At 54.1% G+C, this 278072-nt stretch overlaps 8 protein-coding genes across 33 annotated transcripts; 3 read left to right on the top strand and 5 right to left on the bottom strand.

Annotated features, from left to right (window-relative positions):
- Window positions 1–31683: 31683 nt before the first annotated feature.
- ACY1 (aminoacylase 1) lies at window positions 31684–56858 on the bottom strand. Of its 5 annotated transcripts, none has more exons than XM_037904870.2 (15): window positions 55751–56858; window positions 52013–52170; window positions 46358–46422; window positions 41363–41467; window positions 39951–40045; window positions 39147–39223; window positions 38200–38289; window positions 37653–37709; window positions 37420–37493; window positions 36901–36950; window positions 36180–36324; window positions 35795–35863; window positions 35474–35553; window positions 35108–35168; window positions 31684–33933 (listed from the first exon to the last, which is right to left on the bottom strand). In XM_037904870.2, the coding sequence occupies exons 2-15, from the start codon at window positions 52149–52151 to the stop codon at window positions 33769–33771; spliced, it is 1272 nt and encodes a 423-aa protein (XP_037760798.1). In that variant the 5' UTR covers window positions 52152–52170; window positions 55751–56858; the 3' UTR covers window positions 31684–33768. The 5 variants fall into 5 exon arrangements, with proteins under 5 accessions (XP_037760798.1, XP_043406459.1, XP_037760799.1 ...); XM_043550524.1 differs by lacking the exon at window positions 55751–56858 and adding an exon at window positions 54717–54841; XM_037904871.2 differs by lacking the exon at window positions 55751–56858 and adding an exon at window positions 54338–54474.
- Window positions 56859–64502: 7644 nt separating this feature from the next.
- On the bottom strand, window positions 64503–76306 carry ABHD14A (abhydrolase domain containing 14A). Of its 7 annotated transcripts, none has more exons than XM_037904255.2 (5): window positions 76193–76306; window positions 67576–67846; window positions 66793–66908; window positions 66023–66258; window positions 64503–65455 (listed from the first exon to the last, which is right to left on the bottom strand). In XM_037904255.2, the coding sequence occupies exons 1-5, from the start codon at window positions 76218–76220 to the stop codon at window positions 65273–65275; spliced, it is 834 nt and encodes a 277-aa protein (XP_037760183.1). In that variant the 5' UTR covers window positions 76221–76306; the 3' UTR covers window positions 64503–65272. The 7 variants fall into 7 exon arrangements, with proteins under 7 accessions (XP_037760183.1, XP_043406458.1, XP_043406457.1 ...); XM_043550523.1 differs by lacking the exon at window positions 76193–76306 and adding an exon at window positions 73050–73169; XM_043550522.1 differs by lacking the exon at window positions 76193–76306 and adding an exon at window positions 72879–73001.
- A 574-nt stretch (window positions 76307–76880) lies between these two features.
- Window positions 76881–82027, top strand: ABHD14B (abhydrolase domain containing 14B). The gene is made up of 4 exons (XM_027824347.3): window positions 76881–77045; window positions 78526–78762; window positions 79450–79691; window positions 81529–82027. Exons 2-4 carry the CDS (start codon window positions 78555–78557, stop codon window positions 81709–81711), a joined length of 633 nt encoding a protein of 210 aa, XP_027680148.2. The 5' UTR covers window positions 76881–77045; window positions 78526–78554; the 3' UTR covers window positions 81712–82027.
- Window positions 82028–88946: 6919 nt separating this feature from the next.
- Window positions 88947–122634, top strand: PCBP4 (poly(rC) binding protein 4). 2 transcript variants are annotated; one of them, XM_027824330.3, is made up of 13 exons: window positions 88947–89161; window positions 108173–108341; window positions 110060–110083; window positions 110179–110211; window positions 112537–112653; window positions 113142–113273; window positions 114363–114491; window positions 115156–115230; window positions 115706–115750; window positions 116558–116633; window positions 117330–117382; window positions 118689–118858; window positions 120241–122634. In XM_027824330.3, exons 2-13 carry the CDS (start codon window positions 108231–108233, stop codon window positions 120554–120556), a joined length of 1281 nt encoding a protein of 426 aa, XP_027680131.1. In that variant the 5' UTR covers window positions 88947–89161; window positions 108173–108230; the 3' UTR covers window positions 120557–122634. The 2 variants fall into 2 exon arrangements, with proteins under 2 accessions (XP_027680131.1, XP_027680132.1); XM_027824331.3 differs by lacking the exon at window positions 115706–115750 and having other exon boundaries at window positions 89021–89161.
- An 11810-nt stretch (window positions 122635–134444) lies between these two features.
- On the bottom strand, window positions 134445–146636 carry GPR62 (G protein-coupled receptor 62). 3 transcript variants are annotated; one of them, XM_043551951.1, is made up of 2 exons: window positions 146139–146636; window positions 134445–140172 (listed from the first exon to the last, which is right to left on the bottom strand). In XM_043551951.1, exon 2 carries the CDS (start codon window positions 140055–140057, stop codon window positions 138831–138833), a length of 1227 nt encoding a protein of 408 aa, XP_043407886.1. In that variant the 5' UTR covers window positions 140058–140172; window positions 146139–146636; the 3' UTR covers window positions 134445–138830. The 3 variants fall into 3 exon arrangements, with proteins under 3 accessions (XP_043407886.1, XP_043407885.1, XP_037761087.1); XM_043551950.1 differs by having other exon boundaries at window positions 134451–140090; window positions 146139–146621; XM_037905159.2 differs by lacking the exon at window positions 146139–146636 and adding an exon at window positions 140287–140480 and having other exon boundaries at window positions 134451–140172.
- A 4541-nt stretch (window positions 146637–151177) lies between these two features.
- PARP3 (poly(ADP-ribose) polymerase family member 3) lies at window positions 151178–169643 on the bottom strand. 6 transcript variants are annotated; one of them, XM_027824342.3, is made up of 12 exons: window positions 169432–169643; window positions 168037–168091; window positions 163517–163726; window positions 160914–161039; window positions 157531–157722; window positions 156823–156958; window positions 155752–155978; window positions 154794–154952; window positions 154003–154089; window positions 153172–153349; window positions 152004–152150; window positions 151178–151749 (listed from the first exon to the last, which is right to left on the bottom strand). In XM_027824342.3, exons 1-12 carry the CDS (start codon window positions 169467–169469, stop codon window positions 151580–151582), a joined length of 1725 nt encoding a protein of 574 aa, XP_027680143.1. In that variant the 5' UTR covers window positions 169470–169643; the 3' UTR covers window positions 151178–151579. The 6 variants fall into 6 exon arrangements, with proteins under 6 accessions (XP_027680143.1, XP_027680144.1, XP_043406310.1 ...); XM_027824343.3 differs by having other exon boundaries at window positions 163517–163723; XM_043550375.1 differs by having other exon boundaries at window positions 168041–168091; window positions 169432–169449.
- On the top strand, window positions 169593–189791 carry RRP9 (ribosomal RNA processing 9, U3 small nucleolar RNA binding protein). 8 transcript variants are annotated; one of them, XM_037904889.2, is made up of 16 exons: window positions 169710–169863; window positions 170569–170651; window positions 171561–171679; window positions 175381–175448; window positions 176511–176552; window positions 177244–177370; window positions 178197–178321; window positions 179072–179164; window positions 179480–179580; window positions 180201–180335; window positions 181101–181163; window positions 181252–181409; window positions 182364–182443; window positions 182808–182881; window positions 183505–183651; window positions 189776–189791. In XM_037904889.2, exons 1-15 carry the CDS (start codon window positions 169783–169785, stop codon window positions 183605–183607), a joined length of 1452 nt encoding a protein of 483 aa, XP_037760817.1. In that variant the 5' UTR covers window positions 169710–169782; the 3' UTR covers window positions 183608–183651; window positions 189776–189791. The 8 variants fall into 8 exon arrangements, with proteins under 8 accessions (XP_037760819.1, XP_037760817.1, XP_043406312.1 ...); XM_043550377.1 differs by lacking the exon at window positions 189776–189791 and adding an exon at window positions 187255–189409 and having other exon boundaries at window positions 181252–181397; XM_037904890.2 differs by lacking the exon at window positions 189776–189791 and adding an exon at window positions 187255–189409.
- On the bottom strand, window positions 189538–264410 carry GRM2 (glutamate metabotropic receptor 2). Its single transcript, XM_037905633.2, has 6 exons — window positions 264105–264410; window positions 227980–228615; window positions 208697–209534; window positions 199651–200714; window positions 192494–192668; window positions 189538–191842 (listed from the first exon to the last, which is right to left on the bottom strand). The coding sequence occupies exons 2-6, from the start codon at window positions 228514–228516 to the stop codon at window positions 191769–191771; spliced, it is 2688 nt and encodes an 895-aa protein (XP_037761561.1). The 5' UTR covers window positions 228517–228615; window positions 264105–264410; the 3' UTR covers window positions 189538–191768.
- Window positions 264411–278072: the final 13662 nt, after the last annotated feature.

Here is a 278072-nt window from a genome sequence, read left to right as displayed (position 1 = left end):
GGCCCCGGGTGGATTGTCCTAGGAAGGGCTGCTCCTCCTCTTGCATTTCCTAATATTGCTTTTGTAATCTATCCCAGAACCACAGCTGCATGGAGGGAGCGAAAATTCCCTCTGATCCTGCTGCCAGGACAGTTATTTCAGTGGAGACAGAGGCTGGTAATTTGAACAGAACTTAAAAGGAGCTGGGGGAGGGGAGAGAGGGAGAATGTCCGCTCATTAGCCTTTGGTTTTTCTTCCACATCTCCGGGCCACTGGATGTCTAAGACACTGCATCTTGGTGAAGGAAACCAGAGATCCCAATAGACCAAGGAGGGCTCTTCCCAGAGCCACCGGCTCTCTCAGGGACAGGAAGGTAATGGCAGGCATAGATTTAACTCAAACTCTACCTAGCCATGAAGAGCTTGTGGAGATGCAAGGGCCAGCAGTCCAGGTGGTATTTCATGGAAGTTCATACTTGGAGCATCTCCCTCCATGAAGCGAGGTGTTCAGCATTACAGGATCAGGTGCCGTGCATGGGCTGTTAATTCAGGTGACGGCTGGAGGATTGTCGGAACCAGGTGATGGGAGGTGGGAGAGACACGCGAGGCCAGCTGCTGCAGGAGAAGTCGGGAAAGGAGCTAGCTAGCCTGAGCTGCGGTGGCCACACGGCTATTGCTAGGTACTAGCTCAAGCAGAGGTTATGTCTACCCGCCCTGGGAATTACTCTAAGGGTATGTCTACACAGCAATGGAACACCCACATCTGGCCTGGGCTAGGGCTGCGGGACAATACAATTGCAGTGCAGATGACCAGGCACAGGCTGGACCGCAGATTCTGGGATCCCATGAGGGAGAATGGTCCCAGATCTCAGGCACCAGACTGAGCCTGGATGTCCACACTGCAGATTGATAGCCTCACGAGTCCAAGTCAGCTCCCCTGGGACAGCCACAGGTGCTTAAATGCAGTGTAGACATACCCTAAGTGCCTTGCCCAGGATCACATGCCATCCATGGCAGAACAGGGAATTGAACCCAGGTCTCCTACTTGGCCAGCTTTCCTCTCTGCTATGGGGTTACATGATTGCTGCGGTCCCTGCAGGAAGCCAAACTGTTCCATTGTTTGCACCTCATGTGGGGAAGGTCTCCAAGCAGAAACCTAATGAATAAAGTCCTTCAGGGTGGAGGGGGGCAGCACCTCCCAAGGGGAGGCCTCCTGAGCAAAACCTCCCGGACTGAGTGGGATGGTGCTGTGGAGCCTGCTCCGACCACGCCCGGAGCGCTGCCACTGGTGAGATGACAACAGTCCAGGGCTCTTTCCTCACTGGATTAAGGCACAAATCCCTTGCTGGCTCCTGCACTGCCCAAAGAGATGCAGAAGCTCTTGATAAAAAAGGAGCCCACTGCTCCTGCCCTTCTCCGGGCCCGGCCCACACAGACGTAGGCACAGACTCTTGCCCTCAACACAACAAACCTCACCGTGGGCCCAGGGGTGCAACAGGGAGGAGGCCGGGGCCTGCTTCCATTCATCACCTATGACAGGGGAGCTGGCTTTCTGGAGAATGTTTCCCCTGCGCCAGCCCAAGGTGGAGCGATTCGTGGGAGGAGAAGAGCATGGCCATGCAAACCCCCACCCACTGAATGCAGCCAGGGCCCGTTGGGCACCTCCCAAAGCACTCAAGAGAAAAGCCAGCCGTGCATTCCCTGACACTACCAGGATGGATTGCTCAGCCGCCTGCCTCGACCTCCCCTCCCCTCTCCCCAATACCTGCCACTACCCTCGCAGCTGGGGAGCCCAGCATCTGGAGGGGTGTTGGGGGAGCAGATGGTTCGGGGGACTGGGTGTGGGGCTGTGGAACATTTCCCCTCCAAGTCACTGCTTCAAATCCTGCTCAGATTGCTAGCAGCCAACCGGCAGTGAGGGCTGGTCAGGAACGTCTGGGGAATGGGTTAACAAACTCAGCCTGGCTCTTGGTAGGTAGATGGTGGGTAGCTCCACCTTCACCACCTGGACCTAGCCTGTCTTTTGCTTGTAGCCTCACCCAAGAAATGGTGGCCTGAATGGGCCACAGAGACTGAACTAAATGTGCATCATCCTGGCCAGGGCTGGTGTGTCAATGGGGTGAGCGAGGGGGAGCAGAGACTGAACTGATCCTGGCAGAGGACTTCTGCTTCATGGGAAGTCCAATTACCTTTTACCAGCCTTATATTCACTTGAACAAACAGGCGGCCTGCAGTTAGACCCCATCACCAGGTTACAGGTTGCAGAGTCCCAGAGAGGGTCCTGAAGACTCCATCCGTAGCAAGACAAAGTCCTGGTGATCTGGGCCCTTTAGCCCACTCTCCACCGCAACACCGGCTCTTCTATGAACACCAACACAGCATGCAGGAGCAAGGGCAAGATCCATCCCCAGTGGGGTTAACACCCTCTGCTTACATCATTAATTATTAGTCACTTGCTGTTAAAGTAAAAACGATACTGTGTAAAGTGATCCCAGTGGGATATAGCGATAATAGAATTAGGAACAAGCAAGGACACTGCAACCAGGTTCTGTTTTCCCTGATCTCATTTGCACCTATAAATATTGCAAGGCAGCATCCTATACTAACTTCAATTGTTTCCCCTTCAGTCCTCTACAAAAGTTCAGATATTAAAGAGAGGCAAATGGTAGAAACACTCAAAACAAATCAGAGTTTAAGCAGCTAGTAGAAATGAAAGCTCCATCTTCTGAAAGAGGCAGTTTTCCAATACACTGCGCTAATAACTCCTGAGAGTTTCCTCAGCTTGATGACTGCATAGCCACTAAGAGAGGGCATCACTGAAGATGGCAGGGGTGAGGGTGGCACTGCTGCAGTCATTGGGACTGACTGTGCCAGCAACAGACCTATGGTTTATTGAACATTAAGGGACAGATTTGCAAGCACTCAGCGACCACAGTTGGGACCAGATTTTCAAGAGTGCCCAGCACCCAGCAGCACCACCTTGTGAAATTTCTGGCCACATTAACAGGAGCTCAGCATCAACAGCCAATACGTTCTGTTGGAAAACTCTGCTCTAGCATGTGGGCTGAGCAAGCAAAGACTAGGGATCTTCCCGGGAGCTGGGGGTGGGAATCCTTCCTCACCAGTTTGCAGGACTGTTCTGCTGCTCCAGCCCGAGGGCTGCGGTTGTCCCTGCAGCTCCTGGCAGGCGAATAAGCACAGTGGCAGCCCAACCAGAACTGCCCCTGCTTCTCTCCCTTTCACCCGCAAACACCTGTTGCAGACTGGAGCACAAGGATCTTTCATTAAACGCTGGTGCAGCCCGGCAATGTAGAGTGCAGCCTCTCACCGGCCCTTTGCAGGGGACAGGAGCAGCTTGCTGCTCTCTGGGCTGCAAGGCGGAGGTAGGATTTACCCCCATAACAATTGGTAAGTCCATGGCATTGAAGGTATCCCATGTGAATTAGCAATCATCCAGCTGGAATGAAAGACAACAAGGCAGCTGACCACCCTGCCCAGCCAGGGGGCAGTCACAACCTCACACGCTGCTGGTGCCGCACCACACCCATTGCCGCCATTCTGTTAATTCTGCCATTCTCAGTCTCCTGGGAGCAATGGAACTTAGGACATCTCTGGAATGTTCAGCAGATGAACATTCCAGGGTTGCCCATGGCAGCCCAATGGGCACGGTCTTCCTAGATGTCCACAGAATGTTCATCCACAGTAAAGAGTAGTTCAAAAAGACAAGGGAGAACAGTGCAACTGGAAGGGGAGTTATCGAATTCCCATCTCATTAGAGCCCGACACCACATCACATGCTAGAATAGAGAGAAAATGTCTCCTAGGAGGCTTCTCTAGTTTCTGCCAATGACCCACCGTTTGTTCCCTTATGACTCCCTATTGAGAGGGTGGGATGTTCTTTAGAAGACTTATATCCAGTGAGAGCCTCAGAATTGCTAGAGGGCAGGAAGAGGCTGGGTCATGGGAGGGATCTCCTTTTAGGAGGAACCAGCAGGAACACAAAGCACCTGGCCAATGCAGGATTATCCATCGCACCAGCTGAAGGATCCAAGGTGACAGACTCCAGGTGGGCTCATATAAATCTCTCAGAGGAGATCCACCACTGCTCTCCAGCCAAAAAACCCTTGAGAACAAGGCAGGAGGCTCTGCATCCTCTAGCGTTCCTACTCAAGTGTGTAATACAACATAACCATTGCTCAAAAGGTGACAGCCAGAAGCACTGATTCAAGGAGAGCCAGCCGTGGAGTGTTGTCAGGATGCTGTACGCAATTATTTGGTTTAAAATGACTGACAGGCATGGATCAGCCAAGCGTTTTAGTTAATTTTTGTTACTCTCTGACTGCAAAATCCACTTAATTCCTTCTCCCCTACAGGGTTTAATTCAAAACAACTTCATGCTGCTTTAAATGAACACTGACAGCTCCACCACTCAGCAACAACCCAGTATGCACAGCCCTGCATTCATCGTAAGCAACCCCATGACAACCCATCCACAGGGGCATGTCTTCACTGGAACATTTACCCGGGAAAACCAAACCTGCCGGCGGCTCTGCAGCGTGGATGCTCCCACAGGGTTAAGATTAGGCGTCTACAGGTTATAAACAATCAAATGTTTATGTAAACAGAATTCCCTCTGCAGACAACTTTGCTTTAGGTGCTGGGCAAGTCTCTCACCCCTGCTTTACCTCTGTCCCCCCATCCTGCCCTGCCCCATCCATCCTTCCCTCGTCCTGGGTCAGGAAGTCCTTGTATGATAAGGGCATTCGCCCAGGCTCTTTGAAACCAGATCACTTGAGCCCAGCGCTGCAGATTAGGCAGCATCAAAGGTTGGGCCCATAGTATGGTCCGGCTAGTGGAGTGCGAGGATATTGGCCGAAGCGGCACTTAGTGTGGAATCCTGCGGAGTGGAGGAAGGCAGAGCCTCTGGATAAAGCCCTCCATAGACGCCATGGAGAGGTCTGTGCTATGCTGCAGCTGCCACCAGATCTGCTCTGCAAGAGCCTAGTGGAGAGAATTCCGTAGGCTCTGGGGTTGGCCAGCCTCCATCTACATTCAACCCAAGCTTCCTGCAGCATACCGAGCAAGACCCTCATCTCTTCGACTGGCATGTCCCAGCTCAGCAGGGCACGCCGAAAACCACTGCACAAGCTAGAGAGGGAGGCAGAATTCCTCAGAGAGGGAAGTGTAGAAAGAGCCACCTGGTCCAGGGGTACTCAGGCACAGAAGGGGGCTGTGAATTGCCGCAAGCAGGGACAAGTGGCCCACGCAGGCCTAGTGTACGTGACCCCTCAGACATTAGGGGGGCCGGGTCAAACAGTTTTAAAGGAATTGTGACTCGAGAGTACCAGCGGGGCCAGAAAAACCTTGAGGAACAATTCTGAAGCGTGGCAGCTGATCACCGTCAGGAATCATATTGGCTGACTAACAGAGGGGCGTGGGAAGCAGTGCCAGACAGCCCCTTGCTGCCCTTCCACTGGGCCACATGTCCTGTGAGCAATGGAGGGAGGGCTCCAGAAAGCCCACTGAGGGCAAAGTCCCCTGCAACCCTGCACATAGAACAATGGAGAGGTGGCACCCAGCACGTAAGAGCTCTGGATCTTTCCACCGCAGCCCAGGGCTTTGGTAATTGACTTCCTCTCACCATCGCCAAACCCCAGTTCATCCACCATACCTGCTACCACCTTGGACATCCCAGCAAGCAGGCATGGTGGATGAACTGGAGTTCGGTGACGGTGAAAGGGACCCAGCATCAGCCCTATGTACCCTCAGCTCAGAAATTCTGCCTTCTCTCCCAACACTGACCAGTGGCTTGAGACCTGTGGGTTCTTCACTCCCTGGGAAGCAGGAGGGAGCAAGAATTTCACACGTGCCTGAAATTCAGCTCATCAGTGACATGGCGGAGGGCTGGGCAGAGGGGAAGCTACACTAGGGGGCAATGCCATTCCTGCTGGGGCTCCCAGCTGTTGCTGGTTTCGAGACACTACCTCTCAGAGGGAGAACGTCTCTGCTGATTAAACGAGAGGGAACCTCCAGCTTCAGAATACTAATATAGTGACAGAGATTAACAGGTCTGGAAGCAATTCCACTCACTGGAGAGCTAAGAGAAAACATGTGTTAGGAGGAAGAAGCAAATGACACAGATGTGGAGGAAGGTGAAGCTGGGGACTAGCGGAGGAGAAGGGGTCCTAAACCGGCTTCCATTGCTGTTTGCTTTGAAAGGAAGAGAGTCCTTTGCTTGGCAATGCACCACCCAACTCCCAGATGCTCGCTAATAAAAACACTTGGAGTTTGTCCTGGTGGTCAGTAGCACCACAGACAAAGCGAGCGAGTGCAACGAGCAGCCAGTTTTTGTACATGGCACACAGGTCCGGCTCTACCGTTTTTGCCACCCCAAGCAGTGAAAAAAACTGCCACTGCAGACAGCAAAGGGGAGAAGCTGCCGCCGATTTGCCGCCTCCACGGAGGCTCTGCCGCCCCTTTCGAACTGCTGCCCCAAGCACCAGCTTGAAACGCTGGTGCCTGGAGCCGGCCCTGATGGCACAGCTGCAAGGGGTGCTTTGGGTGGGCAAGGGGGCACACATGATGGCATCAGGCGGGCACTGCAGAGACCTGAATCGCCAGTGAACCTGCCCGTCCAACATGCGTCTCCACGTGGCTGTTTCTTATGAGAATGCCACCTACGCAGACACCGTCAAAGAACTGCAGGCTGATGGAACCACAGAGATGCAGCCTCATGTCCTCCTCTTCCTTGCTTGGGTGGCCGCAAGCACAGAGCCCTCCCAATGTCAGCACCCACTGGGAACGAGCTTTCCCTTTGCTCCTTGCAAGTGGGGGAGCATGTGCGGAGCAGTCATAGGTGCCTGTGTCTACATAGGGCTGCTGAACCAAAACGGGCTGGGTGCTCAGAGGTGCCATGAACCCACAGTTCCCATCAGCACCAGCGAGGATGCCCAGCTAAGTCAGGACACTTGGATTGAGTTGTCGGGCTTTTGATGGCCAAGTTTGAAACATGTGGGCTAAGTGTGCATTGTAAGTCATGATCCCAGCAGCCACCGTGTGACCTGGTGCCCAAGGCACCAAAGCCCCCCTTCTCCCCCAGATGGCGTCCTCTCATGAAGCTCTCTGAACGAGGAGGGAGTTCTAGCTGGCGGAACATGGCCCTGGCATCGGGGGGTTCCATACAAGTGACAGGAACAGAGATTGGTGCAAGTCGTTGCTGTTAATCTGCTCTGCAATAGCTGCCCAACTGGAAGGTAAGTGGCCCCAAAGAAGATCAGATCCAAGGTGCCATGCCCCAGCCAGGCCTGTGCTCTGAGATGGCTGCATTCCAGCCATGCCCACTGCAGGAGGAGGAGGAGGATGTAGCAATGCAAAATTTCCTCACATTGTGCTGTAAACTCTGCCCTGTCAGACTCAGATTGAGTTCAGTGGGGTCAGGGGACAGAAGATGCGTGGGGGGATGCCACAGGAGCAAGCTGGCCCATACTAAAGATTGCTGTCACTATAGGGCTGCGACCATTTTTGGCTGCTCAGCTTTTCTCCCCCAGATGAATGTAAAGAGGCAGTGTTGTCTAGTGGGTAAGGCACGGCACTGGATTACATACCCAGCCCTGACAGCGACTTGTGTGACCGTGGGCAGGTCAGTTCATCTGTGCTTCAGTTTTCCCATCAGTGGGACAGGGGATAATTAGCCTGAGGTGATCGGATACCATGAGAATGGGTGCTGAATGCAAACCTGAACAGAATGGAAAGTGACTGAGGACAAACTATGTTTCACACTCCGGAGAGTGGAATCCCTATCTGTGGTTTGGCCCGGATCCTCACCCAAGATGTGTAGAACCTTGCCTGGCCATGCAGGAGACATGTGGATACAGCACTTTATAACCTGGCTTTTTGATTTTGACTATCGCTCTCTGAGAGAGAAGAGACCCTCGGAGATTTCCAAGGGCCCATTGGCTTCCAGTTCTCAGCATAAACCTGAGACTGGGGGCCAGAGACACAAAAACCTCACAGGAACAGGCCCTCAACCTTCCAGCCCTTCCGCTTCTGGTCCTGGCCAGGAACTAAAGTGGGTGAAAGAGCGGGGGGTGGGGGGTGGGGGGGACTTTATCTGGAGTTTTGGAATGTCCCTAATGGTTTGGTTCCAATTCAGGGCCAAAAGGAAGTCTTTACAGCCAGGCTAATTCACTTCTCCCTGACTCTGCACTTCTGGGCGCTGGCGAGGAAACACCGTGGTAATATACAGCAGGGGAGATGTGTTCCTGTGACATTTCCAATCCCACCCCAATGCTAGGCACCCAACAAGCCTGGCATGCCGCATATAGACCACCCCACTTTTTGGTGTCTTTGCCAAACCAGACCCCTCCAGCTTTTGACCTTCTCCAGTTGCTGGCCATTCAGCTGGCCTGAGCTTTGGAAGCAGTACCGTTCTAAGGGGGAAGTGCACATGTCCCATCTTCTGTGACTGAGAGGCAGGCAACATGGCCTAGCGGTCCAAACACAGGACCGGGAGCCAGGAACTGCAGAGTTCTGCTGCAAACTCCTCCTATAGCCTGGGGCGAGTGACTTCAGCAAGAAGTGCCTCTCTCAGATGTGGATTGTGTCTGATGGACATTATCTCCAAGTCAGGACAAGCAGAGGGGCAGCAGCAGCAGTCAGGGCTGGCCAGTTAGGAAGGGAACACAGGTTTCTCCCAGGCTCCCGGTTCAGACCATGACTGCGGCAGGTGATGGAGAGATATAAGCTCTCGGCAGCTATGTTTGCTCGCTCAGGTGCGGAGCACGGACAGATTGTCCTGTGCAGGCCAGCAGCTGTCTGGCCGTGTGGGGTTTAATGGGAAACACGACTTCGTGGGTGTTGGTGGAGGGAGCTCTCTGCCAAATAGGTCATGTCAGCTCAGAATAACTTGAACAATAATGGTGCTATTTCCCCCGGAGGCTGGCACCGGGCCAGGCAGTGTCCTGCCACCTGCATGCTCTGCTGCTGGGCCTGGAGAGATGGGCTGAATGGGAGGAATGGTTCCCTTACACTTCAGAGGTGGGGAGGCAGCGTGGCCTACTGGTTAGGGCTCTGAACTAGGACTCAGGAGACATGGGTCTTAGTCCCAGCACTGCCAGCTGGCCCTGGGCAAGTCATGTCCCCTCCCTATGCCTGTTTCACCTCCCTCCTTTCGTGGATTTAAACAGTAAGTCCTTCAGGGCAGGAACTGTCCCCTACTGTGCATCTGTACAGCGCCTAGCACAATGCGACCCCAGGCTGAGTGTGGGGGGCTCTGTCAACTGACCTGTTGGTTGCATGATGGTGACAAAGAATTAAGGTGTGGAGATAGTATAGGACGTTCTGCAACACTGCAGACCAGCGCCATATAGGACCTGATTTTCTTCCCCTGCCCACTCTCCTGCCAGTAGCCCGGCTCATCTCGGCTCTGGCAGCGGTCGATGACAGGTGTTTCTAAAAGATGGGCATCAGCCCAGGCTATTAGCCGGGCAGTGCCACACCCCAGGGGAGGCACTGTGCCAGCTGATGGTCCGTTCCTGCTTGTGCGTGAATGATCAATGCCCCAGGCAGTCTTCATCCCAGAGTGATGGAGACAGGGAGCGGTTCTGCTCCTGCTCTTGGTTGGAGCAGCTGGATGACTGTTTGGTTTGCACCAGGGGTTGGTCCCCGCTCAGCTCTCCCCTAGGACTAGCTCCTTCACATCTGCATAGAAGTTATACACTGAATAGGTTTGAGTGGGTGACTTGCTGTTCGCTGCCTGGAGGGGATGTGTCCCCTGACACAGCTTCAGATTACTTTGGCTCCTCCTCCTCCTGACCGCGGCTCCTGCTTCTTTACTTTGGCTTCCCCTGCAGGCCTATGCTAAGCTGCACTCTGCTCCCAAGTCCTCCAAGCGAGCTCCACTCCCATCTCATGCCAGCCACTCCTGCAGAGCCCGCCTGCTGGGTACACTGAACTGGGAAGGGGCAGTCATGCCCAGTGATTGGAGCAGGAGCTGGGAGTCAGGAACCAAAGGCAGAAGTCAGATCCAGCAGGTCTGTACAGAAGCAGGCCTGGGGACAAGGCAGGCACAGGAGCAATCACAGCTGGGGCATAGGCATTGAGCAGCCAGAGATCAGCTAGTGCTCTTGGGTTTAAGAACAGGCTTCCTCGGCCAACCAGGCGGCGTGATCAAGCAGGCAGCCCTGCTGTGGCTGAGCTGCGCTCGTACGCTGCCCAGAGCCTGGGCAGGAGCAGCTCTGAGGCCTCATTCCCGACACTGGGGAGTGAAGGCACTGCCTCAAAATCACTCGTCTCCAGTGCTCATTCTGGCCCATGCAGCAGACTCGGGCTTCACACTAGAGCTCCTCAGGAATTTGTTCGGACAAAACTGTGTTGACAAATGTAGATTTGTTGAAACAGGAAAAGGGTCCATGTTTTGGTTTATTTCCCCTTTTCAAAAAGGAAATGGAATGGGACTTGCCTGGGTTTTACTATAAACTTACAGTTCCAACACAAAGTTGGTTTGACCCCAAAATAGAACTCTTGACCAAAAAAGTCAAAACATTCCAAAGGTCAGAATCCAACATTCTGAGGACCTGGCTGAAGTTTCTGGGTTTGTGAAAATCTGAGATTTTGATTTTTTTGGTCCCAGTTCAGGATAGGAAAATTTTGGAAAGCTTGAAAATTCTCATGGGCCAGGAAATCCATTTCCCACCCAGCTCTTTCTTCAGATCATGATACCAGCCTGCCAGAGCAGCACCTAGCCTCTCACTGCCCCAGTGACTCAGCCCAACTCCAGGCAAAACAGGGCAGAGCCCAGGATTCCAAGCTATAAGGGGCCACATCCTTGCAGAATCCTCTGGCTGCTCCTTGGTTTTTCATTTCCATACACACTTTACAGCAGTGTTTTAAATCAGAAGTTAGTGCTTTGGGCCTGACTGATGGGCTCTACAAAAGGAGACTAGCATGGAAAGAGCAGTGCCGACTTGCCGTACGCTGTCACATGGCCAAGCTCCATCCTGGGTGTTCCCTGTGCCATTCAGCCCCTGGGCGCCTCTATCTATACAGGTGCCAATGTATCCCAACAATGATGGTGGTGTTTGCTATAAGGATTCCTGCTTGTTAGACTCGGCTGAGATGGCCAAGTCGTCTCTTCTGGAAGTGGCTAGTCACTAAAGCTCAAGACTGGGACCTCTGAGTTCTAGTCTCAGCTTTGCAATGAAAACTTGGACAAGTCATGGCTGCCTCAGTTTTCCCATCTGTCAACTAGAACTCACATGGGGCTCAAGAGGCTCAGATTAAGGTTCCTAAGGTACTTGTCTCTTCTGTAGCCTCATCTGCTGACCTCAAAGTACATGTTACTTCATGCAGGCCAAATAGCCATTGTAGCAGTGAATTTTAGTCACTCCTGACTTAAGCCATCCTAGCTTAAGGCATTGTTACCAATCCCCTGAGCTACCCAATATTAATTTCAGCGTGTGGCTCTCTCCTCTTCTATCTGCTCTACCTCTGGCAGCAGTAAGCAAAGCAAACCAGGCCCCAGGACACGTTAACAGAGACCAGAACGGGATCGTCAGTGCCGCACAATGGCTGGTGAGACGTCCCAGCTGGAAGACTGGGCAGAGATTTTGATATACTGCGTCACAGGAAGGAGCATCAAAGAACTGGCGGCACAGGTGGACAGGAGGGCAGCTAGGAAGTTGAGGCCATGGGGGTTAATGCTGAGTGCAGCAGGAAGGCCGTTTAAGAGAGCAATCAGAGGCATAAAGTGAAGCTATGGCAGAAGGACCCTGGCTTTGGAGGACATGCCTTTTCCAAAAGGGTGAAGTTGGGAAGAGACTAAGAAAGGGAAAGTGGGAAAGATGCGACTCAGTAATGTTCAGGAGAGAGTTAGACACTTGTGGTCCTATTTTCAAATAACCGTGGTCACAACTGTGTCTCTGGTTTATGTGCAATTACATACCGAGTGCTCCGATAGCACACAGAGGCCCCACTCTGCTAGGTGCTATACAAACCACATAGTAAGAACCCCTGCCCCAGAGATCTAACAGCCTAAAGTGTCAGGACAGAGGACGTGGGGGAGCTGGTTGAGAAGAGAGGCTCCCCACAGGGAAAGTTTTGAAACAGTTTCAATTGAGTCTGTTTTCCAACCAAACAATCCAAAGGCTTTGGAGAAAACGTCTCTCCTAGAAAATGTTCGTTTTGTCAAAACGCTATTTTGTGGCAAAAAAAAGATTGATGGGAAGGTTTTGACCAGCCCCCGTTATTATCCCCTTTCTAGAGGCTGGGAACTGAGGCCCAGAGAGATGAAGCCAGTTGGCCAAGGTCACCCCACGAGTCTCCCCTAGAGCCCTGAACCCAGCTCTCTATAATCCTTAGTGACACACTTCCTCCCCATTGTACACGGATGCCAGATTTGTGTCCTGCACAAACACTACAACAGTTAGACCTGCAATTGCACGCCTGGCTGAAAAGCACACAGCCTTCACAGGGAAATGGCAGCATTAGAATGGACACAGGTGCCAGGACACCAGTGATGGGGGCACGAGAGAGGGATTAGGCGGGAGGGTGAGTAAGCCTCAATGGGCTGCATAGCACTAGGTCAGGGTGGGCAAATTGTTTGCCCTGAGGGCCACATTGGGGTGCAAATCTGTATGGAAGGCTGTGCCTCCCCAAGCAGCCTGGCCCCACCCCCCTCCGCCCCCACCCCCTGTGTCCCTCTCAGAACCCCACCCATCCAACCCCCTCCTGCTCCTTGTCCCCTGACTGCCTCCTCCTGGGACCCCCGCCCCCCGGGACCCCACCTCCATCTAACCCCCCCATTCCCTGTCCTCTGCCCCACCCCCAGAATCTCTGCCCTATCCAACCACCCCCTGCTCCCTGTCTGCCCCCCAGGACTCCCTACCCCATATCCAACCCCCAGCCCCCTTACCATGCTGCTCAAGAGCAGGCAGCCACATCACCTGGCTGGAACCAGACACACTGCCATTCTGCCCTGCATGAGCAGGAGGCAGCGTGGCTGCAGGGGAGGGGGAACAGTGGGGGAGGGGCCAGGGGCTAGCCTCCCCGGCCAGGAGCTCAGGGGCTGGGCAGGATGGTCCTGTGGGCCGGATGTGGCCTGCGGGCCATAGTTTGCCCACCTCTGCACTACTGATAGATCTCCCATGGCCAATCTCCACGCAGAATTTTCCTCTGTCCATGGAAGAGAGGGAGTGAGGGAAGAGATCAGGGAGAAAAAGGCCCACAAGGCACAACCGAGAAGGACAGAGTGGAGAAGCCAGCACGACTGAGACTGACAGGGCTGGGGACAGCATGACTGCATGCATGCTGGGTAGGAGATAGGGACTAGGCCAAGGACGCAGTGGCAGGTCGTGTGAATGCCTCTTACCAGATTTCACACGTCGGCGCAACCCCGCTGCAGCACCAATTTTCCAGCAACGCCGGGGCTGATAAGACAGGAAGGGGAGTGCTGGCAGCGTTGCTGACCCAACATGCAAGCCCGCCCATGGCTCCCACGTTCCCAATCAGAAGGAGCAACACGGGAGCCCCAGGGCTCAGGGTTGCTGCTTCCTGCCCCAGACTCACAAGGGTCTGAGTGAGAACACGTGCCTGGAAGAGGGGTAATACGCGCAGGAGTCCCAGCTCTAGCCCACTAGCAATGCAGATGCGTTGGGAGAGGGAGCATGCCCAGGTGTGAGGGACGGCGCTCCTTAAGGCCACACAGGGCATGTAGAGAGATGGGACATGCACAGGACGGAGACAGCACTTCTAGCAGCACAATGCTGCTAGCTTCATCCTGGGGCATGGGGAGATGGAGCGTTGGGAGGTGGTAGACATGGGTTCTAGTCTCTGCTCTCCCCCAGCCCATTGTGACACCTCAGACACTTCCCTTCCCACCCTTTGTCACCTCATCTATTTCAATGAAACTCCCCAGGGCACGACTGGGTGTTCCATGGTTCTGCAGAGCCACTCGATCACCGTTCCCTTAGACCCACCTCACAGACCCACCCAGTGTCAACATTTTGTCCCAACTGCAATATACGGAAACCATTAGTTTGGTGCATCATTTGCACGCTAAGAAACATGGAGAAGTGGGAGCTGGAAGCAGAGACAGTGCAAAAGCTCCCCAGAGACCTCGGTGGGGTTCGGATACAGGCATTCGTTACTCCAGGTGACTACTGCTCAGCTACAGAGCTGCTCTCTCCACACTAGAGTGTGGATCATGGACAGAGCACAAGTGATGGGTGACGGTCACACGGGTGGATGGTATTGATGGCTGATGATTATTGCTGCCGAAAGTTCACAGGGGGCTTTTATTCCTTCCACTGAAGGCAGCTAGAGGCTGTGGCAGGGGATGGACGTCCCTGCGCAAAATAAATGGGTATCCACATATCAGCTTGCGATACCTGGCGGCGTCTCAGAGAAGACGTAAAGGGACCTAGAGACTGAGCTGCCCTCTCACACCTGGGCAGAGGAGGGATGGGGCATGCTGGCTGGGAAGCAAGGGATGCAATGCGGTGACAGATGTGCTGCCACTCTCCATGTGGTGCCTGTCCAGTGGAGAGCCAAATCCAGTTTAAGGCAGACGGTAAGAGGAGAGGCTCCAAGGAGACAGGCACACAGCAGGTCATCCTGCCAGTGAGGGAGTCCTGGCTGTTGAGGTTTTGCAGTGGGAGTCTCTACCCCCATAGACCTGGGCTCCTTCCAGCCGGATCACAGGAGCAGCTGGCAGATAAGGCCAAAGAGGGAAGCCAGCAGAAGTACCAGATGCTGCCTGCACAGATACAGTTCCCCTTGAAGTTTTTATGGAGCATTTGATAAGACTCTGGGAGAGTAGGGAAAACGGGGTGAGATCAGAGCGGAGAGCGAAGGTGTCTGGACAGGACCTGAGGCCCAGCCCTCTGGCTGCTCTGGTAGATAAGCAAGATCTGGCCGTCTGACCCTGGGCGATGGGGCCAACCATTCTTTATAGCTCAGATAACGGCACACCTATTCCAGCAGGATCCCATAGCAAGGGCATGGGGGGGGTTAGCCCCAATGCTCAGAGCAAGTGTTAGGTCTCTCCCATCACACCCCTCAGCACCAAAGCAAATGTGGTTGTGAGCACCAACCCTACATGCCTGCGCGTACCCCAGTCCATCACAGGTTAGTCAGGAGCATAGTTACCCCGTGGAATAATGCTTCTTGTGCACATCCTACCAGTTCCATGACAACACCCCCAGAGCCTGTCCTTTCCTCCATCAGTTTCCTCACACTGGCCATCTCACAGTGTGAGACTGCTTCTCCCCCACCCCCCCAGCAGGCTGAATAAAGAGGATCTCTTTCAAACACCGGGAGCCCAGAGTGATTACTGAACATCTCACCTGCTGAAGATGAGAGTAGGCCTGCAGTGTGGCTAGTTGAGGAGGCCAGTTCTTAGGGGCAGGGGCTGTGTTTCTCTCAGAGCTGCGTACAGCACCATGCACATGCTATCAGCGGTCAGTAAATACAACATCTACTGACCCAGTAAGTACTGTTCACTTTCTCCTCTCCAAATGCTGGTGCCCCACATGCTTCCCAGTGAATAGTCAGGTTCAAAGTCAGAGCCCCCATTCTTCCTGTTGCTCTTCCTATGAATCTTTCCCTCTCCCAGTTCCTCTTTCCACATGCTCCCATCACTTCTCCTTCACTGGCTTTTTTCACTCCAGCAGCAGGAGAAGCAGCTGCCAAGCACTAGCACTTGACACACAAAGGCTGCAGCAAGAAACTGACAAGAATCCTAGTCAATGTCACACAGCCCTGCCTTAAGTAAAGGCCCTTCTGAGCTTAATGCAAAGACAAACAAGCTTTCCCTGGCCCCTCGGGTGCCACTTTCTTTACCGCTGAGGGGTTTCCAAGTGGAGCTGGCTGCAGAGACATTGTGCATTCCTGGCTCGTTTCCTCTTGGTTAAAGGCAGGGCTGTTTTAGCTACTGCCTGACACCCGGGGGGCAGCTGCATGGGCACCAAGCAGCCACAGAGTGGGGCCAAGGTGCCCACAATCACCCAGCCACTGCAGACAATGTGGTTGGAGGTTTTTCCCCCCCAAGGCAGTTGGAACCCCAGCCAGCCCTTGCCTGCGCAACAAAACGTTAGAAGTCAGCACTGCCCATTTCCTCCAGAGCCGGCCGTTCCCTCCCCATATACCCAGCTCCTCCTGGTCACGCTGAAGGCAAGGCACCCGTCTTTACACATAGCATGCAAGTCTCCACTACTTCGCACCCCAGCCAGCCATTCGCACCTGTGCAAAGCGAGTGTGGAGTAGCACCAGATCCAAACCATCTGACGTTCACTTTGCACGGTTCCAGGTGACTATGCAAGATACAAGAGACTAGGGGCCGTGGACCTGATTCCCCCCAGCTTCTCCCCGCCCAGGAGAACCGAGCTGCAACCCAGCAGCCTCCCATGCCCCAACCTCCCCAACCCTTAAGGCCCAGTATTCACAGCGAGTGGAAACGGCCCCAAGACAGAGAAGTTGAAGTCTGTAGTCGGGGGTAGGGGGTGGAGGTGATGGCTTCATTGAACCCCCAAGAGCCTGGGCAGCCAAGCAATTGCAGGCTAATTAAACCCACATTAGGCAGATGAAAGGCTTCCTCTCACTTCCTCAATGAAGCAGAAATGCAAATCCAAGCGAGCAGTAATTGGAGTCAGATGCTGTCATTAGGCAGCACACATTGCTGCTATTGTCTGAGCGCAGGGCGCCGCGGGGGCGCTGCCTGGGCCCTACTGTTTGGGAAATGGGTCAGGCAGCATAGGCTGCGTGGGTGAGGCAAGAAGCCTCCAGAAGGGAAGGTTACAGCACAGACACGGGTCAGCCCAGAGCAGGGCTGCGGCAGGCCCACCAAGCAGTGTGATACACGTGGGCATGAGCCTGCCATGCTTCCAGTCCCATCATATGGCCCAAAGCCCAGGCACATCAGCCCTGCCTAATCCACAGTGGGCCAGGCACATAGGGGTTTGTTCTGGGACCCAGGCTGGTTCCAGTGCAGCTGTCCCCTAGCAGGGTCAGTGTACTTTAACTACATCCCACTGTATACTCCCAGAGATCCCATCCCTCAGCACAGGAGCTGCTAGGCTGGCCACCACTCTAGGCTGCCACCCATGCCCCAGGAGAGAGTTTCTGGGCTCCTTCCAGCTTGCACCATGAGGTCAACCATGGTCCACACGTCAGCAATGTTCAAGGCCGCTGACTTCCCCATGCGTTGAGGGCTCTGCCTGCTCAGGGCTCAGGCAAGGCCTCCCTTGTGACGCAGGCAGGGCCGTCTCTTGGGTAGGGCGAATCGGGGCGACTGCTCTGGGCCCCGTGCTTTGAGCGGGCCCCACGGGCTGGTGCGATTGGCCAGTGCGGTCGGTCCCAGAAGATCTAGGCGCAGGGGGTGCTGCAGCACTACTGGGGTCCGAGCTGCTGGCCCCACGCGCCCAGGGCTCTGCTCCCAGCCTCAGCTCCGGGGGCCAGGAGGCTGGCTTTCAGCACCCCTATTAAAAATGTTCCAGCACCACTGCTGGAAGACGAATCCGTCACTCCCGCAGGGCCCACCGTCTTACTAGCAGTTAGCAGAGACGGCGCCCAGCTTGGCCGCCCATGTTTCGGTGCAGCGAGTCCCCCGCCCTGCCCCGCGCCCTCTGCCACCATGGAGCTACGGCCAACAATAGCCCCGCGTTAGGTGCCAGCAACTGCCAGCAGCAGCAGGCGACCCAGCACCAGGCTGTATGCAGAGCGGGGCCCCCAAGCTGGTGGGGGCTGATTTGTCCCAGGCCCAGCACCCCCTTAAGGACGGCCTGGATGCAGGGACAGGTGCAGCGCATGCCATGGTATTGCTGATATCTGCCAAACCAAACCCAGGATCTCTCCGTTCTGCCCCTGCTAACCCTCCGCCCCCGTTTAACCCATTAGGACCAACCATTTGCATTGTGGCAATGCCAAGGACTCCTGACCGGGGCTGAGCCCCATTCTGCCAGGCGCTGTACAAACAAATACAAAGACAACAGTCCCTGCCCAGAAGCACTAACAAGTTAAGGACAAGACACAGGGAGGGGGCCAAGGAGGGAGAGGACTCCGATCATGCAGTAGCTAGGCTTGGTGGCATAATGGGTAAATTTGCTAGCCAGCTTTCTTTAGCCTCCTGTCCCAGGTACGGTGGGATGAATGCTCGCCTGTCTCAGAACACCTCAGTCGGATCATCAGTCTGGCCAAAAGATCCGAGACAGAGAACGGAGGGGGGGAGCAGCTGCAGGACAGGAGGGGGTTTGCAGACCAAGGCTGTGCAGGGAGCTGCACCCCTTGATTGGGTTGCATTGTCAGAGATGTGTGGTGACCTAGCACGGAGGTGGAGGCAGCTGGGGCTCTGGATTGGGTTGCGTGGGGCGTACAGAGCATGGGCAGAAGTCCCCCCCCCTCTGCCCTGAGGGGGTAGGAGAGCTGAGCCAGGAAAGCAGGGCTCTGTTCTCTGGAGGAAGAGGAGTCACTCATTCCTGCTGTCCCAGATCGGACAGAGGAATGGGCTGGCTCAGGTTGCAGAGGGAGCCGGTCCAGTGGGTCTCAACTCCTGCAGGGAGCGGAGGCCTCCACTGACACGGGGCCCCAGGCCTTCCATTAACATTCCTCACCTATCAGCAGAGCCCAAAGTCACAGGTCAGTGATCCGGAGAAAGGAGCTGGCTCCACTCCCCCTGAACTTGCCTGGGACCCCTTGGCAGACATGCACCCCGTGGGTCAGCTCTTCCTCGCCTGCATCCACTTTCACCACTCTCCAGGGCTCCCCCAGAGAAGAGATGAAAGGAAGAAGCAGCTGCCAGAAGTGAATTTTCCACTCCACAGGTATCGCTGACCCAGGTCAGGGCTTGGGCATTCCAACCGGCCGCAGTGCTTGGGCGAGACACCGGGCCAGGGGGAACCACATAGGAGAGCGGGGGCGGGGGGACTTACACTACCACCACCCGCATCTGTGTGGGGATAGCTGGGACCTCACGCTCCAGGGAGGACAAGGTGAAGGCTGAGCATAAGGGGGTACAATACCCCACTCCCACCTATTAATCTCCAGCTCCTATCCCACTAACCCCAGCACACACCCTGGCTATTCCACAACCACCCTGCTCAGAGAGGGCAGCTCCCCTTTGGGAGGCTCCCCAGTCTTTTCCAGACACCCCTAGGAACGGGACCCCTCCACCTCGGAGCAGCCAGCGTCCCCTGGACACCTTCCCTGGGAAGCCTGCTTTTCCATGGCGTCCCGGGCCAGCAGCAGTAGTTCACCAAGAGACTGCTGCCAACACAAAGAATCTGCTCAGCATCAAACATCTGATTTCATCCACCCTGCATCCTTTGGCTCAGAGCTTCACCGTGAGAGAGCTGGCTGGCTGTTTGGCTTGGATTTGGGCCTGGCCAGCGTGACGGCCCGACCATCCCCAGCCTTTTTGACAGCGGTGGGGGTGCGGGCCCAGCAAACAGCTGAAAAAGCATAAATTTCTGAGGATAAAAGTTTTGGGTGAAAGATTTTTGAGGCTCCTGAAATGGAGTCTCTACGATGCCCTGTTCTGACTAGTGCTAGGGTGCTGTGCAGCGTCCCAATGCCCACCGCTCTGCCAAACCAGCTCATTACCTGGTGTGCAGGACCCCCTGCTATCCCGGCTCTGGGCTCCCTGCATAGCTCTGCCAATGCCCCTGAATCCTGACCCGCAGCAGCTGCAAACATGGCCACAGGGTTCTGATGGCCGGCGTGTTACATTGGGCAGAGTGCAGGCGGTTGCATGTTAATCAGATGCGCGGTTAGCCTGTCACATTGTGGCAAATTCCAGTTGTGTGGCAAGTGTACAGTTAGCCTGCAGACAGGGTGACGCTCCAGCTTTGTCCAGCAGCTGTGAACGGACAGCCACTCAGAGGGTCTCACCCTTGCTCAGACCCAGGCATCTCTAAGTCACTACCCCAGCCACTTATTGCAACCTGCCTTCATGGGTTTGCTCCTCCTACTGTCCTTAAGCCGTCTGACCATTCTGCTGCTTGGCATAAGAAACTAGGTCTGGTCAAAATCCACCCAGAATAGTTTCTGGCTGAGATGAGCTTAGCCTGGTTCCTAAGGTTCCCTTTGGCTCCAGAGCGGGGGCAGTTGCCTACAGACTAGGAGGCTGCTGGTTCAGGGCTCTGTCCCTCGCAGTTGCAGGGCAAGTCAAGCCAGAAAGCAGGAAAACTCCATTTCAGCAATGATCCATCCACTAGCTGGCAGGCAGAAGAGCCCGTGCGATTCCAGCTGTGCCCAAGTCTCCTCTCTTCTCAGCAAGCCCCGAGTCCGCTGGGTTTGTATTTTCTTGGTTCCTGCTGATTTCGTTGGGGCGGGGTCATGCCCAGTTTCAGAGTGTTCAGAAATCTGGTGGTTCAGTGCAATGTCATCACGCGGTGGCCACACCAGACTGTGACAACACAGCATCGGGAGGCTGCCATGCAGCGATGTCACAATGGCCATTTGTGAGGCAACAAGCGTGCTTGTAAGAGCAAGTGTTTCCACCCAGGGCTGCCAGCCAGCCCCGTGCAGCTGTGTAAGCTGACACTGCATTGCACTGTATTTCAGATGTAGGCCGAGTATCTCAGTGAATCTGGATGAAACAGCTTCATCTACTTTTTCCAAGAAAAAGGGCACCTTGGCCAAAATGAAGATTTTTTTGCACTGAAGCAGTTTCAGGGTTTTTTCAATGGAACGGGGAAGATGCAGGGTTTCATGCACCAAGGATTTTGCTCGTGACCTATGGGATGGGAGGAGAAAGGTGGGTAAGGCTAGGGAAGTAGGGGGAGAAGATAATAGAGGTCTGTTTGGAAATCTCAACAGAAGCCACATTCACAGCCGTGAAAAACACGTAGAGACTGAAATCTGGTCTTGTGTACTTTTACCCTGTACTATACAGATGTCATGGGGGAGACCAGAGTTTCTCATGCTGGGGGTCCTGACCCAAAATGGGGTTGCATGGCGGGGGTACTAGAGTATTGTAGGGTGGTTGAGGTATTGCCACCCTTACTTCTGCGCTGCCTTCAGAGCTGGGTGGCTGGAGAGTGGCAGCTGCTAGCCGGGCACCCAGCTCCGAAGGCAATGCCCTGCCACCAGCAGCACAGAAAGAAGGTTGGCAATACCATACCATGCCACCCTTACTTCTGTGCTGCTGTGGGCCGCAGCCGGCACCCTCCGGCCGCCCAGCTCTGAAGGCAGTGCTGCGGTCAGCAGCAGCGCTAAAGTAAGGGTGGCAATGTCATGACCCCCCCCCGCCCAAATAAACTTGCGACCCCCCTGCAACCCTCTTTTGGGTCAGGACCCCTACAGTTACAACACCATGAAATTTCAGATTTTAAAATCCTACGACTGTGAAATGGACCAGAATGGACTGTGATGGCCTTAGCCACCAGTTTAGTAAACTGCTCTGCTTGCTCACTCGCTCTCCTTTGCTCAGCCAGCATTCTTCATTTCCTACTCTGCCAAGATCAGGCCTCCAAGAAATTGGAGTGGGGGGGGGCAGCGGGGAGGGTAGGGCATGCTAATTGCCAGCATCTGCTCAGCAGACCACAGTCTCAACTCCAAGGAGATCTAGGGCACGGGCTGGTGCCAGTGGCAATGTGCTAACACTCTGCAGCCCGGAGTGTCGGGCCACCATGGGGCAGGCCCAGAACTTGCAGAGATGTGAGGAAGGCAGCAGGTCTTGTTCTACCACTGCCCCCCCCCCCCCATGTACTCTGGCACGTGGATGCAGAGTTAAGGATCATCTAGAGCAGGGGTGGCCAACCTGTGGCTCCGGAGCCACATGTGGCTCTTCAGAAGTTATGCGGCTCTTTGAATAGGCACCGACTCCGGGGCTGGAGCTACAGGCGCCAACTTTCCAATGTGCCAGGGGGTGCTCACTGCTCAACCCCTGGCTCTGCCACAGGCCCTGCCCCCACTCCACCCCTTCCCGCCCCCTCCCTTGAGCCTGCCAGGCCCTCGCTCCTCCCCCTCCCAGAGCCTCCTGCATGCCACGAAACAGCTGATCAGGAGGTGTGGGGAGGGAGGGGAAGGTGCTGATTGGCAAGGTTACTGGTGGGTGGAAGGTTCTGGGAGCCGGGGGTGGGGGCGGGGAGACACTGATTGGGGGCTGCGGATGTATTATGGTGGCTCTTTGGCAATGTACATTGGTAAATTCCGGCTCCTTCTCAGGCTCAGGCTGGCCACCCCAATCTAGAGCCTGGAATACAACATGCCTGGGAGCCAGGCAAACTTCCTCCACACAGCATAGCCAATGCATTTCAGTCCTCAAGGACAGCATCCCCTGCAAGTCGCCTCCTGGCTTCTGTTCAGCTCTGCCAATGCACCTTCGGCCTGACTCACAGCCCACCCTGGGACTTCTCTTCAGCATGGATTGCCTGTCCTGTCAGTCTGCACAGTGATTTTTGCTGTGTATAAACAGGGATCACTGAGCCACCTCAGACTCACTTGCTTGTTACCTACGGTGGTATTTGAACCCAGTTCTCCCATGGTGAAAAGTTTTTCAGTATTTATACCAGTTCTCTCCATTTGGTGTCTTTCCTAGTGTTCCCTGGGAATTTTACCAGCCTTGATCCCCCATCTCACAGCTCTTACCTGCAGTGTTAGTGGTGAACGGACCCAAAACCACCAACCGCCATACAGAATGGTTTTACTTTGTAGCTTGGTGTTGAACTAACGCCCCTTCCCTTTTTCAATGGGCACATGCTTTTCCTCTCCGTGTCCTGGTTCCAGCAGGACCGGATCTGCAGTACCAAGACACCGCAAGGAGCTTCCAACCTGGTTCTGCAGACCCAGTGTGGTTTGGATTACTCAGGAAGACAGCCCCACGTCCAGCTGCTAAGCCCAGCCAACCCACCCAACAGGCTCAGGTTCCAGTCTACCCCAGGGCAGTTCCCTGTCAAAGTGCAACATGAAGCACACCAGAGCGGTCATGCTCCTGGCTAGAGCAGCCTGGACACCAGAAGTCGGGACAGATAACAGGGTGTTTAAATAATGTATTGGGTAAATATTTGACCAGCTGTACTCAACAGCTGGGTGAAGGAGACACTGCTGCCTGCTCCTGTACACCTGCTGGATAGAACGGAGGCTGCGTCTAGAGGGGTGGGGTCCATCACCCCACCCCACCGTGCTGCCAGAGGCAAGTCTGATGTTGAATAAACTTGTTCTAAGATCTAGCTGATCCCCGTCAGACCAGACACTACTTCATTCACTCATCAGCTAGACAGATCTTCAGTTACAAGCATTACATAACATCACTGAGATCAGTTCTCCAGGCCAGGTCACTCAGCAAGTGAGAGCTGATTAATCCATTCCTACAGCACTGTTGAACGCGGTCCTGTTTTCTCCACTGGTCAGTTAGGCCCCTGCCCCTCTTTCAAAAGGCCAGTAGTGCCCCACCTTTGAAAGCAAACCGCGATTGGCTTCGGCTGGAATCCCCCAGAATGGGTGTGATGCTATTAGTTAGGCATGTTGCCATCTCAGCATGGGAAGGTTTGCATTAGTTTTAGCTTGGAGGGCTGTTAACTTTCCAGCTGCTAAACTGTTATTCTTGGTAAGTGTCCTTTGAACTGAAGAACAGTTTTCCTCCGGGCTGCACCCAGCTAATTAGCCCCATCTCTAAGACACGCGTTTATTTAACTAGTAACTCCAGAAACAGGGACCTGTGGTTTTGGTAACTCATCTGGCAGCCGGATGGAAACCCTACCCTCTCTCTGCTCCAGTGGATCCTACTCCTTCGCTCGCCTGACCTAGAAAGGTAGCCATTTCCACGGACCCCTCAGATAGAGCCGAGTGCCGTGCGGATTGTCTACATCACACAAGTTCACAGGCGACAATTCAGGAGCCGCTTCCTCCACTCAGCGGCTATACCCACATGCCATAGGAACTGGCCATAGAAATAGGAGTCAGAGCTCATGCCAGGCGCTGAAACCACTATGGGTTCTTCCCCTAGGGGAGGAAAGGGTCTCCATTGGAGATGGACGGAGAAGCCACCTTTTCCTCCCACAAAATGGGATTCTGTGCACACCACTCACCCACAAAGCCCCAACAGAGAGAATTAGGGAGAAAATGGCTGCAGCTCCAGAATCCACCGCAACACGGAGCGCATACAAGGATGAGAGAGGGGTACAAGAATGTACCATTACAACACGAGGGAGGTTAACCAATAGCAGTTGGTGGACATCCAAGATCAAAGTCAGCAGACATAATTCAAGAGACCAGCTTGCTGGTTTAGTTGCATCTATATTAGCAGATAGAAGAATTAGAGCAGACGGAAGGAGGACACTTTTGTTTCACCCAAATGTAATTTCTCCTCAAAACTAGAGGGGAGTCCAAGGGGCCAATGGGTGCAGACTTTAGCGTAGTCAAACTCCAGGACTAAAGCCTCCCCACGTTTAGACCTGATTCTCTCCCCTCACCCCAATCTCTAATCAATGTTTTCCTGTCTTCCCTTCCCCACTGGGACAGACTCTTACCTCTCAGCATCATTGCCTCAGTTTCCCCTTAAGCCAGCTGGTGGCCGGCAGTCTCCTGAGTGGTTTGGTGAGTTGAGGTTCAACCCTCCAGAATAAACCTCAAACACTTCTTTTCCCTCTCAGGGGTAAGAAAAGGTCCAACAAGAAGCAGCCTTCCACCCAGCCTCTTATGGGTCACCCCTTCCCTGGCCTCCTTAGGGCACTCCACCCCAATGACACTGGGAGCACCCATCTGAGCCTCCTGAATAAGGTGCAGGTGTTATCTGAGGCCTCAGCCACAGCCTGCAGCTTACAGGGCTCTTCCTTTTCACTTTGCCTCTCCTTGCGGGTCTGTCTACACCCTGTCCCAAGCCCCTTTCCAGCAGCCCCACCTCACTGTTTTCCAGCCTAGCCACTCTAGAGCCTTTCCCCCACATCTTGCCCCACTCTGAATGCTCTCCAACTGAGCACAGGGCTTGCCTTTTATACAGCCCCGCACGCACCTGACCTCAGTCACCTAACTCCGGGCTACAATTCCCAGCATCCCTTTGGACTACATTTCCCAGCATTCCATCACCTTAAAGGGCCACACCCCAATACTATTGGGGCTAGCGTGTGTCCACCACCCTTTGCTTTTCAAATGGCTCAGCACACTCTGGTGTGCCTAGCATTGCTGATGGGTCAAGGATTTGTGCGCCATCAGCTGCTCTAACTGGCCGGTTCCTCCTGGCCCCAGATTAATGCCACGGTATCACCACCCAAAACTGGTGACATCACTGTCACAGCCCTGGTGAAGTCAACTGGTGGGCTGTGACATCCTGGAATGAATGAGGCAGGAAGAGGGGCTCAGCTGATTGACCAGCTCCTGTGCACAAACATCCTCGGGACCAGCTGGCAGGACGCAAGGAACGCCAGGGAGCGGACAGCGCTGCTCGCTGGGGTTTAGCAAACTAGGAAAGCCAGTGAAGTCCCCCATAGGGCGGCTTCAGTTCTCCAAGTCTGAGGTCACCCACCTCTCAAGCCACCCCCACAGGAAGGGGAGGTGGCAAAGCCTGTCCGACCCACTCCACATGGGCTAGAGAGACATCACAGCAGCATCCTCCTCAGGCGACTGACACTCCAGGGCATGCAGCCACTCCACCCTGCCTGCACAGCAAGAGGGGAGGACAGGACCCTTGGCTGGGGGTTAGCTGGCCTGTCCATCCATCACACTGCTGAGACCCTCTAGGAAGGGTCTGCTAGTGACGGAGAGGGCAAAGACCCCTCCCACTGAAGGCCAATCCTCTTCCCCTTCACTGGGGTCTGAGCATGGGTCTCAGAAACAATGGGATGGGGGTGGGGGGGAATATCCCTCTACCTCTTGGTTGCCATCACATGGAGAGGCTGCTGTCCCTGCCCCAGGGAAAGGGGACACCTTCCTCATTCTCCTCACTAATGAGAGGGAGCTGTCATCTCCTGCCAGGACTGACAGGACCCTCCCCAGACCTCCTACATTGGTGCCTTGAGAGTCAGGTGCTCGCACCCTGGTTCCTGCTTTCCCTACCCTGTACTTCCCTGATACCCACTGCCTGCTCCTTCTCCATCTCCCACTACTCCCCTCTCCCATTAGCCTTCCTCAGGGCTCTAACCTCAGCCCCCTTTCTCCCCAACTCAGGTGACTTCATCCGCGCCCACAGCTACTACCTCTATGGTGCTGGCTCCCAGACTGCTCCGCCCCCCTTCCATTGCCGTATCTCCAGCATCTCCAGCTGGCTGTTTCTCTGCCACCTGAAATGCACAGTAGCAAATCCTGACCTCCCCTTCACTGCTCAAGCCCTCTCCACTCAACCCTCATTGGCAGCCTCACTTAGTGATCCAAGATGGCAACCTCTGTGTCTAACCTGACTCCTAACTGACACTAGGAAATGGCTCCTTGTGGGCCTGCCAGTCCAACTTCCTCAGCTGTTGGCTTCTATCCAGGGGCACGGTCTGGGGGCCCAGCAAAGACCCCCAGTCCTGGGAGAAGGGAAGGGGAGTTCAGATACTGCACATTACCCTTCACATCTCATCTGATTTCAATTTCAACCTGCGAGTGACTCCACTGGCTGCTGTGTGGATCGCAGACAGCAGGGTGACAGGGCCGGGGGCTGCTCTGGGACATTTGCGTATGAATTGGGCCCACACACTGCCATGCTTTGCTCAAATATGTGCCCTACTGTGCTCCAAGCTTTTTGCCCACTGGATTTGCTCTTGCTGATGCCTGGGCCACAGCTCATCTTTGTACAGGTGCCTACGGACACATACAAACAGACTGCTAAGAAACTGCCCAGAAATCTGGAAGGGTTAGAAACTCTCTTGCTTCAGAGACCACCCCCATCGTGGAGAGGGTCAGGAAGGAGCTCTCCCATCTCCTCCAGCTAGTCCATAACTGCCCACTTCAGGGTATCTTCCTTCTTCTTCTGAAATGGATGGGGTTGGTCCCCTGGCCTCTCCCGGCCAGGCAACTCCTCCACCATACTGCTTGGACCGTCTTTCCCTGCTAACTCGCTGCCTCTTTAAAAAAAGTCTCATCCAGCCAATCAGGCAGCAGAAACAATCCTGTGGCACTTGGCTGACCAATCACAGAGCAAGGAGTTTGCAAACAACCCAGAGTTGGATCATTGTTCCCCAAACCCTTTTAAATAACCTGTCTGCTTTGGGGTGGAGAGGGCAAATCCTGGCTCCATGAATGGCAACGGCAAAACTCACATTAACTTCCCTTCCTCCTGTGAGGTGCTTCAGGGAGAACAACGGGCAAGTTTATTTGCAGCCAATATCTGGAGCAGCGAAAGCCAGCTAGGAAGAGTCTTCTCATTCGGCAGGGCACAGAGACAGTCCCAGTGCTGGATGCACCCAATGCCTCACAAGCAGGGGCGTAGCTAGCACTGTCCATGCAATAGCTGAGCAATTTCCGCCCCCACTCCAGCCCTTCCCGGATGGCCCTGCCGTTGTGTGTGTCCGGGTCAGTCACTCAGCAGGTGCCATTGGATCTAGCTGAGCTTTAGAACCAATCGTCCTGTAAAGTGCAAAAATCCCCTGGCTTATCGTAAGACACTTCCCTTGGACCATAAGAACCTTGTCCCCCACGAGCCAAAGGGGCACACACAGCTGAGTCTGGGGGATTGCTAGCATACAAGAAGCAAAGCCTGCAGACAGGAGTGGGGCCAGAGCTGTGTGCGCCTCTCACATCGGGAGCAGTGGCACTTGCTGAAGAGTAACTGTGCAACAAGAAACACCAGGACCCGAGGCCTTGGAATGAGCCAGTGAGGCTCCTTGCATGTCAGCACAGCTGCAGCAAATCTCCCTCTGTCACCCAGGCCCCTAGAGCTGCCAGCTGGGGGGGGTGGGGGGGCGGGCGGCGACTGAATTGCTAGATACACAGCGCCACCTAGTGTACGGTCATGCCTCACACCACAAGCACCCCAGAAGCCAGTCCAGCTGTTGCTGGAATTTAGTGTGGGGTTTGACCCATAAATCCCTGACTGGTTTGACCCCGGGTAGGGACTATTACCAGGAAGGGCCTTGACCCTGAACCGCCTGCCCCTTGGTCTAGCAGAGGGAGATTTTGCTGATCTTTAGGACACGCTCCAGCTTAGCCATGATCCTGGGCTTTGGATGAGGGCCGGGGAGCGCTTGGATGAGGGCGGGTGGGTTGGGGAAGGTATCGTACACAAACCCCTTAGTTTCATATCCTGGCATGATCAGCTATGGCATGTTGGGATGGGCACCTGGTGAGACAGCACCCTTGCCCCTCATATGAACTTAGCTTGGTGTGCAAGCGTATGAGGTGGCAGGAAGGCACCACCCAAGGAAATGCCTGCCAAAGGCCATGGTTATGTTACAGCCGCACTGCTGTAGCCCTGTAACATAGCTGCTGCCTATGTCCACAGAAGGGGGTTCTGCCATCCACACAATTAATAGCAGTAGTAGCTCGAGCAATGGAAGAATTCGTCCAGAGACTAGCATCAGCTACGCTGGGTGTTGGGTTGGGCTGTGATGCACAGGGCAGGAAATTTTTCACTGCCCTGAACCACATAGCCAGGTCGAGCTAATTTTTAGGTGTAGACCAGGCCAAAGTGTAGCCCACCTAAATATAATCATTAGGCTGTCACCACAAAAGCAAAGGTTACCAGGAGGATAAGGACTGAGTGCTACCTAGTGGTGCTTCTGGGCCGTCAAATGGAGCCTGAGGCATTTGATTCCAACCCAGTGCGTTTGGAGGAGTTGTGTGCCCCATGCTAGAGTGCAGGGATGCTCTACGGTTGCCTAGAATAGCAGCATGCTACTAGACAAATACTGGCGTGACCAATTGCGAAGGGAATTGGGCAGACAGCAGCTGGAGCACTGTCATTCAGGCGGCGTGGGGCAGCTTTCGATTTGGAGAGTAGTGGCCACTGGCAGATGAGAGCAGTGCTGACACAATCGCCTGTCCTCTGGAAGAGATCGGCCAGGCCGGAGACTCCTCGGATGAAGCTTCTCTTTCCCTTGTGGAAAACTAAGGCCCCTCTGACTGACTAACTATATATTAGTGGTGACCATGTGCTCAGAGGGTGAGCTGGGAGCAGGAGCAGAAGCAAGTCTTGCAACGTGCTTGCTCCCACTTCCCACACCACACATGGCTGAGGTGAGCTAGCTGAGCCCCATGGGGATTCATACCACAGGCAAGGTGCTGGCTCACACCCACACTGTGGGGGCTCCATGAGAGGCAGCGTGCCCTAGTTGATAGGACAGTAGATTGGGACTCAGGTGACCTGGGCTCTGACGCTGACCTGCCATGTGAATTTACCTCCCCCTCTCTGCCACCCTTGTCTCTTTAGAGAGCAGGCACTTTAGGGGAGTGCCTGTCTCTCATCATGAGTATGTACAGCACCTAGCACAATGGAGCCTGAGCTTGGCTGGAACCTCTAAGCACAGCTGCTGTGGTGTTCTGCTCCCCTCTCATCTAGCCTGCTGGCTGTCTCCTACCCATACCCCTGAAGGCCAAGTGCTGCTCTGACTTTTCAGCCCAGCGTGCCAGGATGACTCGCCCATGTCTCACTGGCCAGCTGCAGTTCACAGCCTCGCCAGCCTGGCCGCAGGGGCTGGAATCCGCTGACAAACTTCCCCAGCTGGTCTGTGGCTGGGCCACTCCCCTGGCTCACCGGCTTCCCCTGGAGCCAGTGAGGCCTTTCACTAACTGCTCATCAGCTGCCGTGGGATTGGTTGTTGCCTACCAGGCTAATCATTCACCTACCACCGCCTGTCCCTTCATCTCATTTCCAGGTGCTGACCCGCTCTCCATGGCCTGGCACTATTTAGGGCAAGGTCTCCATGAAATGAGTGCTGGGTGCTCCGGCCCACGGCGAGCTGAGGCTGGGTCCCAGTTGGCTAGAGCCAGGCAAACGTCATTATTTGCTTGCCCTGAGCATTTTGCCCCCTATCCTCCATCCCTCTGCCCCACTGATGCAGGCTACAGAAAGGGGTCTGGCAGGGGCACGGCCTGGCAACACTTCCACCCTGTGATGTTGGGGCAGGGGCTACAGCTCGGATCCTCTGACCGTGCCTGCTTCCCTGCACTAACTATGCCAGCATCACCGCCCCTGTCTTTTCCTGCCCCTATTCCTGGCTTTGTGTCTCTTCTTTGCTGTCCCATGCCTGACATGGCATCCCAGCCCACCAGGCGCCTACTCTCTGCATCAACCCACCTCCAAAGCTGTAGGGAGGAATGGAAAAGGAGCCTTGGGTACAGGCAGATCGAGCATCATGTTTCTTCTGCTGGCCAGATGGAGATGCCCTTGTTTGGCACGCTGAGTGTGGCACTTTCCAAAAGGCAGGCAGACCCTGCAAGAGGCTGCTGTCAGCATGAGGCTCCCTAGATGCCCAAGGTACTCAGCTCCCAAGGGGAGTTCAGACCCGGTGGGCAGAAAATGTCCTGTTCTCCTTGCCTCTTACCCAGCATTGCCAGTTGCCCAGAATCTGCAGCCATGACTTAGTGGTGGCTGGCACTGCAGGAATGAATCCAGCTCTCCCCACAGCCCTGCTCTGGCTCCGCAGCCCTAGTGCTTCAGGCCACGCGGCCCAGCTCTGCTGCTCCCAGAAGGCACAGGGTGCAGAGCGGTTAGACACAACGGGGCACTTCACCTGCTCAGAGACTCTCCTGCAGGAAGGGTCTGGTGCTCCATTTCCAATCTCAGTCCCCTACGCTGTCCCTATGTCGGGGACTTCAGGCCCCAGGTCGAAGGGCTGGTGGCTCAGAACCAGCTGGTGGCACAATCCCACCGGTACAGTCAGCCCATGGGCTGAGCTGGCTAATGGGGCCGTGTAGGCTGGAGTTCCAGGAACAATAATAAAGCCCCTACATACGAAGACATAGGAGAAGTATCATTCTGCGAATGGATGCTCTTGCAGGACCCATTCCGGAGCTTTAATCCAGGGGGAGCCTGCCAAGTTTGGGGGCGGGGGGGTTTAAGCCTGGAACACAGACTGATCCAGCAGCTTGGGGCTAGTGCTGTGTTAATGCCCTGGGCTGCACTGCTGCCCTCTACTGGACACAGACACCCAGGCAAGGTTTAGACGCTTTGCATGACAATTGTAAAAGCTCTGGAGCTGGTAATGCCACATCATTTCTCCTCTAGCTCAGGGAGCAGCAGGCTGGGCTTGGGGGTCCAAAGCTGAGAGGTCTAGTCTTGCTGCCCACGGGCTGCTCAGCTGATGACTTGGTGTGCACAGGCCCCCATTTCTACACAGCCAAATCCACAAATTTGGGTGTCTTGCATTCTCTCCCTCTAGCTGTATTTAGGCACCTACATAACCTGCTTGCTGCACTGCCTCAGGGATTTAGGTGCTTAACTTGAGGCTCATGCATCTCAGGAAGAGTCAGCGAAGGGTCTGGTACTTGTCAGAACAGCACATCCAGTTACACTGGGAGCATTTCATGCTGAAGCTCCAGGACACAAAGGGATCAGGAAGAAATCCTTAGCCTTGGATAGAGCACTGCAGACCTGGAGACTCCAAAGTGCCCAGCACTGAGCAGTGAGAGAGACATGATCTCAGAATGGGACAGCTCAGTGCAGTGGGGGAAGACACTGACCCAATGACGTCCCTGGTTGTAGCAATTCTTATGGTGCAACAAGGCATGAAGTTGACCCCAGAGCAACCAGCTGGACGGCTGATGTAATGGGGAGAGAGCGCATTGGAGGGTGGATTTCAAGATCAGACAGACAGACAGGGAGAGGCCAGCCCAGGAGTTACCACACCCTTGGCTGTTCTTTCCAATCAAACAGCTTTATTTAGTAAAATCACAAGCACCGTGGAGACACACACCGACAGCTGGCAGCTTTGGCACAAGTTCGGCAAAGAACCGGACCTGATCTCCCAGCCCAAACAACTGGTGTTAACGCTGGGGTGAGGGAGCGTAGGTGGGATGACCCCCCCCACACACGCACACCTGAGGAGAGACCTCTGTAGGTCCCCTACTTTCCCCAGACCCCGCCAGGGAGCTGCTCAGCAACAGCCCATCCTAACCACTGGGCCGTAGGCTGGCAGTCTGCCCCTTGGAATTTGTCCCATCCCCCAGCAGGATGCCAAACTCCCTACGCCCATCCGCCAGGCAGAGGCCTAGCCAGGAGCATCAAGGTTTCTCTCGCTCCATGACTGGCTCACAGAGGGGCAATGGGATGCTGCAGGTAGGTGAGCGAGGGCAAGGGTGGCACATTGTCCCTGAGCATCAAGCCCCTGCTCGTAGCCACCGGCCCCTGACTGCAGGAAGCTCCCACCTGGGTGATGGGGCCGCAGCCAGAGAGCTGGAGCTGGGGATTGGGGATCTGGAATGTGAGTCCCCATTGAGGCTTTCTGATGTGCTAGAAGACACGTCTCCACCCCGAGACAGGGTCAGTCCTCTGGCCTGGGACTCCAGGCTACCACGCGCAGCAGCCCATCCACGCATTGCACTCTGATTTGCATTCACCAATGCAGTGATTCATTAAGACAATAATTAACTCCACCACCACCCCCATGTGGGCAGAGCGCTGCGCCCAGCGGCCCTGCCCCAAGGAATGAAAATTCATAGCATGGTCACACAGGCAAGGGACTTGGGCACCCCCTCCCCCCACGGCCCTGCTGCTAGCCCCAGTATGGCTGGGAAACACCGCTCCCTGCTGAGCCAGATCCACTACTGCCAGCTCAGAGCTGCTTCCTGTCTTTGCCAGAAATTGGCACAAACCCTCTTTGCTAGTCAGTGACAGTCTGGGGCACTCGGGAGGAGGTGCCAGACCAGCGGCTTTCCTGCCACCTCCCTCCAGCTGGTGGTTTAATGACAGTAGGCAGCAGGTACATAGCATCACCCAGCCAAGGGTCTGAGAGCAGCGCACCAGGGGTTTGGGGGGTATGATGATCCGGGGAACGGAGGCACATAGAGCTCAGGTGACTCACCCAAGATCACACAGGGAGTCTGGACTAGAGCCAGAAGTGGAACCCAGGTCTCCTGAGCCCCAGTCCAGTCCCTTATCCACTAGGCCACCCGGCTCTCAATGCCTGCGTCCACCCACAGCTACACCCGCTTCCAGCTCCCCGCCCTGCCTGGGGCAAGTGATGCTGCTTAGCCCCGGGAGCAGGGAGAGCCACTCGGCAGCCAGGGAGAGCCAAGGGGGGCCCAAGGGAGGGGCAGACTCCCCAAGGGGTGCCCCATGCCCCCAGTCAATCCCTGGAGGCTGGGGGTGGCTCTGCAGAGCTCTGGGGCTGGAAGCAGCAGGGAGAGGGGCTCTGGGGCCGGGGAGGGGTTGGGATGGAGAGATGCAGCATGGGGAATGGAACCCTGCCCCCACCCCGCATAGACCCCGGTGGGTAGGACCCAGGCCTACCCTCCTTGGGAGGGGAAGGCTTGCGTTACTGCTGCAATGTGGTGAGGGGCCCTTCCAGGAGCCAGAGGAGGTAAATGCCGGGTTGGGGGCATGGGCACTCAAGGCGTATTCCCCACCTCCAGTGCAAGCAATGGGAGAAAGCCTGGCATGTCATGCCCCCGGGGTGCAGCCTTTCCCCCACCCCCAATCTTGAAGAGCCATGGGCTGGAAAGCTGGGCACCGGGTGTAATTTCATAGGGCTCCATGGACAGGCCCAGAGCACCTGGAGCACAGGCAGGGACACAAGCTGCCCCTCCCCCTGGACACAACAGGCATCTGCCCCTCTGGGCTGGCACAGCTGGGTGGTTCTGCAAATGGTGCTGCCACCAAGGAACCCTTGAGTCCTGCCCACCCCCAGGCAGCTGCTTCTTACCCCAGCCCCTGTATGTCCATTGCCCCCATGAATTTTCACTCCCCGTCTCTCACTTTGGTATCCCCCACCCCCTGCTGTGCCCCTCAGCCCTCCGCCGGCAGAGGGGGGACGCTGGCCAAGGAGGGGAGGAGGCAGGCGTAGATCTCGATGCCCCGCAGGAAGACCTGCTCGTTGAGGTACTCGTTGTGGTCGTGCAGCAGCACCGGGGTCCGGTTCATGGGGGAGAAGCCAAGGGCCGGGTGACCGGCCTGCAAAGCAGCAAAAGGAGAAGTCACTGCCACCGTACAGAGCCTAGCGGCCATATCAAACTATATGGGATCCAAGGGGTGGGGAACCAATAGGGGGGTGGGGCTGGACTGAGCCACCTGCAAAGAGGCGATCGTGCTGTGTATTCCCCACCCCCCACTGACATTCAACCCTGTGCGGAGCCCCCTCCTGGCCAGCCCCGGCATTACTGCATTCCCACCCTTCACTGGCCCTGGCCCTTGTCCCATGTTGGCCTGAACTGTGGGAGGCCATGCCAGTCTGCAGTGGGAGGTCTGGCTCATTCCAGCAGGGGGGCTCCCATGCAGCATCCGGCCCACGTGCCCGCCTCTCCGAGAGAGCTTTGCTGTGCGATGGACCTTCCCAGCATAGACGCCCTAGGGCGGCGATGGCTGTCACAAGAGGGACAGATACCATGGGGCAGGACAGACAGAGGGACACCCTGCACTGGGGATTGCAGGAACACATGGCCTTTCCCCCTTCTTTAGTGTCTTGGGGGAGGGGACAGGACCCGCAGAAAGAAGCCCCCCTGACTAGTAGACATCTATCAAAACTAGGGCAGAGGTGGGCAGCGATCTTCTCTTTTACCAGGTTGGCACCACCCAGACCCCACATTCTCACCTCTGGGAAAGCAGCTTCCCCTCAACCCACTGCCTCAATACCCTCACCCTCATATATCTGAGACCATTCTAGCCGCAGCCCCAAGGACGCTGTTTCCTTAAGAAGAAACAATGTTTGTAGCGGGCCTGGCACAAGGCACTACCGTAATACAGCTAACCAATGGGAAGGATAGTAATATAGCACATTTACAGAGCACCGCTAGCCAGACACTCTCAAAGCACTTCCTGACAGCAGGTCAGTTCCCATTTTACAGGTGGGGAAACTGAGCCACAGGGGGCCATAACCTGCTCTAGGGAATTGGTGGCAGAGGCAGGAATAGAACCCAGGAGTCCTGACTCTCAGGCCAAGGCCATCCCCACTAGACAACAGAGCAGAGTAAGAGACCAATTAAATTAAGATAGAGAGCGAGAGAAAGAAAAAGGGGATGGGGAAGAGGCCGGAGGAGGGGATGGGAGAACCAGAGAGACCCAGACAGAGCCTGAAGGACTTGCAGCGGGCAGGGGAGGAGGCAGACCAGGAGGAGGCGCCAGCACTCACTGCTCGGATAAAGCGGCTGTCCGTGGCGGCCGGGAAGATCTCATGCTTCAGTGTCATGTGCCTGCCAACAGAGACAGAGCCTGGGTGAGCCAACCCCCAGTGCGGCTATTCCCTCCCCCTGCCACGGGGAGCCAGGGCCTGGGGGATGCGGTGGAGCCCATGGGTGAGGAGGCAGGGACAGAGGGCACCCCCATGCGGCAGAACTGTGGAGGACCATGTTTAGCTTGCCCCTGCACCCCAGGCCTGCCTGAGAGGCATCTGCTTTTGCAGAGCTTCCGAGACCCTAGGGTGGGGGCGCAGGTGAGCCCAGCCTGCCAGCACTGTGCCAGCGGCATGGCTGGGGGGACAGCCACAAGTCCTACTCACATGTCTCTGCAGGCCCCACTGAATGCCTTCCACCACGGGTCGGACTCCTCGGTGCAGGTCACTGTCTGATCCATGTATTTCTACACCAAAGGAAAGAAAGGAGAGGGTTAAATCTTCCTCAGCGGGTGGAGGGAGGAGGCTGGGGTGGTGGCAGAGCAAGGAGGGTGGGAGGGCGAGAGGCTCAGGGGCAGCGTGGGGCAGGGGGGTGAGGGTCCAGCTGGGATGGGCTGTACAGGGAGAGTGAGGACAAGGAGGTGCCCAGCCAAGTTACACACACCCAAGCAGATTTCAAGGGGCGGCTCCTCAGTTCCCTGCTGTTACCTGGTAGAACTTGTAGGTGACACCCTCTCCAGCTGCCCGGCACCAGGCTGTGAGCTGCTCCTCAAATGCCTGCAGAGGAGGGGGCAAACCAACAGGGGGCATGAGCAAGGGGAGGTTCTCTCTCAGGTCCATGCTGTCAGCCCTTGTTCTGCCTCTCTGATGCCTCCCAGAATCCTTTTGTGCCGCTGCTCGGCTCCAGAGGCACTGCAGAAATCGACGCAGTGCATCATGGGATGTTAGCAGCGAGTCAGCACCAGCTCTAGACTTCTGGCAGGCACCGCCGGGGCGATGGCTGGCAGATCGAGGTCCCCCCCAAACCTGGGGGAACGTGCACCCCGACCCCAGCCCTGAGGGAACGGGACTCCTGCCGGAGCAGGTACCGTACCTGCAAGTTGACAGTGGGCGGGATGCGGATGTCGAAGGTGGCGGATAGCTCTGAGGGCAAGACATTGAAGGAGACGCCCCCACTCAGCATGGTCAGGTTGAGGCAGGTGACGTCGCCCAGGGTGAGGTGCTCATCACACTTCAGTCTGCAGGGGGGAGGTCACACCCAGTGTCTGTGATCTGTGTCTGTTGGAGCCTTTCACCCCCAACTACTCCCCTGGGAAAAGACTCAGCCCCTAGGCCGAGGGGAGGGCAGAGCTAGGTCCAGAGATATGCCTCGCCTGGGCTGGGGCCATCAATGTGACACCACGTGCACCGACACATGGTGCCAGGACACGCGTGGGTCACTGGGACGGCCACACTCTCTGCCACGTGGAGCCAGGCCCTGGATCCTGCCCTCACAACGACACTCCCTGTGTCCTCTGCCTGGATTTCAAAGTGCCTTACTGACATCAGTGAATTAACCCTCATGCCCCGTCCACTCCAGGAGGCAAGTCGGGGTCATCACGGCCATTTCCCAGATGGGAAAACTGAGGAACAGAGCAGTGATATGATTCGCCCCAGGACACAGAGGGAGCCCGTGGCAGAGCTGAGGACAGAACCCAGGAGTCCTGAGTCCCAGGCCCGTGTGTGCGTCCCTAACCCATCCTCTGGAGCTAGGACATCCACCTTCTCCCTGGGGACCAAACGAGCCACAGGTTTCATGCGGCGCTGCCTCTTACCTCTGCTTCTCGCTCTCTCTGAACTGCAGGAGGGAGGTGATCACTCTGTTCTGTGGTGGGAACAGGGGGTGTCAGTGTCCTGACCAGCGTATTATAGCTACATCCCAGCTCCCTGAGACACCTGCACCCTCAGGGCAAGCAGCTCTGCCCTTCACCCAGGGCTGCCCAGAAACAAACCAACTAGCTCCCACACAGGAGCCACAAAGGGGTGCTGACTGAGAGAGGCTGGGCCTGACGTAGCCGGGAGCTCCCCCAACAGCCAGCGTTCCTGCCCCACTCCCCATAGTGCCCCCTGCTGGCAGAGACGGGGGTTGGAATGCCAGGGATCTCCCCTGCACCCAGGAACTCTGTACCATTCCTTGTTGTAGAGAAGCTGATGGTCTCTCCCTTGGTGCAAGAGGACTGCAATTCACTCTCTGTCACACTCACTTGCCCTTCCTGCTGAGAGGGTAGGTGGTGAAGCCAGGGTGGGTAGCAATGCAAGTCCCTCACCCCCCAGAAGAGGACGCCCTCTCTTACCAACTTCTCAGCAGCTGTGTTCTCAATGAACCGGGATCCATGGCCTGGGTTCCCCTCGCACTTGACTTTAATCCCTGCAAGTGCCGACGAGAGGGGGAGACATGTTAAGAGAGAGGGGGGAGGGAGAGAGAGAGTGGGCGAGCCTGGTGCCCAGACACCACAATGATGAGTAGGTTAGAAACGCACAGAAAGACAGACACAAAGCGAGGGGACATGTCCTGGACCCTACTCACACCAGACGCACTTCTCCCCGTAGAATACAGTGAAGGCGTCTGTCGGGTTGGCCAGGCCTGGGGGAGGGAAGGAGAAGACAGGTCACTGTGGTGGAGTGGGAGCCAAGCAGCCATTGCCAGCTGCCGCCATGGCAATGCAACAGGGGAGCTGCTGGCTGCCGTTTAGGGCCTGGAGGAAAATCTCCAGATCCCCAGCCCTGCCCCAGTCAGGCGCCGTGAGTGCAGAGGGCCCAGCCACACAATGTCCCTCACCCATGAGACAAGGTACCTGCCAAGACAGGGTGTGAGGCTGGACCCTGGGCTGAGGGAATGTGCCTTTGCAGGACCCTCTTTTATCCCCACCATCGACCCTTCATGCATCTCAGCCCATCTCCCACCTAATGGCCGGGGGGCCAAGCTCATCTCCACAGAGGGACCGGCAGCCAGGGCACAGCTTAGTCCCTCCCTGTCCACTCTCCCCTCGCACAGTGCACTGTGCTCCTCCCCTATCTCCCCCTCCCCCCCCCTCCCCACTGGCTCCTCCCACATCATGCCTGGAGAGCCACACCTTCATCCAGAACGAAGCCGACGTTGAGAGCCTGGAACTCGGGCCGCTTCACAAACAGCTCCATGCCCTTGCTGCCCCCGATCTCTTCGTCTGTGCTCAGGGGAAGGGCACAGGGTTAGTGGCCACCAAGCTCTGCCAGGCCCGTGGCTGAACCCAGCCCTCCCTTTCACCCCAGCTGATGGCACAGCCAGAGCACCCCATGGCAGACTGGGACCCACAGCAGCTTCTGGCCAGTCCAACTGCCACAGCAGCCAGCTTGTGACTGATGAAGGGCAGGGGAAAGCAGCTGTTTTCCCCAATGCTAGCATTTCCAGCTCCTGCTAAAGCCACGCGTCACCCTCCTCAGCGCTTCTCCATGGTGATGCCAGGCCCCGGCTGTCTGCCATCTCATGGGAACTACTCAGCTCATGGCGAGAGTCCAGAAAGTGGGGTGGAGGTAATGCTGGAGCCGTGGGAGGAAGGGCCAACATCAGTGCTTTGGCCAAACGCAGCAGGCATCAGTGGGACTGAACTGGGGTCTGCAATCTCTCCAACCTACCCCATGTAACAGCTCCATGCTCTTCTCCACCTCCTTCCCCAGCGTTCTCACGCTGCCTTGCCAGAGCTCCCCATGAGAGCCTAGCGCAGTCATCCACGCCAGCCTGCCTTAAATGCAAGCAAGTTCGCGGAGCAGGGCTGAACAGTGAGCGAGGAGGACATGTCAGGGCCTGGATCCGGCCAGTGCTTTCCAGGCCAGGAGCTCAATGTGCTTTACTCCCACCCATAAACACACTCAAGGCTTGATGTGCTTGGTTTCTCTGAGTGTTTCACTCCCAGGAACATGCTGGTCAGGGGAGTCCCAAAGCTAAGGAAGAGGCAGGGCAGCTCACATCTCTAGCCCCATCTTCCCAGCCCTTCCAGCCAAACTCTAGCAACCAGCTGGCCACGAAGAGCAGCCAGTCACTTACCAGGCACGAATGTCATGTGAACCGTTCGGGGGAAGCGCTTCCCCTCGGCCTTCAGTCTCCGGATGGCCTCGATGTACCTGAACAGGGAGAGACTGGTCAGGAAGCTGGATGCCCCAGATACCTGCAAGAACCTTGAGCTCAGGCAGTGCTCCAGGCCAGGTGTGAGATGCATGGACAGAGCTGCACTCCCAGATTCCAGCCAGCACCAGCACCCCCAGGTTTTCCCCCACCCTGATGTCAGCCAAAGATTCAAGGGGCCTAGTGGGGAGCAGGTAACATACTGGGTGTCCAGGAATGGGGGGCAAGTGTCACGGGGCTTTGGCCACCCCAGCCAGCCAACGCAGGGAGCAGAGCCCCCCAGCCCTGTGCTAGTTATATGACCAGGCAGATACAAGCTGGGACAATATATAACTAACTAGACCTCCACGATAAGAGGCATCTGCTGAGCTTTCAGGATCTCCACTGTCTATTGCATCACTCAGCTACTGGCGAGGATTGCCAGACTGGCGCAGCCTACCTAGCCCAGTGGCCCGTTTCCAGCTGTGACCAGCAGCTGCACAGCCAGGGGCAAGGCGCCTGGCAAGGGATGATTCCAGAACACCTGCACACTGAGCTCAGGGGAGATCCTCCAGATTTACGCCGGTGTAACCAAGATCAGGATCTGGCCTGCTGGTTCATAGCAAGCATGAGTCAAGAGGGACGGAGCTGTGTGCAGAGGGGGACGTTCAGCTCCATTCAACTGCCCCAGAGAGGCAATGGCAAACTAAGACAAGACAGAGAATGGAGGAGGCCAGCTGCACTCACTGGATGGAGACACACTTCATATCCTGGGCCCCGCGGGCGTAGATGTTACCCTGAGAGTCCTTAAAGGCTTCGAAAGGATCGTGGGTCCAGTGCTCCTGCAGGGAAGAAACCAGCGCTGAGTGTCACAGAAGGGCTCCCCATGGGGAGCAGACGCGGCCGGAGGGCACAAGCAAAGTCCAGCTGGCTCCCAGCATGGCACCCTGACTTTTCCATGGAGGAGAGGGGCAGGACAGGAAGCTGATCTCCCTCCCCCCCACCTGATCCCCATCCCCATAAAAGAAAGGGACAGAACCCTGTTCGGGAGATGGAGAGAGGCCTGGATGAAGGGATGAAGCAGCAGACAGGGCTTATGTGGTAAGTGGCACCTCAGCCATTAGGAGGTAGATTGGGGGGGATGGGGGAAGGGGCAAAAGGGATGGGAGTGCGATTTAATGCCAGCCTGACAGTGCTGGAGACTGAAGGGCAAGACAGGCTTCTCCAATGCACTGCTGTCAACACACCTCTACCCAGATCTGAAGGGACAGGAAAGCAATAATGGACGATACCAACCCCCATGCGTGCAACACTGTTAACGGGAAACGTCCTGGGCAATTTCAGCTCAGTAGCAGGGCCTCCTGCAGTGGGGCTTCTCAGGGCAAATTGGACTCCAGCACACTCATGACAAAGAGCAGGTGCACGTCTAATCGAGTGCAGTGAGAGCCTAATGCAGCCCATCAGAAAATGGGACTTCATAGTCACTAAACCGCAAAATACCAGACGGTAGCAACTGAAGTTTGTGGTGGTGGATGGTGAGTGCCAGAGACCCCTCCGGGAGGGTGCAGCCAGACACGCCAGGGATCTGATCAAGGGGCAAGCATCAGAACTTCATAGCCGCAGTTCAAGAAGCAAACAAGGGAGTCCCGTGCACAATGGAGAGAATTTTAAAAGAATAAGGTGACAGGCTCTGAAGGCAGCACTATCCCAATGGGCATCTTTTGCCATCGCAGCAGACAGGCCAAGGGCTAAATGGGGCCTTGGATCAAACCAGCCTCTCAGCTTGAAAATCAGCACACAGCAGGGGTGAGGTAAGGGGAAGCCCCAAATGGAAGCGGAAGGTATTTTCCCTGGACAGACCCCACCACCTGCAGCAACAATCCGGACAAAAGCTCGCAGTTCCCCACATTCTACTGTAGGTGGCGCTGTGTTTGCATTAACAAAGGGTGCAGGTGGCACTGACCCGCCGCAGGTCCTCAGCACAGATGGCCTAGGTTTCCCTCCAGCCCAGCGGTGCCCCTGGGCATCCTCCTGAGCTGCTGAGAAACACTCTGAAGAGGGACACTCCCACTTCCCTTCTGGGCAAATAACTGCCCCCTGCCTGCCCATGGGCAGCAGCCAAATCCCAGCTGTAAGCTCCCCTCCCCACAACCACTCACCTCAAATACCGGCACGACATCCGTGTGTGAGTTCAGCAGGATGGAGCGGAGCTGCGGGTCCGTGCCCTGCCAGGTTATGATGGTGACAACCCGCCCCGGGCACACCTGCGAAGCAAGAGGGAGTCTGTTATAGCAGAAGGGCATGCTCCGCTCTGCTGTGGGTCCGGGAAACTGGGCAGATAGAAAGAGATGACGGAGCAGCCCATGGGTGGGGAGGATGAGGAGGAGCAGCGGGGTTCGCACATAACATGTGGTTGCAAAGGGAGGGGTTGTTTCAGCTGGGAGGGAGCAGATTTCAAAGGACAAGAGACTCCTCTCCCTTCTAGGAGGGCAGGAAGGAGGGTCTCACAGACAGGGCACTGGACTGGGAACCAGGAGACCAGGGCTCAATTCCCAGCTCTGCCACAGACTCCCTGAGAGACCTTGGTCAAGTCACTGCATCTCCCCAGTGCCTCAGCTCCCCATCTGTACTATTGGGATTACAACTCCCTGCCTCACAGGGGTGATGCAAGGAATAAATCCATCAGTAACTGCGAAGCACTTGGATAGCGATGGGGCCCTCCGAGCAACTGGATCGAGAGATCCCAGGCAGAACACGGCCTCCTCCCATAAGGACGCCTCAACTATGGAGGTTTCAGAGTAACAGCCATGTTAGTCTGTATTCGCAAAAAGAAAAGGAGTACTTGTGGCACCTTAGAGACTAACCAATTTATTTGAGCATGAGCTTTCGTGAGCTACAGCTCACTAAAGCTCATGCTCAAATAAATTGGTTAGTCTCTAAGGTGCCACAAGTACTCCTTTTCTTCTTTCAACTATGGAGGGCTCCCAAGCCATATCCAAATGATGCGGCTGGGAGTGTGAAGATCTGGAAGGGGATTTCTTCCGCTTTTCCGTGCTGCCCCAGGCCGAGAGAACACAGAGGAGTCACTCAATTAACGACCGATAAACAGGCAGCCAATCAAAAAGAAACACTTCTTCCCACAGGGCAGGGTCAGCGTGTGGGACTCATGGTCAGGGAGGCAAACCCGGGGCTGGGATGGTGTGAGGGGGGGAGCAGAGAGGATGTTACAGGTATATCTGGCTAGTGCTCAGCCAGCACTAACCAGACACACCTGTACGGATTGCTCTGCCTGGAGGGGGACTAAGGGAAAGGCTATGGGGATAGGTCAGCACAGAGGAAGACAGTTGCAGACCCAGCCACTCCTGAGACTGCATGGTCCAGGCATAAAGCCGAGGCTGGAGGCAAACCCTCACCCTGAGCAAGGACGCCAGAAGCTACAGATAAACTGAACCCCAAAAGGGTGACCCAAAAGCAAGGAGCCCCTGGGTTCTTGGTCCACTAGGAACTGTACCAAAACCCCCCATTTCATTTCACTGAAGAGTGAACACCCTGGATTGCTGTGCCTGGAATAAGAAGCTCTAGAGAAGGGCGGAGTGTTACCACAGGAGCTGGTGAACGAGCAGGGAACGCTCCGTACCCCCGGAACCATCCAATCCCCCAAGCAAGGGACTTAAACACTGATCTTCCCCACCCCAAGGGCCACCCCAGGGGACACTAGACACAGCTGATGAGGGCAACAGCAAATGCCAGTGGCAGGAGGCCTTGAAAGAATATGGGCTCAGCAATCACTGAAACTACTGAAATGCGGGCACGCCCTGCATTTCCAAATAGCTCAGGGGATCCAGCCAACATGCACACAACTGAGATCCCGTCTTTAGGGAACTTCCCCACATTTTCCCTAACCCAAGTTTCTGCCACGAGCCAGGACAAGTCGCAGGGAAAGCCGTGTCACCCCAGGCCTCCTCGGAGGAATGTGACCTTGCTAAGTCCCAGTCTAATTACAGCACATACAGCCGGGATGGATCGACTCAAAAATAGACCGAGAACCTGTAATAGCAGATTAATGGTCTGGCCAAATCTGCAGGGGATTACCGACCGCCAGGGATTCGTACACCAATGGCAAACAACCGCTCGCACTGTCACGTTTTGCAGGGTCTCTCCTGCTATGAACTGGGGGGGTAGCAAACAAACAGCACCCTGGCCCGTCCTGGACTCCCAGTGCAAGGATCACGGATCAAGGGTCTGAGAGGGTAGCCTCTCCTTGCCCAGAACTCCTCCTAGAGCCAGCGAGAGTGTCATGCATGGGAGGGCTCCTGTTCCCAGTCCTACGGGTATGTGCCAATGCAATGCAGCACAGTGAGTCTCTGAAGTAGGGGCCAGAGGGCGTGCTGGCAGGAGGACTCACCGGCCTAATTATTAATATTGATCCTGTTCTATATCTAGACTGGCCAGTGCAGGTTGGGACGAAGGACATCGAGTGCACCACGGAGCAGATAAAGGGCCAACTGCTGTCTCACCGGTGGAAATATAGAGCAACTCCACCATCTCCAGACTTGCACTGGGGTAACTGAGGTCAGACTCTGCCCCGGTGTATCTAGGATGGATCTACGCTTCGCTCTACCCAACAAGGCTGAGGTTTAGCTCCTGGTGGCGACCCACGTATTCGCTCCATGCAGGAGAATGCTAAAGACCAGGGTGACTCTTCCATGGGTGCAGGTGGGATGGATTATTGTGCAACATGCTCAGGTCGCTCTAGCCGTTTTTACGGGGATTGATTGCTACTGAAAGACCGGCATCTGCAGACAGGAGTCCTCTGGTTACCCAAAGAATGAGTCTGGCACAAGCAGTGCAGGCCAGCTCCATGCTGCTGCCAATGGCCTTCAGCCCGGATCTGGAAGGACCGCCAAGGGAAAAGGACGTCCACTCTGGCAGCGCCCACAGGGGTACCAAAGAGTGCTCATTGCAAGGCTGAATTTGGTGATGAGGACACGTCCTCTGAGAACTGGGCTGAGACCCACCAATTCTTTTTAGATGGGAACGGCTGAACTATCCACTCAGTCATTCCCTGGTTTGCTGAACACCAGGCTCCCGGAGTATCCCAGTCAGTGCCACTTGAGCATTGGAAAGAGGTAAGAATCATAGAACATCAGGGTTGGAAGGGACCTCAGGAGGTCATCTAGTCCAACCCCCTGCTCAAAGGACCAACACCAAGTAAATCATCCCAGCCAGGGCTTTGTCAAGCCTGACCTTAAAAACCTCTAAGGAAGGAGATTCCACCACCTCCCTAGATAACCCATTCCAGTGCTTCACCACCCTCCTAGTGAAATAGTGTTTCCTAATATCCAACCTAGACCTCCCCCACTGCAACTTGAGAGCATTGCTCCTTGTTCTGTCATCTGCTACCACTGAGAATAGTCAAGATCCATCCTCTTTGGAACCCCCCTTCAGGTAGTTGAAAGCAGCTATCAAATCCCCCCTCATTCTTCTCTTCTGCAGACTAAACAATCCCAGTTCCCTCAGCCTCTCCTCATAAGTCATGTGTTCCAGTCCTCTAATCATTTTTGTTGCCCTCCGCTGGATGCTTTCCAATTTTTCCACATCCTTCTTGTAGTGTGGGGCCCAAAACTGGACACAGTACTCCAGATGAGGCCTCACTAATGCCGAACAGAGGGGAATGATCACGTCCCTTGATCTGCTGGCAATGCCCCTACTTATACAGCCCAAAATGCCGTTAGCCTTCTTGGCAACAAGGGCACACTGTTGACTCATATCCAGCTTCTCGTCCACTGTAACCCCTAGGTCCTTTTCTGCAGAACTACTGCCTAGCCATTCGGTCTCTAGTTTGTAGTAGTGCATGGGATTCTTCCGTCCTAAGTGCAGGACTCTGCACTTGTCTTTGTTGAACCTCATCAGATTTCTTTTGGCCCAATCCTCTAATTTGTCTAGGTCCCTCTGTATCCTATCCCTACCCTCCAACGTATCTATCACTCCTCCCAGTTTAGTGTCAACTGAAAACTTGCTGAGGGTGCAATCCACGACATCCTCCAGATCATTAATGAAGATATTGAACAAAACCAGCCCAAGGACCAACCCTTGGGGCACTCCGCTTGATACCGGCTGCCAACTAGACATGGAGCCATTGATCACTACCCATTCTATCCACCTTATAGTCCATTCATCCAGCCCATACTTCTTTAACTTGCTGGCAAGAATACTCTGGGAGACTGTATCAAAAGCTTTGCTAAAGTCAAGGAATAACACGTCCACTGCTTTCCCCTCATCCACAGGGGCAGTTATTTCATCATAGAAGGCAGTTAGATTAGTCAGGCATGACTTGCCCTTGGTGAATCCATGCTGACTGTTCCTGATCACTTTCCTCTCCTCTAAGTGCTTCAGAATTGATTCCTTGTGGACCTGCTCCATGATTTTTCCAGGGATTGAGGTGAGGCTGACTGGCCTGTAGTTCCCTGGATCCTCCTCCTTCCCTTTTTTAAAGATGGGCACTACATTAGCCTTTTTCCATTCATCCGGGACCTCCCCCGATCGCCATGAGTTTTCAAAGATAATGGGCAATGGCTCTGCAATCACATCCGCCAACTCCTTTAGCACCCTCAGATGCAGTGCATCCGGCCCCATGGACTTGTGCTCGTCCAGTTTTTCTAAATAGTCCTGAACCACTTCTTTCTCTACAGAGGGCTGGTCACCTCCTCCCCATGCTGTGCTGCCCAGTGCAGCAGTCTGGGAGCTGACCTTGTTCGTGAAGACAGAGGCAAAAAAATCATTGAGTACATTCGCTTTTTCCACCTCCTCTGTTGAGCAACCCAGACCTCTCTGGCAGGAAGACGGCTCCCCAGCAAATGGGAAGTGTTACGTTTCTAAGTCATGAGTTACAGCAGCAAAAGCAGATACAAAAGAGCTGGTTGAGGTGAACGAGCCCAGACACATGGTAAAGGGGAGCGTCTCCGAGGTGGGACTTGATGCGGAAACATCTGCCACCTGGCAGTGCTGGCGACAGCACCGTGACTGGAGCTGTGCTGTACAGAGGAGGCCAAGCGGGGGACACCCCAGACATCCCCTGGTGGTTTCAGGCTCGGACAGATCAGGAACTAATTTCAACGCGGGGGTAGAGGAGTGGGTGGGTTCACTTTTCCTACCTCCACTTTCTGACACCCCAGGTCAAGCTCGGCTGCAATCCGCTCCAGGAACCGCACGGCCACATCTGAGAGAGAGAGAAAGCAGGAAAGTTACAGACATTCAGCTGGAATCCCCTTGCTGTTTCCTTGCACCTGTTGTATCTCTCCCATCCGGGAATCCTCATCCTGCACTAGGAAGGGGCTGTCTGCACACCCTAGCCCCTCCCGTCCCATCTCCAGAGGCCCCTTGCCACAAGGGGGAACCCTTTGGAGCAGCAATGCTGCAAGAACATCAGAAGCGCAGACTGCAAAAAGGTTGTCATGCCTCGGCTCCATCCTGGTGAATAATGTGGCACGCAGCCTATGCGGTCGATAGGCAGGTGCACGGTCTATACAGCCAAGCACACAACTCCCAGCAAAGCGCTGTCAGTAACGGAACATGATTGCAGCACTAAGCCCCAAGAATGGATGTATTAGCAGGCCTACCATCAACAATCTACTCATGCAGCCTCTGTCACGGCTAAGAGATCTGCTACGTAGCGGGGCAAGCCTCAGCTTTCTGCTCTGTACAACACCTAGCACAACACCTAGCACAACAAGTTCCTGATCCCTGGCCGGGGCCTTAGGTGCTACCGCAACACAAATAATGAACAACCATAATCTGTCACTAGGAAAGCAGTTGGGAGGAGGAGCTACAAATAATAGAGCAAAGGCATGAAAGAGACATTGAACACATTTAATAGACTTTATCTCCCCAGGTTCTCAGGATTTTGTCAGGCCCGTAATCCCTGCTGCTTCTCCCCTTTGCCCCATATGCCCCCTCTGCTCCTTTAGCTGCCACTACCTGCGCCAACGGGAGTGGTTTTCCCATCAGCATAGGTAATCCACTTCCCCAGGAGGCGATAGGGAAGTCAACAGAAGCATTCTTCCGTGGACCTAGCAATGGCTACAATGGGGTAAACAACACCATTCCGGGTCGGGTAAACTACACCATAAACTACACACCCTGCATGGCGTAGTTAAGCCAACCTGATTTTCTAGCACAGATCAGGCATGAGTCTTCACTAGACACTCAGCACAACAAGGGGAGGGGCTTGCCCATCGCTGTAGTTACTCCGCCTCCCCGAGACACGGCCGCAAAGTCAACAGAATTTTCCCATCAACCCAGTGCTGTCTACACTGGGGTTTAGGTTGGCTTAACCGTCGCTCAGCGGTGTGGATTTTTCACACCCATGAGCAACAGAGCTGGGTTGACCCAACTTTTTAGCGTTGACCTGGCCTATGGTTCAGTACATTTGTGGATCTGGGTGTTAAACCCTTCTGTCCTTACTCAGGGAAAACGCCCACTGAGTCAATAGGCCTTTTGCATCAGTAACGACTGCAGGATTCGTCCCCTAATTAGAAGCTATTTAATATTCCCAACTGAGCATGCATGTATCGGGAGTGCGGGGCAGTTAATTACAAGTGAATTGAAAATAGCCAGAAAGAGGCTGATTTGGATTGGTGGAAGGAGCTGCCAGTTTTCTCTTTCCATCCAGCTGTACTGGGACGAGCCATTTTATATCTTCTCAGTAAAGAAACTGAACTGGGAACCTTACATCAGCTCCCAGTTTGGCTTTTTGACTAAGAGTCTGATCCAATAACCACTGAAGTCAACGGGAGTCTTTCCATCTACTTAAGAACAAAAGAACGGCTATACTGGGTCAAACCAAAGGTCCATCTTGACTTTAGCAAAGCTTTTAGTACGGTCTCCCACAGTAAAGAAGTATGGATTAGATGAATGAACTATAAGGTGGATAGAAAGCTGGCTAGATTGTCGGGCTCAACGGGTAGTGATCAATGGCTCAATGTCTAGTTAGCAGCCAGTATCAAGCAGAGTGCCCCAGGGGTCGGTTTTGTTCAACATCGTTATTAATGATCTGGATGATGGGATTAATTGCACCCTCAGCAAGTTCGCGGATGACACTAAACTGGGGGGAGAAGTAGATAAGCTGGAGGGTAGGGATAGGGTCCAGAGTGACCTAGACAAATTGGAGGATTGGGCCAAAAGAAATCTGATGAGGTTCAACAAGGACAAGTGCAGAGTCCTGCACTTAGGAAGGAAGAATCCCATGCACCGCTACAGGCTGGGGACTGACTGGCTAGGCAGCAGTTCTGCAGAAAAGGACCTGGGGATTCGAGTGGATGAGAAGCTGGATATGAGTCAGCAGTGTGCCCGTTACCAAGAAGACCAATGGCATATTGGGCTTGTAGTGAGGCGGTGTGGTTCCCCACCATCCCGGAGAGAGACTGGACACCAGAGTGGGCGGAGCCAGGGAGCTCTGAGTCCGCCCCCCAGAAGGTCAGACATTGCTCCGGCAGTATAAAGGCCTGACCTCAGAGGTCACTAAGAGAGCAGCGGCCGGGGAGGCCCAATGCCTCCGGCCTACCTCGTGACTGGGAAACTCCAGCGGCCTGTGGTATGCCCAAGGACTGGCCCAACCTGCCCCGCAGCAGCTACCCAGACTGGGAGTTGCCAAGCCTGCCCCGCGCCAGCTAGCAGGAGTTGCTGAGTCTACCCCTTGCCAGCTATCCCGAGGAACCCATGATGCTGGACCCCCCTGAGGACACCACCCTGACCCAGGTACCTCAAGAGGGGGAGTCGGGAAGTAGCCCGAAGGCAGCCAACCCTAGTCTGGCTGCAGCACTGCCAGAACCCATGTCAGTGTGTTGTGCCCAGGATCCCCACTGACGCAGCAGCGGGTCCTCTGCCGCTGCTAGGGCCCCAGGCTGGGACGCAGTGGAGTAGGAGGACCTGTGTACCCCCTGCCACCCAACTCGCAGGTGGCAGTCTCCCCCTCTCCCAGGCCCTTTGGACCGAGGGCCTGGGCTCACTGTTTATGTGCTGTTGTTGCTCAGCCCCTGCCTGAGGGCAGCATCTGGCTCAACGTTGCCCCGCCATGACCTAGGGCCTGGGCTCACTATGTTTATTTCTGCCCTCACAAAGGCCGCAGAGGAAGACTCCCACGGCCGAACTAATTCCCCACAAGACATCCTCCCGAGTTTAGTGAGGTGGTGTGGTTCCCCGCCGCCCCAGAGAGAGACGAGCCCCAGCTAACCTCTCTACACGCTGTATTAGTAGGAGCATTGCCAGCAGATCGAGGGAAGTAATTATTCCCCTCTATTCGGCACTGGTGAGGCCACATCTGGAGTACTGCGTCCAATTTTGTTCCCCCCACTACAGAAAGGATGTGAACAAATTGGAGAGAGTCCAGCGGAGGGCAACGAAAATTATTAGGGGGCTGGGGCACATGACTTATGAGGAGGGACTGAGGGAACTGAGGTTATTTAGTCTGCAGAAGAGAAGAGTGAGGGAGAATTTGATAGCAGCCTTCAATTACCTGAGGGGGGTTCCAAAGAGGATGGAGCTCGGCTGTTCTCAGTGGTGGCAGATGATAGAACAAGGAGCAATGGTCTCAAGTTGCAGTGGGGGAGGTCTAGGTTGGATATTAGGAAACACTATTTCACTAGGAGGGTGATGAGGCACTGGAATGGGTTACCTAGGGAGGTGGTGGAATCTTCATCCTTAGAGGTTTTTAAGGCCCGGCTTGACAAAGCTCTGGCTGGGATGATTTAGTTGGGGTTGGTCCTGCTTTGAGCAGGGGGTTGGACTAGATGACCTCCTGAGGTTCCTTCCAACCCTGATATTCTATGATTCCATCTAGCCCAGTATCCTGTCTTCTGACAGCGGCCAATGCCAGATGCTTCAGAGGGAGTGAACAGAACAGGCAATCATCAAGTGATCCATCCCCTGTCACCCATGCCGAGCTTCTGGCAAACAGAGGCTCTAGACACCATCCGTGCCCATCCTGGCTAATAGCCATTAATGCACCTATCTGCTATGAATTTATCTAGTTCTTTTTTTAACCCTGTTATAGTCCTGGCCTTCCCAACATCCTCTGGCAAAGAGTTCCACAGGTTTACTGTGGATTTTGTGAAGAAATACTTCCTTTTGTTTGTTTCAAACCTGCTGCCTGTTAAATTTCATTTGGTGACCCCTAATTTTTGTATTATGAGAAGAGGTAAATAATACTTCAATGGGCTTTGGATCAGATCCTTGGAAGACATCTCTTCTGACACGCATGCACGCGCGCGCGCGCACACACACAGAGTTACTAACCCACAGCCATGTTACATGCTGGTTTAATGAGAACTGTATTTCACTCAATATGAAACTGAAGCTCCAAGTCCATCCAAGACGAGGATTAATACAGCACCAGCTAAAATAGCTTCAACCGGGTTTGGCTGGCCAACTTCAACAGGGGGAAAACACATTATAAACAGATCATCTGTCTTAACTCTGTTGGCTCACGGACTGGGCAGACACTGTTGCCGTGACCCAAGGGTCAAAATCCATCTGCTCTGTGATTGATTAATGTTCAGAACAACAAGGAGACGTGGCCCCATGTGGAAGAGAGCTCCGAAATGTGGGCTTTGTGCAGCAGCTCAGTCCAAAGAGCAGCCACATGCCTCTTAGGCAGACAGACCGGTATGAGTGAGTGAGTGGAGGGGTCTGATCTGGTGGCATTTTCCACCCACTTTGCCCAGGCGTGAATGACAAGGTGTGATGCAGTGGAGAATCAGTCTAAGCATCATCCCAGCCGTGGGTGAAACAGGTGGTGGAGGCAGCTCCTGCAAGGAGGTTCCCAAATCCCAGGGGGAGCAGAAGGTGCTGTTCAAGGAAGGCGGCTGCCAGGAAGGCTGTTCCACAGCCTGGAATTTCAGTCCCCATCTCACATTACCAGGGATTTTCCCATTCTAGAGGCCAGCATGAGCTGTGAGGCCAGATCAGCCTCTTGGCTGGGTTGCACAATCACTAGCAAGTCTTGCTAGGGCTCCTTCTGCCCCCGGGGAGCGGCTCATTTGCCAAGGTTCAGGGAACTTTCCGACCAGTGTCGGAGAGATTAGCATACCATTTCATTGGGAATTGCCCCGCCCACTCCATTTTGACTGCTGTCTTCTTTTTAAGGTTGCACATCTGGCTGGTATTTTTGGTTCTTTGATGAAGTGGGTTTTCGCCCCCTCCAACAACACTCAATATTTTCAGCATTCATTTGCCGTCAGCGATGGAGGTCTCAGGCTCTGCATCAGGCAGACCCAGCGCAGGCAGCAGCAATGCTATCTAGCTTCCCCCACATTGCACTGAGCCCGGCCCTCAGCCCTGAGCTGGTGGGGCAGAACACTTCAGCCCCCGTGGCCCACTCCACATTTGGCCAGTTGCGAGGAGGCCAAGCACAGCAATGATGGGGGTGGTTTGGGTGACATGGACTCCTCTGGATTCACACCCACCGACTCACTTCCACCCACGAGCGGGTGTCTTTACAGGGAGGGGACAGTTTTAAGAACTAAGTGGTTCTACCAGACGATCACGGATTCCTCTGCAGATGATACAGGGCAGCACCCCTGTCCCATCTCCTGCAGGAGAGTGCTGGGAGCAAAAGCCCAGCAATGCTCCAGAACGGTGTTGAGAGCTTTCTGCCCAGCATGTGAGGTAAGAATGTTGCCACCGGCCGTTGCAGCAGCGAGCCAGTTGCCTGGCCATCTCCCTTGCCGGCTGGTGGCATAACCCTCCCCCAGTGCTCATGCTGCCTCAGCGGCTTGCCCTGGTTAGAAAAAAAAGGGAACCAGCCTCCTTACCATAGTTGGGCTCGGGCTGGACTGTCTTGATTCTCAGGTACTCTCGGAAGAGCGTGACTGAAGGATGCTCTCCGGGCTCCTGGCTTCTGACCTTCTCCCCTGTCCTTTTAGGGTCTCCCTCAGGCAGCATGACGTCCATCTGCCACGGTATCAGGGCCCTGTGAGGAAGGAGAGAGGATGCACCGGGGAAAGGAATAAAATCGCCGTCCGGAACAGCTGTGACTTTGTCATCAAATGTACCGGCCAAATTTCCCCCTGGCATGACTCCACCATCTCCAGTGAAGCAGCTGTATGCAGCAGGGCTGAATCTAGACCTGTAAGTGTAAGGGGAGCGTTGGCTCGAGCTTTCAAAGCTTCCCCTGTCAGGATTCGTTCCAAAGCCACAGCACCAAGGCCGCACCCAGGCATGTCCCTCCTGAAGCTCTGCCTGCCGTCAGCAGCTTAACTTGCGGGAAACATCGCTACGGATTCTCCAGCGTTAGACACAGAGCCATCAACAGGGGGAAGCAGCCAGAATCCCCATCCGGGATCGTTCCTCACGACAGCAAGGACCCTGGGAACTTTGGAATGCAGCGTTGTGCCACCGTGCCCAGAAGGAGCTGCCATGTTATCTGTGGCGGGAGGCAGTTAGCGCTAGGGACCAGAGGATGCTAGAGCTGCTTGTGGGACTGGTGAGGTGTCCACCCAGCACTGAGGGGTCAGTCATTCCACAGCCAGCTTGGCCCAACAACTCAAAGACTTTTAAGGCCAGAAGGGACCGTCATGATCCTCTAGTGACCTCCTGCCAGAGGTGAAAGTAAGCCAGTCCGGTCCAGCACACCGGCAAGAGCCAATACACCGTGCCGGACCGGACCGGCTTCCCCAGGCTGGCGCTTTAAAGGGCCCGGGGCTCCCTGCAGTGGCTGGAGCCCTGGGCCCTTTAAAGTGCCACCCGAGCCCCGCTGCCGAAGCCCCACCGCTCCCTCCCCCAGGACTCCGGAGTACCGGTAAGTCCTTTCACCCCTGCCCTAGAACACAGAACCTCACCCACCCACTCCTGTAACAGACCCCTAACCTCTGGCTGAGATACTGACGTCCTCAAATCATGATTTAAAGACTTTAAGTGACAGAGAATCCACCATTCACACTAGGTTAAACCTGCGAGTGACCCATGCCCCACGTTGCAGAGGAACGCAGCTAAGTTAAAAGCCTTGGACGCCATGTGATCCCCTCCAGACCCCCACATGGCAACAAGGGGGAGAGCGGCTGCCCATCCCCATTCTCACGGGCATGTCCCATGTCCTGCAAGCCTCCTGGGGCCAGTGGATCTTTATTCGGACCATGCATTATGTTATTCCCCTGTGTGCCAACACAAAAGGAAGAGAGGGCAGCTCCCAATGCCACAGCATAAAGACTTTGCCCCATGGTCAGGTGGCAACCCTAGGAGACGGGGATGAGCAAAATGGGATGGCAGATTGCAAGGGAACATGTTCTGGACCTACTGTCAGGACTCCTGGGTTCTATTTGCAGCTGTCCCACTGTGACACTATAGCAAGCCACTTAGGCTCTCTCTGCCTCAGGATCCCTTTCTGCAGACGAAGATAAGGGTAGGAGTAGGCCGCTGGGGTTAGCGGCGGTGAAAGGAAGGTAAACCAGGGGGTCTGGGTTACGTTGGTGCTGTGGGGACTATAGTGGGGTGTTGGGGTGAGTGGGAATGAGGGAGGGGGGTGGAAGCAGGTATGCGTATGAGGCAGGGGTTGGGGGAAGTGGGGGGTATGGAAGTTAGGGGTCCATGGGGTAAGGGTTAGGGTGGGGGCAGTATAGACTGGCTAGGAGTAAGAGGGGTGGGTGGGGTACGTGGGGGTAGGAGGGTGTCTAGAGTGGGGGGTTGGGGGTCAGTGGGGTGCAGGGGTAGCCCAGCATGGGGAGTATGAGGATGTGGGGGGCGGTGAAGGTCGGGGTAAGAAGGGGTGCAGGGAGGGTGGGGAGTTAGGGGTAATTGCAGGTCTCGGGGGTGCATGGGGGTAAGAGGTAGACGCATGCATGGCCTGGGGGGAAGTGCAGGTCTCTAGGGGTGGGGAGGGGGTCCCGTGAGAGGTCGGGGTACGTGGGGGAGGCAGGAGCACGCTCGGAGCAGGGGTAAGTGCAGGTCTCAGGGGTCGGGCAGGAGTTTGGGGGCAGCCCGGCTCGAGGAGCACGGGGCGCTCGGAGCGGGGCCGTGCCCGGCTGGGGGAGCAGTGCCAGGCCCCCCACGCGGCCCCGGCTCCAGCCCGGCTACCCAGCCCCAAGTAAACATGCGGGGAGCGGGGGAGGCTGCCCCGGCCGCTGCCCGGGCCCGGGCCCTACCTCCGCGCTGCCCCCAGCTCCGGCCGCCGCCGCCTGCTCCTCCCCGGCTCTGCGCTCCGCGGCACTGGGGCTGGGCGCAGCCTGAGTCCGCCCGCCCGCCCGGCCAATCCCGCAGCAGCCCCTGCCCCGCGCTAGGACAGCCCGCAGGCAGCCGCCTCTCGCCGGGGGCAGCAGGGAGAGGGGCAGGCACTGCCCCTTCCCCCCCCCCCCCCATGGGACCGGCAAAACTTGGGGCCGGACCCCTGCGCGCCCAAGCGTGGGGCCCCTCCAGGATCGGGCACCCCACAGGCTGCCATGACGCCCCTGCAAGATCGGGCCCTTGCACCCCAAACTCTGCCCCCCAGGATGCTCAGGACTTAGGGTGCAGCCTTTTCCTTACACTCCAAAGTCCAAGGGGATGGCACAGCTCCAGGACCCAGTTCCATCAGTGCTGCAAGACAGAGCCGGGCTTGCTTTGCTCTAACCCAGGATAAAGCCCGGGTACTGCCACTGGACCCAGTCTAAGGAGACTCACGCCCTGGCTTTAACCCATTGATAAGGACTGCTGCTGAGGTGTTAGCATTCATTATTTCTAGTGCCACAGGTGGCGCTTACAATCCCCAGGCACAGGCCAGCAGCCCCTTGTGCCAGCGCTGTACAAACAGAACAAAAAGAGGGTCCTTGCCCCACCATTTACAGTCTAACCCCATCTCTTCTCCACGCGCTCTGTTCTACACTATGGACAGCACCAAAAAAGCACGTGTGCTTGCATTAAAAGCTAGAGATGGGCCCATAAACTGGCGCATTTTCCCTGAACCCCCACCGAGCTTCTGTGGGTCCAATAAAAAAAGCCCTGGTTCCAGACTGCTGCTGGTTTTGCAAGCCCAAACCCAGCCACCTCTTCCCCCCCACCTTTACCATTTCCCTCCCCCCCAAGAGCTTTTTTTGCTGTCACCCCGGAAACTTTTCTGCTCACACATCTGGGCAAAAATAAATCCAAACTGACAAGTCCCACTCCAGCCTTGCTCAGCTTTAAGGCAGGCTTTAGTTTTTGGAAACAAAGCACAGTTTATTAAAACTTTTTTTCTATAATGAAAAGCAAGATGGAAAAATAAATGACATCTGAATTGCTCTTCCACCTGACTGACGTGCACTGGGCCCTGCACATACACGCATGATAACAACAATCAGCACATGAAGCGTTAAACAGATGATGCAAACCAAACCAGGCCCCAATCCTGCAATCAGATCTCTCCCCATAGACCCCTGCACTTCTTGTGGGCCTCCATTAATTTCAACAGGGCTCAATGCAGCTGCAAGATTCCCTCCATGCACATCCAACTGTAGGACTGGGGCCTAAAATCTTAAAAAGTTACAGTCTCAATTTTAGCATGGCCGGGCTAGCCTAAAAATACTCTTGCAAAATGTCCTTACCTCTGTGAATAACGTCGTCAATTACTGCCAAATGAAAGGATTTTTCAAATCCAATTTTTCTTTCATCTTGTAAGAACCTTTAGTCTTTCCCCACAGAACTCTGCCAACTTAACTATTTGCTAGTTTCACTGTAGTTTCACTTTCAGATTCCCCTGGCCTCCTACATTGTTGCAATCTCTGGGGGAAAGATTAGCAATAGTGCTAACCCAAAACATTGAAAAATCAGGAGTCCAGCAAAAACAGCCATGTGATTGATTGAAAAAAATAAGATTTATTTTTAAAACAACACATTTGTGTGGTTTTTTTTTATTTGCTGGTGTTTTGAGCTTTCATGGGGCACTCAGGTCACATTTGCAAGCTTTTGCCCATAACCACGAAGGCTAGAACCCCCCTTTCTTTTTAAAATGAAAGCGGAGTTGCTCAGATAATCACCTGACGCCAGGACCTGGGACTTTAAATAAAATTACAAGAGGTATCATGCTTTTTTTCACCTAAATCTAATTTTGATTGAAAAATAAAAATTCATGAATGCATGTCCATTAACATGAGGCTTTCTCAGACCTTTTAAAAATAATTATTATGCAACATCGGGCCTAATCCAGATGGAATATCGGGCCAGGTCCTGCAAACACTCGAATGGGTCTACTCATGGGAGTAAAGTTATTCGCACACTTAAGTGTTTGCAGGATTGGGGCCTAGGTCCCTTTAAAGAACCGAAACCAAACCTCACACTCAACACAATCCTCATTGCAACAAGGAGCTGCATCATCTACTTAATGCATAAGCTTCTTACCCGAGAAACATTCCGAGACTTGATACCATGAGACATTTAAAATCTCATTCATCAGTTTTTTACAGATCTCGCTACTTTCCCCTGCTCATGAACTCCATTGACACAGCAAAGGAGGTTGGGCATATTAAGAACAGCTGAACACTGGGACACCAGACTTAGAAAACGAAATTGCACATTTGCAAATCAAGGCAAAACTGTCCCACATGGCCCCGCTTTCCATGCCTACCTCCCTGTCTACACTAGGAAATGACCCATGGCTGAGAACATGGTACCAGTTGCAGCGCTGTACCCTCAGGAATGGGTGATGAAACAGTTTAGCTCTATCTACCTTAGCAGCTGAATAGTTTTCATCCCCTGTTGAGGATGCAGCAGGGTGGGGAATCCATGGTTAACACTTTCCTAGCATAGCTAGAGCCAAAGACCACAGTACTTGGTGTGACAGTTTATGCAAATTATGTAATGAGCGAATGTGCATCTAACCCTATATGTCTGCTAATGGTCAAGACAACCTGCACCAAAGCAATGTCAGGAGTAGGAGGATGTGGAGTTGCACAAAACTTGACAGCTGTGCTGAGGTAGGTGGGAACAGTGTTGCCACTGTTTGTGATTTTAATGCAAGTCTTGTGATATCTGGTGTCTTTCTTAAGGCCCCAGCTCCTGGAGTCATGTGATAAGGATTTTCATAGATTCCAAGGCCAGTCATCTGATCTGACCGCCTGTCTGACACAGGCTATAGAACTTCCCCAAAATCATTCTGGATTGAACGAGACCCTATTTTTTGGAAAAGCCTCCAGTCTTGATCTGAAAATGGTCAGACCTGTGGGTTGGGGTGAGGTTGTTTGCTGCACAGATGGGGACAGTAGCATTGCTGAAACCCAGAAGGGATGACACATGGGAGTGTATTGTCATCATCTGGACTTAGGTCTTCATCCTTTATGGCTTCGAGCTGAAGGGGGCTGGTTTGGTTGAAACACCACAATTTAGGGGGAGGCAATTGACCCCTTTCTATTCTGCAGCCACTATTGCTGCCGGCCCTGTGTGGCTGGAATAGCTGTTGGTTGAATTGCAGAAGTCATAGAATCATAGAATCATAGAATATCAGGGTTGGAAGGGACCCCAGAAGGTCATCTAGTCCAACCCCCTGCTCAAAGCAGGACCAAGTCTCCCCCCTCATTCTTCTCTTCCGCAGACTAAACAATCCCAGCTCCCTCAGCCTCTCCTCATAAGTCATGTGCTCTAGACCCCTAATCATTTTTGTTGCCCTTTGCTGGACTCTTTCCAATTTATCCACATCCTTCTTGTAGTGTGGGGCCCAAAACTGGACACAGTACTCCAGATGAGGCCTCACCAGTGTCGAATAGAGGGGAACGATCACGTCCCTCGATCTGCTCGCTATGCCCCTACTTATACATCCCAAAATGCCATTGGCCTTCTTGGCAACAAGGGCACACTGCTGACTCATATCCAGCTTCTCGTCCACTGTCACCCCTAGGTCCTTTTCCGCAGAACTGCTGCCTAGCCATTCGGTCCCTAGTCTGTAGCGGTGCATTGGATTCTTCCATCCTAAGTGCAGGACCCTGCACTTATCCTTATTGAACCTCATCAGATTTCTTTTGGCCCAATCCTCCAATTTGTCTAGGTCCTTCTGTATCCTATCCCTCCCCTCCAGCGTATCTACCACTCCTCCCAGTTTAGTATCATCCGCAAATTTGCTCAGAGTGCAATCCACACCATCCTCCAGATCATTTATGAAGATATTGAACAAAACGGGCCCCAGGACCGACCCCTGGGGCACTCCACTTGACACCGGCTGCCAACTAGACATGGAGCCATTGATCACTACCCGTTGTGCCCGACAATCTAGCCAGCTTTCTACCCACCTTATAGTGCATTCATCCAGCCCATACGTCCTTAACTTGCTGACAAGAATGCTGTGGGAGACCGTGTCAAAAGCTTTGCTAAAGTCAAGAAACAATACATCCACTGCTTTCCCTTCATCCACAGAACCAGTAATCTCATCATAAAAGGCGATTAGATTAGTCAGGTATGACCTTCCCTTGGTGAATCCATGCTGACTGTTCCTGATCACTTTCCTCTCCTCTAAGTGCTTCAGGATTGATTCTTTGAGGACCTGCTCCATGATTTTTCCAGGGACTGAGGTGAGGCTGACTGGCCTGTAGTTCCCAGGATCCTCCTTCTTCCCTTTTTTAAAGATGGGCACTACATTAGCCTTTTTCCAGTCATCCGGGACTTCCCCCGTTCGCCACGAGTTTTCAAAGATAATGGCCAAGAGCTCTGCAATCACAGCCGCCAATTCCTTCAGCACTCTCGGATGCAATTCGTCCGGCCCCATGGACTTGTGCACGTCCAGCTTTTCTAAATAGTCCCTAACCACCTCTATCTCTACAGAGGGCTGGCCATCTCTTCCCCATTTTGTGATGCCCAGAAGTCAAGTCTCTCTTGGGTTTTATCCCAATTCTTATAACTAGCTAGTAATGCTGGACCCCAGACTTTGCTCCTGTATAGTAGAGTGGGTTGAATAAGACTAACAGCTAGTTTGAGCAGATTTAATGATGCCCTGGGGTTTATCCATTTTGTAGCACTCCTGTATGCCGGATGTATGGACTAGTGGCGATTTTACTCCAAGAACAGGCTCATCTCATCCTTCTTCCCCCTCAATCCTTTTATCCACTGATTGCATCTTGTCATTAACCAAACGTGGGAGCTTGTCGGAACAGGGATTGGTTTGTTATTACAGGACTGGACGGTACCTACCCCAATCCATAAGTGCTGCTGTACAAATCATCAGTAATCATCCCAGAAGATGCTGCTAACACAGATACCCACCGGGCATTTGCTGAGCTCAGGAGAGCATCTTTCCTGTTGTGCCCTGGGGTAAAACCCATCTGGCTTGGAAGGCTGTTAAAATAACTTGAGAAGGGCTTCCTGGCTGCCGTCAGCGCTGTGCTGCGCTGCAACATATAGTACTGGTGCCCCAGGGCTCCAGCGTGCGAGCCAAGTTGGGGAAGGTTTCCCTCGAGTCCCTCTATTGTTGGGGGTGGGAGCGCACTAGGTCCGTCATGTTGAATGGTCCAGTTATTAGTGGTGGGACACAGGGAACACGCAGGAGGCAGGTCCCCACTAGATGGTGCTGAGTGGGAGTCCTGGGACTGCTCCGGGACGGAGTGAAGAGACTCAATCTCACTAATTTCCCATGGGCTGGGGGAAACGAGGGACCCCAATAGGTTCTAATTTCCTTCTCCCTGTGGCCGGGCATTACCTGGTCTTAGTATCAGCAAGAGCCACATTCCCTTCCAGAGGGAAGATTGGTCATATGCTTGACCCATGCTGCGTCCCACAAAATCCAGCCACTGCCCAGCACTCAGCCCAGGCCCTGTAAGGCATGAGGCCCCCTGGTGAATGACCCAGCTGGGTCACTCCCACCAGGGCATGATGATCAACAGAAAGTTTAACCAGCTGCAGGGGAGAGGGACAAGTGAACCCTGAACTTTCCACAGCCCAGGTCCTGCATGGCTGCCCTAGTCACCTAAGGGCTTATTGCTCAACTAGCTCTTTGAAGATTACCTTGAGCAGAGATGGGACCAGAAACTCCCTCTCCCCACCACCTCAAACACAGGAGTAGGAGAGAGCTGGGTCCTGCCATTCCAGCTCTGGTCCCTCTCTTCTGATTATTTTCCTCTTCCAGGGTCACTTCCTGCCCTTCTGCAAACCCAGGGCAGAGAACTGGAATGGGGTAGGGAAGGGGGATCTTTGCTGGTTCTGAATTGCCCAGGATGAACCTGTAGCACCTTAGACAGAGGATACCATTCCCCTGACCCTCCCATGGCCCCTTCCAGCTGAGGGATTCAAAGGGACAAGCCTCCCAGCTGCTCTCTGGGGCATGTCAGTATCATCAGCCAGATTGTACAGACAGGGAAACTGAGGCGCAGAGATGCAGAAGCACCAATACTTTCCAAATACAGGTGCATAAATGGCAATGGCCCGCTTTCCAGCAGGGACCCTAGCCCTCAGCACTAGTGACTGCATTGGAGCGGGAGCAGCCCCTCGGAAAAAACAGGCCATTCCTACGTCCTTGCCTTTATCTACCTTTAAGTGCCTCATTTGAGGCACAAGAGTCTAAATGTGGGAGCCACCGTGGCTTGGCCGGAGTAACGTAGCCCATCAGTGAGAGGTTTCAGAGTAGCAGCCGTGTTAGTCTGTATCCGCAAACAGTGAAATCTTCGGTGAGCTTAAACTCAAAAAGGAAACTTACAAGAAGTGGAAATTTGGACAGATGACTAGGGAGGAGTATAAAAATATTACTAGAGCATGCAGGGGTGTAATCAGGAAGGCCAAGGCACAACTGGAGTTGCAGCTAGCAAGGGATGTGGAGGGTAACAAGGAGGGTTTCTACAGGTACGTTAGCAACAAGAAGGTGGTCACGGTAAGTGTGGGACCTTTACTGAATGGGGGAGGCAACCTAGTGACAGATGATGTGGAAAAAGCTGAAGTACTCAATGCTTTTTTTGCCTCGGTCTTCACAGACAAGGGCAGCTCCAAGACTGCTGCACTGCACAACACAGCATGGGGAGTAGGTGAGCAGCCCTCAGTGGTGAAAGAACAGGTTAAGGACTATTTAGAAAAGCTGGACGTGCACAAGTCCATGGATCCAGATCTATTGCATCCAGGGAGTTGGCTGATGTGATTGCAGAGCCATTGGCCATTATCTTTGAATATTCGTGGCGATCGGGGGCAGTCCCAGATGATTGGAAAAAGACAAATATAGATTCATAGATACTAAGGTCAGAAGGGACCATATTTAAAAAAAGAGAACCCGGGGAACTACAGCCTCACTTCAGTCCCTGGCAAAATCATGGAGCAGGTCCTCAAGGAATCCATTTTGAAGCACTTGGAGGAGAGGAAGGTGATCAGGAACAGTCAACGTGGATTCACTAAGGGCAAGTCACGCCTGACCAACCTGATTGCTTTCTATGATGAGATAACTGGCTCTGTGGACATGGGGAAAGCAGTGGGGTTATTTAGTCTGCAGAAGAGAAGAGTGAGCGGGGGGATTTGATAGCAGCCTTCAACTGCCTGAAGGGGGTTTCAAAGAGGATGGAGCTCGGCTGTTCTCAGTGGTGCCAGATGACAGAACAAGAAGCAATGGTCTCAAGTTGCAATGGGGGAGCTCTAGGTTGGCTATTAGGAAACACTATTTCACTAGGAGGGTGGTGAAGCACTGGAATGGGTTACCTAGGGAGGTGGTGGAATCTCCATCCTTAGAAGTTTTTAAGGCCCAGCTTGACAAAGCCCTAGCTGGGATGATTTAGTTGGGGTTGGTCCTGCTTTGAGCAGGGGATTGGACTAGACGACCTCCTGAGGTCTCTTCCAACCCTAATATTCTATGATTCACCCCCCACTTGTGGGTTTAGGAGCTCACTCCTGCTTCTGGCTGCCCTCTGGCCAGGATTCCAACCCATAGGGCCTTTCCCTCTAGCCCTTCGGCCTTCAAACTCCTCTCGGAAGAGTACACCAGGCCTCCGTACCCTGGGTGTCTCCCTAACCCCGAATAGGACTCCTACCTGGCCCGCCTTGCTCCTTCTCTGCCCCAGAGGGCCTGCAGAGGTTTTCCCTTCTCTCCTGAGCTAGCTAGCTCACTCATCCCCTTCATGGGAATCCACCCAGTTTATAAAATTCCTTTCCTTCCCACCCTGCCATGCCCTTTCCTGGTGCATCTCTTGAGCTCACTTCAGCTCTCCAGCTGTTCATTCAACGCCCAATACCCCCTTCCCCTGATCAGCTCCAGGCCAGTTAGCCCAGGCAGAGTGTCCCCATCCCCCTGCAATACTTGTCTTTAGCGCCGCTTTTCTGTGTTCCCCGTGGCAGCAGTCCAGGGAGGCTAGGCCAAACTGAAAGCCACACCCAGGGGGCACCTTAGGTTCAGTGGAGCCCCATCTGAGCAGTCCATGCACAGGACTGGCAGCCAGGAGATCCTGAGTTCTGATCCTTAATCCGACGTTCACTCCCCTCTCCCACCTTGAACAAGTCATGTCACAGCCTGCCTCAGTTTCCACATCAATCAGGGTTAATGCTCTTCCCTGCCCCCAGCAGCATGGTGAGGCCAGTGGTTACTGGGTGTACACAGCTTTGGGGGTGGGAAGCATTACGGGTGGCTCACTATGAGTTGTAACTGTTTAAACAACTCCTCGCCCCCTCAGTGGGGTCCTAGTGACCCCAGCCCCTGCCCTGAAGGCAGCATGGATCATCAGTGCAGTCTCACTGTAGCTGCCAGCCCAACAGGAACACTTGGGGAATGCAGAACACCCATAGCTGCAATGTGCCGCTGCCAAGATCCACCCCAGACTGATTTACACCTTGCTGCCTGAAAATCCACCATCATGGCCCACGTCCTGCAGAGTTTAACTGTGCTCTGACTGCTGGGCCGTCCCGCTGCTGCACAGCCTGGCTGAGCAGTTGCCAGATGCTAAGCTGTGCGTGCAATGTGGGGGAGTATCTATACAGTGCATTTTGGGGATATCTGGCATGAAGGCCACCACTTTCATTGCTGCGCAGTGACCCCGCCTTGCCTGACAGTGGCAAAGAGAGTCCCATTCAGTATCAACCTAAGAAAAGTGGCTTTGCGCCGATACATTTGGGAGAGGATCAAGGCTCCTAGTAGACGAGCATGGACTTCCCTTCAGAACTACTGCTCCCACTTTGCTGGGGACTGTGGGGCAGGGAGCTTACCCCACAGCGCTTCCTCCCACGGCTAGTTAGAGCTACCCTGAAGGATCCCAGGCAGGATTCATCTCGGAAGACATGGTATAAGACTTAGCCAGATTCACCTCCTAAAATGCAGCCAGGTCTGGGGTGGAACATAGCACACACGGGATGAATCGGTCTGATCAGCTCCTCACTGGAGGCTGGGTTCACCGGATAACAACTTGTCCTTTCCATTCAACAGGGAGGGGGAGCAGTAAAGTCAGCTCCCGGAGGATGGGAAATGATTTCTTAGCCAGCTCTTTGGAATATCTGCAGAAAGGCTAATTACTGGAGTGGCAGAGTTGCAATGTTAGCAGAACCAGACAGAATGTAGTGGGCAGGACAGGGCACCAGGAGGAGGCTTGGCAAGGAGACTGGAATCATTCTAGTTCAGAAACACCAAGTGGCAATTAGCCCCTCGCCACCAAAGTCTGAGCTGTGGTGATGGACGGACACCACCTGGGGGGCTGGCCGGCCCAGGGCTTGCTGTGGTAGAAGTCCCAGCGCTGGACAGGCTGTGTTTGTTCAGGGAAGTTCTGCAACAAGTTCTGGAGTGGTAACACTCAACTGAGGCCACGAGCCCCCGAGAACAGAGAAAAGGGGGACCAGCAGTCATGGACTAGGGAGCTATTCCATGGTTAGAGCCAGCAGAGAGATACTTCGGGCCATGGAGTTTGCGAGTGCAGACAGCAAGTGCACTGCTGCCATTGGTCCCCCCACTGCTAGTAGGGACTCCCCTGAAGGATCAGGGCCTATTCGCCTAGGCACTGCCCGGACAAGACAGTCCCTGTCCCAGAGAGCCAAGCTCCCACCGCCCCACCCAGCAGCGACAGCTCCATCGCCCGTGGAGCTGCAAGCAGGGCGGCTCTCTGCTCATCTACTGCAGGATGGGCTCAAGCGGCCAACGCCCCCTTGGCTGCTCTGGGACCTGTCCTAGAGGAGAGGCAGGGGACAGGTGGAGCTGAGAGCGCCCAAGGCCACTCTGCATGCAGCCGGCTGGCTGCCACTGCACGCAGGAAAGCAGCTACGGACACAAAACTCTGGTGTGGCACCCAGGGCGCACAGTAGTTAGGAGCCAGCCTCCTCCCTCAAAGCCCCAGCTCCGGGGTGCAGGAGTTACCCACTGCCAGGGCGGGTGGCGGGGGGGCCCAAACACAGACAGCCCGGCATGGCCTCACCAGAGAGACGCCCAGCAAGCACTGTACAAATGGTTTATTGGCCTCATACCAGACTCCTCCACAGAGCTCCCTCCTCTGGGCCTGGTCAGAGCAGCTTACCCACCCAGGAGTTAAATCATTCACCCCCCGGAAACATGCCAACAGCCCTTGCTTCGCGGGCAAAGGGCCCATTTAACGCCCCCTACAAACAACAATCAGACACAACCGCTAACCCATCGGAGCCATTGGTGGGGACCAAGCCCCGCCGCACCTCAGCCCCTGCCAAGTGAGATGCTCAGCTACTCTACAGTGACGCTTTTTGGAACAAGCCCCAGAAAGTCACCTGGCCTGTCCCCCACCCCTCGGGCGAACACGCCAGCCCATCATTCAGCAGCAACGGTCCAGGGCCCTAGCGAGGGCTCCTTGCAGAGAGGCAAGGCAGGGGGATGAGAAAACAACAAACACAAGGACCGTGCAACAGGAGAGCACAGCCAGAAGCTGGCAGGGGGCTGGTTACCTCCTGACACACACAGCAGAATCATGCCCCTAAGCAGGCAGAATCCCAGCACCTGGCACATCCCCCTGCAGAGGCTGACGATATCCAACAAGTCCCTTGCCAAGCCCCTGGCTCCCACACCTCCTCCAGCCCGACTTGCCGCAGGATCAGAGACCCAGGAGGGCGGCAGCGGTGAGAACTCCCCACCCCCGGACAAGTCCCACAGCCCTTAATGACGGGGTCAGAGAGTCAGCGTCCCAGCCACGCAGCCAAGGCTCAGTGCAGCCAGGCTCCGGCCCCAGGTGGGTCCACGTTCACTGCAGCTCGCCCAGGAAGGCTAGCAGCACCTCGTGGAACTCGCGAGGCTTCTCCAGGTAGCAGGCATGGCCGGCGTCAGGCAGCACCACCACTTTGTGCTTCGGGAGCTGCTGCAGGCTCTGCAGGGACTGAGCGCCCAGGCCGGAGTCGCGCTCACCATAGATGATCAGAGTCGGCGTCTGCAGAGAGACAGGGAGAACTTCAGCCGTCAGACCTTCGCCACCCCTCAGCAGCGGGAGGCCGGCAACAGACCCCCGCCCACGTGCGCTGCCCCGAGAGCACGGCACGAGGGACTCAAGTGACCTGGAGAGCAGCGTAGCTCTGAGACAGGGCAGAGGTGTCCAGGCAGAGTGTATCCCAGGGCCCCCTGGGAGCCTGGGGCTCAAACCCCCACCCCAGAGCCTTGGGGAGCCTGCAACCATGCCCCCCAGCCCCAGAGAGCATGGGGTCTAGGGCTGCCCTTCCCACACACAGCGCCCCGGGGAGCGGGGTCCACAGCCTCTTCAACTTCCCCTCCACACACACACAGCCTCCTAGCCTCAGAGAAGGCTGTAGCTGAGATGGGGAGCTGTACTGCAGCAAGCTGGCCTGACAAGCCGTTGCTGCAGTGACTGGAGAAGCTCCGGGCTGCAGTCACAAAACTGGACAAGTTCCTCTGTGAGTCAGGCCCTGATTACCCCCACCCCCCACCGACCAGCTGAGAAGCCTCTGCCCCAGAGCCAGATGCTTCCCCTTCCCTGCCATACCTGGACCTGCTGGTACTGCTGGGCCGTGTACTCCTGGGTCCCCACAGGCGCAATGGGCACAAAGCCCTTCAGCTGCGCCCCATGTACCAGGACAAAGGGGACGGAATAGTGGCCACTCATGGACGGGCTGATCAGAACTGGCCTCTGGATCCCCAGCTCCTTCAGCACACGCAGCAGGAAGGCGACACGGCCCTGCTCCGTGGAGACAGAATCGGAAAGCGGGGAGTTGCCGTAGCCTGCGGAGGAGGAGGAAGGGTTAGCGTGCCCCAAAGGCCCAGGCAAAGCGTCTGCATGGGGAGCCAGAGCCCGTAGCAGGAGGAAGGTTTCACCATCCTAAACCTTTCCTCCCTCGCCCCCAACAGCCCTCACCCCAGCGAGGAGCCAGTGCAATAGAGATTTCTTGTGGGACATGCAAGTTAATTAGCAGACGTGCTGGGTTTGGATGCCAGCAGGACTCACATATGCTAGTCTTGCCACATCTCCAGGGCAATGTGGAACAGTGTCGCAAAATCAAAATCCCTGCGGAAGCCCCAGCCTTCTGCCCAGTGCGTACGGGCAGCACCCTGGGAGAGGAACAGATCCGGGGGCACAAGCACGGTGTACGTAGTGAACATCACTAGAACATGAGACTCCCTAGAACTGACCACTTAAAGAGGCATGGGGCTGTACAGTCTCTTTGGCACATGCCAGCTGGCTGGCGGGCAGAGGGAGACGGGAGCTATGGCTGCAGGCAGAAATTAACTTGGGATACGTGGGTGGCATATTCCTACCAGGCAGGTCGATAGCAACGGAGCGATATCCTTCCTCTGAGAGCAGAGTCAGCGTCCCCAGGTCCTCCCAAGTCTTGGAAGTAAAAGCCTGGCCGTGCAGAAAAACCACCTCCAGCCTGCAGAGGACACAACAGCAGGTAGAGGGGCACCCGCCAGGAGGGAAGTGGGACCCACCCTGCTGTGCCTGGGGCAGGGGAGGCTGTTTCTGTGCTAGTTTACCAGCAGGAGAGCCTGGGGCTGTTAGGATGACAGACACTATGTTTTGTTTGTCACCATTATCTACGCAGATCCAAGGTGGCCTCTGGATCAGCAGATTTGGCTGATCCCTGCTGAACACATAGGAGAGTCACTTCCCGCTACGGAGAAGTGCAGCCACCTCTGGGGTGGAATGCAGCAGCTGTTTCAGAGCTCACTAAACTTAAATCTTGATTTAAAGGGCACGGGTATTTAAAGGTCCAGCCTCTTCTGGTTGAGGCCACGCCTCTTCCAGTTGAGGCCACGCCCTCTGTTCAGGACTCCAGAGTACCTGTAAATCCTTTAAATTACTCTCACCCCTGCCCCCACCCCAACACCATACAGGGCTGATTTACAGAGAGTAGCACCAGCTACTGAATCACCTGCCCCATGTTTTCCTTGGAAGTTTCCCACTCCCGTACCAGGTGAGCCAGACCCTGCTCATCCTAGGAGCTCAGATAAGAGCACAGATCTAGGGCAGCTGATCTAGGATACAGACTGCTTACGATGACCCACAGTGCTGATGCCAGAACCAGGAGACTAACCCACCTTTTGGGGCTGGGAGTCCCAGCTCTCTGGAGCAGGAAGCCTTCTCTGAATAAGATGGACGGGCTCCCTGCAATGGTCCCTGTTAGGACGGTGACGTTGACATCTTGCTGGCCCTTCTCCTCAGCCCTGGCCTGGGCCTTGTGGCTGCCTGCCCTGGACGTGAACCTCTCGTGCTGGATTGCAGGGAGCAACAGGTAGAGGACAAAGGTGACGAGGACCCCGAGGACCAGCAGCCCCAGTCTGTTGCGGATCAAAGCCATTGTCAGCCGTTCTGAAAGGGGCAGAGAGAGAAGGTGAACAGCTGAGTGCCAGCTCCATGCTGCAGCTCAGAAAGCGCAACGCACGGCAAGGCCCAGCCACGGGAGAGGAGACAAGGGACCTCATGGCTCAGCAATGACCAGGAGAAGAGGGATGCATACTTGACCGGGGCAACACACGCACACTAAGGTGGCACAGTTATCTCCCAGGGCAACCTCCCAATCAGGAATGCGCCCTTCCCCACCCAAATACCAGGGCATCACGGGGGGGTGGGGACCAAGGTGGATTCTGGCCCCCAGCTTTTTATTGGGGTGGAGGGATGATGGGGCTTCCTTTACCCCCGAAGTCTCATGTATGATCCTAGGCCAGAAGAGACGTTTGGGGGACGTTTGCAGCAGAGCGCAGAAATTCTGGTGTTACGGTCACTAGGATGAGACACTTCAGGCCCAGGGTCAGAGGCCAATTCAGGCCGGGTCCTACCCTGTCTAGGGCTCAGGGAAGCAGCTGGTGTTGGTCTCTCTGCCTCATTCTCACTCCTAGCCACCATCCTGGTCATGTCCGAAGGGAGGCAGGCTGGTCTGGAGCCCCCTGGGCTGGGGCTGTGACCCCAGCATCTGCACTGTGTTAGGTAGCAACAGCCACCCTCACTGTATCCCTCCCCTGCCCCAAATCACTTACCCCTGGGAACCAACTAGTGCTGGGGGGTCACTGCACAGAGGAAGAGTTTAACAAACAGGTGCCCCCTTGCAGAGAGGGGTCCGGCCTGGCCCACCTGGCACTGCCAGGACTCCTCCACACAGTGGCTTTCACAGCCTACCCACTCCCCAGGATCTGTGGTTTCTATGCCACCCCCACCCCCCACACAGGCCCTGACACTGATCTCCTCCCATGCACTCCCCCTGCCTTCCCTTTACTGTCCCTGCTGCCTTTTCCCCTGCTTTGTCCCTGAAGCCTCCTGCTGCCCCCACAACCGCCCCACCCATCACTCCCAACCGCCCAGAACCTTCCCAGCTCCATGTTCCGTCCCACCCCCCAACACACCCGCAGGACATGCAACAGCCCTGAGAAAACACGGGTCAGATCCCAAGACATGGGTGGCAGACTCCCTCCAGATCCCCAAACATAGTAGCACCTAAAGGCCCCCCAACTGGCCCTCCCCCTCAGTTATGGTTATTGCAGGCGCCTGGCTGGTACTGTAGGGAGCTGCTCCCAGCATGTTCCAGTATTCAGGAAACTTCGCACTCATGTCACCTGGCACATCTTCAGGGGCACTCTCCTCCTTACAGGGGGCTTAGTGCCAGGGCATCAGACCGATGGCCCTAGACAGCAGCGTCCCTTAACCCACAGCACAGGTGCTGCAGCAGTGAAAGCTTCCCCCTTTCCAGCCCCCAGTGTGAGGGACCCAGCTATAAGGGAGAAATCAGAGGCCAGTCTCCATGGGGGCCAGTTATCCACAAACCTGCCTGCTAGGAAGCACCAGCGGAGGCGGGGTTTGAGCAGGTACCCTGGCGAGACTCCGTGGCCCATTATTCAATCTCTTGCACTATCCAGCCCTTTCTACAGCAGAGTTTTAAATCTGAACCCGTGGGTTGCAGCACAACACAAGGCAGAGCACGGCCAGAGAGAACAGCCAGCCTTGTGCTAGCAGATTAACAGAACGCTGGGCTGGACTGCCCTCCCTGCACAGTCATTACACCACCTTTGATGGACAGGGCAATGCACTTCACTGCCCCCCAGCGTAGAAGGGCCCCATATAACACCCTAAGGAGTTCAGTGCTGTCTGGCGTCCTTGGCAGGCCCTGCACTGGGGGAATTCTCCCCTGCACAGCGTAGAGGGGATGGAAGGGCCCGAACAGAGCTGGCTCTGCAGGAGGCTCACAAGCAAAGACATGCTTGCAAGGAGGAACAACTCCCTACTTGCTGCTTGGGAGACGCTTTCTGTAATTAATTTGGCGTGCATAAGAAGAATGCCACAGGTGAGTGCTCAGAGGGGCCCACTTGCTGTACTCTATTGTTCCCAGACAGCACTGAGGGGCCCCAGCATCCTCCAGGTGCCCCAATTATTCCCTGTGTCCTGTGGGCAGCAGCTAAGTCTCAGGGATGAGATTTTCAAAGGCCTCCCCGGACGGCAAGCCACGCAAGCTGCATGGAAGCCCTGAGGCTGGGCACGTACTCTGCGCTATTTGCTTTCAAGGGCTTTGAATGTTTGGCCAACAGCATTTCAAAGAAGCATAAACACACAGAGGGAATGAGATCTTTGAATGGGGTCAGGTTCTCCACACAGGCACTAGCCTGTAGGGCAAATCACCTGACTCAAGCTGAAAGCTGTCCTGTCATCAAGGTGCAAGTAATTAACGTGATGGTAACTGACACGCATCTGATCCAGAAGGGCCCCAATGCACTTTACAAGTGACATTGGAAGCTCACTTCCTCCACCACTGACATGCAGCCACTTCTGGGGTGAAACATAATAGCTGCTGGATGATGCACATCAACACTCATTTTTTATTTGCATTGTGGTGGGGCCAAGGGCCTCCACCTATGGACGAGGCCCCCACCATGCTAGGAGTTGTATGAATGCAGAACAAAGAGACAGTCCTTGCTTCCAAGAGGTGACGATCTAAGTACACAAATACGGAGGAGAAGGAATACTGTAGCCAGAAGAACCAAAAGCAGGGGAGGCTTTAGGCAAGGAGAAAGCCGCTGTCTTGGACATGCCATACCTCAGCCATCCATGGCTCCCAATTACCTGAGCGGCTCATCCACATGACAGACAGAGCAAACATGACTCCCCTTTATTGAGCATGCCCCTAAGGAACTCAGCACTCAACGCTGCACTGCAATGCGAGAAGTGCCCCAGCATCTTTACTGCCCACCAGCAGGCAGGCCCTGGGCCTTTCACTTTAGGCTCAGCCTTGCTCTCTGCACCCACTACCAACTACCTTGTCTGATCTCATCCAGCTGGCGGGCCTCAGATGTGCAGTCCCTGAAGACATAGGTTTGACCCTGGCACAGGACCTTTAGTTTGGCAGGGTAAAGGACGTAGGCCTGAGCCCCCTCCTTCAAACGCTTGCTTGAGCACCACGAGGCGCTGCCGCTGGGCATGCGTGACAGGGCTGAGGTCGGGGAAGAAGGAGACCTTGGGGCCTTGGAATTTGGTCGTGCAGCAGGCCCGTGCTGCCCGCAGAATTCTCTCTCGGGCCCAGAAATCGGAGAGGGTCATTAGCACAGTGCAAGCACCATCCACCCGGGCACCGCCGCCTGCTTCCCTCATGGGAAGCCGGTACGCGCTTTCTATACGCATAGGAGCTTCCTTCGCATTTAAGCCCAGGTAAGCTGGCACCAGATTTTCCAAGAAGGGGATGAGGTCTGTGTCTCCCACAGCAGCCGGGACCCCAATGACCCTGACGTTCCGGGCCTGCACCCTGTTCTCCAGCTCTGTCTCCAGGCTGCCCTGGGCCAGCTCTCTCATCGGAGCCGCGTGCTTCACCACGCAGCTCTGCGTGGTCACCACCTTGGCATCCAGGGCTTCCACCCGGCCGGCCGCCTCCTCCAGGCATTTCGCCAGCTTACACAGCTCCTCTGAGAGGGAGGCCAGGGCTTCAGCAGGGCGGCCTGCTCCGAGATGACCTGGTCCAGCCGCTCTGGCGTGGCATCCGCTGTGGAGGGGCGCGTGCCATGCTCGCCTTCGCGGGCAGAGAGACGCTCTGTCACCTGCTCCCTTCTGGGCATCTTTGAACCAGAGCAGAAGAGTCTGTCCCACAAAACCTCACCCCACCTGGGCGCATCAGAGCAGGAGTTCCGGGGGGCCCCCGGCCGGAGCTTGGGGCTGCCAGGCCCACCTCTGCCCAAGTGTCCTGGGACACGCCCTTGTTTACCAAGCGCTTCCCCGCCTCCAGCCGCGCCACGGGCGCTCCAAAGTAGCCGGCCCCCACGGCTAGAGCCCCGCCCCGCAGCACCGCAGTGCGCCGGAGCGACTCCGGGCCTGTGCGCCCCTGCACCGGGGCCATCGCCAGCCCCCGGCCCAGCCTGCCTGCGCCCCCAGCTCTCAAGGGGGGGCAGCAGCCCTGGTTACCGGCACGCCTCCGCCAGCGCGCCCGAGCGCTGCCCGCCAGGCCAGGCCGGGCCTCCCCCAGCCGCGCCGGAGCCAGGCGCCTCCAGCGCCCCAGTCCCCGGGGACCGCACGCACTTACCGCCTTGCTGCGCGGCGCCCGACAGCCGCCGCCGCCGCCGCCGCCGCCTTCGCCCGGGCTGGTGTGGCACTGAAGCGCCCCCGCCAGCCTGGCTCGAGCCCCACCTAGCGGGGGAAGGCGAGAACGCAGAGCTGCGGGCAGACGGCTCCGCGCCCGTCCCCAAAGAGCCGGACCGGACCGTCCCTAGCCCAGCGGCAGCAACCACCACTCTGCGCGCTTGGGGAGCCTCTGAGCGGCTGGACTGGGACAGGACTGAGCCTGGGGAATCACCCTCCTCAGCCTTGGCTCCGTGTGGGCACCCTCCAAAGGCAGGCGATGGGGGCGGTTTGGAGGGTGAGGCTGTACAGGTCCTCAGGGGATTTTTGAGCCTGGTCTCTAAGGATTTCATCTCCCTCTGGAGCTTCAGAGTGAGTGGGGAGGTTTGGGGGTATCCCTAGTCCTGCCCCACCTCTCTGGCCATCCTTTCAACAGGTCCCTGTTTTTATCCCTAGAGCTTGTTCCTCCCTCCCTCCTTTGTTTGTGATTCTTTACAACCCTTTAACCCGCAGATCTTCCCCACAACCAATCACACACACACCGTTGGAAAATCTGCCTTGCACTCCCCCACTCTGTCTTAAAAGCACTCTACAGAAAACCTCCAGGCCATGGCCCAATGGGGCCCTGCCCTGAGCCTTGCTCAGGGTTCCCCAATGCTACTGTACAGCAAACCACAAATCTCACAACCCCTCCAGGAAGCAGCAGTGGTCATCTCTGGGGGGAAATTTAGGCACGGATTAACTAGCACGCAGGATAACAAAGTCAGGTTTAGAACTCAAGACTCCCTCGTGTCCATCATATGGCACCTTAACCCACCTTGTCAGGTACTGCCACACATTCCACTCACCCTACACCCCGGCTATTCCTTCCTCCCTTTTCCCAGCTCCCTCCTTTCTACCAAACAGGGGCTCATAGAGCTCAGCTGTAGTAAACACCCCTCTGCCACCCCAGAATTCAACCAGCTGTTCACATCAATGAAACAATTACCAGCAAGTCTGCTACATTTCTCTAGTAGGCTCCCAGACCAAGCCCCCAGCACCCTTCAGCAGCTCTCCCTTAGTAAACAGGCCTCAGAGCAAAAACCTGGGAGTGGAGGGAGGAGAATCCAGCAGTAGAGGGACCCATCTTGTGCCAACTTCCTGACTCAGCTCATTTGAAATAAGGGCTATGTAACAAAATACCCAGCTCTGCCTGTGCTGAGCAGAAATACCTGATATGGTGCTGACAACCACTGCAGACTGGGAAAAGACCCCACAACTTTTGCTTATATTCATTTACCTAGCAAGTCAGCTTCACTGCAAACTGTAATTACTCTAAAGCCACCATCCCCAGCCTCCTTCTGTTCTTCACACTCCCAGGTGCTCTTAGGCCCTGCCAATGCTGCGATGCAAACCATCCTAGGTGCAGCTGTGCCAGCACTGCCAGGGTTCAGATGATAGGGCAGAGGGGGTACAACCTTCATTTTGCACATTTCACTCTTTCGCTCCTCAATTCCCCATGACCCCACGCAAACTCTGCCACCCCAGTCTCTGTGGGGAAGAAGGTGGCAGGACACATTAAAATGAAACAGGCAGCATGGAGCAAGCTGATCTCTTCTCCCAACTGCAATATCCAAACCAAACCTCACTGCAAACAGAGTCCAGCTCTCACAGCTGAGCACACCACCTGAATTTGAGGGGGAAAGGAGTCCAGGAGAGCTGGCTGTATTTTAAAGAAGCCTTATTGAGGTTACAGGGACAAACCATCCCGATGTGTAGAAAGAATAGTAAATATGGCAGGCGACCAGCTTGGCTTAACAGTGAAATCCTTGCTGCTCTTAAATACAAAAAAGAAGCTTACAAGAAGTGGAAGAGTGGACAAATGACCAGGGATGAGTATAAAAATATTGCTCGGGCTTGCAGGAGTGAAATCAGGAAGGCCAAATCACACCTGGAGTTGCAGCTAGCAAGAGATGTTAAGAGTAACAAGAAGGGTTTCTTCAGGTATGTTAGCAACAAGAAGAAAGTCAAGGAAAGTGTGGGCCCCTTACTGAATGAGGGAGGCAACCTAGTGACAGAGGATGTGGAAAAAGCTAATGTACTCAATGCTTTTTTTGCCTCTGTCGTCACGAACAAGGTCAGCTCCCAGACTACTGCACTGGGCAGCACAGCATGGGGAGGAGGTGACCAGCCCTCTGTGGAGAAAGAAGGGTTCGGGACTATTTAGAAAACCTGGACGAGCACAAGTCCATGGGGCTGGATGCGTTGCATCCGAGAGTGCTAAAGGAGTTGGCGGATGTGATTGCAGAGCCATTGGCCATTATCTTTGAAAACTCATGGCAATCAGGGGAGGTCCCAGATGACTGGAAAAAGGTTAATGTAGTGCCCATCTTTAAAAAAGGGAAGAAGGAGGATCCTGGGAACTACAGGCCAGTCAGCCTCACCTCAGTCCCTGGAAAAATCGTGGAGCAGGTCCTCAAGGAATCAATTCTGAAGCACTTAGAGGAGAGGAAAGTGATCAGGAACAGTCAGCATGGATTCACCAAGGGCAAGTCATGCCTGACTAATCTAATTGCCTTCTATGATGAGATAACTGGCTCTGGATGAAGGGAAAGCAGTGGACATGTTGTTCATTGACTTTAGCAAAGCTTTTGACACGGTCTCCCACAGTATTCTTGCCAGCAAGTTAAAGAAGTATGGGCTGGATGAATGGACTATAAGGTGGATAGAAAGCTGGCTAGATTGTCGGGCTCAACGGGTAGTGATCAATGGCTCCATGTCTAGCTGGCAGCCGGTATCAAGTGGAGTGCCCCAGGGGTCGGTCCTGGGGCCGGTTTTGTTCAATATCTTCATAAATGATCTGGAGGATGGTGTGGATTGCACCCTCAGCAAGTTTTCAGATGACACTAAACTGGGAGGAGTGGTAGATACGTTGGAGGGTAGGGATAGGATACAGAGGGACCTAGACAAATTGGAGGATTGGGCCAAAGAAATCTGATGAGGTTCAACAGGATTCTGCACTTGTCCTTGCACTTAGGATGGAAGAATCCAATGCACCGCTACAGACTAGGGACCGAATGGCTCGGCGGCAGTTCTGCAGAAAAGACCTAGGGGTTACAGTGGACGAGAAGTTGGATATGAGTCAACAGTGTGCCCTTGTTGCCAAGAAGGCCAATGGCATTTTGGGATGTATAAGTAGGGGCATTGCCAGCAGATCGAGGGACGTGATCGTTCCCCCTCTATTCGACATTGGTGAGGCCTCATCTGGAGTACTGTGTTTCAGTTTTGGACCCCACACTACAAGAAGGATGTGGAAAAATTGGAAAGAGTCCAGCAGAGGGCAACAAAAATGATTAGGGGATTGGAACACATGACTTATGAGGAGAGGCTGAGGGAACTGGGGATGTTTAGACTTCAGAAGAGAAGAATGAGGGGGGATTTGATAGCTGCTTTCAACTACCTGAAAGGGGGTTCCAAAGAGGATGGATCTAGACTGTTCTCAGTGGTAGCAGATGACAGAACAAGGAGTAATGGTCTCAAGTTGCAGTGGGGGAGATTTAGGTTGGATATTAGGAAAAAAATTTTCGCTATGAGGGTGGTGAAACACTGGAATGCGTTACCTAGGGAGGTGGTGGAATCTCCTTCCCTAGAAGTTTTTAAGGTCAGGCTTGACAAAGCCCTGGCTGGGATGATTTAGTCGGGGATCGGTCCTGCTTTGAGCAGGTGGTTGGACTAGATGACCTCCTGAGGTTCCTTCCAACCCTGATATTCTATGATTCTATGAATTTCACACAGCAGTGTCCTGTTCCCGTTCCTGAGAGCATCAGAGATGCAGTGAGCTGCTACCACTGAGATGAGCTACATAGAGATACTGCTGGAGGTGCAGGAGTAGCAAGGAATGCCCAGCAGCCTGGAGCACCCATGGCTACCCACTCCAGAAGTAACATGGGAGGCCCTGATACATGGACGCATGGAACAGCCATGGCTAGCCATGCAGAAGTGGTGTGGGAGGTTCTGGTATGTGGTGGACACCAGTGGCTAACCACATAGAAGCAGCACAGGAGACCCACATATGTGGAAGTGCAGGTTGGGGGACACAGACTTGGAGTCTTTCCTGCTCCCTGTACAAAAAAAAAAAAAAAATTCACTAACCCTTCTGGGCAATATTTGTGCACTGCATACAGCATTTCCTGGACAATATTGGAACCGTTGCAGAGATCCTAGAGCTAAGTCTCCCCTCTTTCTCTTCACAGTTGGATTATTCGCCTCTGCAAAGCCAGTGATAAAACAACTAACTGGCTATCTATCATTCCTGCGTACGTCAGCCCAACACATAGCTGGCCAGCAGCCTCTGAGGAGCGCACCCCCTGCGACCAGCTCTTTCCATTGCAATCGCTCATTATAACTTTTCAGAACCCTGCTATGGGAATAATATTTTCCTACCAAGGCTGCAACTTTGAGGGAGGATGTGGAGGGAAAATGAAAGCTGGTACTCTCCTGAAACAACAGAAGAGTAGGAGCTGGGGCTTGAAGAATAACACAGCAGCGTATTCTGAGATTCACAATAAAATCACAAGAGTTGGCGACACTAAGATTCACCCTCCCCATGCAACCCTGGCAACAGTTACACCTCCCTCTGCAAGCAGCCAGTCTACTACTGACCACGCATGGAATTACATAAAGGAAACTTCCTCTATAATAAACATGCAACGCGGTCTTCCGTTTCTCTTCTCTTCTCAGGGCCTGTCTGCCGTGGGGATGTAGCTGCAGTGGTGCAAGCCCCAGTGCAGATGGGAGGTCATTGCCCTGGTGCATTTCCTTCCTGCCCCCCGCTCGTCTCCTGCGAGCCACTAGGGGTCACTGCGCCCATGGGCCAGCGCTCGCAGCCTGTTGCCAGGCCCGTCTCGGCCCCTGGTTGGCGTCACGGCTCGCGCCCTGGCTTCCTGTCCGACCTTCGACCCCGGGAAGCGCGGGTCTTCGCGAGCCGCCCCTCCCCGCTCGGCAGGTATCGCCCCCCGCGCGCTGCTGGGGAAGGGCCCGGGGCAGCCGCTTAGCCAGGGCCCCTGCTGTCGGGCACCTCCAGTCCCCCCAGAGCTGGGGCAGAGACCTGGACGCTGCGGCTGCCGGGAGCTGGGGGCCCGCCTGGCTCCGAGCGAGGGGGCCATCAGACCAGCACCCTGGCTCAGACAGAGGCCAGGGCCAGCTGCTTCAAACGCCGCCCTCTGGGGCCAACCCGGCCCCCCCGCAGCCTTAGCCGCGGGGCCCCCCCGCCCTCTGGGGCCAACCCGGCCCCCCCGCAGCCTTAGCCGCGGGGCCCCCCGCCCTCTGGGGCCACCCCCCCCCCCGCAGCCTTAGCCACGGGGCCCCCCCACCCCCTGGAGCCAACCCGGCCCCCCCGCAGCCTTAGCCACGGGGCCCCCCGCCCTCTGGGTCCGCCCCCCCCCGCAGCCTTAGCCGCAGGGCCCCCCGCCCTCTGGGGCCAACCCCGCCCCCCCCCGCAGCCTTAGCCACAGGGCCCCCCCGCCCTCTGGCGCCAACCCCGCCCCCCCCCGCAGCCTTAGCCACAGGGCCCCCCCGCCCTCTGGGGCCGCCCCCCCCCCCCCGCAGCCTTAGCCACGGGACCCCTGCCCTCTGGGGGCGACCCCGCCCCTGCAGGGTTGGCCCTGGGGCCCTCCTCCCTCTGGGGCTGTTTCTTCCTGAACCTGCTCACGGAGCAGGTCATGCCCTGGCTCAGGAGGGTTTGTTAAAACCTTCTCTCTAATGGAACAGGTTTCAGAGTAGCAGCTGTGTTAGTCTGTATTTGCAAAAAAAAAAAAAAAAAAAAAAAGGAGTACCTTAGAGACTAACCAATTTATTTGAGCATAAGCTCTCTAAGGTGCCACAAGTACTCCTTTTCTAATGGAACAATGCGTGATCTCACTGTCATTGTACATGTCTGATCCCCTGTGAAAACCTGCTGGGCTCCTGGAGCAGTGAGTTCCACCAGTGAACAGTATACTACCTTCTAAGTATTGCCACCAATCAGCTGTGAATATCCTAACTTGTCAATTTGATTGAAGCCCCACTGGTTGCAGTTTTGTGGAAGGGTGAAGAGTGCATTCACTTACTTTCATTAGCCAACTGGTATTGGATCAGATAATAGGTCTTCTCTCTAACTATCTGCCCAGACACGCCCAGTGTGTTCCTGGGTCACTACTGGCCTGCCCCACTGCTACTTGCTCTCTCATTCCCCTGTGATCCCCTATTCATCCTCCCCTCCAAAAACTAAGTTTCCAAGTGTACCACCCCTCCCCCGCCGGCATACCTGATGAGGCCATCCCAGTGAATGGACAGCAACCCCCAGTGTTATACTGTCCACCCACTAGCATTGAGATGAGGCAGTGAAGAGCTAAGTAAATAGGGTCCTTTGTGCCTAGATCAGGGACTGTGCCCAGAGTCCATTCTGGGGGGGCACAGGGCTCAGCCCAGGTTCCCGTCTCTTTCAGGACTGCTTGAAAGCACGAACAGGGAGGCCATGGCCACCCCGCAGGTGACGGTGGGCACCATCACGGTGGATGGGCAAACTCTGTTCTACCGGCAGGCCAATCCGGCCCAGCAGGCCCCCAAGCTGTCTGTCCTGCTGCTCCACGGCATTCGCTTTTCATCCGAGACCTGGCTCAACCTGCAGACGCTGTCTAAGCTGGCGGATGCTGGCTACCGCGCTGTGGCCATCGATCTGCCAGGTACAGCTGCTCGGCCACTGGGGGAATCCCTTCAATGCACAGCCCTCAGGTGCCAGGGGTGGCATAAGTTCCTCAGGCGAGGCACGTCCCATCATAGGAGCACTAATGCTGTGCATGGCTCTAGCATCTCCCCCTGAGAGCTTTCACGAGCATTCCCTATACCCCGTAACCCCTGTGATATGAGATCAGATGGGGAAACTGAGGCTTGGAGAGGTTTCATGCCTGACCCACACACATACCAGGAGTCAGCAGCATAACTGAGAATAGAACCCAGGTGTTCTGACTCAAGTCCTTCCCTTTAACTAACAGATGCCATTGTCTCATGGCCTGTGGAGCAGAACCCAGGTGTCCTGGCTCCCAGCCCCCTCCGTAGCTCCCTGCACTTTTTCTGAGTCATACTGTCAGTGAAAGCTGAGGAATGACCCTGTTGTGACACTAGGGGCCAGACTATGGCCATCTCCCTGCCCACCTCTATACTGTTTTTGTCTGTCTGGGGACCAGGGCTGATGGGGGGGGGGAAGAGAATCTGCCCCCCCTCCCCAAGTCTGTAACTGGGGTGATGTGGGGGGCGTGAATTAGGAAGGGGAAGGGCCCCAGTGAACGTGATGCACCAGGACTGCAGATTTCTCGCAAGGGGCCTGCCAGCAATATCCGTAACACAGAGGGGTTTTGTCTCACGTGGTCCAGGGCTTGGCCATTCCAAGGAGGCGACAGCTCCGGCTCCTGTTGGGCAGCCTGCCCCTGGGGGTTTCCTGAAGGCTGTCTGTGAGGCCCTGCAGCTGGGCCAGGTGGTTGTGATCAGCCCATCCCTCAGCGGGATGTATTCGCTCCCATTCCTCTTCCAGCACAGCCAGCTGGTCCAGGCCTACGTGCCGGTGGCGCCCATCTGCACCGAGAAGTTCCCCGCCACGCAGTACGCCAGCGTAAAGGTACAGCCCCTGGACTGGCAAGGAAGGGGCAAGTCTCTGTTGTTCGGGACCCCGGTGTCCAGGCAGGGGCAGAGAACATTAGGCTGGGGGATGGGGTGGAAGAGCTAAGGCACTGGGCAGACACCGGGAAGTGGGTGAAGGGAATCGAGGTTGCAGACGTGTTTCAGAGCCGGCCTGCAGCAGCGGGGGAACCGGAGAATCCGAATCCAAGCCCCCACTGAAGGGAATGTCCAGCAGTAATACTCAAGCTCCATCAGGAGAAAGCACTCCGTGTACCACAATCAGCGTGACAGAGACCAGCACCTGTAGCCTGGCCTTATGACTCAAGGCCTAGGTGCTGCCCTGCACAGTTTTATGCTGGGCCACATCCATTCCTGGTGTAGCCCCACGTCACACAGTGGTGTTACACCCTTGTGACCTGGGCCCCTCCGCTAGCTGGCAGACCCTTGGGAGAATCTGCATTTCCCAGGCCCCTTTCACCACCTCCCTCACCCTGTGCTCACTGATCCCTCTCGTTTGCCCTTGTTCTAATGCTCCAGCCCCCACCAATTTCAACCATTCCCACCCGCCCCCCCCCCCCCTTTATTTTTTTAAAATCAACCTGCTGGAGAAAATGTTCGTTCTTTTTCCCCCAGTGTGGAACTTGTATCCCCTCCTCCTAAAATAACCCTGCTGTAAGAGCCATCCTCAGCCCTGCACCCGTGATCCGGGGGTAGGGTCTGAATTCTGCAGGGCTAAAAAAGGGAGCCTGAGCCCACTGGCAATGGGTCGCTCCCAGCTCCCCCCTGGGAAACCCTGTCCTTGCGTGCAGCCCTGGGAAGTGCAGGGCTGGGAGGGACATTTTTATGCACAGAGAGGGCGTTTTAGCTGCCAGTTTTCAGTATATTAGTTTGAATGTTTCTGTTCTCTCGGGCTCTGTGCAGTGGGACCAGATCCTAAGCAGCATCCAAGCAGGCGGAGGGGAGTCAAAGTGACAATGCTATCTTTACGCCTCCCCTGCATCTTTATCCTAGGCTAGCCAGCAACTGGGCCAGTGCACAGGGTAACAGAGCAAGGCTGCTCTGCCAACAGCCTCTCAGGGCAGTTCTGGCACTCAGGGTTGAGCGCCGGGACCCTCCTTTTCATCCCCTTCTCCGAAAGCCAGGATGGTGGGAGAGCTGTCATGGCAACCATGCAGGGCTGGAGGATTCCCAGACCCTGTGGGAATTCCCTGGGTCACATACCCTATGGTTATGGCCCGTTTGCACCAGCTGACAGTCTGGGGCCTGGGCATGTGGGTGAAGGAATACAACAAATAGTCCCAAGAAAATGTGTCCTATTCCTCCAGATTTAAAATATCCATGGCACATCCAGATCACGTGACCCTCGCCCAAGCTCCGAGCCTTTGAACCTTTGCCCGTCCCTGCTTTTAGCCTCCAGTTCTATCCCCCTCCAACACACACCTTGGTTTTTAGCTTCATGATTTGCCATTTTTGACATCTCACCTGACTCTGGACAGCAGCCCCTTAAGGCTCCAGCTCCCCATCTCCAGCGTTGGTTTGAATGCTGGGGGTCAGCAGATGCCCTGATTTCTGTGAGAGTTAAGCACCCAATTGTCTTTGAGGAGCTGGTTCCTAGAAAGGGATCATTCCAACAACTCAATTCGAGGGGAAATTCCCAGACCCACGGGGAGCACGAAGCAATGCCCAGAACCAGTGATGCTCCCAGGCAGGGATACACTCTCCCAGAGCTGCCAGGCTCTAGCCTCCCTCTTGTGCCACTGGCCCTGGTGATCAAAGCGAGCAGCACGCCCGTACCCACTGTCTGAGCTCTTGTGCCTTGTGTCCCCTCCTGCTAGACCCCCACGCTGATTGTGTATGGGGACCAGGACACCCAGCTCGGGGAAATAAGCCTGAACAACCTCAAGAACCTCCCCAATCACAAGGTGCTCCTGCTGAAAGGAGCAGGACATGCCTGTTACCTGGACAAGCCGGAGGAGTGGCACCTGGGCCTGCTGGACTTCCTGAAGAGCCTGGAGTGACGAGTGGCCTCTTTTCTCCCCCAGACCTCCAGTGCGCGATCCGTCAGGCATACGGCTGGCTCTTTGGTGCACACCTCCTGTGGAGGATCTGGGGCCCACAGCTTCTCTCTCCCACTAGAGCGGGTACTTAATTGATGGCTCCTTCCCGATCTCAGACAATCGCAGCACACTGGGGGGTTAGCAAATGGCGGCCACGAAGCCAGAGGTGCCCTTCTGGCAGTCAGATGCTTGCTCCTTTTCCTTCTTTCTAAAATGATTAGAATTGAAAGGTTTATCGAAGCTGACTGGCCACTAGCATGGGGTGAGACTGGGGGTATTGAGGGCAGGTTCCCCAGCTGCACATTCTAGTGCAAACCCGTCCTGCAAATCCTAGCTCCATAGCTGTGGCAATGCCCCTGCTCCTGCCCTGCCCCACCCAGCTCTGCCAGTGCCCCCAATCCTGTCCTGCAGCCCCCCTGCAACTCCAGCCCTGCCCCCACCCAGCTCTGCCAGTGCCCCCAATCCTGCCCTACAGCCTCCCTGCTGCTCCAGCCCTATCCCCCACCCAGCTCTGCCAGTGTCCCCACACCTGCTCTGCAGCCCCCCTGCAATTCCACCCAACCACCCCAGTTCTGCTGCACACCTCAATCCTGACCTGTAGCACCCCCGGCTACTTTAGCCCTATCCCAGGCCCACTGATGTGCCTTAATCCTGCTGTGAGCCTCACCGGAGCACATGCTGACACCCACCTCCAGCACTGCTTGGCTTGTGAGGAGCGACCTAGCCCCTGGGAGCCACACGGAGGCCAAACTTGCTACCAGCCTGGGATCGATCATTCAGGGAGCTTCCTCCCAAACCCCAACTCTGCGGTGACCGCACCTAATCCTTCACGAACAAATAAAACTCAGATCTGGGCCTCTGTCTCCATGCAGCTTTCCTCCCTTGTGCCAGTCCCCACCTCCTCCTTCCCGCATGGCACTGACACCTGGCCCCCTCTCCCAGGAAGCCCACAGCCACGGCAGTTAGGAACAGGGTTGTACATGGAGAGGACTCAAATTCCAGCAAGAGCAGAAATGAGGGAGTGGGGTCTGCAGCATGCTAGGGCAGAACAGTCCTTGGGGTCGGCTGCTGGAAGGGTGTAGGGCAGTTTGATTATTCCAGAGGCAGTGTGTCACATGGTTAGAGTAAGGGACTGGATGTCAGGACTCCTGGGTTCTATTCCCAGCCCTGGGAAAGAGCATTGTCTAGGGAGTAGACCAGGAGCATGGGTTCGATGTCCAAGCTCCAGGAAGGAAGCGTGTCTAGTGGCTGTAGCCAAAGGCTGGGACTCAGAACTCCCATTTCCTGACCCGCAAGCAAAGCCCAGTTTCTACAATGGCCAGAGCCTTCGATATGATGGCAATTCCCTCTCCAGCACTGGTTCTCTACAGGGAGGAGGGGGTCCCCGAAAGGCAGTCTCTCCTGTGAAGAGGTCCACAGAATAATGGAGCAGGAGGAGCACTGCTCCGTGGGATAGACAGGCACAGTCCTCGGGAAGTGTGATCCAGGGCCAGGCTCAGCAAGATTAGCACCATGCCCCAGTCTTTCCCTGGGAATCCCCTGCCCCTTTTTGGAGCCAACTGGCTGCGGCATGTGGCCACCAGCAGCAACAGCGGCCCCTGAGGTACACATCCCTTTGCATCAGCCCTGCTCCTACGGGACCTGCTCTCCCATCAGCCCCTGGAGAATGGAGCTGGTTGATCTAGTTCACCCTGGCTCAAGAGGAAAATGGCAAGTGACCTCCCCCCCCATCCCGGAGTAACAATGCAAATAGCTTCTTTTAAAGGCCCTGGGGGATTACTGAGTGAGGGGCCGAGCTGAACAGATGGGGCACAGGCTAAAGCCGCCAGCCACATGGCTGCTCCAGAGCCACCTGGCCTGGTTCCTTAGCACTCAGCCCAGCCAGACGGAGGAGGGCTCTGATGCTCGGCTCGCACCCTGAATGGCTGAGGAGGAGGCTAGATAATGCTGAGCTTGATCCTCTTAGGCCATGCGGGGGATTTGCTCCCAGCTCAGCCAGGCCGGCCGTTGGCCAGGCCATGGGCATCCGTCACGACCACGTGGCCACCAAGCCCTGGGATGGAGCGGGTGAGGGAAGGGCCACAAGCTTTGAAGTGCCATGGCACTAAAGCACATCCAGCCCTGGGAGAGCAGTGGCTGTGCCTTGGCCCCAAGAGACAGGAGCTGGAAGGCCTCCATCTGCTTCTAGGGGGAGGTTGTCCACAGTGTTCTTGCTGGCCAAGGACTGAATGGGTCACGGAGATTAAATGCATCTTCCCACCACTAGAGGGTGCTCTCAAGAACAAGGGCAAAGGAGGGCTGCTCCTGCACTGGAGTTGCTAGCAGACTGCCCATCCAGCACCTTTTGCCCATGCGAATGTCCCCATCACTATTGGAGAGGAGAAGACGCTCCCCAAGACAGCGTGGTTCCCAGAGCTACAGCATAGGTGGTCAGGGCAAGCCCGACTGGAAGGGCCAGGCACCTCCAACACTCAGCAAGTAATATTTCTAGTATCCCAGCAGTGCCCAGTGACCCCCACCAGGGATCAGGCCTGGGGGGTGCTGCACAGACGAGCTCCCATATAGAACTGAGCAAGGATGGATTTGGGGGTTTGTTGGGGGGTGAACCTCCATTAAGGGTCCAACCCCGACATCACATTTCCATTTTGAGCCTTTTAAAATGATTTTGGATTTTTTAAAAATAAAGGCAAGGCAGGGAAAGGTGCTACCCCTTTAAGGCCGCACAGAGGGGAGCGGGTGAGACAGGCACAGGGCTGGCAGACTTGGTTATAGCGTTGGCATGAGCTGGCCCGAGCCGTGGCCTCTTCTGCCCAGGATGAACTTGGTGCGTGTCTCATCTCTCTCTGCGCAACACCTGTGGCTGCGGCGTCATGAGGCACCTGCATCCAGCTTTGCAAGCAGCAATCCTAGCGCCATGGTCTTGGCCTTGCTGTCAAGGAGCCTGCAGATCCCAGGGGTTACGGGGTTAAAATGCCTCTGGAGCCAGTTCCTGGGAGTTGCCCAGATCTGCTGGCTGATACAGAGGGGGATGGGCCTGTGCCCCCACAACCCTCTTTCAGAACACCCCAGCCCCAGAGCAGAAGGGGGAAGCTGGCCCCAAGCTGGCCCCAGCTCTGTGTAGCCCAGGGCGGTGCCATGAGCTGGTGCATTTGGATTCAGACAGGGGCCTGGCACACAGAGCTCTGGCCCTCCCCATGTGGGAGCAGGCAGGGGCACGGCTACCCCTTTGCAGCAGTTGTGGCTCCTGTGTATTGCACTTACATTCTGCTCTCTGTGTTGCTGTGAGCCCCGTACCTTCCTTCCTGCATCCAACAGCTGCTCCAATTACCAGGGAGCATTTCTAGGCTCTCCTCTTGGGAGTGTCACGTTCCCGGCGCAGCACATCCTGCTAGCTGGCAGCAAGGATGGCGAGCTTCATCCAACGCTGCCCGTTCTCCACTCCCTGCCCACCTCCTCCACGTACTCGACTCCAGCCTTCCCCTCCCTGCAGGTTCTTGACTCCCCACCCATCCCTCCCTCCTCATCCTCCACTCCCTGCCCACTCCTTCCTCCACATCCGTGGCTCCCAGCAGGTGGCACGCATTCCCCACAGTGCATTGATGCTAGAGAGCAGCACAGTGCCCCACTTGCATCACAAGGCCCAGTCCTTGGAGTTTGAGCTCTTTGGGGCAGGGACTCCTATGGATACAGAACCTAGCACAATGGGGCCCTGGTCCCTGGCTTGGTGGGCTTCTAGCATACAAAGAACAATATGAAGGTTGTCCCAAAGCACAGACACACTGACCTGTCACAGCATTTTTTAGTCCGCCAGCCTCCCAACCCTCCTGCTGCCCCACAGCCACGGCCCTGCTGTGCGCAGTGCTAGGGTCCGCATGGCCGACCGGTGCCAGAATGGAAGCTGCATGGTGGGATGTGACAGCGTGGCTGAAGGGCGCGTGCCACAAGCACCGCATGGTAGGGTACCCTGATCCCTTGACATATCCTGCTCTGAGATTTGCACCTGCAACCAGGAGGCCAGTTGGTCACCAGCAGGATCAGGGAGCGTCCCTCGCACAGGTCTGCCTGCTCCGTGCCAGGCTAGTTCTCGCAGAGCAGTCTGGAAAACAGCCCAGCGGGCAGCTCATGACAGCCAGCACCATGGCAAACCACTGCTGGCAGCTGTGCAAGGGGTCATCTAAGACACAGCTGGACCACCGGGGAATGTTGGGAGCGGCACAGAGGCCTGGAGGAGTGACTGCAAGACACTTAATTGCCGCCCCTCGGGAGCCACCGATTGCACGGGTGACTTCCAAACTCCACGGAGGCTCTGGGCATCCTTGACCCCACAGAAGAAAAGCCTGTGCTGGGAGATGATGGTGCCGAGGGCACACTGCACACCCCCATGGGCGCTCGAAAGGCACAGGTGGGGGGAAAAGTAGCTGGACACCGCAGAGCGAGCAACAGCAAACTGAGGAGTGTGGCTAAGCTGGCAGAGACATGCCCACATTGTGACAACTCCAACACAGCGGGTCTCCTCAGGCCTCCAGGAAGGCAGGCCAAGGCCCACTGTTCACCAAGGGAGCCCCCCCACCAGGTCTGTCCTCCCACACATGATGTGAAGAGACAGAGACAAGCAGCCATCAGGAAAGGTCTCCCAAATGGAGGGATGGAACGGACAGACCAGGAGGGGCCCCAGGCAGCCTCTGTCCTAGTCACATCCTGGGGAGGGGGTGGCAGTAGGCAGAGTGAGCCAGCCCCACAGGAGCTCTCTCTCCAATCCGCTCCGAAAACACAGTGGCACCATAACAGGCCCGCCTGCCTCCTGGAGCATCGCTGAGAGCCCAGCCAAGGGCAGCTGCTCAGGAGCATCAAACTGAGCAGTGAGATTAAAAAGTGGGGGCAGCAAAAGACGAGGCATTGGAGGAGGCTGCATGGGGTGGCCTGAGGGCAAATGCAAAGGCAGGCCTTCAAGCCAACGGTGGCCAGAGTCAGTATGGCGGGGCCCAAGCGCAGTTCAGACAGGGACCCTGTTGCAGAGCTGAGGCTAGTGCAGTGGGGCTCCATGCCCCCCGGCTAGCAGCAAGGCCATGGGCACAGTGAGGAGGCGGTCGCTAACATGGTGAAATACTTGCCCTATTAAAGTCAACAGCAGTTTTGCCATTGACGTAAGTGGGGCCAGCTCAACCCATCTTCTCTCCCTCCCCGCCCACCCCCCATTTCTCTAGCTCAGGCGGAAAAGCCAAATCCGAAGGCCTCACATTTGATCCCTGCAGGTGCCCTGATCAGGACGCTTGCCAAACTGCATTTGAAACATACAAACCTTGCAAAAACCAGCCACAAGCAATCAAATTATGGAGGCAACTCTACACAACAGCAGGGATCACATCCGGTCAGTACCCAGCGCATCCAGCTGGGTATTACCAGTACCTGTGCCAGCCACAGGGAGATCACTTTCCAAATCACCCCACCCAAGCACAGGACAGCCCATCACCTCCCATCATTCCTTTTCCCAATGACAAAAAACCCAATGGGCCAGATCCTCGACTGGTGTGACTCCATGGGGCCTTCAGCAGTAACGGTGTCCATGTCAGAGCCCTGTGTCCTCCTGGTCCTGGCCCTTCTTCCGCACCATCCTCTTCACTGGAGGTTGACAACACATCGCCGCCCACCAACAGCTGAGCATTGGAGGCAGAGACGCTGTGCCGGGGGGGGGAAAGGGAGGGGATGGTGGTGGTCCCCTGCTATAATGCAGGGAGTGAGAGCCCATCTTCACAGCCCCTGTGCTGTCTCCATCCCAGCCAATTGCAGCACCTACATGTCTGGGAATACTGGGCCACTGGGACGTTACCACTAGCCTGGCCCTTCACAAGGAAAACAACCAAAGCCACAACTGCCACCTCTCTGCAAGAAGTGCCCATTTTATGAGGACTGCATCCAAGGACACGCTGCCTGCCATGACGCCAGCAGGTGGGGGGAACACGTGCAGGGCCATCCCGCCATGGCATCTATACACATTGGAAAGGCAATACCTGGACAGGCTGAAAACCCCCAACTGAACCATGGAGGAACTCCTGCAAGACCTGCCTGATCCCTAGCCCTGCTGCACCAGCGAGTGGATTAGTGGAAGAAATAGGGCCCATTTTGCTAAGATGAGTATTGCCAGCAAACTAATGCGACAGCCAGGAAACCAGAAACGTTCAGCAGAGCCGTGCAGCAGCCTGGGAGCAGCTGCTGTCTGGAAGACGCGACGGGATCAGCTCTCGGGGAGATGTGTCTGCACCAGCCACGAAGTGGTCAGGCAACATGACAGCACCGACAGCCAGGCTCTGAAGGGGTGGTATTTAGGCTCCGAACTCCCTTCATGGCAGTGAACGTTAGGAGCCTACATACCTTTGTGGATCTGGGCCTGGGGGGCTGCAGAGCCACACGGTTACAGTGGTGGGTCACATCTCATGACAGGTTCATGACCTCTTGGGGCCCTTTCCAGTCTCCACTGCAAGCCTTCAGGAGCTACACCAATGCCATTTCCTATTATCATTGGGTGTTTAGTGTAAAGGGGGAGGCTCTAGCGCCTGGGCATCAAAGCCCCCTTCGTTTGCGAGCTGTGGGTGGCCACAGAACTGCCAGGCACCCCCATAGGACCGCTCCCTCCAAGCCCCGCTGACATTGCTTTGACTCTATGGACCACGGGATCCACTCTATCCCTTGGCAACGCATCCATCACAGCCTGGTGAACGGCCACTGGGCCCCGGGGGTCCCGTCACTCATGCCCGCCTGGGCCAGTAGCAGCCTGCGGGGAACCTCCAGCACAGAGACACAGCGCCCCCTAGGCCTGTGCAGTGCAGGATGCAATCCAGCCTCTCACCTGCCCAAGGCCCTCATCCCTAGAATTCCCCTCCACCAGGGTTAGCAACAGCAGGTGCCCAAGGGTTGATGGCTGGGTGGCACACTAGCTACCTGCTCTGTGACAGGCAGTGAGGAGGGGAGAGAGCAATGGAAAGGGAAGAGCCCTCCCTGTGCCAGGGACCCCGTGCCTGGCCCGCTGGCGGTGTCCTTGACGCTGGGCTGGCCGCGCCGGCCGCTCGGTTACCAGGAAAGAATGCAATTACAAAGGGCGAGCATATGCCAGCGGAGGGGGGGCCGGTGGGGGTGGGGGATGGAATGTCCCTGTCCTTGGCAGATGGCCTTACCCAGTATGCATTGTTCCTTTTAGTGTCTCCTTTATCCGCTGTAATTGGATCCTAGAGGGAGGGATGGAGGATGGGCGGGATGGGGGGTGGGGGGGGGGAATATTCCCGAGCCTCTGGCCTGTGCCTCGCCTGTCAAGCATTTCATTGTTCTTGGCTGATGTCACTCCCAGTTGTTACCAGCGCCTCTCCGGGTGACAATGTGGGACTAAGAGGCGCAGCCAGCCCGGGGACAGACAGAAAAGGTAAGCGAACGGGGGAGATCTGTAACTCTGGGGGTGCCGGCACGGCAGAGAGGGTGCCCCGGCAGTGGCACCACAGCAGAGCAGGGTGCAAGGTGTTACTGATTGAGATAGCAAGTCTGCCCGGAGTGGGGGTGAAATAGTGACTGGGCAATGGAACTGGGGGCGAGGGGGGAACATGCCAGCCCCAACACCTGCTCCATGGGGTGAACACAAGGCGACTTTGCTTTGCATGCTCCATGGCTCGCTGAGTGGGATACAATGTACCAGCCCCGTCCCAGGCTGCTCAGTGACGCGGGGATTCGAGGAGAGAAAGAGCTAAAGTTTTCCTCCTCTCAGAGACATGTGTTTCCCTGGCAAGGAGCTCCAAAGCTGCCTCTGGGGGGCTGGGAGAAGGGAGCTGCTCCCAGAAACCAGTCGGAAGGGTCTGAGGATGCCTCTAAGTTACCTCCCCGCCCTGTTTTAGTTGGAGCGGAGAGGTCCCAGAGGCCAGGGAGCATATATGGTGCCAGAGGGCCAGTCCCCAGTCCAAGTGGCAGGTACCCAGCACCCGGGGGCACTTGCAGACTCACATGCCAGGAAGCGACAGGGTCTCCAGAGGACCTTTGTCTCTCCGCGCAGATTTGTTCCCATCGCCAGGGGCTGCACAGGGCTCAGCAAGGGGATTATTTTAGTGTCCAGGCAAGGAAGGGACTGGCAGTGCTGGCAGCAGCCTGACACAGCACTCTAGGCTTTCGGAAAGCTTCCCACTCACATAGCTCTGCCAGTGCTCCTCGGTCCTGACCCACTACCCATGCTACTCCTTTCCCAGCACCTTACTCCAGCTCAGCAGGGCCCATGCTCTGCTCCGCTGCTCGGACCTGCACCCAGCTCCTGCTAGTGGGCCACAGGCCCAGCCCTGCAGTCTCATTCCCACTCTGGGTCCCCCCTACCCAGCTCAGCTGGTGCCTCTCAGCCCTGTCTTGGCATCACGATACAGTGGCCCCAAATCTGACCTCACTGCATCTCCTATTCCTCTGGGCCTGAGCCCCCCCACAGCTCTTCCAGTGCCCCTCATTCCTATTCCCTGCCACCTGTACCTCTGAGCTGGGATCACCACTGTGCTGAATCAATGAGGACACAGATCCAGGGGAGTCAGTGATGAGGCCATCCAATTCATTCCACTGGTGACCCAGCCCTGGCCTCCTGCAGGGAAGCCCGCACGCACCACCTGCCGCCCCACAGCTGCAGATTGCTTTCATTCTTCCAACCCTGCTCTGTCCTTTGTTCCCATTAGCCACCCAAACGCCATTCGCTGCTGGGCATTGCTGGGCACCTTGCTCACACAGACCCGAGCACTACTCACATGACATAAAAATAATAATAAATAATAATAATAATGTGCATAGCACTGGGCACTGTGCCAGGCAGCCTGAGCCCACAAGGGAGGTGCCATATCTAGCAGGGCACTCCTACTCACAGTTGGGACAACAACAAAAAATCCCACCTATATAAAACTCCCTCTGGATGATCCACAGAGCAATTTTATGGTGCATCTCCAGGGAAGTCAATGGGGTGAACGTGGCCCATGTGTCCATTTGGCTGGCACAAAGGGAGGGGTGTAGAGGCAGAGAGTAGCCCTTGAGCCCCTCCATTTCCCAGGTGAGGTTTCCTGTTGAGCAAGATGAGCCACCACCCACCAGCCTGCTTAGATTGGTTTGCCCAGCTGTGCGCAAGAAGGGTTAATAAGGACCACCAAAGGTTGATGCCACATTCTTTGGGCGGGAGCTGTATCTTGGGAACCCCATGCTCAAAGGCCCTCAAATTTGGACCACTGACCCTACCCCACATCTCCATGAGGCACATCAATTTTCGAGACAATCTGAGTCAGCACGAGGATTTTAGGGCACTTGGAAAAAATGAGCTGGTAAACAGTAAGCAAGTCTTAACCTTAAGTAGAGCAAAAACAACGAGGAGTCCTTGTGGCACCTTAGAGACTAACAAATTTATTTGGGCCTAAGCTTTCGTGAGCTAGAACCCAAAGGGGTGTGTAAGGGGCTGGGTCCCAGAGAACGTCACTGCCATCAGCTGAGCTTTGCATGAGACAGCCACATTCCAAGCCGTGACTTTATCCTTTCCCTGCAATGGACATGACAAACTGGGGAAATCTCTGGCAGGTTTCACTGCCATCCCACCCCCACCCCTATTTCTGCTCTTAACCCCTATTTCAGCATGCCAACAGCTTTTGGCGTCCCTGGGTGGGCAACGAGGCTGCAATTTAGCCTTGCCCGGATCCCTTCCGGCGGTCTATATGAGCCTTCCAGGACCAGACTTCCTCCCCCCCAGCTAAAATCCAGATCCTGCAGAGAACCCCCTGCCCCTTAACCTCAAGACAGAATTTTCCAAGGGGCACCCCCCACCACGTGACATCTTCCCAGGAGTCTCCCCATCAGCTCCAGTAGGATGCTCCATGGCCATTCCCCTCTCCCAGCACCAGTGAAACATTCCTTCCCATCCCCTTTTCAGGTGTGGGGGACACTCCCAAGACCCCCTCCCCACCTCACCAAAGTACTCTCCTTCCCCAGCAGACTCTCTCAGCCCTGAGCTGCCCAAGGGTTTCTAATTCCCCTCTGGCCACAAACATTTGCCCCTTTGTCCTTTGAAAGCCTCACATCCTCCAGCCTGCCTCGTCTGTGTCATAAGGGAAGCAGGGACCAGCCTTCAGAGCATCTGTAAAGTGATCCTGTGAATGAACCCCCTCCTCCTCACAGGGCTAGGAACACATGGGGAATTGTTCTCGGCCCCAGGACGAGAGCACCCTCCTTCCTGTGAAAGCTGGGGGCGGGATGGGGAGGGCTAAAGAGGAAGCTACCCACACACACAAACTTTCACTGCAGCTGGGGAGCTCTGCATTACCCTTTGTGTGCTGGAGAATGTGGGGGCTCAGAGAGGATTAGGGGCACAGAGACTTGGTGTTCTGTATACACTGCATAGCCATCAAGGGCTTCCCCGATCGGCACTTCCTGGTGGCAACAGTGAAATTAGAACTCAGATCCTCAGAACAAAATGCACGGCTGCCGGTCCTAAGAAAGCCCCTGCACCCAGATGGCCAGTGACTGGCCTGATTTCTCTATGCTGGCTATTAGGGCACCAATTATCCCAGTTCAGTTTAGGGGTGCACAAAACATAAGGATTAAAACCCACTGATCCAGTGATCTGAGCACAGGATAGGGGGCCAGTGGCTTCCGAGTTCTAATCTTGGCTCTGCCATTGTTGCCTGGGGCCTGCAACATTATCTGTCAGTGCCTCAGTTTCCCCATCTAATGTGGGGACAATGTGGGGACATCTAATGTGGGGACCTATCCCTGGGGAAGCCATGAGGATTGTAAAGCACTTTGCAAGGAAAGCCATCTCATTATCATCCCTGCTACCCCAGACTGATGCGCTTGGAGCGGCGGGTCATTACACCTGGTCCTGCCCAGGCTGCCAGGGCCCTAAGTGGAAGGGGAGGGGTTGACTCAAGAGAGGCAGAGTGGACATCCAATCAAACGACAGAATGCCACAAGGTCCGGTGCATGCCTAGCACAGCTAAGCGCACACAAGAGAGCTGCTTCCCCAGCTCGCCTCCGGGCTCCTCCTCCTAGCGGGAAGAATGTGCTGGGCTCAGCTGACTCCCACTGGATCTAAGGTCCCCTGACAGGCAACCTGCAGGCGATCCTTAGCAAACCACCTTTGTAGCGGCTCTGGGAAGGGCAGGACAGAGTTGTGGGGAGTCAAAGGATATTTTAGAGAAACCAGGACCATCAAGCCAGGTCACCCCTGTTTTTGCTACAGTGCCCCACAGGTCCTAACCCTTTAATGAAGGGGTGGGGCAGAGGCGGGAGGGGGCTGGATCTCTCACAAAGGCTTCCTTTCTCCGCAGTGTAGATTAGTCATTGCCGTTCCCTCCGCAGGAGCACAGACAAACAGCAGACAAAGGCACATGTGAGCAGATAGTCTAGCATAGAAACCAAGCTGAACAAGATGGGGGTGGGGGTACGTAAAACCTCTCGGCCCTTCCTGTGCCATAAAGAAGCCAGGAGGGGCATGCTCCCCTCCTGCCCCCTAACCGAGCTGCCCTTATGGAAAAGACAAGGGCCGTATTTCAGACACAGGGCCCCAAGCACCGTGGCTTCCATGCAGTAACGTCCCGACAGCTGACCCGCATGGCAGGAATAGTCACGCTGCATTCACCCTCAAGCTCAGGGCACTTTGCAAATGCTCACAAAGTGAACTCCCCTAAGGTCTACACTACAGACCTACATCGGTTTAACTGCGTCGCTGAGGGGTGTGAAAAATCCAGCCCCCGAGTGACGCAGTTATACCAACGTTACCCCGGGATCAGCCTCTCCTGCCAGCATAGCTATTGCCAACGGGAGAAGCTCTCCCAAGGCATCTTGCAGCTGTAGCACTGTACATGAAGACAAGCCCTGAGTGAGGGGAGCAGCACTGGCCAAGGTGCTCCTCTGGTTCCTGTTACCATAACACAGGAGCACCTAACAGCCTTTAACATAGTCATCCTCAGCAGGGCAGGGAAGTACTGTCACCCCCATTTCACAGACGGGCAAACTGAGACACTGAGCGGCTATGTGACTTGCCCAAGGTCACTCAGAGCAGAGAATTGAACTCTTAGTCGCAGGCTAGCACCTAACCACTGGGCCATCCATTCTTTCCATAACACTTGGGGAAACTGAGGCACAGAGCCTTGTCCTTAGCTGCACAGCACATCAGTAGCAAATCCAGTCACCTGACCCCTCCGTCCACCCCTTCTTCCTTGCCATGGGAGGCGGGGGATATGGCCAGAGAAGCTCTTCTCCTGGGCAGCCAATCGTCCTGTCACTCAACCTGATTGTCTTGGTCAATATGCCACATCTGTGGGGTACACAAACCTACGGTCTTGGCAGGCCTGGAGCTGACTCAGCCCTCTGCAGAGAGCCACAGCCCTTGCCCTGGAAATGCCCCAGAGCTCAGGATCAGGAGGTCGCGGGAAGAATGTTAAAAATAAAACCCTTCCCAATGCCCCTGGGTGCAGTAGGCTCGGAACCCCGTGTCCAGCCCGCCCCTCATGCTTCAGGTCTAGCCATCTCCCTCTGCCAGCAGACCCCCAACTCCCACTCACTGGGACAGCTGAGGGGCTCCCCGGCCTGAGAGCTGTAGGGAGTCGGAACTGCCTTCGAGGCTCATCGCACCAGATCCGCTCTGTTCCCGTCCCTCAGCAGCAGGGCCAGCTCCCCGGGGCTTTGGGGTCTGTGAGCGGAGGTCTGTCTCTCTCTCTCCCGCCGGATCATACAAGCCCCAAGGGAAGTGTCTCCCTGCTGGCCCCTGGCTGTCCTCTGACAGTAAGCTGGGCGCTTTGATCACGGCTCCGAGCTCCATGGGCCAGGCATAGAGCGCTGCCCTGCCAATGGATCAGGCAGCAACAAGAGGCGTGGGCTGCTGATCCTTTTCATCCCATGACCTACTCTCTCATGCCATCTGCTCCCTTCCCAGGGTGCCAGTCGCACCCACTATCTGCCACGGCAAACACCGCTTCCCCGTCCCTGGGGAGCTGGGCACCAACCAGAGCAGGGGGACTACCTCTCCCCTCCCAGCTAGGAGGTAGGAATGCCTCTGCAAAACACAGTGCTGCCTGCAGACAAAGCCAAGGGCTGGCCATCGGCTTACTTTACCCAACCTCAAGCAGATCAAGTGAGGAGGGAGGGAGGGATCATCTCGGTAGGCGGGCCTCTGATCCGCACTAGGAGGGGGTTTTAGCAGACCCCTTCTGTGGTCGTGCACCAGATGCACTCTGGCATCACTTGACTGACTTCCAGGGGAACCCACGTGCCCCCCAAACGCTCTGCTAAGACAACGCCCCAGCCACAGAAGGGCTGCGCCTCCCATCCCCAGCCCGAGCGGGCAGAACCCACCTGGCTAAGATTCAGAGTAATGGGTCCCCAGCGCTAACACCGCTGATTTTGCTGGCCTGACTCTGGATCGACCCCTGCGTAAGAGGAGCTCAGAGTGGGGCCCAGCTACCAACTGGGGTCTCGAGGAGTAATTGGGGTTAGAGGCTGGAGGAGTGTGACTGTCACTCATGTGTGGGCGGGGGGGGGCAAGAACTCCCACAGGGCTTATGGACAGGAGCCATAAGAGGGGTGGGGGTCCCCCAGCAGGGACTGCCCCTTGGGATCAGATGGTGTATCTCACCACTGGTTTCCTGATGGGCTTCTGTGAAGAGCACATGCAAAGTTGCTCCCTATGGGGGGGGGCACCTGCCCAGCTGCAGAGCTAGGAATTAGCTCCCATATCTGGGAGAAATGGGGGCATCTGGCCAGGGCTGTCCTGGGCTATTGCAAGGTGAGGGGCAGGAAGGGGTGTGGCCAGGGCAGCCCCATGTGCTGCTGGCTTCTGCAGGGGCTGCCATTGCTGATCCCCCTTTGGTCTCACTGCACCAGTGTTTATCTTGTGGCTGCATTTCCCCACCCCTTACACGCCCCAGCAGACTCGTATCACGTTATTTCAGCCCCATAGATGGCTCCTGAATCACGGAAAACCCGCGTTCCTTTACAAACACTAGTCGGTGAGCGCACGCTCAGTGCCTGTCCACAGGGGAACTCAGCAGCCAGCCCATGCCCGCAGCGCTGCCACACCCGCTCAGCAATGCCTGCTGGGGTGTGCGCTCACATCCTGCTGGCATCCGTCACCTTCCGGGGCACTGCTGGCACTGAACTGTGGCACACGCAGCTGCTCCTACCCCCTAACCCTCTCCCCACACACACTTCCTGCAGGTCCTGCGGTCTCCTACCCACCCACTGACCTGTCCGAACCCTGGTTGGCTCTAGGGGCGTGGAATGGCTGTAGACACAATTCAGGAAGGCAAGATGACCTCACCTTCTCCAGCAGCCACGCCAACCAACCCTGGACTGCCCGGGGCTCTGTAAGCAGGGAGCTGTTCAGAACCGCTAGGCCCTGGCAGAAATGCATTGCGGGGCTAGGCTCTCAGTTGCTTTTCATCGGCCTAACCCCATCAAAGCTGGCGCAGCTCCACTGAGAATCCGGCCCCTGGAGGGCTGCCCAGGAAGGGAGCTGAAGGAGAGACCCCCTTAGCACCCCACATGATCGCTGCAACATGCGAGAGACCTGTCCCCTTTCCCAGCCTGCGTTATCATCCTCTTCAACAAAGCTTGGCATGCCGTCTCCTGAGCTGGAGTCCAAATAAACCCCCCCATTACCCGAGACCCTTTGATGGGATAGCTGCCGCCTGGGACAGCTGGTCGAGATCAGAGAAGCGGCTTGACCGTGTCTGCATTTACACAGCTGTTGCCTTCTCGCTGGGTAAACTAGCATTTTGTGCCCGGTTTTCTTTAGGATTCGCAGAAGGGAATCCAGGGGCTTAAATATTTTGACCCTGGATATTAAACCACCCAAAGTCCCCTCCCCCTTCGCCACCCCCCTCCCCAAGTACAGCCGTGTCAGGGCGGTTCAGAGCAGCGGGACCCAGGTGCGGGCTGGATTGAGCACCCCAGCTCGCATGTGAGTTTGCATTCCTTGAATGCTTCCCCTGAACTGGGCGAGGACATCACAGATTATTGGCAGTGGTGGTGCCGAGTGCGGGGAAGGGGTGGGGGGCTCGGTAAAAGTTGCTCAGAGGGTAATGAGGGCTTACACGTGGGTGCGGGGGGACAAACAAATGCACACGGAAGACCAGGAATGGGCCCTTGAAAAAAAGCCGACCTCTTGGAGAATCAGTCTCCCCAGAAGGGAGACCAGAGAAGGAGGGCTACAAGGACAGATCTGTCATATGCAAAGGCAAAGCAAAATACAGCAGGCCAGAGACTAGGGGCCTTCTGAGCCACAATCAGTGGACAGCATGGGAGATAAAGTGGGCGGTGCTGTAACTATGCCCCACCTACAAGTCCAAGCCCCATCCATAAACCCAAGATATAGTTATGAACCCCAATCTTGCCCACAAGCTAAAACCCAAGACGCGCCCACACTCTCAGCCCCATCCACACACCCAAACCTCATTACAAGCCACGCCTACAATTCAAAACCCCACCCACAAGCCAGAACCCTGCGCGCAGTCCCACACCCTGCCAGTCCCAAAACATGCCCATACTTCCAAATCCCACCTACAATCTAGCACCAGATGCTTCTGGCCCAGTGATCAACAGGAACAGTTCACCGTACCCAGAGTTGTCGGAATCGTTCTGGGCTACCGTCTCACTGGGATGGGCAGCACAGAACTTGGGTGCAAGGCTGGCTGGCTGCAAGCACAGGCTCGGGTCACATTTGGGAAGCCCCAGCCAGTACAGTCCATCTGACCCTGGCTATGCAAACATCTCACCAAGGAAAAGGCAAGATTAGCTGGTGTTCTTTAACAAGGCCAGGGCTGTGTGTTGCTCAGCTGTATTTATTATAGGCATTTCAATAGCACCCATCACCTTAGTGTCTGGGCACTTTTAACATTTAACTCTTTAAATGACAAACAACATTTCCCAAATATAGGGAGCAAAGCCCCACGCTGATCTTGCAACATATACGAGGCAGCAATTTTGCCGTCAGCCTGAATGCAAGGGGTATGGGCAGGAGCTGGTGCTTACAGAAACCTAGGCACGGTTGCAGCACTCCCTGGACACAGGGAGCTGGATTAGAGCCAGGTCCTAGATATCTGGGCCTGGCACTCTGGGAGAGCCCAGAGCAGCGAGAAACCCAGGGCCTGTTCAGGGAGAGGTGGAAGGGGAAGATCAAAGAGCCTGAGAAGGAACAGAAGGAAGAATCCATTTGAACAGGGACAGGGAGCAAGAGCTCAGAGCCTTGGGAGCATGTGGCCGAGGAGAAGGGGAACGTGGGAGGGGGAACTGATGTGTTCGGGGAAGCCCACAATTTTGGTGGACCCAATCCTGTTTAGTTTTTAACCACCCCTGCCTCTGCCACTGCTCTGCCCTCATCCAGTAACAGGCCACCGACATCAGCACAGGAGACATCCAGCAGCCTGTGTATGCCAGCAACGTAGGTGGGTGCCACCCCGACGCTCCTCACCCAGGGGGAGTAACACCTGCAGACTGCTGGGGAGCGCTCCAGCATTGCATTCCCCCAGCTTGTACCCAGAGCGCTGGGCTGCACTGCCTACCACTGCCTTTGGGATGCATCTCGCATAGCTGGACTAGTTAACAACCAAGTAGATAAGGACAAATAAATCAGTGGCTCTTCCACTGGCCTGCTGGGTGACCCTGGCCAGTTCCCTGCCCCATGCCTCAGCTTCTCCATCTGTAAAACAGGGGATAATGATACTGACCCCCTCAGTGAAGCGCTTGGAGACCTACTGATGGAAAGAGCTGTATAAGAGTGAGGCATCATCATCAAGGGAGGGCCAGAACTAGGCACCTTCACACAGATAGCAACGTCCCAGAGATAAGAAATATGATGATGTGCTGTGGGAGTGCCAGGCAATGCCAGGGCCTGAGTGTGTTAGCTGGTCATTGAGCCCTTGTCATGTTCCTTACCTTGCTGCTCCGAAGAGTAGAGATGGCCGAGCACAGGGAGGGCGAGGGTTAGGGGTGGGCTGATAGGACATGGGGTGGTCACCCAGGTTCTAGTGAAGGTACCAGTGCAGAGTCTAAAGGGCAGATTGTCCCTGCCCCTATTCAGGGACTTAATGGAGATCCTGGTACGAGCTAGGACAGCCCTCAGGGTTGTGCCTCTGATCAATGGGGCTTTGCAGGGCATAGGATGGCTGTGGTGCGGGTCTAACCTTTACTACCCTTCCTTCTTCTGGCCTGCCCCTTGCCTCTGCTCTGTGCATGTCTTGTGCCAAGGCTCTTGCAGAAGAGACGGAGAACTGGCACAGCCAGCTGTGCACTGGGCGTAGGAGCGTCCCACTCTGGCAGTACTCTTTAGGGAGCTGTGTGGCAGCTCACAGCATCTAAAGTAAATCTCCACTCAGGCCCTCCAGCCGCAACAGACCCTGCTTCCGGAAACTCTGCCAGCCCCGGACTCAGCCCGGATCCACCAGTACCTTTGGCCGAGACTCCAGTCCCATCTGGATTGCTCTCGATCACACTCCCATACGCCAGCCTCGTCCCTGCGCATGCACATCTGGCAACCCAGAGCCCACGACCAGCTGTCCCTGCATGCCCAGCTGGATTCATGTTCATCTCGCTAGGACGTGGGGCTGGCCGGGAGTGAGAGGTAGTGGCGCGTGCATTGGGTTTGCAGAATGGGGCTACTGAGGCAATATTATCCATACCTGTTACAGTCCCCTTCTTCCCGCACCTCAGCTTACCTCTCTGTGGGCGCACAGACCCGAGTGCTGCCATTTCACACAACGCGACCCAGTTAAACCTCAGGGCTATTGTAAACCCTGCCCGGTAGGGGTGAATAGTTCCCAGTCAGCTTCAGAAAGATGGCCGTGCAGTTTCTTAGGGCAGGTCTACACTACAAACTTACAGCAGTGCCTGGCACAGAGGCCCTAAGCCGACGGGAGAGAGCTCTCCCGTCAGCTTACTAACTCCACCTCTGCAAGACGCAGTCGCTAAGCCGGTGGGAGAAGCTCTCCTGCCAACATAGCGCTGTCGACACGGGAGTTCAGGTCGGTATACATGCATCACCCAGGGGTGTGGATTTTTCACTCTCCTGAGTGCCGAGTTATACAGCAGTCAGTACGCAGCGTAGACCAGACCTTAGAGAGACAAGGGGGGTGAGGGAATCTCTTTTATTGGACCCATTTCTGTTAAGGACGTTTCGAGCTACTCAGAGCTCTTCTTCAGGCCGGAGTTCTGTGCTGTATCTGCACAGAGCTCTGTGTAAGCTCAGGAGCGTGTCTCTCTCACCAACAACAGCTGGTCCAATAAAAGACATTACCTCACCCACCTCGCCTCTCTGATATCCTGGGACAACAGGCTACAACAACGCTGCAAACATTCAGTTTCCACAGCTCCCATTCGCCAGGAACCGTGACCAATGGGAACTGGGGGGGCCACACATATGGATGGGGCAGCACGCAGAGCTGCCTGACCGCACCTCCATGTAGGAGCCGGGGGGGGGACATGCCACTGCTTCCGGGAGCTGCTTGAGGTAAGCGCTGCCTGGAGCCTCCATCCCTGATCCCCTCCTGCGCCCCAACCCCCTGCCCCAGCCCTGATCTCCCTCCTGCCCTCCAAACCCCTCAGTCCCAGCCTGGAGTACCCTTCTGCACCCCCAATCCCTCATCCCCAGCCCCACTCCAGATCCCATACCCCCAGCCAGAGCTCTCACCCACCCCCGCACTCCAACCCCCTGCCCCAGCTTGGAGCCCCCTCCCGCAGCCCAAACTCCTCATTTTTGGCCCTACCCCAGATCCCTCACCCCCAGCTGGAGCCCTCACCCCCTCCCGCACTCCAACCCCCAATTTTGTGAGCGTTCATGGCCTGCCATACAATTTCCATACCCAGATGTGGCCCTTGGGCCAAAAGGTTTGCCCACCCCTGCCTTAACTCCTTATTTATACCTTTCCTCCATCCCCCACTGTGCTCTGATTGGCTGAGCTCTCAGAAGTGACTGGGTGTGGCCAGTCAGGTGGCTTGCCCACAATGAAAACTTCCTCTACAGCTTCAGAGTAGCAGCCGTGTTAGTCTGTATCCGCAAAAAGAAAAGGAGTACTTGTGGCACCTTAGAGACTAATTCAAATAAATTTGTTAGTCTCTAAGGTGCCACAAGTCCTCCTTTTCTTTCTACAGCTTCAGAAACAGTTACTGAGCATGTCCGGTAATGACCACGCTCTACTTCAGGGTCTTTCTAGGCCCCCTGGTGCTGAGTTGCTCTGCTCAGATGGGCAGATACAGAGTACGCCAGTTGCAATCCGCATCCTCTCCCCATGGCTCCTCTCCTGTGCCTTAAGCCAAACAAAGTCAAATGCTGCAGTGTGCAGCAGGCAGGTTACACTTGCTGATATGATGCCGGTCTGAGTGTGGAAGTGGGAAAGCATGTGCATGATTGGGTTGCTTGGGCCCAATAGTTAAAAGTACGGACCTGCTCCAGCTTCCCTCAGGTGGAGGGTTTAGTGTTCAGCACTTCTGAAAATCAAGGCCCGTGCTATTCTGGTGCTAGAGGGCATGTGACTGGTGGATGTCTTAGCTGGCGATTCCCTGGATTTGTGGTTGTGGTGGAGAGACTTGCTTTAACTGGGAGTAAACGGAGTATTCTGTTGCGGGGAACGCCCACCCGTATGCTCTCCCAGGTCCTGGGTGTGCAGCAGCTGTCTGATTGGCTATCCCTGACCCTGGAGCTGGGTTGGCAGCACGGGATAGGAAAATGGCCAGGCAGGATACAGCCCTGCACAAACTGAAGTTCTTAAACAACAGCCGCTGTGCTCAGACACACAGGGTGCAAGGTGCAGTCTGCGGGAAATCAACGTGTGTCCAGTGTCAAAGGGACACGCTGGCAATTGAGCATTGGTGGCACAAAAACAACCGTCAGCAGCTGTGTCCCAGCACTCCAGGAGCCTGTCATTAATACACTCGGGTGGACGGGGAAGGTATAGAGCTAGCAGTTTTCCTGAACACATCCAACTTTGCCTGAGGTCTGCTTGGGAGTAACTAGACACCCCTCTCATGTCCTGTAAGAGCTGGCTTGGATTGCTCAAGGGCTGTCTTTATTTTGGGTGTTTCACTGTTTGGTCACGGATACAAAAGGGATCAACCCAGAGTTTTATCTCGTATGCTCATTTCGTAAGGCATCTTTTAGACACGCTGTAGTCCAGCCTACGCTGCATGGTCTGTCATGCTGTGTAGTCATTCACTGCCCTGCACGGGGCTCCGCATTCTGTGCTGCATCTGTGTTGGCCCAGATTAAGAGTGGGGAGGGAAAAGTGGCTGTGTAGCTCCTAGATTCTGGGGCTAGCCAATGTAAGGTAGAGCAGCCTCAGGCTGCTCTAACTTATGTGCAGCTGTCAACAGCCCTAAAGGGCCGACAAAAATAGCTGGAGTGCAGAGGCGAGCCAGCCACACCACCTCTGACAGTAAGGGGGAACTCTCAGGTAGTCAGATAAGCCAAGGTAAGGGGGATCCAGAAGCTGCCTGGCACGGTGAGTGCAAAATGGGTGCAAAATACCATATGAGCCCAAGGATAAATTTACCCAGGTGTAAATGTCTGCTCAAGGCAGTGGAGACTCAGGCACAAAGAACTAAAGGGATATTGTCAAAACCAGGGAGCGGTCCCAAAGGTAGGTTTACTTATAAGGTCCTGGGTGGAAGGGAGTTCAATCAAAACCTGATGGCACTTTAAATGTTTTCAACAGTTCCTGGCAAGGCTGGTAATCCTTGACCAGACCCTCAGCAGCTGTAAATTGACACACTAGCTCTATTGACCACAAAGGAACGATGCTGATTTATACCAGCTGAGGCGCTGGCCCCCGAAGGACAGCACTGTGAGATCTTAGGGCAGAGAGCAGGTCTTTGGCTGCACTGGGGCTCCAGTCCTGCTCCTTCAATCACAATCACAATCCTGCTAGTGCTGAGAAACAGGAAGTGACACTGATCGGATGAAACTAACCAACAGTGGGTCAGCCTCCCCATTGAAATGGAAAACGAGATATATGGAGAAAAGCACATTGGCGGATCTAAAGCCGTCCCACCTCAGTCACCTGAGCAGTTGTTAGTCGCAGGTCAAGCCATCTTTTAGCAATATCAGGGTGTTCCCCTTTAACTGAGACAGCTCAGTCACCAGCCCCTGTACCACTCCTAGCACCGCCAACCGACAAAGACCTCGTGTATGGAGGTGTCTAGATCGCTGGTGAGAATGAGCAGCTTTGGGATGTGCCCTGCAGTGTCTATTTCTTTACTAAGGCAGTGAGGGGGAGGAAAACGATTCTTCTGGGTTACCTCAGAGGTTCGCCACACAATCAGAACCAGAAAATTACCCCAAGGGAGGGTTTACTGAAAGCAAAGCTGAACACTGCTCTAAGCACCAATGGCTTGGTCTGCGAGGAAATCTCACACCATGCTCAGGAGAAGCTCTGATGTAGCCCACAGATAGATCCCGTTTATAAGGGTTTATAATTCCCCACAGGTAACCCATCATTGGAATGCAGGACCCAGTGAGAGACAGTCCCTGCCCTGAAGACTAAAAAGGCAAGACAGACAAAAGGTTGGAGGATTATTACTCCCATTTTACAGATGGGGAACTGAGGCACAGGAGGCCTCAATTCAGCAAAGCATTAAAGCACAGATGTACGTCCCTGAAGTTGGGACTTGAGAACATGCTTAAAGTTTAGCACATGCTTGCGTGTTTTTGCTGAATCGGGGCCAAAGAGAGTAAGGGATTTGCCTGAGATGACACAGAAAAACTGTGACAGATTTTAAGAATTAAACCCAGATCTCCTGAGTCCCAGTCTCAAGCCGTAACACAAGACCATCCTTCCGTACTATGGCACAGCTGGCCTTTTATTTTAGATTAAGGAAAAACAAAACAAAAAACCCCAAGAAAGAACAAAAGTAAAGTCTCCAGGCGTGGGAGGGGGCGGGGGAAGAGGTGAGAGGTCTTCTCTGTAACATTCAGCATTAACTCTGCCTTGCAAAGTGACACTGGCAAGCAGGCAGGCTCCTCAGACATTAAAGCTACAAAGTATAGAACGCAAAACCATAACAGATACACAGCATGTGCCACAATCACCCAAACATTGCAGCTCTGATGGTGTTAAATCCTGCTGCCCTCCAACAGACCCTGCATAAAACAGGCTTTGCACACGGGGAGCGAGGGGCTGGAATTCTGCTTCTTAAGCCAACAGCAAGGCAAGGAGCACATGTGCGTGTACACGTGTCTCTCACACACAGGATTTGGAGCCAGCAGATCCTCCTTTATGGCCAGCGTCACACCCCCTCCCTTACACACCAGCTCCCGTAATGCACCTCTGAGCAGCATCTCTCCTTAGCGTGGAGGCCTCCCCATGCAGCAGAGCTGCGATTGTTCCCTGGCATTTCAGACTTTCCATGACTGCACAGTGGGGGCAGGAACTGGCCTGATAGGTTTGGTGAAACCTTTAGCAGCAGCCAGTAAATTCCCCTGCAGGTGACTCACGATCCCAATGCTGGCTTTAATAGTGTTCCTTGTTTCCATGCTCTCTCTTTAGCCCCTTTATTAGCAAACCTCTGAGACAATCAGCCTGTTAGTTTGGTGTCCCCACCGCACTCTGGCCATGCAAAGCCTCAGTCACTGCTCCTGCAAAGCTGCCAGTGTTCTCTTGCCATCCACTATCTTGGATGCTTTCTTGGGGACCCCCACAGGCCAGCCCCACTATTTGCTGGGTCAAGGCAAAATCAGCGGTAGGACCATGCATGTCGCCTTGCTGACAGCGCTGACGAGCCGGATGGCTCCCAGGGAGTGATGCCGGATTCCCAGGTAGGACAGCGGAGGCGACAGGGATCTGAGCCCCGGGAAGCTAAGGGAGGGGTTACAGAGGGACTGGAGCCAGCACAGAGGGTGCAAACAGCCTGCAGTGAAGCAAGGATAACTCTGATGAGTCGAGGTGGTGAACTGCAGCCCTGCTGGGAGAAGGCCTCTGACACCACAAGGGAAGCTGAACCCAGCCATAATGTAGCTGGGGGCCTTTGGCTTAGTCAACCCATAATTTAAGGGATTGCCCTTTCCCATCCACCCATCCATTTCCCCCCCCATTCCCCTCCCGCTGCCTTCCTCACCTAAGTGATGTCACTCAGATCCCCTACAGCTCAGACACACCCACACACAAACCCTCTCCGCTGGAGCATCCTCCCGCCACCAGCACAGTGCAGGGCACGGCCCAACCTCTCCTTACCGGAACGGTGACTTTGCGAAGGCTGGACGGTGCTCACCCAGCCCGATAGATGTAGTCACTCCCACGGACCTGCATGCGCTCCTGCCAGCCACAGCCGCAAAGGCCAGGGCAGTAACGCCCAGAGAAAGGTATCAGTAGATTGACCGATCCAACGTTCCATCCCGTCTGGTGTCCTGACTGCACCAGAGGCCGATAGCTGATGCTTCAGAGGAAGGTGAGCAGAACGCCATACTCCGTCTCTCCTCAGCGATAGCATCTCTCCTGGCAGGGAGATGTGCTAATCCACCTGCTGATTGTCCATGGGGGTGGAGGGGGAATCCTGCCAGGCCCCTGCAACAGGCCACCAGCTTATGCCCTTGAAGAGGAGGCTGGATTCCCCTTCCATCTTTCCCTTCGCCATCATAGCTACCCACCACTGCTGGCACTGTGCAGAACGTGAGCCAGCCCCTGCTTATCTGTGAAAGGGGCAACACTCCCACCCAGGACCATGCGTGTTTTAGGGCCCGGGGTTCTGGTACATTGGCTTCCCAGTGCAGACAGAACCCAGCAGACCTAGGGAGAGACCCAGACCCAAACCCCCTGACGGATGCAGGCCCCATCGTCCATTTTGGCCATGCTCCACTTAGCACAGGAGGGAAGGGGAGAGGCAGAGAAGGCTTTAAGCCACCATCCCAGATCCTTGGCCCAGCCCCTCGTGCAAGTCAGAGCAGCAGGAAGATTTCCTGGTTTTAAATCGATTGTCTCAGGGCTGCTCTAACTTACACTTGGCTGCAACAGCCCCTGCCACTCCTCTGCCCCTGGCTACATCCCCTATCCCCAGATCAGCTGCCTTTGCTACCCCTTTATGCCCCCAGGACTGCACCAGGGCACAACACTGGGAAAACAGATCGGGGGTGGGGGCGCGGAGAGCGAGGGGGCAGCATACAAACCAGATTCCAAAACAAACTTTGCAGCTGTCTGAGCCTCCCACCTCTGCGTAGGCTGGACTAAAACCCAGGTTCCAAAAACCCCAGCACTCCCACTCATTTCCCCAGTGTGATATTGGCACAACTTCCGTCAGCAGCGTCTCCTCACGGCAGCCCCCTCGAACTCACCCCCTTCCCCAGCTCACCGACCCGCCTCCCCCTAGACTCATGCCAGCCCCTTTGTTCGGCTAATCCCTGGGGATCTGCTCTCCCCACATCACTGGATGAGCGTAGTGCTGGGGAAGGGTCTGGACTGCCAGGCCTGGAGACCAAAGTCCTCTAGTCACAGCTCAGGTTCAGGACAGGCCTTGGCCACATGCTTGCCCCACCCCAGTGGGTGGAAAGCACTGTCCGGATCAATTGCTCAGCTTAACTAATTGAAAGCTCTAATAAGAACATTTCAGCGCAACATCGCACCGGCTTACTCAAGCATAACGCCTAAGTGAAGGAGACGGAGCAGGAGCCTAATGCCCAGTCTTGGGACACAGGGAGCCTGCTTCTGTCAGCGTTAGCTCTATGCCAGCCCTTGGTTTGGCTCCTGCGTTGCTCCATCCCCCTCCCCACTTTGTTGAACCCACCTTGTCTCATGACATCACCCGGGGCAGGTTATTAAACAACGTCCGCTCTAAACAGTCTAGTCGAGCGTTTCATACACGCTAACCCACAAGCTTTTTAACTGATACATTTTTACTTCTGCTAACACTCTTCATTGGTACCTCCTTAGTGATCTTTCTTTAACTACTGCTACCCTCCTCCTTCCTCGGTCTAGCGGGCTTTTCATTGTGTTCTATTGCTTCTTACAACAGCGGTCTTATTCTCACTTATGTGCTTCTTGGGCCCTTGGACTTACTGGCTAGTTTTGGTCTGACGGTATCCATCTTCCCTAGTGTGTCTCACTGGGGAGATCTGCACCTGGCTCATAAATCACGCGTTTGTCTGGGTTGCTTTGCCCTGTTAGCTACGCAGCCCAAGAATCTGCCATAGAGCCGGCGCAGACCATCGTTCTGATTTTTACAATCTTTACCATTGTTTTAGCAACGTTTGAAAAGCCATGTCAACAAGCCACCAGCAGAAAGCAGGAAAAGTCCCTCTGACATTTTCTTATAACCCAACTAAATATACAACAGCTGCCTCTCTACCGTTCTTTAATATACATTAGCTCACACAGTTTGTTACACAGCTGTTTGCACCGTCTGGGGTCAGAGCATTGGCCTGGCCCCATGTGTAACATGACGCTCCTTGCTGGTTCGTCAAGCAGCAGGGATCAAACCTGAGACCAGCTGGTTCGACATGCAGGAGCCTCTAAAAGACACACCTGGGTTAGCCCCGGCAGTCAAGGCCTCCTCAGCCTCTATCTGTGGCTCAGCGACCATGAGATGGAGACAGAGCGCCACGTGGAGTGGGTGTGGCCCATCAAATCCTTGGCCTCTCTGCCGAGTGGGCCCCATAGTGCCAGCCATGCCCATTGCTTTTGAGAGCTGGACGTTTGTTGCCTAGGATCAGGGCCAATGCCACCAACTCAGCACACGCCTGCCACACCGGAGGGTAGCAACTGTTGGCCACCCCACTGCTGTGATGCAGGCTCTGTTCAGTATTCCAGTCCTGGTCATTATTATAAATCACTTACCCAGGGCCATCCCCTTGCACAGGCGCACAGAGAGAGAGAGAGGACAGGCTCTGCCATGAGCGATCTCAGATGTTCCAGACACAGGGTGACAACTCAGCGAAGGGAGGGTGTGGGGAATTCTTAGGGAGGAGGGGATCCTCATAGAAAGGATCCCTAAAAGAAGGGGATTAAGGGGGAGGGTTGGAGGAAGAGGTTGTTCCTTTAAGGGCTGAGTTTCCCAGACAGAGTCTGAACAGGGCAATCACTGAACACCGCAGAGAGAAGGCGCTGGGCAGACAAGCAGCAGAGTCACCTCGACCCCTCTGCCATCCCTGCTATATCTTGCCAAATGCCTAATGCCCTGGCTCAGTCACGCGGCCTTTAAGGCTCAGGGCCGTGTGCGGGTTCAGTGCTAAGTGCAGCCCAGCTGCCATATTTGCTCGCATGCTTTGTCCTAGCATCTATCTCATGGCTCTGCAGGGCACTCTGGGAGAGCTGGGGTGAAGCCACAGGCTGCCCAGCCAGCCTGGGCTTTGCTGCAATACTGACCGCAAGCCTCCTGCAGAGCAGGGTTACAACGGTAGTGTGGGTAAGCAAGCGGCCAAGGACCACGCAGGGGCTTGCTGAACCCAATGATGTTCCTCTCTCTGCAGATTTAGCTGCTTGGCTCCCTACTAGCCTCCGGGTGCTGGTTTGCCCAGAAGCTGGTTCATGCATTCCTATACCATGGCATCGCCAGACAGGATGAGTGGCTCAGATACCGGCCTGGAGGAGCCGGAGCTCAACATTACTCTCACACTCCGGATGCTCATGCACGGGAAGGTAAGTGTGCTCCTCCGGCTGGGATTCCCTCCAGGCTCTCTTGGGAAAGCAACATTAGGAGTTCTACCCTGGGGCAGAGAGCTCCTTCAGGCTGCGATCCCTGGGGCTGGCCCAGAGGAGCGGCATGGGCGATTGGGGTCTGCATTGGGCTCAGACAGACAGCTGGTGTTGAATTTGCAGGGCTCACATTTTGCTTTCCCAAAACTAATCCCATTTAGCAACAATCAAAGCCTGACCCTGGGACGTCTGTGCTCCAGCAGAGGTCCATTTTAGAGTAGAACCACAAAACATTCATCGGAATGTCAGTCCGAGATCACGTTTTGTAGCAAAACTGTAGAAACGTCAAGTTTCAGTTCAACAAAGGATTCATTTGATCAGGCTTTGGAAAAAAGCAAAACTCAGGGCAGGGCAGTTGCCCAGGGAAAAAAGCAAGGATTTGCTGGGAACTTTTGAGAGGGGAAATTACTATTTTTGCACATGGCTGTGTAACAGGGAGCCATTACAAGTGCACCAAAATCTAACCTGGGCTACAACCCCCATCTACCTACCTAAACGATGCAGACAGAGAGCTAGATAGTTAGATTTAAAAACAAACAAACAAAAAACCCACTAGCTGAATTTAAGTTAAAGGGACACTGTCAACTTGTTTTTTTATATTACTTTTTTTTAAAGTTCATGTTTTCGATAGCATGTCTTGAATTTTCTGTTTTTAATCCATTTTTAAAATACACGAGAGTTTTCTGGTCCCCTGCTGATGCTTGTATGGATCTTCTAAGAGAACCACAAAATCCACCTTTCCTTTCTTTGCCCTTCCGCCCGGGACACATCTCTGCCTGCAGCCTTTTCAGTGTCAGCTCTGCAGCTACTGTTCCTGGCAAAGCCCCTCTTAAGGGACTGGTGTAGCACGGGCCTCTGAACTTGCCCAGAGACGCGCACGTGATTGAGCTCATTGTGCTAGGGCAGGAGTTCTCACAACAGATTTTTTGGTGGCCACAGAGTTCAGCCACCAACTCTTGCTGGTGCCCCACTGACACGTTTTCCTAAAATACTTCATTAACTTTAGGAAAAACAAATACATGTGCTCACCTACACGTCCAAATCGTTGTCATTTATTGATGTAGGGTTTTTTGATGTTGTTTTTGTGCAGACTTAATCGTAAAACTAGTGCTGTGAAAAGTGATATTTGTCTGTTGGTTAATATCACTTTTCCCAGCACACTTAGTAGCTAGCTGAGAGGCTGGGATAAGTGATATGAACAAACATACAAGTATCACTTATCCCAGCCTCTTAGCTAGCTAGTAAGTCTGCTGGGAAAAGTGATACTTGCAGGTTTGTTAATATCACTTTTCTCGGCAAGCCAGCACTGCCCAGGAGGCTGTGGTGGCCCCTGGTGGCCGCATTTGAAAACCAGTGTAGGGCCTGGGACAAAGCCCAAGTGAGCATTAGCCCAGCAGCGAAATGCTCCGCAGCCAAAGAACAAGAGACTAAACAAAACAAGAGACGGCATTTTGCCCTGGTGGTAATGTCTGTCCCAGTGACCTTCAGGTTTGCTTGCAGCAATGCCTGCTGATGGCAATGAGAGTCAAGGGGGTCCCTCCACCTGCAGGTCCAGAACAAGCCCTGCTGCCTCTAAGGGGCACGCCTAGTCCCTAGGGCGGGTACCCTGTGTGCTAATCTCCTCCTAACTGGGCTGCTCGTCTCTTGTTGTGTTTCCGCAGGAGGTTGGCAGCATCATCGGCAAGGTAAGAGGCAGGTGTTCCCCACAGCCCGGGCATTTCTTCGGAGTCTCGCGGAAGTTCTGGGAATCTAACCGCCCTCCCTGTTCTTATTCCCGCAGAAAGGCGAGACCGTTAAGAGGATACGGGAACAAGTAAGTGGTGGGGGATAGCGGCGCCTCTCGCACTCCTGGGCTCTCTCACGGGGCCAGGCTATGTCCTGTGCAACTGACCAAAGCTGCCTCTGGCTCATGAGTACGCTTCAAACCTCCCTCCTCCTCCTCCTATAACCCCCACACCACATTGGCCCTGCAGCCCCAAATACCTGGCAACCCAATGATGCCTATGCCCCGGCTTAATCAGCTACAGAAGTGACTGGAAGATGCCTTCCCCTCCACATACACAGGGCACACACTCCCAGAGGGTGAGCCTGCTGCCTAGCACCAGAGCACTCAGCCCCAGGTGACTCAGGGAAGGCAAAAGCGGAGCCTCAAATGTATGGTTAAGGATGGTGCCACCAGGTGGCGCCATTATACATAGCCTTCCAGGTTCTCTTCCTTAGCAGGTGAGCAAGTTTTGACTCTTAGGGAGATGTGATAGTTTAGGGTTTTGAAAGGTTTTGTGCAGAGGCAGCTTTAGGAGAGAGGACACTGCATGAGTGGCAGACGAGTATGTGCTCTGCCTTGGGCTCTGACTGGAGTCAATTCTCAAGGCAGAGTTGCTCCCTGGGAACCAGGCATTGGTGTTGGGATGAAATTCTTGGAAGCAGAGATTTCCCTGCATGCTGTTTGACCATCCTGGTTCAGGACTGGTGTAAATAAAACAAGTTACACTTAGCATATACCCAGACTCCACATCACTGAATTCTCCACTAGAAGCCGACCTGCAAGGCCCCAGACCTCTGCTACTGCTCAGCACAAGGGCATCACTGGTGTCAGAACAGGACACTGGTGTCAGATGAAGAGGCAAGAATATATTGCACCTTGCCAAGTTAGGGAAATAAAAATAAAGGAACTAAGAGGGAAGAACAAATAGCCACAATCTCAGCAACAAATAACAAGAAAAGTTTGAAATATATCAGAAGCAGGAAGCCTACAAAAAACCCTCAGTGAGTCGCTGGACCACCCCGGGCAAAGGGAGCAATTAAGAATGATGAGAAGATTGCAGAGAAACGAAATTATTTCTTTGCATCAGTCTTCAGCACAAAGGAGGGTGAGGAAATACCTTCCATGGGCCTACTCGTTTCTGGTGAGAAAGATAAGGTACTATCAGCGACTGAGGTGTCTAAAGAATCGATGCAGGAACAGATGGATACATCAAAGAGCAGCAAGTCACCTGGCCCAGATGGTAGATACCCAAGAGTTCTGATGGGATTTAAGAATGAAGTTGCTGAGTGGCTAGCAAATATGTGAAATTTTTCATTCAAATCTACTATACCAGAGGTCCTGCTGGGATTCTGAGAACCAGGGCAGGGAGCTTTGCTTTGGTACCAGGTAAATTGGCTGAAATGTGAACCAGAAATTTAATTTAAAGCACCTCCATGATCATGCTATGCTGAGTGTAACCAAAGACACCCCTTAAATCTTCTGGTATTGGCTGAGCAGGTCATGTGAATAAAGGAGAACTGGCTGATATAGTTTATTTGGACTTTCAAATGGCCTTTGACAAGAGGCTATTAAGGAAATAAACATGGCTTTGGGTGAGAGATAAAATACTGTCATGGCTCAGAACTCGAGGGAGAGAACAGAGTAAGAATAATCAGCCAACATTCATCTTGACAAGACATTAACAGCAGGGGTCCCCATGGTTCTTCACTAGGATCTGTGTTGTTTATTATATTTTTCAATGATCTGGAAAAGGCGGGGTGAGCAAAGTTTGCAGATGACACCAAATTATTTAGATTACAACTGGAAGAAACTGAGGAACTTGAGACCTAACCACGCAAGGGAAACCAGGCAGCATGATTGCCAATACTCAATTTCACTGCAAATGCAAAGTAATGTAAATTGGAGGGATTAATCTGAAATATCCATTAATTATGATGAATGAATGAATGAATGAATGAATGATTATTATTATTGTGGCAATGCCTAGGAGCTCCAGCACCCAGGTAGTGCCTCATGGATGGGGACCACATTGTGCCAGGCTCTGTACAAAGACCGATCAAAAAGATGCTTCCAGTCCAAACACATGTGGGAGGCTTCTAAATAAACTGTCAGGAAAAAGACCTGGACGGCTCAGTGAAAACATCCACTCAATGTGCAACAGGGGTGCCTAAGGAATGGGCTGGAGGATAATACAGAAATTATTGTACAACTCAAAGGAAAGCCCTTAATTGGAACACTGTGTTCAACCTGTGTCACCCCATCTCAACCAGGATGCAGCAGAAAGAGAGGGCTGGCAGAGACAGACATGATTAGAGGCTTTGCCAGATAGCCCTATGAAGCGTTCTCACCCTGAGGTCTGGTTTGCTTTCTCAGAGCAGCGCCCGGATCACCATCTCTGAGGGATCTTGTCCCGAGCGGATCACCACCATCACAGGATCCACGGATGCCGTCTTCAGAGCCGTCTCCATGATCGCCTTCAAACTGGAGGAGGTATGGTACCCCCAACCGCCGCGCCTGTATTCACCTTGCACTGCACCAGTCCGCTGAGGATGAAGGGCCAAAGAAGGGGGTGATTTGGAGGGCCCCCAAGAGATACAACAGAACATGCCAACCCTTTTAAACTGAAATCCATGGCTCCTCCTCAACCCAGAGCATCTCCACTCTCCAGAGGGGTCAGATTCTGGTCTCTCGGGGATCTGTTACTCAGGCTGATTGTATGGGGACTGCTCCATGCAGAACTGATCTATACAGAGCCAGCCATTTGCCTGGGCTTGTATTTACACAGATCCAACCTGAACACTGAAGATGGTCTCTGCGGAGCAGCACGGCCTCGTCGCTCTGGGAGGGGGAATAGGGACACCCTCGCTCTGCGCTGCCCCTGCCCCTCAACAGGCTCCACTGAGAGCACCAAGCCATGGCCTTTGGCCGCAGGCTGGTGATATTCATTCTATTCCAATGCTGTACCTCTCTCATTTCAGGACCTGGGGACGGGAGCCACCAACGGAGGAGCTGTGTCCAAACCGCCAGTGACACTGCGGCTGGTCATCCCGGCCAGCCAGTGCGGTTCTCTCATTGGTAAAGCTGGCGCCAAAATCAAGGAGATCCGGGAGGTAAGGGCTGGGGGCACTTTGCAAAACCAGTTTGCTTCTCCCTAGTTAGGCTGTTTGTTTACTTTCTGCACATCTCTCCCCTGGAGGGATGGAACCAGGCTGGTCAGTTTTGCTTCCTGTTTCTCATGCCACAGTGTCCGGCTGTTGTGGTTCCTAGTTTGGTGCACAGCAGAGTCTGTGAAATGATCCCCAAGCCCCTTCCTTTAAAGAGAAAGCCTGAATGTCTGTCCTAGACGCTCTGTGTAACCTGCGGGGCAGTCTGGGTGACAGCTCCTGCCCACTGTGACCAAGCCACAGAGGATGTGAGTTTGTTTCAGGCCCAGCTAGGGAAGTGGGGCTCTATTGCTCACTGTAGTCACTCACGCTTTTAGGGTAGGTCTACACTGGTGCTGGAGGTTTCAGACCAGATCCTATTCAGGGTAGCTAGCCCCTTGCGTGCACGGGCGAGCCTGCTCAAGCCAGCAATTGCCCCTCCAAGTCCCTTGTAGACTTACCCTCGGCTCTCGAGGTCCCTGGTTCAATTCCCAGCTGTCACGCTAGCTACTGGCTCTTTAAAAATGTGAAGCTGACCCATTCGTGGGGAAGCCCCATGAACTCTCCAGTCCTTGGACTGAGGTAGATGTGCCTGTGATGTGCGTGGCTCCAATCACAGGACAGGGGCAGGGAAAGTACCGCCCTTGATGGGGATGCTGCTGCTGCGGGAGACAGCATTACCCTGCCCCCGCCTCAGCCCCAAACAAACCCTCTTGCTAAGCACCCTGGTTGGGCTGTTAGAGCCAGCAGGGTGTTGCTGGTCAGTTGGGGCGAGCATAGGAATGCCCCAGCAGCGGAGGAGGGGCAGGTCATGCCAGTGCAAGGAGGTTGGATGCAGCAAGCTCAGCGGTGATAACGCCTTTGGTGGCCACGCAAAAGGTGTAGCCCACACTGGCCACGTGGCTGCCTTCCTGATTCCAGTGGGTGTGCAGGGTGCGGGGAGCCCGCCACCCAGGCGGTACCAACACTAGCTGCCCATCCCACGCTGTTCCAGGGAACGGGGGCAGCCGCTTAATGCACACACAGCCATTGCCAAGGGGGCGTCTCTCCTTGCAGACCACGGGAGCGCAGGTCCAGGTGGCAGGAGACCTGCTGCCCAATTCCACGGAGCGGGCGGTCACAGTCTCGGGCGTGCCAGACGCCATCATTCAGTGCGTGCGGCAGATCTGCGCTGTCATCCTGGAGGTACCCGTGTCGGGCTCGGGGGGACTAGACAAATGGATTTGGCCCTCTGCCCCAATGCTGGAGAGTGGGAGGCAGGATCCAGGGGGCTGGTTTCCTGGCAGCCTCCTTCCCTGTGCTTCGTGGCTGAGCCGTTGCTGAAAGTTTGCTCTCTGGGAGGATGTCATGGAAGTTGCTGTGCAATATCTTAGCTTTGCCACCTCCCAGCAATGCCACCCCCCACTGCACCCATGCCTACCGTCTGCAAGGGCAAGGCTGGGTCAGAGCCAAGACGTTCTGGGGTGGTTTTAATGTCCTGCCAGCCGAGGCTGGGGGAGATGCGACAGCCCAGCCCCCGGTGTAGCTGTCCCTTGAAAGGCAGGTCACCTTGCTTTGTAGCCTCTCTTTCCCCCGTTACCACCCTGATGCCATGAGATGATGTGGCCCTAGCTGCCACTGAACACAAGGCCTTGGGCACACATCACACCATGCCAACACATGAGCCAGCCAGCCTCTTGCCCTCCACTGACTTCAGTGCCGCTGGCCTTTTCCCAGCCCAAGGGCAGGGCCCCCGCAGTGGGCAAGGCCATGGCACGTAGCCAGCTGCCAGACTGGGCATGGGGGTGGGAAAAGGGGTTGGTCTCCCTGGAAGACCGTGCTGATTTCTCCTCTGCTTTCCCCTCTTCAGTCGCCGCCAAAAGGGGCCACCATTCCCTACCATCCCTGCCTCTCCCTGGGGACGGCTCTCCTCTCGGCCAGCCAGGTAAGGGGGCAGCTGGAAGGATGGGAAAAATTCATGGGAAGAATCCCTGGGTGTGCAGCGTGGCCTCCCCTACCCCAGCCCAGAAACCCCCAGGAGGTGTTGGAGGAACTTCCCAAGCAAAAACGCCTCAGATTCCCTCAGCTCTGCACCAAGGAGGTCCCCCCACACCCAGCCCCCAGGCGACCTCCTTCCTCTATTCCTGTTTATTATTAAGGAGGCGACACATTACTTGAAGCTCTGCCCTTCTCAGACGTCTCTCCTCGCGAGCCCTCTGCAGTGTTAGTTACGAGGGGGCTCCTGATCTCACCGGCCTTTAGACGGGGCTGGGGCTGGCTAGCAAGGAACGCCCTGGTTTGGGGGCTGGAGGAGGGAGAACGTTCTCATACCCCACTGTTAGCGGCCACAGAACAACTCCTGGTGCTCCCATCCTGGCCGGCCGCCTCGCTGATGTTCCTCCGCTTTCCTTCGTCCCCAGGGCTTTTCCATGCAAGGCCAGTACAGCGGGGGGCCTCAAGCCGAGGTGAGTCCGGCTTTGCCACCTCGGCACGGCGGGGCTCAATCTCGGCTCCGCAGTGCCAGGAGATCCCAAGGGACCCGTCTCTTCCCACATGCCCTTGAACTGAGCTGCAGCATTGTCCTATTGCATGGCAGCAGAGAGGGCGGCCAGAGCCGGCCTTTGCAAGGCCCTGCTGAGTGTGGATGCACCACACCCTTGTCAGGGAGGAAATATAACCTGGGAGCTGCAAGCCTCCCCACCCCACCCCTGGCCATCAGTGCAACAAATCCAGCCCTGGTGTGCTGGTCCCACTTACCCCAGGGGCAAATTTGACCCTTTGTGTGTCCCTCCATTTCCCTTGTCTTCCCAGCATAGCTCTCTCATCTCTGGGGCATGTTTCCATGTCGAGTCTCCATGCCTGTCCTCCCCCATAACTTCCTTCCCCAGGTCGGGCCCACGCAGCAGACACACCGCACGGAAGCCCCTTGCTCCCAGAGCCACCCTGCAGGGAGATGTCCGTGTCCTCCTCTCCATGCAGCCACCTCCACCTGCAATGAGCCAGGGGCCTGCTGCTTCTGCTGCCAGCTGTGCTAGGCCCGCCCACCACTGGGCGCACGTCTCCATGGGCCGGCAGCTCAGGGCCAGCCCGCATTGGCATGGCCAAGCTGGCCGGTGGAACCTCGTGCAGCCTTGTCCTGGGAGGTTCTGCTGTCCCATCCACCCACTGTGGGTCCGACCAACTGGCGGCCAAAGGGCTGGATGGTGGGTGACCTGGCTACTTTTTAAACGTAGCTTTTGCATTTATTCCCCTAATTTCTTCCCCGGGGGCAGGTGACGAAATTGCAGCAACTCTCCGGGCATCCCGTTGCCTTCACCTCTCTGGGCCAGGCACCCTCCCTGGTCCCAGGTAAGGAAATCAGCCCCGCCCCCCCCCCCCCCCCCGCCTTCCCAGCAGGTGATCTTCTCCTGGAGGGCACGCACAGCATCAAAATCCTCTGTGAGCTAATGGGGGCATCTGCTCTGCCCACCTCCAGGGGGTGGCATTGATGAACACGGGCTATGCCAGACCCAGGCAGGCAGAGGGGCCCAATTCTACAGTACCAAATAGATGTCATGAAACAAAGTCTGTTTGTCAAAGCCCCAGACCTGCAGTGGCTCAGCACCTCCCAGCATGGGGAGATCTGGGGCCATGTCGCGGGAGGATGGCGGGGGTTGGGTGTGCTGGGAGAGGGCCCATAGCTGCTGCCCTCTCAGCTGACCACAGCTTGCTGCTCACAAGACAGCTGGAGGGAGGAGGGGGCCAGCCAGCAGTCCAGAGCCCTGCAGGGAAACCCTCCAATTCCACTAGACTCTCCCTAAGGCCCCCAATCCCTGGTGCTGGGGTGGCCGGCACCCTCCAGGCAGGCTGCGGAAGGGAGGGGTGTCTGGGATGTTTGGCCAGCCCCACCCCTACCAGCTCGGTATGGACCAGCCCCAGGAGATGATATTCCCTGTGCCCGGGGCCCAGTGGCCTTTAGCAAGAGCAGAGCATGGAGGGGAGGGAGGCAGGGGAATCACTAGCAGAGCCCCAGCAACACTGCCCTTTCTCTCCCTCTCCGGCCAGGCCTGGATGCCAGCCCCCAAAACAGCTCGCAGGAATTCCTGGTGCCCAATGACGTAAGTTGCCATCGCTCTCCTGAGAGCGCCTCCTCCCATTCCCGCCAGTGCAATGTCTGCCCCTGGAGCCTCAGCAGCGAGCCTGTACTGTCACAGAGAGAAAGCGCAGAGGGGAATGGCCCCAACCCACCCCAGCTCCCAAAAAGCCCCACCTCCCGAACACCAGGAGCATGGGGACCAGACTCTGTTCCTGGCCCCTGGCATTGAAGTGGTGCAAAGGCAAATCCCGGATCCAGCTTCCCCCTGCTCCGTGCAGCAGAGATATCTGGATCGAGGCATGGGCTCCTCTCTGCTTCACCTTGTGGGAGGCAGGGACCCTGGCAAAGCCTCACTGTGGCCTTACCCTGGTGATCAAATCTCAACGTAAAGGGCCAGTGTCCCAGCTTTGGACAGCAGGGCCTCCCCACCCCACCCATCCAGTCAGGCTTCAACCCTTACTACGGAGGCCCTGCCCCCTGGCACAAAAGTGCAGCAGCAAAAGGGTTACCCGCTAAGCCCCCTCCCCATTGGCCAGCCTAGCCTTAGTCGTGCCCACAGTCCCACTTTTCGGGAGTGCAGCCCAGAGAGCAGAGCTGGGGCGGGGGGAAGGTCGCCAGCAGAAAGGAATGCGCCAGAGCTACCCACGCCTACACTCGCGGCCTCATTCCAGGCACCGGTGCCCCAGGGCTGCTCTCCAGATGCCAGCGCAGGCTGCCAAGCACAGAGCCACCTCTGTTACAGCTGGCAGGAAGTGGGGGGAGGGGCACGAGGGCAGTGCTGACCTTTCTGCACCCCACCCCCTAGAGCCATCACACCCCAGCCACTGCCCCAGGTCTTTTAAAAAGACACAAAGTGCAGCATCAAAGACTCGCTACTGCCCCACATTGGTGAGAACGTGGAACTACACCCATGGGGTCTTCCCGGACGGGGGAGGGGGGGGGACAGCACAGAGTGGATGTGGGGGATGGGAGCCGTAGAGGACATTAAGGCTGGGCAGTCAAGGGGTAACCCGTTCCACGATCAGGGGCATTGGGGGAGCAGCATCCTGTGCTCAGTGCTCTCATTAGGCCCACGCCTGCGGGGCCACACTGGGTGCTGCCCTGTGATGGGAGGGGCAGGCACAGCTGCTGGGCAGGTGGGAGTGGATGGGGTGCTAAGAAAGCAACTCCCCTACTCCTGAAACACTCTGAACAACAGGGCTGAGCAGAGCAGCTCTTGTGTCATGCTATCAAAGGGCACTCCGGGTCCTTCTCTTGGTGCCACTCTGTCCAGCGCTGCTGCTTCCACCCCAGCCCCCCCAAACTAACCCCTCTCTGCTCCTCCCCAGCTGATTGGCTGCATCATTGGCCGCCAGGGCAGCAAGATCAGTGAGATCCGACAGATGTCTGGAGCACACATCAAAATCGGGAACCAGAGCGAGGGCTCCAGCGAGCGCCACGTGACCATCACGGGGACCCCAGTCAGTATCACTCTTGCCCAGTACCTCATCACAGCCTGGTAAGGGCCAGCACCCCCGCTGGGGGGGCCAGAGGAAGCAGCAGCCTAGACCCTGGTCTGCAGGGCAGCAGACGCAAACTTCTGTGTCACTCCTTCTCCTTGAGCTGGGATCTCAGTGAGACTGGGGGGCGGGGAGTGGCCACCTCTTCCACAATCTATGCGGTGTCCCAATGCTCTGCCTGCTTATATGATGGGTGTCTGCCAGTCAGGCTGGCAAGGGTGCTTTTACACATGCACAAAGACTAGAGCGTCAAAGACCAACGCACCCTGACCCTGAGCCTTGGGTTGGGATGAAACTACTCCTGGGCCCTTTCTCCAGCCCGTCTTAGAGTGGGATCAAAAATGAGTCCCCCCGCACTGACTCAGAAATGCGCAGCAGTGTCTCATGGGAGCTGTAGTTCGGATGCCTCATGCTCCCGTTCGCCTCTCTAGGCCAGGCTCCCGGGCCAGACTACCTCTCCCATGATGCACCACAGCCTCCCAGCTAGGTATGTTGATGAAAAATTTCTGACCAGCCCCAGTTCTTGCTGCCTTTCAGAAGGGATGTGAAACTGAGCCCTGACGCTTGGAAGATCCCAGGTCTGGCCAAATCACAGCATGGGCAGTCCCTTCTGCCTTCCCCTGCAGTGTCAGCGGCAGAAACTGCTCTGCGCTCCCACGCCTGGGCACTGCTTGCGCAGCGGCTGCCTTTCAGGGCAGGTGAGGGACCCCTCTAGACCTGCTCGGATCAGGTATAAAACCTGGTGCCCTGCCTAGGCTGATATGTCCGGCGTCTGCATTGGTGAGAGATCTTGCAAAAAGCCTCTGGTGCAAATACAGCCCTGTAATGCAAACTGAGCTGGGAGCCGTCAGGACAGAAGGGCCTATGGCCTCATTTCCACACAAGGTTGCACTAGTTTTATTAAACCAGTTTAGTTAAGCTTGTGCAAACCCCTGTGTGAATGCTCTTAGTTTGTCTTAAAAGCAGTTTATTTTGGCTTAGTTTAAATCAGTTCCTAACAGCTTAAATTAAACTGCATTAAGAGCACCTGCACAAATTTTGGCAATGGTTTAACTAACTCAGATTAAAATCCCTAAGTCAAACCGGTGTAACTCCACACGTAGCTATGTGTGTGTAACCCACCATTACATGGCATGGTTCTCTGTTGCTCTCTAGTGGCTAACTGGTGTATAGGATGGAGTTTATGAGTCAGTTACGGCCTCTGAATGAGGGGACCTGTTTTTTCAGGTTGGCAGAAGCCCATTCGTTTAGCCAGAGGTGAAGGGTTCAATCCCCACTGCAGGGTGTTGGTGTTACATGCATGAGGGTATTACCCCACCCTGCTTTCTAGCCCCACTCTGTGTGAGCGTCTCACTGCCTCTCTCCCTCCTTGTTCCTCCAGTTTAGAGACAGCCAAATCTACCTCCCAGACGCCCCCCATCTCCAGCCCCGTTGACCTCAGCATGACCTTCTCCCAGTCCCTCAACCCATCGCCGGGCCCCACGCTGACAGCGGTAGCCGCGCCCCCTCCTGCCTTGCTGGGCGGCCCTTATGCCATCTCCTTGTCCAATTTCATCGGCCTCAAGCCCGTCCCCTTCCTGACGCTGCCCCCCTCCTCGGCCGCGGGACACAACGGCAGCCTCACCACCTACACGACCAAGATCTCCACGGCCAACGGCGCCAAGAAAGCGGAGCGGCAGAAGTTCTCCCCATACTGAGGCTGGTGGGTGGGAGGGTGGTGGGCCAGAGAGGAAGGGGGAGACCGCGGGATGCCCCTCCCCCCCCGTTTGTGGGACACCAACAGCGCCACTCCGAGGCGGGCACCTGAGCCAGCGCCACCCCATGCCGGGGCATCCCGAGCCTTATGCGGGGGTGGACGGAGAAGTAGGGAACGTGGAGGAGGGGGAGGGCAGCCTGGAGCCCTGCCGTCCTTGGTGCGTCCCCTCTGGACGATGTGGGGGGGGGGGGCTGTCTCAGCCTTGGACCCCCCCCCCACACACTTCTCCACTCCTGGAGAGGCTGGCTCGGCCCCTGTTAGCTTTAATGCTGTAACTTTTAGGGGACGTTCCCATGCCCCCCAGCCCTTGGGGTTGGTGGGCACCCTCACCTGACGGTGCAGTGCGGGCCGCGCTGGGCCACAGGGCGAGGCTAGCGGCCAGTTTGAGTGTAGCTCGAGGCCGCACCGTGCTGCTGCCGGATGGCTGGGGGCCGCTGGAAAGGAGAGAGCTGGAATCGGTCGCACTCTGCATAGGAGTCGGCGCTTTTATGATCTCCAAGTACCTAGACTTGTACCAAGCTGGAAACTCAGCCCCGATCCCTGGCCTGCCCTCCACGCACAGAGCCCTGCTGGGAACCAGGCAATGGACTGGGTCGGGTTTGGAGGGCTGCCTGGTTCCCAGAAAGCTGCCTGGCCTAGGTGCCTGGCCTGAAGGGAACTCAAGGCAAATGCTCAGAATATCACAGCACCTGGCGCTCGTCTCTGCTGGGACGGGGGAGACCCCTCCCCACAGGTTTCTGTGACTCTGGGCAGGGGCCTGGGCGGGTACATATTGGGCTAGCCTTGTGGCTTATTTGCTGCTCCAGCGACTATAGCTCTGGGAAAGTGATGATGGCTAGTCAGGAACGCTCCTGGCCTATCCCCAGGGCAGAACCCCAGCTCTGGCAGCTAATGCTTGGGCTCGTTTGTTCCAAGGACTCATTGGCTGTTGGAGTCAGTTGTGACTGGATGGAGATACCAGTCAAAGCTTCCTACGTTTTCTCCCTTCCCCCTCTGGTTCCATGGAGTAACTCCTGACTCTGCTTTCTCCTTGGAGGAAGCTCCCAGGTTCTGCCATCCCCAGGGTCCACTCCCAGGGCTCCTACCCAGACTGCACAAAGCCATGTGATGGATGGATGACACCCACAGTTTCCGCCCTGATGGGAAGTTACACCCTTGGAGGTGCATCCAGTGCCTCCCTCATGGATGGAGCCTGGGGTTGGGAGAGGGAAACCAGACTAACAGCCCTAAATAAAGTCCCTCCCCTCCCCTTCCCCAGTTATCCTAATAGATCAAACCAGGGGAGAGAGAGAGAGAGCCAGCCCCTCTTTGCTCCAACACTTTCCTGCTAGAGGGATCAGAGGAGGCAGGGCTGGGCTATTTCATTCCTAGACGTACTCCATGGTGGAGCAGGTGCATCATGAAGCGTCCAGCCGGGCCATGTGCGTCGAACCAGCAGAGAGACCGGTGACTCCGAACAAGGGATTACAGGGTGCTAACAAACTGGCTGAGTCTGGAGTGGGAGCATAGGGTCAAGCAACTGCCCAGCTAGACTGTTCCTTAGCGATCAGCTGTGTTCACCCGGGGCTGAACATGCGCTGTCCTGTGCGTACGAGACCCTGGTTCCCACTTTAGAAACACCATGATCCAAACAGCCTGTAGTCTCCACTGCCAAATCCCAGTGATCAACAGTGGGGAGTCTAGGGGCCTGATCCCAGCCGGGTAAATTAGTATCCCTCCACTGAGGTCGAACACCCGCTGAGGATCTGGCCTGGCATCTCCTGAAGTTCTGCCTCCACAACAAAGGAATCGCCTCCTCCCCCCGCCTCTCCCAACAGAGATCCCACCAACTGTGCAATGAGCTGTCTCCACCCCATCCTCCACTTGGTGGTGAACATCTCATCCAGCAGCCCCCTCAAAAAGCTTCCCCCGTCCCCGGCCATCTAGCCCAGCTGTCTTGGAAAATGCTGTACATAGAATTCTCTATTTTTTCCTTCTTTGTAACGTATTACCAGTTTAATAAAGAGACAAGTGTTGCGACCTCAGGACTCTGGCAGGGTTTAATGGGGTCCTTCAGATCCAAAGCGAAAGGTCCACCATCCATTCAGACCCAGCGAAAGGGAATGGTTTGGTGATTCTGTAGTGAGGGACCTTGCAGGCTAAAGGATGACTCACATGAGCAGCTCCAGGGAAAGGCTGGCGTGAGGCAGGGGTAAGTCCACACTGGGAGATGCACCCTGCCTGCATTAAAGTGCTGACTGGAGACTGATGCAAAAATAACAGTTCAATTAGCACCACACTGTCTGTGCAGCTGGTACTCGCTGTCCCCTCACACTGCAGCGAGCAGCTCCGAGGAGGCCGTCGCATCATTTGGGAAGGTTTCCATCCGGCCACAAAGGGTTTTTCCCAAGCAGGCCACAGCAGCGTCAGCAACTCTCACGCTTTTTGGTGTTTTCCTTAAAGCTCCAGCTCCCGGAGTCCTTCACTTCTGGGAGACTCTCTCGTCACATTTAAAAATTAAAGTAAGTGTCGGGCTTTTCTGATAATGGAGAAAAGCTTGAGACCTTGACCCAGAAAGGGACTAGAAAGAATCCAAACTTTACCAAAAATATTCATGATTTTTAAGCCAATCCCGTTTGTTTGTTTTCAGAGGGCTGGCTCATGATTGTTTGTAATGCTTGGGCTTGCCAATGCAATACAGGACCAGTTCAACTCAGAACTAAAGCCCTCTGGGAATTGTAATCCAGAAGGATGATAGGAACTGCAGTTGTGAATGGGTAGCACCCCCTCTTGGCCTGAGGTCCCCCTGCAGGCAGTCTGCCTCAGTTTCCCTTGTCTTCAGCTCAATCATACTATCACAACTCCTCTTATTTGGGTCAGCACCATCTCTACTTGGAGCTGAATTTATTACCATTACAGATCAGTCCCAAAATAAAGTTCTTGACTCCACCCCAAGTCTATCTTCCCAGTCTGTCCCACTGTGGCCTCCCAGGTAAATTTCCCTGCCTAGAGCCTTTTCCCTAAAGATACAGGGTTCCTGCCTGTAACCTAGTCCCTCCCAGCAACTGTCCCCTGTCTTTGCAGGAGCCTCTACTTGTTCCTCCTTGTACAGCCCCCTCACTACAGGGTCCTGTTGCTCTTTATAGACTCAGCCCCTCCTTACCCAGCTGGTTCTACTGATGAACTCACGCCCCATCCCTGATGTGGCAGTCAGGGCTGACCAGCTGCAGGCCGCCCACCCTTAAAGGGACAGGTCACCCCCTTACCGGCTCCTTCAGCGTTCCTTAGGATGAGGTTCTGTGGCCTCCTTACGCATGGATGGGCAGGAATGGGCTCACTGAGAGAAGAGGGGCTCAGTTCAGATGGAGTAGCAGCAAGCCCACTTGAGGGGCTGACCACGAGTCTGAGGGAACAATCCCAGCCGGCAAGACACACTGGACTCATTGCAAACCCCAGGCCAAGGCAGGATGCTGGCCTGGGCAGTGCAGACTCATGGCTCTGTCCCTTTGTCCATTCAGTCTGGCAGCATCGAGAAGTTTAGACCCATCAGCCCATGTGTCAAATCAAAGAGGGGATCCCTCCAAACAGGATGGCCTGGAAAGCCCCTCCAGAGACCCAATCAGCTAGCATCCCCCTGAGACCCTTCTCTATAGGGTATGAGCTGGAATCCCCTGGCAGAATATTGGCAGGACTCCCCATATCCCCCATGGAGTCTTGGCTGGGATGCCCCGAGGCCCCCTTCAAGGGCACCCTATCAGCAGCGCATTTGAAGCCAATCCCTTTAAACCTGCCAGAAAAAGCTTTCCAGGGCAATCAGACCCACACTACTGCAGCTGCCTTAATTAATTAAATAGCAACACAATTATGCAAAGGGAAGGGGAGGGGAGAGTAACACAACAGAGGTTGTGAAGCCCCATGGGACCGGTTTCCAAAGCAACCTGGCTTGCCAAGCCAGCTGCTCACTGCTCTAGACTGAAGTGGGCCTTGACCCCCCAGCTGTGGGGACGGGGGCATTTGATGGGAGTGAAGTGCTGCCAACCTGGGTAAAAAGGCTGGTGGAGCAGCACTGCCCCCGCGCTGCCTTGGAGAGCAGTTGGGCAGGCTGCATTGTTCTGCCCGTAGTTACCGCTCAAAAGGACAGGACCCTCCCCCCCGGCGTGTGACGCCCCTGCACAAGGGCTGTGCAAGCAGCAGCCATTCTTTGCTCTCTTGGGAGAAACCAAGGCCCTGCTCCGCAGAGGGATCTAACTACCACGTGGATTTAGGCCCTGAGTCCGCACTGAAATCAACGGGAGTTCAGTGCCTAAATAGCTCTGAGGATGTAGGTCCGGCTTCCCAGAGCTGGAGTGGTTTGGGGGTGGTCCCTGGTGCAGCTGCTAGTGCTCGGGGGTAGGGAGAGAGTGGTATTTCGGTTTAACACCTTCTCTGTGTGAGGCTTTTGTGTGTGGGGAAGCATTATGGCCATCATCCCCGTTCCCACCCCCGCCCCGCACACTCTCCAAGGGGAGGGGGCTGTTCCTACTGCCCCAAGCCTCTTGGGAACGGGGCTCTCTTCCTGGTCACCATCTGTGATTGCCTGGGCTCAGCCTCCCTGGGTGGCGAGGGCTGGAGCAGGGCCAGGCGCCAGGACTGTGCAGACGGCCTGTGTGTGATGGGGATGCGGGGGCGAGCAGCCAGCAGATAAGAGGGAGAATGCAGCTGCCTTATCAGGAGCATGTGCAGCACTCTAGGGGGGTGCGCGTGGCTCCTTGCGTGGCTGGCAGGCAGCCCCGTGTTTGAGGCTTGCAGCCAGGGAAACAGCTCTGCTTCCTGCCTGGAGTGCCTAGTTACAACAGGGATACTGGGCCTGGGGCGGGGTCTGACTGCCAGCACGTGGAGCGGCTTGCTGTCCCCTCCCAGAACTGGTGGCAAGGCTGGGGCAGGTTCGGGCGGGGGTTGGGGGAGGGAACCCCAGGAGCCTCAGCTGTTGTGACCTGCACAGGATGTGCCATGTTTGTCTTTCTTCCACAGGGCAGAAGCGACTTTGTCTGTACAAAGTGCAAGCTGGTCTCCATATTGGAAGAGAAGGTTCAAGGTCTGGAGAAACAAGTATCGACCCTGCGTTTCATAAGAGAAACTGAAGATTTCCTGGACAGACGTCAGGATATGCTTCTACAGGCACAACGTTCTGAAGATTCAGAGCAGGCTGCGCAGTGGGGACAGGAGGACGGTGAAGAAATTTGGCAGCATGTGACCTTCAGAAGAAGAAAAGGGAGCGTCCATGTACCAGCAATGCAGATACAAATAAGCAACCATTTTCATGTTCTCTCCACAGGTACGAATGCGGAGAGTGGGCTAGATGATACATCTGAGGAAAGGGAGCAGAAGGAGACTCCACCGATTGGAAGGCATGAGATGCACTGTCCTAGGGATGGGGGTTCCATGACCACCGCTCCCAAGAGAAGGAGGCGAGTGGTGGTAGTCGGGGACTCTCTCCTCAGGGGGACTGAGTCATCTATCTGCCGCCCCGACTGGGAAAACCAAGAAGTCTGCTGCTTGCCAGGAGCTAGGATTCATGATGTGACAGAGAGACTGCCGAGACTCATCAAGCCCTTGGATTGCTACCCCTTCCTGCTTCTCCACGTGGGCACCAATGATACTGCCAAGAATGACCTTGAGCAGATCACTGCAGACTACGTGGCTCTGGGAAGAAGGATAAAGGAGTTTGAGGCACAAGTGGTGTTCTCGTCCATCCTCCCTGTGGAAGGAAAAGGCCTGGGTAGAGACCATCGAATCGTGGAAGTCAACGAATGGCTATGCAGGAGGTGTGGGAGAGAAGTCTTTGGATTCTTTGACCATGGGATGGTGTTCCAAGAAGGAGGAGCGCTAGGCAGAGACAGGCTCTACCTAACGAAGAGAGGGAAGAGCATCTTCGCAAGCAGGCTGGCTAACCTAGTGAGGAGGGGTTTAAACTAGGTTCACCGGGGGAAGGAGACCAAAGCCCTGAGGTAAGTGGGGAAGTGGGATACTGGGAGGAAGCATGAGCAGGAGAGTGCAAGAGGGGAGGGCTCCTGCCTCATATTGAGAAAGTGGGACGATCAGCGAGTTATCTTAAGTGCCTACACACAAATGGAAGAAGCCTGGGAAACAAGCAGGGAGAACTGGAAGTCCTGGCACAGTCAAGGAATTATGATGTGATTGGAATAACAGAGACTTGGTGGGATAACTCACATGACTGGAGTACTGTCATGGATGGATATAAACTGTTCAGGAAGGACAGGCAGGGCAGAAAAGGTGGGGGAGTTGCATTGTACGTAAGAGAGCAGTATGACTTTCTAAGAGCTCCGGTATGAAACTGCAGAAAAACCTGAGAGTCTCTGGATTAAGTTTAGAAGTGTGAGCAACAAGGGTGATGTCGTGGTGGGAGTCTGCTATAGACGACCAGACCAGGGAGATGAGGTGGACAAGGCTTTCTTCCGGCAACTAACGGAAGTTACTAGATCGCAGGCCCTGGTTCTCATGGGAGACTTCAATCACCCTGATATCTGCTGGGAGAGCAATACAGCAGTGCACAGACAATCGAAGAAGTTTTTGGAAAGTGTAGGGGACAATTTCCTGGTGCAAGTGTTGGAGGAACCAACTAGGGGCAGAGCTCTTCTTGACCTGCTGCTCACAAACTGGGAAGAATTAATAGGGGAAGCAAAATTGGATGGGAACCTGGGAGGCAGTGACCATGAGATGGTCGAGTTCAGGATCCTGACACAAGGAAGAAAGGAGAGCAGCAGAATACGGACCCTGGACTTCAGAAAAGCAGACTTTGACTCCCTCAGGGAACTGATGGGCAGGATCCCCTGGGAGAATAACATGAGGGGGATGTTGGCCAACCTAATAATTGCAAATTATGATTTGTAAGCAAAGTCTAAATGAGCTCTCCCTGACAGCTAGTGATGAGCTGGGGCTGGAGGGAAAGGCTTCAGGGCCAGATTGTATTTACATTCACACCTAATCTACCTAGGTATCCAGCAAACAGAGCTGTGTTGTCCAAGTGATAGAGTCTGGCTGGGGTTGGGTTACAAATCACTTGAATGCGGCGGGTGGGGGGGGGGGGAATGAAATGTTGTTGTTCTTATTGTAGGAGTAAAGGGCAGTAGAACTGTACTTAGCCTGTGCTGATTGAGGCCATCAAGAGAGAGGGTGGGGACCTGTCCCTCTCTACTGTTTAAAGACAGCTGATTAGGCTCCATAGATAGTCTCTTGTTTTGTTAAGTGACCGCTACAGCTGAAATCACTGATAATCAGGTCTAAATGCTTAGACCTGCTGGGGGACAGTGTTTCTGCGGAAGAGACAGCCCAGACTGCACTAGCTGTGAGGTTCCCCCAAGGAGAGCTCAGCTGAAATCACTGAGAGCTGGTGGAACCTCAAGACACCAACTCACAGAGCTCACAGCGGCAGGTGGCAGCAGAAGGTGACGGCGCAGGGCCACTGGCAACAGAGCCATGGAGTGAACGGTGGCACAACGAACAACAGCGGCCAGAACGAACAGTGAGCAGCTGGAGGAATGAGCGAGGTGCCTTCTTGTCCCCCACCTGGGAGGTGAACTCGTGTGAAAGCACCTCGGAACTCTGAGTCTCCACTGACCAAGGACAACACCGGTGAGTGTTAATGAGGCTGTTAAGAATGCTGGAGACACAACCCAGTTCATGCGGGCAAACATGGCTGTGGCATCCTACTTTCTATTTAAGCAAAAGATATCACACACTACAAACTGGAGGCCAATGTTAAGTGCATTGTCACTTGTTCATCCTGAAGTTGAACACTGGTTCCAAACAAGACCAGCAAATGCTCACTATCTTTCTGCAAGGAACTCAACTGACTGGCTAGATGCATGTGATGCAACAGTGAAAGACTTAACAGTTGAAAAAGTGAAGAACTCTCTCACCACATTCAAAAAATTTGCATATATGGCTGATGACTGCACCAATGCAAATGGGCATCAAGTATTAAGTCATTGTGTATGTTATCTTGATGTCAGTGGTAGGCCAGTAGATGCATTTCTAGATATTCAAGTTATAGAAGACACATTGGCTGCATCTGTGACAACCCACATCTTAGAAAGAGTTAAATGCTTGTCAATTGGACCACAAACAGATGGCTGCTTGTGCATTTGATGGAGCTGCAAACTTCTCTGGAAGGCATGGCGGAGTACAAGCTTTGTTCAGAGAAAAGTGTAATCCCAATCTCTCCAATACACACTGTAGAGGCCATCTACTCCAGCTAGCGCTAGTATGAGCTGCAGACTCTTCAAAAGACATTGAAAAAGCTATAAATTTAATGTCTTCGTTATGTCCTTTTTTCAGCAAGAGTTCAAAAAGACTGAATATCTTGGAAAATATAGAAGACATCCTGGGACTGAAGTTCAAATTAGTCCAACCTGGGAAAACCCACTGGCTTTCTCATGAGCGATCCTTGGCTGTTGTCTTAAAATTACTCCAGCTGTTATTACTGGCTTTGGAAAATATCTACCAAGATGGGATGGATCTAAGTAGTGAGGCTGGTGGATTATTTTTGCTACTACGTTCAGAGAAGACTATTGCCAGTCTCTCTCTTGTAAGTCTACTGTTGAAACCACTTGGGTCATTAAACAATGCCATCCAGGCATCTCCTACAACAGATTTTTGTCTAGAAGCTACATTTGGATCAATCAGAGATCTATCCATTGAAAACATACTGGAAGAACCCTAAGCAAAGACTTCAGGCCAGAAGTTGACTAATGAAGGCATTTATATTGAATCCTTAAGTGAAGAGGACAAGAAGTGTTTGTTAAGACAACTGAAAAAGTACACAGACTTGATTCTTAAAAATCTACAACAGCGACTTCTAGATTCTACTCAACCTCCACGTAGCTTTTACAGATGCCTGTTCTATAAAACACCAATAGTTGAGTGGAGTGAGGCACTACCAGCAAGGGGGCTGCCATGTGCTCAGGACAGAATAGAGAATTTGAACACAGAGTGGAATATTATACGACGAATGAATGAAGATTTGACTTCAACTTCTTTTTTAACATCACTAGTGGCTCTACCTGATCTTTGTGCTTTGTTTCCTGGGATGAAAGAAGTAGGATTCATCTCTTGCTACTCCCAACCACAACAGCTACAGCTGAGCGTTCTTTTTCATCATTGAATAGAATTTTGTGTTCTGAAAGAAGTCGCCTTCTGCCTGATCATGTGAATGAACTAATGAGCATATCAAGTGAAGGAATGGAAGTTCTGGACACACGAGAAGCCACCAAAGATGAACGTATTGCATTCAAGAAGTTTATTAACAGAGTTGTGCAAAATTATAACAAGAAACCAAGAAGGATATAGACGTATTGCTTCATAGAAGGCTTGAGTAGCCAACTTTAATTTGAGTGATGATTTTAAAACAGGAGTTAAATCTAATAAAATGGTCATGAAACATTTTTCAGTTTTTTGTATGGTGCCATACAACCCACCTTCACCCTCACGGTCTCACCCCTCATAGGCCCTGATCCTCTCCCCCGCCCTCCATAAATTCAAACACCCCGCCTAATTTCAATTCCTGGGGAAAACACTGGATACAGACTAATACGGCTACCACTCTGAAACCATTCCTTGTTAGAGGCTGAAAGCAGATCCCATGTAAATGCCATAGCAGGTGTGGCCGTGAAGCTGAGGAGGGTCCCAATGTAGGGTTATCTCCCGGAGCATGTGGAAACTTCTCTTTCCTGCCATGGTAACCATGTGGGCTGTGTTTGGTAAATATCCTGTCTGCTGGGTAATTAGCTAGCAATTGCAGGGCCCTCCAGCTCCCTGAGCAATTATAGTAAGTGGGCCAGCCACCGATCTCTGCTGTACTGGTGTAAACTCAGAGTAAGGCAGGGGAGTTACTATGGAGATACACGCTGCTGGGGTAACGGAGTGGATGCTGAATGAAGCCTGCCCATCCAACCTTAATTTGGCCCCCTTGGGCGTGTGCCTTCTGACAGGCTTTAATGACACGAGCCTGTACCGTTTCCCCCCCCACCCCGAACACTGCCTCATTTGGTGCACAGGATGGATCCATTCTGGGGATGAATCAGGGTAGCCTACAGCAGCCAGCCACTGTCTGTAGAACTTCAGCTTTGTTTGCTGCAGAAGGTGTGCCGTGAATGAAGCAAATCATGGGCAGTGCATGAACTGCCGAATTGGGGAGGCTAGTCCCTGTGTCCTCCCCCCCCCGGCCCACACGGCTGCCCCTCCCACGCCCGCCCCTCCCATGCCCCAGCCCGTACGAGCACTCCTAGCCCCGGAGCACTGGGCAGGCAGCGCGGCCCCAGCATCCCCAGCCCCAGAGTGCCGGGTGGGTGGTGTGGCCCCAGCCGCCCCGAGACCCCAGCCCCAGGCTGGCCTGCCCTAGCCCAGGCCATGGGGGAAGAGCGGGAAGCAGGAGGGGGTCAGGGGGAAAAGCGTGGGCAGGGCCATGCCTGGCTGTTTGGGGAGACTCAGCCTCCCCTGGCCTGTGTTCCCACCACCCGTGAAGCTAAGGCCTGGAGGAAGAGAACGGAAGGTCTCATGGTTGTGGTAGGTGAATGCTACCCTGGAGAATAGGGTCCCTATGTGATGCTAAGCAATTCACTTAGCTTAGACTTTTCACAGGTGGTCACTAACTATATGCACTTCATTTCCTGGGCTCCCAACTTGAGAGCCTGGGATTGCTTTGCAGCAGTGCAGAGCACTCAGAGCTGCCACTGAAGGCAGCAGGAGCTGTGGTCGGAACATAGAAAGTGCTAGACAATGCTAAGGACTCTGAAATATCAGGTCCTGGCTGTCTCCAATTGGGCATCCAATTTAGCGGACACTGTGACGTTAATCTCGCACCGCCTCAGTTCCCTCTCTGTAAGACAGGCTAACACCCGCTCGTCTCCCGGGGCGTTGTGAAAATAAATTCCCAGAGAAGCTGTGACACACATGAGTACAGAGCGATGAAGACCCATAGCAGTGCCGTCTATCCAGTCTGGCTTTCAGGCTAGCCACTGCCTCCAGGGCTGGCCCACAACATTTTGGCACCTGAGGGGGGGAGTTCAAATGATGCCCCCATGCCCCCTCGCTTGGACCAAAACTTTGAAAGGGCTCAGTTCTGCCTTCTTCCTGTTCTACTCCTCTCATGGTACTGCTCTGCTACCTACCCCAATAAAGGAGAACTAACAACTTAAAATGCCTTGTTCAAAAATTTTAAGTTACACTTAACTTTCAAACGCCTGAACAGCAAATGTTACTTTTCTTGTCTGCATAGTAAACACTGGCATTTTTATCTGTTTGAATAATCCAAGTGGTGCTTTCCGTGCCCTCTTGGTTGCAAAGATTTGAACTGCTTCCTGCTGAAGGTCTACAGTCTAGGCCAGCTCATGCTCTAATGAGATGGTTGCAAGGCCAACCAGCCTCTCCTGTGTCATTGTGGAGCGTAGATGTGTTTGTATTAACTTCAGCTTGGAGAAGCTGCGTTCTCCACTGGCAACTGTTACAGGAAGTGTTAGAAGTATGCACAGAGCTACAAAAGCATTTGGAAAGAGCGTGGTCATCTTATTTGTGCACATATATTCCAGAACAGCCTTTGGAGTTGATACTGCTGAAGTGTATCTTGAAAGGGCTTTCAGTTCAACACCTAAATCACTCGCATCAATATCGTGCATGTCATCATGTGTCAACACTGTCCCTAGTGCCCTGCATTGCTGGTGTGGGTCTTCTTCAGGTATAGTGAGGCGTTTTGGAATATCATACAACATCCCAAATATACTGCTGTGTTCCTTCAGCTGCATGAAATGTTCTTCAACTGACTGTATTGCACAATCTAGCCCCTGGTTAAAGAATTCAACTTTAAATTGTTGTTTGGGGTCTCTTATGGGATTATCCCATGCCTCGTAATCAAAATGTCGTCTTCTTCTTTGGTGACTCTTGTATTGTTGAATGGGTGGGGAAATAGCTTCAGTGTCAAGTTCCTCTGCCAACTTCTGTGCACTCTTCAGAATGTTTTGAAATCCCTCATCTGACCGGTAAGACTGTAGGTATGACTTTGCTTTGTCCAGTTGTTCCATTGCTCCAGATATATCAAGGTCAACACCTTGGAGTCTCTTGCTTACAACATTTATTTCAAACAGTATGTCATGCCACCACACTAAGCCACACAGAAATTTGAAGTTCTGTATGTTTCTGGGGATTCCATTTCCCTCTGCCTCTGTTCTCCCACGAACAGTTCCTGTCACAGCATTATCCTCCATAATGGCAACTATGGCATCATCTGTCTTCCCTATTTGGTGTTTGATAGGCTTTATCTCCTCCACTCAACTTTCCCATCGTGTGGCACTCAGTGGTTTCAGTGTCAGAGAGGATGTTCCCAGATGTTGCTTCAAAATTTGCCATTGATGAGTTGATGCAGAGAAAAATACACAGATGTTTTGAATTACATTTAAAAGTTCAGCAGCCGCACTAGAAGCGGATGCTGCATTACTGACCACCAAGTTCAATGAATGAGAACTGCATGGGACAAAAAAAGCTCGAGGGTTTAACTCTTGGCTCCATGTCTGCACTCCTCTGTTCTTTCCTCTCATGCTGGCACCATTATTGTAGCCCTGACCTCTCATGTCAGCTATCGCAATTCCCATGTCTTCCAGCTTTTTAAAAGCACATTTGTCATACCAGCTCCTGTAGTATCATCAATGTCAATAAATTCTAGAAAATGCTCTCTGACAGTCACCACTGCAGGGACATTTGCACTAGGTTCTGTTGTTGTTACAAAACACACCATTAAAGTCATTCGTTCCATATGGCTGATGTCAGGTGTGCAGTCCAGAATAACGGAGTAATATCTTGCCGACTTCAGCTCTGCCACAATCTTCTGTTTCACTTTTGTTGCCAGTAACTGTATGATCTCATTTTGAATTGTTTTTCCAAGGTAGTGGTGTGTGTACATTTCTTGCGTGGTGACTCTTCTTAGATGCTCCTGGAATATAGCATCAAACTCAGCCATCAGCTCCACAATTTTAAGGAAGTTTCCATTGTTTGGCACATACAGCTGATCTGAAGTGCCAGGCAGTGCTAGGTTTTGGGTAGCAAGCATTCTCACAATGGCAATGAGCCTTTTCAGAACATTTTGCCAGTAAAGAGACTCTGATGCAATCTTCTCTTGATGCTGATCATCTATGGTGGCCTTTAACCTTAGTCTCATCTCAAGCTCTTTCCACCTATGGAATGCTCTCTGGTGATTTGCTGCCTTCTCATGGCATGCCAGATTTCTAGCCAGATTTTTCCAGTCCTTTGCTCCTGTCGAACCCAATGTGGCTGGAACATTAGACTGGAAGAGTTTGCAATAAAAACAGTATGCAGCATTCTGGGTTTTTGAGTACATAAGCCATGGCCTCTCCACTTTGTCACCATTGGGGATTTCACACCAGTAATGTGTTGGATAGAAACTTCTATTTTCATTGTCTTTGGAGAGCATGAAGTTTTTCCCTTGCTCTGGCCCATGCAGTACAAGGAAGTCCCTCAGGCTACTGCTCAAGTGGGTCCACAGTCCTGGATCATCTAGACTTAAGGAACTCAGCAGCAGCTGTTTCTTGTGCCTCCACCGCACTCTTCTCCGATCTACACTTTTCTTCAGGAATGTGCAGGGTTACATCCATTTGAGATGAAGATAGGGATGCTGCAGTAGCTGCCAGGTCCCTGCACTCTGACTAACTGGAAAATCAGGCATCTCCTCACCACTCACATCCTCACTGGGACCGGAAGGCTCACCATGAACATTTGTGTCTATGTATCTCAGGAGAGCTCCTTCCTGCTTCTATAGAAAAGCTTCCTTTGCTTTCTTTCTTTTTCTGAATGCTGCCCCAGAGGGGTGTTTTCTTCTTTCACTCATGACTGCTGTTCTGTGCCAGCTATAGTGGCTCTCAACACTCAATTGAAGGGGACAAATAAGCAGGCTGGTAGCTGGGCCTGAGTGAGGGAAGATATCAGCGTCTTAAGGGCCTAACTGGCTCCTACTACTTCAGTTGACTGCCTGTTCTCCTCCAGTGGGTTCAGGGAAGCAGCAGAAACAGGAAGCTCCCTGAGAAGCTGGTGTTAATCAGTCCAGGCTCCTGAGGGTGCTAGAGAAGTACATAAGAGGCTCCTCCTCCGCTCTCTCCCTGCAGCTCCTGCTGCTTTCTGTTATTCCCTCTCACCTTTTCTCCTGCCTGCCTGTTATGTCTCTTGTGCCCTCCTTCCTCCAGCACAGCACTCCACCATCTCTGTGCATCTAGAGCAGAGAGAATACATATGCACCAGCAGCAGACACAATTCTCTACACTCTGGGTCCTAGTGGTGCCTCCCACCCCCGACCGGGTCTGGCACCTGAGGCAGCTGCCTCAGTTCACCTCATGGTAAGGCCCGCCCTGACTGCCTCAGCTCTTCCTCGCTGAGGTTGGGTTTACCAAACTCCCAACCTGGCTTGGTTGCTGCGGGGACCTGGGCCTCCAGCTCAGTCATAAGAAAAAGTCCACCCCTTCCAGCGTATCGACAAAACGTCTCCCACGCCCTGTGCATAGGCGCCGACTCCGTGGGTGCTCTGGGGCTGGAGCACCCACAGGGAAAAGTTAGTGGGTGCTCTGCACCTACTGGCAGCCAAGCTCCCCTCTGCCCCGCCTCCTCCTTCTCCTTCCCCCCTCCCCGAGCGTACCGCATCCCCACTCCTCTACCTACCTCCCAGCGTTTCCCCCTGGCCTCTGCCAAACAGCTGTTTGGCAGAGTGCTGGGAGGGAGGGGGAGGAATGGGAACGTGGTGCGCTCAGGGGAGGAGGCGGGGCCGGGGTTGGGATTTAGGGAAGGAGTTGGAATAGGGGCAGGGAGGGGCGGAGTTGGGGCGGGGACTTTGGGGAACGGATTGGAATGGGGGCAGGACAGGGCTGGGAAGAGGCAACGCAGGGGCGGGGCCGCATGGAAGGGGTAGAGTGGGGGCGGGGCCGGAGGCAGAGGTGGGGTCGAGCACCCACGGAAAAGAGGGGAAGTCCACAAGTGGGGAGAAGACAGAGCTGCTTTCCCACGATGAACCAGATAAGGGACCCTTGCACTGTGACCCTAGGCTTGGTGTCAGCCTGGGGATGCTTTCTGTTGTGCTTCTCTAGGAAAGCGTACACCTAGCTCACCATGTTTTCCCATGTTGTACCAAGAAATGCCAGCTGTGCTGACACTAAATGGAAGGGGAAGAAGGAGCTGGCTGGAGCGCTTGGAGAGAGCAGAGGGGGCTGCAAAAGGAAAGTGAAGATAACTTTTGCTCATCTGTACTAGGTCGAAGGCATGGAAAGGCTGCTGGCTTCTTTCAGCCCAGTGCCGCAGACTGGCTGGTGCGATCACAGAAAGGGCTGAATGATACAGGGGGATGAGTCACCCCTCTGCTGTGGTCAGGGTAAGAGAAATAATAATAAAGGGACTCTGTGAAACACAAACCTGTGGAAAGTACTTAGTGGGGAGAATATCTTTGGGTGGCTAGACACAGGGAATTGGTGGCAGAAATGACTCACCAGGAGGCTCTAACATAAGGCCCAAACTCAGTTCTGTGATTATTTTTACAGCTTCATCTCCCTCAGAAATGGGAGACTAGAATCTCTAGGAAATAGAGCCGGGAAATGCCCATTATGGCATGATGTTGTCTGTTACCCCTTGCTTAGTTATCAGATGTTCTAGGCCTGGATTCACCGTGTTATGAGTGCAAAGTCGCTGTGAAGTGGCACAGATACTGACAGGGGGAAGCAACAGGGGTCTGGATTGGGGAGGGAGGTGAGGAGAGCTGGCAGCATAATCGCTCTTTCCTCAGGAGTCTTTAATTCTAATTGTGTTTTTGGTTTCACACAAAGTGTGACCCTATCGTTGTGATCTGTGTGACAGATCACAACGATACATTGACAGAAGCCCCTCCCCCTGCCAAACCCATTTAAAAGTGTCCACAGAGGGATTTGCACCAGTTTAACTGGCTTTAGCTAAACCACTGCCAGCGCTGAGTGTGGATAAGGCCTAGGGATTGCAAAGTGCTTTAAGAACATGGATGAATGAGCCTCCCATGAAGTTGGTTAGTAGTTCTGTCCTCCTCTTACCAAGGCTGAGTCCCTTGCACCACCAAGCCTGTCGGGTCCCACCTTTCCCAGAGCATCTTGGACATCTCGCAGCATCTCGGACACCCCCCAGTGCGGGAGATGCCTTCCCCCCCAGCTCTCACCCAGAAGGGAGTGTCGGTTAGATCTGATCAGCAAAGCGCCTGTTAAACTGGCCCCGTGGCACTGCACAGCTGCGTTGAGTCATAGCTGCTGTATTTACTGACACAAAGCCCCGAGCGTGAGAGGGAGGCTGATCTGCCTTGTGCATCCCTCGGGCAGTTGCCAGCGAAGCTCTTGTTCCAGGCGCTTTCTGAGTAACGAGATGTACCGAACCAGGCAGGAAGGATGAGGCTTTGATTTCCAGGGAGCAGCTTGAACTGCCAGGGACGGGGGTTAAAATATAACCTTGCAAATGGAGCCAATTTGCTTATGGATGGGGAAAAAGCCCCAACCTGCTAGGGCTGGGAGGGTGGGGGTGGAAAAGTTCTAGGGGGAGTGGGTGGCTAATGCCCCTTTGGCAATCCCAGTAAAGGAAGAGGCACCTTCCCACACTGTGCCGCGAGGAGAGGAAAAGGGGACTCTGCCTCTTCTTCAAAACAAACAAAGCTTCTGAGCCTGGTGCTTCCTTTGCCTCTATTAATAGACAGCTGTTGAAATACATCTGTTGAAAAGACATTAGTGGTCGCTTAAAAAATAATTACAAATGCCTCTGAAGCTAGCTGGGGTGAGGAAGATACCCAGTAAAGAACACCTAGGTGCAGAGCCTCAAAAGGTATTTAGGCTCCTAAATCCCATTGATTTCAACCAAAGTTAAGAGCCTAAATACCTGTGGGGATCTGGCCCTTCACATTTACTGCTGGCTGTCTCTGCAGAGAAACACATGAAGGGTCTCCTGAAATGCCCCGTCCCCACCTGAGACAGGGAGCTCAATGAACTGCTGGTGTGTAACGTGATTGAAATCCGGGGAGTCGTGGTATTACTGCCTTTGTTATCACCACCTGCTATTGTTTCTATAGCACCTAAAGCATGCTAGCTCTTTTGCCGTCCCTGAAATCAGCGGTGTTGCCCCACGGATTAATTTGGCCCACATGCCGTGGAATAACACCTCACTCTCTTCATCTCTCCCTGCCAACCTGCATTTGTCACAGCCAGCCATTGAAGGAGCTGCCTTCGCTTTGGATTAGGCCGTCTGGCCCTGCAGGAGCCTTAAGGCGGGCCGGCACCTACCACCCACTGCCGTCACTTGGCTCCTGTCACAGTTTTGCGTGTCAGTTTCACCTGCCTTCCCAGAGGGCAATAGCTTGGGAGCGATCACTGCGGAGCGAAGCTCTGCTCCTGCAGAACGAGGGGCTGCTATCTAAATACCTCAGTGGGTCGATAAACCCTGCAGTCTGGCTTCCTTATCAATGGCCTGTTCTCTGATCCCATGAGCAGGCACAAGGGTGAGTCCAGAGAAGTAACCCAAACCCTTTTTTAAAAGGGCCCATCCCACACAGTTAAGGCAATTTACTGCTGCCCAGCTAGCCCTCACTCCTGGAACGGCTGAGCCCTAAACCAGAGGGACGCAGTGTTGCCTAGTGGTCTGAGCAAAGGATGCAGAAACAGAAGGGGCCTGAGGTCCTCCTACCTCCATCCCCCACAACTGAGGCACTGACGCACTAGTGACCTCTGGCATGTCACTTGATCTCCCTGGACCTCCATCAAAAGATCTATTTATCTAGAAGACTAAGCAAAAGCAGAACCTCCCTGACGGCTCAGGTGCTGCAGCTGGAGTTTGGTGCTCGTGACATGTCAGTGTCAGGGAAAACACTGGGAGAGGAAGAGAATTAGTTCTAGTGAGCGCCTTTGTCCTTTTCCAGCTCCTTGCCTTCTTGCTTTCTCCCTCTTTGGCTCCCACCCATGATACCTGGCTGGCCCAACATTTCCGGCCCAAGCCACAGAAATAGCCTTTCACTGGATTTACTCCAGAGGAAGGAAAATTCTTCCAAAGCCATAACCCCGACCCCCCCACACCAGGTCAAAAAAGGGTTGGTGAGTCCTTCGGATTAGCTGAAACCCTGCTTCAATCCTTCTCCTAGCAAAGGCCAGGATATGGAGAGCAGGGAAATGAAGATGACCCCAACCCACTGTGCTTCCTCAGTTGGTTTCTTCTGGGATTTGGCCTGGAATTCTGAAGCCCATCATGGTCTGGTCCAAAGTGTTCCTGGGGCTGGAGTTGACATAACTGGATCGGGTCTCCAGCGTGCAGCTGGTCCTCTGTAGGAACTGAAGGAAGTTCTCCTGTACGGAACCCTCCTGGCTGGAGACACAGAGCTCCTGGCTCAAGGGTCTGTTGAGGCAGCTCCGTCCCAGCCTAGACAGCTCTTCCCGTATCTGACGGTTCAGTAACCCATAGAAAAAAGGGTTGATAGCGAAGGAGGAATAGGCGAGCCAGGTGACAACCGTCTCCCCATGGCCCCTGCCCGGGCTGACAGAGTTAATGGAGCAGAATAAATGGAAGGAGAAGAATGGCAACCAGCAGCACAAGAATTGACCCACAATGAGGACCACAGTCATGGCAGCTTTTCCTCCTCCAAACATCCGCTCTGGGGACAGCCTGGGAGGCAGGTTTCTGGTAGTAATGATAGTGACTTGGCTGTTAATAGACTCCGATCGCTGCCGCGGGGCAGCGCTCCAAGACGGGATGGGTACATGCTGCAAGGAGGCAATCCGGGCCACTTTGTAGATGCTGCAATAGACAACAAAGATGACCAAGGTAGGCAGGAAGAAGCAGAGGGTGCTGAAGACAATGACAAAGACCTTCTTGTGGGCCCCAGGGCTCCAGGACACAGTGCATTTACTGGCACTTGTGGCCCCGTTGTCTTGAGGCCACCCCACTAATGCCAAGACTGTGATCAGGATCGACTTAATCCAGATGAAGACCACCACTGTGACCGCCAGCCCAACGGTCATCTTGACCTCATACCGCATGGGGTGGACGATGTAGTAATATCTCTCCACGCTGATGACCGAGATGGTGAGAATGGAGGCGCTGATGAAGCAGATATTCAAGAAGATTAAGGTCTGGCACTCTGCGATGCTGTAGATCACCCTGTTGAAGCAAGAGGAGCTGGAAATGATCCCCAGTGGCATCAGGAAGATGGCGGACAACAGATCCACCAGGCAGAGGTGGCAGACAAAGATGAACTTCCTCAGCAGAGGGGTCTTGAGGATGACCACCATCACTGCCACATTGGCAACCAGGGCTATGAGGTTCAGCAGGACCATGAAGAAAAGGCCAACGGCCTCCTGGAATTGGGACACCTCTGGTAGAGAGGAAGTGTCTAGCCCCTGAGTAGCATTAAGCCCAGTTCTGTCTGCCATTGTGCCTCAGGGCTACTCTGAGATCTCCAGCACCTGGGAAGCAGGAACAAGTTGTCAGTGTCTCCTAGCAGGAAATGTCACCACCCCCATCTTTTTCCTGGGTGGATCTTCTTCCCTGTGGGGAAAAAGGAGGGGAGCAAAATTGAGAAGCGTTGCAAGTGAGCAATGAGAATGTCTTGCAAGTGACTCTAACCCCGAATGACCCTGGGGGATGACATGAGCACCTCACCTTTCTGCTCATGCGGGGTCCCAAGGTTAGGAGCAACTTGGCAACTCCTGTTCTTCAAGCCAACAGAGAGAGGTGAGATGCTAGAGGTGACACACTATAGGGTGAGGCTTGGGGAAGAATCGCAAGCCAAGCTAGGAGAGCCTTCTCAGTGCTACAACAGCCCTCTCTTCCACTGCCCCAGTGCAGGGCTCCAGACTTGCTGGCCACCAGCAAGGAGGGCAGAGAGAATGTCTGGCTGCCAGAAACCAGCAGCCACTAGCAGGAGCAGATCAGTCCTGTCCAGGCATGGGTAACCCCCTCCCCAGCGAGGGCCTCATTCCAGAGCTGGAGAGAGTTTGAGAACAAAGCAGGCTCCATCGCTACCCATGGCTTCTCCACTGAGATTGCCATTGAGGGGGCAAATTGTGCCCATTGCTTTGCTTTGTGCTGTGGATACCTGTCCATTAAGAACTGGCCTGGGACTAGCTGCTTCTCCCACACAGACGGCCAGGCAGTCATAATATGGGGCCACAACCTATTGTGTTCAGGAGGTGACCATGTCGGGTCCTTTGCCGCCCACCGCACAACATTTGAGTCACCTACCGAGTATTGTATCACCGTTAGGGCCTAGTTAAACCTTGCTTCAGGCTCCTCATCAGTAAACACTCAAGCTAGATTGGAGCAGGGACCTCGACCACAAGTCCCATATCCTGCCCCAATTCCCGGAGACATTTCTCTGGTTTTCCAGTGGAAGTGAAAGGAGACAAATAAGAGGGGACAAGATAAACGTCTATAAAATAATGACTGGAATGGAGAAGGAAGAGCGGGAGCTTCTGTCCTCTCTGCCTCAGGACAGAAGAGCCTGGCGATATTCAATGAAACTGAAAGGTGGGAAATTCAAAACCAATCAATGGATATACCTTTTCCACACAGCATGCAATTAGCCAGGGGAACCCATTGCCACAGGAAGTCACAGGGGCTTCACTAATTTAGCAAGACTAAAAAGGGGATTGGACACTTACATGAATAACCAGATCCCGAGTTATCACAGATAATGAGAACATATATTTTGCGACACCTATTAAACCTCCTACGTTAGGGCTTAAGCCGGTCTCTAAATACACAGGACGAGGAGGTCTCCTGCACCTTCCTCTAGGAGAGACAGGACACTGGGCTAGATGGCTCGGATCCCATCTGGCAGTTGCTATGCTCCTATGGTGGTGAATTCAGGGCATGGCTCTCCCCACAGCCTCGTTCCAGCTTTAATGCTGCTGTATTTGGTAGTTTCTTCCCACACCCAGTTTTGATTTCTTCTAACAACCCTGCCTCCCCCATCACCATCTTGAGCCGAGCCAGCTTCGGCCCCAAGCTCCCAGCTGTGCCCTCCCTAGCACAGGGTCTGGTCGCACTTCCCTGCTCCCCAGTTTCCATAGCTTTGATTTTTTCTTTAAACATGGCACCTTTTGGCTCCCCGAGGGGACTTTCTAAATTAAGGATCAAACACATTCCCTGCACCTGTGGGGCTGTAAATCCACATAACCACTCAGCGCAGGTGGTCTTAGAGAGCAGGCCAAGGAGGCACTGGTACTCCATACCCCTCAGGAGTCTGCCAGAAATTAACCCTTCCCATTGTGGGCTCAGGAGCGGGGGGAAAGCTGGAAAAGGTGTCTGGCCTGTGAAAGAAATGCCTAAAACAACATTTAGGGTGAGAAATTACTACTTGTGACTAGTTTTTTTAGTGTCTTAAACTTACATTGCGGTGTTTGTTTTATTTGCTGGGTAATTTGTGTTGGTCTGTTTGCTATCCCTAGCAATCACTTAAAATCAATCTTCTGTAGTTAATAAACTTGTTTTTGTTTTCTCTAAACCCAGTTTGTGGAATTCAGAACTTGGGGGTGGGTGAAGCTGTGCATATCTTCTTCCACATTGAGGGAGGAGGTGAATTTCAATAAGCTTATGCTGTACAGCTCTCTGTGCAGCACAATACAATACAATTTTGGGTTTGCAGCTGAGAGGAGGTGTGCACTTGAGTGCTGGGCAATTCCCTAGCTGAGTCTTCCCATGCAGAGCTGGTTTCAGTGTCGGTGTCTTTCTGCAGCTGGGTGTGTCCTTACCTGTGTGTGTGCTGAAGGAGGCTTGAGGGCCTGGCTGAGCAGGCCAGTGTAAGGGAGCCCAGGCTGGTGGAACAGATGGGCTCAGTGGTACCCAGAACACCAGGTGGCACCCCGGAGTGGGGGGTAACCCGTCATAGGTTGGCTTGGAGACTGTGAGCTTGGCAGTGACTCTGAGGTTAGCTCAGGGAGTATGGAGGGAGGCTGGGGCTGGGGCAATGATAACTGTGGTTTGGAAAGGGCAGTGTAAGTTCTGGGGTGACAGGCTGGTACAGACAGCGCTTTGAGAACTGGTGCGATGGGGTAGCTCAGGGGGCTGGGTCAGCACAGAGTGGAGTGTATGTGTGGGGGGATGGAGTAGCTTAGGGGGCTGGCTGGGCTAGAGTGCTGGGGCAGCATGGAGTGGGGTGCATGCAGGGGGCTGGGATGCTGGGTCAGTGCAGAGTGGGGTATATGCACGGGGCTAGCTCAGGGAGCTGGGTCAGCGCGGAGTGGGGTGTATGCGGGGAGGTAGCTCGGGGAGGCTGGCTGGGCTGGGATGCTGGATCAGCACAGAGTGGGGTGTATGCCGGGGGAAGCAGTAGCTTGGGGGCTGGCTGGGCTGGAGGTTCTGGGTCAGCACAGAGTGGGGTGTATGCCGGGGGAAGCGGTAGCTTGGGGGCTGGCTGGGCTGGAGGTTCTGGGTCAGCACAGAGTGGGGTGTATGCAGGGGGATGCGGTAGCTCGGGGACTGGCTGGGCTGGGGTGCTGGGTCAGTGCAAAGTGGGGTGTATGTGAGGGGATGGGGTAGCTCAGAGAGCTAGAGGTACTGGGTCAGCACGGATGGGGGGTAGCTTAGGAGCTGGTCCAAGCTCGTGGTGACTGGCCAGTGCGAATGGGTTGGCTCTGTTACCAGGGCTCAGTGTGTCCAGAACAGCTAGACATTTGGGCCCATGGCTCCTTGGCCTTTGGGGGGAGTTGGCACCATGAGCACTGGGCAGGGAACAACTGGGGGAAATCCATGGGCTGCTCCTTCTACCTCAGGGGGCACACATGGCTCCAAACAGGATTGGCCAGGCCAGGACCGTGGCCCTGCACCCCGTCCCCCTGCACCAGCCGTGTGCAGCAAGCCACTCAGAAGCCCTGGTTCCTCCCTGAGCTCCCTGGGCCCCAATGGCCATCTAGCGCTGGGGGAGCCGGCCCTTTGTGCAAAGCAAAGAACTCCTCTTTCACTGGGAGGTGTGTGTGTGTGTGGGGTGAACTGGAGCAAAGGCAGCTGGGTCTCCTCCCCCCGGCTGAACTAAGTGCTGGGGGAGCTGCTGCATTGAGGGCCCTGCTGGGCGACCCCCCTCATTTACCCACATGAGCCCAGCCCAGGGAGTAGCAGCCCCTGGCGCCTCACTTCCCACAGCATCCCCTTAGTAGGGGCGGTGCTGGTGCCCGCTGAAGCTGCCAGACCAAGCAGAATTGGACTGGGGAGGAGGGCAGAGGCTTGGTTCTCTAACCTGCCTTCAGGAGCACCCCGGGAGGCCCCATGGCTTGTGCCCTGGTGTAGATAGACCTGAGCGTTCTGGATCCCTAGCTCAAAGCTTGCTCCAGTCCCACCGGCAGCGCCGTCGCTTCCTGAACACAGCCCCACCCTGGATCATGGCACACACGCCAACAGCTAGCCCAGCCTGCTGCAGCTCCCCCACTGTGGCTACTCAAGTGAGTTTTGATCGAGCCAGCTAAAGAGCGAGCTTGGGTATGCTACATGTGCTCCATCAAGCCTCGTGCATCCACAAAGCGCAGTGCACTCCCTTCACCTGCCAGGGCCTCTCTTCCCCACAGTATTCTCACCCAGGGCAGGCCACTTCCCTTGGGGATTATGCCAGGGAGGGCAGCTTCCATTTCCTCTAGTGCTCCCCACGGCCCCAAAGCTCCCTCCCCAGCCACCCCAGCCCAGCACCTGCCTGTGGGGCCCCTCCCCTGCTGGCAAACTCTCCACCAGCATGAGCCTGGGGGTAGATCAAGCCCCTGTTGTCTGGATGTCACCCATTTGAGTCCCACACCCATGCTGAATGGCGTCTCTCCCATGGGCTCAGGCAGCAGAGGGCATGGTGGCCCATCCCAGCAGGGCAGCGCACAGCAGGGCTAGAGCCTGGCAAGGAATTTGGTGTGGGGGCTCCAGGGGGCTCCACAAAACTGCAGGCCTGGAGGGCCACAGTAGGCACTGAACAATGGGCTAAGGGCAGCCCGGCCCTCTGGGAGAGAGGGTAGGGTGACAAGATGTCCCCATTTTATGGGAACAGTCCCAATAATTGAGGCTTTTTCTTGTATAGAAGCCTATTACCCGCCACCCTCTGTCCCGATTTTTCACACTTGCTGTCTGGTCAGCCTAAGAGAGGGGACCAGGAGGGCTGTGTTGAGCGCTGGCCTCTCTGCAGGAACCAGGGAGGGACAAACGGGCACAAATCCAGCCCCAGGAGAGGTGGGTAAATCAGTGATTTAGGAAGCTTCCCCTTGGGCTTGTGATGGAGTCTCTGCCTTTGAGCACAGAGTCTCCTTCACCCACTGGCCCCCATTAGCCATTGCTAACCCAGAGCTCATTCGCGAGCAGCCCGCGGCTGGCCTTCGAAGCCAGCTGTTTGGCTTTGGACCGGCCAGGCACGTGGCAGGTTCTGGTTCCTGGACAGGAGCAGCGCGATGCTTAGGAGCTGCTGCCAATCCTCAGGTCACAGTTTAGAACTGGCTTGCTAGGAGCATTCTCCAGCAGCATCCCTAGGCTGGGCAGCAGGACCCTCCCACCATGCGCCCTGCAGAGAGGACACGGAATGGGGGTGACCACAGCCAAAGCCTGGGCCATTCAAAATCCACCCCCCTGCTCTATAAACAGCATGCTCAGTATTACAGATCCCTTTCTCTCTGCTCTCCTTCCATGCCCCCCTAGACCACTCCTGGGCACAACCTGGTCCAGTGGCCAGGGAACCTGCCTGGGCCCTAGGAGATCTATTCCCAGGGCTGCCACTGACTAGGGGGCTGGACTTGATGAGCTCTCAAGGTGCCTTCCAGCCCTACAGTTCTATGATTCTAAGTCACTCTGTGACTCAGTTTCCCCATCAGTAACATGGGGACTATGAGCCTTTACTGTCCTTGCAAAGGGCTTTGAGATCACCTGATGAAAAGCACCAGAGGAGAGCACGTAGCTCCCCCTCACAAAACACTGGTGCAAGAGCAATCTGTCTCGCTCTGAAGGACCTAGTCTACGCTGGAAAGGGTTTGCGGGTATAGCTACACAGCTCCAGCTCCAGCAGCTAGCCCTCCCAGGGGAGACGCAGCTTTCCACAACAGAAGAATGCTCAAACCAGTACCCCAAATGAAGTATCCTATACCAGCCAAAGCAATTGTTTTACTGGTATAACTGTCTACACTAGGCTCTCGCTAGCATAGACAGGTCTTTAAAATATCCCTCCAACCGACATTACTAGCTAGTTTCTCATCTAACCCTGGCCTAAGGCAAAGCCCATGTCTGTGACCGCTCAGTGGCCCCCTTCCAAGCCCCAGTGGTAAATGCACCTCCTTTGCCTCCAGATCTCTCCACCACCCCCTCCGGTAATCTGCTCCTAATCCCATAACACATTTGGGACACAAATTATGTGAAACTGTCTACAAAGAAGGGCCGGATCCCTTGATCGGGGGTGCCGAGGGCCTGGCAAGATCGGGCCCCACCCTGCCATTCTCCTTTAGTAAGAGAACGAATCCCCTCCTCCCACCACTTCTCCTGGCAGGAGGTGGGTAACTCACCGGACTCGAATGCCCTGAGAGACTCTTGGGAGGCTGGCACCCAGGCTGGCTTCTCCCGCTGGCTGGTGGGATCCTCATCTCGGCTCTATCAGATGAGCAACTTTTACCCCTCTGATCAGATACGCGCTGTGATGGCTCCCGCTCTCTCCCTGCCCCTGGAATCAGGGTGGGCTTGACGGTCCCATGCTACAGCACACCCCACGCCTGGTGGGGACATGAATGAGCAAAGCCCACCCGACTCAAGGCGGCAGGTGTCTCACCTCCACGCGCCCGCTTGGCTTATGGCATCAGAGTCCCCCTGGCTCCCCATGCCAGTGTGTGTGTGTGGGGGGGGGGGGTCCACTGTCCCAGCCCCTGAAGCTGGGATGATGGAGGGCCTCACAGCATTCTCTGGGGAAGCAGGGGCCACATCTGCCTGGCAGCGGTCCCCTCTCTCCCCCCTCTGGATGGGTGCCGGGAGGCTGCTGCTGCTGCTCTGTGCTGCGGATGGCACAGGCTGTCACATCTGGTCTTTGCCTGGCCTTTTAAAGCACTGTCATTCACACAGAGAATTCTACTGGGTCCTAAGCAGCCTCGGCTCTCAGCCCCACACCTGGGCCCGGGCTGCCCCCTCACTGCACTGCCAGGCCGGGGGGCAAAGCAAAGGTCTCACCTCCGGGGTGCCGCCCCTGCAGGGGAGAGGATCAGGGCCAGCTCTTGCATGCAGCCAGGCCATGCATCACCTAAAGCAAACAAATACCAGGGGGGCAAAGTGGAGAGGGGCTGGTGCCTTGCGCTGTGGGCTCAGGAAGGGATGAGGAGCTGGGCTCAGGCTGCTGTCCCCCAGCTTGGAGTGCTCTGCCCAGACTCCTCATTCCAGCTGTAGGCGGCGCTATGTTATTTTGAGGGTTCCAGGCAGAGGGTCCCAGGTTTCCGGTTCGGGGAGCCCTCTTTCTACTCTGGCTAGGCAGGGCCTAGCAGCCCAGGGGTTCCCTGCTCCAGTCAGGGCATGTGGCCCAGGACCCCTGCCCTCCAGAGATGACCTCCATAGTCAGGTCATAGGACAAGCTCAGACACTGAAGGAACCAGCCCAGGGAGTCCCATGCAGGCGGTGGGAGTTTGCTAACCTGTCTGTCCTGCCCGCCCTGGAGGAACAGGGTACAGACAACATGAAGATTAGGGCCAAGGTTTTCCTACATGGCCAGTGATTTTAGGGGCCCAGCTTGAGACGCCGTCAAGGGGCCCGACTCTTAAGTGCTGAGCACCCACCTTCTGAAAATCATGCCCCCTTCAGGTATCTCTAGGTGGGCCCCCAAAACCATAGGTGCCCAGAATCACAGGTCACTTCAGAAACTCTTGGCCCAGACAGGGAGAAAGAAGTCACTGGCTGTTAACGGCTCATGGGGAAAGGGGAGGAGCGTGTCTAGTGGCTAGAGCAGCAGGCTAGGAGTCGGGACTCGGGGGGAGGGGGGAAGGACTCGAGCCTCAGCTCTGCCACTGATCTATTACATGACCTTGGGCAAGTCACTTCCTTCTCTTGTAACACAGCAATCTGGTTTTGCAGAACCCATGGCCAGAGTGGATGAATGCCAAAGAGGGCTATGAAAGCTGCAGCCTTGCTCGTCGGCGGGGGGGCTTCAGCTGGAGACATTTTGCCTGCCCCCTCAACCATTCTTATACCTATTCCCTCAGCAAAGCCAAATGCTTCCTGGGACCCAAGTCCTTTGCGGAGGTTGTCATACATACTCCTCAGGCGTGCCCAAGGGGCAAGGGCTCCCCACCCAGCCACACCCCTGTGGCAGCGCCCACAAAATATACTAGCTTAGTGCCTGTGATTATGTCTCCCCTGAGTGGCTTGGCCCAGCAAATGCAACAACCGGCCACACAGCTGATGATTACCTCTCCAGCTGGAGTGGGAGAGGCTTGCGCTTTAGGTGAAGGTCCCAGGTTCAGTCCTCGTTCATGGTGGTGGCAAGAGGGGAAGCTGCTGTCCAGAACAGAGATCGCAGTTTTCAGGGGGGGAGAAGCTGCAGGAAGCCTGGGATCAGGTGAATAACCAGGCCAGATCCTTAGTTGCTGCGAATTGCTGGAGCGCCATGCCCTGACTTCAGACTACACCCTTTTCCACTAGCTGAAGATCTGGCCCAAGTACATCTAAATAAAAAAGACTTCCAGAGCCATCCAGAAGGATCAGCCCTTCTCTATAGAGCAGAGGCTTTAATGGCTAGAGCAAGACCTGTTCCTCCTCCCCCATGTCTCAGGGCCCATGGTGGAGGAAAAGACACATTTAGCCCCACACCAGTGGGAGCCGAGGAGAGGTTCCTTATTTGCGAGTTTACATTGCAGCCATTAGCTTGTTTACAAGATATTTTTTTAAGGGAACCCATTATTCTCAGGGAGTTTTATCTCTGGATTTTATGGCCCTAGAGGAGCCAGAGGCCAAGATTGGATTGGCTGGCGAGCCAAACAAGGAGGTGGCGGGTGGTGCGGCTGACGAGATTTTTGCTCCCATTGTCAAGCACTGTCACGCTATCGAGGGAACAAAGCAACTGATGGCAGGAGGCCCAAGGCACCACTTGTTGCAAAAGAACAGCCAGCAGCCTTATACGCCACGATGATATTGACACAGAGAGGGTACGGGGGACCTACTGGGGTAGAGAGGGTGTGTCAGTCCTTATATCTGAATTAGGACCCAGCTGCAATTAGCGTTATGATCTCGTTCCACTGCTCTGAAGGGACTTGCTCTCATTAAAGAATTACAGGGCCAATAGGAAAAGGGAGTACAGGTCAGGATTGAGGGGCACTGGCAGAACAGAGTGGGTATGGAGCCGGCTTCCGACAGCACAGTTAGCATCCATGTCCTAAGCACAAAAACTGGACTGAGCGCAGATTGGTCAGTGGGGACCTGCCCCTTTGGCTGCTGCTAGGGGAAGCAGCACATAGACACAGCCTTGCGCCCACAGGTGTGCTTGTGCAGAGAGACAAGGCAACAGGGATGCACTATGCAAACACCATGGCAGGCCCCTCACGCATATGCTTGGCTGCGGCAGAGAAGTTTCAGAGTAACAGCCGTGTTAGTCTGTATTCGCAAAAAGAAAAGGAGTACTTGTGGCACATTAGAGACTAATCAATTTATTTGAGCATAAGCTTTCGTGAGCTACAGCTCACTTCATCGGATGCATACTGTGGAAAGTACACAAGATCTTTTTATACACACAAAGCATGAAAAAAATGGATGTTTACCACTACAAAAGGTTTTCTCTCCCCCTACCCCACTCTCCTGCTGGTAATAGCTTATCTAAAGTGATCACTCTCCTTACAATGTGAGAAGAGGCTCTGGTGTCTCCCTGGCTCTGCTTCCCCCAGAAGCCACCCAGCCCTGGAGAGCCAGAGGGGCAGGCAGTGGGAGGATGTGAGAGCAGCTCCAGGCAGGCCAGGGGAGGCACTGGACAAGGTGTGAGGTACAGCTACCCACCGCTCCCTGGAACAGAACTCATCACACTGGAACACCCCCTCCAGCCAGGGCAGCTGCTGTAGACTGGCAAGGCCATCACAGCCTGGGGGAAATCCTGGCTCTCCCAGCTCAAGGGGAGGTTTGTCATTGACTTCAACAGGCCCAGATATCCCTGGTGACAAATCCCGCATGCTGAGCCCCATCCTGGTGGCTTCAGCCCTGACCCTGCTCTTCAGGCATCTGTGAGCCCAAAGCTGGGCTACTGCAACTTGTTAGACCAGGGATAGCTACACCACCCTCCTCTGCAATGGCTTCCCACTAAGCAGAGTCCACTTCACAGCCTGTGCCCTGTAGTTCCAAGCCCTTGACGGACCCGGCCCTGGCTGGCTGAGACAGGCCTCAGCCTCCGGGACCTGCCAGGCTAGCCACCTTCTACCACCCAGGGGAAGCTCATCAGTGCAGATGGAGCTTTCCTGGGGGCTGGCACTAGACTCTGGAAATTGCCTGTGTAGAAGATGAGACCAGGCCTGGGCTGGGACACAGCTGGGACCACAGCTGAGACAGAGGCCATGCTAGTACTGCAGAGTTAACCAGGGTTAGCTATGCCCTCTCAAGTTAGCCTGGCTCGAGTGAGAACAGCCATGCCCAGAGTGATTGCGAGTGGGGCTAACAGGAGCTGCAGCCCATCCCATCGGAGTTCCAGGTTCGTGGGTGTGGATGGCACTCGCTGTGGGACAACCTTCAAGGGACAACTCGAGTTACCTGCACCGATGATGGGCCCGTGGTTTCCCCTCAGTCAGATCTTCCCGCAGACGCCCAGAACTCCACTCACGCAAACAGAACAACCCCGTGAGCCAATCCAGCTTCTTCCCCACCAGGCCAGCGAGGAAGAGCGAGATAGATTGTTATTGTTCTCTCACCTAGTAATTACCGCCTGGATGCAGGATACTATGGTGATGGCAGCCATATAAGTAGCCAGATTAGATAAGGGAATATGTCTCTTTAGTTTACTTTGCAAAAATTAACCCCTCAGACCAGACTCGGAGATCTGCGATGAGTGTGTCAGCCCCGCCCCACTTCCCTGCTCTTGTGTCTGACCCCCAATTCCTCCTCCTGTTTCTCTCGGTGCCCGCTGATCCCATGCCCCATTGTGCCCCCCCCACTTCTCCCCCCCCAGCCTCCTCCCTGTTCCTGCTTTTCTCTCTGTGGGAGAGACCAGAGAACAACCTTCCCCCAGCCTGGCTGGCAGGTGCCTGGGAAGCTGCACTGGGATCCTGATCAGCAGCCGCTCCCTCCTGAGCTCCTCACCCACAGCATGTCTCCTGGGTAGGGCACCCCCATCCCTACAAGCCAGGCCACATCTCCTGAGGCCACTGTGCAGGGCGAGCAGATCTCCCGGGGCGGGGGGGAATCTGTGGCAGGCCCTGTTTCCTAGGCCTCTCGAAAACAGGGAGGGGAGTCCCTTGATCTTTCCCCTCTGCTGGGATCTCCCAGACAAGAGCTCCGAGAGCAAGAGCAGGCCACAGAGACGGGCTCATGCCAGCCCCTGGATCCAACCCCTGCTGAGTTCTTCAGCGCCAGGGTGACACACGGGGGGAAAGCTGACTGCAATCCGCACACGCTTTTATTTACAGTAACAGAAGGCCTCAGAGCACCCTGCGGCTCACAGACTCCAGCACTCGGGAGTGTCCCCCAGGGCCCCAACAGAGACTGTTGGGAGTTTAACTGGCTATGGCAGCTGCACCCCAGTCCTCTCCTCCAGGCAGCATGGCCCAGGGACTCCGAGTGCAGGAGCCACGCATCTCACGGCACGTTGTAGAGCATCTCTCCAGGCCTGTGGGACTCAGGGATCCTGAGCCAGCAGGCAACAGAGGCGCTCCCGCAGCCAGCCCACTGAGTGCTGTCATCTAACCCTGCTGCAGGTGGCACCCTGGGGTATCGTCGCCATCGGCACAGCAGGCCACCGTCTCCCAGAGCTGGAGGGGTGCCGGGCCTGCGGGGAAGCACCTCAGAGGCGGAGCTGGAGCAGGTAACGGATCTGGCACTGGCTCTCCCGGTAGATCAGGTACTCGCTCTGGCTGAAGTAGGAATCCCGGTACTTGGCCACTGGGATGGGCTTCCCCTGTGGCACCAGCACCTTCCTGCCCTCCATCTTCAGCTCCTGGTCACAAGCAGGGTCTGGGGAGGGTGGGACAAGGAAGGGGTTAGCGCATGGGGCTGGGCCAGGAACTGCCAGCAACAGGCTCTGCAAGACCCCCACTTATCCCATTGCCAAACCCCCACTCTCCACCGTCCCCCCATCTCCCGCTCCAAATCCCCCCTATTTCTGTTGTGCCCCCCCATTGCCAGCACCTTCAGCCTCCTCCCATTCTGAACCCCCACAGGCGGGGAGCAGCCCCCAGCGGGGAGGTCAGATTGGGGAGCACACTCACCTGGCTCAGTCTTGCCGCAGGCGATCACGCTGTCGTACCCCGGGGGGGCCTCGCACAACGACGGGTCGTCCTGGGTGATCCGATGCTCCTTGCCTAGGGCCACCTCGTTGAGGAACATGATCCCGATCCGCTGGGAGGTGCAGCTCACTGGAGCGGAGAGACCGGCCTGTGCTGCTAAGGCTGGCTGCAAGGCCCACTCCCATACCCAGCCTGGCTGCCAACCTGGCACAGCCTGCCCTGTAGCGTTTCCCAGCAGTGCACTGAATTCCTGGACTGGGGGCTGCAGGCCAGTGGCAGGAGTGGCGGAAGCTCCCTATAAGTTGGGGGCGCCACCAGCACCCAAACCGGAGCCCCACCCCTACACTGCTCCTTCTCCCTGAGGCCCCACCCCCTGCTCGCTCCTCTCCCCCCTCCCCCACGCCCCCGTTATTCGCTGTTACGGCCGGAAAAGAGTGATGGGGCCCTGGCCCCCTCAGTTCCAGCACCCCTGGCCAGTGACCCAGAGCACTCTCTCCTGAGGGGCTGAGGACTGGCACTGATGGGTCCCAAAGCGACTCCTGTCCCCCATCCTCCCCAAGAGCAGGACTGCGAGGCGGGAGGGGACAAAGCAGGGAATGCTGGGGGAGGAGGGGGCCATGGATACATCTAGGTGTGGTGTGCTCCCAGCTGCCATTGCCCTGGCTGGTTCTGCCCCTTTGCCCCGCCCTGAGCTGTGGGTGGGGCAGCACTCCCTGTACTTCCAATCACTCCTCTGCTGTGGCCTATTAAGGCTGCTTGGAAAGCTGGGGAGCCCTGCTCCCCGAAGCCAGGAGCTCTCCTCTGCCCTGAGAGGAGGGGGAAGCTGCTCTCCTCACTTCACGCTCCCTTAGTCTAACCTCTGGCTCTCACCCTCGTCTGTGGATCCCACCACCCTGGCATGTCATATTCAGCCCTGCTGCAGCTGGCACTGACAGCTGGGCCACACCATCCAGGAGGGTGCAGGCCTGGGGCAGGAGAGAGAAAGGGGGCCCTGAGAATGTAATGCCAGGGCTTTCCACTGTCCCCAGACAGATACTCGCCCTGCAGAGGCTGCCAGTGTCTCCCCTTGCCTGGAGGGGATCAGAGAGGGGTGGGGGAGGAAGCGTGGATGGCTGGGAGAGCACCCAGACCAGGCAGCCGCGGGCCTTACCGTATCCCATCGACTTGCCATTCTCGGAAGCGAAGTAAAGCCCCTTGCCCACACGCCCGCCGGAGTGCGGCATGATGCGCAGGCCGCTCTTCAGGATGGCAGCGACAACAGCCACGTTGGTGCCGTGCCATAGCAGGCGCCGGTTCTCCAGGTGGTCGTGAGCCTTCATGCGCTCGCCCTGCAGAGCCGGACAGGCGCAGTCCTCAGCTCCAGACAGAGCGGGGGCTCAATGTCTGCAAATGCTTCGCACCCCCAGGAGACTCCGCCCATGACCTCCCTGATGCAGAAGGAATCTCAGCGCTGGGGGAAGGGGCTGGATCTACAGCCCTGCAGCCCACAGGACAGATGTGGGGACCAGCGAAAGCAGTATCCACTCCCCCCACTGCTGTCCTGGGGAAGGCAGCCGAGGGGCTGGAGGGTAGCTGAAGCTCTGAGACCCTGTAGCCTTCGGCCTCTGCCCAGGCTGCCAGAGGCCCCATCTACAGTCAAACCTTCACCCGTTGCCAACATCAGTTCTGAGCCACTGCCATCAGCCTCCCTCCGCTGCACCCACGAGTGCCGGCCGATGAGACCTGCCCCGAGCACAGTTAAATGGTCCGCGCTGAACCCAGGCAGAGCAGCTGGAAGCTGCTGGGGCTGAGCCTGCGCTGCAATGGCTGCACGGCCAGGGCGCCGCTGGCTCTTGGGGCCTGACACCGAGCCGGGCGCCGCACCCAGCAGCTGTTTGCGCCCAGTGGGAGCTGCTGCGTGCCGAACTCTCCCCCACCTGGCCAAGGAGTGAGCGCCCATGGACACATGCGCCCGCGAGCGGCAGGGCACTAGTTCTCTCACCTCTCCCTCCCTCTTCACCTTCCAGATGTTCAGGATCTTGACCTTCCGGTGGCTCGACCCGGTCTTCTCTACGTAGGTCTGGATCACCTGGGGGGAGACCAGAGTGATTGGGGGGCACCTGGGGCGAGAGCAGGCAAGAGCAGTCCTCTGCTCGCCCTCTCAGTGCTGGCACCCGTCCCTCCTGCCCTGGCTATCACAGAGGTCCACACGCGGGGCCCCAGGGTTGGGGCCTGCCCCACAGGAGCAGGTTTCTCTGCTTGGAGCTGGAGAAGCCTCTGGCATGACGACAACGGAACACGTTCGCTCCCTCCGCACCCAGAACTGCCCTTCCCAACACCTCCAGCACCTCCAGCTCAGACCGACAAGATCACCAGGCCTGGGCTCCCCCACAGCCCTGTCAGCTCCCCTAGCGGAAACCCTCAAGGCTCTGGAGGCACTTAGACCTGGGGAGAGAGGCGAATTCACCGACCCCAGGCTCCTCCCCGGTTTGGAGAGCCCATGGGGTGCTGAGATATCCTGGGGAGGGGGGCACACACATCCCGCCTGGCAGCTGGGCCCCTGGAGGAAGCAGCTTCCTCTCCATCCCAGACAAGTGCTATGCAGGTGGCGGGGCTGGCACTGTACAGACCAAGACAGAAGTGCCGAAGAAAAGACCCAGTGTCCCCAGGCATTCCCTCAGGGATGTGACAGCCCACAACCCCTCTCACACTGGGCTAGTGACCCCCACATCGCTCCCCTGTCCAAGCTGCTGCCTCCACCAGGACACTTGGCATGTGCCAGCCCCTCCAGACCTGATAATCCTCGGACGCCGGATCCACCAGGGTGAGCTCACACTTCAGAAGCTCATAGTCCTTGTCCAGCGGGTGAGGCACTTCCTCCACCTTCACCTCCTCTTCCTCCTTCTCCTTCTGCGCCTGCAGGCTCTGGGCCAGTTCAATGTCTGCTAGCACCTACCAAGGCAGCAAGCCGGGCTGATGGGAAGGGTGGGTCACTTTAACCCCTTAGTAGCCCTGGAGGCTCCTTCCCCCTCCTGTCCAGAGACGGCTTGCCCAAGGGTGGGTGTGACCCCAGCTGAGGTTTGTATGCCCCGCTGCCCTTCGCAGCATGGCTTCAGCCTGCCCTCTCCTGCCCGGAGGCTCCCCAAAGGGGTCTGGTTTTACACACCTGGGGAAGGAGAAGCCCTTTCGCCCGCAGCGCCCGTGGGAGTTTGGATGCACACTGCCCACACGTTCTTCAGCGGGCCACCCTGCTGGGGCGGTGGTGGGCAGCACCATGCCCCCTAACCCACTGGCACCCAGGAGAGCAGCAAACACACCAACAAGGAGACGCCGCAGACTCCGGGTGGCTATTTCCCCATGCAGGGCCAGGCCTCTTCCCCCTCTCACAGGGCACTCCGGCCCCTTTCTAGGACCAAGGAAGCAAATGGCACAGTACCACCCCACGTCACCGCCATGGCAACAGCAGGGGTGAAGGTGGTAGCTTTCCCAAGCGCCGTCCTGGAGCAGAAACTCCTTCCCCCAGCCAGGAGGAGGCGCTGCACTGCTGGCCCCAGGGAAATCCAGCCGGCCTCAGCCCAGGGCAAGGGGGAGGGAGAACATTCCCATCTGGGAGACTGGGCAGGCAGCAGGAAAGCTGTAAGGGAGAGAGGCCTGACCAAGGCACTGGGGGGGGGGGGGGGTCCCACCCTAGCAAGCAGGAGGAGCCAGCATGGTGCAGACCCAGCCCAACTGCCACGGGCAGGGCCCTTACCAGCAGCATGTCCTTCTTGGCCTGGACCATCTCCTGCTTGTTTATGGTGCAGGGCCTGGAGCGGCCGAAGCTGTGGGGGATGATGGTGTAGAAGCGGGACGACAGCTCCTCCAGCTGCTTGCCAGGCAGCGGCTGCTCCTGCAGAGCCGTCTCAATGGCCTCCAGGGCCTCAAAGCCCTTGGCAATCTGCTGCTTGCTAAGCTTCCCCAGCGGCATCTTCTTCACGTCTGGGGCAGGCAGACAGGCATGGGGAGGGGAGACAAGCAATGGAGGGCTTAGGTGACGGCCAGTAGGGGCACCTGCATCCCCCCTCAGACCTGAGCCTGATCCCTTCCCCTCGGGGGCCCCAGGGCAATCCCACACACAGACCCCTGGGCTCATACAAGTCTCCCCCATCCCCCAGGGCAGTGGGGCAGGGCTCTGTGGTGTGGGTGTGGGCTCTGGGGTGCGGCCAGGGATCAGGAGTTTGGGGTGCGGGGGGGGCTCTGAGTTTTGGGGGGGCTCAGGGCTGGGGCGCAGGCTTACCTCAGGCGGCTCCCGGTCAGCAGCGCAGCAGGGGTGCTAAGGCAGGCTTCCTGCCTGTCCTGGCACCGCGGACCTCACTGCACCCCAGAAGCGGCCAGCAGTAGGTCCAGCTCCGAGGTGACTCCGCGTGGCTCTCGCCTCCCGGCACGGGCCCCCCCCCCCCCCCCACTCCCATTGCGCCGCCCCCCACCGCCTAGGAACTGGATGTGCTGCTGGCCGCTTCCAGGGTGCGGCGCAGCGTGAGAACAGGTAGGGACTAGTCTGCCTTAGCTGGGCAGGACCGCCAACGGGACTTTTAACGGTCCGGTCGGCGGTGCAGACCAGAGCTGCCATGACCCAGTGCTTTACAGGCCGCGACCCAGTACTGAATCATGACCCACAGTTTGAAAACCACTGATCTAGAGCACCATGGCCTGGCCCCTCTGACCAAGCCCTGGAGACAGCTAACGGAAACACTGAGCAGGAGCCGCGGGCTGCAGCAGGGCTGATGGTGCAGGGGTGTGTGCTGCCTCCCCCCTGCCCCAAGGGCCCCGCTCCCCACTGTACCGATATTCATGGTCTGCATGGCCTCTTTGAACATGTCATTGCTGAAGATGAGTGAGATCAGCTCCTGGGTGGCCTTGTCCAGGCTGCAGGGCAGCGTCCTCTGCTTGGTGCGCTTCCCTCCATCCACGCTGTCCACCTGGGGGAGGGGAGAGGAGAGCTCTAGCTCCGACAGGCAGAGGGGCTCCCCTTCCGGAGGACATTCCCACCCACCCCATGGGGCATTCCAATGTTGCTATGCCAGCCACCAGGCCAGCTGCAGGGAAAAAGCTCCCCAGAGCCAGCAATGGATCCCCCCAGCCCTGCCCGGCCACCCCGCCCAATGGAAGTTTGTCTCCAGCAGGGAGCTGCCCTGAGGGGGTGAACTGGGGCCGTCACCTGAAGCAGGATGTGACACTTCGCCACCTGTGGGCCAAACCCCGAGGCCCTCGCTCACTCCTCATGGAGGCAAAGCTTCCACCAGCTCCTGTCGCGCTCTCGGGCAGCAGCCGGACACGTACCCAAGCCAGGAGTTCAGGACATGGCCCCTGCATTGCAACTGCACAGCCACGAGGGGGACTGCCTTCCCTGCTCCCCCAAGTCTCCAAACGGGGTTGTGCCAGTCCCTCAGCCCCATGGCACATATGTCCCTAGCTGCCTCGGGCAGGTTCCTGTTTTCCGGGCTCCATGTGGGGGCAGCCTGGCTTATCCCGGGGGCCCCCAGTCACACACCTTCACGGTCACTTCCTGCTCCTCCTCGGCCCCGTGCTGCACCTCGATCAGGGTGTACTTGCCAGGGTGGGCCACGAAGTTCTCCCGCTCAGCCCAGCTGTTCTTGGTCTTCTCCCGGAACTTCTTCTCAAAGTCCTTCTTGGCGGCTTCCAGGGAAGGAAAGGGGCTGAGCTTCGACTGCCCCACCTCCCCCTAGGAATGAAAGAAACCCGTGGCAGGGTCAGGCTCAATGCCCTGTTCCTGTGTTCACTGCTCACCTTCCCCTTCAACTCGGGGCTCCCCCTGGATTGGGGCTGCAGCTGGCCTCTACAGTGCAGCAGTGCGCACCTTCACACAGGTGCAGCCTGTGGAGACTACAGGCCCCAGCTTGCAATTCTCCATTTAATAAAGGCAACAAGGATGCACTGCATGCTGGGTAGTCTCCACAGGCTGCATGTATCTTCCTGGGACATGAATCCAATTAACTAGCTCTCCAGCTAAGCCCGACTCTGACTCTCCTGCATGCACAGCTTTGCCAAGCCACCCAAAATGCCACACTCATATTCAAATCCCAGGGTAGGGTTCTTCTGGCTAGCCTGGGTAAGTCAGACTAGGGACATTACAGACAGAGGTGGATTTTCCTGCCAAAGTGCAATGCCCTTGGCTAGTTTTTTGCCTGGGGCAATGGATGGGAAGAAGTGTTTACTTAACAGTGGTTTCCCCCGCTTTGCCAAGTCCCCATGCCCCTGCAAGAATAGCCACAAAGAGGAAAGCAGCAGGCAAGAGAACCATGTTGGGAGCAGGTGGCTCCTATCTGGGCTTGATTCCATGGGATGGTCTAGGCAGGGTGAGGAAGGAACCCAGATGTCCAGGGAGGCAGGATTCTTGGGGCCCATCCTTGCCCAGCTTTGCAAATTCTGCTAGAGTCCTCGTCGCGGAGCAAGGTTTGGAAAAGGTGTTTGAAGTACGAGGAAATTCCCAGCTAAAAACCTTTGTTAGGCTGGAGTCAGGGCTAAGCAGATGTTCAACTCACCCTTTTGGAAGGTGCCTTTAAAGAATGCTGCCAGTGCAGTTTAAAAGACAAAACCAAACCAGAACCCTGGAAAACTTGGACATGCGAAGTTAATTTCTTATTTGAAAAATGCTTCAAATGACGCAATGTGTGGAATTGCCCAACCAGACAACCCTAACTCTGCCCCAGAGCATCAGCCCATTAGGTGAGCTTCTTACGAGTACTTCAGCTCGACCATTTGTCACATTTTCAGAGCAAATGTATGTGTAACCCTCTCTGTGGCCCACCAAGAGGCCATCAGCCACCATCTCTCTTGGGCGGAGACCCACATCTCACTCCCTCCTGACCAGGGACTTTAAAGCTGCATAGCTTTACACTGGAATATCCCCAGCAAGCCAGACTGCCCAGCAGGCCTGCGCCTGCACTTTGCTCTCTCTCCAAAAACTCTGACCAGTGTATCAGCAGCAGCTGTACCTTACCACACAGCTCCTTCTAAGCAAGCACATATATTCTCAGGGTAAAAATATTACAGAGATAACGTATTAAATCAATAGGTGATCCCACACACATGCTAAAAGCTTACCACAGACCACTCCCAACTCCAGCCCAGGCACTGGTAAATTTCTTGAAAACCCACAGTTGGCTTTTCCCCACGGTTACAAGTTAATCCATCTAAGATCCAGAACCAGGACAAAGGCCCTGAGTCAGTTTAGGCTCAGGCTACTTATCCTTATCCCTTTTTTTGACTGTTGGTCTCTGGAGAATCCAGTTTGAACTAGTATACGCGAGCGTCCCCAGGAGGTGGTACCTCTCTGGAGGTGTTATGACCTGAGTGATTTGCCCTGACTATCCCATTCTGTTTTCACTTCCTGGAGGGGCTGCGGTAACCCTCTCCCCACGAAGTGCATACAGCTCTGGGCTCACAACAATCCACAAACCTGGCCTACACCTAATATCGGCTGGTCTCCCAAAGTGGGGCAGGAAGTTGCTCTGTCTGTCACACTGTCACTACAGGCTACCAGAGCCTTGTTTTTCTGGAAGTTAAAGCTACACCAGCTGCAACCTGCACAGTGTAAAGCAAACTAGGGCAGGGACAGCCCTAGAGCTCCTGGGACCTTGTCAGTGAGGCACTGGGTTGGGCTGTCCCTTGCATGGCTCGGCCTCCTTGGGAGCATCGAGCAGGGATCTGAGTCACCAGGGCTCAGGGTGCTGAGGCTAACAGCCCTGGTGCTAAAACTGGCTGCAGCCCGGACTGTCTCCCCATGACACTGACATCAGCAAGGGGAGTTCCTAGAACTAGAAGTGGGTTGAGACTGACACCTAGTGGCCAGGGAGGGAATCTCACTATGGCAGCCAATGTAAATCACCTGTTTACATGACAGTGTCCATCCCCCAATGTGCTGGGTATTGCATGCAAAGCAAGACAGCCCCTGCAGAGCTCACAGCTTGAAAGGTCCCTTTTGGAGAGGGAGCCAGACACCCACATCAGCCCCTCTCAGGGGGACATGCCCGGTGGCTTCAGCCCCCCTTTCCCTGGCCTGTCCGGAGTGGGAAGGGTGTGCTGTGCCCTCCCCGCGTCTCCCCACGGAGACTTTTGTGGGGTCTATTACCTCCAGTACCCAAGGGGATAGGGGCAGGGGGAAAATAAGAGCATGTGGATCAGTGCTTTGGGAAGGGGGTGGGAGCTTGGGACCCCTGTGTGCAGCAAGTGGGGATGGTAAACTTGATCTGTGGGGTGAGGGGTGGCAGAGGGCGTGACCCCTCAGGGGGATGGAGGATCCCACGTGCTGTGGGGATGGGAGGGGGGCGAACAACAAGAGGAAAGGGTGAGTCATGATTTAGGACTCTGCACTGCTCAGTATAAGCTTCCCAAGGAGCAGCGTTCGGACCAGAGCTTCCAGGAAGCACAGAGCATGTGTCATTCGTGCCCTGCGGGGGGACAAAACCCAGACACTAACTGCGCTTCCACTTAGCTCAGGGGGATGTGGGGGAGCTCACTGGTCAGCTCCAGGGGGTGCGACCAACAAATGGAGCTTCAGAACCACATTTCACGTGGATCTGATGGGACCCAAGGCAAACAAACACGGCGAGCAAGCAACCAGGAGAGAGCCGGTGTTTGAAGGGGGGCCATAATGCAAGCACACAAATAAACAAACAAATGCCAGCAAGTAAAGGATGTAGTTTAAACACCCAGCTTCTGCACGGGAGGCAGGTGCCGTGTCTAACAGCCCTGGATTTAGCTTACTGCCATGTCCCCTAGGATGGGTGGCCCTGGCTGGGCCTTGGCCTCATGGCAGCAGAGGTAGATCCTGTAACAACGCCCCCTGGAGGCTGGCAGAGAGAGGCACTGGCCCAGCTGTGGCAGTGGCTGGGCAGGGAGCAGGACACTCACCACGCGACCCCAACGGTTCCAGCAGCTGTAGCTGCCATTCTGAGCGATGAGCTGGATGATGTAGAACTTGTTGTTGTTGTTCCCGATGTTGGTCTGGTTCAACATGCAGTCGTAATCCTCGTGGATCTACCCAACAGACCACAGGGGAGCAGTGAACTCGAGTGGCCCCTCGAGCAGGGATGGCTACACGACTGCTCTGGGACAGCCTGTGCTGGGGTCAGACAGGGAGGGGCTCCCTGGGGCCAGGATCCCCAGGACTGTCCTGTAGAGCAGTGTTAGTAACGTGGTCTGCACTGGGAGGGTCACGGAGGGGCTCCCTGGGGCCGGGATCCCCAAGACTGTCCCGTGGAGCAGTGTTAGTAATGAGCTCTGTGCTGGGGTCAGACAGGGAGGCACTCCCTCGGGCTGGGATCCCTGGGACTGTCCCATAGAGCAGCATTAGCTGATGGGTTCTGGTGGGGAGAGGCTCTTTCAGCTCTGCCTAGCGCTGGAGGCCAGAGCGCTTACCAGCTCCCAGGGACCGAATCCTTGCAGCTCTGCCGCAACCCACGAACTTACTTCTTTCCCAGAGCTCATGCAGCGGGCTCTCTGAGCGCCAGCATTTAGCCTCAGGGCCAGGCAGGGCCGGCCTTAGGGCCAGGCAAACGGGGCCCACGCCCAGGACACTGTAGCCAGGGGGGCACCACAAGGGGCTCGCCCTCCCACTAGCTGGTTGTGGCCGGACTCCTCTCTTCACCGTCTCCTCCCTTGCGCTGGGCTGACGGGCTTCTCCCTGACCCCAACCCCCTGGCCCCTCCCTCACTCGCTCCTCAGCGGCTCCAGCTCTGCCCCAGCCCCAGGGAACCCAGAGCAGCACGACTGGGGCTGGTCACTGGCGGCACATGAAGGGGGGGGGGAATGGGAGGGGAGACTTAAAGTGACAGTGGGCTCGCTGTCTCTCAAACTTTCCTAACACACACACACACAAGCTCTCACACCCACATACACTCTGTCTCTTACAGTCCCCCAACACAGATTGGGGTGTGTGTGTGTGTCCGTACATTTGAGCCCAGCCTGGTGATCTGACAACACAGTCTCACACTCCCCAACACACACAGTCTCTCACACAATCCCGACAGACAGTCACACACACACAGGCACTCTCTCTCTCTCTCACACTCACGCGCACACACACGTATTCTTGTTGTTATTACTGCTTGGTACTTCCTGTAAAAATGCTTGTGGTGAGCCAGGAGTGGCTAGGGGCTACAGGAGGGCCCTGGGCTCTGGCAAGATGCAGCCGCCACGTGACAGCGCAAAGCCCACCTTGAGCCGCAGGCCAAGCGCCAGGCACCACAAGCCACCACAGTAGCACAGAAGTAAGGGGCAGTACACCAGGGGTTCTCAAACTGGGGGTCGTGAGGTAATTACATGGGGGGGTCACGACTTGCCAGCCTCCACCCCAAGCCCTGCTTTGACTCCAGCATTATAATGGTGTTAAATATACAAACAAGTGTTTTTAATTTATAAGGGGGGGGGTTGCACTCAGAGGCTTGCTATGTGAAAGAGGTCACCAGTACAAAAGTTTGAGAACCACTGCAATACACCATGTACCATGCCACCCTTACTTCTGAGCTTCTGCTGACAGTGGCCTAGGAATTTGCTAGTTGTAGCAGTTACTCATTGTGACATTATCTGATTAAAACATGACCATGTAGATCATTGTTGCAACCACTGTTACATTTGCAACAAATCTTGTACCAAATGTGGCATGTAAGATGTCTTTGAAAAGGTTACGGTTTGCTGAATAGGTTTATGCATGCATCATTTTTGTATTTGAAGTTACGAGTATTGGCTCTATACCTGTATTTCATATGTTTACCTTGTGAGCGTTACCCCAGGAGCAGTTAGCCAACACATCTTGAAGGGACTAGTCAAAGTAACAGGTTTCAGAGCGGTAGCAGTGTTAGTCTGTATGAGCAAAAAGAACGAGGAGTCCTTGTGGCACCTTAGAGACTAACAAATCTATTTGGGCATATGCTTTCATTGGCTAGAACCCACTTTATCAGATGCATGGAGTGGAAAATACAGTACAGAGGTATAAACACACAGAATATGAAAAGATGGGAGTTGCCTTACCAACTGATCCCCCACTTGGTAAAACAACTCCCATCTTTTCACGTGCTGTGTATTTATACCTCTCTACTGTATTTTCTACTCCATGCATCTGATGAAGTGGGTTTTAGCCCACGAAAGCTTATGCCCAAATAAATTTGTTAGTCTCTAAGGTGCCACAAGGACTCCTCGTTCTTTTAGTCAAAGTAAGTGGCTCATCAAGGGACACTTAACTCACAATGGACCATGGGAGATGCCCACCTACATTGAATGGACTTTCATGTGGACATTCCATATGAAGTATAGGTAATGGCCCAGAGGTGATGGGGGCGGGGAGGGGGGGAGGGGCTGGGAACCTGTAGGAGCCGGTGGGATGGTGGAAGGGGGAGGCGCCAAAATACAAGTTATCCCAGGGCGCCATTTTCACTAAGGCCGGCCCTGGGGCCAGGTGACGTGGGAAGGCGTCTCCTCCTCCCCAGGGGACCCTGCTGCCTGAGCCTCACTCATACCTGGGCATCACTGCCATTGCTCAGCTGGCAAGCAGAGTCGATCTTGGCTTTGAGCTTCTCCTTGGGAGCGGTCTTCAGTGCCTCCATGGTGGAGCGGATGCTGTCCTCCTCCGGCTCCTGCTTCATCTTTTTGTCCTGGGCTGGGGCCTGGGCCTTGGCAGGCGACTTGCGTTTGGGGGCCATTGCTCCCCTGCAGCGATGGCCACCCTGCTGCAATAAGAATTAGGGCCTCCATTAGAGTCACTTATGTCCTGCAGAGGCAGGATGGAGGGTGAGGGGGCCGTTCTCTGTCGCAGGCCAGCAGCCTGCTCAGTTCCCAGGATTATCCCAAAGCTACACTAGCAGTGGGTGAACACCAAGAGCTCTTCAGGATTGGGTCCAAGGAGGATGGCTAGTCTTGTGCTTATGGCACCTGGAGACCTGGGTTCTGCTCCCAGCCCTGCCACTGACTTGGTGTGTGAGCTGGTGCAAGTCACTTCACACTCCTCCGTGCCTCAGTTTCCCCACCCATAAAATGGGGATAATAATCATTCCCCAGCTCGAAGAGGGGATGTGTGAGGCTTCATCTCACTAGCGTGTGTTGAGTGCATGGAGATCCTTAGATGAGAGATACTTCACAATAGTCTAGAAAAGCTGCCATCGAAATGTCCCAAGCCCAGGTGCCCTCCCGTTGCTAGTGCTAGCCCAGCTGGACTACACTGAGGCTTTCCCCAGCCCTTCCACTGGAGCCCTCACAGGACAACTTCCCATATCTGCTTAGCAAAACCTGCCTCCTTTCCCCACCCTAGCCCACTAGCCCCACGCACACCAAGAGAATGCAAGCACACCCCCCACCACTGCTACTGTTCATTTTGGAGCACTAGGAAGTGTGCTGAGCATACAAGGAACAAGCTAAGCTCCAGCCCCTGTCCCAAAGAACTTACAGTCCAAGGCCCAGGGGCTGGGACAGACGGGATGCGACTAGGAAGGACCACACAGTGCTGAAGGATGAGGATTATGAGTGGCAGAGGCAACCAAAGAGGAAGAGGGGGAAACCACTGACCCCCAAAGGATGTTTAGTTACAGTTTAGGCTCAGTCCTTGGTCCACGCAGAGCAGTATGTCTCTCCCAGAAAAACACTGACAGGAGACTAGCTCAACGAATGAAATACCCGTCTAGTGCCCGGCGTTGGGCAACGGCTCCGTCCAGCTGAAACAACTTGTAATCTGACAGTGGCTGTGGCCCAGGGGGCGAGCTGCCAATGGGGAGTTTAGCCTGCTGCACTCTGTGGCAGGCTGGTGAATATGTGTTTCCAGCACTCTCCTGCAGAGCCTAAGTCCTGGACTGCGTTCCAGGCATTGCTGTTCCTCTCCCCCACCCCACCCATGGGGGCCATCCAACCAGAGTGAGAGGAGGGGCAGCAAAAGCCCGACTGTAACCAGGTCCCTGATTCGGCTGTATCTGTAGCATGGGTGGGTCCTTACTCCTTGAGGGAGTGGTGGCGATCAGATGCTCTGATTCCCCCTGCTTAAGGGAAGGCCCTGTCTGCACTGGAGTGGGAACCAAGTTTGAAACCCTCTAACTCTCTGTTTAAACACAGATCTGGCAAAGGCAGTTTCTAGCACTGCTCACCAGGCCATTGTGGGCAAATGGTCTGGCATTCTGAACAATCAAACCAGGATGTCTCTCAAGCCCAGCGCTGCCATAGCTTAGCACAGCCAAGGAGGAACGAGTTTTGCTGGATCCTTATTTAAATGCCCCCTTACATTTGAGCCCAGCCTGGTGATCTGACAGCACACGCGCACACCCCAACTGAACCACACCCAGTCAAACCCAGACAGCCTCAGCCCAGTTGACATCAATGGGGATTTCAACCTCAACCCCCTGAGTTAAACCTCCAGACTTCACTCAGCATCCAGCTGCAATGCAGCAAAAAGCAGCGCGATGGGATTATGTAGCGACACAAAGCACGTTGTGTTAGGATGTACTGACACAATAAGTGTGTCCTCCACAACAAGCAGCTGAAAGAGACAGCCCCTTAGCTGGCTGGAAGCACGCCCCCTTTGGGTGATCATGACATGCAGGTTTCTTTGGTGACTGGTTGCTGACTGAGGAAGTTTTAAGGGGTGGGAGAAGTGGTGTCACAGATGTGTCAGTTTTCTGCAGTATCCTTGGGAGATCTCACTGAACTAAGTTTGAGTCTCTTTGGGGCTCATTGTATTAATAATACATTAACCGTTCATTTGAGGGCCCGGATTGTACATAACTGCTCGAGAGAGGGAGATGAGAGACCTGGGGGTTCACAGAACTATAGCGAACAATGGGCCAGATAAGAATGGACTACGGGAACAAAATGTGTTAAGTGGTTTTCATGGGAAAAAGCTATGGGGAGGTGAAAGCAAATTCTCCACATCCAGCTATGCAAAAACCTGGCGGCCTTTTGAGACCACACCCTGAGGTGTGAGCCGTTGCCTGCTGATTACTTATTGAGGCCAAGATTACAGGCTCAAGCTGTATAAAGAAAGAGCCAGGACTATTCCTGGTGGTTCTGAATCTGAGCTGGTTATTAACTCATAGCCACACTGAAAAGCCAGCTGTGGGGTTTGAAGGACTGACATGTCCCAGGGCCAGATGCTGGAATTGGGGTGACCTGTGGTAAGCGTTTTAGCATATGTGTAGGTTCTTTGAATGTTATTAATATGTTTATCTGTAATGCTTTCACCTTACAAATAAATGTGCTTGCTTAGAAAGAGCTGGGTGGTAACTGATAACTGCAGGCCATTATGCTGTTCACGATCGCTGGAGAGAAAGCAAAGTGCCGACACTAGTCCGTTTAGGCAGTCTGGCTTGCACAGTGTAGGCAGGAAACTGCAGTCTTAAAGATCCCCACTCAGGAGGGAGAGAGGCGCGGGTTTCTGTCCAAGAGAGGTGACAGTTGAGGAGCCTCTGGTGGACCACAAGGGGGGAAATACAGGGGCAGCTGCCCTGAATGGGGACAAAAGTGTTGTGCTCTAGTGTGCTTTTTAAGATGCCCAAAGAAAGTATATATTTTTCTCAAATTTCTTTCCTCCTCTGTTTTTTACATTATTAATACTACTACTACTTAGTTCTTAGACAGCAGGCAGGTCTAGCCTACTCTAGAAGACTCTGTGGACCACTGGAGAACTGGAATTATAACATCACAGACACCAAAGAAGTGAAATCTAATTAACTGGGAAGGGAAAGCATTTTTATTCACACTGTTTAAAACGCTGGTATTTTATTTTAACTCTACTGAATTCAAACACCCACTACGCACTTTGGAGAAAAGCTCTCTTGGTTAAAGATTGCCCTTTTAGTCCACACAAGCAGCCACCAATGAGTCCTCCAGGAAAGCCAGAGAAGACTAGGCTTGCCATGCTTAATATTTCTCAGGCAAGAAACTACCAAACCTTTCAACCTGCGAAGCCTCTAGTGAGCAGGGGAGCGGGGGGGATGGTACAAATCTATATGTGGCAGGTCATCTTTAAAATGTAAAGTGAAGGGGTTTATGGGTAGATTATCTTTTTTGCCCCCCTATTCTGGGAAAGAGGCAGAAAAAGCAGCTCAAACACAACCTCTCCATTGGGATCAAGAGAGAAATTTAATCCACCCAGCCAAATGGCAAGCACCGGTTGCACTTCTCCAAGTAAGCTTTGTTTGCATACCCTGGCACAAAGGAACACAATGCCAGCAGCAGACCCCAAACCAAAGGGGAACCTGGGTTGGAAGAATCACCCGATTTATTCCAGGTGTCCAAGTAATATAAGCCAAGAGCAAGATTCAGAAAACAAGGACCAAACAGGAAGGAAATACGGCAGGGCAGAAGAATTCCAGGCAGAGATTGCACAGCTCAGTCTCTAGTGATAAAATCCCCACTAATGGGCAATGAAGACTTGAACCTACATACTCCGTGAATACGAGATTCACGGGACTCCAGATGCATGTGGCTGTATTGTATAGCCCTAGTCCTACGCAGCTGTGTATGGGTACAGCGATACCCATAGAGCAGAATGCCCCAGAGTCTCGCCAGGCTCAGTGCACGACCAATCCCTTTGAGGGGCATTATCTCTGTAAGTGTGGTGTCTGAGTAAGCAGGCAGCAGCCCTGCAGGGCCAAAGAGCAAACAAGCCACATAAACAAGGGAGGGGTGGAGAACGGGGCCTTTCCAGACATTTCTGTGCACAGCAAAGCAATGGGAGCTTTGGCGAGGCGGAGACGGAGCAGGGAGAGCGCTCGCGTTACCCTGGGGTTTGCTGGTCCCGAGCTAGGATTTCTTTGAGGAGAAGGAGAAGGAATCTGGCAGGCAGGAAAGGTCCAGCACCACAGTTCCATTCCCAAAATTAATCATGCTACAGATCAATCCCAGCAGCCACGGCCTGAAGGCAGCAGATTGCGTGCCCTGCCCTTGAGGACTATCAGGGCTTTAACAGCAAGGGACAGAGGCACAGGGCAGCTGCAGGCTCCACTCAGCTGTTCTCCACCTGCCCTCTAGCCTGCTAGGGAAGCAGAGGTGCACTCACCCGCCTGGAGCTCCTTTGCAGACTGGGGGTGCTGGAGCTGCTCCTCCTGGCCAGCCTCAGTAGAGGAATACAAAGGGGACAAGTTTAGACAAGCCGGAGCTGGCACAGCCGCCTGCTCTTTCCACTCTCCCTACCACTCTCCTCCTCCCAGTGACCTCAGCCTTTCTGCTGCAAAGCAACTCCCCTTGTGGGAGAGGAGCCAGCTCAGCCCACAAAAAGGAGTCACCTGGCACCGGCTCTGCGCTGCGTGGGCTCAGGGGAACTGAAAGGGAGTTGCTAGGGGAAGAGAGACTACAGTGAGAGACTGCCAACCCTTCTAGAAAGGACGACGTGGGGGTAGCTCTCACCCAGGCCAGCACATTCCAGCCTGGATGCTCTCAGACTTGTTGCTGTTGGAACAATATGGTCAGGACAAGCCTCTCTTTCCCTGCAGAAATTCTGAGCTGGGTGCAGCTAGCAGGGGTGAGAACCACTGAGCTAAACAGCAGCGTGGGGGGAGGGGGGGTAAGGGCTGGTGGCTAGGGCACATGATCAGTCCAGGGAGTAAATCCTCCATCAGTGGAGCTGTGGAAATTTACACCAGCTGAAGATTTGCCCCCAGGGTTTATTTCCTAGCTGCCCCTAATTTATTTTTAAAGTGACTCTGGGCAAGTAACACCAGCTGTGCCTCCCTGCCAAACCAGGATACCAGCACCCACCAGCTCCGCACAGCGCAGTGAGCCGTGGGGATGAAGGGCACCACAGAAAGGCACCATGAATTCCGCCGCCTGGCATCTCAGTCCCCCAGTGAGGTGGGAACTTCAAGGCCCAACTGGGACCAGTTTAGATGCTCCTGTGCCCAAGTCTGAACTCCGCTAGAATCCAGTGGTCTTTGGGACAGATCCTGCAAGGTGCTGAGCACCCCACACCACTCAACCCAACAGGAGCCACAACTGCTCAGCACCCCCTGAGGCAGGCCCTTTCTGCTCACCTCCCCGCTCTGCCCCACGGGTCTGCCAAACCCCCAAAGCAAGAGTCCAGCTCTAAACATCACCTCCCAAAGCCACCACCCCACACAAGGACCCCGGCCCCAACACTGCCACCTGCTACTGAGCCTGAAACAAGGGCCCCCCTGCAGACTGCTCCCTGGCAGCGACCCGCTCCACAAGGTCACAGATCACCACCCCCAGGGCCCAGCCCCAAGCCCTCGCCCCCTCCCAAGCCAGCCCCGAGGCCCCCCCAAACCAGCCCAAAGCCCTCACCTCCCTAACCAGCCCCAAGCCCCCAACCAGCCCCAGGGTCCAGCCCCTCGCCCCAACCAGTCCCGGAGCCGCCGCCCCGAGCCCTCCACAAAACCTGCCCCAAGGCCCCGGCCATCCCACAGGCGGATGCAGCACCCCCTAGTGGCGCACTCACCCCACACAGCCACCGCCTTCGCGGAGCGCACTGCGCATGCGCAAAAAGAAACCCGCTGGGGAACGGGTCCCGTTCACAGGCAGCTCAGCTCACCAACAGGAGACAGGGGGCGGGGCCCAGCGGCAGATTTGTCCGATAGGAGGGGGAGGCGGGGCACAATGCGGGAGAGAAGGGGCGTAGTCCTAGAAGGAACGTAAGTGCGGAGGGACGGACCTGGGAGTAATTCCAACCAATGGAAAGGAGCTGAGGGCGGGGCCGGAGTGGCTCTGCCCAATGGGAGGGATGCAGGGGCGGAACCAGAGCGCCATGTGCCGGTAGCGCTGAGCGGGGGGCTACGCCAAAGGCAGAAGCATGGCGGCGTCGGGAGCGAAGAAGAAGCAGCAGCAGCAGCGAGCGGCCGCGGCGGGGGGAGCTGGGCGCAGGCGGCGCAAGGTGGGGGCGAGGTCCCGGGGATGACGGGCGCCCCGGGGAGGGGGAGATGGGGGTCGGACTAAGGAGCTGATGGGGGACTCGGGGGATGGAGGGGCAGGCTGGTGGGAATGGGGTAGGGGGCTACCTGGGGGAAATCGGGCACTAGGGGAATGGAGGGGCTGGGTAGGGGGAATGGGGCAGGCTGGGGAAAGTGGGGAACAGAGGGGCTGGGTGGGGGGATGGGGCAGGCTGGATGGGCAGGCTGGGGAAAGTGGGGAACAGAGGGGCTGGGTAGGGAGAATGGGGGAGGAGGCTAGCTGGGGGAAGCGGGGGACTAGGGAGCTGTGTAGGCGGAATGGGGCTGGGTGCGGGGATCGAGGGCTGGAGGGGTTGGGTAGGGGGAATGGGGTGGAAGGCTAGGGGGTGAGGGATGCTAGGGGAATGGAGGTGGGTGGGGGGCAAAGGGGCTGGGGGGAATGGGAGAGGAAGCAAAGATTTCCTAGGCTAGCTAAGGTAGTTGCTTATCACTTTTCCTCTGCTTATTATATGCTGGAGGTGATGGGACATTGTGGGGATCCTAGGGTGGTTGCAAGGAGTGGGCTTTCCCTGCCCATTGCCCCCCTCCTTCCAAGTTGTGAGAGGGGAGACGCCGTGGCCTGGTGTCCCCCTCCCCCTCAGCCTTGTTGCTATAGCCAGGATGTGCTGAAAGAGGGTTTTGTTCTTGAGGTCCCTGATGCAGAGGAGAAATCCTGGCAGAAAGCTGGCTTAAAGCTGAATGAGGAGATCTCCAGCGACTCTGATACGGAGAGGTAATACACTAGCTCCCCTGTGGGTGTTGCCCTAAAGGGTCCCTCAGATAGCCACCCTGCAGAGCAGAACCCAGGAGACATCCCTACCTATGCCCACCCCTCCTCCCACTCCAAGTTGTCCAGACACTGTAGAGGTGAGGGCCATAGAAATACAGAGAGAGAGAGAGCGAAATCCTTCCCTCTGGGGTTCAGTGGGGGAGAAACAAGGTGGGACACTCACAGCTCTTCTTTTGTATGCTTTTCCTGATATTGCTTTGCAACTTCCCACAATCAGGAGACAGTGGTTTCAGGGGCTAGTCCCAGACTCTGGAATGAACTCCCCCAGGAATTAAGGACCATCACTGCAGTGTGTATTAAAAAAAAAAAAAAAAAATCCCAGACCACTCCACTGCACACACTTCTCCCTTTAGGAAGGGAGGCGAGAACTCAGATGCTACAGTGTAAGCATGGCGCATGGTGTAAGTATCTACATAGACTAGAATCTGTCTCTGTGGTTCTATGCAGGCTGTTCCATCCTGTTCATTTGGATGGCATCTTGCAGAACTATAGTTACGGTTGCGTGATGCACTTTGTTCCAAGCCAGACTTTCACAGTCCCTCTCACTTAAAGTGGTGGTGGCCACTGTTTCAGAAATGTGGGGCCTGTACTAGGTGGTGAGGACCCTCTCCACTTAATGTTATTTCTTAGTTAATTACAAAGAACTTGCCCCTTTATACACTTCTAAATAACAAGGTTGAGTGGAGCCTGTTTATGTACTTAAATGGCTGCGCGTGACTGTCCCTCTGTACACAGACTTCAGTCCAAAAGCAGATTTTCTTGACTGGATACTAGATTACAAATGGCCTATAAAGTGAAAGGTGTTATGGCTGGAGGAACACACACACACACACACCCTCTCTTCCCCTGTAGCCCTACATTTGGTGGGAAGCGGAAGAAGGACAATGAGGCAGAAGAGGAGATTGAAGAGACCGCACAGGAAAAGAAGCTGAGATTAGCCAAACTTTACCTGGAGCAGCTTCGACAGCAGGGTGAGTATTCAACAGACTGGGTGCATGTGGCTGGGTAGTGCAGGGGATGCTATTGCGGAGCGAGGACACTAGGAGCTGTACCTCAGCCCCGCTGCTCTTCCTTACTGATTTGCACACAGGAGTTGGGCCTCTTCCCTGCTACTTAGGCTTCAGTGCTGTAATGACTGGACTGCTTTCGCTTGATGAAATTTACTATTAAGTACAGACCCCAAAGAAGAGGCAGTCTAACCTCCTTGGGGACAATCTAAATAATTTAATGCATTTACTCGTATATAGAGAAGTATAAAATTAAGTGACAAAAATGCAGAGTCTCATACTTCTTGCCTGCTTGCTTACTTTCCTAAATATGGCAATTCAGCATAGGTGTCCCAGTCACTACATAAATCAAATCTGCAATTTGTCTTGACATGTAACAGTTGATGTGTTGGTTGTGTTCCAAGTAACCTGAAAGAAAAGCTGTGAAATGCTTTCTTCATCATCTGCATTGTTGTGTCCTGAAGCTTGTTGTAAGTTACCTGCTGTGTAAAATACTATCTTTCTTGGATAAAGTCTGCCACAGTTGCAGAATAAGCTGCTGGTCTCTGAGCGCATCACCTGAGGTGTCAGGCCTTGCCTAACCTGGGACAGAATTCTGCAATTCTCCCACTCTTAGACTGGTCTACCATATGCTGTGTATCAAGCCCGGTTATCCTGCAGGTGTGATTGAGTTTGGCGTCTGTGGTTCTTCCCTTTAGGATTCTGATCAGCGGTAATGTAAGATAGGTGACTTACCGCTGGAGTTCCCCCTTGCAGATTGGTGTGGCATAGCAGCTTTCTCCTCATCTAGCACCCCTGCTGACAGCTGGTCCAGCCCTGCAGTGGTCTCTTCTCATGACATGGCCCTCTGGTCAGGTCATGCTTTAGTCCCATGCATTTTGGGGTAACAGTATCACAGGTACCAGAACTCTTCCACACTTCCCAGGGTTGATCCTCTGCAGGCTTTGCCCCCATCCCAGGCTCTACAGGGCCTTTTCTCTCTTACAGAAGGCTGCCTCCCCAGGCTTTCTCCCTGATGGTCTGGCTCCTCCCAGGCCACTGACCCTCAGGGCTTCTTTCCTAGAGTCTCTATTCTCCCTGGCCTGCTTTAAGGGTTCCCTTCTCCCCCCTGCCCTTGCCCTCCAGGAACATTTCCAGGACACAAGTTCCTTTCTGCAGGCTCCTCTGTGGTTCCTCTCCCAGAGAGTGGAAGCTTCCAGGAACCCCTCTCCTGGGACTCCTGCCAGATTTCTCTCCTTGAGAGGATTCCTGGACCACCTCCTAGTCTCCCCAGGCTCTAGTCCCACAGAGCAACTGCAAAGTTTCTCCCTCCAGCCCCCTTCTGCGCGGATAGCACCATTAGCTGGGCTTCATCTTCAGCTGGGTTAACTGGCCTTTCCCTGCCACAGTGACCCTCACAGATGTGTATAGTGCCAAAACAGGCTCTTAAAACCACAATTTCTATGTTGCAGTAGGAACAAAACATTGGAGAGAGAGAGAGGATTATAGAACAGAACAGTCTAGACACATCTGCCTTACCTAAAGGCTTACAATCCCCTGCTGTTAGCCTAGGCAGGCCTGACCTCTTCAGACAACCTACCGGGTATCTGTCTCAGTTCTTTTTCCCCCCTCCCTTGAGAGAGGGTTCCTTTTTAACCCTCTGGCAGCTTTTTTACTCTGTTCCTGGGCTCTGACCCTTCTGGTCGACAGTCCTGTAGGCTCAGCAGGAGACAGAGCCAGAATCATCAAAGCACAAAGGCCTGGCATTGTCCTTAACAACTCTCTGGTGTTTGTGGAGTGCTGGCTTAGCTCTTCTTCCGCAGCTGGTTTTCCCAGACTGCCCTGTTGATCTAAGTGGCTGGTCATACAGTAAGCACCCCAATAACCAGGCCAACATACAGAACTTGTAAGTTACAAAGCAGCTCCAAATCATCAGTCTGCATCCAAGATCTTGTCATCTTTCTACAGGTTTCAGAGTAGCAGCTGTGTTAGTCTGTATCTGTAAAAAGAAAAGGAGTACATGTGGCACCTTAGAGACTAACAAATTTATTAGAGCATAAGCTTTTGTGAGCTACAGCTCACTTCATCGGATGCCCGATGAAGTGAGCTGTAGCTCACAAAAGCTTATGCTCTAATAAATTTGTTAGTCTCTAAGGTGCCACATGTACTCCTCATCCTTCAACGTCTCATTGGGGAAGCACAAATAGGGTGACATTAAAGGATCTAAACTAGGTACGTGCCAGGTTTAAAAGACTTGTAAGATCTGCTAGTGAGACTGTGTTGCTATTCATAGATTCCAAGGCCAGAAAGACTGATCATGTAGTCTGAGCTCCTGTATAACACAGGCCAGAGAACTGCCCTGAAATAATTCCTGTTTGAACAAGGGTGGATCTTTTAAAATATGCTTTATATCCCCCTTATATAGGATTTGTGATGGATTTTCCATCACTGGCACACTTGGTAAAAACTGTTCAATGGTTAATTACCCTCACTGTGAAAAATGTACAACGTACCTCCAGTCTGAATTTGTCAGCCCCCTGTAACTTTATCCTTTGCATGTAATGGCAGTAAAAGACTTTTTTTTTTTTTTTTAAACCAGGTTAAGGGTAAATCTAGATGGCTTGTACTTAACATGCTAGGAAAACAAGTCTAACTGTGACTACTATAACAAGAGGGCAGTGTTACTACTGTAGCTTATTCTGGGGAATGCTTCAGAGGGAGTGTAGCAGTTAGATCAAGAGGCCTGGATTCGGACCTTGGATCTGCTGCCAACTTACTGTGAGATGTTGGGCAAGGCTGTCCCTTCTCCGCACATCCATTTCAATGCTTGTTAAAGTGGGGACAATACAGGAGCCATGGGCATGATGCAGTCCTAGCTTTCAGCTGCATTCACACTAAGCCCTGGCTCCGTCACCCGTTTTGTTGACAAAATCACCACCTAACCCAGCAGGGAACTGACCCAAAATAGGCCTTTGCAATGGCAGGAATATCCCGAGACACTAGCAGCTTTAAGATTCCATTGCACTTAACAGCAAGCACATCATGTTTTCCCAAAAATTTCTGTGCAGTGCTAAAGGATGCATAGACTATATAAGCTTGGCTCTTACAATGCCCCACTTGTCCTAAGAACCCCTATAGACTAGAATGACCCAGTGAGGAAGCTTCAGGTGTGTCAGTCACATCTGCAGCACCACCTATCCAGCCGTTTTAAAAATAATCCCCAGAAAAGGATATAAAACTTTTATGCAGCCAGATGAAGTTCTGAAGAATGCTCAGGAACTGCTTATAGCACGGGCACAGGGATAAACTCTGCCTTAAAGTGGTAATGCAAGGGCTAGAGTGCTTAAGTTTCCACATGTTGATATGGGGGATGCGTGGTCTGCTGTTGGCCAGGAAACTACTGTAAATGAGACTGGGCCTGATGATCTGGGATCTAAGTCTGGAGCAACAGGGCTGACCAGGCAGTCACTGGGGACCAGCTCCCCACTTATTTGCATAGTTAAAAGCCTGTGCTAACGTTGGGATGTGTAGTTCTTGGAGGGCCGTCTGCTGCTTGCTCCTCCTCTCGGAGAGGAAGCTCTGCTAATGCAGGAATGTTCATTGCTTCAGTCGTATGTCACCAGCCTTCTTGCTGTGCATGGCGAGCTCCATTCCCAATGTGCTGTCTGTGCTTGTCTCTTGGGCAGAGGAGGAAAAGGCAGAAGAGGTGGCCTTGGAAAAGGACTTGGTTGCTGGCCGACTGAAGGAAGATGTGGTGAGTAGGCTGCTTGGGGGAGAGGAGTTAGTGGATTCAGGGGCTCCTTGCTTGCTTGCTGACATCTTCTTTTGAATCGCGCCAGCTTCTTCCCTCCTGATGCTCCTGGAGCCCTTGGGATTCTCTTTCCCCTCCTCCCCCCCACCCCCACTTTCAGCCTGCCTTTGAGGGCCTGTCTCATGGCTACAATCTCAGCAACTCCATGCATGGGAACCCTGGCCTCTGCTAGGCCGAGAGGTAAACACACCCATGGGCCTCTTCGCATATTCATGTTTAAACCATCAGTATTCTTAAGGTGCCCCTCACCTAGGTTGCCTAACAACACATGTTTTAGCTTAGTGTTAATATAAGTATTGGGAAGTTCTGTTCATTTGAATGTATTCTACTCTCTCCACAATTCTGTCCACCCTTGTCAAGTATCGCATAACACCTTGGGTTCGTAGAAGTAAGCTTTGGCTTAGGAAGATAGGAAAACGGTCAGGATCAGGACACAGGAGTGTTTTACCGTAGCAGGAGGTAGGGAGTAAAACTCTCAGGCTACTACTAGAAAGTCCCAAAGGAAAAAGCCAAGACCATGTTCTACCCTCTTGCAAACAGCAGAGGTGCTTTCACGGGCCTAGTACCTGGAGTGCATGCTCTCAGAACAAAAGAGGTAAAGTGGGTACAGCATAGTACCAGAAAAATAACACAGAAAGCTGATTGGTTAAATCCAGTTTCAGGTGATGAACACAGCACTTCTTGTAAATGGGTAGGATATAAAAAGATGGCTTTAGGTGAATTTAACACTTCATGAGAGCTTCCCAGAGCCAGGTTCAATATGATACTGTTCTTCCTGTCCTATGCTTTTTATTGGCTTTTAGCAACAATAGTGACATAGATTATTTGGTTTTCTGGAATGTATTTCAGGTCGAACCAAAGCGTGGTCAAGCAGTTGACTGTGCAACTTCGGTATCCAAATTGTCCTCATTCCACTTCTTATAAGGGCAGAATAGCTTCCACTATGCAGGGACTGAGTGCCTAGGCCTTTGCTGCTCATGTCTAACTGCCTTGTACTTTCAACAGCTTGAACAGAAGGGAAAACTGCAGCGACTGATCGCCAAAGATGTAAGTTTGCAAAGCTTTGCCTGAATTGCTCTGCTTCAGAGTTGGGTAGGGGCAGGAAGAGGTCGCTGGCAGCTCATTCTCCCTTGGAGGCATGGGGGGAACAGGGGGTGTCTCATTGTCATGTGATCCCTGGACTGGCTCAATCTCCTGGCTGTCAGACTGACTGTTCTCTCACAATGCCGGAGCTTCGGACGAGCTTGCTCCTAGTTCAGTTGAAAATAACAGCATTTGCATGTTATGGCAAGGTGGCCCTGGACTAACCTGGGACTCTTGTGGATCCAGGTTTGCTCTGTGGGAGTGTGGCCTAATGGGTAGAGCACCGGACTGAATGGCGGGAGACCTGGGTTCAATTCCATGCCCTGCCACAGACTTCTTGGGTGACCTTGGGCAAGTCATGGGGCATGTCTGTGCCTTGGTTTCCTATCTGTAAAATGGGGATAATAGCATTGTCCTATCACAGGGGTGTTGGTAGTGCTCTGTTATTGGTAATGGGTGGGTGGGGGGTATATAGTACCTTAAATATTTGAAAATCTTGGCCTTCTAAAGTTGGGTGCTGACAGCTAGATCTTCGTGGCGCTGCACTCCCACTGAAGTCCACGTATGTCCTATCCTGGGGATAAAATAGCTCGCAACCACACATGTTCTGTGGTGCCGGAGCACTTTGTTAATGAGGTGCTGCGTGTGTGAACAGTTGCAGCCTCCAGATACAGCAGCCATCCGAGTGCTGCGAGGTCACCAGCTGCCCATCACCTGCCTGGTCATCTCTCCAGATGACAAGTGCATCTTCTCAGCTGCCAAAGACTGCTCCATCATCAAATGTGAGTTTTCCCTAGGCCACCTCCCCTCTTAGTCCAATGGCTTGCAGGTTCCAGAATTTCCAAAGACCTTGTCTCCCATAACCTGGCTGTGCTCCATCTCCTGGCAGATGCCATGTTCACACGTCATAGCTATGCAGGGCAGGCTGTCCGAGCTTGTCAATTTCTAGCTTTGCTTGTAGCCTCCTCCTCTGAAGGGAGGTCTCTTGCTTTGTTACAAGCTAGATTTTAGTGCTGGAGTAGCACTGACCCTGCAAGCAGGGATTTAAATCTTCAGAAGTGTCCACTAATTTGGAGGGGTCCCCCATAGTACTTGAGCGCTCAGCTCCAAACACCTACACCCCTCTTTTTTCAGAAGCGCAATGCACACCCAGCTCCCGCTGCCTTTTGGGGCGGGAAGGGGGGGAGAGAAGTGGGTGCTTAGACCTTAGGGGCCCAAAATGAGTAGACCCTCCTGAAAAAATGAGTCTGTCGTTAGCATTCACAGTGGGATAGAAGGCAGTGTTCGGTACAGCGTCAGCTCTGCCCTCTGGAAGTTTGCTTTGGAGCTGGTGCAGGAACTCCCCTGTACTGTTAGTTGTGATCCTCCCGCACCTTGCTCTGAACAGCTGGGGATAGTTGGAATCTCCTGCCTCATTACCAAGGAGTCCTCATTAATGGAATGAGATGGGTGAGCTGGGACCGTCAGGTGTGCCTTGCTCTCTCTACTTCCTAACCCTCTGGGGAGGCACTGGCCCTGTCTCCGTGGCCCTTGGCTTGCCAAGAGGACATGCTGGCCGAGGCAGCCCTGCAGAATCAGGCAGGAGGTGACTGATGCAGTCTGCTGCAGGGGATGTGGAGAGCGGGAAGAAGTTGCACGTGATCCCTGGAGGGAAGAAGGGGACAGAGGCCCAGCACATCGGCCACACAGCGCACATTCTCGCCATGGCCATCTCGTCAGATGGCAAATACCTGGTAAGGAGGAGTGGCCAGGCCCTGCCCTCTCCCCGGCTGGCTGGCTGGCTCACCCTTGTTCTCGAGCCATGTGGTGAGAGGAGCCTCTTGTCAGTGAATTCTTGCTCGCTGTCAGTTTTCTGCGTCATTGTAAATGCTGAACCCCTTTTGATTCCCCACCCTGCTGCCCATTCTCCGTCCCTGCCCCCCCAGGCGCTGGGTGGGTGCATCCCTCCAGAGAGGATACAGGAACTGCAAACAGCACATCAGCTGTGAGTGCATGGTACACGGCTTGTATGGTGAGACCTTGTTGGGGGAGCTCGCCCTGATAGAAGCAGGGTCCATCTCTGCCCCGGTGGCGAAATGTTGGTGGCTGCTGTGCCACGATCGGGCCCATTCGCTAGTCACCAGCGGCACACACCTTATCACCGCTGCCTCTCTGGCCGGCTGCACGGCTGGATCCCACCAGCCTTGGGCTCCAGCATTGGCTGTGGTGCTCATGGGACCGTCCCGAGAGGAGGTTTGCTCTGTATGCTCTCCAGGGGAAGACCGTGAGCTGGGAACAAAACCAAGGGGTGGCTAGTGGGAAATCCCACCTCCCATCTGCCTGAGACCTCTCCTGCTGGCCAGCTTTGCCTCCGAGTCTCTCTCTGGGCCTCTGAAATGGCAGCAGAACGTAATAGCACAGCCACACAGCCCGCTGTGATGACGCAGACCCAGGGAAAGCTAGTTAGGGGCTGCTGGTGAGTGTGTCCGCTGTCTCCCTGCCAGGCCACAGGAGACAGGAACAAACTGATCATGATCTGGGAGGCTGTCACGTGCAAGCACCTGTATAAATTCACTGGCCATCGAGACGCTGTGACGGTGAGTGGCATTTGGGGAGGCAGGGGGGAAGTAGCTCAGACACAACTAGGTGGCTTTGAGCGCCCAACCCTTCCATGCTGACTTGGGAAACATATGGAGGCTCTGCCTAAAAGTCAGGAAGACCTTTCTCCATGGGAATCTTCTCCCCCCTTTGCTGAGTGCCTTTCCTCGGAGGTGCTGAGCTCAGGAAGGGTGGGAAATTTGGCTGCTTCCAGGGCAGCCTTTCCCTAGGGTAGTCACCTTGGCAAATGCAGTTCTGGATCGGCATTAAAGCCACTCTTCCGTATTTAGCACCCGTCTCTCCCCCCCACGCAGGGTCTGTCATTCCAGAAGGGCACTCACCAGCTGTACAGTGCCTCACACGATCGCTCCGTCAAAGTCTGGAACGTGGCCGAGAACGCCTACGTGGAAACGCTGTGAGGACCCACTTCTCCTTGCCCTGGGGCAGGAGAGCTAGGAAGGCTGAGGGGGTGCATGGGCAGCTGAGCTGGGAGGGTTATATGGCTTTTGGGGTGACCCTGGAGATGGAAGACTGGGATTCCTGGGCAGGGGGCTCCAGCAGGCTTGGCCCAGCAATGCATTTGGCCCCCAAGCTGTCCTACGGTCTCTGCTCAAGCCTACCCTGCCCTACCAAGTAGCCCGTTCAGTTTGGTGGCAACCGTGGTCAGGCTCACCTGATCTGGAACCTCCTACTGCATCAGTAGCTGTGATGTGGCCGCAGCTCAGAAATCTCCTGGGGGCCTGAGTCATTCTTGCCGAGCATGGTTACCTGAGAGAGATGTCCCCACGTCTTCTACCAGCTGTGTCCGGTGAGAGGCCAAGTATTCTGTGGGCGTGGAGGCCTGGTGGGCTGTAGCCACAAGCCCCCATCCAGGAGAACCAGTGATCGGCGCCGGCTGTGCAGTGGTGGGAGATGCTGACCCTCGCGGCTGAGAATGCAGAGCCTGGGTGGGAAGGGAGGTAGAAGGTGCCAGGCTGGGCCCCCGGGTTACTGAGATTGGGACTCATCCTCTGCTCTGTTGGCCCCTGACTCCAGGTTCGGGCACCAAGATGCAATCACAGGGTTGGACAGCCTGAGCCGGGAGTGCTGTGTCACGTCAGGCGGGCGAGATGGCACCGTCCGGGTCTGGAAGATCCCCGAGGAGTCTCAGCTTGTGTTCTACGGGCACCAGTAGGTGTGGGCAGCAGCCCCTGCAGAGGGTGGTGAGGGCTGCAGGGCGTCTGCTCTGCTTAACCCGCTTCACCTTCCATGGCAGCTCTTCTGCCAAAGCGTAATACCCATCCGGTGGCTGCCAGCAACTGCACTGCAAGCCCTGGTCTGTTCTACCTCGACTCTGCAGCCCAGTGTCTTGTCAGAGGCCTCTCAGCACCTGCCTCTTGCGTGGTTATTGGCCACATCCGTTGAGCTGATGGTGGCGCATGCTACCTTGCCTAGTGCCTGCAGGAGTGATGCAGACGTGCTGGGTGGGGAAGGCTGGCTGTCGGCCATCCACAGCACTGTACGGTGCATGGGACCGCTCCTCCCTGCAGCAGCTCCAGCCAAGCTCCCATATCACAGTGGTGCGGCGTGGAACTAGGCCAGCCAGGCTGAGCCACAGGGCAAGCGGCTCAGCCAGCAGGAGGCCTCGTCCAGAGTGTTCATGCCAGATCCCAGTCGGGGAGCAGTAAAAAGGGGAAATGTGCCCTCCTGGGAGGTGACCTAGGGAATACTCCCCTTCTAGAGGGCTGCCTGTTGCAGTGAGAGGCTGCCAGGGAGGCCTGTTCTGAAGCATGCTGAGCACCACCAGCTCCTTTGAGAGGTGGTGTTGGAAGCCCGGTCTGCACTCAGCTCAAGTTCTGGGGCTACCCTTGCCTCTGGGGCTCTGGCACCCTGCAGGGTAACTTCCCAGGGGACCCACTCACAACTCGCTCTCCTCCTTCCCTCTGCCCATTTTAGGGGCTCCATCGACTGCATCCAGCTGATCAACGAGGAGCACATGGTGTCCGGCGCGGACGATGGGTGAGTAACCCCACAGGAGACGTGCCGGGGGTGCTGCAGGCTTGGACTCTGGTGCATAGCCTCATCCGCTCCATGTCTCTCACAATAGGTCGGTCGCCCTTTGGGGTCTTTCGAAGAAGAAGCCGCTCACGACGGTGAGGCAAGCGCATGGTAACCACGGCACCCAGGGCCTGGAGCAGCCATACTGGATCTCCTCAGTGGCCACCCTGCTGAACAGTGACGTTGTAGCCACAGGTGCCTCGCGCTGTGAGACCCTCGCTTTTGCTGTTGCTTTGGGACTGGGGCGGGGAGGAAGGATGCAGTCCGTTTCAGGGCCCCAGCAGCTGGGCAATCTCGGCTTCCTCCCCAGCTCTTATCCTCCCTGCAGCTTGGGCCAGCACTCTGTACAGCTGGGACAATGTCTGTCTCGCGGATGGGGCTGGGTTACTGTTTGCAGTGCTCTGAGGGGCCCAGACAGAAAGCGGCATGAATGGGTCATTCCTCAGGCTCCTAACTTCCCTCTTCTTCTGGAAACCTGGCTCTGCTTTCCTGGAACCCCGGGGAATTCACCCACAACTGGCCCTATGTTGCCCTCAGCTAGCCCAGGCCCTGCCACTCCTACCCCAGCACTCTCAGGTTTGCCATCCTGGCTTAGAAACTAGCTGAGGAGTGGGGAAGTCCTGCTTCGATGGGAAGGGAGTGGTTTGGGGCAGGCTGGGAGGGGGAGGTGGGGCTTGGTTTGAACTTGGATCCATGTCACGTACAGTAAGTGACTGGCAAGCTCAGAGCAAGAGGTAACTGTGCCTGGGTTTGTGGGGACATTGGCTGGGCCTCTCCAGAGAGCCATAGCCTTTTGACCAGGCTGTCCCGTGTGTCACTGGCAGGAGATTGGTGCGTCACTCTCCTCTCTGCTCCTGACTCGCTCCCCCAGAGTGATGAGGATCCACCACTGCCTAACCCCAGGCAGGATGGTGGTTTCCCCTGGAACAGGCCAGCTTGCTGCTCCAGTTGCCCAGCCAGCAGCTTCAACTTCCTGTGCTTCGCGTTGGGTTGGTGGGGTGGAGGGAGGGGGAGCGGGGCTGTGTGGGGCGCCAGTTGTGGATGCCAGCAGGGCCGTGGTCTGAGGGAGACCATGCTAGCTTGCATCGGCGCCGAGCATGGCCCGAGGGAGGTGTGGGGCCTGACTGCCTGAGGCCCTCACGTTCTGCTCTGTGACCGCAGGCTCGCACAGCGCCAGCGTGCGGCTGTGGAAATGCGGCGAGGGATTCCGAAGGCTGGAGCCGCTCTTCGACATCCCCCTGGTAAGAAAGGGGCGCGGGCGGGAAGGCTCCCTCTCGGCAGGCAAGGCACACGGGAGCAAACGCTTGGGGCTGAGCAGAGATGGGAATTTCCCTCTTCTCTTCCAGCTGGGTTCCCTTTCCCCAAACAAGCCCGCTGTGCAGGCTGGGGTGAGGGGGTGGAGGTTTGGCTGGAGTCCAGAATAAACCCAAAGGGGCTCCCTCCCATCTGGTGTGTGAAGCCAGTGAATTGCTGAGAGATTAAATCGCTTCTTGGCCTGATCAAAGTTGCATTGCCCTAATGGGAGCCCTGCACTCGAGTGTCCCCGCAGGCTAATAGCTCTCCAGCCTGCAGTACTGGCCTTATGCCTTTTCCTTTCTCTCTCAGATCGGCTTTGTCAACAGCTTGAAGTTCTCGAATGCCGGGGATTTCCTGGTTGTTGGGATTGGACAGGAACACAGGTACCGGCCTCGCTGCTAGCTAAAGGCTGTGTGGTGTCCAGGGGCTCTGGCCCAAGCCCCAGCCCCAGCCAGACCTCTCCCAGCCGTTGGGGTCATCAGTCTGGAAAAGCTGGTGATGAGGTGGGGCCTGTGCTGGGGGCTTGGGAAAAATCTAACATTTGGCATTAGACTCTGTCTTCAGCTGGGATGAAGGGTCTGTTAAATGCTGGGGAGGGGCAGCTTTCGGGGTGAAGCATGTGAGGAGTGGGCTGTCTAGGAGGGGAGGGCAGAAAATGGCACTAACCCTTCTAAAAGCCTGGCTGGCACTGGTATGAAACTCCTGCTGCCATTGCTCCAGGGCAGCCTTACCCGTGACTCGCTTTCTCCTGGGGGAAATGGAGACAAACCTTCCCCTCCTGTAGGCCAGAGAGGGCGCATCTCGGGTGCTGGGAGACTGGATCTCTTCAAAACACTCCAAGAGCCCCTAGGAGGCGCTAGAGCGGCGTGGAGCACCGAGTGCCAGCACCAGCACCCTCTGAGGAGGAGGGAGCTCGACTTGGCATCAGGCGGCTCATTCAGCCTTCCTCCAGCTTTCTTGCTGGGGCGTGGGGGAACCGAAAGCTCAGCGTGTCTCTCGTGTTCAGGTTGGGCCGCTGGTGGCGAATCAGAGAAGCCAAGAACAGCATCTGCGTCGTCCCGCTGCAGAGGACGGCGGCTGGCTGCGCGCAGCCAGCTGATGGCTCCTAGCCCTGCTCCCCTCTTGCATGCGGTCCTGGCGCTGCTAGAGCTTGGTGAGACTCTCGAGTTAAAACTTTCCATTAAAAGCAACCCCGCTGCGTAAAACCCTGCTGTCTGCGTTGGCCTGGCTACAGCTTGGATGCTTTGTCTGGAGTGAAAGCGGAGGCGAGGACGTCCTCTCTGGGGCCAGTTGCAGGCTGGGCACCAGAGGAAAGGGAGGGGCCGCCTATGAAATGAAAAGCCCAGGCCCCCCTCACTCCGCAGTCAGAGCTGCGTGGCAGGGGGGAGGATCTTCGGGACAAACTTACTCCTCCCCCCAAAGGTGTAAGCAGCTGAGACCTGGCTTTTGCGGGGGAGGGGATGGGTTGGGGTCGGGGGAGGGGGAAATGGACATCCAGACTAAGCCATGGCAGCCCCAGTCTGACTCCCTCCCTTCCCAAGAACAGGCCAGAGCCACTCACTCAAATGGCCCGTGACCTTCAAGGGCACCTTGGAAGGGGCAGCCCTGTCTCTGCCTGCCGAGATCCCATGAAGCATTCTTTCTCTACCAGATGTTGGAGCTTGTGGCAGGGCCCAGGATTCTCTCTTCCCTTTCCTGCTTAGCCTCAGGGATGTTCGCCAGCCCCAAGGCTAAGTTCTTGCTCAGGTTGTGTGCGTGCACTGCCCACACTGAAAGTCCGGAGTAGTCAAAGCCCTGTAGATTCCACCGCAAGAATCCAGACCTCAGTTCTGCAGGGGGGCCCGGGTTGTGCATCAGATCTGGAGAGACTCTACTGCCTTTATTCAAACAAGGAGACAGGCCTCGAATGCATCTACTCCAGAAACGTAGCGTGCAATCTCTGCACGAGCCCTAGCTCATTCTGATCAATCTGGGGGTGGATTTGTTTTTGTTTTGCTCTCCCTTGGTCTCTGTGCTGTGGAGTTTTGGACTGATGATGTAGATCTCCGTTGTAGGTGCCATCAAGGGAGGTTTGGAAGCTACTGTTCATGGCTGCTCATGTACTAATGTTCAGGTGTCACTCATTTTGTCTCAAAACTTGAGGCATTTTGAAATGCATCTGTGCTAACTGCAGCCGCAGCCTCGGAGACTGAATTAAGTGCTTTCATGTCTGTTTCCACCTGGGATCTGTCTCCAAGAAGAGCAGCTCTAAACTCTGCATTTGATCAAACTGGAGCTTGCAGTGGGGGTTAGGCTGTTTAGCGCTAAGCTAGAAAAGCTGGACCATTAAAAACCACCTCCTGTAGTTAAGATTTTGATCACAGCTCTGACACTAGGTGTTCTGTTCTTTTAAACAGCGCTGGTCCTTAAAGCCTTGCAGGCTACTGCCTAAAAGCTGTGACTGACTACCTGCATGCTACTCTTACATGGGCTCTCGGCTGCTATTCTCATTATCTGAGAGCTGATGGCTGCGCTAGCTTAGAGTTGGGGGTTTTTTATTGCAATAGTTCTGCTCCTGGATCTTCAGGCATAAGTTCAGCTCAGCTGCCTATGCCAGCTCTGTTCCTGTGCATCAGCTCTTACAACAGCTGTGTCTGCCCAGCTGCACTGGCTCTGCCTGGAGTGGTACTGTACCTGAGCTGGGCCTCCCTGCATACTGCACCTGCACCTGGGGGAATGAACAACAGTGATAAGAGTAAAACAAACCCTGGTATCCCTCCTCGGAGCCTGGCCCAGAGGGTCACTGAGCACAACATCTGGGTTGGCAGAGACTAACTGAGGACCTACTGTTTGCCCTGCCACAGGTCAGACACAGCCTTGGCCTGAGGTCTTACCTGCCTTAGCCAAACACTGGCTTCAAGTTGCCAGTGGAGCTAGCCCTGTCCCACTGTGCTGTCTCTGCTACTCATAGCCCCTGGCTGCTGTACACCTGGAAGACAGCTGTGTGCCTTGCATAGTGGGGCAGCGAGGAAAGCTCATTAGAGAAAGTTAGCTGCCTCCAGTTTAACAGGCAGATGTCCAGGGCCCGCCGTGGAGTGCCAACCCTCAGGGAACACACACAAGTGTTCAGTAGCTCAGTTCGCTCCATCCTTGCAGCTGTAGGCCACAAGCAAATATTAGCATCCTTTTAGGGAAGGGAAAACTAAGGAGGGAGAGGGGAAATGATTTCCTTGAGCTATAGCTGCAGCCTCTGCTGTGAGGACTCAGCGCAGCCCTGAAAGGGCTCCGTGCATCCGGGCTTACAGCCATGAGCCAGGGCCCTGGTGAAGGGGAGGAAGGGGCTGCTGACAGATGCACTGTGGGTGGCTTCCACCTCCTCTCCCCCTCTCCCTCCGTCCCCAGCAGGGGAGCAAGCTAGCTCTTGCCTCCCCTGGGGTTGGCTTGGAAAAGTCACTGCTTTTAGCATGAGCATGGGCTTAGCAGCCTGCCTCTGCTGCCAGGGCAGTGCGGGGGGGGAGGTTGCATCTCACGGCTGCGGGTTGCAAGCTGGGACCTGAAAGCTGCCTTTAAAGAGAGTGAAATCAAACTTGGTGGGACGAGGGCTTTGGCCTCCAGCCTGGAAGGGCACAGGTGCCCCTCTGCTAGGGGTAAGCAGAGCCCTGGTGGAAGCAGTGAGAATCATCACTTGGACCTCCTGGTGCCAGGCTAGGGCTCTGCCCCAGTGCCCTCTGTTGAGCAGTACGGTGGCCTTGGGATGGCCTGATTCTGTTACTGCAGCCCCCCACCCCAGCCCATCTGTGCCAACACCCAGATAGGGTGACAGAAGTACAGCTGACAGTCCAGACATCCCAGCATGCACTCCTGCCCCTCAACCGCCTCCCTCCCTGATCTCTGCCAGGCTGTTGCTGAGGCAGTTACACCTCCTCCTGGTGGCTGGCCCAGGAACCTCACCCCACCCTCTGCTTGGGTGCTGCCCAGGGTCCCTGTGTTAAGAGCGAGTGCTGTTCCTTTTAGCCATGCTGCTGCTTCCCTGAGCCCCTTCCTACGGGAAACAGCCCCAAGGGCTTGCCCAGTGGTCTGTAAATACAGCCTCACCTCGGGCTTGCAGACTTCTCCCAGCTCCTCACTCTGCTGCTGCTGCAACAGGAGCCCCTGGCGCTCCGCACCCTCTTTTCAGGGCCTAGCTCCAGCCCTCGAGCCCACTTGTGCCTGCCTTCCCCCAGCCAAGGGACGTCCTCCCTCCTCTCAGAGGGCTGGCTGGCTTGCTCTGGAGGGAGTCTCTCTCTTGCCTGACCCTTTGACAGCTTCTGTCACAAATTATAATTAATTTGCCAGCTCAGGAGGGTTGCTAGGCCCTCCCCTTAAAGGGCCAGCCAGGCTGTAATACTTGGCTAAGGCATCGGGCTGGTCAGCATGAAGGGGGTCATAGTGCAAGTCGCTGGCTTTGCATGAGTCTAGCCCATGGCTCATGGAAACTGGGGTGTGTGTGTGTCTCCCATGCAGCTGGCTATGCAGGAGGGCAGTTCTGGATCAGTCCTGGCCTCCTAGAGGGCTGAAGCTCCCACAAGCACAGCTGGCCCTTGCTACTGGCAAGTGAGCTGCCCAAATGCCTAGTATGCTGCCATCCCCTTTCCTAGCCTCCTCCCTCCCCTGCTCTGGCGGAGGGAAGTGTGTGTGGGCAGGTGAGGGGAAGAGTTCATAATTAGCCCCTGCCCTGCTGCGGAATACTACTGCCTTGCCCTTTACGCAGCTCAGTAGCATCATCTTCATTTCACAGCTGGGGAAACTGAGGTCCAAGACCAGCCAGCAGGCCAGGGACAGAGCCGGGACTAGAACCCAGGTCTCCCAAGAACCAGTGCACAGAGCTATTCAATGGGCCACCGTTGCTTTTCTGCTTTAGCAACTGAGTTGTTTTCTCACCCCCAGGAAAAAGCTTGGTGCTGCCTTGATTTTTAAAGTGAAGGCCCAGGGCCTCCTGCCTGGCTCCTATAACCTGCCCTTTCTGGCACCTCAGTGCCTAGAGGATTGACCTGACCTGGTGCTGCAACACTTTGCATTGTTGTTCGTAGTACGGTGACACTGAGAGGTGGCAGCTGGGCCAGGAGCCCTGTTGGGCAGCCCATACACTGAAGCGTCCACAGGGCAAAGGGTGTCAGGTCCCCCTGTGCCCGAGGAACTGAGGCACAAAGTGATAACGTGACTCGCCCAAGGTGTGTCATGCAGGCTGGAGCACAGCAGGGCACTGACCCCACATTGCCTGACTCACAGAACCTTGCCACTCCATAATCAGGCCCTGGAGCCATGCAGTTCTGCCAAGAAGACACAGACATCCAGCTCTTGCTTTCTACTCCAGGGAGAGGCCCACATGGCACCTATGGGCGTCCGTTAAAAAAAAAAGCACTTTATTTACATAAATTACAAAAACCACAAACTTGGTCACAAAAAGATCTACGCTTAAAAAGTCGCTTGGCTTGTAATACATGTGTCACAATGATGATAATAATCCTAGTCAAGGGCCAAAGAACACGTACATTTTCATTAGCAGCCGGCTAATTATTATAGTTTTCTCTCCAGCCAAAAGGCTCCTTCCAATAAATAGTTTATAAAAATTAAAAAAACACCACGAGATACAGAGTTATATTGCCCAGCCCAGCCTGTCATTTGGTTTTCAGGATCTCCCTTGCAGCGAGTGCCGGTGGCCACGGGTACAGTGGGAGGAGGCAGGAATGCGCAGCTGTCTCCCGGTGGGGGGAGATTAGTGACTAGAAGCAGCGGAGCAGGAGGCTAATTGCTAGTGCCTGTCCAGCCGTCAGGAAGAGCCATGGTGCTAACAGGCGTCCTGCTGGAGCAGTGGATAGCATGGTGGGAAGGGGGCATTGGCAGAAGGACAGGACATTGGCACCAGTGTCACGGCTGAGGGCTGGGCACAGCGACGAACACTGGAATTCTAGCGCTTAGCACCGACATCATGGGGCTACTGTGAAAAAAGGTGAGACCCACAGAAAACTCTTAAGAGAGATCAGCAGCACGTTTGCTTAAATAACTAATAACTCACCTGGTTTAAATACTTCTATAGTTCTACAGTAAACACGGATTTTTCCATCAGTTAGCTGAAAAATACTGGTGTGACCTCTTTAGCACTACCCAGCCTGCCAGGGCCTTGATACTGATAATTCCTAATAGGAAGTGGTGGCTAATGATGTCATTTGAGACACAGGAAGAGCAGCTCAGCATCTGAATGCATTTGAAAGGCAGAAGATCCATTGCTGTGAAATTAACCACTAACAAATTCTCAGTAAGGATCCAAATTGTTGTGCCAATAACTTCACCCTGTCTCTCTCCTCTGAGCACTGCCTTGTATGTCCTATTTCAGCCATCCAAGCCAATGGGCAAGAGGGCAGGTGCTCACCTCATCATGCCAGGGACCTCATCAACTTGAAATCTAACTGCGTAACAAAACAAATAGTTACAAGTAATTTACCTGTGTCCCTCCACAAAGGTTGGGGACTTTTGAAATCCCATTTTCCTCTTTCTAAATGTCTCCCTGGGGCTGTGAGAAAGACCCACACAAACAACAGGAAAATGACTATACATATGGAGTGGGGAAGGAGGGGAACTCTACACAAAGTGCTGTCAAATGTAAAAAGGAAACATAACTGAAAAAAACAGACACCAATTTTTGATTCTTTACGCTGATCCTAGGAGTCACTTGTAACCGTAATGGGTAACATAATTCAGTGTGAAATGTACTTTAGTGTATTCCTTTAAAGGTTAAAACTGGGGGATTTTTTGTAGAGTCCTGCATATCCATGGATACCTGCAAACCATTTTTGTGGATCGCGGATCAGATGTGGATACAAATTCTGTATCTGCGACGGGCTCTAATGTTTTGGTTTTGATTCTTTATGACACGTAAAGAAGACCTGTAAGGATTTGTCTCTGCTTGTTTTTTCCACTTACAAATCTCAAGAATAGCTGTATAAGAACGGCCACACTGGGTCAGACCAGTAGTCCATCTATCCCAGTATCCTATCTTCCGACAGGTGCGAGTGGGATATTGATGATGAGTAATCAGGATTATGATGATGTCCCTGTTTTTGCTGGAGAACTCCTTGGAGGAATGGAGAACCTGAATGGCAGCTTTCTCAGCCCTCAGTTGAAAGGCCAGGGCATGCTGAGCCTTTCACAAAGAGTGTTTTTCTCCCAAGGGTCTGTCGGGTTAGAATTAAGTGGGGACTTACAATAAATATAACAAGGGTTTTAAAGACCCTCACTGAACCTGCTTTCCCCTCTTCCAGGCTCTGGCAATGTCACTAGTTGTCCTCCAGCAACAACAAGAATATTGAGACCTGATATTTTGAATTTTGGGGGGGAAAAAGCATCATTAAAAAAAAAAGTCTCTTGGGCCGATTTATGCATCACAGCGAAAACAGGCAATTTTGGGAGCAAAATGATGCTGTTTGAAAAGCTCCGAGCAGCTCTGGACAAGAGGGGTACCTTTCGCACTCACCTGCTGGCTCTCGGTGGATGAAGGTGCCAAGAAAACTGCAGCAAAGCAGGGGAGCAGCTTTGCCGCCGGAGCGTTTGGCAGCTGTAAAGCACAGAGCCAGATGGTTTATTGCTGCTTTTGCTGCTGCACCAGCACTCGGGCAACTTTGGTTGCTGGGCAATGTCATGGTCAGGCTGCTCCCGGCGGGGTCAGGAATGGGAGTGGTCTGAGGCACCCTGGCCCTCCATGGAATCAGACCGACCCCTCCCCATCCTGCCGCTCATGAAGGGCATGCGGGCATTCTGGGGGAATGGCCCCTTGGGCAGCCTAATGCAGTGGGAATGTCATTTTCCTGCTGCCTGTAGGGGCAAAGAGCGGGGAGCACCTTTGGACACCAGGCTGCATGGTCAATGGCTCCAGCACACAACACATGCAAACCCCTTTGGAAGTGGGGAGCAGCAGGCCGTGCCCCCCTCTCCCCCGCCCCCTGAGCAGCAGCTGCTCCCACCCTCCCGGGTAGCAGGCCTGAAGCATGTGTTGGGGGTTGGTTCCTCCCTGCTCTCTGTGTTGTGGGACTCATTCACCCTAAAGGCCCAGTCTCCTGGGGCAGGACACACAGCTCCCCTGAAGTCATCCCCAGGGCTGCAGGCTGCCGGATCCTCACTCGCTCTCTGCATCTGGCTGGCCCCCTATTTTCAGGTCTCTCCCTCCGTTATCATACGTCATCATTTCTCCACTTGTAGGAGTTGTTTCAGGCCCCTGCTACCCTCCTCTGTCAGTGTCCCACACCAGGCACTGACAGGGCAGCCCTCCTGTGCCACTCTTCACCCCGGTTCCCGGGGGCCCCTCACCCTATCCCTGCTCCTTGGCTAGCCACTGTGCCCGTCCCCGACTGCCCTTGCTAAACAAAACCCTACAGTCCTGCACATGCGGCAACCCCTGGGTAGAGTCTCTCTAGCCAAGTCAGGTAATGCGTCAGAAGGAGGATCATGGGTTCAGCCCAGGTTCCTGGGGTCAGCCCCAGCGAACTCTCTGCTCAGAAATCTCTGATTTGGAAGCACTTGTTTGTCCATTTCAAAGTGAGTCTCTCTCAACTCAGAGGAGGCAGGGGGCTCGCATTCCAACCAGGGATCTCCTGGCAAAATCAGCAGCAGCCCCGAGCCCCCTGGCTAGTTCAGTCTGAATTCCTTCCCAGCGCCGCTGCGCAGCGTGGTCTTTGAGAAGGGCCTGTCTGTTCTCTTCAAGCCATAGCACCTTAGACCCCTTGGTATTTGCTCTTTCAAGGGGGGGAGGGTCCTGCTTCCTTTGCATGGAGGGGAAGGGGGAGATTGGAGCAGCCAGTGGGAATCTGTGGGCTTTCCCCTGACCCTATTCCAGGGCAGAGAGAAGTGGGGAGGTACAGATGCTTGGGTTTTGCTCTCTCTGGTAATCTGGCCAGCAAGAGGTAACACAGGGTGGACCTGCCAGGGGATCCACCTGGCTCAGTGCTGGCTCCCCAGGGAGAGGGCATGGTTCCTCCATGCCCCAGCGGGTCCATTCAGTACGATCACGACTGCCCCAGCAGGGTTGTGTTTTTCTGAGCTGGCGCCGGGGGAGCAGGGCAGCAGAAGGGGGCACCCAGTTCTCATGCGACAGCACCTCTCCTTGGGGAACGCTGGCCCAGCAAGCAAGACGGCATCGGCGAGCAGCTGGGAGTGCAGCTTAGAGAAACAAAAGGCCCAACGGGAACGAAAAAGGCCTGCCCCTTCGTGCGGGGGTCTGTGCTGGGGACCATGCCCGTGCCCATGGGGCCACGGGGCGCTTCATAAGGACGAGGTTGTGGAGTCCACGACCTCGCGGCCGTTACACACCGTGGGGACGGACTGAGAGGCCGACCCTGGTGGGGGAAGAACACAGAGAGGCATCATGGAACAGCAGCTGGGCCTGGGTCCCAGCCTCACCATTGCTGCCTGGCGCACCCCACTGTCTTCCCCATGGCCTTCAGAGAGCACCCTGGAGCAGGCGCTGTAGCCCCACGTGCAGCCATGGGGCTGAGGGCACAGTCTGCTGCTGAGCCCATGCCCCGGGGCTGTCCCTTCCTCCCTCCGGCGCATGTCCCCCTCTCACCCTGCCCACAAACTGGGGGTGCCTGCCCCTGCCTCTCAGCGACCGTCCCCGCCTGCCCTGCAAAGATTCCCCTCCCCCCAGGGAGGTGGCAGTGGCTATTACACATCAGGGAGGCATGCATGTCCCCAAACATGCAGGAGATGTCAGCATTAGCAGCCGCACAAAGCGTATGACATTACAGGGAGGGTGCAGGGAGGGGGCCACTCAATGGCTTGTAACATTTTCAATTCTACTGGCCACTGATATTTGAATTGCAAAGCTCTCCAAAGGGAGCTGGTGCCCAGGGTCAGCGGGCCATGCTCCTGTCCCCCACAGCATTCAGCCCTCTGGCGACAGGACTCCTATCCCAGGAGGACAGGCACCATGCTCCAGGCCCAGGAAGGGCCAGGGAGTGGCGCCGGGGGGGCCGCCAGCCACTCACCGTGCGAGTGGCTGGAGCTTGCTGCAGTCACGCTGAACCGGTTGGTGGCCACGCGGAGGCTGACGACGTTTTTCTGGGGCTGGAAGAGGATGATGTGGAGTTTGGGGGCGAACAGGCAGCCGAGAACCACGGTGCCACTGAGGCTAACGGAGATGCACATGGTGGTGGTCTGCACCTGCGGGGAGTAGATGGGAGACATCAGCCCAGAGAGACAGAGTGAAACACACCCACCCACCCACCCACACACACACACACGACGGGGTGGTGCTCAGATCCAACCCACCACTGAGTAAAGGCCACACCTAGCGTCTGACCTGCCCGAAGGCACTGTCCCCGGCTACACATCCTGCAAACCCCCGCACAGCTGGCATAAGCTCAGAGGGGACACCCACCCACCAGCTTCCTTGGAACAGTTTCTATTTTTTCCCCACCCCAGCAGAAATGGGGCAGAACCAAAGCCCCGACGCTGAACTCTGCAGGAGTTTGGATCCAGCTTCAGCTTTGTGGTTAGCCCCTATCATCTCCTGATCTCACTGAACCTCTTGCCTGATCTGAGAGACACGGCCTCTTGTCTACATCCTAAACAGATGCAAACTCCAGCCCTCTACAGATACTCCCACAGTACAGCAGAGGACAGATGCAGCCATTTTGGTTCGCAAAGTTTCATGCAGACACTCGATTGGTTGTGATCTGTTGAACTGGGTAGAAGAGGGTGGTGTGCATGCATTCATATGCGCACAAACACACACACACCCTGACCCGCCCTTTGGTTTCACCTTGAATTTCAGCTCCAAAAACTCCATGTGGAGCTTAGATGAATCTACCAAATTTTGCTTAGTGCTTAAAGCCATGCAAAGCTGTTGATCCTTCAAAGCCCGTAAGCACAAGACTAGCCCCACTGCCTTCCCCAGATGATGCAATTATTACTGTTGTTAAGTGTATGTTGAGCGCCTTGATGGACCAGACAGCTCAGCACTTAGCAGGATCGAGCCCCAGCTATGGATTTAGCTCCCCATGATCTAAGGGACCTCAGGTTTCCTGAACTTTTTCCATGTTACCCTGTCCTCTGGACACTAGCCTCTGACAGTTGCAGCCCCTGAGCTCCGCGTGGGTGGAGGCTGAGCCGGCCACTGTCGAAAGGTTTCTTTCTCGTTTTGAAAATGTGCCTGAGGCTTTGTCACATGCCCCAAGGCATACGGGGATGCTGCCACCTGCCTCCTGAGCTCCCGTACTCCCCTAGCCTTCAGCAGCATTCGCTTCCACCTGTCGCTCATTTCCGCACCAGCCCGAAGCCTGCAAGTGACTGCTCCAAGCTCAACTGGGGGCTCTCGCTTACTCATCCTCTCTGGCGTTCAGCAGAACAGCTTCAAGCTCTCCAGGTGTGGCAGTCCGAAGCTGGCACCCCTTGCAGCGTTCTCCTTTGAATCTCAGCTGATGCTTCGAGTACGAAGAGTTCCCCTCCTGCTACCACACATCGGAGTCTTAGAATCATAGAATCATAGAATATCAGGGTTGGAAGGGACCTCAGGAGGTCATCTAGTCCAACCCCCTGCTCAAAGCAGGACCAAAGCAGGTCTGCTGCCTAGCAAGGGTTCCTCCATTCCCCAAACTACAGGCCCCATTTCACATGCCGCATGCAACCTGCACTCCTGCTTCCTTCTGCCTTCAGTGGGAGTTTTGCCTGCATGATCCTCTAAGGGCACAGACAAGAAACCAGACAGTGCTGGCAAATCCTTCCATAGCCAAGACACCCAGCTTACAGGAGAGCCCTGATTGTAGCAAGCTCTCCAGGGAAATGCCAACCCTCCATAAAATGGGGTGAAGAGGGCAGCTAACCCTGGTGCTCCAGCCCTTAGCACCTCAGCTCTGCAGGACTGATGCTAAACTAAGGAGGAGTCCTGCATGGGCTCCTGCAGCAGCAGTGTCATGGCCATACTGAGAAGTTTAGCAGCTCCCAACAGCTGCATCCAAAGTTCCACCCTCTCTCCAGAAGGGTGTCAGGCAGCACAGCCGTGAGCACCATTGGCAGCCTTTGGCTAGTGGGGAGCGAAGGGAGGGTCCGAAAGCCAGGGCTATGCAATTACTCCTGACACATTCCTAGGCAATGTTGTTGGTGCTAATCGCCAAGGGCCTGATTCCATCCTCACGAGTGGCCCCGAGTATTGCTTCATCCCAGGACAAACGGAGCAAGAACCACTCAAGGTGAGCTCTCGGGGAGGGAGGGGCAGAACTGAGTCCCTCCATAACACGAGAACCCCAAAGCTACAGCAACAACCAGCTCCAAGTGTCTTCCAGGGAATTGAATGGCGCAGACATGATTGGAAAACATCCCATTTTCACTCGGGTCGACACGGCCGTAGAGGTGCCAGTTGACACCAGGGAAAACGTAACGTAAAAGCGGAGGGTCTGCCTCTCCCCCAGAGTAACTCTGCTGAAATCAACAGGGAATCATCATACTCAGAGTGTATTCAGGGGAGCAGAGGAGCTAGGGCAGGACCTTTCGGATCACCCACAGATACTGGGGAGAGAGGAAGGCTTCAGTAGATCAGTTGTTATTCCAGAAGCAGGAATGTCATTCTATTCCAGGGGCCATGGTGAATAATCAGTGCAATTTAGGCCAGGATTTCCAGGGATGGCAAGTTGGATTTTAAGGGCATGATTCTGATTTCACCTGTGCTTTCCTGGTTTCACTTGAGTACACATGACGCCAACAGTGCTACACCACTGTAAAACGATTATTGTTATTACTGGTCTGTATTGCAGTAGCACCCAGCCACAGGACCCCATTGTGTACAAACAGGCAACAAAAACACGGAGCCTTCCCCAAAGTGCCACAATCCAAGACAAGTCTTTAAAGTCCTGCCCGCCTGGGGCTTTGCAAACATGGAAGGAGGGCGCTCCCTGCTCTGGAGAGGTCACACACGCAAGAAGCTGGTGCGAGGGCAAGCAGAAGCAGGCCCTCTGTCATCTCAGGAACATCTTCCTCAGCCCCTGTCATGTGTTCATCAGTTTTAACCTGTCTCCTTTGGTCTGGATTGTTATGGCATATATGCTAAGCCCATGCCAGATTAAAGGCTGCTTGCTGCAGAGGGAGGGTTTTTACTGTCGCCTGCACTAAATGTCACTGAAAGTAGCATTATATTACATCAGAAAACCCGCAAAGTCAAGCGCTCGGAAGTTAGGACACGCCAAAATTGAGGTTGCCTGGGCAACCTTAGTTCAACCACCGTACGCATTACGATAGGCTCTAATTACATGCTCACATAGTATTTTTTCCTCACTGAGGGCACAGGACAGATGGTGCTCAATTAATGAGCAGTTCGGCAATGTTTTGTTTTATCCTCACTGCTCAATGTGTGGCCCAACTCTTAGTTACTGCACACACTATCCAAACCCTGCTCTGGAGACAGAATTGTTCATTTCCGCATGGGCTTGTCTATGGGTCTCATCACTGTAATAGCTGAGTGATGCACAAATATTACTGAATTTATCATCACAGCAGCCCTGGGAGATGCGGGCGTATTATTATCCCCATTTTACAGCTGAGGAACTGAGACACAGAGACATAGTGAGGTCAAAAGCACCCACTAATTTTTGGTGCCCAATTTGAGATGCCTGGGATCTGCTTTTTCAGAGAATTTAGCATTTCGTTTGTTCAGAGCTGAGCTCCCTTTGACTTCAGTCACAGCTGTGAGTGCTCAGCATTTCTGCAGCTCAGACCCTAGGGTCTCAAGTCAGACACCAAGAAAATGCAGACCGTGCAATTAGTAACAGTAATCACGTGGGATGAGTTTGGATTAAGTGATTTGCCAAGCATCACACAGGATATCTGTGGCAGAGGCAGGGACAGACTCCAGTGCTCCCTGGCACATTCATCTGCTTCAACCACAAAGCCTCCCTTTCTCTTCCTACTGTCCCATTTCATTCATGACCCGCCTTCCAATTTCTGCAACAAATGAGGCAGGGTCCTGGAGACAATAGGCACATGAGCCACAGGACCCTGATTCACTCCCTGAGCACTGCCCAGTCTGTGCACTGAATGGGGACAGGGTCCGGCGGAAAAACTAGCACCTGATCTTGTCAGTCAAGTCGGCATTATAGTGCCTATGCACGGGGAGGGGCGGGGGGGGGAGCGAATTAAGGTTGCGCATGGTAACTTCTGAGAGCTTGACTTTGCAACCTTAATGTTCTTTTAACTTAGCTTTTTGTGTTCTTAAAAAGCCAACTGAAAAAACAATCCATCCTATGGAATCATATTGACACCCAGGTGGATCACCAGCAGCTTTTAGATTCACTGCACAGACCTCGGCCTCTTGAGTTAATGGAGTAACTGTCTCCATCACACCCTCTCAGCACCATGTCCCAGCTTCAGTTTCCTCCTACCTCGCCCTTGAGTCTTCATCCCAATCCCAGTTTCCCCTGCTCAGCTCCATGTCCCAGTCCTCCTCACCTCTCCTTGGCATCACGCCCCGGCTTCCACCCTTCGCCACCCCCTTCTCCCCACAGGACCCGCTTGTCACCCCTCTGCATTAAAGGTGGTCTGAGTTCTCCTCCTCACTGCTGGGCCCAGTGTGGGTTGGTGTCACCGAGAGCAGAGGAGAGAGGGGGTTCCCAGCTCTCAGTTCTGCTCCCGAGCCGACAGCAGCCCCTGTATCGGAGCAGGAGGGTGCTTGCAAAGCAATTCCTGCTCCGCTCAGGCCCTGGGCTGGAGCATGCTCAGCGCAGATGGACTTGCTGAGCATATGGAAACTGAAATGTTCAGAGGCTCATAACTTGGCCAAATCTGAGCAAATATTCACAGAGGTGGCAAAAAAAGCACAGCCATGACAGTGGAGAGACTTCCCTGCCCCCTTTCAAGTCCCTGCACCAATGCATGGAGGTGCTATACTTCCGAGCAAAATGCATGTGCGGGGTTTTTTTAAACAAGAGCAAGGCCAGCCCATCTTTCCTCATCTCGGTCTTGGGAACAGCTGAAACCTTTTTGCTGCAACTTTCACCCCAAAAAATCAGCCTGAGGCAGACGCCCAGCATGGGAAATTTCACCCCAGCGAGCTAAAGTTTGGCAAAGTTGCAAGCAACTGAAAGCAGGGTCTTGTAACAGAAGGGGTCAGACAACCTTAGCGATAGACATTGCTGGTTATGCTGTCTCTCAAAAAGCGTCACTGCCTACCTCCCACCCCATCAAGGTAAGGCAGTATCATTACTCCCCTCCTACAGGCAGGAGAAATGACTTGGATCAGAAGCCAGGTCTCATAGAATCATAGAATCTCAGGGTTGGAAGGGACCTCAGGAGGTCATCTAGTCCAACCCCCTGCTCAAAGCAGGACCAATCCCCAACTAAATCATCCCAGCCAGGGCTTTGTCAAGCCTGACCTTAAAAATCTCTAAGGAAGGAGATTCCACCACCTCCCTAAGTAACCCATTCCAGTGCTTCGCCACCCTCCTAGTGAAAAAGTTTTTCCTAATATCCAACCTAAACCTCCCCCACAGCAACTTGAGACCATTGCTCCTTGTTCTGTCATCTGCTACCACTGAGAACAGTCTAGTTCCATCCTCTTTGGAACCCCCCTTCAGGTAGTTGAAAGCAGCTATCAAATCCCCCCTCATTCTTCTCTTCCGCAGACTAAACAATCCCAGTTCCCTCAGCCTCTCCTCATAAGTCATGTGTTCCAGTCCCCTAATCATTTTTGTTGCCCTCTGCTGGACTCTTTCCAATTTGTCCACATCCTTCTTGTAGTGTGTGGCCCAAAACTGGACACAGTACTCCAGATGAGGCCTCACCAATGTCAAATAGAGGGGAACGATCACGTCCTTCGATCTGCTGGCAATGCCCCTACTTATACATACCAAAATGCCATTGGTCTCCTGCCTCCCTGCTGCTTGCTCTGCACACTAGACCTCCCTGCCACGCAACAGCATTATAAAGTGTTTCTCCAATGTACATCATTCAAACTGTTCTCTACGGAAGAGTGGCTAGTGGCGGACAGGACTCTGGTAGGCACTGTACAACTCTCTAATGTTCATCTCAGCTGCCACTAGGTGCTGCTGGTTGTCTACAGAAATACAAGAGCAAACACATTTCCTCAGCGTTTTCCGGGACTACCAGCTCCTGTAGGTCAGAGACTACAGCAATGAGCCCAGTGATCAGTAATGGGGTTAGACACTTCCCGCTTCTCAGGCAGAATCCATTCTAGGAGCGGGACTAATGCTGTGTTTCCCCACTGGCTCAGCCTTTGAATTTGCAGAGCTGCCAGAGAGGGGGAACTGGGCTAGGAGATGTGGGTCTCTCAGACATTGAGTGCCCCTTGCTCCCCGGGGTGTCACTTGGTGCCTAAGTCCGGCACAGCCTCCCCAGACATGCTTTTACAGCCTCTAGATTTCTGGTTTGCAATTTCTGCTGGAAAATCAGTCACCTTGAATGATGACTCTGGTTAATGAGCATTTAGATTAACAAATAAAGGAGGAACCAATGTGTTGGTCTTGGTCTGGTCCCTGAGTCCTCTTTGAGTCCTGCACAAGGCCAACCACCATTGGCATTGGGGGTAGGGGATGGCAGGGCAGTCTGGAGGGGCATTGGCAGGGGTGTGTATGGGGCCATGGGCTGGAATAGTAGTGGGGTAGTAGGGCAGGATGGAGGGTCATTGGCAGTGCTGGGTTGGAGCCTAGGGCTGGAATAGCAGGGGGGCAGCAGGTCAGGCTGGAGGGCATTGGCAGGGTTGTGTGTGGGGCCCAGTGCTGGAATAGCAGGGGGGCGGCAGGTCAGGATCAGGATTTATTGGCAGGCAGGTATGGAGGCCCAGGAATGGAATAGCAAGGAACCTTCACAGAACTTGCCTGCATTATGTTCTACCAGCCATGTTCTCCCATTTGCCTCCCTCAGAGGCACACGCCCTTCCTCCTTTCCCTTAGCAGCCTGCTATGCTGCATTTAACCACAATCCAGAGTGTCCTCAGATCTAATTTAATTATGACAACTGCCCTTCTGTTCATCTGCACAGGCAGCTTTCCCACCTGCAGGCTGGTCTTCTAGTGTCCAGGACCTACCCTCAACCCTCTACCTCCAGCTCCACTGAACAAGGAGCAGGACCCTGGAATCCAGTGGACTTAGCCAGGCTGCTGGCCTCCCGTTCCCTACTCTGCTCAGCGGGGATCACTTACACGGTAGTCGGTGGAGGTCACATAGAAGATGGGCAGGAAGGCCAGCCAGATGATGCACGTGGTGTACATGGTGAATCCAATGAACTTGGCCTCGTTGAAGTTTTCAGGGCATTTCCGGGTCTTAAAGGCATAGACTGTACACAAGATGATCAATAGCACATTGTAGGTCAGTGAAATGAGCATGCTGGAGTCGCGGTTGTTGCACTTGAGGGTGACAATGTACCTTTTGTCAGGCTCCGTCTCCTTCCCCGTGCCGGGGGTCTCCACCATGAGCCAGATGATGACGATGATCATCTGGCAGGAGATGAGGGCCATGCAGATGACCACCTGTGAGGTGGGGCTTATGAAGCGCAGGCGCTGGACCCCTTCCTTCACCCCACTGAAGATCCGAGCAATCCGGTTGGTCTTGGTCAAGAGGGCAGAGTAGCAGACCGCAAAGGAGGTTCCAAGCCCCAAGCGCCGCAGGGTGCAGACCTCGGTGGAGGGCTTTGCAATGAAGATGAAAGTCATGCTGTAGCACATCAGGACCCCAGTGAGGAGGATGTAGCAGAGTTCGCGACCTGAGGCCTTCACAATGGGAGTGTCATTGTTCTTAATGAAGACCCCAAAGACAAAGAGGGTGGAGAGGAAACCCAAGCAAGAGATTGTAACTGGCCCAATGGCCCAGACGTCTTTCCAGCGGATGTATTCTTGTGGTAGCTCATAGCAGCCATTCAGGGTACCATTGGGCCAGTACCCTAGACCACAGTCCATGCAGGTGAATTCATCCAGCAGGTATTCGTAAGGCTGGCATGGGATGCATATCCAGCAGCACATGTCCCCCGGCTGCATGCTCTTCATTTCATTCTTCTTGCAGGGGTCGCTGCACTGGGACACAGGAACAGAGGTCTTCACCCAAGGGATGAGGGTGGTGTTCAGGGTAAGCCCTTCTGCCCAGTAGCCCACCTTCTGGTATCTATATCTCCCATCCACTCTGTGGTAGTTGAAGATATTGTAACGACCGATTCCATCACCATAGCGATCAAATCGAACGATGCCTTTGGTGTCTGCTGGCCTGAATGGAGCTGGGTGAGGAGGAAAAGGATGAGAGATTCAATGTATAGGAAAGTTGGGCTTTTTTCCAGTGGGTTTCATGCTCAACAGATTGGAACATGGCACATTTCATCCACCCTCCCTCAGGGGGCGTGTTTAGACTAGGATTTAAAAGAGTGCTGTGAGTTCATGTTATCCAGACTCACTGCTCCCGATACTCCAACTAGCTAGAGCAAAGCTAGCTCAGGGCTGTCTGCACCAGCTGCCATCACACCCTGTGATTGCCAGGCAGACCTATCCTAATTAACATTTGTCTTGCCAAACCCTGAGGCAAGACAAAGGGAGTAGCACTTTAGCATGTGCTACATGGATGCGTTAATGAGGAGAGGGAAACTTTAGGGTGCATCTTCACTGGGATAAAAGGTGTGTCCTAAGTATCTCATGTGGTCATTAATAGGAGGTAAGATTCTAGTGAAGATAAGTCAGTGTGTAGTTTTAACATGAGTTAGTAGGTCCCAATAGGGACTGTGGCTATATCTGCACGGGGCACTGGCAGTGTGATTTGCAGCTTGCATAGACATACTCATGGCAGCTCTTATTGAACTAGTGTGCTAAAAATACAAGGATAGCCATGGTGGCATGGGCAGCAGCAATAAGTGGCACCGGGCTAGCCTCCCTGAGTACATACCAATGGGGGCCAAGTGACAGCTTAGCCCATGCTACCGCTCACCACTGCACATGCCACCATGGCTTCACTTGTATTTTTAGTGCACTACCTCGATCAGCGCTAGCATAAGTGTGGGGGACACCTAGCTCCAAGTGCAGATCTCACCTATGCGGGAGCCCAACCTCACTTCTGGGTGTGCTAAAGCACAACTTGCTTTGCCTTGACCAACATTTTAGAAGTCGTTAATGATGTAAGCAGAATCAGGATGAGCTCTCCCCTGATATCGAGTGGTGAGCTGTGGAAAAAGGCTTCACAAGCTGATCTTGTTTGCATGGACACATCCACCCTGCCTAGGTGCTCAGCATGATGGGACTGCTTGCCCAAATGATCACTTGTGGCTGGTGTTGGATACCCAGTCTCCTTGTTATTGGGGCAGGAGTAACGAAGCGTTATTATCCTTGTTGTGTGAACTGAGGGCAGCAGAACTGTACCTGGCATACCCCGATGGAGGGACTCACCCTCAACTGAACAGCACTTGCTATGCAGGGAACCTGGGTTCCAAAGCCCAATGAGTTGAGTGAGAATGGGGATAGGTGCTTGTACCTGATGGGGTGGGTCCTGGTTAAGTGTCCTAGACACCATTTGACCCTTCCTCTCTCCATGGTATAATAAAAGATCTAATTTAGACTCAACTGAGAGTTTTTTTTACACACTGCAGAGCTGAAAAGCACTGATACCTAGGTATTAGACGTACTTTGGGACAGTGTCTCTATTGCAAGAGACTGCCCAGTGTGCACCACCAGTGAGGCTCCCCCACTAACAGCTGAAATCACTGAGAGCTGTGTTAAGTGTGTGTGGGGGGAGACCTGAAGACATCTTGGTGAGTTGGCAGGTGGCAGAGAGGTGTGGTAAGTGGCTAGCAGGGTGGCTGATGGAGAGGTGCGACCAGCAGGCCAGCTGGTGGAGATGTGTGGCAAGCAGCCAGCAGAGAAGCTGGTGGAGAGGGCCAGAGCAGAGCTCCACACAGGTGTGGCAATCGGCCGCTGGGACAACGAGCAAGTGCCCGAGCAGTGCATCGTGTAAGGTGCCTCCTTATCCCCCTTGCCTTTCACACAGGGTGGGAGGTGAACGCTGTGGATGAACCTCTGAACTCTGGGGCTGCACTGACCAAGGACAGCAACTGTGATTGGGGTACAGAGAAGGGACAGGCATGTTAAAGGGACTCTTGGGTTGCTGGACTTAAGATCCTGAGAGGAAAAGGACACTGCCCAATTTACTTGGGGGTGGGTCTTTTGCTCATGGTTTCTGTTTATGAACCCTAGTTGAGGTGTTTTCCCAAATTAATGCTGAGTTAATTCCCTCCTTTTATTTTGCTACACTCAGACTCTGTGCTTGTGAGAGGGGAAGTATTGCCTCCTAGAGGTGCCCAGGGGGTGGTGTGTAATTGTCCCAGGTCACTGGGTGGGGGCTCAAGCCAGTTTGTGTTGTATTGTTGAAAAGGAACCCCTAGATACTGAACCCAGCCCTTGTTGCTGCTGGCTCCACCTGGCAGAAGGGTAACAATTAGATCACACAATATCCTCAACCAACTAAATCTCTGCCTTTGCCCACACTAAATGCTAAGTGATGTTTAACATGTTAATTAATGTATTTGAGTTAACAATCTCATTTCCCCACCATATTGCAAAGCCACAATGGCACGTCTGATTTGAGCTGAGCAAATAATTCACAAGTAATTTCTTCAAACAAATTGACTTCTTTTTCTGTCCACGAATAAATCCCAACATTACCAAAGCTATATATTTTCAGAACCATTCACAATTTTCCTTCAGCAAATAGTTCTTAGCCTGTAGGTTGCACAATTACAAATGCGGCAATGTAATCTGTAATGTGCAATTTGTAAAGTTATGTCACTAATTTATGAGTCTGTAACTAAAGCTAGATATGGAAGTTACATTGCGAACATTTGAATATTCACATTTCATGCTGTTGGTCAGTTATATAAACTGTCCAATCAGGGAACATATACTATGCCACATGACTTATTAACCAAAGACAATATGAATTGCACATTGTTAATTTTACAACTGAATATACCACCTGGAATTTGTTTTCAGTGACTGCTCCAGCCTTCAAGCTAAAATTTGCTTGCTGTATTTGCACTAGTAAAGGTGCACTCAGATGTTACCAGAATGGGGACACAAAAGGGTCACAAACACACATAAATCCAAATTCACTTTCAGATTTGAGCAAATATTCAACGACTTTTCCCCCCAGCGTGCCTTGGTTTTATATTCACCCCTTTATAATATTATAGTACCTAACAATAGCATGCATATTCCTTTTCGCTTAAGTACATCCTTTCAACTTGACAATCAGTTCACTCCCCAACCTCTGCTGTTATCTCAAGTTGGTATTAAACACGTCACATGAAAATAGTACATTTATCTCCATGAGATTCCTCCCCAAGGAGACCGATAATACAGTACATTCATCTAAGCAGCACTAACTTCCCTGACATAAGCATGACAGCCCAAGGCTGCTTATATATGAAATCAAATATAGGTAAGTCTGCAATCTCTCTCCCGCTATGTGGTCTCTTGATTGCCAAGCTGGGAGATGAAGTATATACAGGTTCTCTGGCAAGCCTGCTCCCGTTACTCTTCATAAGATTACTGAGAGGGGAACTGTGCCCTAGTTATGCTGGACAGCAGCTCCACTGACACCAGACTGGGCCCTGGGAAGCAGAGACTAGCCATGCCCCTGATCTGCGCCCAACCTGTCCCCTATGCTGGGGCTGGGAGCAGGGCTGATGTATCCAGCTCTGCTCTAGCTGGAGAGGGGGCGGACTCACGGAGCTGTTGCTGCCCACACCAGTATACCTGAGAACTGGCCCCTGAACACGCATGGAAGATTACATGGAGCAACGTGTCTTGAAAATAAACTCAGGACAACTAGTGGCTGATATGCCAGCCTTCCAGCCACACCTAGCACCCTCAGGACTATAGAATCATAGAATATCAGGGTTGGAAGGGACCTCAGGAGGTCATCTAGTCCAACTCCCTGCTCAAAGCGGGACCAATCCCCAACTAAATCATCCCAGCCAGGGCTTTGTCAAGCCTGACCTTAAAAACTTCAAAGGAAGAAGATTCCACCACCTCCCTAAGTAACCCATTCCAGTGCTTCACCACCCTCCTAGTGAAAAAGTTTTTCCTAATATCCAACGTAAACATCGCCCACTGCAACTTGAGACCATTACTCCTTGTTCTGTCATCTGCTATCACTGAGAGCAGCCTAGCTCCATCCTCTTTGGCACCCCCCTTCAGGTAGTTGAAAGCAGCTATCAAATCCCCCCTCATTCTTCTCTTCTGCAGATGAAACAATCCCAGTTCCCTCAGCCTCTCCACATAAGTCATGTATACCAGACCTCTAATCATTTTTGCTGCCCTCCACTGGATGCTTTCCAATTTTTCCACATCCTTCTTGTAGTGTGGAGCCCCAAACTGGACACAGTACTCCAGCTGAGGCCTCACCGATGTCGAATAGAAGGGAACAATCACATCCCTCGATCTGCTGGCAATGCCCCTACTTATACAGCTCAAAATGCCGTTGGCCTTCTTGGCAACAAGGGCACACTGTTGACTCATATCCAGCTTCTCATCACTGTAACCCCTAGGTCCTTTTCTGCAGAACTGCTGCCTAGCCATTTGGTCCCTAGTCTGTAGCGGTGCATGGGATTCTTCTGTCCTAAATGCAGGACTCTGCACTTGTCCTTGTTGAACCTCATCAGATTTCTTTTGGCCCAATCCTCTAATTTGTCTCGGTCCCTCTGTGTCCTATCCCTACCCTCCCGCGTATCTACCACTCCTCCCAGTTTAGTGTCATCTGCAAACTTGCTGAGGGTGCAATCCACGCCATCCTCCAGATCATTTATGAAGATATTGAACAAAACCGGCCCCAGGACTGACCCTTGGGGCACTCTGCTTGATACCAGCTGCCAACTAGACATGGAGCCATTGATCACTACCCATTGAGCCTGACAATCTAGCCAGCTTTCTATCCACTTTATAGTCTATTCATCCAGCCCATACTTCTTTAACTTGCTGGCAAGAATACTGTGGGAGACAGTGTCAAAAGCTTTGCTAAAGTCAAGGAATAACACGTCCACTGCTTTCCCCTCATCCATAGAGTCAGTTATCTCATCATAGAAGGCAATTAGACTAGTCAGGCATGACTTGCCCTTGGTGAATCCATGCTGACTGTTCCTGATCACTTTTCTTTCCTCTTCAGAACTGATTCCTTGAGGACCTGCTCCATGATTTTTCCAGGGACTGAGGTGAGGCTGACTGGCCAGTAGTTCCCCGGATCCTCCTCCTTCCTTTTTTTAAAGATGGGCACTGCATTAGCTTTTTTCCATTCATCCGGGACCTCCCCCGATCGCCATGAGTTTTCAAAGATAATGGCCAATGGCTCTGCAATCACATCCGCCAACTCCTTTAGCACTCTCGGATGCAGCACATCCGGACCCATGGACTTGTGCTCATCCAGCTTTTCTAAATAGTCCCAAACCACTTATTTCTCCACAGAGGGCTGGTCACCTCCTCCCCATGCTGTGCTGCCCAGTGCAGTAGTCTGGGAGCTGACCTTGTTTGTGAAGACAGAGGCAAAAAAAGCATTGAATACATTAGCTTTTTCCACATCCTCTGTCACTAGGTTGCCTCCCTCAATCAGTAAGGGGCCCACACTTTCCTTGACTTTCTTCTTGTTGCTAACATACCTGAAGAAACCCTTCTTGTTACTCTTAACATCTCTTGCTAGCTGCAACTCCAAGTGTGATTTGGCCTTCCTGATTTCACTCCTGCATGCCTGAGTAATATCTTTATACTCTTCCGTGGTCATTTTGTCCAGTCTTCCACTTCTTGTAAGCTTCTTTTTTGTGTTTAAGATCAGCAAGGATTTCACTATGTGGAGATGCATGGTGTGATGTTGCACTCCATGTGTTTTATGGAAATATGCTTATGAGTGTGAATATGTTGTAACTGGAATATGCTTTGTGCAAAAGGTCTCTTGTAAGGTATCATAACAAAGGTTATAAACTACTGAATATATTCCTTCTATTTGTATGTATGTATCATTCTTGTATCTGAAGCTAGAAATATGAAGTATAACTCTGAGGTCCTATTGTAATTATGCAAAGTGTGGGCCACTAATGGTGGTTTAGAATCTTGATGACTCCCATTGACCCAGACAATTGGTTGTAAATGGTTTATTTACCTGCAAACCTTCCTGTGTACAGTGTGGGCCAACCCAGGAAGAATGGAGACTAGGGGTCTTATAGTGACATGTGATCATGTCACATAATACTGGACTCCATCTTAATCCTTGTACTTTTCCATTGATGTGGCGGGGTGGGGACAAGCACAGACAAAAGATTCCCACCTTGTGTCAAAGCTATAAAAGGGGGTGGAGCAGGACAAAAGGGGCTGCCAGTCATAAGAAAATCCCTGCTTACCACCTGAGATGTCATCTGAAACTAACAAGTACTGTACCAGGGGAAAGGATTGGGCCCAGACTAGGAAGGAGTATAGCCTGTGAAAGAAGCGTATTGGAACATCTCTGAGGGTGAGATATTACTTGTAATCAGTTTCTTAATGTATTAGGCTTAGACTTGCATGTTTAGCTTTATTTTGCTTGGTGACTTACTTTGTTCTGTCTGTTTTTACTTGAAACCACTTAAATCCTACTTTTGATACTTAATAAAATCACTTTTGTTTATTTATAAACCCAGAGTAAGTGATCAATACCTGGGGGAGCAAACAGCTGTGCATATCTCTCTGTCAGTATTTTAGAGGGTGAACAATTTAAGAATTTACCTGTATATGCTTTATACCGAGTAAAACAGATTTATTTGGGGTTTGGATCCCATTGGGAACTGGGTGTCTGGGTGCTGGAGACAGGTAACCTGCTAAGCTATTTTCAGTTAAGTCTGCAGCTTTGGGAGAATGGTCCAGACCCTGGGTCTGTGTTGCAGCAGGCTAGCGGGTCTGACTTAACAAGGCAGGGTTCTGGAAGTCCCAAGCTAGCAGGGAAAATGGGCTCAGAGGTAATTTCAGCACATCAGGTGACAGTCCCAAGGGGTCTCTGTGACTGAACCCATCACACATGGGCTCCTCCTTATCTCATCGGGATGTGGTGAGGATAGCTATAGTAAGGGCTGTATGCTGCCAGATATGACAGTGATGGAGGCTGGATAAGTGATAGAGTGATAATCATCCTACCAGGTATCTAATCAGTTTGGCCTGGAGGAGAACACTTGGATGGCTCCTCCATCCAGCAAGCGCAGGCCTTCATGGTGTGCCAGTATAATGCCCATCTCAGGAGCAGGTCAGTCCTGTAGAGAGCACCATTTTCTCCTAGCTGCCTGTGACTGAATAAAACCCAGAACGCAAAGGAGAATAGACTGGAATAGACTGAGTCCTCATTGTTTCTGTGACATCTTAAACCAGTGTTCCAGAGTTTCTTACAAATGATACATCAGGGGTAAGACTCCGCTGTACACAGGGTCAATACAATGTAGTCTCGTCAGAATAAAGCCTCTGAACAGTTTTAAATTGCTTTGACTTATATCTGACTGCTCTGCCTCTGACAAGAATGCTGAATCTAAGGAAGAAGAGCTGTGACTGGCCAATTCTCCAGGCTCAACTGGCCTAGCAGAACTGCTGTTGGAACTGATTGTTTAGACAGATGTCCCAGAGGAACAGCAGAGCTGGTAGGAAAATATGTGATCAGCTACTACAAATATTTTGGTGCTGAATATTAAAAATTCAAACAGATTATTGAAAGGAATAATGGAGGTTGCACCGGCCCAAGGTGCCTGGGAAGCTGATGGTCAGCTGAAGAAAATGGTCTCATAACCCTTCCAGTTAGTCGGTCATTCTTCAGAAAATTAGAAGAAGCTGAACCCAACACAACGTTCAAACACAACGTTCAACCAATCTGAAACCTGAGACCCTAACTACGCACTCGTGCAGCAATGTTTGTGTCCCGGTGCAACGTTATCATGACACCTGATGCAGCGGTTTCATGCCACCAGCCTGGCAGAGACCATCATCAAGAGGTAGGAGAAGCGTGTGAACTCCTGGGCCAAAGGACTCTGGGCAAGGACCTCATCATGTGAGGAATCACAGACCCAGTGTGCTCAGCAAGTTTGGCTTGTCTGGCTCAGAGGTGACCAGTTGAAATCCCCAGGCTTTGAGTACTCCTAGTTAAGCCCTCTGATTTCCCTTGCCCGTTCCATCCCAACCCCTTCAGTTCAGCCACCAATCCCTATTGAGGCCCTGGGCTTACCGTCAAACTTGACATTGAGCATGAAGTCCCTGTAGAACCTCTTGCCATTAACTGGCTTCATGGAGTCACACAGCTTGGTGGCATTGGGGCACAATGCCTGGTGCATGTTATGGAGGGAGTGGGCCATGGCATACACAGCATTGACCACAAACATGATCTTGGACTCCTGCTCGAACTTGCCCGTCTTCAGCGAGTGCCGGCTGCAGTCCTGGGTATGGAAGCTGCACTGGAACTTGTGCTCCCAGAACTCCCGGAACCAGGGGTTCCGGCTGTTGTTGTAGGGGTTGAGGTTCCGGAAATAGATGGCGAACTCCTGGATGGGGTAGGCCGCCAGTTCAATGGTGATGGCCCCCTCCGCCACCAACTCACTTCCCGCCACCACACTTTCCAGGGCACCCCAGCCATCGCTGGCTACCCACATGAAGGAGACATTGATTCTCTGGGCAGCTGCCAGTAGCTCCCGGGCATCTTCGCTGCGGGTGAACAGCACCACCACCCTAGCGCTAGGCTTCTGCAGGAGGGCCTTGATCACTCCGTCGAAGGTCTTCTTGTTCATGGAGCGTCCCACCTTCTCGGAGGTGGCGATGCAGATGTTGCGGGCCCGGGCTTCCAGCTCGAAGGCCTCAATGCCAGTCTCGCCATAGTCACCCTCCGAGGCCACTGTGGAGACATAGGTCCAGTTAAAGAAGCGCAGGATCTCGGCCATGGCCTTAGCCTGGTAGAAGTCTGGCGGGACGGTGCGGGCAAAGTAGTCGTAGCGAGACTTGTCACTGAGCTTGGCGCTGGTGGAGGCATAGCTGATCTGCGGGATCTGGAAGAGTCGTAGCAGGTTGGCCACCTGGATCGAAGGGGGAAAGAAGGAATGGGTGCGGTTACACGGTGTACATGGGAGCAAGAGAGAGGCAGAGCATCCTGCCTCCATTTACTGAAGAGAGTGTTATCGACCTGGTGAGATGTCCCAGCAGTTTTCCTGGGAAATAACTACAGCTGGTCCTTTAAGGGTTAGAGGAGAGAAAACTTCTCCTTTAAGGCTCCTCATTGGACCTTCCATATTCTGTCCTTAGAGGGCCAGATGTAGTCAACAACATTCATAATGTATAAGATTAGGTTGCTTAAGGAATTTTTGTGGAATCCCAATGGATGTTTTTAAGACCAGGATAGACAAACACCAGTTAGGGATGGTCTAGGTATACTTAATCCTGCCTCAGCTCAGGGGGATGCATTAGATGACCTCTTGAGGTCCCTTCTAGCCCTACATTTCTATGATTATAAGCACTCAGATAACACAGTGATGAACATGGTAGAAATGCCTATATCTGAGGATCTCTGATGCCCAGATTCCACAGTCATTGGTGCATTAGAAATGGGATGGATAGGATATGTCTTCTTTGGGTACACTTTATACTAAGGGTACATTTATAAATGGTTTGCATACAAAGGATTGATAGATGTCAGAATTATGTTACAGATCTGAGTATTATGTGTTATATAGGTTGTTATAAGCACATCATTAGAAGGTGTTTTATACACAGATGGTTTTAAGCCATGATCATTAGCAACCTACTGACCTGTTGGACTCTAACAATTGGTCAACCATTTAGTCCAAGGTCTATGAATGCTTTGTTAACCTTCCGTAAGGTATTGACCCTGATTGTGAAGTGTGACCCATTCGTTAGCCGTGGGATGGGGGCCCACTGGTGGGGTGCTGACTGTGTCCTGCTCTCTATTCACAGGTATTAATTTAGGAATGAGACAGGCCAGGACCACAGAAATCAGATACAGTCCATACAATAATAATTTTGCAATACCATCGACAGCTGTAAAAGGACATTACTATGGGCAATTAGTTAGCCCTTACATTGGGTTTCTGCTCCTGGAGCCTGTCTCACTAAGAGAGGTAGAGGCAACAGACACAAAACTTTCAGGAATCTGCTCATCTCAGGCACATATCCGGAGATGTAGTGATTTCCAAGCAGAGCCACTCACTCTCCTAGGCATTAAACACTGTGCTTTCCTTTAAAGCGCAGGTAAGGTCAGAAATGTGACTGTAAAAGTGGCCCTTTTTATTCAATGGCTCTGAGCCCAGAGTGCCTCCTCGTCATTATAGGCTGATTCTAATACAAGCATGGTTCTCTCTTAGCCCTGGAGACCCCTCATGGCAACGATGGCCATTCATGTCTCTACATCTCCACAGACCCAAAGAGCCACTCACCTGCCAAGCCCACTGACCAGAAAGGAAAGAAAGGCATTAGACCAGTGGTCCCCGCTCTACCCCCAGCACAGCTCCAGTCCCAGCTCCACTCTGCCCCCAGCCCATCTCCGCCTCCAGCCCAGCTTTGCCCGCATTCCCTCTCTACCTCCAGCCCAGCTCCACTCTGCCTCCTACACCATCCCCAGCCCAGCTCCAGCCCCAGCCCAGCTCAACTCTGTCCTCTGCTCCACTCCCAGCCCAGCTCCACCTCTAGCCCCAGCTCCTCCCCCATTCCCAGTTCATCCTACAGCGCTGCTTTCAACCCAAACTCCTCTGCTGAGCCAACTGTGCAGTAATGGAGGGGGGGGATGCAGACAGCTTCCATTACTGGTAAGGGGTGGCGCGACAGGAAAAGTTTGGGCACCACTGCATTAGACCCTCGGCATTCTCACATTGCATCAGTCTATGTGGTGACATCACATCACGAGGCAGTGTCACCACCGCTTGATGCACGTTCACGACGTAAGAATTGCGACTCATCTATTGATGACTCTCCGCCACCCCAACGGGTGACTCTCCAGTAGTCAAAGCCTGAGAGCCACCATGGTTCAGTGATGGAGTGTGAGCTGGGTTCTATTTGGCCTCATATAGCGTCCCCTGCACTATCACTACATTCCAACAACAGCACCTTTGTTACTGGCGACGATGGAATAAAGAACCCAGCTGGATTTTCAGGACCAGGCAGAGTTTGGAAAAATCAACTTTTGACTTGTAAACGGAGCCAATTAGGCCCTGAATCTTGACAATTTCACACATGCAATCCCATTTCTCATTCCCGCGTGGATGTGCAGTCACAGCAACTGCAGACACAAAAGTTGTCACAACTGTGCATAGTCAGTGTAATTGCACATGGAGATTATGCACCTGTATTTTTCATGCACAGTGGAGCGTCTGCAGTTATAAAATTCCAGCCCTTGATGGGAGTCATGGCTTCATTCCTGAAGTATCTGAAGAAAACAATTGGGTTTCTCCTCAGCTGGATGCTGAAGCTAAGCTGAAGGAGGCTCAAGGACCATGCATGCTGGAGAAGGATGTACCACAGCCCAGTGTCCAGAAACGGTGCAGTCTAAGCATATCTTGGACAAAGATTTTGCCACAGCTGGTGAAGCCACATCCAACCACACATGCGCCCTATGAGACAGAGAAGAAGGAAGAAACCTAGTATCCGTCCCTCCCCAACCTGATGGAGAAGCCGGCCGGCAAACCTGGACTGGTGACTAAGGGCAAAGTTGGCCACGTCCGAGAGTCCATCATCAGCCCCCTGTGAGGACTCCATAATGGGGATGATGCAGATGAGGACACCAGGCAAACAACTGTGACAATCACCATGGAACTCCCCTCATCATGCCATTTTTACAGGGTCACTTTTATGGAAACGTGAACAACCCCAGTGAGATGTCAGAAAGGTAGCGGCATGTGGGATGCTGAAGGCTAGAGAGCTTTGATTGGCTGAAAGTGAGACCCTTCAGAGTTCTCTGAGTCCAGTAGCCAATCATAGCCTTCCACTTCCCGACCGTTCTATCGACGTAACGATGCCTGTAGCAGGGCTGCATGAGCCTCCTGCTATTTCTTTTCAAAATATTTTCAGAACAATAAACCTTTTTCCACCTCAAACATTAGATGTGAAGATAATTATCAGCAGTCTAGAGGGGTGATAACCTGTCAGGCTTTCCCTACAAGTCACATCGTGTTCATTGTCAGGGTGAAGGTCACATATGTCTGTTATTTTGAGTGACTTGGATGTTTTTTTCCTTCCAGTCTCCGCTCCTGTTGCACTGTGGTTTCCAGCTTTCTGAAGGAGTAGCATTATCCTGAGCTGGTGGCTTCTTCTGGGTTGATTTTGGTTGGTTTTAATATTTCATATTTTGCTCTCTTTTGGGGAAAATAAACTGCTTCAGTTGCAAAAGCAGAAGATTCCGCTGCAGGGAACACAACAGAACATCATAATCTTCAAAGTGTTCTGCAAGCATTCAGTAATTTATTATTATTAATTATTTGTATTGTTGTAGAGCCTACGAGCCCCAGTCATGGACCAGAACCCCATTGTGCTAGGTGCTGCACAAGCACAGAACAAAAAGACAGTCTACGTATAAGAGAAGATTCCAGCGAAGTATTATCCTGATCCCCATCATTTTACAGGTGGGACAACTGAGAGAGATTCGGGGATTTGTCTCAGGCCACGTAAAGAGTCAATGCCAGCGTCAGAGCTAGAATGCTCAGATGTGCGCTTAGCCCATGCATCCCTCTAACATCCCAGCGCCTGCTCACAATTCCTGGCACAGGACTGATGCAAAGCAGGCAGGTGTGTTTGGGGGAGGTAAGCAGGGAGCTAGCCTGGCACAATGACACTAAGTAGCTGGGGAGGACACTACAGAGCTGATATTGCAAGGGGGGTTGGCTGACATCAGTGTGAGGTCGCCTCCTGTCCCGATTTCCATGGGGCTCTCTCTCCACATACAGGATGTTAAAACTTGAAAAGCATTCTGAAATATTGAAAGCAATTTCAGCGTGGGGGCACCTCCCCAGCACACTACGATAGGGTGTATTCCAAGACATTGTGATACAATGATTTTGACCTGCTGGACAAAGGCTAAAAAGAGGCCAGGCTAGAACTTATGACAGCATTGTCCTGGGTGACACATGAGGCAAAACACCACAGAGGGCCTCACAGATCTTCAGCTGGCAGCAGAAAGAAAAGGAGAACCGTATGGGCATAGAGAGGGAGGGACCTTCCTGTATGCAGGCGCTCCTTGCTCTTCAGGAGTCAAGGCTCCTGGTTGCACCATCTGTTATTGATGAAAAACCTCCCACGCTCAGCCATCAGAGTGGGTCTTTAATGTGTATGATTCAAATGCCCTCCTGGCTCTGTCACCTGATATGCCCACTGGCATGGTGTAACATTGTATCAGTGACGTCCAATCACAGCCGTCACCTACACCCACCACCTCACATCTGGAACAGGAAAGGTGCACCCTAGAGCAAGAAGCCGTACATCCAAGACCCTGGCAAAAGGGCGGCTGCCGGGAAGAAATGGACATAATGACTTTGTTTTGTTTCAATGTCCTGCAGCAAGATGGGAACTCAAACTGAAGTCCCTCTGGCTACCGTGATCCCTCGCTGTATCATGTCTAACAGAGACTGCACACTCATTGGAGCAGGGACCTGACTCTACTGTGTGCCAGTGTGCCATGCACAGGTAGGTCACTTGTAGAAAGACTGATGGGTTTAAAGGTAGATGATCACATCTTCCATGACCACAGCCTCTTAGAGCTCCTGCCCCAGGATGGCTTCTGGGAGTGCCCAAGGTGGCATGGAGAAGGGACAATCCTGCCAGCCCTCTGCATGGGCATGTCCAGTGACCTCAAGGGGGGCTTCCATGCTCAGAAGGACCCCAAGGCAGTTTGCATTCCAGAACTTCCACATTCGTGCATCTTCATGCCAACCTACTGCCAAGGCTATGAAAATGGCAGCTACTTCCCACTTCACCATGTGGTCTGGTGGCAGGAGAGGGAGGGCACTGTTCCACAGCATCCCTCTCAGAAAGCATAATCACATAATAGCTACGTAAAATATAGCTCCATCATAGCGAGACTGCTGGCCTCCGACCACGAGGGACGAGATGACCTGCTGAGATGAATGACCAGAAGCAAACTATCCTGGGCACTGGACATTAATCCCCCAGTGTAGGGTTGCCAATTTTGGTTGAACATATTCAAGGAGGTTTCATCACATGACATGATCTTTAATTCCTGGAGACTCCAGGACAATCCTGGAGGATTCGGCAACCGTATGAGTGACCCTGGACCTCAGGCATTACTGTGTGCTGTCAGCGAGATGTTTTGCTGCAGCTGAATTCCATCAGACTTCCAAGGTGGCAGGGAGGCACGACGAGACCACCAGCTTTCGCAGGGAGGGTGATGCTTTCCACTTCCCAGTGTTCCTCCCACCCCCATTTCCCTTGCACCATGGAATCCCAGTCTGTCCATGAGGGGTTAAGACTAGACCCAAAGGATCAGCAAACACTGCTCATGCACACTCCAAAATGGGTTTCTAGTCCCAGTGCATTCCTGGGGATTTCTCCTCTACCTCTTCCCTCATGAGCAGATGGGATGGTTGTGGGGACTGAATTCCCAGAGAGGAGGTTTGGCCTTTCCCCTCTTGGGAACCCTTTCCCCTGCCTGACTTGGGGCCCTGCTTTTCTTCCCAACACACCCGCTGCTTGCCAATGATTAGAGAGAAGTCACGCCAGCAGGTGGTAAGAGGAATTGCAGAGGCTGGGCCATTGCATGGTTCGGCCAGGCTGAGCCTGGAGTGAAATCTCAACAGCAACATCATCAGAGGTGAGATATTAAACCTCCTGCTGAAATACCGCAAAATCCTTCTCTGTCAGAGCGAGAGATTTTATAAAAACTGCCTGTAAATGAACCCAGAACGTGCAAGACCAGGCAGGTCTGCCTCAGGAATTGGAATATGTACATAGGGGCCAAATGCTGAGAGAGGCGGAGCACCAGCAACTCATCTCAGAATACTTCCACCCTACAAAAGTCTCACCTATGAGCTGGTGCGGCGCGGGCATCTCTCAGCCCAGACAGATGAAGAGAAAAGAGCAGGAGAATGAAAAAAACAATGGGCCAGAGCAGAATATTCCACTGCATGCGTCCAATCATTGAGATGAGAACAAGGGCTGGCGCATGCCCCTTCCTCCCTCCTCCAAACAGCTCGCGCTGGCCGCTTGTTCCAGATGCTCTGCAGCAATTCTCATTACCTTCAAAGGGGAAAAATCCACACTAATGAGGCTATTAAAAATACAGACTGTCAAAGAGGCAGGCGAGAGGAAGGCTGTGAGCTGATTGGCTAGCAAGAGCTGGTATCTGGGGCCGGTTTCTCAGCCCCCGATGATGTGGAAGTCTCCGCTGCTTAATTAACATGTACAAATATGTCTTTAACAGACTATTAAACTCCTCATGGCAATAAGGCACAAGAGACTGGGAATTACCCTGCATTGATTCACACCAGGCATCGTCACTGGAGGCACTTGACCGTAGGCACACAAGGTGCAAATTAATGGAGAACAATTCACTCCCTGTCATGTCCTATTGCCAAATGATCACAGCGCTCAGGCCCACAGTCCGCCAATCACATTCTGGTTCCAGTGGGCTCCGACTCCTGTTAGGCACAAGTTGGGATCGCGCCAGGTTATACCAGTCCTGATTAAAATGCAGAAGGCAACTCCTCACTGTGAGAAGGTAGAACTCCCAAACTCAGCTGGGAGCTATCTTGACATCTGGGAGGTACTTGAGCATTTGGCTGTCCCTAGGAGATGGCTAGACATCTGGGAGGAATTGAGATATCTTGGAGGTATCCAGGTATGTGGGAGCTACCCAGATATCCAAGTTGTACCTAGGCACCTAGGACAGACCTTTGCTGATCTGGCAGGAGAACTCAGAGCCTCACCTGGGGGAGGCCTTCCTTATCTTACTTGGAAGGACAGATACTCTGCAAGCAACACTCAGTGTGTCATGTGACAAGGGTCAGCGGCACTTCCTCTTACTGCCAACTGGTTCAGCAGAACCCCACCCTTGCCTCCTCCCATTAACATCCTCAGAGCCTGCAGAGAGAGCGGCACCACGCAACAGCCACAGTCTCCAGGGAGTTGGCAGGCTGACACCAACTGGTGACCTCCAGTGGGGCACCGTCCTGTTGCTTTTCAGTGGCTCCCTCCAGCTCTCACGTGTGCTGAATCCTGGGCAGATGGGGCTCTGATGGGTTCTCCACTTTCCCCTCTTCTCATCAGACCCATTTGACCAGTTTATGGCCCCATTATCCACCTCTGCTCCATCTGTTACCCCAGAATTGGCGACTGGCACTTCTAGAGTTGGGTAGAAGGGGGAGATACCTAACACAAGCTGGGTATCCTTTGCCCAGTCCAGCAAGATCCACACCCTTTGGAACTCCCTGCATGCTGCAATTTAGCAATGGGCTCTCTGAACTCTTGAGAACAGCCCTTTTTCACAATTTGTAACAGACATGCTTGAAGGTCAAGGGATGGCACTTCCAGAAAGCTGTCCAGGCATTGGCAAGTCATTAATGTTCATAATGATGGTGCCACGCAAAGGTCCCAATCAGGACTGAGGCCTGATGGTGCTCGGCAATGCACAAAAGCATATGGAAATGCAGTCCCTACCCTCTTACAATCGAATGTGAGCCATGCTACAAGTGAATGTTAGAACCAGAAGGAGAGATGGGATGCAGGATATTGAGATTGTGTGGTCACACAGGGAGCGAGGCACAGAGCCTCAAAGGTATTTAGGTGCCTAACATTCCTGGGAGTTGACACCTAAGTACCTTTGAGGAGCTGGGCCCTACCACACAATTTGCTGGTTCCAGCTCATGTGATGCTAAAAACAAATGAAGGTAAGGTTAGCAGGGATTGCTGTCCCCATTTTAGAGGTCGGCAAACCAAGCCCCTGAAAGGGGAAGTGATTTGTTTTGCATTGCACAGCGAGGCACTGCCAGAGCCTGGGTCGCTTAGTTTGCAGCGAGGCTGTCTGTAAGCTTGTGCTCTTTATGACTGTCCCCATCAGTGGGCAGCTAACATCCTAGGAACCGCTGTGACCTGACTGACCCCGGTGCCCTCAAATGTTCCTGGAATCTGGCTGTACAGAAGTTGAGCATTGCCAGGGAGTGTGCACGAGGTACACTCTGCTAACCACTGGGGTAGATGGGGGAGTTCGGGGGGCGGGAGTGGGGGTAGGGAAATCCCGGTCTGGCACAGTCATGAGCCCGCCTGCTCACTAAAATGCTAGCGGCCAGCAGAGCATTGTTTGTGCCATGAGCCTGCTTGGTAGAATGGTAGCTGGAACGACCCTGTTGCTAGAAGGATACCAGCCAGGACTGCTCTGCCTTTGCCACGATTCTGCCTGCTGCCCTTCCCTCCGTTGGCACTGCCCTTGCCTCACGCTCATAAGTTTTAATGCCACTTGGGTGAGATCGGCACTTTCCAGCATGATTACACTGCTGGGTCTGAAGTCCCGCAGGGCAGCACATTTCATTGCTCCCCTCCTTCCCCTTTGCCCCCCACCCCTACTACATCTTGCAGGCATAACACAGGGCTGGGACAATGTATTGTCACAGGAAAGGCTGCCCTCTCCCGATTGGCTCAGGGAGCAGAGCCGGAGCCAGGTGCGCTGGAGCTGTGCAGGGCACCCCAGGGAGCAGGGAGGATGGAAAGCAACACGCCCCATTTATGGGCAACGCCAGTGCTCCCACATGCTCATCCCGCCCCCAGAGTCCCTGCAGACACCCCAGGGGAGGACTGCACTGGGAATGTCCACCAGGCCTTTGTTAAAGAGAATTAAGCACCTTCGAAAGGTGCCAGCTGCAGGGCTGATGCAGCACAGCCAGCAGCAGTGACCATTCCCCCCCATGGAGCCTCACTTCTGGCCTCAAGAGGCCAACCAACTCCAGGGGCGAGAGGCATTTTCACTCTCTGTAGGGCCATGGAATCCTGGGCTTCTTTACTCAGATTGCCACCAGGCTTCCAAACAGTCCCAATATAGCACAGACCCACGTCCACTAGGAACCAAAGGTGAGGCCACCAACTTGTCTTACAGAGGTTCCCAAATGGCCCATCATACACCAGGACTTCCAGCCAGTACTGGCCTGGGCTGGATTTGAACCAAAGATCTTAGAGGGGGAAGGGGCTAGATCAGTTCCTTAAGCCAGCCAGTCTCCTGGTGGTCATGATTCCCAGTACATGTAAACCTCCCACCTTCAAGGAGCCACTGGCTACTAGCCCCTGAAGGGTTAGTTGTGGACTATGAAGCTATAAGAGAAAGGCTCAGTGATTCCAGGGAAGACACTGGTGTGAGAGAAGGATTTGGCCAGGTGCATGTCAGAGAGAGAGAGAACAAAACAGGTACAGATGTGTCCATGTTCACAGTTGTGCAGAGAAACGAGTGATGAAGAAGATGCCAGCCACAGATAGATAATGTTCTCTCCTGCAGTCACCCTGAGGAACATCTACTCTCTTTCTAAGTACAATGGAAAACCAGACTCCCTGCTGTTTCTTCAATGCCTCATCGCTCCACACTCTGCCCCCGGTGCCCTGGGGTTCAGCCAGGACATAAAAAACCCTGAACATGCCTTCCGAGGTCAAGGTTTTTCACATCTGTGACCCACATAGATCTGGGTTGCCTCCAACCCAGCCAACGACCAACAGCAGAGCAGTCAAGGCAGGTCTATTGTTGTCTCAACGGTTACCTGGGTTGACCAGCTTGACTGGCGATGTCGGTGTCCATTGTAACATCACAGCTCTCGCCACAGGGTGCTGATGCTGTGTCCTAAAGGACCCTCAGCTGCTTGAAGGTGAACTGCCATCCCAGGGAAACGTGGTCCTCTCCTGAGATGCAAGGTGCCTGATGGGGGCACGAAAAAGCAAACCTCCCGTACGGAGTGCATTACTCACAGATAACACTCTCTTATATCTGGCTGTTGAGGGGGGTAATATCAACCCTAGAAGTAGAAACTTCCTAGCCACAGATCCCTTTATAGGCACCATTTCCTTTCCCCAAGCCCACTGTTGAGGAGAGGATTGTCTCTTGGGGCAGAATGTGGTAGATCTTCTGGAGAAACTATGGGTAATGGCGGCAAAGGGAGAAGCCGAGGATGGCAAACCATGGGGAGCAGGTTTCCCCTCCCCTGCTAGGAGACAGTAGCTCTCTCAGGACACAGCTGGGCGATCCATTGGAGGAGAAACCTAGGGTTGGTGTGGAGAAGAAGCCTAGGATTGACTGACTCCATCCACCTCCTCACTCTCAGTGAGGCAATCTCTTGTTCAGGATGGGGTCCACTGCCTGCCTTCACTCCCCTTCCATTCCATTCAACTCTGCAGCATTAAATTCCCTGCTTCTCCTCAAAGCACCCTCACCCCTGAGCAAAGAGGCTGATCACAGAAGGGTTATGTTTCCACCCAAACCAGGAAAGGAGATGGAGAGATATTCTAAGTGTGTCTGGTACCAGCCTTTGGAACCAACACTGCAGGTGGGGTGCGATTGCTCTGACTGCAGAAGAGCCGAAGCCATCGATGATGAGGGCACTAATGAATAAACTTGCAATTAAACTGAATAACAGGGGTTGCTGCCTGTAGACAATGCCCACCAAAGTCAATGCAGCCAGGCCAAGCCCTGCAATTGGATTTCTCTCCCCCTGTGGCAGGTTATCCCCTAACTGCCCATTGCACTGTCCTCTGCAGCAGCTGGCACCAGCCCCTGGATTCACTGGTGCACTAGTCTGATCCTGGCTGGGCAGTCCCGTGTCTCCCCCTGTCTCTGTGTACGTCCGCCTGTCTCTAGGAGCCAGCTTCTCCTCTCAGTTACACCTGTCTCTGAGGCAGACGGCAGCACACCTGGTCTGCCTGGCTCTAGCTCCCACACCTGTTCTTTTAGAGCCTTGACAAGCTCGGGGAAAGTCAGGGTAACACTGGCAGGCGCTGACAAGCGGAAGCCTCACTGATGGGCGGTGGGGACTTTTCATCTTCGCTGGGCTGCAGCCGTCAGCCCTGCGACCTCCCTCTCATCCTTACGCTGAGCAGCTCATCTCTTTCCTTCCTCCGTGGTGGGCGTGAAGGCTCTGGAGGGCAGCCCCAGGAAGAAGCCCGATGCCAAGGTGCTGAAGAACTCCATGGTCACAGACCCTGCCCTGGGAGGCGGGGATGGTGCTCAGAGGCAGCTCTCGGCAGCCCCAGACTCCCTGCAGCAGCTGGGTGCTCCAGACCAGGCAGCAGCTATGGATGTGAGTATCCTCCATCTCGCAGGCGGGGTTTCTTTGACTGAAAACCCCCAGGCACAGTTCAAGGGGGGCTGCGGGTGTCACCCAGCACAGATCTGCCCCCCAACGGTGCCCTTCACATCACTTTTAAAGACATCCCCCTGCTCTGGAAGCCAAAGGGGGCTTAGGCAAAAGCTGGCAAGAGCTGAATGGCCAGTGCCAGGACATGTAGCATGACCAGTGGAACTGGGAAAACCGGGTCAGATTTCAGGGGGAGCCCGACTGGGGGCAGCCTCTCTTCTCTGCACAGCTCCAGGAATCCTTCCGGTTCTCTGTGATGGTCTTTTTCTGCCAGGCCCAGAAAGCCGGTCCAGGTTCTCCATTTCCACTCCTCCCACTGCAGAGCACAGAGGCAGGCCTGGACATTCCTTCAGAGCCACAACGGCCCCAACGCCCTCCCAGCGTCTCCCCCAACAGGCCTAGCGGGATTCCACCTTCTCCAGTGACTACGGCCAGCCAAAACAACAGCTCACCCCGCAGGCATTGGAGACCCTTCCTGCAGGCTCAGGCTGGTATTTTAAGTCCCTGTAGGGCCCCCCTTAAAGTGTCAGTGCGCATGGTACTGTGTCAGCAGCTTCACAGACCTTTGATTGGTTGCTCGGTTGGATCAACCCCAATGAGGCAGCTAGTTTTGGCTGATCTCTTAGATGCCCATTTAAGGCCTACATGGACACCTATGTTTGGGCAAAAAGGTGTTCAATAAACATAAAGTGGGTGTCATGTCCCCTTCTAGGGGCTAGACCACATAGAAGGTAACAGCCTACAACTACTGTCAGCTAATAGAGCTTTTCCTTTAGCTCAAGCAACAGAAGTCTGAGCTTTAGTGCAGAAGGCCCTGCGTTCAGACCCTGCTGGTGGCCTGTAGCTGAGATCATTACGCACACAGGAGTGACGGGGGAAACCAGATGTTACGTCCCAAGTTTGCACAGTGTTTCTGACTCAATGGAGAGATGGATGCTATTCTGTGGCTGCCTCTCCCATAGCGACAGACGGTTTCCTGCCTTCTCTTCACAGCAGAAAGCGATCTCTCCTGCTCTCGCTCCCGCAGCAGAGAAGGACCCCAGCAGCAAATCCTCCATTGCCATCCAGTCGTGGTGGCGGGGGGTGCTCACCCGGCGAACGGTGCGCGAAGCGACGCTCTGCTTGCTGATGATGCAGAGATGGTGGCGCCGGGTCTCCTTCCGGTGGCGGGAGGAGAGGAGGGTCAGGGCGCTGGCAATGTATGTGAGGCCCGTGAGAGCTAGTGTCCTCCTGCAGTCACTGGTCAGTATGTGGCGTGCGAGGAGCCAGTACAAGAAGTGCCAGAGGGCAGTCCTGGTTATCCAGAACAAGTGGCGGCAGTACTCCTGCCGGAGAGAGGCTGCCGTGTTTGCAGGGAGCAGCCTGGCGGACGGGGGCATGGACCTGAACATTGAGATCATTGTTGGTTAAGCCGACTCTGTTAAAGCCGTGGGAACGGCTCCGTGCGGAGACAAGCACGGAGAGTGAAATAAACACGTTCCCTGGAAGCGAAATCCCAGCCAGGACGTGATTTCCTGTGAAAGCCTAGGGGCAGGCGGGCAGGCAGCGGGCCTCTGAAAGTGGACAGGCCAAGCTGGCGTACCAAAGCGCAATCCAAGCCACTGTAGGCCTCGCGAGGAAGGTCACATTGGGAATCTAGCACCTCACCGGGTAGCATAGGCAGCCGTCCATACCGGGTCTGTTTACTCCATGCCAAGAGCTAGAGAGCCAAGCTGGCAGTGGATGCTAGAGAGCCCAGGCCTCAGTCTGCATCCACCAGCCTCAAGAACTTTGCATTGCTCACAGCAGAGCCCTGCGACATCCACCAGACCAGTTCTGGGGTAGCCTCCGAGACCTTATCCGCTCAGGAGTACGTTGGGGCGGCTTCTGAGACCTTATCCACCCAGTGGCCTCCACGATCTTATCCCCTCAGTTCCTAAGAACTCAGCTCGACTCTGAACTCCTCACTGAGGTTTCTTTATTGGCATGCAATCAAACCACACTTGAGTTAAGTAGGCTCAAGAGTAGAGGGTGGGTACAGGGCATACCCCCCACCCCCAAAATTACACAGCAAACTTCTTCCTCTATAGACGTTTCCAGATTAAACTACATTTACTATACACTGCATCACACGTTTAAGGATTGGCTGTACAATCCCCATATGGCATGCTCTGTCCACGCACGACTTACTCTTTACATCATCTTTATGATCCCAATTTATCTTGTTGCTTGTTATCTTGGCCATTGTAAATGGTTCCCTGGGGGTTCCCCCTTGTTTTAGCTAGTGCAGACATTCTGTTTCCAGGCTGCTGATTCATTTACCTCCCTAATCCTGTCTCCTAAGAAATGAGGCTTCATTCATGTCAAGCCAGGCCTACAACCACTTATAAGAAAATCACCTCACCTGCACTGCCATGCAGCCCCCTCTGGGGTGTAACATGGCAGCTGTTTTTAACAGTGGAAAGTCAGACTAACCAGCAGGTTAACTCAGGGAGTGCAGGAGAATACCACATCCAGATGGAACAGCAAGGGAAATTTTGGCCTCGTACTTAGCTAGGCGACTGCCAAGGAAACGCTGTACCCTGCAGGAAGAAACCGTGTGGCACAATGCCCTGGTTTTGTGTTAGTAGATCGCTCTCCTCTGGCTGAATCAGGACGGAGGGAATACCCAGGGGGCACTGTGCTGGTTAGATTCCAACTGCTTGTGGTCCATAAAGATTCCTCATTAAACTTAGGGTTCTGGCTGTTGGCAATTACCTCCTGTTCCCTAAATTCCAGCCTCTCCACCCCACTGCCATGCACTGCTGCAGAACAGGCTGCATTACCAGGTGGTGGGAGTGATCTGAATGTACACAAGGCCAGAGCCAATCCTGGTAGAAACCAGCACAGCTGCACTGACTGCGAGTCCAAAGATTGAGGGGACAAGTCTGTGAAATGGCTCGAGACCCTGCCGGATGAAAGGCTCTATAGGGCGTGAAGGCAAGAAATCACTACACAGAGTGGCTCTTTCAGCTCATATCAGGGGCCAGGAACAAGGTGAGTCCATATTAAACAGGGAGCCTGGGCTAAGCAGAAAGGAGGGGTTGTGGGTGCAATTTGCCCCTATGCAGAAGATCAGCACAGGGCTACAGCACACTAAGTGGCAGAGGCCCATGCTGAGTGTGCAAAGGGGTCAGTTTCAGCCAGAGTGACTAATGCAGCTCTTTTAGAGCCAAGTGGGTGAATGACCAGGGGAAGTGGTCTTTATGAGACACCCAACCATCCCCCCAGCCCCAGCTAATGGAGTTTTCAGTGAAGTGAACGAAGGGGGAAAGGACCAGAGATCCCAAAGGCTTTAGGACCCTTGAAATCAATGGAAGTTAGGAACCTAAACACCTTGGAGGATCTGGGCCAAAGCCAGCATCTTGGCCAGCAATAGCCTGAGCAGAAGACTGGAAAAACCAGGTACTTCAGAGAGTGGTGCTGGTGGCTTGGGGAGTGATACCCTTTTGTGACACGGCTGATCCACTACTGTAGGGGGCGCTGTGCTGCTGGCAATGCCACCTTTCAGAGGAGCGGTCCCCAACCACTCATGACTGATAAAAACCTCTTCTTGCTTTTCACAAGAACAGAGCAGCATCAGCCTCCGCATCCGAGCAAACTTCCCACCAGTAACTGCATCCTGCTGTCCTAACTCCTCCCGTTCTCTTCTCCCAGCAGGCTGAACTAGCTCCAGTGTCTTGCCTAGCTGGCTTTGAACAGCTGCTGTGTTCCACCCGAGGTGGCTGCATCTCAGTGTTGATGCACAGTTCCTGTATATCCAGCTAGCAGCCGCATCGGTGGAGCAGTCCTGCTGTGTTAATCCAGATTACACCCGCAGAGCCGTAACAGAGAGCAATGCTGGGTGCCTGGGGTCTGTGAAAATGCTTTGGAGGCCCTTCTAGATAATAGACACTAGCATTAGCTACAATCTTGGAAACAAGAAAACATGCAGCACTGACTGTTCCTCCAGGAGGGGCTGCAGGCTGCTTCTTAGACAGGAAAACAATGGGGAGCTAGGTGAATTATACCTGCCGAAGGTGTCTGGCAAAGCACAGACAGGCAAGGAGAGATCCAACCCTGCACTGCTCTGGCAACATATAGGGGCTGATACAGGCACCATGAGTGGCTGGGAGAGAATCCCCCCTGCACAGGCACAGCATAGGGCTGAGAGCCTGGGGCTGCTCTAATTTACACTGGGGGCCACCCTGGTCCTGCATCTGAGTTTACAGCCACCTTTGGCCCAGTGCTGGGCAGGCTGCACTCTCCTTGGACTCAGCCACTGGTCCTCAAGCCAGCCTGCAGAACAAGGGGCTTCTGCTCCCAGAAGGGAGTGTTGAGAGAGAGAGGGAGAGCGCCCAGTGGGGAAAGAGCGGCGAGCGCGTGTGCCACTGTCTGGGTGGGGGAAGGTGCTAATTCAATGCAGCCTCAGAAATGTGATGTCTCCGCTGGATCAAACCTGGAGCTCTCTGCGCGAAGCCCAGGGGAGAGCGCGAGCATGCTCTGCTTTATTGCAGCCTGGAGAGGACACACGCAGCACTAGGAAAGCCTCGAATTATTAATAAACGGCTCCGTGTTCTCCTCAGTGCCCCGCAGCTCTATCCCCAGCCCTGGACAGTGTCTGCAACTGCAGCTAATCAGCTGCTTATCTTTTTAATGAGCTGGCTAATGATCTCGCTGCCGACCTCCCTCTCCTTTCGTCTGCCCAGCGATTGATTTACCCACCTTCTGGGCTGTCGGTGTATCTAATTGCCTATCTGTCTGGCCCCATCATCATTTCTATCTGTCCATCCATCCCTCCCCCATCCCTTTCTTTCCTTCCCCTCCTCCTTTTTCTCTCGCTCCATGTACAGTAGCTCCAAAGAGAAAATGCTCCCTTTACTTCCTACAGCCCCATTGCAATGCTATTCATGGCACTTCAAATAGATATCACATCTGACCATTCAGCTCCTGTACCCCCATCTTTTCAGCTCCCGCAGCCTCTCCCCTCTCTTTGGCCCACCTCCCTTATCTCCTGCCTTGATTCCTTTCACCTCTGCCTGCTTGTTCCCCCTCCCCATCCCTGCAAACCCCTTGGTTCAGGGCCGAGGGCTCCCTGGCAGCCTGACTCAGGGGGACATCATCTTGAGTTGGAAGGGAAAGGAGAGCTGCTCACCCCAGCTGTGCAGCAATCTGCTTGGCAGGGGAATCCAGGAAGGCCCTGCAGGAAGGGAAGGCGGATCTCATAGCGATCTCACAGGACAGGGCTAGAGGTGTGTGTTGAGGGGGGGGGCAGGACAGGGATGCTGCCTGGCATTCACCCACTCAGGGCAGTGAGGGGGGCTACAAATGAATGAAGGTCTCCTTCCTTTTCTGTGTCTCTTTGCCCGCCAGCCAGCCAGGGGCCCAGCTCCCACCCTGGGCCTGCATCTCACCGACTCCAGCCAAGCTAGCCCAAGGGGAGGCGTTTGGCCCAGGAGGCCTGCAGGAAAGCGGCTGATGCTAGCAACAGATGGTGGAGTCTCAGGTGTGCTCGGTGGGGCCCGCTCCCGCAGGGAGGCAATTGAGGACAGAGCTGAAGCAGAGCATGAAAGCGGGGGATGGAGGAGAAGGGCTGTGAATGGGCACCGGTGGGGGCGCCCCCTACCCCTTTTGCAAGCAGCAGCTCAGGACTCTGCTGAATGAATGGCTGTCCCACGCAGGCCTGCTGCAAGGAGCCAGCTCCGCTCAGACACTCGGCTCAGTTTCTTGCACGCCTGGCTCAGCGCCCCAAAGCCCTGGCACCAGGCTGGCTGCCACGCTGGCTCACCTAGCCACGGTCCCTGCTCCCCCCGGGCCAGGCTTTGAATGGAATAATGAGAGATTAATTTGCATTAATTACAGCATTAATGCAGCGCAGAGAGGCTTGGGAGCAGCAGCCAAGTACCGTGGTGGTTGGGAGCGGCGGGCTCTTGAGCGCTTCGGGATCTAGGCCCCCACTAGCCTGCGTGGAATCGGGGGGAGGAGGGGGGCTCTCCATGAGAGGGAGACATCAACGTGGCTGCTGTGCTATCAAAAGCCCATCCCCCCCAGGCAGGGAGCTGAGTTAGGCTGAGTTTAATGTCACCGCCACAGCAAGGAGAGAGGGCTTGCAGAATACTAGTGCGTGGACAAGGTCAGGGCAAGTCGCAGGGCCTGTGTCTGGGGAGAGTTCAAAGGCATTCGGTGTTCAACATGTGGGTGTATACACATCTGCTACAAGGACACACTAGGTCCTAAGGTGTGACCCCCACACCCCGTGCCACATCACCATCCCAGGGATCTGAACGTACAGGGTGTGACCTCTGCACCACGTGCCACACCACATCCTCTCTGCCTGGGCTGACATGCCCGGAGGATCCCCCACAAGCAAAGAGACATTTTAGTTCCTAAAAGGCCGGAAAGACTGCAGCTAAATTGACAGGCCCCAAGCCAGCACGGTGTCACCGAGGAATGTCTGTGGCTCTTTCCCTGTGATGTGTACAGTGCTTTCCAGTGTACGGGCAGGAGGGTGGTGAGTGGCATGGGTGTGCACGCATGGGAACTGGGGCAAACCCGCACTGGGGCAGGAGGAGGCTAGCTTCTAAATGGTAAAGTGGGCAATAATGAAATCAGCATATGCCGGGGCAATGAGAGAGCCAGGTGTGGGTCTGATCCAGGTGGGGGTGTGTGTGGAGGACACAGGGGTAGGGTTAAGCCAGATACGCTCACTCCTTGGGGGTGGGCAGGGGTCACACCCATGCGCTCATTCCCTGGGACGGTGATGTGGAGGTCACACCCATACGCTCAGACCCCTGCTTATCCCCCAAACAGGTACAGAAGGGATGGCTGCACCTCACACCCGCCTCATCCCACCCCTTCAAATCCGACCTGGAGCGATCACCAGCTAGGTCTCCAAGAGGTATCTAGCCCCTGGCCTCTCTGCTGAGACTATGCCAGAGAGCACCAGCTCTTGTGATGCAAGCACCTGGTGACTAGGATCTGGATTGAGACCCCCCAAACTCATTGCACATAGTGTAGCATACCACATAGCCAGCCGAGTGTCATGACATTCACTCCCTGCCAACCAGAGCTAGATTCAGACTGGCCACACAGATGTCACCTTAGATCCTACTTCCAGTGGCCTGGGCCTCAATGCCCTCTCGTTCTAATCCCCATGGCCCCAGCTTGCCCACTGTGCACAGAGTACCTGGATGGAGACGTCACTGTAGGAGCCCCCGATGACTCCAGTGATTGCCATGGGAACGTCATCGTGAATGGCGTAGGAGCCGTCGGGGCAGATGTGTTCGGAGCCATCCACTCGGGTCAGGGAGGCGCGGACGAAATCCAGAGACTGCTCCAGGGCGTAGGTGTCCTTGGAGCAGGTGTCCAGGATGTGGGCCCCCAGCGTGATCCCCGGCAGGATGCGCTGGTCTTTGTTGATCTCATCCAAGGCGAAGAGCATGGCCTCGAGGCGCTGGATCCCCCGGTGCTCATTGATCTTGCCGCACTCCTCGTTGGAGCTGCCTTTCTCGTGCACCGGGAACAGCCCCCCGATGACCAGGTCCCCTTCCGTGCTGATCTCCTTCTTGGCCACTGTGCTGTAGCTGGGGTTCGGGCTGCTGGCGAGGCATGTGGTGGCATGGAGCAGCCAAAGCCACAGGGGGACGGAGAGCCCCATGGCCCTGCCCCTGGGGAGTGGAGAGAGCCACCAGGCAGCACTGGTCAAAGCGATGGCCTCTGGCATGTGAGCATTGGCAACAGGTGGCTGAGCTGGAGCTGGGAGGTTATAGCACGGAGGTCAGTGGGGACCCATTGCCCGGGGAGGAGGACAAGCGCTCAGCACCTGTAGGGGCAGAGGGAGCAGATCGACAGTCAGACGTCTGGAGGAAAGAGCTGCTAGGGGCCTGCCCTAGGGCTGTGACAGCAGGATGGGCAGTGGGGGTCACACCCCCACCCCAGGGCCTTGGATACCACCACTGGTCCCAACGCTACCTACTTTGGGGCAACTCTACGCCAGCCTCTCACCGCATTTCAATCACCGGGGCTGTTGCTGGGACAGCCGCACGTGCCCTGGGATTGGCCAGACGGTCACTGTCCAGGAACCAGGCCTGGAATGGGTCCCTCAGCCGGGCACTGACAGCCTGTGCCACCTACACCTGCTCCACTGTTCCAGAGCGCTTGTGGGCAGGGCCGAGATGCCGGAGGCGCTCAGGAATATCCACCCGGGGGCCCAGGTGGAGCCCCGCTGCGCAAGGCAGCCCTGGGCCAGGTAGGTGTCTGCTTGGCTGCCCCCCTGCACTCCCTCACCCTCTGGGTCAGACACTTTCCTCCTTTCTCCGTCGCTGTTCCCCATTCTCTATTTCACCCGCCATCCGCCGAGGCCATCCTCACCTCCCCAGTGACCCACTCACCCATGAGCCCACCCCAGGAGAAGCCACCTCTGCTCAGTCTCATCAGGAGGGCTCCAGGAATACTGGCTGCTGGCCCCAGACTGTCAGGCTCTGAGATTCCCCCTCCCCACTGGGCCTCGCGTTTCATTCTCTCTTTAGAGGCTCCTGGATGGGCAGGGGAAGCAGCAGTCGGGGCTGAAACCTGCCCTAGGAGACGTGCGCCCCCCTCCCTCCCACTGGAGCAGACATTCCCTTGGGTGCTGTGACATGGACCCTGCCCTTCACCAGACAGGAGCATTCCCCAGCTTTCTGCAGGGAGGGGAAAGGGGTGAGATCAGAGCCAAGAGGCTGTGACACCTCCAGCAGCAGGCTGGTACTTCCAGGACAGCAGCTGTTTACTGTGGGAGCGCGCAGACTGGCCTCCAGATGGATTGTGCATTAATTAGTCTCCCTTCCAGATCTTTAGCTGGGCGGTGCACGTTCCTGTGGGTACATCCATACTCCCACGCGGATGTGCGTACACCTAGGAATAGGTGTAGCATGTATAGTGGTGTGCGCGCATGATGGGTGTATTTGTTGTGCAGGGCTGTATGATTGTGTGTGTACCAGTGACCAGAAGCGCGTGTGTGAGAGCAGCTGTGCTTGTGAGTACATTAGGGCCAGCACACCTTTGCTCGGGTCCGAAGGGGAGCGCACAGGCAGGTGCGGGCAGGGCTGCATGCTGGGACATATTGGCTTGTGTGTGGGTGCATGTGTGCCAAAAAGCCCACGTGTGGTTTCCGTGCTTGGATGCCAGGGTGTGCACCATGGACATGTAGCTCCGCTTTTAGTCTCCTCCGTGCACGCACATTGATGATTTAGTACGATAACGATTTTAGAGGGATGGTAAACCGCGTCCTTCAGGGTTTAAGCCAATCTCTAGCTGTTAGAGACCAGGATCAGACCTAGATGGGGAGTAGATTATCCCACATCGGCTACTGCAGGGTTCTCATATCTTCCTCTGCTATATCTGGGGCTGCCCCCCCTGAGAGACAGGCCACTGGTCTAGATGTACCCACGGCTGGACAGAGCCGATTAGCCTTATGCTCCTATCTGCGTAGTTTAGTCAGTGGGTCGACTGTGCTACAAACCATAGAAAGATCTTTGTGTGGAAGCTGCCCCAGAGAGTCTGAAGGGGAGCGATCACACAGAACGGAAGCCATGGTTTCTGAGCAGAGATATTTGGTGTTTTCCCATGTGTGTGTGTGTATATATATATATTTGTACTGTGAAAGTGATCTTGTGACAGGCACATGAGGGCCAAGTGAGCCTGTGTATGGGATTTTGGGGCGGGGGACGGGTGAGTATTATATTCGTGTGTGGTGTGTGTGCATCGAGGGGTGCATATACAGCTGTGGTTTGGTACGACTGTGAATTCAGACATGTGTGGTTTTTGTCTGTGTGTGCCTGTAAACACGTGCGGATTTGCGGGAGTGTGCAGATTCTCAATGCACGTGGCTCTTTCTTCATACATACACTTGACTACATACATATATAGATTTGTGAAAGTGCAGCTTCACACATGCACGTGGGTGTGGTCTGTGGGGATCTGTGCGGGTGTGTTAATCCATACACACATGGCTTTTGTGTGTGTATGGATTCGTACATGCCTGGGCTCTGCCTGGGGGGGTACAGACATGCAGAGCATATCCGAGTCCCCCCCTCACTACACATGTTCTGAATACACCTACACATGTGGTGAATACCTGTTCGATTGATTCCGTTAGCAGAGAAGAGGCAAAACAGCTCAATAGGGGACAATGATCTAATAATTGTTCAATTCTAGAATTAAAACTGCATTAAGAAGAAAGTGTTTCTGTTTATAGCCAAGGAGCAACTTACAGAAATGATCAGAATCAATTTGACTGACCCACTGTCAGAAACTAGAAGGAAGGAGCCACCAGCCCTTCAGGGGAGAGACGTAAAGCGGGCCGAAAGCAAAGAGACAGCAAAGCGTCAACGTTGCCTCTTGCTTCTCATTTCTCACCACTCCTAGTCAATTTCACAGCTGGGCACAGCCCAAAGCAGAGACAGGGAAGACAGAGACAGGATGGCAGCCTCAGGCTGTAAAAGATCCTTCCATTCCACACCCACTGTGACACTGGCAGGCCAGGTGCCAGCTCATGCCAAGGCCCCTAGGCCACACTGAACACTGACGAATGCATATCTGGAGACCAGTCTGCCTCACCTGTGTGTTAGCATTGTTAAAATAGGGATTAGATTAGAGAGATGTGTAGCCCTCCGTAGCACAGAGGGGAATTCACCCACACGGCTGCCAGCACTTGCCAAGTTTGCATAGGGGGCAGGGATGAAGGGGGCTGCTGAGGGAATGTATTGAATCAGCACCTGGTACAGCAGGGAGACTACGCTTGCCAGGCCTTGACTCATTTATTGCAATAGTTTGGTGTTGATGGGGGCATTGCGTGGACACTCGGATACCCTGGGTGAGCCTGAGATGAACGGACGGACACACAGACTGACCGAGAACTTAAGGAAGCAGAGATCAGGTGCCCAGGCTGTGTCAGAACAAGGAAGAGAACCCAGTTCTCCCGACAGCCAGCCCTTATGCGCTACCATGGCAATACACTGTCTCACTAGGTATTAGTCCATCATTCTCCACAGGTAGATAGATTCCAAGGTCAGAAAGGATTATATTATAATCATGTAGACTGGCCTCCTATATAACCCATAGCACTTCCCCCGCCATAGCTCCTGTTTGAACTGCAGCTTCTCTCTCGGAAGAGCATCCAGTCTTGAATTAAAAATTGCCAGTGACAGAGAATCCACCATGCCCCTTAGTCAGCTTTTCCAATGGTTAGTCAGTCAATGGGAAGGACTGAAGGCTCCTTGCACAGAGATGCAGGAGACACTTTGGCCTTGTAGGGCTTGCTGGGGATGTTCTGGGCCAGTTGCTCAACGTCCTGCTCAAAGAGGCAGAGCTGGGGACAAGCCGAAGTAGCCCTGATGGAACAGTTTGGCTGAAGAGGCCACGTGGAGAGGCAGGGGGAAGGGATGGAGAACCGTCAGCCTGGGTCAAGAGCAGACGGAGGTAGAAATGGAGATGCAGGCAACAGGCGGATTAGACACACTCGCTTCAGTGGGGCCAACCCCTGGGCTCACTGCTCAGCCCCCACTCAAGCAAAATCTCAGAGGGGCCTGATTTTGATCTCATCTGCCCCAGCACAAACCCACTCACGTCAAAGGAGCCATGAGGGTGAATTCCTCTCTAAACCAGCACAAAGCCCGGTGCCAGGATGAAGGGGAGGTAGCTGCTGCACGAGGGAATAGCCACCATGTAGGAATGAACTATCTGCACCTCCTATCCTGACAGCACACCTCCGACCTACCCTGGAACAGCCCCTGGCAGGAGAGGTGCATGGGCTTTGTGGGGGCACCCAGACCAGTGAGGGGCTGTGTCCCCGCCTGCCCTGTAACCCCAGGTGCTTCTGTGCTGTGCAGCTTTGGCTCAGAGCACAATGGCTTCCCCCAGCCTGGTTACCCCAACAGCCCTTCCAGTCCCAAGTCTCCCCTGCTGTGCCCAGCCCTTCTCACCGGACCCTCCCAGAAGTTCTCAAGTTCACTGCTTCCAAAGAGGCAGAGCACACACCAGCCTGGTAGTTTGGCTGAGGATCTTACCCTTCAGTTTAGTACACAGCCCTGAGATGGGTTTGTAATAAAGCAAGAATAAGTTTATTAACAGGGAACAGAGATTGAAGGGATCCTAAGGAAAACAGAAGAGACAGGCATGGGGACAAGGAAAACCGACCCAAACCTGCTTTCTACTGACTTAAGCTTAATTTCAGCAAGTTACAGTCTTTGTCTAACCATGTTTCTCACCTATGATCCATTTCCAACGACTCCTGCTTCCCAGCCCAAGAGGTCCACTTTTCATGAACTCAGAAGGTGCTGTTCCCCTTTTGTCCATTAAGTGGTGGATACCCCCAATGTCTTTCAGCAGTTCTTTATAGCCTCAAAGTTTCTCTTTGTTTTAGAAGTCAGGGAGCCTTCCTGGGGGGGACTCGCTTTCCATGTCCACTGTCCACCAAGGGAGCCCACACCATGTTACTTTTTGCAGTCTCCTATGGATTTACAATATAAATGATCTTCCTGCCAGTGAAGAGCCCATTACTCTGGGCCACACCTGGCATGATTTCCAATCGAGCCCAAGAGGCATTGGCCATTTTCCTTTGTCCGGAAAAGACCTAGCTGGCCTCCTTGGGACTCCAAAAGACAAATCTGAGAGCATATCTGTAAGTCCACATACAGCCTTGTTACATACATTTCACAGCGATATTAAAGACCAGCTTGTTACTACTTTTCAAATGACGTATTATAAGCCACCTTTTAATACACAGAGTCTGAGGTGTATTGAGCCGGTCAGGCCAGCTGAGTTTTACTGTTAAATAGCAGGGGGCCCCTTGCCATCTGGCACCGGGGTGCTCTTAAGGTCACTGACTTAGAGCCCTGTGCTTGTGTCAGGCGGCTGCAGCAAATTCCCCCGGTGCTGTGCAGGCAGAAGGAGGCCCGGTGAAAACAGTGACTGTGGGCAGTGTAACCGCCGGAGGAAGGGGAACATGGGAAGGAGGTGGCATCTGGCACATGGCGTCTTCCTATGGCACAAATGAAACATTCCAACAAATACATTAATTCTTTGTTTCAAACAAATTATTTGAGACTAAATCAAGTGGGAGGTTTCTTGAGGCTTTTTTAACAAGCATTTTCCCCTCCGTAGCCAACAGCGGGCATTGTGTCCTCCACCCTTGAGCAACACAGTTTGTTGGTTAGCTTTTCTTTTTTTTCCCCTTCTTCTAATTTTAAACAGATTTTCCCCCTTCCAAATTAAGCCTTTTTTAAATTAAAAAAACGACTCTTTCTCTGTGCACAAACAAGTAGAGGGGCTAGGGAATCAAAGCCATTTGCAACAGACAGGGATTTTTTGGCAATAACTGAAGTCTCCTTAGAGATTACTTGTCTTTTCCCGAACAACAAGAGAGTTTTGTTTCCCCATTTAAAGTCCCCTTTTAAAATGTGCGCCAGTGCCCCGCAATGGGTATTATTCAAACACATGTTCCTTCCTTGATACGCTCATAGGTTCTATTAGCATAACCAGGAGCTCCCTGCATACAGCCAAACAGATGGATGGGGGAGGAAGGATGAAAAGAGAGGAGCAATGTCGCCCGCTCTTTTCTGGAAACATGGGACCAAATTACACCTTCCTCTGCAGCAGCTGCTGCCGGTCCCTCTCAGGGATAGGACAGTGGGCTAGGTGAACCATAGGTTTGATCCCCTTGTTCCAGAGGTTTTCTGCCATGGGAAACTCTCTGAAGTAAGTGGAGTTCCATGAGTGTAAATGGGGGACATGATTAGGTCCTGTGGTTAGTGGTAAGAAGTGGAACACAGACCGTGTGTCTACCTATTGCAGCAGCACACGCTCCCCTCAGATAGTTCCTCCAACGTGCCTCATCACTGATCCATCTCCTTGGCCTTGGCCTCTCTGAGAGGGTCCACCAGAACCAGTTGCAATGTGGAGTCTAGTGAGGCGAACAGCTGCCCATTGGGACCTAGACTGAGAACCCCATCTCATCACCCAAAGAGCCATTGGCTGCCAATGGCTTTCCGGTCACCATCCACCAGGGCGCTTTCTACTCCGGATATTTTTGAGGGCACTTTTGTATGGCGCTAAGTAACTGACTTGCTCAGAATGGAAAGGCAAAAACTGCACTGCCAAGAGCCTGCTGGGAGGGGAGGCCAAAACCACAGCCTGCAGCGAACTGCAGCAAGGAAGCAGAGGGACGTAAGCCGCTGCTGATGGCATCGAACCAGGCGTAGGATCAGGCTGGATGGGGATAGATGCTCAAGCCAGTCCCAGTGGAGGCAGTGTTCACAGCAGCACGGGAGGTGACTACCAGAGCCAGGCCAAGGGGACAGGTGCAGTCTGAACAGCCAAACTCACAACCTACAGACTCCTAGACTAAGGTCAGAAGGAACCATTCATGATCATCTAGTCTGACCTCCTGCACATCGCAGGCCACAGAAGCTCCCTGCTCCTGTAATAGACCCCTGACCTCTGGCTGAGACCCAGGGGCTTTCTAAACCAATCAAGGATGAGCCAGCTCTTCTTACGGCTCCAGGGGCCACATTAGCATCAGTCTCTGCGCCAGGCTGGATGCCAGTGGCAGGAGGTTTAGGAAACCTCAAGGGAGTTGGATATCTTTCCTATTAACCACACTAATGCAGGGGGAGGGGGGAGCATGAAGGAAGTTACCATATAAAGGAACTCTGACCTTTCCCTTCAGCAAAGCTGCTTAATTACAGCTCCTCTGCCGCCCGTCTGACTGTCACACTCTCCCCATGAAGAGCTATTGTTAACTCCTGGCCCTGAGCCTAGCTAATCTTATGTTGCTGTATGTATGATTATTTCCCTAGTCCTACAACAGGCCACACCCCTCCCCCTCTGCCCAGCTACTTGCTCCGAGCTGAACAGAAGGTACAACAGCCTCTAGAGACTTTCTTTCCACGGGTCTTCAGCGCAAGCCCACTGAACTCAATACAAAGCCTTCCATTGGCTTGGACGAGTCTCTTTTTACACGTCAGGCCCCCAGACTATCCCAGATGTGGGTCTAAGGCTGTGAGAGGGGAGGTCTCGCTTGGAAGGTGCTAAAGACAAGTCAATGGTACGTTTCTGATCTCAGGACACACTGTTGTTGAGTGTAACAACTAGGGACAATTCTGTTAATCACATTTCTAAGGTTGTGTCTAATGCAGTTCAGAAGCAGATCTGGGACAAAACCAGTGTGGACAAGTGGTCATCACTTCAATTATACGTGGAGGGCAAGAAGGCAGATGACATGAGCGTCTCCTAAAGTCTCTCCTGTTTCCCTAATGCTGCAATGACTTTTCATCTTGTTAGGACGGTCAGCCAAAGGGCTGTGTTCCATTCCCTTCCTTTGAGCAATCTAGTCTCCCTTCCACTTGCTTTTATAATTTTTTTGGTCTGTATCCTTGGCATTGCGCGTGGCATCAGTTTGCTGCTTCTGATTTGTCTAATGGTCCCAATAGAGAATACGAATGCACAAATTCCTAAACTCACTGCTGTGTTAGCCATCGGCACAAAAATTAAGGCTTCGAGGGGGAATGGGATGCCATCAGCTTCAAATGGGTAATCAGCTGGGAATCTGGCCCTACAGAGCTGCTTACATTTTTTTTGCCGACTATTGGAACAAGTGACTCCTCTGATCACTGTAATTGAAGCAGATTAGAGAACAAACGTCTCGGTGTTTGCAGTTTGTTTACTGGCAGCGTTTTGTGTGTCACAGCGTCATTTAGGGCCGGATTGGCACAGCCGTACTCCCACTGGGTGTGATTCCGGGCTGCGTCTTTTCACAGCTCAGCACAGAACCCTGAGCTCAAGGGCAGGCAAGTAAGGTGGCTCTAAGCTATCTCTGTGCCCTCCCAATCCTGGGCTGCTCTGGGGCTTGCAGATGCCCCAGCATAATTTAGACAGCTCGGGGGGCCTAAATTAAGGCAGTCTCCCAAGTCTTCCCTATGGCTGCACTGCAGCTCAGTGTCTTCACATTACGTGCACCATGGCCCTGCCCTGGACATGCCCCATCTGCCTCCAGCCTGCATGGTCTTGCATGAGAGTCCTCAGAGGACAGCTTCACAGCTGCCTGCCCCAGGGCCTGTGCCAGGGAATCCTCCCAGGGATCGGACTGGGGCTTTCAGAGCCTTTTCACCCCACTCTGGCCCTTTTACTCAGTGTGGAGGGGCTGGAGCAGAGGCTTTTGCCTCAGGACTTCCATGGCAGCAAAAGGTGCGGCTCAGTTTGAGAGAGGACTCACAATCGGGCCTAGTCTTCATTTCTCCTATCTCTTGTGCAGCTCTTGCCCACAGCAGCAAAGGAGAGAAAAGGGTCAGACCAGGAAAGAGGGCTCCTCAAACCACAGCGATTGGCAGAAACACTCGGTAGTGTTGGAAACGACTTCGAAGTCATGATGAGCTTTCAAGTTCCAGTGTCTCTTTAAATCTGGTTAAACACATGTCTATTTTCCTTCCGGGGACCAAAATTAGGATTAACCCCCAAACAACCTGATTTCAAATATTCCACCCACCTCCCATCGCTGGCCATCTCCATCCGGAGCCCTTTGCCATTGCCCCACCAGCTGATTGGAAAGCCAGCTGCTCAGATATTTTTAGGCTAGCCTTTCAGCTTTCCGATAGCCCTTGTTCGACTGCCCGTGGACCACTGACTGCTAGCTCCACTGGGAGTCCAGCGACTTCCTGCCACCATGCACGAATGTTAGCATTTCAAAGTTAGTGTCGGTCCTGAACACGACACAGTGTCACCCACCCTGCCGATGACACTGAGAAGGGATGTCAACCTGGTCACGTTCGACGCTGATTTCAACAGTAGCGCTCCTCGGAAAAAATAACAACAAAATTCCAGCTTGCAGCACAATTGCTCCTCCGGCCCCCCCTCCCAAATTTCATCCCTAAAAATATACATCATGGGCCAGCGGAGTGGTGAGGGACATCAAGGAGCTGGGGTCTGGCTCCCTGATCCTGCAGGCTGGTCTGTGCTGACCCTGGAGGAAATCAGCACTGTCTAAGGCTGGCTCTAACTCACGGCACTTTGGTCCCTAAGAACGGAGGGGAGCAGAGTTCCATCAGACCCCCTCCCCCAGTCAGTGTATTCACACGCTCGTCCCCCTATGCTGGGCTTGCAGGATGGCTGGTGCAGCAATCAGTTCCATGGTATTTATGCCAGAGAGGCATCCCCCACTCCATCAGGGTAATTCGCAGATGCTAACTTATTGCAGGAATCTGGCCCCTCCATGCAACCTGAGCAGTGCAAAAGGGGTCAGAGCATAACAGAGAATCTGGCCGAATATATTTAACACCCCAAATACCAGCCATTTTTGCTGCGTCGCTTCCCCAGATCATTTGAACACAAACGGAATGATTAAAACCTGAGAACCGCACGGCCGAATAACCACCACCAGAGAGCCAGCCATGCACACTGCATCCACCTGGATCTCCCTCCACCTACATAAGGGCCTACAGCCCACCCCAGACCTGGAGCAGCGGGATTTCCCTCTCGGGATGTCCTGGTGTCCCTGCAAATCCTGCTCAAGGCGCTGCCCGAAAACGCCAGCAGCGTAACTTGGAAGCTTCAGGGGAGGCGGGCAGGAGGAATTACAGTGTTTCAGTACCTGGAAAGGAAACAGATGCGGGAAGTGAAAGGTGACGCGAGCTATTGATTAGTGGGTTTAATTGTTCCCCCCGCACGAGGCTGGAAGCCTATAGCGCCTGATCCAGTCGTTGTGAGTGTTAAATGCTGTCTGGAAGGCAGCCAGAAGGAGCTGGCTGCAATTATCTAAATCCAACACATCAAGCCCCTGAAGTGAGAACAGCATGGTGGAGGGTATAATTTGGGTGATGCAGAGCAGATGAGCCAAAGGATCCTACACATGCGCTTCCTTGGCATCTGTCGCCGGGGTGGGAGCCGCCCCCATCTCCCCTCACTCCCACTTTGGTTAAAGTGCCTTCCTTGGACATATTAATTGTTCCCACTTACTCGGCCTGTTGCATCTCCATTTACACTATGGGCCGATGGCAATAAACATTTGAGACTCCAGCTCTCTTGCTTGCTGTTGCTCAAGTCAGTCATGTGGTGTTGGTCCTCTCCTCGCGATGGACGAATGCAAGCACTTTGGAACAAGACTTTCCATATGGGAATTTAAAATTTGGCTTTCCCAAATAGTCTCATGAGAGGCTATCCACCTATATAGTAAGGGTTGCCTGAGCCTTCCCATTATAAGACCCTGTTTTCAGTTGCCTCTTTGCCAAACTTCAATCATTTGGGCTGAAATCTCCCATGCCAACATCAGCAAAAAACAGTCCAGCCATTTCTGAGAATGAGGCTACAGCAAATACATGGTTCTACCCAGGTTGCAAAAATCCTGATGCCCTTTTCTTTGAGACGCTTTAGCATCCCACCCTTTAGAGCAGGGAGTTGACATTCGGCAGAGTGGTGGCCTTTGCGTCACGGATGTGCCTTTCGCCATCCCGGTGAGAATGCACCCAGATTTGGCCAATTGATAAGACTTTAAAAAAAGCCTTCTCCTTTTTTTTTTCTGGGGGAGCCTCCTCTCCGTGAGCAGACTGTCTCCAGGGCAAGCGGCTCACATGGCTTCCACCTTCCTGGGTCTGACCTCGGAGCATTCAGCATCCCCTTCCACATCGTGTGCTTCCCACAGCCAGTCTGCCCTGGCGGGGCTCCTGGGGAAGCCAGAGGGCCCTGCACCCCAACTCCACAGTCAGACGTGATTCTCAGCCAGCCAGTAAAACAGAAGGTTTATTAGACGACCGGAACACGGTCTAACACAGAGCTTGTAGGTACAGAGACCAGGACCCCTCTGTCAGATCCATCTTCGGGGGGCAGGGAGGCCAGAGGCCCATCTGGCCCTCCCTCCATTTCCCCAGCCAGCTCCCAACTGAAACTCTCTCCAGCCGTCTTCGCCAGTCTCCCCCTGGCTCCTCCTCCAGCCTTTGTCTCTTTCCCGGGCCAGGAGGTCACCTGGTCTCTTTGTTCTCCAACACCTTCAGTTGGCACCTTTGTAGAGGTTGCAGAGGAGAGGGGCCCAGGCCATCAGTTGCCAGGAGACAGGGTGTGGCCATTCTCTGTGCAGACTCCTGCACACACCTGCCCTCTAGGGCTCTGCAACAATCACACACCCTTATCCCACCACCTAGATACTTAAGAAATGCCTAGGGGAAACTGAGGCACCCACACAGTAGTCAGAGAAACCATTAAGAACGTTCCCGCTTTGTCACAGGGGTGGGGCAGAGAAATTTAAACAGATCGGATGAGGAACTTGTGGAAGGAGGCTGGGACTGGAGGCCAGGTGGGGAAGGAGAGAGACAGATCAGCTGATGAGCCTGGATGGAGGAACTGAGACCAGCTGGGCAAGCAGCCTGGGGTTAGGGGTGGGAGATTGGGAGAGGGGTAGGGTGACTTGGACTGAGAGGAGAAGCTTGAGGAATGGAGACTGGGACTGCCTAGGTGAGACTGGAATGAGGAGCCAGGGTGGGGAAGATACAGGACTGGGATAAAAGACAAGCTGAGGGGACAGGGCCGAAGGGCTCAAGCTTGGTGAGGAACAAGTAGAAGAATCTGTGACCGTTACAGAACACTGCCCTCTGGAGCCTGGAATGAAACCCAGGAACCCTGAGTCCCACCATTCGTCTGCTGACAGCAAGTGTCTGGGAAACCCCCTGGCAAGAGGTCCCAGTGCTGGTCCACTTAGAGGCTAGCAATACTAGGGCCCGGACCTCACTGGGGGTGAATGAGAGTTGTGCAGTGAAGGAAACGGTCCGTGGCGGAAGTCTGACGGTGCAGAGTGAATCAGACAGAGGACTGCAGGGAGAGAAAGGAGGGGCTCATTGTTAAGGTGGGTGAGTGCTGCCCTGGAGAACTGAATTCTAACCCTGCCTCTGCCACAGAGTTCCTGTGTGATGCTGAGCAAGTCACTTGAATCAAGCAGTTCACACACGGTCACTGTGTGCTTCTCACTCCAGAAGCGCTAAATACCACAGAGAACTCTGAAAAAATCAGCCCCTCGGCCTCTCGTCACCCAACATTAGTAGATACTTATGACCTTAATCTCTCTTTGTGACTCAGTTCCCCATCTGTAAAATGGGAACAATACCCCCTCCTCTTAATGAATGTTTACAATGACCTCAGTGATGAGCACCCCAGCACAGCCCATGAGATGACCGATAATGCTGGCTTCAGAGCAGTGTCTGAACAATGTGCAGTCAATAAGGCAGGGGCCACACTGAACAACAGGGAGAGAAAAAATATGAAACAACTGCTCATTCAGTGAGCACCCTCTAATCCAGGGGTTGTCAATAGGTGGACTGTGGGCCAAATCCAGACACCAGACACTTTTGAATGGACCCCAAAATCTTTTTATTTACTTCTTATCATCATTATTGGTTTTTTTATTATTATTTTCTCTGGAGTCTGGACCTTGACCAAGAAATTTGGACCGTAACAAAAAATAATTCACTACCCCTGCTCTATTCTGGGCCCTGAATGAGGCAGGGGTCTGGTGGGGGAAAAACAGTACGTGAGCATGTCATTAAAGGTTGTAGCATAATGTATACACACAAGGAAGCTGAATTCAAGTTGCACTGGCAACCTTCATTCATGCATTTGCTAACTTTCCAGGGCTTGACTTTGCAAACGTACCAATGTTCTTTTAACCTAGTTCTGTGTGTGTGTGTGTGTGTGTGAGAAAGAGAGAGTACATGCACATGCACACCTACAAGCTGAGGATTTGTCCCACTGTCATAGGGTTATTTCTCTAGGGACACTGGTAAGCCAAGTGCCAGAACTGCCCAAGGCCTAGGCTGAGACCCAACAAACTCACTGCTGGAAACAAGGACAACTCACCAGTGTATTAGTCTAGATCAAAGTGATTGTTAAATGTATGAGAATGTATTTGGTGTTCAAACTTCATGAAAACTAATGAGAAACTGCATGCCTTGTTTTCACTTAGACATATCCTATTAGACTGTCCCAGCCCATGTTTACATTGTGTACACCCCTGTATCTAGCAGCGTTGTCTTTGGTGTGAGATCTGGGCTAGAAATTGACCTGGGTAAGTGACTGGTCTCTTGGGACTGGGTGCAACCTGAATATTTTGTGATTTTTGGTGTGACTATTTATCAATGTCCAGTCTGCCTGGTTGGCAAGGTAGACTGGAGTGCCTAGGGGATTGGCTGTGACTTCATTATAAGACTATTGCAGGACTTTGGGAGTTTTCATTTGGTATTGGGTTGGTGAAATCTAATTCTAGAACATACCACCAGCTTGGGGCATTGGCTCTGCTTTTGACAGTCTGCTCTGTGGTAGGCACTCAAGCTCACGAGCTACTCCAGATGGCATGACACACCATACCCCAACTAAACCAAGCCACGACAGGATCTGAGTCCCTGCCCTGATTCACTGCACCCCCGTACCTGCCCACCTTAACTTTCCCTCCCTGCCCCATCTAAAGGGGACTGAACAGGGAGGACTGAGTCCAGGAGTTCCTAGGTGTTTACCTCAGTCTCTCTGTGGAGAACTCTGGGCAGGAACGAGGGTCCCCTACACCAGGATACTCCCAACTCACTTGTCACCCTTTTAACCCATAATCACGTAGCCACATATACAATGTATTTACACCAAAACCATTTCCTTGGGGATTAATGAATCCTGCACAGCTCAGCAAACAGCTTGGACAAGCTTCTGTGCATCAGTCTGGACTTTACAAGTTCATGAGTCTGGGGTCTCGTTCCTGGACCCGGATGTGCTGCCGGAGGCATGACCCCAGGATGGTAGATACAGTGGCAGGTAGGGATAGGCTACAGAGGGACCTAGACAAATTGGAGGATTGGGCCAAAAGAAATCTGATGAGGTTCAACAAGGATAAGTGCAGGGTCCTGCACTTAGGACGGAAGAATCCAATGCACCGCTACAGACTAGGGACCGAATGGCTAGGGAGCAGTTCTGCGGAAAAGGACCTAGGGGTGACAGTGGACGAGAAGCTGGATATGAGTCAACAGTGTGCCCTTGTTGCCAAGATGGCCAATGGCATTTTGGGATGTATAAGTAGGGGCATAGCCAGCAGATCGAGGGACGTGATCGTTCCCCTCTATTTGACATGGTGAGGCCTCATCTGGAGTACTGTGTCCAGTTTTGGGCCCCACACTACAAGAAGGATGTGGAAAAATTGGAGCGAGTCCAGCGAAGGGCAACAAAAATGATTAGGGGTCTGGAACACATGACTTATGAGGAGAGGCTGAGGGAACTGGGATTGTTTAGTCTGCGGAAGAGAAGAATGAGGGGGGATTTGATAGCTGCTTTCAACTACCTGAGAGGTGGTTCCAGAGAGGATGGTTCTAGACTATTCTCAGTGGTAGAAGATGACAGGACAAGGAGTAATGGTCTCATGTTGCAGTGGGGGAGGTTTAGGTTGGATATTAGGAGAAACTTTTTCACTAGGAGGGTGGTGAAATACTGGAATGCGTTACCTAGGGAGGTGGTAGAATCTCCTTCCTTAGAAGTTTTTAAGGTCAGGCTTGACAAAGCCCTGGCTGGGATGATTTAATTGGGGGTTGGTCCTGCATGACCTCCTGAGGTCCCTTCCAACCCTGATATTCTGTGATTCTATGATTCTATGAGTTTGGACTCTGGGTGCCAGAACCCGTGTGCCACCTTTGTTCTGGCCTCCTGTCAGGCCATGTCCCCCTCTGGATCTGGTACTTGAGGGTCTCTCAACAGACTTTGGGAAAGGGGCCATCTCTCCCTCTCCTCCTAGACCAGCGCACATGAGAAAAGGAAACTCAACCCACCACTGTTACACTGATGCTTCTCCAGTTGACCTCATCAGTCAATCCAGCTGACTAAAGCGCTGGCTTCTTCCTGGTGGCCTGGGGACCTGTCAGCCCTACGATCCTGACTTCTTATCAGCCCTTCCCTTTCTCCTGGTATTGGGAGAGGGCCAACCAAGAAAAACCCACTAAATCTCAGTACGGGATCAACAGCCCCCTTGCACACTTATAGTCGGTAAGACTCAGTGGCTGAAATGTTCATGGAAAACAAGCAGACCCAAAATGGCTGAAGCTAATTCAGTTACAAATTCAAATAAATATTTCCAGGAAATGATTTCCAGATTTTATCCAGCTCTACCAGCAAGTTTCTAACGCTGGAAGGAGGCTTGCAGTATATCAGAGCCTGGCTGCTGGGCTACCTCTGTGTTGCCCTTGTCAGAATCCATCCATTTTGAACGGCTAATGGTGAGTGACTGGCAGAGCTGGGTCGCACCATGACAAGGATTTCTGTGGACGGTTTTGACAGATGCCTGGAATCCCCCCTCCTCTCCCCCCCCCCCCCGCATTTTGTGAAAATTATTTTCCCAGATGTTTGTGTTTTCCCATGAAAATGTTAAAACCAACAATTGTTTGGGGTTTGGTAAATGTATTGCCCCTCATTTTCACTAAAACCCAAAAATAAAGAAGTCCATTTGCTGAAAAAACAAAATTTGGAATGAAAAAAGTGTTCTTGCAAAACCCCACAAATTAATTTTGAACAAAAGGCCATTTTTCATTTTAAAAAGTTGACACCACTTCTGCCCAAGTCGAATTAAATTAATTAGATAATTATTCGCCTTGTGCAGACCAGAATGAGGCACCGTCACTGGTCTCTCTGTTAGCTCTGATCTCACCTCCACAGATGTTAATGGGAGGTTTGCCGGTGGCTTCAGTAGGAAAAGTTCTATGCCAGGGCTCATTCGTCTAGGGCTGGTGAAGGCTCCCCTGGTCGGAGCATGTCAGGATCAGACACTGCAATCCAATGCAGTGTTTCAATGGATTGACTTCACCTGGGGCGGTGAGACCATTCCCCACCCATAGATCCCTGCAGCCAAGTGTCATTGGTAGGAATGATGAACGTTAATGTCACACATGCATGCGTGTTCACACGCCAGAGGTATTCATCCAATCAGGCGACAGAAGTGATACCATGTGACATCTGTCCATTCACAGCACTCAGCTCAGCTGAAATGGAGGAAATCCACAGGCCCAACACAAGGTCCGGACCCCACTTCACTCCCTCGTAAGCCTTATTTTCAGGGCTTGAGCAGTGCCTTGTCCTTGTCCCAGCGCTCCGCACTGGGGTGCATTCTACCTGCAGCCAGCCCGATGCACTCAGAGACCTCGCCCTTACCAGCCCTCCCACGTAAAGGGAGCTTGCAAAAAACCAAAGAAACCCACAAACAAAACCAACCAAAAAAACCTCACCACTGAATAACTTCAAGCAAAAAATGAATGCAAGGCAATGATATTTGCTCACGGGGATTCCTCAAGCAGGAGAAGAGGGTCAATTCATCATATGCATTATTCATGGAGAGCCCTTCCCTGCTCACTCCCTCCCCACTGCTTCCTCTCGCTCGTTCGGTGTCTGTGTTACAGTCTAGCATTTGAATGCTTGACTAGGGGAGTCAGGAGACCTGGCTTCTGGTCCTGGCTCTGCCACTGCTGTGCTGTGTGAGCGCGGGCAAGTTCCTTCCCCTCTGTGCCTCAGTTTCCCCAGCAACGCTTTGCCTGTTCAGACTGTAAGCTCCTTGGGGCAGGGGCTGATCTCAGAAGGGACTTCCTGGTGCAACTATAATACACATACAAGCCATTGGGCTTCTAGGTACCCTCTGGTTAGGCCATGTCTGTGTTCCCCCTGGTACAGCAGGGCTCATCCTCCCTTCCTAGCTCTCAGACCACTGCTGGTTTACCACTCTGTCTGGGCTCTTGCCATCTGAATGCGTAGAACCACTGCAAAGTTCCCACAGCGCGCCTTGGGGGAGCCACGACTCCCTAGCCCCGCAGACCACCTGCTCGGGCCCCAGTGTGTGTCACGGCCACTCAGTTCGTTGGACAGAACACTCCGTTTGGGTTGTTTGTGTGTGTGGGGGGGCTGTTTCCCACCAGTGAGATTCCTGCGGAGAACAGCAGGACTGTTCCCGTCAGCTCCCAGCACCATCACACACCGCCAGAGGAAAGCGCAGCACACGGCTCAGAGCACTGACACAGCCAAAACCCAGCTCTCCCCCTCCCCCTGGCTCCCTAGCCTGTCCCTTGCTTTCACCAGCCCTCCCTTTCTCCAAGGCCAGCCCTGGACAGGAGAGGGTAGGAGCGCCGCCCACAAAGAGCATATTAGGCTGCATAAGTAGGGGCATTGCCAGCAGATCGAGGGACGTGATCATTCCCCTCTATTCAGAGCTGGTGAGGCCACACCTGGAGTACTGCGTCCAGTGTTGGGCCCCCCACTACACAAAGGATATGGACAAATTGGAGAGAGTCCAGCAGAGGGCAACGAAAATGACTGGGGGGCTGGGGCACATGACTTATGAGGAGAGGCTGAGGGAATTGGGGTTACTTAGACAGAAGAGAAGAGTGAGGATGGATTTGACAGCAGCCTTCAAATACCTGAAAGGGGGTTCCAAAGAGGATGGAGCTCGGCTGTTCTCAGTGGTGGCAGATGACAGAACAAAGAGCAATGCTCTCAAGTTGCAGTGGGGGGAGGTCTAGGAAACACTATTTCACTAGGAGGGTGGTGAAGCACTGGAATGGCTTACCTAGGGCGGTGGTGGAATCTCCATCCTTAGAGGTTTTTAAGGTCAGGCTTCATAAAGCCCTGGCTGGGATGATTTAGTTGGTGTTGGTCCTGCTTTGAGCAGGGGGTTGGACTTCATGACCTCCTGAGGTCTCTTCCAACCCTAATCTTCTATGATTCTATGAAATGCCCATTTCCATGGCAGGAGCTGGCCTGTGGCCATAAACACCTTCACCCTGTGCCAGTGGGAGTCAGAAAGATGGGTTGGGAGGTGGGATCTAGAGGACTCAGACTGTCTATGGTATACCCTCAATGCACTCCGAGACGCAACTGCAGCATGTGTAGAGCTAGCTTTGATCCAGTTACTGGAACATCATCAGTGAAGCTGCATGCTACTGAAGTACCTACCTCGGGTGTCCAAACCATGCTGGCACAGCTTCACTGTCACTGGAGCTACCTAGATCACAGCTAGCTTGGGTGTGTTGAGAGGTGCTATTGTCACACCTCAGATTGCAATGCAGATGTGTTCCATAAGGTCAGCCCAGCATGGTACCTACATGGGGAACAAATACGCGATGATGGGCTCTTCAGTCTAGCAGAGAAAGGTAGAACACGATCTAATAGCTGGAAACCGAAGCTAGATACATTCAGACTGGAAATAAGGTGTAAGTTTTTAACAGTGAGGGTAATTAACCAACGGGCGGGGCAGATTTTTCAGTCGAGATTGGAGGTTTCTCTAGAAGCTCTGCTCTAGGGGTTATTTTGGGGCAGGTCTCTGGCCTGTGCCAGGCAGGAGGTCAGACTAGATGATCACATAGTCCCTTCTGGCGTTAGCATCTATGAATCTCTCCCAGGACAGTTGTCAGAGGGGTGGCATCTAAACATCCAGTGCCAACCTGCTCTATTCTCTTCATTTAGATGCCCAGCTTCCTGGTACCTATGCTGACTTCTTTAACTCATAGGCAATGCTTTTATCCAGCATCCCTCCCCTCCACACCATACACTCCAGAAGAAGAGTAGTGACTGTGCCTCAGTTTACCCATCTGTATAGTCATACTCCCATCATACTCAGCCTCCTTTGCAAAGTGCTTTGAGATCCATGCATGAGAAACACTGTTTGAGTGCTAAGCCTAATACATGACGATCTATTACACCTGTGCAGCAGACAATGCAGTGAACCGAGGCTTTGGCCCTGCTTGCCCTTCTCCTAGAGCTATTACGTGCACACAGACAATCCCAAGGGAATCCTGCGCTCAGCTAGGAGAGGAGTCTCTGCCTTCCTCAGACTTCACACCTCCCCATTTGCTGTGCTGTTTGTTTGCATGCACTCTGAGTTGCAAACACCTGCTCAGCTCACCCCCAATCACACGCCTTTCGCACTCCTTGCTGTTTACACATTTTCCCTACAAGGCTCGTCAATAATAAATGTTTACAACTTGCAAACAGGCAGCTCTCCACCAGCTCCCTCCCAACCCTCCTGGCGCACACTCCTCCCAGGAGCTGGGCGTGTTGCCACGTTCTATAGCATAAAGGAAACACCAGCCAGCCGAAGCGTCCAGAGCCCAGGTGCTACCCTTGCGTTGTCTTCAGTTGGATACTGTACTTCCAAGAGGTGATCTTGTTGGGAGATACTGGAGCAAGTTTTCAAAGGAGGGTGCAGTGGTTGCACCCCCACTTTGTGTGGCGCTCTGTCCCCCTCTAGCAGTGGCTGGGCCACAGATAGAGATCAAGTAGCCTGCAACAACCTTGGCTAAGAGGACTTCAGTTCACTCAATATAGGCTTTAAGATCCAGAAATCCTCGGTTCAGTGCCTGCTGCCAGTGACTCACCCAGGGATGGGTAAAACCGTAACACCCCCACGGTGAGGGGGTGTGTGTAGATAAACTGGGATTTGCACCCACAAGTGGGATGGATGCAGGTGCAATGGAACAACTAGCCACCAAGTTACCAAGCTGTAGAGGAGGTTGAAAAATGGCTTTAAAAGGAAACATGGCTTCTTGACCAAAATGAACATTTTTTGCAGGATTTTCAATCAACATTTTCCTTCCCGGCCCACAAGCAAGAAGCTCTCAGCTGAAAATCTTCCAAGCAGAATATTTCAGTTTTTAAAAAACATCATTTGGTTTCTGAAAAGCCAAAGCCTTCCCCGAACGCTGAACACGTTGACAAAAGCAGGTTTTGAAACCTGAAAACACATCCATTTTCCACCAAATAAAGGAACATTTTTTGTAGGGAATTTTTTTGTAATTAATTTTTTTCAAATTTCCTGGTTAAAAATGGATGGGAGCATTTTCCAGGCAGCTCTTCTCTTTTGCAGCCATGCACCCACTAGGGGCAGGAAAGAGCAGCAGCAGGACAGCAAACACGAGTGAGCTGAGAACAGAAGCTGACCAGAACGCCCTTCCCGGGTCTTTGTGAAATGAAAATGATGGATCTCCCAGGATTTGATGGCTTAGCCACAGCAAATCCTGCGTCTTGGCAGGGGGTTAAACCAGATGACCCTTGCAGTCCCTTCTAACCCTTTGGTTCTAGGATTTCTCTCCGATTAGCTTTTCTTTCTCCTCTATACCCCACTTTTCTCCCTCATTCCTGCATCTCTCCTCATCCTGCAGCTTCTCTTTTTCCCTCCCCACCTCTTCCTTCTTCTCTCCAACCTGAACCCTCTTCCTTCACATGCTTGAATGCAAGGAGCTGGCAGCAGGCTTCACTGCTCTCTACTTCTAATGCTGTAAACACTCATGCGGACTTGTCTACACACAAAGGGTGTTGCCTTTAACAGTATTGGGGTAGTTTAAGCAATACAACCCCCTCATGTGGAGGTAGTGATGCCAATACAACGGTGCATACAGGAAGGGGCAATCACCTATACTGGGATAAGGCCCCCCTGTATGCCAATATAACACGTCCACACTAAAGGCTGTACTGGCATAACTTTCTGGACAAGAAATCTCACCCCTAAGGGAAAGAGTGATCCGGGTATGAAACCCATGTGTGGAGCAGGCCAGACGTAAATGCTAAACTGTGCCAGCACTTTAGTGGTAACGTGAAAGAACCATGGACCAAGCAAGATGACCGCAGCCAGTTTGGATTCTCCTTGGTATCGGATTTAGATTATTGTGAGCGGGACAAACCCTGAGGAACTTGCCCAGCCAGGCTCTCACTGCCACTGTGGGCTGGAGGGGACTTCTGCGAGACCTCTCCGAGCTGTAGGTCTCCTACCATGACCTCCTCCAAGCCTGGAAGCTGTTCTCGGCAACCAGGTCCGTTGTGGCCACCGAGGGAGTGGACCTCCTTGCAGAGCCCCTGGTACACATCCCCTACCTTCATGTGCAGGTGGCACAGTCGGTGCGCCAGAGGCTGGTCCTGACAGAAATCACCAGAATCGGAGACCTCCTGGACTATGACAGGGGGGACTGGGTGGATCCCCAAGCGCTTGGTCGGTGCATGGGGCTCTCCACCCTCCTGACCTCCCTGCGCGTGTTCCAGGAGGTGGGGGCAGCCTTGTCGCCCACCTCTCGGGTTGCCCTTGAGCAGGTACTGCGAGAGGGTGCTCCCCACCCACCCCTCACCCCAGGCCCTCCGGATCTTTTCATCGGGCCCCTGTCCCGCAAGCCCTCCCGGCTCTCTCCCTTCCACAATCCGTGCCAAGGAAACAACTGTACACACTCGTGCTCCACACATTTCACTTCCTCACCCTTGTGTACTGCCCTGATACCACCTGGTGGGACTATTTACCACCTGTGGAGGGTGAGGAACCCCAGTGGGCCAGCCTCTATTCCACCCTGGTCCCACGACGAGCTGGGGATATTGGTTGGCAGGTCCTCCATGGAGCCTTGAGCACGGGTGTGTACCTGGAGCAGTTCACCCCCATCCCCGCCACCTGCCGCTCCAGCGGCACGAGGGGAAACCCTGGCACATGAACCCTTATCTTGAATGCACCAGGTTGCAGCCCCTATTCCGGAGCCTCCAGAACCTCCTGTTGAAGTTCTGGTTGCACTTTTCCCCCACCTGTTTATATTCGCACACCCTGTCCGTGGCCCCACGAAGTCATGAGACCTCATCGTCAACCTCCTCCGGCCCTGGCCAAAGTGGCTATTTTCAACACCAGGAGGAAGATACTAGATGGGGGGGGGTGCTCTGCAACTGTGGGGCCTATTTCCACTCTTCCCTGGTCTCACACATCTGGGCAAAGTCCCTCTGGGCGTCCACTGGCTCCCTAGACAGCTTTGAGGAGCAATGGGCGCTGCCCGTGGTTCTCTGCTTGGTGTCCCGCTCTGGATCCCTAGTTTTGAACCTGTTACCTTCCCTCCTGACTCTGTTATTCATTAGTTGTCCCCTATATTCAGTTGGTTCCTGGGTCCAGTGGTCCCTCCTGCAAGGCTGGGGAAGGAGGGGCCTTTAGACGTGGGTGGGTTGTGCCCACCCACCTCCCAGGATTCTAATAAGGCCACCATGGGCTTTACAGAGCCCATCGCCAGCCCTCACCACGCAGTATGAGAGTGGCTCCCTCTGGCTGCTCTAACCGGATGGCAGGGCCAGCCCTGGGCCCTGCCCTGACTCATCAGCTCCCAAGGCAGCCTTAGACCTCTCCAGCCTAGGGCCAGCAGGGCAGGAAACTCGCTGCCTGATTGCCTCCCTTCCAAGGCCTCAGTCCCACAAAGCCATAGCAACCATTATAGTTACCCCAGGACATTTCCCCCACCACCCCACTGTCATGTCCAGCTGGAGTGGGCTGGCCGGCTGGGCCAGCAGCAAATGCAGATGGCATGACTGGCTTTAAAGAAACGGGCAGGGCAGAAGGAATGGAGCAGGGGCTGCGGACCTCTGCCCCAGCAGGGCATGGGTGGTGGAGGCGGCGCAAGCCTTAGCCTCCAGCAGGGCATGGGCGCTGGAGGCGACACCGTCCTTCGAACCACCCCTGCAGGGGCCCAGATTGCAGAACTGGGAGCAGTGACTTCTCCGGATCCTTGATGAGGCCCAACAGCCAAGCCGTCCTGAGGAAAAGAAGGAGGCTCTGGAATCCGAGACTCAGAACAGGCCCCAGTCAGGGGCAGGGTAACTAGCAAGGACGGGTGAGATTGCACTGAACTAAAGTAACAGCAGAACTGCTGCTAATGATACCGAGCTAATGTACCCGTAATAACCTCTACACAGTGCCTAGCAAAGGCTATCTGATACCCAGAGACTAGAGAGACTCAGAGAAATGCAGCCCAGATAGAGAGGGGATAACGCTGGCAAGGGATGAGTAGATTATTCTTTATGCTCGTTAATGAATTACGAGCATAAAAAATAATCCTCCAACACCCCAGTGAGATAAGAAGAACCATTATAACTAAAGACCATTATCCCGAATTTGCAGCTGGGGAAACCAAGGCACGGGGAATTAATAACCCACTGACACAGCAGCACAGCCAGGAATCAAACCCCATCTCCCTGTCTCCTGCTAGGCCATGCCCCTGCTTAGCCAGCCTTCCCATCAACCCAGCGTGGGGTTGGCACTGCCTGCTGGTAGCATGGCAGGAATCACGGCCTGGCCCAGGGTTGTTATTACGTCACATGTAGTGCTGGTGGGAAGACCCAGGCTGGCACCAGAGATGCTCCAGGCAGGGGCCTGCCTGGCATCTCAGGCTGGCAGGGGAATCTGAGGTCCCAGTGTGCTGAGAGCTGGGCTGTCTCCACACTCACTGGTCATGTCCAGCTCCAGGAGAGATGCATAGACACTTTCCCCCAGCACTATCCATGCACCCTGCATTGCAGCTGCTAGGGGGCAGAGCCCTCCCTGCGGTCACATGTCGGCCAAGATGGGTCCCTGTCTCTGCCAGGAGGGGTCAGCTTCTCACAGCACCACTGCTCAGCAGGTCCGCTCAGCGTCTGGTCCCTTAGTGAGTACATTCCCCGTACGTCCCCCCACGTTCCTCCCGAACTGATGGGCCTGAGTTTCAGAAGAGGGCAGAACCCATGGCCCCTGGGCAACCCTACAATAACAGAGCAGGGTTCGCATAGCCCAGGGCTCCCGGAGCCACCCTACAATAACAAAGCAGGGTTCACATAGCCCAGGGCTCCCAGGGCCACCCTACAATAACAGAGCAGGGTTCGCATAGCCCAGGGCCCCTGGGCCACCCTCCAATAACAGAGCAAGGTTCGAATAGCCCAGGGCGCCTGGGCCACCCTCCAATAACAGAGCAGGGTTTGCATAGCCCAGGGCCCCTGCGCCACCCTACAATAACAGAGCAGGGTTCGCATAGCCCAGGGCTCCCAGGGCCACCCTACAATAACAGAGCAGGGTTCGCATAGCCCAGGGCGCCTGGGCCACCCTCCAATAACAGAGCAGGGTTCGCATAGCCCAGGGCCCCTGGGCCACCCTACAATAACAGAGCAGGGTTCGCATAGCCCAGGGCTCCCGGGGCCACCCTACAGTAACAGAGCAGGGTTCACATAGCCCAGGGCTCCCAGGGCCACCCTCCAATAACAGAGCAAGGTTCGAATAGCCCAGGGCCCCAGGGCCATCCTACAATAACAGAGCAGGGTTCGCATAGCCCAGGGCCCCTGCGCCACCCTACAATAACAGAGCAGGGTTCGCATAGCCCAGGGCTCCCAGGGCCACCCTACAATAACAGAGCAGGGTTCGCGTAGCCCAGGGCTCCCAGGGCCACCCTACAATAACAGCCCAGAACTCCCAAGCCACGGCCCGTAACAAACCCCTGTGGAGCACATGGCGTCCCTACACTCCAATAGCAGACTGAGACATGAGCAGTACAGGGGGCACCGTGCCAGCACGGGCTTGTCAAGCCTTTAGCTGGGCCCTATCTGCTGCGATTTAACGTGGCGCCAGCAACAATGGAGCTGCTGTACATCGGTGTGTGAGCGCCCGCAATTCTTTGCGGTTCAGACCAATAGCCAGCCTCCCAGAACCCCACCACCGATGGATCAGTGACAAAATTCCTGCATAATAGACTCGATTTCCTTCATTTCTCTGGCTGCTGAGAGCCCGCAATGCAATGCCCAAGCAGGCTTTGTTCTGAGACGTGGATCGGGCTGGGAGAATGCCAATCACTCTGAAACCCACTGAGACACTACAAACTGGTCTCAAAATATTTTATCATTGGGGCAAAGTAGAGTAGGGAAAACTCACCCATTAATAGGAGCTGTTTTCAGTGTGAGGTTTATAATCTCACCAGCCAACACAGTGACATGATTCTGAGTGTGCGTGCATGCACGTGTACACATACCTTTCTGTATATGGACGTCTGTGTCATTACGAGTGTGTGGGTGTGAAACCAGCCCATCACTATGCTTGTCAATGAGCTCACACAGGAAAATGATAAAAGACCGGAGCACCATCACACCTGTGGGCAAACACTTTTCCCAAAGCGATCGCTCTGTATCTGACCTCTCAGTCCTCAGCCTCAAAGGAATCCTGGGCAACCCTTACAAGAGAGGAGCTTGGGAGCTTAAATTCATAACTCTGCTAGACACTAAAAGTCATGGACTGAATACAGACACTGGATTTGTGGTTTATTAAAACAATCTATAACCCACTAATAACCCCCAGCTGCCTTTCCCCACCCTCCACCCCTTTCCTCCCTGTGACTGGAGGGCTGTTAACCGGCCACTTCACCTTGAATGGTCCCTTGAAATGTGTGTTAACTACTTAGGAGCTAAACAATCTGTTCCACCTTGTATTTAGCTGTGACTCTCTCAGTGAATTCCCCAGATCTAAAGAGCTCTGTGTAAGCTCGACAGCTTGTCTCTCTCACCAACAGAAGTTGGTCCAATAAAAGATACCCCTTGTCTCTCTGTGTGTACGTCTGTTTCTGTGTACATATGTGTCTCTCACTGTGTACATCTGTTTGTGCTGGGGCTCCCTGAGCCCCCACCAGACCTCAATTCAAGTTTTATAATGTTGGTAAGGTTCAAGGGGTTCTCCACACAACAAAAGAAAAGTCCTTGTCTCTCTTTCCCTTGAGAGAGAGGGGAATCCGAGTCAAAGCAAAGCAAGGCAAAGGAAGGTGGTGTGTCCCTTCGGCTGTTGTTTGGGGTCACCCATTGGGGCATGGCTTATCAACTGATATAGTGTCTACCTCCAGCCCCTCCTCTTGGGAGACCCTGCTTCATAGCTGGTCCATGTCATTTCAGGAGCAGCGAAGCCTGCAACTGTCTCCCTTTGGGGTGCTCTGTCTCTGGGTATGTTTACATTGCAATTAGACACCCACAGCTGGCCAGTGCCAGCCGGCTCGGGTTGCAGGGCTGTTTCATTGTGGTATAGATGCTGGCCATCAGGCCGCAGCCTGAGCTCTGGGACCCTCCCACCTCACAGGGTCCCAGAGCCCGGACTCCAGCCCAAACCTGAACCTCTGCACTGCAACTAAACAGCCCCTGAGCCTGAGCCTGAGCCTGAGCCTGAGCCTGAGCCTGAGCCAGCTGGCACGGGCCAGCCACAGGTTTTAATTGCAGCATAGACCTCGCGTCTGCAGTCAGTGGTTTTCTTCCTGTTCCCCCACCCCTTCCCGGGGCAAGCTTTCCCTTTTTAAGTGCCCCTGCTCCAAGCCAGACAGGTGCGCCTGGTTAGTGCTGGCTGAGCCCAGATGAGCTCATTAGCCTCCTCGCTGCTAGAGCAGGCCCGTGGCCCCTCACACTGCCGTCTGTGAGGGTTCCTGCATGTGCGTGGGCACACAGGTGGAGTGAGGAATCCAAGACCGTGTTCTGTGGGTTAAGTAGGTTCTGCACTCAGAAACCTGGGAGGACCCAGGTTTCATTCCCATGCCTACCCACTGCTAGCTGGCCCTGGGAGCCCAGCCCAGCCAGAGCATTCGGCCTGGGAGGAAGGAAGACATGCCACACAGCGCCCCCACTGGCTGATCGAGGAGCAGCAAAGGTGGCCACTGAAGGGTGCCGTGCAGGAGGCAGGGCACCTGGGCCTATTCCTGGCTCTGGCACTGACTCGCTGTGTGCCCTTGGCTGAGCCACTCCCCTCTCGGGCCAGAGGGCATGAGGACGCCGAATGGCCCTGTTAAAACATTAGGGTCTCTGCAGGAGGAGAGCACTACAGCAGCGTTTATTTGCGCTACTATCGTTGTCTATAGCCAGCCCCCTTGTGTCGGCGTCATGTCAATCAAAGTCGGGTTGGGTCTGGCCAGTACCTGTCTTAGGGGATCTCTGCAGAGCAAGCAGCAGGCAGGGTTAGCGAGCTTCCCTCCGGCAGAGCTGAACCAACAGCCAGCAGGGGACACTGCACTGATGTCTTTAGTGTGAGACATCGAGCCCAGGTCCTGGCCACCAGCCGTGGTCATTGGAGTCCTCTGGAGGTTTTTCAGCAGAGCAGCGGCGTTAGCCCAAGTGTCCAGGCTAAACACCATTCTGGTCATTGTCCCCTTCTGCCTCCTTGGAAATTCCTCCAGCAGTTCTTCACTTCCTGCTGTGCCCCGCTGCCCCCTGCTGGTGGGCAACATGGCTAGGCGCAGCATCAGCTAGAGCTGGGAGGCAACTGGATTTTCCATTTCAAGGGCAATTCCTCAATTGCCCTTTTCTTCCCCATTCCAAAACGACCCCAAACCATTTTCAAAATGTCCTGCCAAAGACATTGCTGAAAAGATTTTCATTGGGGGTCGATCAGAATGTTTTGCTTTGATCAAACTGAAACATTGTGCTCTGATTCCAACAAATGGTTTGTTATAGAAAAAACGGATTTTCAACCAAAAGATGGATTTTCAACCCTACCGTTCCACTCAGGTCTAGCGTTAGCCGCCCTCCCATATCTGATGGGAAATCAGTGCAAGGTCATGCCACAGAGTGCAGCTGCTCCCCCGATCAACCAAGTCCTGCCCTCAGATTCCCCAGGGGAATGCCCCTGCTTAGCGCCAGCCGGTTCCCAGGGATGAGGTAGACATGCCACAGAGCTAGCATCCCCACTTCCCTGTGGCTTGGCCAGGTTCCAGTGATTTTGGCTCTTCTCTGGCCCTGGGCCTAAATAGTGACATTAAACAAATAGAGCCAATGCCGCTCACACCCCTTCTCTTGCAGAGCGCCCTCTGCACAAAGAGAGGGCCGGTTCTACAGCTGATGTGAGCAGGCACAGTGTCTGGGCAGTCACACATATAATCTGCACTGGAGTCAACAGAGCCACACTGTGGATCTGGCCCTGCGTCCCCAAAGTGCTTCTTGGCATTAAAGACTAGCCAAGGGAGTGGGAGCTAAGAGGCACTGACAAGCGAGAAAGGAGTGGGGATGGGGAGTGGAGCGGAGGAGAACCTGAGTCTGCTCTCAGTTGCTCCAGTGTAAGTCAGGGGTGACTACCACTGAAGTCAATGTCATGACACTGGTGTAAAACTGAGGCAAGCACGAGCAGAGTCAGGCCTGGAGAGTCTTGCGGCAGTGAGATACAGAAAGCTTGTTCCAGATCCCACTGCAGCCACCAAATGATATGTTCTTCTCTGTGGTTCACCGGGCTAGTCCTCAGGACCCTTTCTCAGCTGCTGGAGAAGGCATCAGAGAAACAATGCTTCTGGGTGGAGCACGCCGAAGGGGGTGGGCATGCTCATCTCCCGCAAGCCAGCCAGGGCTGTTGGGAGGTGAACGTCTGACACACTTGGCACTGGCATTACAGATCCCATGGGGATTCACTAATAAAGCACTGATCCTCTTGCCTTGATGCTAACGAGCAGGGCGGGAAGGCCTGGCTCCAGAGTGAAGGACACATGGGAATAGAGGGTGGCTGGGTGTTATGGTGATAGGCCTACTAGAAACAAAAAGAAATGAAAAGAAAAGGAAAAGGAAAAAGAAAGAAAGAAAGAAAGAAAGAAAGAAAGAAAGAAAATTCAGCACCAGAGCAGCCTAGCAGTGCCAGTGGCAGCTGCTTCCCATAATGCAACTCTCTGGGCAATACCTGCACCTGGTGCTGGCAATTGATTCTCTCTCTGGTGGGAATCAGCCCTGCCCTGCGGCCACAGAGCCAGCCTCACGGGGAAGGAGGCACTGCACTGAATAGACGGCCGGCCCTTTTCCAGGCTCCAGGCCACAGACAAAATCCAGTGGGTCTTTCCAGCTCAGTTTGTGCTGCTTCGTGGATGGGGCTGCTGTCTACATTGTGTTGGAACAGAAACGCACTGGGGAGAAAAGTCTGCCTGGTTCTTCTTCCCCTTTGGCTCTATTCCCAATTTGCCACCTTCTTGGTCCTTCAGGGGTATGGACCCAGAGGGACCCATTTATTAGCAGTAGCATTGCCATTACAGTAGCATTGAGGGGCTCGACCTGAGATCGGGGTCCCATCCTGCTGCCACTGAGATCCAGCCACTGTCCAGCAGAGCTAAGCCTAACTGGACAAAATAGACAGCGGTGGGAGGGGGAAGCAGCCCAGGAAGTAGCTCCTCAGTAGGTGCAAACTGTCCTCGCTCCCCAGCTCCCCCGCCTTCCAGAGCGGGGAAGTGACTTGATAAAGGTTGCACTGCAGGTCAGTGGGAGAGCTGGGAAAACCCAGGCCTGGCAGCCGTTGAGGGTCAGAGCCTGGTGTGCACTGAAATTACAACACACTGTCGTATGGCACCGAGTCTTGCATACTTCGTTCGCTGTATCCCAGCAAGGTTTTCCGGGCTGGCCGCCCTGGAGTCCAGCCGTCTGCATGCAGGAGCCCATCCTGGCAGTGACTGTGTGTGAGATCTGCAGCAATCCACAGCGCCCCTCCTTTGTCCTTTCCCTGCCCTACTGGGTACAGAACGGACAGGATGGGGGTGTTTCCAACAGCCCAGAGCCACCCTGAGCATGGCAGGCACAGGCAAGAATAAGCACCCAGGGGTAACTCCGAGAAGCCCAGGGATTTCTAACTAGCAACTTGCTCTTTGGCACCCAGGTATGGTCCTTTAACTGCAGTCCCCAGTCCTGTCCCACCCATCCCACCCCCGCAGCAGTGAGCACACTAGGCCTGGAGCCCAGTTGCTTCAGAGTGGAAGGCTGAATGGGATATAAATAGGATGGTGCCGGCTTCCTTAAATTAAGCATTTGCTGACACCCCCAGTGCGATGGCGCAACGAGGCATGCTCAGGCAATCCAAGCAGAATTATTACTTTATTGCCTTTCACAAATATGGCTGAGCAGAACGGCTCAGGAAACGGGAGATGGGATCTGAAAGGTGGTAATGGCTGAGAGACGGGGTCAGCCAGGCAGAGAGACAGGGAGCACGAGGGAGGTGCGGGCAGCTCAGGCAAAGTGTCTCCAAATCACACACCTCCAGGGCTGTGGGTTCCTGACGGGCTGAGTGCACTAATAATCGAGGGAGGAGATGAATGCCCCTCTCGTCCCAGGCAACCCTGGCTTTCACCGGCGCCTGCTTGGCTCACAGCCGTGGCTCCGGCCCCTACAGCCACTGTCAGCTCTGGCATCAGAAGTTTGCTCTCAAATAGCAGCTGACAGAGCTTGCCTTTTTTGCTAAGCGCCTGCAACTGGCGAGCCGTATCCTTTCTGCCATCACCGAGCAGATCAGCGCCCGGCCAGCCGGCACCGTGTCCTTGCCTCCACGTCTCGGTGTCAAGGTGGGTCAGACTCCGTCACTGAGCACGTGGCCCGGCAGGGTCAGGTCTGCCTTGTCCTGCCCGTGGGGTTGGCACGGTGGCAAATGCATGCCCTGCTCCTGTTGGTGGCTGCCACCTCGCTACGCTGTGTGTGCTATGGCACGAGTGTGCTGAGGCATCCAGTGCACCTCACTCCACAGCGCGCACACACAGGGGGAGGTGCACAGCAGGCATGGGGCATGTGGCCATGACCACACTGACCCAACAGGCAAGGAAGGAGAGCCAACCCCATGGGTGGGAGATGGGGGTTGCAGCCAACAAGTGCAGATTTGGGCGGGTCAGAAAACAACTCATCTGTCCCTGGTGCTGAGTTCTTATGTAGCACTTTTCAGCCATAGAACTCAAAGGGCTTCATGACATTATCCCCATTTTACAGATGGAGAAACTGAGGCACGGAGCAGAGAAGTGACATACCCAAGGTCCCCCAGCAAGCCAGTGACAGAGCACAGCCTAAAACTCAGGTCTCTGGAGTCCCAGGCCAGTGCGCTATGCGCTAGGCCACACAGCCTCCCCATTGAATACTGAGAGGGTGATAGGAGACAGCGAATCAGTGATAAGTTTGCAGTGCAATCTGATAGTTAATAGGCCCAGTGCCAGGTGGGACTGCATACAGAGACTGCATACCAGCCTGGTGTGACCACATCACAAATCCAGCTCTGGATTCTCAGCTGGAGAGACTGGCGGAGCGCCACACCAAGCTCTGGACTGGCCCCCTGTATTCGATGCCAGGGCCCCTCCTGGCTGGAGAGAGCTTGGCAAAGTGGAGGGTGTTCAGAGGAGAGCTGCGGGGAAGGGATCGCTTATGAGGGAAGATTGAAAGAGCTAAATAGCTAGAGCTCGGCTAAGAGATGGTGAAAGATGGGGCACGTAAGAGCCTACAGAGGTCTGAGGGCTGTGAGCACCAAGGAGGCCAAGGGATCGTTTATGTGGCATGTGGTGGGGAGGCCTAGGATCAACGGGATGATATGAACAAAGAGAATATTTAGTTTGAACATCGGGGGGGGGGGGGGGGGGTTATCCCGACAGTGAGAGACGCTAGGCTAGACACAGTCTCCCTAGAGGAGTGGGGGATGCTCTTGCAATCCCCCCTTGTGTCTGACTGAGGCCCCCCGTGCCTGATACATTCCCCTCTTGCACCCTCCCCCCATGACCTCAGGGAGTCCCTCTTGTCCATCGTCTGAACCCCAGCAGTGCACACTGCAGCCACTAGGCCACCAGAGAGGAAGCATTGCCTGGTGGTTACAGCACTGGTCCTGTAGTCAGAGGTTCTAGTCCTGGCTCATTTTCTGCTTTGCTATGTGCCCTTAGGCACGTCACTTCACCTATGCATGCCTCTCTTTCCCCTCTGGTCACATGGAGAATAATAAAACTCTCTGCCCCATAGGTGGGTTGTGAGGGTCAATTAATTAATGTTTGTCAGGTGCATTGAGCTCCTGGGATGGCAGGGCCTATGGAAGGAGATAATCGGGATAATTCTGGGGTTCTCTAGGGCCCATTCTGTCACTTTCCCTTGCTGTAGTAGGCGGGATGTCATTTGCCTTCACGTCGATTCATTCTGAAGAGCCCTAAGCTGCCTTTGTTTTCCCTCTAGTCCCGAAGTCTGTGGAACAAAGAAAGTGTCTGTGTCCAACTCCCCACGTACATCTCAACCTGGGCTCTAGTCACTGTCCTGTTCAAGCAGAGCCATTTCTCAAATCACAGCCATGCCTGGCACTCGAGTCTCCCTCAAGCGGTTCTCTTCTCCAGGGGTCCTAGGTTTCTGTTAGCTGCTCTATCCCTCTCAGTCTTGCCCATTAAATGGCACTACCATCCTAGAACTACCTTATTTCTTATTTCCTATGAACCTAAAAACTGAATCCAGCCAATACGGGCCAGATCCTGAGCTGGTGTGAAACAGCACTGCATCATTGATTTCAGTGGCGTGAATGGATCTACTCCTCTTGAATTAATGGAGCTGCACTGATGTACCTCAGCTCAGAATCTGGCCCAGGTCAGGAAAACACTGGAGCACATACATATGTTCATCCCTATGCAAGAAAACGTGCATACGGTGCGTACACAAAGTGCTTACCTTTAAGCATGCTTGGTAAGCTGGGTGCAAGCAAACAGTACATGGCCAAATGTAAAATGATACATCTGGGAACAAAGAACGTAGGCCATACTTGCCAGATGGGGGGGCTCTCTCCTGGGAAGCAGTGACTCTAACAAAGATTTGGGGGTTGTGGTGGAGATTCTGCTGAACGTGAGCTCCCAGCATGACGCTGTAGCCAAAACAGCTAAGGTGATTCTGGGATGCATAAACAGAGGAACCTCCAGTAGGAGTAAAGAGGTTGTTTTACTTCTATATTTTTTCTCTGGTGTGACAGCTGCTGGGCCAGTGTGTCCAGTTCTGGTGCCCGCAATTCAACAAGGATGTGGATAAATTGGAGAAGGTTCAAAGAAGAACCACAGGAATGATTAAAGGATTGGAAAACCTGCCTTACAGCGATAGACTCCAGGTGCTCAATCTATCTAACAAAGAGAAGGTTAAGGGGTGACTTGATCACAGTCTATAAGTACCCACATGGGGAACGAATAAGTTAATAATGGGCTCTTCAATTTAGCAGACAAAGGTATAATATGATCCAATGGCTGGAAGTTTAAGCTAGATCCATTCAGAGTGGAGATAAGGTATCCAGAATTTTTCCAGCACCGGCAATGTTTAAATCAAGATTGGAGGCTTTCTTAAAAGATCTGCTCTGGTTCACAGAGGAATTAATTCAAGGACATCCTGTGGGTTGTATTATAGGGGAGACCCGACGAAATTATTACAACCATCCCTTCTGGCCTCAGAAACTATGAATCTATTAATCTGTAAATCCCATTGACTTTGAGCATGTACTTAAGTGAAGCACATGCTTAAATGCTTTCCTGAATTGGGACCCTGAGAGATGGTGCCACAGTTGGCAGCCCTGCTCCTCTAGGAGTAGTTAGGTCCTTGTCTTTGCATGTATTTGTTCAAAGAGCAGTAGTGGAGTCATCAGATGCCCTCCAAATGCTACACAAGCCTGGAAGGGGATTGGTGGCAGTCAATTTGTGAGGGTAGCAGGCAAGGGGTTTTACATCTAAAAGCAAAGACAACAAATATGCCCCCCAACCCGCCGCACATCTTGTGTGCTACCATTCATTCAGCTCTCCTGTTGCTCTTCAGTCTTCTCACCTGACAGCTGAAACTGCAGCTTCAGGCTCCTTTCTTGGTGATTTTCTGAGATATGGAACATACAAGGAGACTCTGAGAGCAAGCCCCGGTCTCCACAGGCCCTGTGCTTAATTGACGCCATCAGTCATTTCGATAAATTGCCCCAAAATAGACATCCTGTCGGGTCTGCTTTATGAGAGGGTGATTGTCTGTCAGTGATTGTCTGATGGATGACTGTCCAGGGTGATTTTAATTCCACACAAATTAATTCAGGTTGCTCTTTGGAATAGCTGGTCAAATCACGCATTCACAAGACATCAGCGGCAAAAATGAGCAATGTGCTCTGATTTCTCATTTGCCTTTCTTACAAGTATCCTTAAAGATTCAAAGGCATCCATGGGGTGGAATGAGTTAAAACTTTTCTCTTGCATTTATAAAACAGACTCAACTTTTTGAAGATAAAGGAGTTTGGGCTTTTCAGATGGCATGATAAATAATGCACTTTGTTTTACATGAATTAGATTGCAGACTTCATCTGGCTATTTCTTTTTAACTGGAGGGCAATTGAGCACCTTTTCTCCCCCTAGGAATATTACAGCATTGTCTTTATAGCATGCCCCTGGCTCTAGATAGATAGCAAATACCTCTGAGCCTTGCTGGGACCTAACACTTAAAGCTGCAAAAGAGTATTCTTCCCTCTCGTGTAGAAAAGAGAGAAAGAATTAGAGAGGTGAAGGGGAAATTCATAAATTCCTCGATCCCAAGACCCGAAGGGACCGTTGTGATCAGCTAGTCTGACCTCCTGTATAGCACAGGCCGGAGAACGGCCCCCAAATCATTCCTGGAGCAGAGCTTTTAGAAAAACCTCCAATCTGGATTTAAAAATTGTCAGTGATGGAGAATCCACCACACTTCTGGGTAGTTGTTCTAATGGGAAGGAAGGAAGGAAGGAAGGAAAGACTGACTTAGTTTCCTGGTCAGATTTCCCCCCCAGCCAGTCATTTACTTTTGCTCACTTGGTCAGTTGTTAATTGTGTGACTGGGTTGAAAAACTGGAAGAAAATAAAAACAAACACATCTGTCAATAGCTTCCCCTCAGCGCAGCCTACACCTATTTGGGGGGTGATGAGTGTGTGGAGGGGTAAACCAAAGAATATACCGAGGCCAAACAGAAGGAGGGCTCCAAGTTACCTTGTGTGGCTGGGGGCTGCTCTGTACAAGCCCTGAATTAGGGCTCTAGACTCTGTGCAAAGGAGAGAGGAGGAAACAAGTGTCTCTATTTTACCGGATTCCTTCACACTTCTCTTCCCTCCCCCGCTCTGCGCTCTGCTTTCATCTCCCTGCCTGGTCGGTTTGTTTATTAAAAGCCACGCGGAGCCGTCAGCCCTTTTGAGGCGTTTTCATCTATTCAGACTTTTTCGTCTTGCCCACGAAGGACGTTGAATCGTTCAAACGCAGCAAAACCTGCTCAGACAGGGCCACCCCGGCTGGCATCAAATGGAAAAGGCAGCCCCTTCTTTCCGAGACAAGCCAGCAGCAAGGAGGCATATTTTTGCTGCCCCGGAGCTCCCGGGAAGATGGGGGGGGGGGGGGGGGAGTCTGGATCGGGCGAATACAATTATTTCTGGAGTGAACCGCCCGCCCAGCCCCCAAAGTCAACTTTAGAAGAGGCCGAATGGCCAGAATTGGGAGTGGGTGCCGGGCACACAGCACTGCTCGGCTCCCAGTCCAATCTGGTAGCCGCCTTTCAATCTGCCGGGAAGAATAGCATTAGACACCGAGGCTATGTACAGGTTTAGCAAGCCTTCGCCAAGCAACGGCTGCCCCCACATCCAGACTAACAGGGGAGAGGGGTTAGCACCAGCCCCTTGATTCTGGGGAAGACGAGCGGGTGCCCAGAGGGCAGCGTGGCAGAGCCAAGTCCCCCGCAGCCCCCAGGACGGGCTGCGTTGGCAGAGGGAAGGGAAGGGTCCTTGTGGCAGGAGATGCCGATGGAGAGCAATCGCTTACCTGGGCAGCAAGGGGACCTGTTAGCGACTGGGAAGCAGCGGTCCCCTCCCGGGCCAGCCTCTTCCTCGCCTCCCCATCGGAGCCAGGCAGAGGCGAGCGGACTTGGGCTGCCGGCTCGCTGGCTGGGGAGCTGCTGTCTCCGCCCGGTGCTGGAGGGGCTCTGCCTCTCGGTCCTTGGCTCTTGCATAAGTAGCTGCCCACCGCGCTGGTGCTGAAGGCTCTTGATTTGCTCAGCTGCCGAGCGGGGCTCTCCCGCGCCCGCGCCCTCTCCCTGATGCTCGCGGATTTGGCTCTTGCTGGAAACTCCTCCAAAGGCGCCCAAGCCAAGCAGCTGGCGCGGCCGGGCGCGCAGCAAGGAGCTGTCCGAGCCTGGGGTGCTGATCCCAAGCGCCCGGCGCCGCGGGCGCGGCTGGGCACTGTCCCTCTCCGAGGGGGGTAGGTGGCGGGTGTCCTAGGGTGGGGGCGCAGCCCCACGGCTCCCACCCTCCTAAGGGACGGGGTCTTCGGGGGTAGCTGGCTCATGGCACCAGGGGGCACCGCCCCCACGGAGGCGCCCGGCAGAGAGGCCCCACTGAGCCAGTGCTGTCTGGGCATGGGGCAGGGTGGCCCAGAGGGAGTCCCTGCCCTCAGGCCCCAAACCGACCCCTCGGCACCCCTGCCCTCAGGCCCCATATTGCGCCCCCTCCAGGCACCCCTGCCCCTGCACCCTCCCTCTGTTGCCTGGCCACAGCCTCGGTGGCAACAGGAGCGCAGAGCCCTTGGCCCAGCATGGAGCCTGCATCTCCCCCGGTGGCAGGGCCTTCAGCTGCCCCTGGGCCAGAGGCCAGCTGGGCTGGAAGGTCACATCAGCCTCCAGTGCAGCAACCCTCTTTGCCCCCTGGGGCCATGGTGGCCAGGGGTACCCTGGAGAGCAGTGGAGGCTGCAGCCCTGGCCATGCCCCCTCCAATGCACCAGCAATCCCTGTTCAACTCCCAGCCAGGCTCCCCCTTAGCCCCTGGCTGCCCTGCTGTGGCTGGTGCTGGGCCAGGGGGGTGATTCACCCAGCCACTGGCACCCCCAACCATGCTCTCTGCCTGGGGCTTCCCTGTGGGCCAGGGATGCTGCCTCGGTTGGCAAATGGCCTGGGGGCTGCAGCCCACCCAGCTCGGGAGTGTGCCTTGCCTGGCAGCCCCTGGGAGCCCATCCCACATCCCCCCCCCCCCCCCCCCGGGCAGCTGGCTGGGCTCTGGAGAGATGTCTCTGCCCCAGGCCAGCCTGAGCATCCCCAGCTCCAAGAGGGCAGTGGCTGGGCTGGGGTCCCAGGGTCTAGCGGGGCCACAGCTGGTTTCATTGCTGTTTGATCTGATACACTGATTCCCCGTACAGAGCCAGGCAAACCTCCCTGCTAAGACCCAGACAGAGCCTTGGGCATGGGAGAGCCTGGCACCCCAACCCCTACACACAGACTGGAGCTGGGGGGCTCCTGCCAGCATCTCCCTGGGAAGGGCCCTTTGGCTGGGGGAGGCAAGGGGTCCCCACCCTGCCCTCTTTTGGTGTCACTCTTCACAAACATGCCTAGCAGAGCCCTTGCTTAGCAGCCCATGCAAAGAGCACCTCTTCCGCCAACCCTGGGTGGCATTTCAGGCCTGGAGGAGATGTGCCCCTGGAATTCAGCTCAGCAGGGATGGTCCAGGGATAATTAACCCTGCTGGGGCAGGGGGATGGACTGGTGCTCTCTTGAGTTTATAAATGACCCTCAACCCTGTGCCCATCCCCTCACCTCTCTGCTGTAGGCTGCTTCCTACCTCCAGGCGCATGCAGACCAGAGGAAGACCTGTTCCGTTTCCACGGGCTCTGATGGAGCTGAAAGCTGGAATCACACTGGGGGGAGGGCTGATTAGCATTCAGAGACCAAGGTGATCTTCTTCCTAAGAGGGGATGGAGATGGGAGGGGCCAGCTGTGCTGCTGAGCTCTGGGTCTGAGCAATGGGGCTGTGATACCCAACATGCCCTGCTAGATGTTGTCACCAGCCTGGGATTGTCCTTGGAGAAAAAGCTTCTTCTCATGGCATTTCCCAGCTCCTTCCACGCACTCTGCACCCCGGCCAGATCCTTCTCCCCAGCCTCACGCTGCACGACATTCCGCCTGATCTGAACCATATGCAATGGGAGAGGGCCAGAAAGGTGAATGTGAACCCAAACCACTGCTGGTGCACATTGCTAATAACCTGAGTGACATTGTGTACCAGGATCCCTGGGGCAGTACTCTGCAGCACCCTGCACTGTGCCCCACCCCAGCACCCTGCGCTGTGCACCCCCAACCCAGCCCCCTGCACTGCCCCCCCAGTGCTCTGCACTGTGCATCCCAGCCAGCCCCCTGCACTGTGCCCACCCTTAACTCCCTGGACTATGCACCCCCCAGTGCCCTGTACTGTGCTGCCCAGTGCCTGCACTGTGCATCCCAGTCCAGCCCCCTGTACTGTGCCCCCCAACCCCCTGCACTGTGCACCCCTGCCCCAGTGCCCTGCGCTGTGCACCCCAGCCCACCACCCGATGGTGTGCTGCCCCATACAGCACCCAGCATTGTGCCCCCCAGCCCAGAACCCTGCACTGTGCACTCCAGTGCCCTGCACTGTGCACTCCGCCCCAGTGCCCTGTGCTGTGCATCCCGGCCCAGCACCCAATGGTGTGCTGCCCCATCCAGCAGCCAGTATTGTACCCCTTCCCCTTCGGCCCTGAACCCTGCACCAAACTCCTTGACCCAACACCCTGAACTGGGATCCCTGGCCCAGCCCCGTGCTCTAGGCTCCCTGACCTGGCCCCCTGCACTCGCTGGACCACTTACAGACTTCACCAGTAGAAAAGCCTCCTTTTGCCATCCTGTTCTTAGCTGGAGCATCGCCAATAACCAGATCTTGGATGTGCCTCAGACGCCAGCCTCTAGTCCTCCCACCAATCATAGTTCAGCTCCACCCCAGTCAATGGTCTTTTCTTCCATTGCATTTCATGGTGCATTGCATGGCTAATTATGAGGAGTTCATCACCTCCCCTTTGGTCTGAATTCATGCTGAAGTGACCTTTCGACCCAATCTCTGCACTGGCAGGCGACCCCTTGTGCCACTGAACCCTGTGCATCCACAGCCAGCTCACTGGGGATGCAAACTCACGTGATCCACCTGCCCCCACAACACCCACTGTAAACTTAAAGCAAGACACCCAGGGTGTGCTGCTTGTCAAGTGCAGTGCAGGCGGCCTGGGGGCATGCTTGGCTAGGGATTCCTTCTGCGGTCCCCACTCACTCTGTCTACCAGACCGCCCCTGCTGCCAGTCTGCCTTCAGTGAGCATTAGACACACATCCCCAGTCCGGGGGAGGGGGTGTCTCTGCCCAGGGACAGAGATATGAACTCTGCCCTCCCACAAGGAGGCTGTTTCTGTCCCTCAGAGCAAAGAAGAAGAAGTGGTGCACTCAACAGTAGAGCCATTCTGTAGCCATATGCAATAAAAATCACTGCTAGTGACCAGCTGATAATAACAAATCACCATATGAACTAGTGGCTAGAGTAGGCGGGGAGATGGGTTCTATTTCTGGCTCTCTGTGTGACACAGGGTAGGTCACATCACCTTTCCATGCCTCAGTTTCCCCTCTGCAAAATGGGGGTAGTTCTATCTATCTTCTGCAGTCGTGTGGGACTTCATTAACTGATTTTTACAGAGGGCTTGGAGATCAGTGGTTGAAAGGTGCCATATCAATGCTGGGGCACTGGCCTGGGGGCCAAGAAAGTGAGTTTTTAATCTCTGTTCAGCCATGAACTTACTGTTGGACTTCTGGCATCTCTTGGTTTTCCCTGTCCCTGAAATTTTGCTTGTCCGATCTATTTAGACTGTTAGCCATTAGGTGCAGGACAGGGATGCTGTGTGTATTTGGACAGTGGCTAGTGCAGCCACTCCTGGTCTTGCTTGTGGCTTGTAGACAAATCAATAACAACAACATTTGGGATTTATATAACTCCTTCCATTCAAGGATCTCAGAGTGCATGAGCATGGTGAAGTGGTCCCACTTGGCCAGGACAACAGCAGAACTGAAGGAAGAGAGAACACCCTTGATGGAGAGGATGCCCACGTGGTCCTGAGATGTTCTCCATAAGTGTTCAGTGGAAGTTGGTGGTAAACCAAGGGGGGGGGGGGGGCTAATGGGACGGAGTCAGCCATGCAAGAGGGGAGGGCTGTGGAAAGAGTGGACCAAATTAATGAATAACTCAGTGGAGGAGAGGAGGGGGCTGAGATTGGCAGAGGAGTCTTGGACATCACTGGTCACAGAAGAGCCGAGTGGAAGGGTGGAGGGGGTGGTTGTGTGCAGTGCTGAAGGAGATGCGTTGGTGACCAGAGAGACGGGACATGGCAATGGAGTTTGAAGTTTCAAACAGAGGAGGGGAGCTTGAGAGCATGGGATGGGAACATGGAAACTGAAGTCACTGAGGATGAGGGCGAGAAGAGGGGAGAGCCAGGGGTGAGAATCAGAGAGGAAGGTGGCTTGGGAGGAGCCCAGAGGGGAGCTTGGGAGGAGCTCCAGAGGGGAGCCTGGGGAAGAGTTGTTCCAGGGAGCAGACAGTAGGAAGGCAGAGAAAGGGTCTGGAAATGGAAGATGTTAGAGAGCAGAAGCCCAGCTATTCCAGCATGTTCCTTTGTGGAGCAGGAGCACACTGGCAGCCCCAGTCAGTAGTGGAGACAGGCTGGCAGACGACCATCCTGGCTAGTGCCTCACAGAGGGCAGTGAGCCATCTCTGGCACCAGAAATTTCCTGAGCTGGGAAATGTGGATGTTGGGCAGATGCAAGTCTCATGTAAAGGGACTGCAGCTGCTGCAGGTTAATTGCACATGACATGACATGCAGCTGCCAAGCCAGCAAGCAGTGCAAACGTAGAGATTCTGGCTCAGAGCCACTTTCTTCAGGGGAAGGGCCGAGCACAATGAATGCACCAGTAAGAAAGACTATCCCCTCTCCAGCCTGGACATGCCTGACAAGTGCCCCGTCTGCGACTCCTTTCCAAACCAGCCTCCAAGAGCGAAGCGGGGTGGAAGAGGAGGTTACTGACCTGCCCCTGGAGGTTCTTTGAGATGTGTGCTCCATATCTGTATTCCAGTGGGGGTTATGCATATGCACCATGTGCCAGAAGCCAGAGAATTTGAAAGTAGTGTCCACTGGTCCGTGAATGCATCCTGGCTCACCTCATGCATCCGACCGAGGTGAAAAAGGGTGGGGTGGACCACCCGCCTCTCCAGTTCCTTCTCCATCGCACATCAGATACAAAGCGGAGGGGAAGGAGGATGGGCAGTGGAATACAAATAGGGATGACACATCTTGAAGAATCTCTAGTTACAAGTAAGTAACCGCCTCCTCTTCTTTGACTTATGGTCCCTATTGTATTCCACTGTGGGTAATTGACAAGCAGTACCTAAGTAGGAGGAGGGTAGGACTCAGCAGAATACCACTGTCCCAAAGGAGGCATGAGCAGAAGCGTCCTGCACCAGGACATAATGTCATGCAAAATGTGTGAATGGAGCCTTACATTGCTGCTTTACAGACGTCCAGGAGGGGCACTGCCTGAAGAGATGCCACAGTTGTTGCTTGCACTGTGGTGGAATGAGCTCTTAACCCTTGGAGGAGATGGGGGAGGTTCCAAAGCTGATCGCAGAGTAGATGCAGCCAGCTATCCATTTGGAGATTCTCTGGTGGAGATGGCGTGCCCTCTGACTCGCTCTGCTATAGCAAGAAACAGCCTCAGGAATTTCCTGATAGGTGGTGTTCTCTGTAGGCAGAAAGCCAAGGACTGCTGAACATCAAAGGAGTGGGCTCTTCATTCCTTTAGAGAAGCATGCAGTTTTGGGAAGAACATAGGTAAGTGAATGGGTTAATTAAGGTGAAATGCCTAAACTATTTTAGGGGTAAATTTATGGTGTATACTGTGGCAAATTGCCTGCACTACTATGATGGGTCTCGCACTTTCTCTTCTTGGGGGGGGGCACCATTTCTTGCCCCTGAACTGGGGTATTAACTGCCCCACTAGTGTCCTAGAGGAGGTGAGTGGAGAGGGAGGGACCCAGGCCTGCCCTCTACTTCGGGTCCCAGCTCAGGGGCCCTAGGAATAGCGGTAAACCACTAGAACTAGCAGTTCCTTCCCCTGGACTACTTCCCTCTCCTGCCCTTCAGCTTGTGGGGCTTTCTGCCCTCCCTCTGCACAAACCAGGTGTCCCTTTACCTAGGGTCTTGGTCTTCTTAGCCCACCGCAGCACTTCTCCAAACTCTCCTCTGCTTCCCTCCAAATTGCTCTCTGCTCCAACACCAATCCACCCTGTTTCAACTCCTCCCAACTGCTCTCTGCTCCAACACCAATCCACTCTGCTTCAACTCCGCCAAACTGCTCTCTGCTCCAATGCCAATCCACTCTGCTTCAACTCCTCCTCTTCTCTGATTGAGGCAGGGGTTTTTTATCATGTGACTGGCTTCAGGTGCTTTAATTGGCTTCAGGTGCTTTAATTAATTTATAGCAAACTTTCTTCCCTCTACAGGGAATAAGGCTCCCTTCTAACACTCTCCCTTCTAACACGCCCTCTGGCCACGCTGTATCACATATCCTCCCCCCTCCCCCCTGCCGTGCTCAACACCATGGGGTTGGGCTACTTGGGACGAGAGGCAGTGCTGTCGTGATAGCCCATCAGCATTGCTGTGTTGGCTTCCGGCCCTATGCTGTACCCGGAAATGGAAGGGCTGCAGGGATAGGAACCACCTAGTCACTCTTGTGTTCTCCTTGTTTCTGTGCATCCCCTAGAGTGGGGTGTGGTCTGTCATGAGGGTAAACTGTCGCCCCAGTAGGTAGTAGTGGAGAGTCTTCATAGCCCATTTTACCGCCAGACATTCCTTTTCAACGATGGCCTACTTTTGTTCCCTGGGGAGGAGTTTCCGGCTGAGGTACAAGATCAGGTGTTCCTCCTCCCCTACCATCTGCGAAAGGACGGCTCCTAGCCCTACCTCCGAGGCATCTGTTTGTAGGATGAATTCCTTCTCGAAGTCTGGGGCTATGAGTACTGGACGGCAGCAAAGGGCTGTCCTTAAATCTGCAAATGCTCCTTCTGCCACACCAGTCCACTTTACTATCTCGGGGCCCCGAGCCATTATCAAATCCGTCAATGGCCCTGCTCGTGTGGCAAAATGAGGGATGAATCCTACTATCCCTAGAAATGCTCTGACCTGCTTTTTGCGGATTGGTCGAGGGCAACCTTGTATTGCCTCCACTTTATTCCATTGGGGTTTCACCAAACCTCTTCCCGAGGTATCTGGCCTCAGCTAGTCCTATCACGCACTTGAGAGGATTGGCAGTGAGGCCGGCCTTCCGCAGGGCGTGTAGCACTGCTTCTACTTTTCCTAGGTGCGTTTCCCAGTCTTTTCCATCCTGTGCTACCACCTTCCGGATCATACTTTGAAGGGTACGGTTAAACCACTCGACCAGTCCATCTGTTTGTGGATGGTAGACTGAGGTCCGTATGGCCTGGATGCAGAGTAAGGTACATAAGTCTTTCATTAATTTTGACATGAAAGGGGTTCCTTGGTCTGTCAGGATCTCCTTAGGGATGCCCACTCTGGCAAAAACCTGGAGTAGTTCTTTTGCTATTGCCTTGGATGTGGGGTTTCTTAAAGGAATGGCTTCTGGATACCGTGTGGCATAGTCAAGGATGACTAGTACGTTTCGGTGGCCCTGTGCTGATCTTTCCAGTGGACCCACTATGTCCCTGGCTATCCTCTCAAAAGGGACTTCAATAATAGGCAAAGGTACTAACGGGGCCCACAAGTGAGGTCGGGGGCTATGCAACTGGCATTGAGGGCAAGAGGCACAATAGTGCTGGATCTCTGCACGTATTCCTGGCTAATAAAACCTTCTTAGGACTCTATCCAGTGTCTTGTCTACTCCTAGATGTCCCCCAAATAGATGACTGAGCTAACTCTAGTACTGCCCTTGTGTGTTTCCGTGGGACTAAGAGTTGCTCTACTTCTTCCCCTCGTATTTGCGCTATCCTGTACAACAGATCGCGTTTGAGCACATAATATGGCCCTGGGCCTTTGGTTTTTCCTTCCACAGGTATGCCATTTACTTCCACTACCTCCTCCCTTACATTTGCATATAGCGGGTCATTGGCTTGGTCCTGCCCGAAATTCTCACGTGAGGTACCAATCTGACCTAATTCCAGGGGGCCTGTTTCTACTCCGCCCCCTGGGTTGCCCCTACTTGGGCTAGGAACTGCCTCCGAGTCCTCATTGGCCTGAATTATCTCCTGACCTCCTGAATGGGTTTGCCTACCAACAAGGGAGGTTTGCTGGTTCTCTGCTAGAATCCTGGTCCCTAATCTTTTATCTGCCCTCCTTTCCCGCCTAGACTTTCGGGGTTTTCCGGGGGATGAGAATAACTCTGGGGCAAATTCGGCAAACATTGGGGTGAGGCTATCTGTGGGTGCCTTCATCTCAACCCAGTGGTTGCAACCCTCCCCTGGCTCTACTGGGTGGAGTAAGCTCTCAAACCCGGGGAAGTCCCTATCAATTCAGACAGGGTAGGGGAGCCTGGGGACCACCCCTGCAGTCACCTTGGTAGTATTCCCCTGGATCTCAATCCATACCAGGATTGTGGGGTAGAAATTTACAGTGCCATGAACGCACGTTACCCCTGTGTTTTTGGCCTGGGTTAGTTGGTCGTGCCCCACCAACTTACCCAAGACCAGCATGACAGCACTCTCGGAATCTATTAATGCTATGGTCTCAATACCATTCATTTTTACTGATCTTGTATACCCATGTGAGGTCACTGCGACCCCTACCAGACCGATTAGGCCACATTGCTCCCCGTGATCCCCCAGATTACATTGCATAGGCTCTTCCCTGTTGGGGCATTGGGCTGCTATATGCCCCAATTCCCCACACTCGTAACACCGCCCCCTTATGCTGGTTGCCGCCTTCTGCCTGGGGCTATTTGGCCAGCCCCCCCAGTACTCTCTTCCCAAACCCCCAGGTCCCTTCTTGGCCTCAGGCCATTCCTCGGTGTCTTTCCTCCCAGTTATGGTTCTCCTGGAGTTCTTGACAGTCCAGGGCCTTGGGTTTGGGACTGGCTTTGAGGTTGAGGTTGAGGTTGACTGAAAAATGTCTTCTGACGGAATCTGTGAGCATATTTTGTTTCCCCGGAAGAGAAGCTGCTGATAGAGTGATTTGATTGCTGATACACCAGTTCCAGAGCACAAAAATTGCTAAGTACATCAGAAGCAGGAAGCCTGCCTAACAATCAATGGGGCCACTGGATGATTGAGGTGCTAAAGGAGCGCTCCAGGAAGACATGGCCATTGCAGAGAAGGTAAATGAATTGTTTGTATCAATCTTCAATGCAGAGGATGTGAGGGAGATTCCCACACCTGAGCCATTCCTTTTAGGTGACACATCTGAGGAACTGTCCCAGATTGAGGTACTAGGAGAGGAGGTTTTGGAACAAATTAATAAATTAAACAGTAATAAGTCACCAGGACCAGATGGGATTCACCCAAGAGTTCTGAAGGAACTCAAATATGAAATTACAGAATTACTAACTCTAGTATGTAACCTATTGATTAAATCAGCCCCTGTACCCCTGTATAAGTAGGGGCATAGCGAGCAGATCGAGGGACGTGATCGTTCCCCTCTATTCGACACTGGTGAGGCCTCATCTGGAGTACTGTGTCCAGTTTTGGGCCCCACACTACAAGAAGGATGTGGATAAATTGGAGAGAGTCCAGCAAAGGGCAACAAAAATGATTAGGGGTCTAGAGCACATGACTTATGAGGAGAGGCTGAGGGAGCTGGGATTGTTTAGTCTGCAGAAGAGAAGAATGAGGGGGGATTTGATAGCTGCTTTCAACTACCTGAAAGGGGGTTCCAAAGAGGATGGCTCTAGACTGTTCTCAATGGTAGCAGATGACAGAACGAGGAGTAATGGTCTCAAGTTGCAATGGGGGAGGTTTAGATTGGATATTAGGAAAAACTTTTTCACTAAGAGGGTGGTGAAACACTGGAATGCGTTACCTAGGGAGGTGGTAGAATCTCCTTCCTTAGAGGTTTTTAAGGTCAGGCTTGACAAAGCCCTGGCTGGGATGATTTAACTGGGACTTGGTCCTGCTTCGAGCAGGGGGTTGGACTAGATGACCTTCTGGGGTCCCTTCCAACCCTGATATTCTATGATTCTATGATACCAGAGGACAGGAGGATAGCTAATGTGACACCAATTTTTTTAAAGGCCCCAGAGGTGATTCTGGTAATTTCAGGCTGGTACGGCTAACTTCAGTACCCAGAAAATTGATTGTATTATAGTAGTGAACAGAATTATCAGACCCATAGATGAACACAACTTGCTGGGGAAGAGTCAGCACAGCTTTTGTAAAGGGAAATCATGGCCTCACCAATCTATTAGAATTCTTCGAGGGGATCAACAAACATGTGGACAAGGGTGATCCAGTGGATATAATGTACATGGACTTTCAGAAACCCTTTGACAAGGTCCCTTACCAAAGCTCTTAAGCAAAGCAAGCAGTCATGGGATAAGAGGGAAGGTTCTTTCATGGACCAGAAACTGGTTAGAAGACAGGAAACAAAGAGTAGGAATAAATGGTCAGTTTTCAGAATGGAGAGAGGTAAATAGCCGTGTCTCCCAGGGATCTGTACTGGGGCCGGTGCTGTTCAACATATTCATAAACGATCTGGAATAAGGGGTAAACAGTGAGGTGGGACTTGGAAACAAGGAGCTAGTCATGAAGGTAGGGGATGACAATGAGACCATGACATCTGACATGGGCCGCTACAACCGAGAATTTCTAGGTGAAGACTCTGGGTGCGGTCACTATTCTGAAGGAGAGTAGACTGTACTGAAAATGGTCAGAGCTTAATATGAATTTGAGAAAGCATCTGTGGGTGGGATGAATATCTATGTGAAAGTAGGCGTCCTTCACATCGAGAGCTGTGAACCACCTGCCCTTTTCTAGAGATGGAATTATTGCTGCCAATGTGACCATGAGTTTGTAAATGAAGGAGTTGAGATGGTGGAGGTCAAGGACTGGTCTCCAACTGCCCTTCTTTTTGGGTATCAGGAAGGAGGTCAAGTAAATCCCTCTCTCTTGGTATTACAGAGGGACATGTTCTATAGCTCCTCACTGCAGTAAGGAGTTTATCTCTTGTTTGAGATAGTCATGGTAGTTGGCTCCCCTGAACTGGAGGCTGGATGATAAGAAGACCTTTCTTCGCAGCAGATCCAGGCATTTGCCTGCTTTGTCAGCAGGAGTAGACCAGGGTGCTGCGGCCTAGACCTTTCAAAAGTGGCTTGGACCACCAGTGAATTGGGAATGGGGTGAGAAAACGAAAATTCCACATCCTTGGATGGCACATAATAACGCTTCTCCGCCCCTTTGGGGGTAGGAGCGCAGGTGGCAAGGATGTGTCAAAGAGTCCTAGCTGGCTCCAGTATGGCTTGGTTAATGGGGAGAGCTATTCTGGTGGGCCAGGAAGCATGCAAGATGTCTTGAGAGTTTGTAGAGGGAGTCTTGGATCTCCTCAAGGGGAATCTGAATCTCTCCAGCAACTCTGCAGAGAAGGTTCTGGAATTGCCTGAAGCCACCAGGGGAGGAGGGCAGAAGGGGATGTAGAAGTCACTGCTTCATCCAGGAATGACAATGACAGTCTTGCTGGTTCCAGTGGAACCACCGGATATGGAGCGTAATGTTCGTCCTCCTCCTCTGTCAGATCTGGGGGTAGATCTGGGGCGTCCCCTGAAAGGGGAGGCAAGGGGTGACTCCCTAGCAGATCAGATCGACTCTGCAAGGTCCGAAGTTGTCCAATATGGCCAGTAGGAGGGGTTGGTAAGTGTTTGTGGGGAACCCCGTGGCACGGAGTACCAGCGGCTCCAAGTTAGATGAGGTGGAGGTTGGGCCCAAACCTGTGCAGGTCTTTTGGGTAGTGGAGGATACAAAGGGTAAGGGGAAAGCGGTTCATCATATGGCTCAGAATCTCCCTGAAAGGAGCAGGCTCGTTCCAGTTCCATTGGTGGTACTGTCGGTGCCGTTGGTGGGGAGGTATATTCGGTGTGTGGGAGGGTGATCAGCACTTTTCAGCAGGCAGTTCTCTTGGAGGTGATATTATCTCCCTGGAAACAGAGGGGCCTGAAGGAGGAGGGGATTCCGGATCCGGGAAAGCAAAAATGTCCTGTGGGGCAGCAACAGATTCAGGGCTAGATAGTAACACCCTAGTGTTGAGGGGGGTTCTGCTTATCTGGGCCGTTGGAGCAGCGAGGAGGGTGGTATCTGAAGTTGGCAGTGATCAGACTTTGCTGGTGATGGCAGATCATGGGGTTTGGGAGGTGCTGGAGATGACGGTACCGACGAAACATGGTCTGGGACCAAGAGGGAGCCAAATGCTTATGGGCTTTCTTGTCGCGCCTCTGGGACTTAGGAGGTGCTTGTTCCTCATGGTAGGCTTGCCTACAGCTCAGTCCAACTTCTCTGAAGCGGACTTAGAGGAAGACTTAGTGTCATGCTTATGACGGTGCTTCCCAGCTTCCTGACAAGACCCCACTGTGGGGTCTGTGGGAGCGCCATTCTCCCAGACCAGAGGTGGGCTTCGCAGCAGAAGGCACACTCCTTGCTGAATCAGGCTGATGGACAGAAGGATTCCCTGGCCTGGGTCCAACTGGGGCCTTCTCCACGAGGTATTTGCAGAGGGAAGTTCCTGCCCTTCTCGGGTATGGCTGGGGAACAACCAGCGGGTAATGCCCCTCGCCGCGATGTGAGCTTCCCAAGGCAGTCCAGGGGGGCATCGCTGACCAAGAAGGTTTGCAGGCAGGGAGCACAAGAGTGTGAAGCCCGGAGTCCTGGGCATAGTCCAGTATCTGACCGGGGTACGAGGGGGTGTGTCCCCCCCAAGGAGACTAATGCTGAATGGTGAAAACTAGTCAAACTGTTAAACTAGCTACAAACTAGAAGCCTCTTGTTTGATAGAAAAAAGCAGAAGCTGCAGACACTAAAGCCTCCAACCTGGACTATGCGGAGGTGAGCAGGAGCTGGAGAGGCGGTCGATCCACCCACCCTTTTATCCCTTGGTCAGAGGCACCAAGTGAGCCAGGCATGTGCACAGACCAATAGAGGCTACCTTCAAATCCTCTGGCTCCCAGTGCAGGCGCAACCCACAGCGGATACAATCAGGACCGTCGTCGAAGAACAAGGCTGGGTCCAAGCACAGGACTGGGCATCAGGACTCCTGGCCTCTGTTCCTGCCCCTGCTCCTGACGTGCTGGGCATCGTTTGAACAAAGTACTTCTCCTCCCTGTATCTCCGTGTTCGCCTCTGTAAAACGAGGCTCATGCCACTGAGCCACCTCCTTGGGGGCCGTGGGGTTAATTCCCCAATGTCTATAAAGTGCTTGGAGATCCTCAGTCACAAGCTGCTGTAGAAAGGCAACATGTTGCTAGGATCAATGTTGCTCGTCTCCTCCTTTCTTCGGCATCGCTTGCTAGCCAATATGCCATTTTCAGCTCCTTTTCACCCAACCCTCCATCAGCCTGCAGGACAAGGTGCCTTTAGGAATTGCAGTCAGGCCCCAGCGCCCACCAGCAATTCAGCAGTGCATGAATATTTCAGGGGGGGGTTGTTGTTTTGCAATGCTCAGTAACAAAGATAAACACCCAGGGAGAGAAACATCTTCTCTCCAAGCTAGAGGACTTTAATATTTTATCACTCAGAGCACAAAATATTTATGAATTATCATATGTCAATCACCGGTTGAGGATTAATTGTGACCTTTTCTAAACAGGAGGCACATGTTCCCCTTCATACCTGGGACGCTAATGCCCCCTCCCCAGCAAGAGGGGAGACAGGCATGGGAGATGCCCTTGAATATTGCCACCTAGAGGGGATGCCCAAGTCCTGCAAAGTTCTCTAT

This window comes from Chelonia mydas, chromosome 7 (genome assembly GCF_015237465.2).
Source record: "Chelonia mydas isolate rCheMyd1 chromosome 7, rCheMyd1.pri.v2, whole genome shotgun sequence".
NCBI classification, from domain to species: domain Eukaryota; kingdom Metazoa; phylum Chordata; order Testudines; family Cheloniidae; genus Chelonia; species Chelonia mydas.
Note: the sequence above shows the minus strand (reverse complement) of the source record. Positions and strands in the feature narration are given on the sequence as shown.

Excerpts from the sequence above, each read along its gene's own strand:
- ACY1 (XM_037904870.2), bottom strand. The coding sequence starts at position 52,151 with ATGGACGTCATGCTGCCTGAGGGAGACCCTAAAAGGACAGGGGAGAAG. Across the intron at positions 37,710-38,199 it reads CGGCTTCGTTCTGGATGAAG|GCCTGGCCAACCCGACAGAC; the intron begins GTGTGGCTCTCC and ends TCCCTCCCCCAG. Across the intron at positions 35,169-35,473 it reads AGTGGGGCCTGCAGAGACAT|GCACATGACACTGAAGCATG; the intron begins GTGAGTAGGACT and ends CTCTGTTGGCAG.
- ABHD14A (XM_037904256.2), bottom strand. The coding sequence starts at position 72,414 with ATGAAATCCTTAGAGACCAGGCTCAAAAATCCCCTGAGGACCTGTACA. Across the intron at positions 66,909-67,575 it reads GGGACTCCCAGCCCCAAAAG|GCTGGAGGTGGTTTTTCTGC; the intron begins GTGGGTTAGTCT and ends TGTCCTCTGCAG. Across the intron at positions 66,259-66,792 it reads CGTTGCTATCGACCTGCCTG|GCTACGGCAACTCCCCGCTT; the intron begins GTAGGAATATGC and ends CCTCCTCCGCAG.
- ABHD14B (XM_027824347.3), top strand. The coding sequence starts at position 78,555 with ATGGCCACCCCGCAGGTGACGGTGGGCACCATCACGGTGGATGGGCAA. Across the intron at positions 78,763-79,449 it reads TGTGGCCATCGATCTGCCAG|GGCTTGGCCATTCCAAGGAG; the intron begins GTACAGCTGCTC and ends CACGTGGTCCAG. Across the intron at positions 79,692-81,528 it reads CGCAGTACGCCAGCGTAAAG|ACCCCCACGCTGATTGTGTA; the intron begins GTACAGCCCCTG and ends CCCTCCTGCTAG.
- PCBP4 (XM_027824330.3), top strand. The coding sequence starts at position 108,231 with ATGCATTCCTATACCATGGCATCGCCAGACAGGATGAGTGGCTCAGAT. Across the intron at positions 108,342-110,059 it reads GGATGCTCATGCACGGGAAG|GAGGTTGGCAGCATCATCGG; the intron begins GTAAGTGTGCTC and ends GTGTTTCCGCAG. Across the intron at positions 116,634-117,329 it reads GGCACCCTCCCTGGTCCCAG|GCCTGGATGCCAGCCCCCAA; the intron begins GTAAGGAAATCA and ends CTCTCCGGCCAG.
- GPR62 (XM_043551951.1), bottom strand. The coding sequence starts at position 140,057 with ATGGCAGACAGAACTGGGCTTAATGCTACTCAGGGGCTAGACACTTCC.
- PARP3 (XM_027824342.3), bottom strand. The coding sequence starts at position 169,469 with ATGCGCAGTGCGCTCCGCGAAGGCGGTGGCTGTGTGGG. Across the intron at positions 168,092-169,431 it reads GAAGGCGGTGGCTGTGTGGG|GCTGGCCAGGAGGAGCAGCT; the intron begins GTGAGTGCGCCA and ends TCCTCTACTGAG. Across the intron at positions 163,727-168,036 it reads TGCAAAGGAGCTCCAGGCGG|CAGGGTGGCCATCGCTGCAG; the intron begins GTGAGTGCACCT and ends TTCTTATTGCAG.
- RRP9 (XM_037904889.2), top strand. The coding sequence starts at position 169,783 with ATGGCGGCGTCGGGAGCGAAGAAGAAGCAGCAGCAGCAGCGAGCGGCC. Across the intron at positions 169,864-170,568 it reads CTGGGCGCAGGCGGCGCAAG|GTCCCTGATGCAGAGGAGAA; the intron begins GTGGGGGCGAGG and ends TTTGTTCTTGAG. Across the intron at positions 177,371-178,196 it reads AGACTGCTCCATCATCAAAT|GGGATGTGGAGAGCGGGAAG; the intron begins GTGAGTTTTCCC and ends AGTCTGCTGCAG.
- GRM2 (XM_037905633.2), bottom strand. The coding sequence starts at position 228,516 with ATGCCAGAGGCCATCGCTTTGACCAGTGCTGCCTGGTGGCTCTCTCCA. Across the intron at positions 200,715-208,696 it reads GCTCAATGTCAAGTTTGACG|CTCCATTCAGGCCAGCAGAC; the intron begins GTAAGCCCAGGG and ends CTCCTCACCCAG. Across the intron at positions 191,843-192,493 it reads AAGCTCCAGCCACTCGCACG|GGTCGGCCTCTCAGTCCGTC; the intron begins GTGAGTGGCTGG and ends TTCCCCCACCAG.